Source organism: Odocoileus virginianus, chromosome 31 (assembly GCF_023699985.2).
Source record: "Odocoileus virginianus isolate 20LAN1187 ecotype Illinois chromosome 31, Ovbor_1.2, whole genome shotgun sequence".
Lineage (NCBI taxonomy): Eukaryota > Metazoa > Chordata > Mammalia > Artiodactyla > Cervidae > Odocoileus > Odocoileus virginianus.
In genome coordinates, this window is record NC_069704.1 from 1,909,170 (window position 1) to 2,194,310 (window position 285,141).

Consider the following 285,141-nt stretch of genomic DNA (forward strand, 5'->3'; position numbering starts at 1 on the left):
CTAGCAAGTCCTGGAGAGCTGAGAGCGCAGTGTAGTGAACACAGACAGCAGTGTTGTGTTAGAACCGACGATTCCTGAGAGCTAGATCTTAATTATTCCCACCACAAAAAAAAGAAATGACAGACTTCCCTGGTGGTCCAGTGGCTGAGATTCCGCTCCCAATGCAGACGGCCTGGGTTTGATCCCTGGTCAGGGAACTAAGTGGAGAAGGAAATGGCAACCCACTCCAGTGTTCTTGCCTGGAGAATCCCAGGGACGGCGGAGCCTGGTGGGCTGCCGTCTATGGTGTTGCGCAGAGTCGGACACGACTGAAGCGACTTGGCAGCAGCAGCAGCAGCAGGAGGGGATAAGCTCCTGCATGCCGCAGTTAAGACCAGTCAGCCAAAAATTTTTAAATAAACATTTAAAAAAGCAAAGACAACTCTGATGTAGTGAAGTGCTAACTGATGCCACCCCTGTAGGCAACCATATTTCCGTGTTCATATGTATCAAATCAATGTGCTATACACCTTGGTCTTAAATGTCGTGTGTCAGATACATTTCAATTAAAAATACAGTTTTTGTTAAAAAAAAAAAAAAAGCATGCCCTTTGTTAAGATGAGGAAATTCCCCATCGGTTCCCATTTTTATGAGAGTTTCTATCACTGAAGTGTGTTGGATTTTGTCAGATGCTTTCTGCCTCAACTGATGTGACATGTAGCTTTTCTGTGTTAGTTTATTAGTATGGTGGATCACTTTAGTTGATTTTTCACTTCAGCTGATTTTTGAATATTGACCCAGCCTTGCATCCCAAAAATACCCCACAGTCATAGCTTATAAATCTTTTCCTATATTGCTCAATTCTGTTTGCTAATACTTGGCTAAAAATTGATTTCATCTACACATTTTTTTTTTTTTTGCATCCATAATCTTTTGCGAGTGTTTGGTCTATACTTTTCTTTTTGGTAGTGTCTTTGCCTGGTTTTGGTATCAGGGTAACACTAACTTTATAAAATAAATTGGTGAGTGTTTCCCCCCACCCCCTTCTGTTTCCTGGAAGAAGTGTATGGAATTAGTTTTTCTTTAAACATTTGGCAGAATTCTCCTGTGAAACCATCTGGCCTAGAGATTTCCTTTAGGGGAGATTTGAAATTACAAGTGTGACCCCCTAATTGCTCCAGGACTGCTGACTTCTCTTTTTCGTGGTGAGTCCATGGTGGCATCTTGTGTTTTCCAGGAAGTGGTCTGTTTCCCTCCGAGTTGTCGGGTTGGTGACTTGAATAAACAGTCCATTCTTCCTCATGCATCTGGGGATGTGTGTGGCATCTGTCAGTCCGTACTTTTGTAATTCGTGACAACTTCTCTTGTCAGTCTTAATAAATGTTCATCTTTGAACCTAGCTTTTTTATGATCCTAATTTGCAAAGTGTCTTCTTAAGCGACACCCCCAGCCCCCGCGCCCCACTTCCGGCCACATGGAAGTTGGATTTATCCAGTCATGGATTTGGCTTGTGTTGCCTTAAATGAAATCCCAGTGAGTGGAGGGCTTTGGGGATCTCACCATGGGTTAGGGCTTCCCAGGTGGCGGTAGAAAAGAACCCCACCTGCCAGTGCTGGGGACATAAGAGACGTGGGTTCGATCCCTGGGTGGGGAAGATGCCCTGGAGGAGGGTGTGGCAACCCGCTCCAGCATTCTTGCCTGGAGAGTCCCCGTGGACGGAGGAGCCTGGTGGTACAGTCCACAGCATTGCAGAGGCAGACGCGACAAGCGACCCAGCACACACGCACAGGTTAGGTCTCGGCAAGCAGCAGGTGAGTCCTTCACGGTTTTGGAGTGAAACCCACTCGGAAAAAAAAAATACAGTATGTCAGCCTTGTTTATTGCTCTCTGTGTGATATCAGGTGATAATTGTCACTCTCCTTTCTACTCCTGCATTCCCACAATATGCATGCTTATTTACTCAAAGAAAGAAAGAGGAACAGAAAAGATGCATAAAGAAGGGACTGATGTGGAAGTTTGGGGGCAAGAGTGGGGGGCCCTGAGACCCCAACATCTCACACATCCCCGAGTTCCCACACTCCCTCCTCCGCCCGAGGCTTTGCAAACAGGAAGCCGTTTGCAGATAAGGATGCAGCCCCGGCCCGAGTCACTGGCCGTCTGACAGCCAGGCCACTCGCCCGACGTGGGTCTGAGCGCAGCCCCCAGGCCGGGGTGCAGGGTCCCTGCGGCCGCGGCCAGGACGCCCCTTCGCCTGCTGTGCGCCTCAGGTAGGGACTCTGCCGGCCCCTCTGCAGCCTGGGGCCGGGACGCGGGGGGACCCCGCGGAAGATGCTGGGGCCGCGCGGCGTGGCTGCTGGGGGGCGCTGGGGGTACTGGGAGCGGGGCGGAGTGGTCTGCTCCGGGTCGGCCGGTCGCAGGGACCAAGGCCAGGTTAATTCTCTGGTTGATGGTGGAGACCGCCTGGAGCCCACCAAGGAGAAGCACTTAGTCTACCGGTTACTAGCAGACCGAGGCAAGCCCTGCCAAGCTGACTCAAAGCGGGGAGCAGCAGTTTTTCCTGAGTCCCAGCCCGGGTACGTGCCCCGCAGGAGGGGTGCCCAGGAGGACTGCTCCTCTGTGCTTTAGTTCAGCTCAGCTCAGTCGCTCAGTCGTGTCTGACTCTTCTCAACCCCATGAGCCGCGGTACGCCAGGCACCCCTGTCCATCACCAACTCCCGGAGTTTACCCAGACCCTGGAGCCCAGCAGCTCCGGGTGGAGCACAGTGACGGGAGTGCAGCGGGGCTGCAGAAGGCAAACTGTCGGGGCAAATCGGGTCTCCTTATGTCGGGTCCTTTTATAATCGGGGAGGGGTCACTCCACCTCCAGCACTGGGCTGTGCAGTGTCGCAGGGCGCCCCCCACCCCCAACACCTGCCTGCAGGCTGAAGCTGGGCCGCAGTCCTGAAGCTGACGGGATGTTTGGAAGCCACGAGTGTGTATAACTGGGTTTTTGGTTTGATGGGAAACGTGTTGCCCTGGGGGTGAGCAGAGCAGCACCCCAAACTCTCATGGCTCCAAAATTTTATTTACGGTTTTGAACAGTCTATATGCCAAATAAGAGAACACATGGATGATTCTCATAAAGTTAGCGGGGAAATATGGAAAAGGGCTCTTCTTCCTTTGGGGGTCTTGGTAAGAAGACAGGAAAGATGCGTGCCTTTGGGGTGACGCTGGCCGGGCTGTGGCCGCAGGGGAGGCCCAGTGTCACTGCAGGAACGACGGGGGTGGGGGGGGGGGTGGCGTGTCTGCCCCCCAGACCTGCGGCGCCTCCAAGGAACATGCTGCTCCGCAGGCGCTCGACGTACCCACAAGTTGCTGGGCCCGCTGTGGGTGCTTATGAAAAGGTACAATTGCATGTTTGGCATACAGGAAGCCTCGTTTTTTCACTGCCTGTTTCATTCTTACAATGTATTTCTGCTAAAAGTTCCAAATTGAATTTCCCTTCCCCTCTGCAAAGCCGCCTCCTTCATGGAGGGGAGGGTCCTAGTCTTGCGGGCTCTGGCCTCCCGGGTCGTGGCCGGGAGATAAGGGTGTTGTTGTTGAAGAGGCGCCGGGAGGAGCTGCAGCTTCCTGGTTTATAAAACAAAATTCCTCTTCTAAGAGGGCAGGAAGGAGCCTGAAGGCTGGGAAACAGGCTCCCACCAGGGTCTGCCCACCCCGACTTCTGCTGACAGGACCTGCTGGGTGGGTGGGCACAGACACACGAGTGGGCAGAGGGCCAGGGGATGAAGGAAGGGCTGAGGGGGCTGTCCACCACTCAGGGTCCTCCTCCCGCTGCTCCCCTTTCTCGAGAGGCGGTCTTCTTGAGACCAAGTCGGAGCAGTTGTTGTTCGGTCCCTCAGTTGTGACCGACTCTTTGCGACCCCATAACCACAGCACGCCAGGCCTCCCTGTCCATCACCAGCTCCCAGAGTTTACTCCAACTCATGTCCGTTGAGTCAGTGATGCCATCCAACCACCTCATCCTGTCGTCCCCTTCTCCTCCTGCCCTCCATCTTTCCCAGCATCAGGGTCTTTACAAATGGGTCAGTTCTTAGTATCATGTGGCCAAAGTATTGGAGTTTCAGCTTCAGCATCAGTCCTTCCAATGAATGTTTAGGATGGACTGGTTGGATCTCCTTGCAGTCCCAGGGACTCTCAAGAGTCTTCCCCAACACCACAGTTCAAAAGCATCAATTCTTTGGCACTCAGCTTTCTTTATAGTCCAACTCTCACATCCATACATGACTACTGGAAAAACCATAGCCTTGACTAGACGGACCTTTGTTGGCAAAGTAATGTCTCTGCTTTTTAATATGCTATCTAGGTTGATCATAACTTTTCTTACAAGGAGTAAGCGTTTTAATTTCATTGCTGCAATTACCATCTGCAGTTGATTTTGGAGCCCCCAAAAATGAAGTCTGACACTGTTTCCACTGTTTCCCCATCTATCTGCCATAAAGAGATGGGACCGGATGCCATGATCTTTGTTTTCTGAACGTTGAGCTAAAGCTCAACTTTTTCACTCTCCTCTTTTACTTTCATCAAGAGGCTCTTTAGTTCTTCTTCACTTTCTGCTATAAGGGTGGTATCATCTGCATATCTGAGGTTATTGATATTTCTCCCGGCAAACTTGATTCCAGCTTGTGCTTCCTCCAGCCCAGCGTTTCTCATGATGTACTCTGCATATAAGTTAAATAAGCAGGGTTACAATATACAACCTTGATGTACTCCTTTTTCTGTTTGGAACCAGTCTGTTGTTCCATGTCCAGTTCTAACTGTTGCTTCTTGACCTGCATGCAGGTTTCTCAAGAGGCAGGTCAGGTGGTCTTGTATGCCTGTATCTTTCAGAATTTTCCACAGTTTATTGTGATCCACACAGTCAAAGGCTTTGGCATAGTCAATAAAGCAGAAATAGATGTTTTTCTGGAACTCTCTTGCTTTTTTGATGATCCATCGAATGTTGGCAATTTGATCTCTAGTTCCTCTGCCTTTTCTAAAACCAGCTTGAACATCTGGAAGTTCATGGTTCACGTATTGCTGAAGTCTGGCTTGGAGAATTTTAAGCATTACTTTACTAGTATGTGAGATGAGTGCAATTGTGCGGTAGTTTGAGCATTCTTCAGCATTGCCTTTCTTTGGGATTGGAATGAAAACTGACCTTTTCCAGTCCTATGGCCACTGCTGAGTTTTCCAAATAAGTTGGCATATTGAGTGCAGCACTTTCACAGCATCATCTTTCAGGATTTGAAATAGCTCAACTGGAATTCCATCACCTCCACTAGCTTTGTTCGTAGTGATGGCCCACTTGACTTCACATTCCAGGATGTCTGGCTCTAGGTGAGTGATCACACCATTGTGATTATCTGGGTCGTGAAGATCTTTTTTGTATAGTTCTGTGTATTCTTGCCACCTCTTCTTAATATCTTCTGCTTCTGTTAGGTCCACACCATTTCTGTCCTTTAGTGAGCCCATCTTTGCATGAAATGTTCCCTTGGTATCTCTAATTTTCTTGAAGAGATCTCTAGTCTTTCCCATTCTGTTGTTTTCCTCTATTTCTTTGCATTGATCGCTGAGGAAGGCTTTCTTACCTCTCCTTGCTGTTCTTTGGAACTCTGCATTCAAATGGGGATATCTTTCCTTTTCTCCTTTGCTTTTCGCTTCCCGTCTTTTCACAGCTATTTGTAAGGCCTCCTCAGACAGCCATTTTGCTTTTTTTGCATTTCTTTTCCTTGGGGATGCTCTTGATTCCTGTCTCCTGTATAATGTCACAAACGTCCATCCATAGTTCATCAGGCATTCTTCAGATCTAGTCCCTTAAATCTATTTCTCACTTTCACTGTATAGTCATAAGGGTTTTGATTTCGGTCATACCTGAATGATCTAGTGGTTTTCCCTGTTACCTTTAATTTAAGTCTGAATTTTGCATAAGTTCATGATCTGAGCCACAGTCAGCTCCTGGTCATGTTTTTGCTGACTGTATAGAGCTTCTCCATCTTTGGCTGCAAAGAATATAATCAATCTGATTTTGGTATTGACCATCTTGTGATGTCCATGTGTAGAGTCTTCTCTTGTGCTGTTGGAAGACGGTGTTTGCTATGACCAGTCAGAGCAATAGGTCTTGCTAAACACCCTGGTAGTCTCCTGATGTAGTTGTTTCTAGCTAGAGAGGATATTCTCATGTACACTTTTGATTAAAACAATCTGAACATGGCCTGCATTCCACAAACACCAAGAAGGCAGAGACCATCGACCTGAGCAGAAGCGATCTGCCGCTAAAGTGGCGGTTCCCTCTCTTCCCGCCCCAGCCCTCGTGGTGAGACGCCTTCTCATCGATGTGAGGAGATAACGGATAAGCCACAGACGCCTATAGCAACACAATGTGCATGCCTCCTGGAGCGCTAATGCTGACTAAGGGCTTCCCTGGTGGCTCAGTGGTAAAGAGCCCACCTGCGATGCAGGAAAGAAGGGCTCGACCCCTGGTCAGGAAGATCCCCTTGAGGAGGAAGAGGCAACCCACTCCAGTATTCTTGCCCGGAGAATCCCAGGGACAGAGGAGTCTGGTGGGCTACAGTCCACGGAGTCACAAAGAGTCGGACACGACTGAGCAACTAAACAAGCAAAATAAAATGCTGAGTCAAGCGGGTAAGACCGCGCAGTGAGAACCAGGATCCCAGGACCGAGATCCGGATGCACCAGCCCTGCGCTGTCCAGGAATCCGCTGAGCCGACTCCAGGGCAGGGGGAGCGGGCAGGCTCACAGGCGTGCGGACAGGCCCCTCTGCAGGAGACGCGGCTGGGGCAGGCGCCAGAGACTGGGGTCAGGACGCCATCGTGTGAGGGGCTGGCTTTCCAGCGTTTGGTTTTTGATGATGAACACGCCTTTGTGTGTAATGAACCTTAGTTATAAAGAACCAAAAGACAACAATCCGGAGTAACACCTCCCAGGATGGTCATTGTTGTCACTCCTGGGCAAGGGGACGTCTGGGTGAAGGATTTTAAGTTAGCACCCGAGTGAGAAAGAGAAAGAGTCAGAGAGAGACGGAGAGAGAGAAAGGGATGCCCCAGAACGATGGCAGCAGCCCCAGGCAGGCAGCCTGCACACTGTCACTCACTCTGGGCTTTCGGAATTCCCGTCACTGTTTATTCCTCCCCGATCCCTCCAGGAGTCAGCATCCTGCCAGCCTCACCATGAAGCGGGCTCTGGCTCTGATGGGCCTGGCCTTCCTGTGTGTGCTCCGGGCTGGGGCCGCTCAGCAGACGGTGGACGACGCCTGCTCCGTGCAGATCCTCGTTCCCGGCCTCAAAGGTATGGTCCCCAGGCCTCCCGGGCTGGGCCTCCCACATGGAGGCCAGTGGGCGGGCGGGTAACCTGGGAAAGGCAACCAGGAGGAGGTCCTAAGGAACGCTTTACACATAGACCAGTTGTTGTAGAAAGAGTCAGCAATTTTAAATGGTCCCTTCTGAATCCCAATAAAAATATACAAATGCACAGAAATTGGAAGAAAAGCTGGAAGGAGACCCACCGCCATAGCGCAGACGCGCTTCTGAGCAGAGTCCAGGAGGGCGCAGCCCTGCCTGTCTACAGCTCAGCCATGTCCACAGATTAAATACAAAACAGGGGCAGCGTTTAGAGTCAGGCATCTGGGTTTACAAGCGCATCTCGAGGGCACTTCTGAGAAGAGGCTGTCTCCATCTGCTTCGGCACCGTTTCTGCCGCATCCAGATGAGATGTCTCTGGCCCACATGCTCCATGGGCCTGGTACGGCTTTCTCCCCCATGGGCAGCCGCCCCAGGGACCGGTCGCTTCCTTCAGCAATGGTTTCTCACCACCTGGTGAGCCACTGAACTGCCAGGCAAAGGCCAGTCCACAGAGAGCTGACCAGTGGTCCCCCCTGCCCCTCCCACACGCACGGGCTGGGCAGGTGCAGTGAGCAAATGCCGTGCGAGGTCTTCCGCAGAGCGGGTGTGTCGCTGAATCCGCCTGGACCCTGCTCACCAAGGCTCACCCACTAGCAGGCGGTTGGACAGGCTGCAAGCCGCGGCGTGGGACGTCTGGGGCCATGGGTGACATGCTGTCACTCAGCGTGCGGTCTGGATCCCGGATCTCGGGGCAGCCTCGTCTCACACGTGTGGTTTCATGCTAGTCTGTCGACGTCAAACCGGCATTTCCAGTGGAGAAACTTCCTAGTATATTTGCAAAAGCCCTTGGGATCTGGACAGCTTGCTTTTTCTTAGCTATCCGGCTTTGCCGAGGCATAACTGGCAAACAAGCTGTGGCGGCTATTCAGGGCGATCCGCGTGATGCTGGACGCCACAGGCTCCTTGTGAACCGGCTGCAGGGTCACGCTGACGGGCCCGCCCGCACCTCGTCTGGATACTCTCTGCGCGGCGTGTTCTGACTCGGAGCTGCGGGGCCGTGTGAGGGCCTTCTGGATGAGAGGGTGCTGACTGGAAGCGAGGAGGGACTCAGTGTTCTGGGCTTTGTGTGGGGCAGCGGGGGAAGGGTGGAGGAGAGACGCTCAGGTCTCTGTGCACACGTGCCCCCCGCAGAGTGAGGCTGGCATCACAGCAGGGCCCCCCCAGACCTGGGCCCCTGCGGCGGGAGAGGGGGGAGCAGGGGGCAGCTGCGCTCGGCTGGTCCTCACTGCCTGGATCCCCGGCTCACAGCTCCGTCTCTGACCTCACAGGCGTTCCGGGACGCTCCCCAGACGCAGAGAGCAGGAGGCCCCCGGGAGCGGAGAGAGGCCCTTCTGACCCCAGGCCCTTCCATGGGGCTCAGGGTTGTGGGGGGGCTGGGACTGCTCCAGCGCTCAATGTGTAGAGCGTCAGCGTCACACCCAGCTTCAGGGCACAGGGGATGCCCGGCCGCCCCCTGCCCTCTCCAAGCGGCTTCCCGACCACTGGGTGCTCCAGCCACACAGGGAGCCAGGGAGGGGACAAGGGCTCTGCCAGCCACACCTGCCCGGAACGTGCCCAAGAGCCTGTCTGATGACCGCACGCGTGTCAGGAGTGGCCTTGGCCGGTGGGGATGGAAGTAGAAACACAACATGGGTCCTGCTCTTAAGGTGAAAGAGGAGGTGCGTGGCCTCCGCTTGTCCATTAGATAAACATGGGGCCAGACTCAGCTCGCAAGGACCAGTCAGTGCCCGTCTCCTTAGAGAGGGAGCCTGGAGGCACAGAGGGTTGTGAACGCTGCCGCCTCTGCCGTCCCATGCAGATGCCTCCTCCACCGAGTCCACAGGGGCTTCAGGTCCTTCTCAGCACGATTCCAGGCGGCCTTCCCCTAGACTGGCGCTGTGCTTGAGGTGAGGTTCGTTTGCAGACCCAAAAATAGCATGCTCTCTTTGCATTCAGAGAGAGTAAGAGCCCTTTCCATTATGGCTGAAACAATGGGGTTGCAGGGAGAACACTAGTGTGTATTAGCAAGCCTGCCACTCAGAGATTTTAAAACGGCATCGTTATTCTGAAGGTTTTATCCAATTGATTGGTTCAGTTCAGTTCAGTCACTCAGTCGTGTCTGACTCTGCGACCCCATGGACTGCAGCATGCCAGGCTTCCCTGTCCATCACCAACTCCCGGAATTTACCCAAACTCATCTCCACTGAGTCGGTGATGCCATCCAACCACCTCATCCTCTGTCGACCCCCTCTCCTCCTGCCCTCAATCTCTCCCAGCATCAGGGTCTTTTCCAATGAGTCAGCTCTTCACATCATGTGGCCAAAGTACTGGAGTTTCAGCTTCAGCATCAGTCCCTCCAGTGAACACCCAGGACTGATCTCCTTAGGATGGACTGGTTGGATCTCCTTGCAGTCCAAGGGACTCTCAAGAGTCCTCTCCAACACCACAGTTCAAAAGCATCAATTCTTCTGCGCTCAGCTTTCTTTATAGTCCAACTCTCACATCCATACATGACTACTGGAAAAAAATTGATTGGAGGAAGGTTGATAAAACCAGTTACGTGACTCACACACGCACTTGGGAATTTCGCTCTTCTGAAATGTTTCTCCCGGCCCGTGTCCCCTTCTCTTGCCATCTCCAGGCCCCTTCCTTCCTTTGCTGGGGCACCTGTGCCCTGCGCTTGGCCTGGGGAGGTCTGCCCGCAGACTTGGCATTTGCAGCAGGTGTGGTGAGAGCCGAGCCGCTGTGGTCCTCCCCCGGCGGCTGTGAACTCAGCCCGCGATGCGCGCCCTGCCTTCTCGCTCCAGTGGAGAGTCTCCCCGAGTGCAGTCTAGGCGGGGGAGCTCGCCCACGAGTCTCCAGGTGAGCCTCCCTTCCCTGAGGCCAGAGGACATCTGCACACAGCCGCAGGAAATGAGCAAGACAGCAAAGTGTCAGCCTCTGCTGCTGGAGACACTACGAATACCCGAATACCCGTCATTCAGAACCTGACGTAGCAAATCGGCCCCAGATCAGCGCCCGACAGAGACCCGGCTGTGGCAAAAGGCTTCCGCGCTCCCGGGCTTGTGTGCGTTGCCGGATGCGTGTCATCACGTGTGTGTGCGGGAGGGGTCAGGAGGACAGTCCCCAGCAAGGACCCCCCAGCCCCGCAGGAGTATAGGCCAGGCTCTATGCCCCCAGACAGCAGACACCATGAATTCAGGCCCTGCCGAACACCAACAGGGCTTGGAAACCGCCTGTGTTCCTGGATGCGCCTCTAGGGTGCATGTACAAGGAGGAAGTCAAGGTCAAGGTCAAGGTCAAGGTCGCTGGACAGGTGACCAGGAGCTTTCCTGTGCTGAGTCTCCGTATCTGAGTATTTCCAGCGGCCCCCAGCACGCTGTGTGCACACAGGTCATCCCCTCCTTTTCAGAGATGAGGGAGCCAGGCAGGACAGTCTACATGGCCTGGGGCAAGGAGGCCAGGGGACTCCAGGTTCTGGACGACCCCCGGCAGGACCGCGAGGAAGGCTTGGGGCCCCCGTCCAGCGCTGGGGGAGGCTTGAAGGGCCTGGAGCCAGAGAGTCACGTGTCAGAGCCCCAGAGCCTTGGGAGAAGGGCGAGGAGGGCTCTCTGCCTACACTTGGGAGGGGAGAAACCCCTCAGAGGAGGGAGGTGGGAGGGGTTCAGGATGGGGGGCACGTGTGTACCCGTGGCTGAGTCACGTCGACGTATGGCAAAGATCACCACGGTATAGTAAAGTAATTATCCTACAATTGAATTAATTAATTAGAAAAAAGAAAAGAAGCCCCATGGGTCCCACTCATCAGGAAGCCTTAACCGTGTCAGGTGATGTCTTATTCCTGTTCCTGTCTCGGCGAGGGGAGTCTGGGGACACGAGGTGATGTTCGGAGCTCTTCAGGCTCTTGCTGACCTTGGATCCTCACTCCCAACCCCTGCCAGATCCTTGGAGACAGCCAGTGGAAGCAGGTGGACGTGGGACAGGAGGCAGCGTGATGGCTTTCTCTCCCCAAGGAGGGGCTTGGCCGCCTGTCCGCTCCCCAGGGCTTGGCTGTCCCGGGAAGCGTGGCTGAGGCCAGGGTTAGAGGGCTGACGTGTGGCCTGTCTCTGGCCTGAATCTTCATCCATGAAGTGGACACAGTTCCCGCGTCACATGGGGTGTGGGGGGCGGGGAGGTGGTGATGCTATGGAGATGAGTGAAGCGGTGTGTGAGCTCTAGGAGTCCATCCTAACCGATGAAAGAAAACCTGGTGGGTTTGCTGGTGTACTTTTCCGGGACCGTAGAGGCCCCGTGAGGTCCAGGCTCCCCAGGTGCTCTCAGAGACGTGGACAGTCTCCTCACTGCCCTCCTGCGACGCAGCAGGTGCTCTGGTGGGCGCTTCCCTCCCGCAGCCTGGCGGGGCGTCTGGTCTGAGCGCAGGCTGCTCCGGGCTCCCCGCCGCCGACCCAGACCCCCGGCTCGCCGCTCCTCATCTGCCCAGGCGGTCCTCTGCCCGCTCACTCCCTGCCTGGGTGCATCCGCCTGCTTCAGCAGGTCTCTGTCAGAAGCCATGTCATCGGGGAGGCCCCTCCTGATCTCTGTCTAAATTATGGCCTTTTGTTGAAAACCTGCTTCATTTTATTCTCATAGCCCATGTCACTACTGGGGATTCACATCCGTCTAATTCCCATTCACATGCACACAGGCTTTAAATATTCCTTTTGCTCGTGTTGCTTGCAGAATTTTCTCTTTACTCTGGACGTCCCGTGTGTCACTCTAGCACGTCTGAGTTGTTTCCCTCATTTTCTTCTGCTGCTGCTCTGTGGGCGCTCGCATCTCACCCTTCCTGACTTTCTGCAGAGCTGGAAAATCACAGCTATGAAGCCTCAAACGTCTGTTCCCCTTTGCTGGAATTCCTGTGTGGTGGGTGTGGGGATTTGTGGGTTTTTTCTTCAATTCCCGACTCGATAACTTCAAAACCGAAACAAAACTTTCCAGCCCTTCATCCAAGCCCTTCTATCTAATCTCTTGTTTCATAAACTAGCCTTGTCATTGGCTATTCTGTTGCTCAGCCTGTCTATGTGTGTGTTAAGTCGCTTCAGTCGTGTCCGACTCTTTGCGACCCCATGGACTGTAGCCCGCCAGGCTCCTCTGTCCATGGAATTCTCCAGGCAAGAACACTGGAGCGGGTTGCCATGGCCTCCTCCAGGGATCTTCCTGACCCAGCGATGGAACCCACGTCTCCTGCATTGGCAGGCAGGTTCTTTCCCACTAGTGCCACCCGGGAAGCCCTGTCTACAGAGTAACTGGTTTTGGAAATCCAGTTCATGCAGGAGATCCCTAGTTGGTCCTTCCTCACTGCCATTTGCTCCTGTTGCCTCTCATCTTTGCGGGGATCCTCCGGGTCTCATTTCAGAGCAGGTTCTGGCTGCCACCCGAGTCCTGCCTCCTGGGCTGCTCCTTCTCTCTCACGATGTCGGTGGCCCTGCAGTGTCCGCCGATTCTTGGCGGTAGCAGATGAGTCTGTTAGCTGGTGCTTCATGCCGGATTATCAGTGCTTCTCCCAGTACCATTGCTGCAATGGTTTCCTTCCTTTTCAAAGGAAGGAAAAAAGTGAAGTTGCTCAGTCGTGTCTGACTCTTTGTGACCCCATGGACTGTAGCCTACCAGGCTCCTCCATCCATGGAATTTTCCAGGCAAGAGTACTGGAGTGGGTTGCCATTCCTTTTTAAAAAATAAGAAAAAATCCCAAGAACTACCTGGCGATTCAAGGACTGTGTGTGCCTCACGTGTCAGTCACCCTGAGTAGTGGCTGTGCTGGGGTGGCGGTGACACGCCCCCCGCCTTCCAGGTCTCCTTGGCACTCACTTTGCTCGTCTCTTTGTTGAACACTTCCCAGCCCACACTCTTAGGCCAGATTATCGGTTTGGGCAATGTCACTGGGGAGTCGGTAATCTCAGAGAAGCCGGCCACCCAGGGAAGGGGCACGTGAAGCGTTCACGCAGGACGGAAGTGCACTTGAACGTGTGCACGCCTGGGAACTTGTGCCTGCTTTGTGCACGCCTGGGAAGGTGCGTCAGCCACACCCACTCCCGGGAGGGGGTGCAGCAGGAAGCTACGAGACGCGTGATGACTGTGGTGAGGACAGGCTCCCCGTCTCCAGAGAGGGGAGACCCACCTTGGGGGGGCTGAAGAACAGCCTCCTAGAGGGTCTGATGATGAGAAGGAACCCCTCCAGGTGGGCTGATGGTCGTGGCCGACTCGGTGGAAGCAGCCGTGTGAGAAAGACCTGGGCTCCGGGCATGGGCTTGTGGGGCTTAGAGATGGGACATTATTTTTAGGGACATTCGGCATTCAGTGGTTTTGAACCTCCAACCAAGGAAGGTGTCCTAATTGGCTCTGCGTTTTAGGAAGGTCATTCTGGCGTGGACTGGAGCGGGACCGGGGCGGGCGGGGGGGCCGGGATGTTCTATCAGGACTCCGTCCTCTCCCACCACATCTAACCTGCTTCCGCAGGGTTCTCTACGACCTGGCCCCTGTCCCGAGCCATATGAGGGCAGGCTCACGGTCCACGCTCCCCCAGAGCTGCAGAGACACGGCCGGGCCTGGGGGCTGCAGAGGGAGACGGGGAGAGCTGGCTGGCCTGTGCACGGCTGGCGGATACTCATCTCCCAGTTGCGTCCCAGTCTTTGGCTCAGACGGTAAAGAGTCTGCCTGCAGTGCGGGAGACCCAGGTTCAATCCCTGGATTGGGATTCAATCCCATGGATGGAGGAGCCTGGTCAGCTGCAGTCCATGGGGTGGCAAAGAGTCAGACACGACTGAGCGACTTCTCTCTGTCTCTCTCCGCGACCCCATGGACTGTAGCCCGCCAGCCTTGGCGAGGGGGATGGAAAACCAGAACAACTCGGGGCCTGGGGCTTGGTGTCCGGGCGAGTCTCAACGGCAGGAAAGTCCACAGAAGAGACTCACTTCTGGGGTAAAACCCCGGGGTTGATTTGGGATGTGCCAAGTATGCAGTACCTGGGAGACTCAACAGATAGCCCATTTCCCTGTTTCAGTTTTGGACAAAATAAATGAAAGCGAGGCCAGTGGAAAGACGGCGCCAGCCCTGAGGGCTGGCTGGAGAGGGGCTGGCGCCTTGCTTCGGGGAGAGGGTGGGCGAGGACCCCAGAGTCCAGAGAGCAGACACAGAGGGAGGCCGGTGGGAGGGGTCGGGACCCGGGCTGAAGGCCCTGGGGCTGGGCAGGAGGGAGGGCAGGGCCCGGCTGGAGGCACAGACACGGAGCAGCTTTCTCCGGTTGCTCCCTCCGCACAGAGGTCGGGGCCCGGCGCTTGGCGTGAGGTCCTAACGGCCTGTGGCTTCTTCCGCAGGGGATGCTGGTGAGAAGGGGGACAAAGGCGCCCCAGGACGGCCCGGAAGAGTCGGCCCCACGGGAGAGAAAGGTACCTGCCGACCCTGGGCCCCGTGGGCACGGCTGGGGCACGGGCGCTGCTGGGGGAGAAGAGGGTGGGGGAATGTGAGTGAGCAGGCGCATAGAGCGCTCTTTATACAGTGCTCCCGGGTTCCTGCCTGCCTGGCCCTAAGAAACAAAGTGCTTCCTGGGGGGCGCACATCACGGGATGGCTCAGAGCGTGGAGCTCAGCTCTAGCTGGCCCTCACGTGCCCTGTGATCGTCACACATGTAAGAGCAATTATGAGGGTGTGCAAACAGCGATGGAAGCAGTTACGTCGGTGTGCAGGGGAGAGCGGGTGCAGATTTGGGTGGGCCATGGTGGGGGTCACTCTGTGGCCTCCCATTTATGGCTGATGGACGCTAGTCATTTTCTGGGGGGGTTCTGAAACCCGAGAACGAAGGTCACTTTGCACCTGTTCCCTCGCTAGTAAAATGGTGTCTGGTAGCCTGCTTCCTGGGCTGGTGCTGAGGTTCACAGGGAAGCAGCTACACGGTGCACAATGAGATCAGCAAGCATCCTCTTTAGGGACACTTACTGCGGCTGCTTTAGAATTTGCGAAGTCCTTAAAAGCGGTGTGTCGAGGGCCCTGTCAGTGCTGGGACACTGTCCTGGGAGAACACGCCCAGAGACAGTCTAGCCCGCCCCCGGCCAAGCTCACAGCACTGGTGTCAGGTGGAGGTTGTGAAAGGCCATTATGTCTGTCGGCCCGTGCCCTGTTTCCTCATTTTTTCGAGGTGTGATTTACCCACCGTCTCCTTTTGGCATGTACCATCTGTGACTTCGGCCTGTGAAACCCTGGTCCCACGTAGGACCTAGAGTGTTTCTGTCACCACCACCCCTCCATCAAGCCCAGGAGCTGGTTTTTAGTTATTCTGCCTTTACTTGGAACAAATTAATTCAAAAATAAACCAACTATGCTCCTGGCTCAAAGTTCAAAACGTATATCCCCAGGGACTAGCCTCCTTCCTTCCCCACCAGCCACCCTCCCCACTGACCTACTCTCAGGGTTCTTCATCTTCGCAGAGATATTTTGGAACAACCAAGTGAGCTCTGTTCTTTCCTGCTTCTGTAGAGCAGTTGCAAAATGTATGTGTTGTCGTGCGTTTTATTCTTTCCCCTTGTCTGTGTACTTGGAGATCCATCCACAGGAGGACACGCGGGTTTGCTCGCTCCCTCCTGACGACATGGTGTCTGGGTTTTATCTGGCTGGTCTCCTGTTAAGGCAGGTTTGCAGTTTCCTAGGGCCTGGCTGCAGTGAGTCATCTTTAAATGTCATTCTTAATGTGAATGAGTGGAGCTGGAAGATAAATTCCAGGCATGTAATTGTAGATTGAAATGCTGGTGTCTTTGAAATATGGGTGGATATGGCCGTTCAAAAGGGTCAAATCTGTCCACCCTTTCTTACTGAAGCAAAAGAAGGCCATCCGCCATCACCCTCACCGCCTCGGAGAGCCGCCAGCCTGGCAGCAGTGAGAGGCTACATCAGTGTGCTTTTTAAAAAGACGTGTTGACTTACCTGGCCGCATCAGGCCTTAGCTGGGACACAGGGATCTTTGTTTCGTCACGCGGGAGCTTTCGTTGCTGCCCACGGGCTCTCTAGTTTTGGCCCGTGGGCTTAGTTCCCCCGAGGCATGTGGGATCCTAGTTGTCCGACCAGGGACATTTTTGTGAGTTGCTGAGAAAGTGTGAGGAATTCCCTCCAGATGTCCCGAATGCCCCCTGGGTGTCCAGTCTCCCTGGTTTTGCACCGTTTTCCCCGTGGCACTCCTTCCTTCCCTTCTCCCCTGGCTCCTGAGTGGAGTCTTCCCATCCCATCAAGGACCCGGCCCTTGGAAGGCCCTCAGTCAGTTGTCTGGGAAATACCTGGAAGGAATGCCTCTGAAATCTGTGGGTGGCCTGTCTGAGGGCCGGGGTGACTGTGCGGGGACCCGCCCCTCCTCAGGTTCCGGGAGGAGGGGATGGTCTGTGGCCGAGGCATCTGGCCACGCTGGGCTGGCTTCCCCCTGCTGCCTGCCCGTCAGGCAGACACTCTGCTCTGAGATGCTCCTCCAAGCAGGAGGACCAGCTGGGCTTACACAGCTTCAGCTTTGGTTTGGGGGGTGGCCGAGGTGGGCAAGACTGTCTGCCGGCACCAAGGGGGTGTGGTGGGTGGGACCACAGCACCCTGCCCCTGGCGCCTTTCTCAGCCCAGCTCCCACGGAGGGCCAGCTGTGTCGACGTGGGGCTGCTGCAGGTGGGGGCCCTCCCTCTTTGGCTGGCATGCTGAGTGTTGGGGGGAGGGGTCTCTGGTCACACACGGAGCAGCCCCCCTGCTGGGAACTCAAAGCAGCTGCAGCTGAAAGTGCCTGCAAGCTGCTGGCTGGCTTTTCTGGAAGAACAAAGACCAGCCCGTGCGCGGCAGACCACCCGCCCCCCCACCGCTGTCGGGGTCCTTCATTGGAATGCGAGTCCTGACCACACTTCCTGCCCGAACGCCCTGTGCACACGGCATGAGCTGGGCTTGCTGACACCACCTGCTAATCATGTGTCGTCTCAAGCCCCCAGACACGCAGCTAAGAGGTCGCCCGCTGGGCCCCCGAGCGCAGGAGCTGGGGCCCCTCCCGGCCCGGGAGGGTGAAGTGTGATCCCGACCCTGATGGGCTTTCTGGGCGCTGGAACGCGTGCGTCATCCCCATTAAAAATCGCTGAGGAAGCGGGCTGCCAAGTGCTCTTTCTGCCCCGTCTCCTCTTCAAAGGACTGTGTGAGATCTTCATTAAAATTAATCAGGTTCACCAGCCGGCTGCAAGCCCTGTCCCTCGTACGTGTCCAGAGGACGTTTGTGTGCAGTGCCCGTCTCATCAGCGGAGGGGGTGGGCTCCCCGGGAGCCGCCGCCACCGCCAGCTCTGGAGGTGTGGAGGGACAGGATCTGAGTGTGCCCAGTGTGTTCCCGGTCTTCCCCCACCCCCAGAGCAGGGGGGTTTGCTTTTTTGTCCTAAAGGACTCGAGAGGAGGCACGACAAATGCAGTGGGCTCTTGGTGCATCCAGTCCCTGCCGGGTTAGCAGTCACCCGGCTTTTCTGCTGCTTCGGGTTGACCGTGGGTCGCCCTCAAGCAGAGAGCGTGTGGATATGTCAGGCGACCCAGTGGTTCTCGCCTCTTCCTTCTCCAGCAAACCTCACAGAGAGAATATTCCATGAGGAGCAGCAGCCCACCCCTCAAAGGTCTTGTGTGCGCAGGGTCAGGGCGCAGGACCTGCTGGCTCCTGCTTCCAGTTCCAGCCCAAGTTCTGCAAGGATGACAGGGTTGCAGGGTGCGTGTTTACGTTTGAATGTCTGAATGTGGTGTTCGTTCATGTGTGCATGTCTGTGTGGGTGTAGACATGTGTGTACGCATATGTGTATGTGTATATCATGCATATACATGCACAGACATGTGCATGAGCATATTTGCATGAACGCACGTGTGCACACATGTATATGTGTATATGCATTAGCATACACGTGTGGGTACACGTGTAACAGGCACACGCGTATATATGTGCACACGTGTGTAATATGTGTGTGCACATGTGTGTGTGCACGAGTTGCCCAGCACCAACACTGCCCGCAGCAGCACCCACAGCTGGTAGCTATTGTCACTCTGCCCTTGGGGGGCCTGATGTGTGGGAACCGTGCAGGGCAGGGTGCTGGTCATGCTGGCCACACCTGGGGCCCAGCTTCCCCCAGCGCCCGGCATTCTGCACAGAGGTCCTCTTGTGAGGCCACCAGGCAGGGAGCAGGCCCGGTCCTGTTCTAGCTTCGGGGTCTTGGAGTCACCCTGGGATGTGTTAAAATGTAGACTCTGGTGTGTGAGCTGGTTGGCCCAGGGCTCTGTGTGTCTGTGTGGGTCCAGGTGGGGTCAAATGACGGGGGCAGTTCGGCCAGGGCCCAAGTTCTGAGCGCCCCACACATGGCTCCTCGGGGCGGGTGGGCAGCGCCGTGCACCCAGCATCGCAGACCAGAAAGAGGGCATTATTATACACCGTCTGGAGAGAGTCGATTTTGAGGGCCCAGATGCAGGGCTGGCTGAGCCCCAGCCTCGGCCTGCACGGGTGGCCTCCTGCACCTCCAGCCTTCTCGTGCCCCCAAAACCTCAGGGGTCCCAAGCCTGGTTCTGCGACCAGGATGCAGACCAGCATCTGCATCACCTGGGAGCTTGTGGGGACACCCCTCCCAGACCTGTGGAGTACCCCCTGGGGTGGGGCCAGTCATCCGTGGTGACAAGCCCCAGGGGGCCTCTTCCCGGGTCTGCAGACCGCAGTGCCTTCGCTCCCTGTTGGCCTTGGGCTCCAGGCCTGCCTCTGTCCCCTGCCCCAGGAGCCGCTAGTGCCCGACTGTCTGATTGCCCGTATCTGTACCTGGTTTCTCAGAGCTCCCTACAGCAGCGACCACGTCCCACACTCCTCCAAGGGCAGGAGCTGGACACAGACATGCTGGGGACAGGTGCCCTGTGTCAGCGGCAACCTTGAATTAGTGGTGAAGTTCGGCTGCGCAATTCACAGATGGGCTGAACGCCAGGGGCTCTGCAATCATCCTCCGGTTATGACTTATTTACAACAGCAGGATGTGTGCTAGACCCTGACTGCGTCCTTCAGCAGATGAACTGAATCATTACTTGATCGACTGCTAAGCTGGGAGGTTTTACATGTGGTGGGGGAAGCGGGGCAGGAAGCACTTCACCAGATTGTCCCTGATGGAGGTGCTTCCCCTCTAGGCCCTCCTCCCAACCTCCTACCCTCTCCTGTCTGCTTGGGGCGGCAGGGGCCCTCTCGGGGGAGCAGAGGGGTGGGCAGGTGTTGTTCTGAGCGCCCCGCTGCAGGGGTCTCAGGGAGAAGTAAACCTCAGGTTGTAGGAGGCCCGCACGGTGTTCTCACCTTTTCTAATTGGAATCTTTTTAGCAAACAGCAGACTCCGAGTGACAGGCCCGTGCTCACACCCGACCTATCCCAATGTGACCCAGGCTCCTCTGCGGTGGTGGGTCTTCTGAGTGAGATGGCATGTTCCCCAGGCAGGAGGTCACTCCCCAGGCTCCAGTGGCCCGCCCGTCTCCAGTGGGGTCCTCGTGCCGGGAACCATTCCCCCAGCTCCTCACTGTAGGTGCAAGTCCCTTGACTGTGTCTCTACCCTCCCGCCTGCAGCTGTGGTTGGGTGGGTGGTCTCCGAGACCTCCAGCTGCTCTGGGCATGGGTCTTCACGAGGCTGCCGGTGGAGCCCAAGGTTAATCTAATTTAGCGGATCTGCACGTCCCCTAAGGAGGCCATGGCAATCGTCCCAGCGGACCCTGCGGGTCAATGAGGAAACTGTGAAAACCAGCCGAACCACCCCAGGAGGCCCCCACGTGTCTCCTGTTACAACACTCGTCACCGGGGTTACAGCCGCCTCCTCTGGCAGACGCTGAGCTGTGTCGCTCTTGCGTCCCCAGCATCACGCAGGGCACACGGCGTCTGGGGCAGGACTCGCCTCGTGTCCTGCCTCCTCGTATGTGTGCGTGGCTGTGTGTGTGTGCATGCGTGTGTGTTCGGGGAGGCTGGCATGCGTACACGTTACCCGTATGCGTTACCCGTACACGTTACCCGTGCCTCGGCCGACCATGATCTCGTTGTTTCCCCAGGCGACGTGGGCGATAAAGGACAGAAAGGCGGCGTGGGGCGCCACGGGAAGATCGGCCCCATCGGCTCCAAAGGTATCTCACTCACACCTCTGGCTCACGCTCGCTCGCGGGCTCACCAATGGGCACTCGGAGAGCAGCTGGCGGACGTGTTCATTGTATGTGCTCTACATGTGATCGGGTCTGCCCTGATGTTTAGTTTTGGGGAGTGATCAGACTCGACTGGGTGCCGCCAGGCAGGGGTGCCTCCACCCTGCAGGGCTCACGAGCTGCCCGGTCTTGGGGGACAATCAGGAGGCCCGTTTGAGCAGCGGAAGGACGGTGTTCTGGATGCACCGTGTGTCCACCTCCCGCTCGGAGGCTCAGACTTCCTGGGACTGGAGGGCAGCTCCCCACAAGCATCAGGACCCCCGTCACCCTGTCTGACCTGCACGACCCTGGAGGGTGGGCTTCAGAGACGAGGCCCAGGGCAGTCAAGCGGTGGCTCAGCCTCATGCACTGCCCCCTGCACCCTCTGTCAGCGAATGATTTCTGAGCCCCTGGCTTATCTGCACCTCTGCTGGACCCCCAGGCTCCTGATGAGGCAGGCAGCCCCCGGTCCCATGGAGGCTTCCCTCAGGTCTTGTTGCAGGTGTTGGCAGCAGGAGACCGAGGCTGGGGGGGCCTGGAAGGCTGCGGGGGGTTAGGGGTGAGGGAGCTTGGCTGTGGTCAGCTCTGCCCAGTGGGCACACCCTCCATCACAGTCCTGGCCAAGAGCCCTTCCTGCCAGGGCCGGGTTGGGCCAAGGCAGGTCCCTGTGGCCACCATCAGGAGAGATCACCTAGACCCACTCGTGACTCAAAGCCCCAGATGGAGTGACGGGGCACAGTCCTCGGGCCCCACGCTGGGGACAGGGACTGTCCCTAGAGCGCCTCTGTCCCTAGCAAATCCGCAGGGAGCCCCCGCCCCGGGGATTTGTAATGGAGCACACAGACGTGCGTGACACAGAGGAGGACACGACTGCTTCCAGGAAACTTTAAAAAGTGGTGGTAAAACATTCATAACATAAAATGCATCACTTTCAGTGTACAATTCAGTGCTACTAAGTACCACTGCCATGTTGTACAACCACCACTGCTGGTTTATATATAGAGAGATATTTGAAAATATATATATTTCCAAAATGCTTTTGTTACTCCAAAGAGAAACTCTGTTTTCATGAAGTAGTAACTCCCCTTTCTGTTCCAGCCCCAGCGACCACTTATCTGTGTTCTGTCTGTGAACTTGCCCATTTAGATATTTCACATACATGGAATCACACACTATTTGCGCTTTTCTATCTTATTTCACTAGAACGATGCTTCCGAGGCTCATCTCTGCTGCAGTAGGCGTCAGGACCTCCTCCCTCCATAGGCTGAACGATATTCTGTTGCATGGATGGATCACACTGTGCTTGCCCCTTCATCTGCTGAGGGTCGCTGGAGGGGTTTCTGCCTTTTAGCCGTTGTGCAAAAGGCAGAGGACGTTGCCTAGGAGTAGGGGTGTGCATGCTTGTGACACACAGCGCGTGCTCTGGGTAAATGTCGGGGTCTCAGGGGGACAGCTTGCCCTGGAGGCACTCAGGGGGCTCAGCTTACCTGGGCTTCTGTGTCGCTGAGGCTGCCATGCTGGGCCCTTGTCAGGTTGAACCCTGCGTCATTCTCAAGCTCCTGATGCTGATAAAAACAAAGGCATCACTAGGGTGGAGCCTGCCAAGCTCTCTCCGTCTCCATCAGACAGAACACGGGTCTCCAAGGATATGCACTTCACCATCCCTTCACTGCCAGGTCAGCGGAGATGCTTAGGTTCTCTCAGTGGGAAGAATGATTATGCTTTAGGGACATCCCTGTGATTTAAAAATAAATATCCATCGTCTAATTTCAAAGCAGCTAGAAGCTCTGTCTCTGTGGCTTTCTCTGACCCCCTTGTTTCATAAGTTGGGAGAGATGGAGGGGCAGAGTGGCTGAGTGTCATGTCCTGTCCACAGAAGGCTGGTGCCCAGGTGTCCATGGTGACACCTCGCTGCCTCCCAGAGAGGGTCGGGGAGGATCAGTCTCATCTTGACTCTGTCTGGCTGGGTAACCCGTAAGGTCCACTCATCTCTGAGGTCACATGTTCCACCTGGGTTCTCTTGCTGTGATGAGGGACTCGGACAGGACTAGCACTGAGCCTAAGATTTCCTGAGATGATGGATGTTCTAGGAAACACACTGGCTTTCCAGGACTGACATGAAGGAACGCTTGTCTGGTAACCTCTCAAGTCCCATGCAGTGTGTGTGTTCCCAGTCATGTAAGCAGAGACTGGAGAGGCAATCGTCGACAGACTGTATGCACCTCCCTACAGTTTGCCGCGGGAGGAGGGACTGGGAGAAACCCCAGGGCACTGCCCATGGGAGAATGAACGCTGTCACCTGGACATTCTGAGCTCATGGAGCACGCCCCACCCCTGCGTGGTGACTTTGGCCTTGCTTCTCTTTTGCAGGTGAAAAAGGAGATTCTGGTGACATAGGACCCCCTGGCCCTAATGGAGAACCAGGTATGGCATAAAGGGTCCAAGGCTTTCTTAAACATGTGTTCAAACTGCACTTTTTAAAAGCTTAAATCATGACAGCACCCGGACCTGCCACCCTCCACCCCCCTCCCTGGCGCCGATCCCTAGGCTCCTTCAGTGATTGGTTCCCTCCTGCCTGAATGTGTCTGCGTCCTGCTTAGGGCCGTGGTCTGCCTGCCGACTGCATGTGGTCCCAGCTCCTCATCCGGCTCAGACACAGGGGTCCTAAAGACCCCTAGAGGTCCTTTCCTGATGCGTCTCTGGGAGCCCGCTTGCTCTGAGCACCCGGCTTCTCTGAAAAGCACTGTCTGTACCATCTGGTTTTGCTCTTTCTGGAGTCCTTGCAGCAGACTCCCCAGGGGACCCCAGCCCAGCTCGTCCCCGCCGGCCACCCCTCCGGCGGCGGGCAGACCCGTCCTCTCTGTCAGCGTCCCGTCGCCCCCACTTCCCCCGTCTCCCCGGAGGAGTCCCTCTGCTGTCCGCCTGCCTTCTCCACGCGGAGCCGCCTGCCCCACCCCCTCCAGGGCGGCCCTCACCGTCCAGCCCACCACCCAGCTCGCGCCTCCAGCGTCCCCGCAGGTTCGCCTTGTGCACACACAGCCTCCCCACCCCGCCGGACTGTCCCTGCGGGCACCCCCGTCGTCCGTCCTGTTTCCGGTCCCTGCCGCGCCCTCCCGCGGCTCTCGCGGCCCCTCAGACCCGTTGCTGAGACCCCCTCCTGGCGGGTCTGCCCCTGTCGGTCCTTGTCTGCTCCCCCCGCCCCCCGGGTGGCGCAGGAGACACCTTACAGACTCTGGATGAGGTGGGGACGCGGGGTCCGCCTCCCTGGGGCGGCCCCTGGGCGCGCTGAGGGGCCTGTCGGGCGGACAGCGGGCCCAGCTCTCCAGCTCGGCCCTCAGAGACCTCGAAGACACGTCTCAGAGAAAGTGCCCTCAGAGCGACCGCACCCAGGCGCGGCGGCGCCAGTGCCCCGGGAGGGGGCGCCCTGCGGGTGGTGGGGGTGTTCGGGCTGTCGGTGATAAAGGGTGGCTGAGAGTCTGGACGACGGGCCAGACACCGACGCTGACGAGTCCTGCGGGTGGGCGGGGCCGCGGGTGGGGGCGGAGCCTAGTCACGGGTGGGTGGGACCATAGGTGGGCGTGGCCGCGGGCGGGCTGAGCCATAGGTGGGCAGAGCCGCTGGTGGGTGGGCCGAGCCTTCTGTGGGCGGGGCCGCGGGTGGGCGGAGCCAGCGGCCCCTCCAGGTCTGGAGCCCAGGCTGGAGCCAGGTGTGACTCCACCTGCAAGTCGACCCGGATGCTGTGACGGCCAAGTGACATTCCTAAAAGGCTCCTTACCTCGTGGAGCTCTTCAGGGCATGATGATTAGGGTCCTCTCGAGAGGCCAGGAGGAGATAACTAAACTGAAGCGTGCTGGGCCACGCATGGATGACCGAACATCACCCAAGGGCTCCAGCTCCACGTCTCGTCTTCTCTCCACCTCCCCCCATCCCCCACCCCCCGCCCCCGGCAATGATGGTCCAGATATCCTCCAGCGGTGACAGTCACGACACCCATTCTCGCCCACCCCGTCCCACTTCTGCACCCCACTGATTTCCTTCCCACGGTGACCAGAGCGAGACTGAGAAACTCGGACCTGACTCGGGCGCTCCTGTTGCTGCCCTCCCACCGCTCCTTGCCTTTAGGGTTAGGTCTCGCTCACAGCCTGGACGGCCTGTGTGTCTGCTGCATCACGTCCGTGCTTTGGGGAGGGGGTTCATCTCCTAACATGCTGGCCGTGGTCTCCATCCGCAGGCATCCCGTGCGAGTGCAGCCAGCTGAGAAAGGCCATCGGGGAGATGGACAACCAGGTCACCCAGCTCACAGCTGAGCTGAAGTTCATAAAGAACGGTACGTGCTTCCAGGCACCTTCCTGCTCCCAGGCCTCCCCCAGCCCTGCCCCGGGGACTGCTGGATGCGGGGGTGGCTTCCGTGGGCCGGCCAGGACTCTGTCTGCCCCTGCTGCACGGTGCGCTGGGTCGGTGCTCTGTTCGGGGACCACCAGCGCTCACCCTGCAGCCCTATCATTGCAGCCGTCGCCGGGGTGCGCGAGACAGAGCAGAAGATGTACCTGCTGGTGAAGGAGGAGAAGCGCTACATGGACGCACAGCTGGCCTGCCAGGGCCGGGGCGGCACACTGAGCATGCCCAAGGACGAGGCCGCCAATGCGCTGCTGGCCGCCTACATCACGCAGGCCGGCCTGGCTCGCGTCTTCATCGGCATCAACGACCTGGAGAGGGAGGGCGCGTTCGTCTACGCGGACCGCTCGCCCATGCAGACCTTCAGCAAGTGGCGCAGCGGGGAACCCAACAATGCCTATGATGAGGAGGACTGCGTGGAGCTGGTGGCCTCAGGGGGCTGGAACGACGTGGCCTGCCACCTCACCATGCACTTCCTCTGTGAGTTTGACAAGGAGCACGTGTAGGGGGCCCCTGCATCTCCAGGGTCTGAAAGGAAAAACAGTGCTTCTGGGTATTATTCCTGAAGAACCTAACGTTTTACAACTTGTAGCCAGAATGTTTGTTATGTAATTATTACTCAGAATTGCTCTTGGCTTTGTCCAAAGTATAAAATGACGTCTTTAAATATTACAACAGTTAAGTGCGAACAATGGTAGTGAGGTCTTAAAGGACTATGTGTGGAAAAGCATCCTCTTAAATTTATCATGCATCTGTAAATTATATTAAAATATAAGTTCCTTTTCTTTATTAATCAAGTAGAGACAATTTTGCTTTACTGCAAACCCAGATTTCAAGAACAAGAAAAATAAAGACTCTAATCTGATGATTGAATGTACGGTGTCCTTTTGTCTTCCACATCCTCAGTAGCAGTATTCCTTGTCTATTCCTGTATCACTGTCACCCCCAAACAGCAACTTGTGACAAATCATCAGTGTCCCTGCAGGTGCCGTGGGGCAGGACTTCACGCCAGGCACAGCCAGGCTCTGCCTCACTGGCCACACTTGACCATGAGGCCACACAGGTGGCTGGATGATGCCTGGGTTCCTCGCTGGGCACTTCTGCCCTGGGCAGCTCCCGATGACCGCTGGCGCTTCCGAGCAGTGCAGCCTGAGCCCTTGAGGGAAGTGACGCCCCATCCCAGTCTGCATCCCTGTCTCAGAAGCCAGTGGCCAGGCCCAGCCTATACTCAGGAGGGGCATCCTGGGGGTGGGGCCACTAGGGGCCATTCTAGAAGCTGCCTGCTACAGTCACCCATGGTTCTTCCTCCTGTATGTCAGAAACCTCAGCAAAAAAATTAACAAGCATCTTCATTTTTCTAAGCAAGCAAATAACAAACATCTTCATTTTTCTAAGGAAGCATATAGAGATGCATGTACGAAGGAAAACATCTGGGGCTGGGGGCCAGAAGGGGGCTGGGGGAGACAGTCTCAGGGCCTCCTGCGAGTCTGTTTTGGGATCGAGGCCCTGTTACCCGACTATTCTGCAGCTTGTACACTGACTGCCTCAGAGGAAGGGACGGTCTGCCTCGAGCCACTGGGTCAAAGGGGAGGCCGGGTGATGCCCAGTGCGGTGAAGGGGCCAGATTCCGTCAGAGGGCTGGTCCTCTCCGAGCACCCTGTGGATGTGTAGGTACCACAGCAGCCTTGCTCGGGGTTTCTGTGGGTGCCCCCACAGCACCCCGAGGTCTGCAGGCATCCCCACCCCCAGCCCACTGCCCTGAGCTGGCCCGGGTGTCTGCCCCTCACAGGACGTGCAGATCCAGCCCAGGGGGCCGGTGCCAGGGAGCTGACTGCGCAGGACGGTGCGGGCCAGAAGCCCGGGAGGGGTCCGGCCTGGGAGTCCTGAAGCCTGAGCCAGCGTGAGGGCCGGAACCTCTGCCTGTGAGACTGCGCTCCGTCACCGGGGAGGGAACCGCCCTGGTTCTAGGGTGGGTCAAGGGTGCCCCCACCCGGCCCTAGCCGGGCTCTTCTCCCGGGGTAAGTGCAGTCCAGGGCAAGCCCTCACCTCCCTGGTCTGGGTCCCTCTCTTAAAGGGAGGCGGAGTGGGGCACCTCTGTGCTCTCATAGGGACCAGAGGGAGCCATGTACGCCCCCTCCTCCGCCACGCCCTCCTGGGAGGCCCCGTGCCAGCAGGCCGCGCAGGAAGCCCGCGGCTCGGTCTGTGGTCAGGCAGGGCCACACGCCTCTGCAGGGGGTGACGACTGTAGCCGCATTTGCTAGGACTCCACAGCCGGCGGGAAGCCGGGATTGAAGCGCTAATTCAATCCCCCGGTTTGGCAAGGGAGGGCGCGGCGCCCCATCTGCGGAGGAGGAGCGGTGGTCTGGCTGCGGGTGGGCCGGGCTTCTCAAGCTGCACCGAGGCGGGACCGCGACGCTGTGCGCGGATGCGCGCCGCCCGCGGCCCGGGGGCTGCCCGGCGGGTGGCCGGTGCGCGCGTCCACACTGCCACCCAGCGGCCGCGGAGACGGCCGAAGGAGGAACAAAGGGATGACCGGCGCCTGGGAGGGAGGGGAGCAGGGGGCCCCAGACCCAGCCGCGGGGGGCCGTCAGGAAAGAATCGAGCTCGGGTGGGGTCCCTTCCAGGTGCGAGTGTAACCGCAGGTGGCTGCTCGGACTGCAGCGGGGCGGACGGCTCTAGCCAGGAGCTGTCATTCCTGCCCTGGTCCCCACGCCCTGCTGCCCTGGGCCCTGGGGTTCTGGGGGCGGAGGCTGCAGCTAGACTGGCAGGAAGGTGTTTCCTCGCAGACAGATGTCCTGTGGGTATATTCTTGTCCCTGGGGCAGCCTTTGTCTGGACATCCCTGCCTCTTAGTGAGGGTGACAAAGGCTCTGATGTCTGCCCCTCTGCCCTTGGGCACTGGCCACCTCTGGTGTCGGGTCTAGGTGGAACCCACACCCTTCCTGGGGGCAGGTGGCAGGGGAAGACCTGGTGGGGGGGGGGTCACCAGGTGTAGCCCAGTTTAATCCAGCAGGTCAGAACTGAGGGCAGGACTGTTTCTTCGCTGTAAGCAAGAAAATCAGAGTCTGGCTGATATAAGTAGAAAGGGGGTCTGTTGAAAGATTTGGGGCAGGTGAAAGGAATTTTGGAAAGACTGCAGATTGTCGTGTGCTCCGTTCAAGGAAGGGAGAAGCCCAAACATACTGCAGAACATGGGCCTGCAGGGCCGGCAGCCTCCGCCAGCTCTGAGAACCCTGCTGTGGCCGCTGTCTGTGTCTGGCTGGACTCAGAGAAGCGGAGGACAGCGAGGCCCTCCTGCTCTGGGGACCCACTGGAGGCCGCGGCCTGGACACTGTGGCTGCCGCTTCCAGAGAGGCTGTGGGTGACCTGAGACATCAGGACAGAAGCACACCCATTAATTTAAATTAAAACAGTCTGCTCCGTGAAGAAGCACAGGACGGGTTTTGCTGTTAAGAGTTTCACTTGGAACGGAAGACGCGTGCCCCTGGGTACCAGAGGGTCTGGTGGGAGCCAGCCAGTTTCCTGGAGGGGGACAGGGACAGCCTTTCCATCAGGGCGGAGTGGGGGTGCAGGGGGAGCCACGTGGGCCAAGGCCTGGGAGGAGAGCCCTGGCAGGGGAGCGGGAGGGGCTCCCGGGGTGGGAAATGCCTCCAGGGGCAGGGGCGCCCGCGCACCTGCACACCAGGTGTTCTGAGCCCCTACTTGGGTTAGCCGCTCCTGACATAGGCTCCCAGGATGACCTTGGCAACCTTGGGCTGCAGTTTCTGCATCTGTGAGCCAGGATAACACCGCGCTGCAGGATGCTGTGATGATGAGTGCAGTCGGCTGCGCCCCTCATGTGTCAGACATGACCATGCATATCAGGCGTGACCATGGGTGTCAGGCAAGACGACGTGTGTCAAGCATGACTGTGTATGTCAGGTGTGGCCATGTGTGTTGGGCACGACCACGCATGTCAGGTGTGACCACATGTGTCAGGCATGATCATGTGTGTCATGTATGAACACAGGTGTCAGGCAGTGCTCAGCTGTCCCCATCTCACAGGGAGCCCTTCCCCAGACCCCAGGCTTCCAGGGCCGGGGCAGGTGTCTTTCCTGCACCACGAGGCACAGGTATGTTTTCTCCAGGCCCACAGGCCCCTTTAGCCCCCCGAAGCTCCGTGTGCGTCTGCACTTTCTGGGCGGAGGGTCCTTCCTGCACCCACCCCCTCTGCTGGGCACCCACGGCTGGGTGTACTGGACACATGCTTTCACGGGAGCCTCCTAGAGACGGACCCCCGGGGACCCGAGGGCTGGCAGAGGGGGGTTCAGGCCCACATTGTTCAGTTGCGGTTGGGGGGGGCCCTTGGCTTCTGCGGGGAGGGGCCGCTCAGCTTGGAGCTCTGTCGCCCACAGCCCTTGTGACGTCACACAGGAGCAGCGCATCCCTGGGAAACTGAATTCTCTCCTGCTGGCGCCCGGGCACCATGCGACCCAGGCTGGCTTGTGGGACGGAAGAAACCTGGTCCTGAGTGCAGAACATCAGACTCCTTCCTGGTGAGCCTGGAGGCCCGTTGATAAACAACACGTTTTAAAGTTGTTATTGTGGAAAGAACAGGGCGGCAGAGAGGAACGTGCTAGCACAGAGAGTGTTTGACCCCCGTGAGAGGGGAGGGTGGGACGGGTCTGGCAGACATTTGGTGTCGGGAGTGGCTGAACCCCAGGAACAGTGTTTGCAGAGCCGGGAACAGCCTGAGTGCGCTGAGCGGCTCTGGGCTCTGGTCCTGCTCTGCTGGGGCTCAAATCGTTTGACTTTGGTCTTTACAAAACTACAGAAATGCCGACAGCGCCAAGCCCATGGGTGAGATGAAACTTTGTTCCAAAGGAGAACCACACCCGGGAAAAACGAACAAATCCCCAGTCACCAAACAAATCCCCAGTCACGTTCCCCAGGGGCCTCAGTGCTGACCTTGGGGTCCTCTGTGTCACTGCCCACACTCACTCTAGTTTTGTCCGCACTTCAATAAACTTCACCTATTTTGCTATAAACCTCATACTTCTGGCCAGAGGCTTTTTTTTTAATTGGGGCTTATCAGCACTGATGACAGGAGTCACTGCTGTTCTTGAATTGTCAGCACAGCCTGGCTGGCTCCTCGAACAAAGACCTTCCACACACGTTTCCTAGATTCACCCCATAGCGCCTTCCCATTTTAGGGCAAATCCCAAAGGAAAATAGCTCTTGATTGTATGAAATTTAAAGACTAGGCTTTTTCCATCGGGAGGGAATAATGGCCTCCTTGCACTGGAAAAACCCATATAACGCTCCTGATTTCTGATGACCGAGTTGCAGTTTGCCTGAAAAGCTTTAGCATGTGCATTAAGCATCGCAACCTGACCTCAGTCACAGCCCCTTTTAGAGGACGTCTCGCCTTTTGCCTAGAATTATATAAAAGCTAATTTTAAATGAAGAGGTAAGGGAATTCTGTATTTAGTAGTTAGATGTAGAGGTAGACGCAGCAGGTAGTCTGAGTGGGTGGGTGGTCTGAGCAGGTGGGAATGAGACAAGTCAGGTTTGGGGGTTCCTCCATCAATAGAAGCAGTGGGGGACCATGAGCTGAGAGTTTGGGGCACCCACAGCGCCTGAGTCTCAGAGCCATGGACAGCCCCCCATACACCGAGGGGCGAGAACCTGCTTCCCCGAGAGGTCTCAGGTGGTTAGGGTAACCTCACCCGGGTCACCCAGAATCCCCTCCCTCTCTTAGGGTCTATGACCTTTGTCACAGATGCAAACTCCCTCTTGCCATGTGAAGCAACATGTACACAGGTCTTTTTTTGGGACGAAGGAGCAGACAATGGTGGGGGCCTTCTGCCCTCTGCAGGGAGGATGGGCTGTGCCGACACTAGGGCCCACCGTGTGTCTCTTACGGACCATCCATGGGCACCGGTGTCTCTGTCTCCCCTGTCACTGGACTCCCTTCTGACGGTGGACTGGACTCCCCTCTGGCGGTGGGAGGTGTGTGTTCATGGGTCCCCATCACTGGACCCCCTCTGGCGGTGGGAGGTGTGTGTTCATGGGTCCCCATCACTGGACCCCCTCTGGCGGTGGGAGGTGTGTGTTCACGGGTCCCTGTCACTGGACTCAGACCCAGTCCGCTGGGGAGTCTGCCCTTGAGCACAATCCCCAGGACCTGTGCATCTCCAGAGACGAGGCGCACCCTGCCCATTTCTGGGGAATCTCAGCCCACTTCATGTTTGCTCCGTCAATGCCTACCCACAGCCCCCCGACATGAGGACCTCTCTGCACCCACCATGGCCCAGCCCCGCCCACTTCATCCCACCCACTCTTTCCCAGTGCCGTCTTCGAAGGCAGGTGGGTCAGTTTAGTGTCTCATCCTCAGTGCCCAGCGGTACCCAGCTGGCTGTCGGAAGAAGCTCTGGGAGTGATGGCTGATGCGATAGACAGACTGATGACTGAGTGCTTCAGGCCCATGGGCAGGAAGGGGCTAGGGCCTGAGCGGCCTGGGAGGCCATACACTGGCCTTCCAGAAATGGAATTGTTGCATAGAAGCAACCAATTGTGGCTCCATGTCAGAACTGTTTCTTTGGCTTGCTTTTCATTGCTTTTTTATTATAATCATACACAATGGCCTGCCTCAGAGAACCCTGCCTCTCCGCCTGACTGTTAAACCAAACTGCCTTTGTTCAGAGCCTTGTCCACCTGTGAATGGCAGGAAGGAAGAAATGAACACAACCCCTGGCTGAGGCTTGCCATTCTCGATGTGTGCAAGACTAATGGCCTTTTTACTTTGCTTCCTCATCTCCCCCCTATCTCTGATCTGTAAAAGAACCTGGCATCCAGACCTCGCTAAGATGATTATTTTTTGGTGCTAGCCTGCCGTCTTCTCGGTCAGCTGGCTTTCCGAATAAAGTCGTTTCCCAGCATCATGCAGCCAGCAGAGCAAGCTTGGACTCGGTAACAGAATGAGGCTGGTGGGTGGGTTCCATGCCCTCACACTCAGATTGGCCGAGGATTTCATGCAGGGTGGGGCTTAGTGGTGGTGGGGTCCTCAGCCCCCAGGAGGTGTGATCAGGTGGTTATGCAGCAGGAGACCAAAGTATGGGCGGAGAGCGGCCCGAGTCCGGGGTGAAGGCGTCTGTGCAGGGAGGCCCGGTGGCCAGGGAGGCTACCTGCCAGTGGCCTCACGTCTGACAAGCCCTGAGCGAGGAGCATTGGCTTTGGAGGCTGCAGGGGACGATCTGAGCTCCCTCCCCAGGCCTAGACCGAGTGGGGCTGGATGTGCATGGTATCCATGGGGAACGTGGGGACAGACATGGTCACCTTGTAAGAAGCTCGTGGGCATCAGAGCCTGTGTCATGGTCTGAGCACCATGCCTCGTGCCTAGTAGGTCTCCAACTTCAGGGGTGCCTAGTAGGTCTCCAACTCTGGAGCACCTAGGAGGTCTCTAACTGCAGGGGCACCTATTAGGTCTTCAACTGCAGGGGTGCCTATTAGGTCTTCAACTGCAGAGGTGCCTAGTAGGTCTCTAACTTCAGGGGCGCCTAGGAGGTCTCCAACTCCAAGGTGCCTAGTAGGTCTCCAACTGCAGGGACACCTAGTAGGTCTCCAACTCTGAGGCAAAGAGTAGGTCTTCAATTGCAGAGGCGCCTAGTAGGTCTCCAACTTCAGGGGCACCTAGTAGGTCTCTAACTCTGGAGCACCTAGTACATCTTCAACTCCGAGGCACCTAGTAGGTCTCCAACTTCAGGGGCACCTAGTATGTCTCCAACTGCAGGACGCCCACAGGCAGCTCTGCAGTGTTAGCTCTGGCTTTCCTGCATTGGTGGGAGGTTGTTAAAGACTTTCGAGACTTACTGAAAATTGATATTACACCCAAGGTTATTTGTGAAAAGACGTAAAAATAACGAGTGCCCTCCTATAACATGCAGCAATATACTTTGCATCCACACACCTCCACCTTGACTAGAACTTTCTACAGCGACGGAAATCTCTCTTCTGGCTGTTCAGATGACACCTGGCTTCTGAGCACTGAGCTTTAGATTTTGTTAACTTCACACTCAAAGGGTTCAAGTAGCAGATAGTTACCATCTCAGCGCAACCAGTGGACCCCGCACCAGCATCAAACCTTGTTTGCTCAGTCCCCAGGGCTGAGTGAAGGGCGGGATGTTTTGTCTAAACACAGGGTCTTAGGAAAAGCTGTGAGTGTCTGAAGAGAAGACAGGGGCTGGATTTCACATCCCGCACCTCCGCCCCTGCTATTTCTATTAAATTGAGTCGGGAGTTTCATTTTCCTCAGAGATTTCTCTCTATCCTGGCTCCTCTGCAGTGTTTCACAAAGATCTGTTTTTCTTTTATTTGAATGCAACACATTTTAAACACACTTGAGTAGTGAAATCTTACCTGTTAATGGAGTTTGCCAGGAGAATGATAAAGCTTTAAGTCACTAGGTCTCGGAGTGGCTGTAAGGTCCCATGTGACACCTCAGTTCTAGCAAAGCATGCAGGCTCAGGACGCAGGCAGACGTGGCCCTCAGGGAAGGCTAAGGAAGACACTACGGAGAATTTCTGCCCCAAGCCAAGGTTATTCTGCCGATTAAAACAGATGTTGCCAAATGCCAGAGTTCATGGGGAAAAGCAGAAGTCAGCCTCGGAAACTTCCAGCTGTGTTTGAAGTGCCCTTTGATGAATATATATATATGTGTGTGTATTGTTAATGAACTCGAGGAAAGTGCGCTCACCCCGTCTGAGAACAGGCCACGTTAAAAGACCTGGCGTGGTGGCCCCGGACGCGGCCTGTATCTTGCAGACAGACGAGGGTCACTTCTGAGGCTTTACCCCTTAGCTGTAGGGGGTGCTGCTACTCTGACCAATGTGGACCCAAGAAGGACTTTTTATGTATTTATTTTCCAAACGGAAACATTCATTTCCAGAAGGGAGCATTCTTTTCTTTTCTTTTTTTTTTATGTTATATTGGAGCATGGTCGATGAACAATGTCGTGTTAGGGCGTGTTCTTTTTTTAAAACAAGTGCTGCGCTGCAGTGCTCTTTGTCTAAATGGAGCGCCAGTTTTCAGGGCGTGAGGCTGGAAGAACCTGAAAAGGTGACAGCAATACCTAGGGGAAAAGTGTAAAATTTTTTTCCCCTTAATCTCTTTCTCCCTTGAATCTGCAGCCTCTGGTCCATGCGTGTCATACCAGCTGTTTGGTGTAGTCTGAGACACATCAAAGCAAAAGATAAGAGACGGCTAAGGTGAGAAAGAACGCCCTCCACCCGCCACGGCTCTCTGGGACGCAGGGAGGCAGAGTGATGCCTGCTCCGTGTGGGTCGGGCCTGCGTTGCCATGACGCCTGGCTCCTCCCATCCAGTGGGGTACCGAGCCGGCAACCCTGCATCCCTGACTCAGGCAAACGTGCAGATGCTCTGTCCTGGGGGTGTCTCAAACTCACTGCAGCCGACTGAGAAACAAGGCCGAGCCTGTTTGAAACAACAGGTGACTCACATGTTCCATAATTAGCTATGGAAATGAAACACTCACAAGTCTTTGTTGAGTGTGCTCGCGGGGCCTGGCCCTGTGGGTTTTGTTCAAGACGCTGGACACAGGCTGAGCTGTCGTGGTGGTGATGGTCAGGGGGGCACCCGAGCAACCCACCGAGTCTGGGATGGGTCCACTCTGTGGCTCGGCCTTGCCCATCCTCTGAGCCCCCAGTGCCCTGAGCGGCCGGCGGAGCTGAGCAAAGCCGAGTGAATGTGTGAGCTCTGACGGCTGCCCGGGGCACAGCAGGGACACTCAGGGAAGAAGCGTCTGATCAGCCGCAGTGAGGGCGCGTCTGCCGGGTGGGCTAGTGTTGCCTGTCCTTTGGCGTTAAAGGTTTGGAGACTGCGAGTATGTTGGGGGGGGGGGGGGCATGGGTGGGCCGTCCACTATTATCTTCTCCAGTCGGTAAATGTCCTGAGTGGTAAATGTCCTGAGTGGATGGAAAGTTCTCTGCATCGGCAACCTGGGAATCACGCACGGCTACTCAGCACACAGAATGTGGCCAATACAAGAGGAACTGTATTGTAATTTTATTTTATTCACTTTTATTCCCTTGTAATTCTTTAAAATTTTATTTTGTTCACTTGTAATTCTTTAAAATTTGCTGTAATTCTTATAATTCACTTGTAATTCTTTAAAATTACTTTTTATTCATTTGTGATTCTTTAAAATTCGCTGAATAGCCACCTGTGACTAGGGGCTTCCAGGCTGACCCATGCAGGTCTGGACCAGTGGGGTCTCCAGCCTCCAGGCCCTGGAGCCCACCCAGCCACGTGCTCTCTGTCGCTTCATCTCCTTGGTGCCCAGCCCAGGTGTCCCTCCTAAAGGGGGCCCCAGGAGGATACCTCTTGTCTCTGCATCTCCTGCTGTGTCTGCCCTCCACTGTGACCCCTGGAGAGCAGGGGTCAGGGGTCAGGGGTCAGTCCCACGTGTGGCCGTGGGCCTGGCCACCACGGGAGCTTCAGCCTCAGCCACTGGATGATCCTAACACTAATGGATGAGCGTCCGTTCTGTGACTCTGACTCAGGCTGAGAGCTCTCGAATGTCCGTCATGTCAGGACATGTTTGGGTTGGAAATAGGGTTCCCTCCCCAGCTGTGTGGTTGGGACAGTTCACTTGGCCTCTCAGAGAGGCATTTTGTTTGTAAGATGTGAATACCAAACTCACAGGGTGGTTCTGAGGATTAAAATGAGATAAAATAGAGGGCTTCCCTGGTGGCTCAGCTGGTAAAATGAGATAAAATAAATGAACTGTGTAGGACGCTATTGTAAACTCAAACAAATGTCAGGAAATAAATGTCCTGTTTTCTTCTGCACCTGTTCATCCTTGGGAAGATTTTAGTCCATTTGAGGAATCAGTATTTTAACACACAAATCAAGAAAGCATTATCCACTCATTCATTTATTCAACATTTGTCAAGCATCTTGTATGTGGCAGGCAATAGTCCAAGCCCTGAAGAGACACCAGTGGGCCAGAAAAAAAAAAGAAAAAATCAGTGTCCTCATTTGTCGTTCAGTTGCTCAGTTGTGTGTGATGCTTGGCGCCCCCCTGGACCGCAGCACGCCAGGCTTCCCTGTCCTTCACCGTCTCCCAGAGCTTGCTCAACTCACGTCCATTGAGTCGGTGAGGCCAGCCAACCGTCCTGTCCTCTGTTGCCCCCTTTTCCTCCTGCCCTCCGTCTTCCCCAGCCTCGGGGTCTTCTCTAATGAGTTGGCTCACGAGTGTCCTCATGGAGCGTGGCACATCTAATCGGGAAAGGAGATAATAAAACCTACAAGCAGGCGAGTCCCACAGAGGTCTGTGTGCTGTGGAGACAAAGACAGATGCGGTGGGGGTGCTGGCAGTGCTGGGGCGGGCGGGCGGGTGGAGAGTCCACTGCACTGCGGGAGCAGTTTGCACCAAGAAGGTGACAGTCCAGCCAAGCCTTGAACACAGGTCACGGGTGAGCCGCACAGGTGCCCGGGGAGAACTGCCTGGCAGAGGGAACAGACGCCGCCAAGCTCCCGAGGCAGGACGTCCGGCACTGGGGACGAGGGGGGTGATCTCTCCTCTGATTTCTGCGCCCACCTCCACCAGGGTCTGCCGCCCCACTGCTCTATATGTGTGTGTGTGTGTTCCTAATATATATATTTCATTGATGTATAGTTGACAAAATGTTTTAGGTGCATAGCAAAGGTGATTCAGTTATACATATACACATATATTTCAGAGTACTTTCCATTATTACAAGGTGTTGACTAGAGTTTCCTGTGCTATACTCCAAACCTTTGTGGCTTGTATATATATATATTATTTTTAAATTAGAAATCTATCATTCTATTCATACTAAGTCAAACACATGGAATCATAACAAGTTTTGTTTTTTAAAGTGACATTGTTTCCTAATGTCTCAGAGTAGCCTTTCTGTAAAGGCTATTTTCCAAATAACTTTATTTAGGCTTTATTTATTATTTTTGGCCGTGCTGAGTCTTCTTTGCTGCTCGGGCTTTTCTCTAGCTGTGGCGAGCGGGGCTTCTCACTGCGGTGACTTCTCTTGAGGATCGCGGCCGGTAGGGTGCGGGGTCTCAGTAGCTGTGGGTCCTGGGTCCTAGAGCGCAGGCGCAGTAGTTTTGGCACATGGGCTTACTTGCCCCATGGCGTGTGGGATCTTCCTGGACCAGGGATTGAACCTGTGTTTCTTGCATCTGCAGAGGATTCTTTACCACTGAGTCACCAGGGAAGCCCAGTATGTATTTTTTGAATGTACCTCAAAACTATTCAAGGCAAATTGTTCTTTTCTACACTGAAGCATTTTTTTCCTCCTTGAATAATGAAACTTTGCATTTTGTGGCTGCAGAATTTGTGTATTTTCTTCTTAGATGCTTCACATGGGGGTCATCTCTAGTTCCCTCCCAACTGCAGTTTTGTGCAAAGTTGCTGGGGAGGGACCCTAAGCCAGCAGGTACCCCCACAACCAGTGGGGGGCACGTAGCCTTGGTTTGGGGGCCTGATGCTGACTCAGCCTGCCTTTCTCCTTGCAGGAAGCATGGCTAACTCCCCCAGGGAAGGAAAAGTGGCTAGGCCTCCGGACTTTACGCAGCTGATTGACTTGGCCTCTGAGTTTGTAGGAGGAAAGGTAAGCAGGGTGTCTCAGGGCGAGAGCAAGTGTTCACTTAATGCTCCCAGGCTGGGGCTCCAGCTGACCACTGTGGGGACCTGAGCTAGAGCAGCAGGATTCAGGAAGAAGGCTGGCCTCCCCAAGGAAGCCCGTCACCGTGAAAGTCTCCCAGGGGACATTCCCTAGATTGGTGACAATTATGACTGGGGCAGCATTGCCCGAGGTTAGAAACACACATTTTGCCCCTGTGAAAGGAACTCCCCACTCCCCATGTGTTTTCTTATGGGGCAGATGAGTGGTCCTCAGACTTCAGTGTGAGAATCACGTGAGAACCTAACATGAGGCGCCAGGTGAGCTACAGACCTACCCTCAAAAGCTTAGGCTCTGCCGGGAGATGTGCAGACCAGGGCTGGCATCAAGGCAGGACAGGGCACCGCGGGACCACATCTACCACGCAGGGTGGGGAGGCAGGGGAGGACCATGCAGGGAAGTGATGCTCAAAGGAGCCCTCAGTCGGGGGAGGAGCCGGCAAGGCAGGGGGGCTGACGGAGAGCGTCAGATAGAGGACGAGGGGAAGGGAGCTGACCTGGGGTGTGAGGGCAGGAGCCTGGAGGGGTAGCGAGGCCCCCTGTGCCTAGAAGGTTTCTGCCCCGGAGGAGGGCTGCAGGCCCTGAGCAGGGGAGGGACGCCCAGGTGAGCTCGCCAAGCTGCGTCCTCGGGAGGCAGATGTCAACAGACAAAACCCTGCACAACCTAAAAGCTGAGCACCGTGGTTTATTCGCAGGACACAGCCGAGGGCGTCAGCCCTGGACACAGCCTCTCACATGACTCTAGGGATGGCGCCGAAGAGGTGAGGGGGGAGCCAGGATCTGCAAAGACCATGTCATCACAACATCAAAAGATTCCTGTTTGTAAAAGAAAACCGGACGTCTTTAGTTAAGGGATGTAGCCCTCTTCTGTGTATGGGCTTCCCAGGAGGCACTCGTGGTTAAGAACCCACCTGCCAACGCAAGAGACGTAAGAGACGTGGGTTCGATCCCTGGGTTGGGAAGGCCCCCTGGGGAAGAAAATGGCAACCCACTCCAGTATTCCTGCCTGGAGAATCCCATGGACAGAAGGGCCTGGTGGGCTGCAGTCCATGGGGTCACGAGAGTTGCAGACAACTGAGCAAAGTCTGGGCTCACTGACACCTTCCTTTATTTTATTATTAAATTAATTTATTTATTTTAATTGGAAGCTAATGACACCTTCCTCTGATGTGAACTTCACACTCGGCCCTGTGCTTTCTGGTCACACAGAGATGGCCCCCACGTCCGGCCATCCAGACAGCCAGCAACTCCCAGACAGCCTAGGCCGTCCCCTGCCTTTCAGGCTCTGTCTGGGCTCAGAGGTCAGGACACTCTTCCCCAGACCACAGGGCCCTGGGCCTCAGGCTCAGTGGAGTGGCCAGCGGCCAGTCTGCAGCTCACTCTTGCAGGTGTCCTGCTTTGGGAGCCCCCTGGCAGTTCAGTGGTGAGGACTCAGCGCTTTCATTGCCATGTCCAGGGTTCAACCCCTGCTTGGCAGGGCAACTAAAATACCCCCAAGCCATGAGGTGTGGCCAAACAAACATTCTGCTTTGGTTAACAAACCACAGAGGCAAAGGAGAAGCCCCAGCAAGATGGTAGGAGGGGCAAAATCATGTTTAGAATCAAACCCCATCCCGCCAGAGACACTCAGAGGGCGTGCGCACCAGGACCCAGAGACCCACAGAGACGGAGCCAGAACTGTGTCTGAGTGTCTCCTGTGGAGGTGAGGGTCAGCAGTGGACGCTGCAGGGCAGGGGCTTTGGGTGCAGCAGACTTGGGTGTGGCATAAGCCCTCTTGGAGGAGGTCACCATTAACCCACCATAGAGCTGCCAGAACGTCCACAGGACTGGGGAAACAGACTCTTGGAGGGCACAAACAGAACCTTGTATACCAGGACCCAGGAGAAAGGAGCAGTGACCCCACAAGAGACTGACCCAGACTTGCCCGTGTCCAGGAGTCTCCGGCGGAGGCGTGAGTTGGTGAGGGCCTGCTACAGGGTCGGGGGCAGTGAGTGCAGCAGTGTGCGCATGGGATGCACAGGTAAGGAGGTCACCATCATCTTCATCACCTCCAGCAGAGTTGGCCTCAGCTCAAGCAACAGGGAGGGAACACAGCCCCGCCCATCAACAGAAAACTCGATTAAAGATTTACTGAGTATAGCCCGCCCATCAGAACAAGACCCAGTTTCCCCCTCAGTCAGTCTCTCCCATCAGGAAGCTTCCATAAGCCTCTTACCTGTCTCCATCAGAGGGCAGACAGAATGAAAACCACAATCACAGAAAACTAACCAGTCTGATCACATGGACCACAGCTTGTCTAACTGAATGAAGCTATGAGCCATGCTGTGTAGGGCCACCCAAGATGGACGGGTCATGGTGGAAATACTGACAAAACATGGCCCACTGGATAAGGGAATGGAGAACTACTTCAGTATTTTTGCCTTGAGAACCCCGTGAACAGTATGAAAAGGCAAAAAGATAGGACACTGAAAGATGAACTCCCCAGGTCAGTAGGTGCCCAATATGCTACTGGAGATCAGTGGAGAAATAACTCCAGAAAGAATGAATGGATGGAGCCAAAGCAAAAAACAACACCCAGTTGTGGATTTGACTGGTGATGGAAGCAAAGTCAGGTGATGTAAGAAAAATATTGTAGAGGAACCTGGAATGTTAGGTCCATGAATCAAGGCAAACTGGAAGTGGTCAAACAGGAGATGGCAAGAGTGAACATCAACATTTTAGGAATCAGTAAACTAAAATGGACTGGAATGGGTGAACTTAACTCAGATGATGATTGTATCTACTACTGTGGGCAGGATTCCTTAGAAGAAATGGAGTCGCCATCATAGTCCACAAAAGTCCGAAAGTCAGTCTCGGATGCAGTCTCAAAAACAACAGAATGAGCTCTGTTAGATTCCAAGACAAACCATTCAATTTCACAGTAATCCAAGTCTATGCCCCAACCAGTAATGCTGAACAAGCTGAAGTTGAACGGTTCTATGAAGACCAACAAGACTTTCCAGAACTAATACCCCAAAAAGATGTCCTTTTCATTATAGGGGGCTGGAATGCGAAAGTAGGAAGTCAAGAGACACCTGGAGTAACAGGCAAATTTGGCCTTGGAGTACGAAATGAAGCAGGGCAAAGGCTAACAGAGTTTTACCAAGAAAAAGCACTGGTCATGGCAAATACCCTCTTCCTACAACATAAGAGAAGACTCTACACATGGACAACACCAAATGGTCAACACTGAAATCAGATTGATAATAATCTTTGCAGCCAAAGGTAGAGAAACTATATACAGTCAGCAAAAACAAGACCGGGAGCTGACTGTGGCTCAGATCATGAGCTCCTTACTGCCAAATTCAGACTTAAATTGAAGAAAATAGGGAGAACCATTGGACCAATCAGGTATGACCTAGATCAAATCCCTTATGATTATAAAATGGAAGTGACAAATAGATTCAAGGGATTAGATCTTATAGAGTACCTGAAGAACTATGGACAGAGGCTCATGACATTGTACAAGAGACAGGGATCAAGACCATCCCCAAGAAAAAGAAATGCAAAAAGGCAAAATGGCTCCTTTGAGGAGGCCTTACAAATAGCTGAGAAAAGAAGAGATGTGAAAGGCAAACGAGAAAAGGAAAGATATACCCATTTGAGTGCAGAATTCCAAAGAATAGCAAGGGAGAGATAAGAAAGCCTTCCTCAGGGATCAATGCAAAGAAATAGAGGGAAACAATAGAATAGGAAAGACTAGAGATCTCTTCAAGAAAATTAGAGATACCAAGGGAATATTTCATGTAAAGATGGGTATAATAAAGGACAGAAATGGTATGGACAGAAGATATTAAGAGGTGGCAAGAATACACAGAAAAACTGTACAAAAAAGATCTTCATGACCCAGATAATCATGATGGTGTGATGATTTACCTAGAGCCAGACATCCTGGAATGTGAAGTCAAGTGGGCCTTAGGAAGCATCACTAAGAACAAAGCTAGTGGAAGTGATGGAATTCCAGTTGAGCTATTTCAAATCCTGAAAGCTGATGCTGTAAAGTGCTGCACTCAATATGCCAACAAATTTGGGAAACTCAGCAGTGGCCACAGGACTGGAAAAGGTCAGTTTTCATTCCAATCCCAAAAAAGGCAATGCGAAAAAATGCCCAAACTACTGCACAATTGCTCTCATCTCACGGCCAGTAATGCTCAAATTCTCCAACCCAGGCTTCAACAGTATGTGAACCGAGAACTTCCAGATGTTCAACCTGTATTTAGAAAAGGCAGAGGAACCAGAGATCACATTGCCAAGATCCGCTGGATCATAGAAAAAGAAAGAGAGTTCCAGAAAAACATCTATTTCTGCTTTACTGACTATGCCAAAGCCTTTGGCTGTGTGGATCACCATAAAGTGTGGAAAATTCTTCAAGAGATGGAAATACCAGACCACCTGACCTGCCTCCTGAGAAATCTCTATGCAGGTCAAGAAGCAACAGTTAGAACTGGACATGGAACAACAGACTGGTTCCAAATCGGGAAAGGAGTATGTCAAGGCTGTATAATGTCACCCTGCTTATTTAACTTACATGCAGAGTACATCATGTGAAATGCCGGGTTGGATGAAGCACAAGCTGGAATCAAGATTGCTGTGGAAAATATCAATAACCTCAGATATGCAGATGACACCACTCTTATGGCAGAGAGTGAAGAGGAACTAAAAAGCCTCTTGATGAAAGTGAAAGAGGAGAGTGAAAAAGTTGGCTTAAAGCTCAACATTCAGAAAACTAAGATCATGGCATCTGGTCCCATCACTTCATGGCAACAAGATGGGAAACAATGGAAAAAATGACAAACTTTATTTGCTTGGGCTCCAAAATCATTGCAGATGGTGACTGAAGCAATTTCATTACTCCTTGGAAGGAAAGTTATGACCAACCCAGACAACATATTAAAAAGCAGAGACATTACTTTGCCAACAAAGGTGTGTCCAGTCAAAGCTATGGTTTTTCCAGTAGTCATATGTGGATGTGAGAGTTGGACTATAAAGAAAGCTGAGCACTGAAGAATTGATGCTTTTGAACTGTGGTGCTGGAGAAGACTCTTGAGAGTCCCTTGAACTGCAAGGTGATACCACCAGTCCATCCTAAAGGAAATTAGTTCTGAATATTCATAGGAAGGACTGATGTTGAAGCTGAAACTCCAATACTTTGGCCACCTGATTCGAAGAACTGACTCATATGAAAAGACCCTGATACTGAGAAAGATTGAAGGCAGGAGGAGAAGAGGATGACAGTGGATGAGATGGTTGGATGGCATCACCAACTCAATGGACATGAATTTGAGCAAGCTCCAGGAGTTGGTGATGGACAGGGAAGCCTGGCGTGCTGCAGTCCATGCGGTCACAAAGAGTTGGACATGACTGAGCTACTGAACTGAACAAACCACAGGCCAACCTCCCCACAGGGTGCCCTAGGATGGGCTGGCTAAGTCACAGGGGTGACCCCGGTGACAATTTTTTCCCCATTGCTCTGGGACAAGGGTCACAAAGCCCGGGATCCCCCGTTCTTGAAAAAATGTTGGTTTATTTTCTTTCTAAGAGGTTAGCACTTTTGTATCCAGATGGTAAAGAGGATTAAGAAGGAAAGGGTGGGAAGACAAGATTAAGGAGGGAGGCAGGCAATGAAATCTAAGCATTTAAAAAGCATTGTGTCTTAATTGCATATTGTTTCTCTCCCCCTCGGCAATTTCACATTTTCTTTTTACTGCGTCTCATAATGTTTCACCAGGGAATGAAATAAAATGGTTTTAAATTTATGGTTATTTTATCTTTACTTCTTTCTTTGTCTAGATTTTATTTGCAACAGATGACTTTTTTGCTCCTGCTGAAAATCTTCTAAAGGTACTGTAAATTGGCCTCTGCTAAGTGCTGGGGTGGGGTGAGCCATGCAGTCCTGCTAATTAAAATCTCTCTGTGTGTTTGGGCTGGGAGTCACGTGATGTGACCCGGAGAATTATCATATTAGAACAGTAGAAATGTGTGGAAATTAGCCTTCACTTCTGTTAAGATGGCAGACAGATGTGGATCCGACACAGGATTCTGGGACCACCTTGCTCTGTGGGGGAGTCACTATGTCCTCTTCTATTTTTCTCTGCCCTACTTTGTGTTTATAACTTATGATGGGAAGCAAAGTGTTTCATAGCTTGAATTTTTTTGAAAATGTTATTCCTACTTATTTATAAAGATGTTGTTGTTCAATCAATCAGTTGTGTCTTTTTGTGACCCCCATGGACTGCAGCACCCCAGGCTTCCCTGTCCTTCGCTATCTCCCAGAGTTTGCTCAAACGGTTGGTGATGCCATCCAACCATCTCATCCTCTGTCGTCGCCTTCTCCTCCTGCCTTCAATCTTTCCCAGCATCAGGGTCTTTTCCAGTGAATAGGCATTTTGCATCAGGTGGCCAAAGTATTGGAGTTTCAGTTTCAGCATCAGTCCTTCCAATGAATATTCAGGATTGATTGCCTTTAGGATTGCTGTCCGAGGGACTCCCGGGAGTCTTCTCTAGCAACAGTTTGAAAGCATCAATTCTTTGGCGCTCAGTCTTCTTTATGGTCCAACTCTTATATCTGTCCATGACTCCTGGGAAAACCATAGCTTTGACTATATGGACCTTTGTTGGCATATGTTTATTAAAAACAGAAAATACTGATAAATGTAAGGAAGAACAGGAACTCTGGGGAATCCTGCCACCTTGTCCCTGCAGGGGGCCAGCGGGAGTTATTGCGAGAGGGGTGATGGCCTTGGGGCCCGTAGAGCTGGCGCCCGGCAGCGTGTGACTGCCATGGGGTGGGGGTCCCACTTTTACTGGTGGGCGTGAAGCAGCTCGGAGCATGGGGATGGGGGCAGGGGTGAGTGTTCAGAGGGACCCGCAGCGTCAAGCCTGCGCTTCCTGAGACTCTCCCGATTCTGGTTGCCCAGTCTTTTCGGGGCTGCTCTGGGGGTCCAGCTACCCTTCCTCGCTTTGATAAATGACTTTTCAGGAGGCTCCCAGGTTGCGGCTGCACCAGTGGTGGGGCCCCTGGAATGAGCCATGTGTGGTTTTACATTTTGCTGCCAGTGGCAAGTTCCGTGGAGGATGGCCCGCAGAGAAGGAGGACTTCTTTCTCAGAAGCTGATACGAAGATACGCAGGCATCGTCCTCCATCTCCCCTGCAGTCCCTGTTCTCTGCACCGTGCATCTGTCCCTTTGGGACAGAAGTCTATTTCCTGCAAGCCTAGGCTCTCGCATGAAGGTTAATGATCCGCTTGTCTTTGCTTTAGAGGGACAACCCAAGATTTAAGGAACATGAGTACACCGAGTTTGGGAAGTGGATGGCCGGATGGCAGACCAGAAGGAAAAGGATCCCAGGTAAGACGATGCTGACTCTGCTCACTCACTCCTGTGACGTTTGAGATCAGGGGCTGTTGGGAAGCAGCGCACACTGGGGGCCGATTTTAACACGGGCCCTTGGACTACTCGGTCACTTCAGATGTCCCTTCTGAACGGCAGGCTCTGACAATTCAGGAGGGGTCGCAAGAGCCCTGGTCATCGGTGCAAGCAGGAGGGGGCAGGCACTTGTGAGGAAAAGGAGACTCTGGGAGAGGAGGGCCGTGGGCGAAGGAGGCTGAGCCTCGTGGGTACATCGGTCGGTGCGTGTGCGGCATTTGACGTCAGCACCCCTCTCTGAAGTAGGTGTTCTGGTCCCATCCGACTGCCATGGAAACAGCCTCATTCACTCAGCTCAGGTCACAGCAACGGTAAGAGGAGCCGGGAACTCAGCCAAAATCCATCCTATCTTTTATGTCGCCTCAAGAGGCTACTTCCGCTCACTGCTACTCACCAAGCAACATACACCCTTTAAATTTATAGAAAAGTCTGTAAAAGGAAAGCAGCCAGCATTAGGCTAATCACTGACTTTCTTGCTATTGTCTCAAGTATTATAATTTTCTATATTTCTGTGGTTCTCCAGGCCTTATGACTGTGCTTGTACAGTGCTTAGTCGGTCAGTCGTGTCCAACTCTCTGGGACCTCATGAACTGTAGCCCACCAGGCTCCTCTGTCCATGGGATTCTCCAGGCAAGAATACTGGAGTGAGTTGCCATGCCCTCCTCCAGGGGAATCTTCCCAACCCAGGGATCAAACCCAGGTTTCCCGCACTGCGGGCAGATTCTTTACTGTCTGAGCCACCAGCAAAGCCCAGGCCTTATTAGATTCTAATAAAACCGGACATTTTAAGGTTGATCTGAATCTGACTGCTGGAAACCAAGAATCACACAGTGTCACACTGGGAGTGCTTATACATCATCTGATGCAGGGAGGGGTAGTCCTGGCTGGGTCCCTGAAGGCAAAGAGCAGGCTGTTTCCAGGAGACCCAGCTCAATCCCGAGCCCCGGCTGAGTTGGGCTGGTGGTCCCTACACCAGAGTTATAGTTAAACTTTTGGAAGCTGATCTCATCCCTGATTTGCAGTTAAAAGAAATGAAGCTCAGAGACGCCTGTCTGCCAATAATGCACATGGGAGGTGGCCAGTTTGAAGTCAGACATGCGGCCCATCCGGATCCAGGGCTTATACACACTCTGGTCACATTAGAAGGGAAGATCCATGTGGCCAGTGGTGGCCCATGAGGCCGTGTCAGCAGAGACCTGGCAGTCTTGGCCAGGAGGAGCCCGCACACGTGTCTCTCCGATTCGAGAAGTGCGTTTCTGGTGTTTTATTTCCACTGTCATTTTGCTCAGCAGCGAGGCTCGTCGGCGGGATTCCGCCCGAGGGGTTCCTGTTGTTTACATCCCCAGGTCACGACTGGTGCGTGGTCCAGCTGGGCATCCAGGGTGTTATCCGGGGCTTCGACGTGCACACGTCCTACTTCACGGGAGATCATGCCCCTCGAGTGTCGATTCAAGCGGCAAACTTCGAAGAAGCTGCCTGGGGACCCCCTGGCCCGGTTTAGCTTAGCCGTGTTCTTCAGCTCAACTTAGATTTTGCTATTCTCGTACTGCAGCACCCCCCCGGAGGCGCAGGGTTTGGGGAGCAGGCTGCCGGGCGGGTGGCTGGGTGGCGCGGCCAGGGCGGTCTGGAGCCCGGGCCAGGCCAGCTGTGGGGCCTCTCCCCTGCTCATTCTGCTGCCCCCCAGCCCCCTGGGTCTGCGTAAGGACATGGCAGCTCTGGGCTTTCCAGGAAGTTTCCTTTCCGAATCCTGGAATGGAACCGGTGTCCTCCCGGGCTGGTCCCAGAGGCAGCTTCCTAGAAACATGTACCCTCACGGGCACGGCTGTGCTTTACTTGGGAAACAGGAGTCATGTCAGTTAGCAGTCTTATCCTGCAGGCACTCTGTGCCCAGCTCGTAACGTAGGAGGCTCCAGGGGCGTGACGGCTCTCCCCTCCCGAAAGATGACGGAGGGACCTGAAAAGTCACATGATGCTGGGAGGGAGTGACCGGTGACAAAGAGAAAGATGCTTTCAGGAGGGCACTGATCGTCCACATGGGCCCCTGTTGGTGAATCGCCCACGGATCGGTTCTAAGGATGCCACTGGGGGAAGCAGTGTTTTTGGAGTTGACTTACAATATTCCATAACTTTATCAATCCAGCCTTTTGAAAACCCGAGTCATGTGATAAGTTTGTCCATCTGGCTAAACTTGGAGATGATACTTACCCTCTGATGAGCAGACGAACCACCGGATGTGCAGCACCCCTTCTGAAGTTACCCTAAGTATTTTAAATGTGGAGGGACTTTAACACATACATCTATTACATTGGTCATCTGATACTTTGACTTAAGAAACGATATCTTTAGGCAAAATGAAAATGACCCTACAGTTCATGAAGAGAGTATGTATATTCTGATTGTGAATGGGAATGGTAACCCTCATGGTCACTGTAACTTTAGATAAGCAGCCAGAAATCCCACAACGAGAAGTCAGGACAGGAACTGCGGCCACCCCTGAGAAGTTTGAAGCCATTTCGGAGGTATGTCTCCCGGGGGAGCGGGGGCTTTTCACGAGCTGTTGGGAGCAGCTCTGCCCGCCTGCCCACCTGCACGCAGCCTGGCACAGCTCACACGTTGTGCTTGCCCCGTGCGACCCTGCAGAGGTTTCTGGGTGGGTCTGTGCACCCCTGACCGCAGTGCATGCTAGGTCCAGGGTGCTTTTTCCCACAAGGCAATCTGCTCACAGAGATGCAGAATGATGCCCTCTGAGATAAACACAGAGTCAGCTCACATACTTTTGATAGCTATTGGACAAAGTAACATTATGTCAGATGAATGTAATGCAATAAACAATTTGGTTTGCATTTGGGGGCATTCTTGATTTTCGAAGTTTGTCTGGTGATCTTCATTGCATTTTACAAAAGTGTGGATCCATAACACACTGGGGAAATACAAAACGGCAACAACAAGCAGGCCCTTCCAGTGAAGCGCTGATCTAGAGGAGAGAGCTGGGAGGCTCAGGCTGACCCATTTACCCCCAGGCCCACGGCAAGAGCCTGGGTTTTATTTAAATGTTCACATCACATTCTGGCTGCTGCCTTTTTATGAATCCTCAAAGTGAAGACATCCAGAGGTTCGTTTCTAACCCCTTGCCCATCCCTGGCCACCACCGCCCGGTGGCTGTTATGACCAGGGTAAAATAAAAGCAGGCCTTTATTCTGTTTATTAAACCTGGGACTTGATGTTTATTAGTGTTTTTATTAAAGTGTTCCATTAGGCATCCATCATTAATTTTGTTCCAAAGTGTGCTTGCCCCGCAAGCCCCATGCAGGGATTTAAGATGAGAGGATTTATTGTCCCGAGAGCCATCACTAGTGTTTTTATATTTATTGCTAGCTGAAGTCCGACAACTGGAGTTGCTTGGTTCCCGTGACAGAAGTTAAACCGGGAAATCCTGCTTCCAGCCACAACTACTTTCCGGTCATTTCCCAGCAGAGGTGGAGTCACATACGACTCAACATTTTCCCAGGTAAATATGATGGACCATCTCCAGTCCTGTGGTTTCTTCATTGAGTGCTGACATGTTTTAAAAACACAAAGCAAAGTCACCCTTTCCTCCTTGGTCACTGATCTCTCTAGCATTTTAGGATTTTAATCTTCCCTTTTTGTGTACTAGGAAATTCTCGTTTTAGCCCTGCCATCCGTAGGTAGTTAGGAAAAACTATCAATTAAATTAGGATGTGATGGACCTAAGGTGTATTAGGTTAGATATCGCCTAACAATGTCTGTTTCACAGACATATTATAGCAGTTGAAGTGCTGTGTACAAATAACTCTTATTTTGTTTTATTGAACAGCTTTATTACAATGTAATAAGTGTAACATGCTTTTCACCCATGTGAAGTATACAATTCTATGGTTTATTGTACATGTAAGTATACAGTGTAAAGTCTATGTAAATATATAATATGGCTTCCCAGGTGGCTCAGAGGTGAAGGATCTGCCTGCAGTGTAGGAGATGCAGGTTCAATCCCTGGGTCGGGAAGATCCCCTGAAGAAGGAAATGGCAACCCACTCTAGTACTCTTCCTTGGAAAATTCCATAGACAGAGGAGCCTGGTGGGCTACCGTCCATGGTCCATGGGGTCGCAAAGAGTCAGACACGACTGAGCAACTGAGCGTGTGCATGAAATAGACATAGGTAGTATATGTGCAGCCATCACCACGGTCAACTTTAGAACGTTTTTATCACCTTGAAAAGAAATCTGATATCCTTTAGCTATCAACATTCATCTCCCCCAGCCCTAAGCAGCCACCAGTCCACTTTCTGTCTTGATCCACTGGACTACTCCAGACATTTCATATAAATGGTCTTTTGTGACTGGTTAACATGTTTCCAAGGCTCACCCGTGTTGTCGAGCGTCAATACTTCATTCCTGTGTGTGGTCAAATAATCTTCCATTCTATGGACAGACCTCATTGCTTGTCCATGCATCAGTTGACAGACATTTGGGCTATTTTCGCCTATTGAAAGCTTATGAATAATGCTGGCATAAACATCCCTGTACAAATTTTTGTGCAAACATGGTTTTCATGTGGGTGTACACCTAGGAGTTGAAATTTCTGGGTCATATAATAACTGTGCTTTTAATTTTATGAGAAATTATCAGACTTCTTTCCAAAATGGCCACACCATGTTACATTCCCATCAGCAATGTATGAAGGGTCTGGTTTTTCTACATCCTCCCAACACTTGTCATTTTCTGAGTTTTTGATCACAGCCACCCTAGAGGAAATGAAGTGGTATCTCACTGTGGTTTTGATTTGCATTTCCCTTATGACTAATTATTGTTTTTTAAAAGCTTTCTATTTTTTATATTGGAGTGTTGTTAACAGTGTTGTGTTAGTTTCTGATTTTCTGATGTTCAGTTAGTTTGGTCTCTCAGTCGTGGTCCAACTCTTTGCGACCCCATGGACTGCGGCATGCCAGGCCTCCCTGTCCATCACCAACTCCCAGAGCCTGGTCAAACTCATGTCCATCGAGTCAGTGATGCCATCCTACCATCTCATCCTCTGTCATCCCCTCCTGATTTTCAGTAAAGTGATTCAGTTATACATATATGTGGATCTCTTCTTTTTAAAATTCTCTTCCCATTTAAGTTGTTAGAGCATTAAGCAGCCTCGTGACTAATTTCAATTGCTTACTTGGTCACTTGCATATTTTATTTACTGTTCGTTGTTCAGTTGCTAAGTTGTGTCCAACTCTTTTCGACCCCATGTACTACAGCAGGCCAGTCTTCCCTGCCCTTCACTATTTCCTGGAGTGTGCTCAAATTCATGTCTGTTGAATCCATGATGCTATCTGACCATCTCGTCCTCTGTCGTCCCCTTCTCCCCCTGCCCTTAATCTTTTCCATCATCAAAGTCTTTTCCAGTGAATCAGCCCTTCCCATCAGGTGGCCAAAGTACTGAAGTTTCAGCTTCAGCATCAGTCCTTCCAATGAATATTCAGGGTTGATTTCCCTCAGGATGGACTGGTTTGATCTCCTTGCAGTCCAGGGGACTCTCGAGAGTCTTTTCCAGCACCACGGTTTGAAAGCATCAGTACTTTGGTTCCCAGTCTTCTTTATGGTCCAACTCTCACATCTGTACATGACTGCTGGAAAAACCATGTGTGTGTGCGTGCTCAGTTGTATTTGACTCTGCGACTCCATGGACTATAGCCGGCCAGGCTCCTCTGTCCATGAACTTTTCCAGACAAGAATACTGGAGTGGGTTGCCACTTCCTCCTCCAGGGGATCTTCCCGACCCAGGGATTGAACCCACATCCCTTGTGTCTCCTGCATTGACAGGTAGATTCTTCACCACTAGTGCTACCTGGCAAGCCTCAGCTTTGACTTATGGACCTTTGTCAGTAAAGTGATGGCTCTGCTTTTGAGTACTCTGTCTAGGTTTCTCATAGCTTTCCTTCCAAGGAGCAAGTAAGTGTTAGTTACTCAGTCATGTCCTACTCTTTGCAACTCCATGGACTGTAACCTGCCAGGATCTTCTGTTCGTGGAATTCTCCAGGCCAGATACTGGAGTGGGTTGCCATTCCCTTCTCTAAGGGATCTTCCTGACCCAGGGATCGAAACCATGTCTCCTGCATTGCAGACAAGATTCTTTACCGTCTGAGCCACCGGGGCCGCTGTCACTGTCCGAGGTGAGTTTGTAGCCCCCAAAATAAAATGTCGCTGCTTCCACTCTCTCCCCTTCTGCTTGCCATGAAGTGATCGGCTGGATGCCATGATCTTACATGAGCCCCTTTGCCACGTCAAGGCTGTGACCCATGAAGGGGACTATTCCTTGACAGTTTGATTAAAAGCGAGGTTGGACATTAATTCTGTAAACAAGAATCTTTCTTTTTAATGTAAAATCAGCTTTACATGAACAGACATTAACACTATGTACCATGAAGGCAGCTCATAATGTTCAATGAGCCAGGATAGTGTTGTGAATTACTCTTGTTAGCATATTGTCTTGGGTTTTATACCAACACTGCAGGAGATAGTGAAGGACAGGGAAGCCTGGTGTGCTGCAGTCCAGACACACAGAGTCAGACACGACTGAAGGACTGAACGACAGCAAATACCAAGACAGCCTGGTTTTATTTACTGCAAATATCAAGACTTCCACTGTTCTACTAAAATTTTTTCAGATCACTCAATTTCACCAGATTTTTCATGTAAAAATATAGGGCTGGTTTCATTAGAATATTCTGATTAATGACTTTAAGCTTCTGTATAAAAAAGCTTGGGTTCCACCTTCTAGGAAGTGATACTCAAATAAGAAACGTTCATTTTATTAGACTCACATAATGTGAGTGGACCTTGGTAGTTATTTTCTGCTCTTCAGACCTACTCTTGAGCTGCTCTGGTTCTCAGCAGCTACTTGTATTTGTGAATGTTATCTTCAATATTCTCAACCACACTGCAAAGCGACGTGTGTAAAAATAAAAGCCTAAGATCTTGTGTAAGTTGGTGTGGGATTTAGCAATGTTGATTTGGGGCACCAAGCATTATATCTGTCGTGAATTTCCCAACTGATTTTTGGCCTTCCTGGAGTTATTAATTCACTAACACCACAAATATGTGAGTATTTACTATGTGCCACATGGAAGCAAGCAAGACAAGTAGCTATTCTGGCCTTCAAAGATTTTTAGATTCTGCTTTTGGGAGACTTATTATCAGGGACTTAAGAACAAGGTAATTCTGGACTATGATTAGTGCAATGAAGTAAATAAGTGTGGGGGGAGGCATTGATAACCTTACCCTGGGGAAACAGACAGTGGCTGAGGTGGGAGTGGGGGGCAGGAAGGAGATGGCTCTAGAGAGGGAAAGAAGGCCTTCCTGGGGCCATGCTACAAGCTGAGACTTGGGATCAGCGAGTAGTCTTTGGACAGCAGGAAAAGTTGTCTGAGGACAAGGGGGTGGCAGGTGCAAAGGCCTGGGGCTTAGTGTATTTAAGAACTAGAGCAGGCAGATGTGGAGAGCTCTGTGTTTTAAGATCCACAAAGGGCAACTTTTCCCAAGTAATAACAATAATAAGGCACTTTTCCTTTTTAGATGGTGGAATTGCACGTCTTAGGGTATACGGTACTGGACAAAAAGACTGGACTGCAGGTGACCCCAAAGAACCATTAGACCTGGTGATGATCGCGTATGGGGGTGCCTGTGTAGGGTTTAGCAATGCACATTTTGGGCACCCGAACAATATAATAGGGGAGACGATGCTTGAGCTTGGGACATGTGGGCATCACAGTCAGCACCCCAGTGTGGTATGAATTACTTAAGAGGAAGGGGCCATCTCAAGCCATATGGGTGGATGAGATCCTTCATATAGGATTGAAAGCCTTTAAGACAGGAAGTAAATCAATAACAATCTCCCTTCCTAATTTTGTCTTAAGCAGTTGCTCTAAATGGAAAAGTAAAATTTACTAACCCTATAGTTGTGTGTGAATTTGCTGAAACGTTCGTCTTAATGAAAATCACAGATGTCGCACTGCTCAGGTGCACGGGATCTGCACCGATCACGCCAATGCAGTTATTCTCACATTTTTAATAAAACGTGATGATCCTGTGATATCCCACTAAACACTGTTTTTGACAGGAGTCGGCACGGCGAAGTTGATGGCAGACGGCTAGGAAACAACCCGGAGGCTGGACAGGCCCCCGATACTGGAGGTGAGACGTGAAAATGCTGCATCCCAACACTTCCCAGAAAGTAAAGGTTTTTTCCTTCACTTAATGTCAAGGAGACTGATGTCAAGGAGTCTTGGGCATTTTTGTAAATACTTATTGCTTCTACATGTTTTCTAAATCTTCTACTGTTTCATTATAATATCAGGGCCAGACTACACATAAAGACCTAGAAGTTAAACTTGCTAATTAATGCTGGCTGTTCCAACACATCATTGGAATTATCCCTTTTTTAATATAAAAACTAGAGCATCTAAATTTAATAAAACCCATGAGTAAATTTGTTGATCTGGAGGAAAACAACCACTATTTCATCATCTTTGATTTTTGCGTATCGTTGGGTGAGACCACATCTGTGAACGCGTGATGGCTCAGCTGTCTGATTTGGCCAGTAACTAACTCAAGATAAGGAAGTAAAAAACGAAAGAAAACAACTTTCAGTGTGTAAGTTATATCACAAATTATAATTTAATTTAACTTATAACTTATTTATAATATATATATTATACAAATTATAATAACTTAATTGTAAACATACCTTTCATGGGTTTGTATCACCCAATGCTTCCAAATATAAACAAAGTCTCCTCACTAGAAATTTGTGTTTGGAGGCAAGTCATATATTGGTATAGATTTGGTCAAAGACATATTTACTTTGAAAAGTCAAAACCAACCAACCACAGGAGCTCTTGGTTGGGTTAGATAAACATCCTTTGGTGTACAGCATCCTACCTGAATTCATGTGCATGCGCGCTAAGTCATGTCCAGCTTTTTGCGATCCTGTGGACTGTAGCCCGCCAGGCCCCTCTGTCCATGGGATTTCCCAGGCAAGAACACTGGAGCGGGTTGCCATGCTCTCCCCTCCAGGGGATCTTCCTGACCCAGGGATTGAACTCGCGTCTCCTAAGTCTCCTGCATTGGCAGGTGGGTTCTGTACCACTAGCGCCACCTGGGAAGCCCACCTGAATTTATAACTGATATACATGATCGTATCAGAAATTCATCAAAATTTACCAAGCACCCGATTAACCCGAGTCGGCATCAGGCGTTTACAGAGTGACAGTAGAGAGACGCTTTATTACGCAAGAAGCAACTTACACCAGATCACAGAAAGTAGGTATTCTTTTATAGTGAAGTGAAAGTGTTAGTCACTCGGTCATGTCTGACTCTTTGTGACCCCACCAGGCTCCTCTGTCCACGGAATTACCCCAGCAAGAATACTGGAGAGGGTTGCCATGCTCTCCTCCAGGGGATCTTCCCGCCCCAGGGACTGAACCCTGGTCTCCTGCATCGCAGGCAGATTCTTTACCTTCTGAATCACCAGGGATGCCCTACTCTTTTATAGCAGGGAGTGACAAGTACGTGCCAACATTGTCGCTTGCTGGCTTTCAGGATTGGTGTCTTGAATGACAGCAAGCTGACTTATGTTTTTTCTTCCTCTTTTTGAATTCCAGAATGATGAGAACGGTATTCTCCTGGTTCCAGGCTGTGAGTGGGCATTTTTCTGATTGGCTCATCCTGGAGTAATAACTCAAGTTGAAATTGATACAAAGTATTTCAAAGGTAAATGTGATGCCACTAAGAAACCGCTTATAATTGATGTGCTGATCATAAAGGCAGCGGGCTCCATGCTGCAACTAAGACCCGATGCAGCCAAATAAATAAATAAAAACTATGAAAAAGAATAAAGACAGCGGGCTCCAGCAGGAGAGGGACTCAGGGCAGCGGGCTGTGGGCCTGGCTTTCCGCTCACAGTTGTGTAGCTTCAAGCATGTTATCTTAACCCTTTGCACTCTGCTTCTCTCTTTATAAAGCATTGGATGTGCACTCGACTACAAAAGTCATGAGATTCTATGGGGCACTAAGGCTCTTCACCACAAGGTCCCTGAACTCCATGTGAAAAAGCCTATGAAACACCTCCTGGTTAGGACATCGCAAGAACAAGGTGGAGGTGTCTTCTCATGGGAGGGATCGCAAGCAGCTTGGTGACTATCTCTTCTCTGGGCAGTGATCTACACACATTTTAAAAATCATGGCCTTCCTTTAATAAAATAATATTTGGAAAAGCACCCTTAATATTCCATATTTACTTTCTTATGAGATAGATACATGGTTCATTATATTAAGTTCAAAAGAGGTTACTAAACTTTTATAATTGTTAAGTGAAGTTTTGCCAAGTACTATGGTGGGTGTCTCATGATTCTTTGGCCGTCTTTGAATAAATACAGCAGATTGTATTCATACACTGGATGCTTGATTTTTAAATGTCTTGTGAATCATTATGACCTCACTCAACTATTAACTGTTTCATCAAGGGTCGGCATATATTTAAGGTGAAGTTCATCCTCAATGGGTGGATGTAAACGGTTTCAAGGGGTCTTGATAATTTGAACTCCTGTTGGGAAGACTCCTGTGGTTTAGATCTGATTAGTGGTCACTGTTTCCACCTTTCAACGTGACTGACCAAGGGCGGCTCCTGACGGTCAGGAGGAATGTCAGTTCTGTTATTTTTTTGCTGTTTATGGATGTTCACAAATCATCTCTAGTGGTATATTTAATCCATGGTTCTCTGTGTGGTAGTTTAAAGTCGCTTGTTTATTTTTGTGAGGGACAGTTTAGTCAAAACCAGGGTAATAAACAGCAAATCCATGTAACCAGGGACCCCAAACTGCAGCATGGCATGGATGCCCTGCTACTGGCCTTGGATATCTGTCAGCCAGGGATGATGGGCATGGGGATCGGGAACAAGCTGGCATCCAGTTATAACATCAAACATGCCAGGCCTAATACACACATCCACACATGTGTGTGCACACGTGTATTCACACATGCATGTATATTAAAGAAACAGAAACAGTCATTGGGATGTCCTCTTCATGCACCCCAGAAGCATGCTCACCTCACCCATGCTCACTTTTTGCTGGGCTTTTTGATCTGATTAAAAAGGTCAGTATTCCATAAACCAAACTGCACTGGGTGCAGACAGAGTGGAAAAGACACCTTTGTCTTGTTCTGACAGGTAATTCTCCGGAGAGCTGCAAGGTGGACGGCTGCATCCTGACGACGCAGGAGGAGGAAGACATGGTCAGGCAGAAGTGGGACCTTCCGGGCCATAAGTGGAAGCCACTGCTTCCGGTCACAAAGGTAGTGTGGTGTCCGATCCCTTGGGGCCACGCAGGCAGCCCTCCCGCGGGCTGCTTCAGTCGAGGCCGGGTTTCAGAGGGTCACAGCTCCGCCCCAAAGCTTCTGCTCAGTTTAACAGTGTGACAAATGAGATTTTAAAAACTGTCTCTGCCCCTTTATATTATAAAATGACGGGCTCTCTCGTTTCACATGTTTGCATAATCTAACTCTCAAATTGTTTTTTAGACCACCTTGTTCAAGCATGCATACATGGAGAAACGTTTCTGCATTGTACTGACTCTCTAGGTGGGGCGGCTAGCATATTTACGGCCACCAGGGTGTAGCCAGCCATGGGATGGATGCTGAGGTGATCCAGAGCATTTCCCTGGATCATGCAGGAGGGACATGGTCATTTTCGGGTCGGAGATGGGAGTGAGCGCTGCTCCCCTTAGTGAGGGGTGAACACTCCCACGGGCCCCCTTTCTGCTTTCTTTTTCTCATCAGTTTGTCCACTTACTTAACTATCAGAAAGAAACATCACGGGGACCTGAGTATTCATGCCGGTCTCCTTAGGGCATCCTGTCCCCAAAAGCAGATTGCTAGGGCGAGCCGAATTATTATCATGGAATAACTTTTCACCTTTTAAGGCCCAGAGTCCAATCGGATGGGTGGCCTTGGGAGAGTCAGCCCCCTGGTCATTACAAGGACCTCCGCCTCCCCTCTCTTTCCAGCTGAAGCCCGATGAGATGCATGTGCTGGACAGCCTGACCCCTGAACTGCAGGACGTCATACCCACGCCAAGCTCACCATCACCCCCGACGGGGGCGTGAGCCGCCTCCCGCCCAAGGGCTTCCCCAGCTCTATCTGCCTCCTGCGGCCCAGCGAGAAGCCCGTGATGAGGCTCTCGGTGAAGACGGGCTTCAGGGCGAACCTCTAACCCACAAAACCCTGGCGACTGAAAAGTGACTCAGACTCTTCTGAAGTGTGCTCAACACGTGAAACTTAAGTTTCTAGCAGTTAGTGTTTCGAAGGTCAATACAATTCCTGATGATTTAATAAAGGGGTCACCCTCACACACGGGTATCTGCATTTAATGTCACTATGGAGTGCTTGGCAGTTGGCCCCCTGGGTCAGAAAGATCCCCTGGAGGAGGGCATGGCAACCCACTCCAGGATGCTTGCCTAGGAAATCCCATGGACAGAGGTGCCTGGCGGACTGCAGGCCATGGGACCAGAGTCGGGTACCACTCACTCAGGGAACACTTGGTAGTTCAAAAACTGGCGGTGGCTGTGAAATAGTAGCATTTCTTTATTACTTTTTTTAATCAGTACAAGATATTAATATTTTTATAACATCGGTATTCTGTACCTTCGGAGGTACTTTAGCACTTTGTACATAGTCTCCTGTCCTGAAAAGTTTGTTGAAGCCCATCAAAGCCACTGGAAAAATATAATCCTACAAGCATTCTCTGTCTGGGTTGAAGAGGTGGGGCCTGCCTTTACCTGGAACAGTACGTGACCTTCCGAAGGTCACCCAGGCCCTTGACTTGCTCCTGCTGCACATGAAGCTGCCTTCTGAAGGTTACACCTTTGGGGCACCGCCTGCCAGCCGCGCCTGCTCCCCTGGATTCCCACGTGCTCTGGATGGTTCCTGGCACATCCTCTTTGACCAGTTTTAATTGTCCTGATGGTCCTGTCCGCCACCCCCACCTCTCCGCCTCTGGGCAGAGCAGGAGGTGGAGGAGCAGCGGGAGGGTCCCGGTGGGGCCCAGGGCACCCTCGGCCTCCCACCCCCCACCGTGGCGGGTGTCTCCCTCCCTGCCCCCGAGCTCTGCGGGCCTCACCTGCCGGGATTCGGATGCCCATCGCCGGGCCTGGCCCTGCCCCACGACCCGACCCTGTCCGGCTTGGCAGCCCCTCTCCTGGGCGGCGGGGCAGGTGGGCGGCGGTCACAATCGCCGCTGGCGTCAGCGCGGGCGGTGGGACCGTGGACCCGGCGCCCCGGTGGCCGGGCTGCCCGGCGGCGGCTGGAGCGCACGGGCGGCGGCCGGGTGGCGGCGGAGGAGGCTCGCGGCCATGGGCTCACGCGCACCGCACGCGCTGGTGGACACCACACCCGCCAAGACCATCGTGGTGTACCGCAACGGGGACCAGTTCTACGTGGGCCGCAAGTTCGTGCTGTCGCGGCGCCACGTGGCCACCTTCGAGGCGCTGCTGGAGCAGCTGACCGAGCAGGTGGAGGTGCCGTTCGGCGTGCGGCGCCTCTTCACGCCGACGCGCGGGCACCCGGTGCTGGAGCTGGACTCGCTGCAGGCCGGCGGCAAGTACGTGGCGGCCGGGCGCGAGCGCTTCAAGAAGCTGGAGTAAGTGCCCGCGGCCCGCGCGCCCCGGCCCCGACCGCGCCGGCTCTGCCCGCCCGGCGCCAACTCCTGGCGCGCCATGCACCGTCCGCCGGGTGGCGGTGTCTGTCCCCAGACCCTCAGTGACGCAGAGGGTTAGGAAGGGGATGCGGAGGGGGGCAGCGGGCCTGGCAGTGAAAATAGGGCGCCAGGGCGCGCCTCTTTGGAAAGGTGTGAAGCTCTGCGGGGAGAAGGGGAGTCGGCCACGCGGAGCAGAGCAGCAGCAGAGCTGGGTCGTGACTCGTCCAGACCGGCGTCCGGGGGACCCGGGCGCGCGTCCTTCCATGAGCGCGCGTCCTTCCATGAGCGCGCGTCCTTCCATGAGCGCACCTCCGTAAGTGTGCTGTGGGCTCGCTCACCGTCCTCTGGCCTGCTGGATTCAGACCCTGCCGAGGACAGGCACCTGGGATTTCCGAAATCCTGGCAGCCAGCGAAGTGCAGACGTGCCTTCCGGCCTCTGCCCCCGCAGCGCTGAGGTCAGGAGCAGCTGCGCAGGATGTAGGTGTCCTGGGCAAGCAGGCCCACGAACCAATTCCACATCCACCCGGAAAGCCCTGATGGAGCTGGCCGGGTTCAGGCCGTCGGGAGTGCTTGTGGCTGCCCACCCAGAGCGTGAATTCAGTTCCGTTTCGTTTAGCCGGGAGCTGGTATTGCACACCCTGTGAGGCCTTTCAGCAAATGGGGTCACCACACTTATGTTCATACCCTTACTTTTCTTTCCAGGAGCACGCCCGTCTCTGTGCTCTGAGAGTCTTCATCATTTCTCTAAGCTCTGGGTACCACGTTATACAAATGTCTATCAGTGCAATGACTTCTTCAGTTCCTTAACAAAAGCTGCTGTGCGCGTCTTCCCAGAGGGCAGCCTGGCGGAACCGGGGAGGCTGCAAGGGCCCTTCCGTGTGTGTTTCGGGGAGATAAGACACAATCAGAAGTAACCACAGAAGAGAAAGCGGAGACTGCGCAGACAGAGGCACAGGTGTAGTTCTGTCGAGGTGCAGGACCTCAGAAAAGGCTGCCTTTAGAGAGCAGAATCCGCCTGCCATGTGGGAGACCCCGGTTCATTTCCGAGGTCGGGGAGATCCGCTGCAGAAGGGATAGGCTACCCACTCCAGTATTCCTGGGCTTCCCTGGCGGCTCAGCTGGTAAAGAATCCGCCTGCAATGCAGGAGACTTAGGTTCAATCCCTGGGTTGGGAAGATCCCCTGGAGAAGGGGAAGGCTACCCACTCCAGTATTCTGGCCTGGAGAATTCCATGGGAAGGGATAGGCTACCCACTCCAGTATTCCTGGGCTTCCCTGGCGGCTCAGCTGGTAAAGAATCTGCCTGCAATGCAGGAGACTTAGGTTCAATCCCTGGGTTGGGAAGATCCCCTGGAGAAGGAGAAGGCTCCCCACCCCAGTATTCTGGCCTGGAGAATCCCATGGATTGTGTGGTCCACGGGGTTGCCGAGGGTCGGACACGACTGAGTGACTTGCACTGCCTTACAGAGCAGAGGGGAGAAGAGCACTTGTTTGTTCGTCCTCCGTGAACTCCTGGGCTGCCTCGGCATCACTCACGTCTCCTGTCTCTCTCTAGAGGTATCACTTCTGTTTCTTACGTGCTGTTGATGCCTTTTCTTTCATTGTGAAATTTATCGTGTATACAGAGCAGTGTGTGCGTGCTCATTCGCTGAGCCGTGTTCAGCTCTTTCGACCTCGTGCACTGTAGCCCCCAGGCTCTCTGTCCCTGGGGTTCTCCAGGCACGAACACTGCAGTGGGCTGCTGTTTCCTCCTCCAGGGGATCTTCCCCACCCAGGGGTCGAATCTGCGTATCCCGTGTCTCCGGCATCTCCTGTGTTGTCAGGAAGATTCTTTACTACTGAGCTTCCTGGGAAGCCCCATGTACAGAGCAGTATGTGCGATTTTATGTGTAGTTTAAAGAATAGTAATAAAGCAAGCCTCTGTGTGAACCACAACCCGGATTCAGGAAAAGAGAATGACCAGTATTTTCAAAACCTCCTACATCCACTCCCATCCCTTGCCCACAGGGAAACTCTATTTTGGCTTTTGTGATAATCATCTTTTCATTATAATCTATCCCTGAAGGATACATTTTTCCCAATGTTTTATGTACTTTATGTAAATGCAGTTATGCTCTGTGTATTTTGTTACTTGCTTTTTCATAATATGCTTCTGAGGCTCATCCATGTTAATAGCATGTAAGTATAAGTCATTCGTTTTCACTGTTAGCTATTATTTTGTTGGCTGATATACCAGCTTATTTATTCAATCCATTGGTGGATATTTGGTGTTGTTTCAAATTTCATGCTAAGTCAGCACACTGTTGTGCACATTCTTCTATCCATCTCCTGGTGCACGTGGATGAGACTTCCTCCCGGAGAGCATGTGAGTTATCTGTTACTGCATGTCCTATGTCCTATGCATGCAAGCTTACTGGTGGGAACAGTGTTTATTGTCTCATAGGTCCTCTGACCAGGAAGTCCGGAGCAACTTAGCCAAGTGGTTCTGCCTCAGAGACACTCATGTGTTTGTAATCAAGATGCTGGTGCACTCACATCTGAAGGCCTGACCCGGGCAGGTGCTTGCAGACTCACTCCCATGGCAGGAAGCTTCATCCGTGTCGTGAGGCATCCATGGGAGATCTAGCTGCTGGCTCTCCTGGGCAGGAGTGGTTCAGCCTGAAGCCACAGTGGCTCTTGTTACAGCTGCATCTCTGTTAGGCTGTCTTCTCTGTCCCTCTGCCTCATTATCTCTGTGTGCTGCACATTTTTTACTTTTAAAACTTATTTGCAGAAATAAGTTGAACGGTGTCATCCCAGGTCATGGTCACTTTAACACAGCTTCAGAGTGTGGGAAGGTTCGGACCACCCAGGGGTCTGGAAGCCAGGATGCTCTCTACTGCGCAGGTGCAGCCAGTGGTCCCAGTTCTCTAGGAGAGTGGGTCATAACGACCCCGTGGCTGGCGGGCCCTGAGCCAGCGCTTTTGTCTGTGGTTCTTCCTCTCAGCTCTCTGCTCCCAGCAGCTACCACCCCTAAACCAAAGTGGCCCCGGACATCAGGCTCTTGTCTATTTCCTTTCTTTCCTGGACTGCGCTAACCCCTCACTATCTTGTTATGTTGCAGCGGTGTGCTTTTAGTTTGTCCAGTTTTACTTGTTCTGAAGAGGACACATCGATCAGTCTTTCTTGGTCCACGGTTCCCAGAGCCGAGGCCTTCTCATCCTTTTTCTTCATGTATTTTTGTTATAAATCTGTGGAGGACAGTGTCCTTCGGCCTGTGGAAGGCGTTTCTCATTGTCTTCTAACTCGGTGGTTGCTGGTGAGAAATCAGCTATCATCATTTGCTTCTTTGAAAGTAATGTTTTATCTTTTTTTAGCTCTTTGAAATGCACATTGTTTGATTCTGGGTACTGTGCATTAAGTGGTCTGTCTAAGTGCGGATTTATTGACTTTTCCTGAGTCCTGGCACGGTGACTGTCGTCAGCTCTGGGGGACTTCGTAGCCACTGTCTCTTCAGATGGTGCCTCTGCCTTCGTTTCTCTCTCTGCTTCCGGTATCTGGGTGGGTGTGGGTGGGCCTGTTTCATTGACTCAAACCCCCTCTTTCTCATCTCTCTCTCTCTTTCAACTTTGTGCTGTAATCTAGGCACTTTCTTCACATAGATCTTCTGATTAATTTTTCTGCCTGTGTATCCTATGCTATCAGACCTATTCATTGCATTTTAAATAATTTAATTTTTCATTTCCAAACATGCTACCTAGTTCTTTTTCAAAGCTTCCATTTCATTCTCTTGAGTCTCTGGGTCCTGCATGTATTTTCAAGTTTGCCTTTTATTGAAGTCTTGTCCTTCTGTGATCTGTACCTACAGTCCCAGTATTTGAAAGTTTTCTCTTATTTCACCTGGTTTTCTCTGTGGTCCTTGCTATCCTTGTTAGTTTACTTAGGTTTTGATGGCAAATGACTTCTTTTCTACGGGATTTGTTTTTTGAGGAAATCCTTTGAGGCCTGAGATAAAAGTGAGATTTTCCGGAGTGGATTTCCATTTTCTTCTTCCACGTGCCTGGGATGCTCCCTCTCCAAAGGGCCCTCCAAACTGTCAATATCTTGAGTTTTTCAGGGCCACCCAGATAGAGGTGTTTTGTGAGCTAGCTGGCTTGTGATCTAAGTTCTTAATGGCATCTGCAAATGTGCAAACTTGACATCCTGTTGCATTTGAAGGAAAATCACAGACATCACAGCTGCTGAGAGGCAGCATTTGGATTGGGGCTTCCCCGGTCATGCAGTGGTAAAGAACCCACTTGCTCGTGCAGGAGATGCAGGAGACTCTCATTTGGTGGAGAGATTTGTCAGGGCTTATTTAAAATGTTTTGGACTCATGGCAGAAACATTGAGAAAGACGTTGAGATGTTTTTCTTCCTGAGTTTCTTAAGGTCAATTATTATATCCTCTAGGGAATGGAAGGAGATCAGTTCACTGAGCAGGGGGAGGAGGAGGGGTGCCCACATGGTGCAGACCCTCCGCTATTTTGCGTTTTCCGTGTACCTTCACTGCTGTCAAATGGATGGGAGGGGTTTGCATGCAGAGTTCAATACAGAGAGGCGTTGGGTTTCGCTTCTTCACTACCTTTTAGATCAGTGAAGTATGAAATTGGAACCCAGATGTTGGTGAATAAAACTCTGAAAACTGTTCGGGCTTAATTTATGTTGGTATCAGTGAGCTAGCACTTGTCGGAATGTATATTCTGTACTTACTGAGCCGTTGAGTGGTTAAAATTCATTTCCACCAGCAAATAAGCTTCTAATTGTGCCGCCAGCGGATGAACTTTGAAGTGCAACCTGATGATATATGAACCGCCCTGGAGGTCTTCTTATAATAACGGCTGTGAAACGGTACATTGAGAAGACAAGCAGCGTAAAATCTACCCAAATCCAGTCATCATTCAAACATTTCCTACACTCTCTGGAATAAATTAATTTGAGATGAGAAATAGAATTTTTTCTCTATAAAACAAAATATTGTAGGCCAATACTTACTTAAAAGATAAATGTCCCATAACTCTTGGAATTAATGATTTGTGGAGAAAGTTGTATTCACAATAAAATGTAGATCGGGGCATTGTGTATGTGTGTGTTTGTGCATGTATGTGTGCACATATGTGTGCATACGTGTATGTACACATGCATGAATGTGTGTGCATGTATGTTTATGCCTGTGTACATGCATGTGCATGCCTGCATGTGTATGTATAGACATGTGTGAACACGATGCATGTGTGCGTGTATGGTTATGCGTGCACACGTGTATGTACATGAATGTATGAATGTGTATGTTGTGTGAGTATGTATGTGTATGTATGTGTGTGTGTGTTTGGGGAGACCCCAAAGAATCTGAATTATGGTAGGATTTTTCCTGTTTACCCTAGGAGTTTGTTGTTGAGATAAAAAGTGAACGTGCCGGTCAACTCTGGCAGCTCGGTGGCACCCCGGTCTGTCCGCGAGTCTCCTAACCCCCACGTGCACCTGAGCACTAGCGGGAGACGGGTAGGGGGAAGAGCGTGTGCAGAAGCCAGCACGCCAGGGGAGGAGGAGTGTGGTATCCGAGCTGGGAGACCTGGGCTGGACAGGGTCCTGGGTTTCCCCGTGTGGTAGCACTTAGCTGGTTGAACAGCCTCGCTGAGACTCTGCCTCCTCATCAGTAGAACAGGGCTTGTTGATGTCTGCTCCAGTGTGGGTTGTGAGGATGCAGTGGACACAGCACTTTGAAATGCCTGGTGTGGTCCTCATGGTGGGCTTCTGCCTTGCTCTTGTTCTCCAGAAGCAGCAAGGGGGCCATGCCCCTTGCACACGAGCATCTAGTCTCTGCTTCAAGTTCCTGCTCCCCAGCCCCCCACCCCCAAGGAAACCCAGGTCCATCCAGAAACCTCCTCCAGGCACCTGGCTTAATGCCCCGGGGCCCACCGGGTCTCCGAGGCATCACTTATCCCCTCTTTCTTTCTGTTTTGGTGTTCTTTGGCAGACAATGTGGAGACAATACATGGCATTTTGTGGTGGTTCAATCTTTTTATGCATTAATTTTCCCATGTTTATTTTTACCTTCTGTTTTCCATCTCATGATAATAAGTTGTGTCATTTGGGGGATTAATGTTCATCGTCAGATATGGAATTTGGAGATTCAACCCTAAAACACCCCTTTGGAGACGAGCAGAAGTGTGCGTGGAAGGGCCTACGAGCCACGGTGGTGACTTGAAGATGTCCAGTTTCTTCAGTTCACAGTGTTCGAAGGTTTGAGTTGGCTGCGGCATTTTATCATGGAGGTGTTCGTGTAATATGAAATTTCGGTTTCCATTAAAAAATAGAGGATTTTATTGTTTAAAAGGACTGAGTGCTTAGTTGCCTGCATTTCCACAGGAAAACAGTGCCCAGGAGTTACGCACCCCGTCCATCTCAGAGGGAGCCTCACTCCTCTAGCCGCAGACCCTACCCTTCCCTAACACCACCCTTTCAAGCATCACCGTTCACTTGCCTCCGTAGGCGTCTGAGCTTGTGACTCCTGACTGCATCCTAAGCGCTTAAAAATGCCTTTCCTTCCATCCGCCTACTCTTAGTCAGTCTTTCTCTGACTGTGGCCAAAATCATTGTCAAGAACAATCCCAGACACGTAAAAAATTGTTTTAAGTCAGAAGGAAGACTTAACACACATACGTTTTAATGTATTCTTTTTTATCATTAAGAACTTCTGTTCTATCTTCGAGGCATATGGAAGACTCTTCAGAGGTCCCCAGGTTGTTAACAGTGGGGCCTGTGGGGCTCACACGCGTTTGATGCCTGTGGCTCTTTCCAGTGATCAGGTTTTGGCAGGATGGGGTCCACGACGACATCCCGTGGGACACGCGGGACAGGCCAGGCGTGAGGGAGCTGGGCGGGGCGTCCGGGTCTCCACCCTGACTTTGGCCGGTAATGGACCCTGGAAGAGCCACGAGTCACCCCCTAAACTTTTCCCCTTTGAGTTCTTCCCAAGTTTCCTCTGTGATAAATACTGTGTGAGGGGAAGCAGTGCCACTTGAGGACAGTTTTCCTGAGTGGTGCCAACCGTGGCCAGTGTGGACATTTCCCTGCAATGACATTGCTGTTATATGTTGACGTGGGCATCTACAGTGCTCTAGATTTTAGTTTTAAGTTGATATGGAGTGGGATATTGTGATGCCGAAGAGGAGACACCTCCAAAGAGGCTCAAATCTTCAATCTAAATATATACCTTCTAATTAGGTTTTTCTTTCTTTTTTGCAGTTATATTAATATAGTTCCCAGAAAACCTGCAAAGATGGGGAAGTTGAAGGAAGTAAGTGCTCACTGCCAGCTACTAAAGATGGGATAAAGTGGATGACTTGGTAAAAACAGAAATGTCAGTATGGAGTAATTGAAGTTTCATAGAAACAGCCTTTTGTAGGGAATGCCTACAAAGGCAGGCTGCTCTTGAAGCCAGAAATCACTGGGTGAGCTTGTTCTGTTGTCAGAGCACCTCAGTCCCTGAGAAGGTGGACGTGGGCGAGAACGTTCTAAGACGGCCGTTAGGGAGAGAGCAGGTCCATCCATCCAGTTAATGAGATGCAGCGTGCTGTCATTCATTAAACCTTTTAACTCTTCTGTTTTGGGGATTTGGAAAGACAGGTGTCAGGAAAAGTTATTTTAAGTCGCATTTCCTTATTATAATGTTATAATGTTAAATTTAGAGATTTGCTGTATGTTCCCAACATTTTTGTGCTTGAAGCACATTTGAAAGGTCTACACGATGGGACCATCCATCACTCTACTCACATCGCTTGGGTCTTAGCAAACAAACAAACAAACAAACCACAGTTCACATGTAAGCTGAAAGAGATCCACCTTTCTAATGAGCAACAAAAATCACCAGGTTTGAGCAAGATAGCCTGATGCTTTTTAGAATGCAAGATGATTTTTACTTCTTTATTTTATAAATGGGCTTTCGTAGAGTATTTCAAAGTGAGCTGTTTTTAGAGTATCTGCTTCTACACGTGGTAATTTTGCTATTAATTTCTCTCCTCTGTAAAAAGGAGATGAGAATGTGTGTTAGACAATGTGTAATATGAAGATTACATGATGAAATATATATACTGTACCCGTACTAAATGTGTCTGTTCTCATCCTCCATGTCCTCTAAATGTCCTTGAACTCCAGTCAGGGCTCCAATCAAGGATGGTCCAGTGGGGCTCACTTTTCCCAAAGGCACCAGCCTGCAGACACATTTAGCATTACTTGCCCACCTTAGATTGTCACTTGCCAGGGACAGGAGGAAAAGTTCCTGACAAGAAAGCAATTGGCAATCACCAAATTTCAGAGCTACCTTAGTAAAGAGAGAAGAAATGGTATATGATCATTCTTAACCCCTAGGTCCCTGAATCTCCTTCTCCAGGTGGGGCACGGAGTGGGATTAAACACCAGTTCTGAAGAGGACCCCTCGACAGTAACTGTTCAAGTTTGAGTCTATGTTTATCCTTTGTACATTGCAATGATTTAAAAACATCAGACTTGATTACAGGTTAACATTTAGCATTGTAGGACAGGAAGGAGACTTCCTAGAGTATCTCATCAAAGTTCCCCGTTTTCTGACTGAGGACGCTGTGATGGGAGATGTTAGGACAAGCGTTGTGTGAAATGTGGGTACCACCCCATCTTCTCCAAGTCGGGCCTAGACTCCCAAGGCCCTCACACCAAGGATGTGGTTGCTCAGGGAGCTTTGTAATTGTTCTTTTGAAATTTGCACTCGTTCATTTAAAAAAAAAATCTGATTTTAAAGTCGTTCTTGCTGAGAAAAATGTCAAAATTGCCGTGCAGAAAAGCTCAACGAGGAAAGCGAAAACCACCCACAATCCCACCTCCCGCAGGTCAGCACTGTGTGTATTTTGTCGTGTCCGTTTCCAGAAGCCTTTCTCTGCGCAAGCAGCAAATATCTTGCTATCTACCCTCACAGACACACATGCATATACGATATGTGTATGTATATATTTAAAGAGATGCAATCCACCAACACACACTGTTTTCTTCTTTTTATTAATTATCATGATAGTTTAACCTAGTAAAGGATCTCCTGCAACATGATTTTTAGTGGCTGCAAAATGTTCCATTATGTGAGTCTATCATAATTATTTAACCCACTCCCTGTCAACCGACCTTCCTTCCTTTTGCGTTTTCATTATTGTCACCAGGCATTGGGATGGCCCCCGATAGAGCCATCATGATTGTTTGTAAGGAGGAGGAGTTTCGTGCACAGTTTTAGCCTCTTTAGTGTTGACTTCCGGCATGTCTCTAAGAGCACGTTCAGGTTCCAAGGCACATGTGACGGCATCCCCTGAGAAGGCTGTGCACCCCCGGTTCCCGCTTCCTCGGTGGAAGACGTCACCCCCTGAAAGTCGCCTCTGATTGTTGCTGTTTGATGTGTAAATCCTTGTCTTGGTGGGACTGTAGTGTTTTCACAGCCTCTATGAGGTAGCTTTGCAAGTGAGCGTGGTGTTGAAAGCTCCCCAGACCTTGTCAGAAGTAAAGGCCTTGGGCTCCCCTCCGGTACCCACTCCAGCCAGTTCACTCCTTGCACACATTGGGCCTTAAGGATGTTTATGGCAGCATTTATTAATGTTATTTTTGTAATTTAAAAAACCTGGGAACCATGTGAATGTCCATCAATAGAGGAATGGCTGAATGGTTTATGACATCATACTGTAATTAGACCTATAGATATTGATCTGAAATAATACCTCTTAGAGTGTTGTAGGGATTAAGTGAGATAGTGATGGGACTATTGTAAGAACTCAGTAAATCACTGAAATTATTACTCATAATAACTTTAAGTTAGAATAGATCATCCTATCTGAATTTGAAATCCATGAATGCCTACCAATTTGAACACCAGTGCAAACTGTTAAAAACACTAAATACACTATATTGTAAGTTTTGGCCAAGTCCAAATATTCAGGGTTTATATGTTTTACTAAGTTATTCTGCCTTATTTTGTGATACAGTAACAGAGTAGGAGTGCCTAGCTTTTTGTAGAGTATGCTTTCACAGAATTTACATTCTGGTCAAAATATTAAATTAGTGAAGAAGCTTCTTAAGAGATCTTAGTTTAGAAAAAAACTTTACTTAAAATTAATTAGAATATCATAGTAGTACATCTCCTATAACCATAGAAATGACGTGTGCTTCAATGTAATGAATCTGGAATTGCATTTCATTCAATGGAGGAGCGAGGAAAATTAGACTCCAAATAGTGCTCTTGGGATCTTGAGTTTTGATGACGGTGTCATGTTGATTTAATGAGAATGTCGTCAGTCTCCGATTTTTAAAAAGACTTTTAAAAATAAACAGTAAAAAAACTGTCATTTATGCGTTTTGGCTCTGCGGGCCTTCGTGGCCGAGCGGGCTGTCCCCAGCTGTGCCCCGGGGGCTGCTCCCTGGTGTTGGGGCGAGGGTGGCTTCCCCTGCTGTGCAGCGCCGGCTCTGGGGCCCACGGGCTTCGCGAACCGAACCGTAGTTCGCGGGCTCTGGAGCTCGGCCTCAGTAGCTGAACCTCTTCCTCCAAACCCAGTTGTTATTTTGTTTCCCTTTTTTGGAGAATGGAGTTATACACCCGGCTCCTGAAACCAGAGACCTAGACGCTGTTCTTAGTTTTCCCGTCTCCCAGCTGCCGCGCGCCCCATCCTTCCCCTCGCCCCTCAAGCCAGTCAGTTGCTCCAATTCTTGCTGACGGCACCGGAGCTGCTCCTGGGAGCCCCGTGCCTTCCGCTGGCCTTCCGGCACGCTGCGCCTCCCCTTCCAAGTTGATCGCCTCGGTTCCCTGGTTTAGACACTTCCAGGCTTGCCTCCTTGCTCCCGGGGGATGGAGTCTGCTAACCTTGACCTGGTCCTTGTTTTCTCCGTCAGTCCCACCTCTCACCACCGCTCCCTCTGAGTCCAGGATCTAGTCTAGCGCTTTCTGTTTCCCAGGGACCTTGTACCCACGAGTGTGTGTCCGAAGTCCTCTCGCCAGGATGTAGCATATGCTGTTCCCCCAGCCTCATTAACATTTCTTCCCACCCTCGATGGACCGGCTCCTTCCTGTAGTTCGGCTCTCAGCCTGGATGCCGCTTCCTCCAGGAAGCCTGCTTTGTGTCGCTGTGAGGAGCGGGTACACCCGTCTGTGGCCTGCACTGGCCCCCACGGAGCCCCCACCACAGAGCTGTGTGTGCTCTCCCCTTCTTTCCAGACCGCCCCGTCAGTGGCCTGGGTCCCCTCGCGCCCAGCACTTCCAAGGCCAGATGTGATGCTCACCTTTGCATCTCTAATACTTAACACTGTTCCTCCCATGGTGGGTCCTCCACAAATAAGGCTTAAATAAATGGAACCATGGCCGAGGGCCTTCCGGAGTCTGCAGCCTGGCAGAATTTGGGGCAGGTACTGTCCCAGGGTCGGTTTTAGTTGAGACCCTGCTTCTGAGTAGGGACTTCCCAGGATAGCCAGCAGTCTGCATGAACCACAAGGCCATCTGATGCTCTGTGATAGTTTCTTTGATTTCGGAGTCAGCAAGTCTGGAGTCATTCAGAGCATCAGTTCCAACCTGTAAGTCTATTTGTCAGCGGGAAGCTGAAGTCCTCACGTATGCAGATGACACCACCCTTATGGCAGAAGGTGAAGAGGAACTAAAGAGCCTCTTGATGAAAGTGAAAGAGGAGAGTGAAAAAGCTGGCTTAAGACTCAACATTCAGAAAACTAAGATAGCTTCTGGTCTCATCACTTCATGGCAAATAGATGGGGAAACAATGGAAACAGTCACAGACTTTATTTTGGGGGGCTCCAAAATCATTGCAGATGGTGACTGCAGCCATGACATTAAAAGACAGTTACTCCTTAGAAGGAAAGTTGTGACCAACCTAGACAGCATATTAAAAAGCAGAGACATTACTTTGCCAAGAAAGGTCCGTCTAGTCAAGGCTATGGTTTTTCCAGTGGTTATGTAGGGATGAGAGAGTTGGACTCTAAAGAAAGCTGAGCACTGAAGAATTGATGCTTTTGAACTGTGGTGTTGGAGAAGACTCTTGACAGTCCCTTGGACTGCAAGGAGATCCAACCAGTCCATCCTAAAGGAGATCACTCCTGGGTGTTCATTGGAAGGATTGATGTTGAAACTGAAACTCCAATACTTTGGCCACCTGATGTGAAGAGCTGACTCATTGGAAAAGACCCTGATGCTGGCAAAGATTGAGGGCAGGAGGAGAAGGGGATGACAGAGGATGAGATGGTTGGATGGCATCACCGACTCGACGGACATGGGTCTGAGCAAGTTCCGGGAGTTGGTGATGGACAGTGAGGCCTGGAGTGCTGTGTTCCATGAGGTTGCAAAGAGTCAGACACGACTGAGCAACTGGACTGAACTGAACTGAACTGAGCTGAAGTCCATCCTCCAGGGGAGCATGACCACGGGTCAGCTATGGGGCTTTTTGTTTGATATTTTGCATGAAGAAGGCTGTGAGGGTGTTCACAGAGGATGGGGCCGGGGAGAGAAGGGACTTCAGAGCAACAAGACAAATAAGATCTGCTGCTGTTGACTGGGCTCTTAGCTCTGAACTTCAGGCGCTTTGATGAGCACTGGACAATGGGTTCACTCACTTTGTGTTACTGGTATCTCGAGCAAACCTATGTCAATGCACTACTTTTTTTTTTTAACTATTTTTTTTGGCCTAATTTTTTTTGTGTGTATTTTTATTGAAGTATATTTGATTTACAATATTGTGTTAGTTTCAAGTGTGATTGAAAAAGTGATTCGGTTATGCATATTTTTTAAGATTATTTTTCATGATAGGTTATTACAAGGAATGAATATTGTTCCCTGTATTATATGGTAAATCCTTGTTGCTTATCTATTTTATGTGTAGTAGCTTGCATCAGTTCATCCCAGTCTCCTCATTTATCATCCCCCCACTTTCACTGTTGGCAACCATAAGTTTGTTTGCTATGTCTGTGAGTCTGTTTCTGTTCTGTATATAGATTCATTTGTATTTTTTTCAGATTCGACATATAAGTAACATCATGAAATATTTCTTTTTCTGTCTGACTTACTGCACATGCACTGCTGTGATCCGCATTGCATGCACAGACAGACAGACAGGCTTAGCAAAGCGACAAGGTGAGCAAGCTCACACAGTGATAAAGAGATGGAATGACTCAACAAAGGCTCCGAAATGCTATATCAGCATTGGTTCAAGTCCCCATTTTGCTAAAACCTATAATAAAATATTTTTGATAACTTATTATGTCCAGGACACTTAATAGCTGTGTGTTCTTGGGAAGATTATATAGCCTCTCTGATTCTTTGACCTGGTTGTTTTGAGGATCAGACACGAATGCCTATAGAGGTCTGAATGCAGTGCCTGGTTCATAGTTGGCATCAGCAAACCATCTGTGCGGCTTTGGCAGCCTCGAGTGTCTTCCATCAGGGATGCAAATCTGGTTTGATGACCCTGGTTAGTCGCTCAGTCATGTCCAACTCTTTGCAACCCCTTGGACTGTAGCCCTCCAGGCTCCTCTGTCCCTGGGATTCTCCAGGCAGAATACTGGAGTGGGTTGCCATTTCCTTCTCCAGGGGCTCTTCTTCCCAACCTGGGGATCGAAACGGCGTCTCCTGCATGGCAGGCAGATTCTTTACTGTCTGAGCCACACCTTCAATAAAGAGCTCTAAAGCCCACTGGATCCTGCCTCTTGGGGCAGGTGATTGACATGAGTCTTGAAACTGTTACCACCATCAGACAACAGAAAAGCATGTTTGCCTGACACTTGTTAGGAGATTATTATCTGGAACACAGAGGAGAAGGTCCAGAATCATGTATTTAATTGCTGGAGCCATTGAATCAGGCAGGTGATATTGGGGTTAATGAATCATTAACACGTAAAAAAGCAATTAGTTCATTGTTTCCATAATTTTATGCAGTCAAGCAGAGAGCTGCTTCTTAGGGTAGCTGTATCTTAATATAATTTTGCAGAGGATAATGTCTGTTTTTTTCTTTCCAAACTGGGTCTGCAAATTCATGGTAGTTGTTGATATTCATGGCATTGGTTTGGTGGCTATTAGTATATGAGTATATATAATTTTAAAAATTTGTTGAGTTTTGGCTGAGCTCTTTGTTGCTTGCCAGCTTTTCTCTAGTTGTGCCGTGAGGGCTTCTCATCGAGGTGTCCTCTCTGGTGGAGCACAGGCTCTAGGATGTGCCAGATTCAGCAGCGGCAGCTCCCAGACTCCGCCCAGCATGGAGCCCAGCTTCCCTGGTCCCCTGTGGGGTCTGTTCTGTTAGCGGGGCCGCCCCACCTTCACTTAGGTTTTGGGCTGGCGCTGTGTGTGATGTCGGTATCCACCAAGCGTTTGTTCGCTTGACCTGGCTTCTGGGCCTCCTTTGTCTCCTTGCAGATCAAGCCGGTGGTGCACTGTGACATGAATGTGCCTTCCAGGTGGCAGATGTTCCATCGTATGTCCCGACAAATAAAGTGAGTACAGTTTGGGGGTGGGGGGCAGATCGTGCTTGCCCGAGCCCCTTAAAGACAGCAGCCTCCCGGCTTTGCCCTCCTCCTCGTCCTGCCCCTTGTCACCCTGCCACCTCATCTGTCTTCCCGGAACCTTCTGTTCGATTCCGCCTTGCAGGTGCCACGTGTTCTCTCGAGAACCTTGAGTTTGGAGAAGCAACGCCATTGCCCCACCGCAGTTCCCGGGTCACGTGGGGCAGAAACACGCAATTTAGTCTCCGTTTCTTCATTCATTTTTCAGCCTAGTCATTGCAGCTGCTGGATGGTGATAGGAAATGTAGAAGCTCTGTTCCCAGCGAGACTTAAAAAACAAACAGAAAACAGTTATGATGGCTTTCAGAGTTTCTGATGTTTGAGCGAGGAAGGTAGTTTTGACCCTCCCTGGTGAACCGGGAGCCGGGGTAGCAGGAGCGGAGGCTGTGCAGGGTGAGTTCTGTAGCAGCCGGATGCCGGAGACAGAAGTTGATGCACCTCCCCTCTCTCCTGGTCCTGCTTCTGACGGAAGGAATTCCAGTGAGTTTGCAGGTCCTGGCTCCCAGTCAGAGGGGCGCCAGCTCGGCTTGGTCCCTTGAGTAGCCTTGAGTAGCCGAGGCTCCACTTTCCAGCCGGTTGTCCTTCCCGCCCCTGCTGACCAGCCAAGAGCTGGTGCCCAGGAGGCGGAGAAGCCCCCGTGGAACCAGCAGAGCCCCCCAACGGAGACACCCAAGGGCATTACGAGCAAACACGGCCTGCTGGTTAGCGAAGCTGCTCCTTCACTTACCCTCAAAAACCCAACCATCGTTTCTCTAAGATACTTTTCCTTAGCCTTCTGCAAGGGAGCCACTCACACAGCCGAGATCTTTCCACTGTGTCTTTTATTCATCTGAGAACTGTTTTGAAATAACAAAGAGACAGTATTTCTAAATTTTGTGAAAGACATCTCTTTCTGAAGAATGGGTAGAAACCTGAGGGAGCATTGCTGGCTTATGGGTCCTTCCTGGCGAAGACACATTTCCCTAGATATATATATATTTTTTTGTCCTGACCCAAGTTTTCAGTGGTTCTCCCTTCCTTTTCCAGACTGTTTTTTCCTATTATAAATCAGTTATTCTTAAGGCTTGTGCTTTGTTCTGTACACGGTGTGCTAGAAACTCCACTAGATGGACCCAAATACCATCCAAATGCAGGGCCTTTTCTACCATGTTCGCATGGAGACCTTGTAACTTAAAAACAAACAGAAAATAGTTAAGATGGTTTTCAGAGTTCTCAGTGTTCGAGGGAGAAAGGTGTTTTGACCTTTCCTCACCACCACCACCGTCATCACCACCATCACCACCACCACCATCACTACCATCACCACCATCACCACCACCACATCACCACCACCATCACCACATCACCACCATCACCATCATCACCACCACCACCACCATCACCATTATCACCACCACCACCACAACCATCATCACCACCATCACCATCACCACCACCCACCATCACCACCACCATCACCACCACCACCATCACCACCACCATCACCATCACCACCACCACCACCATCACCACCACCACCATCACCATCATCACCACTACCGTCATCATCACCACCATCACCACCATCTTCACCATCACCATCATCTTCATAACCACCACCACCACCACCATCACCATCATTATCACCATGATAATAAAATTCATTCCTGGATCCAGGTGCTATTTCCTACTTTGAAAAAATACTTCTTATTTAGAAACATTTAATGTTTGTCCTACTTAAAAAATTAATAGTAGCTGTCTATGTTTGGAAAGACTTTTGGTGTACACCCTTTAGGAGCACCACTAGGTGGGACTGTTGCTGCAAATCTGCAGTGTAGTAGTAACATCACACATGAGTTGTGATGCAGCTTGTACAGAACATCTTTTCAAGGTTTGTTTGGGGGCAACATTTAAACATGGAAAAAGGTGGACTCTGGAGTTTGCAGGTCTCTTGCCACAGAGCCTTAATGAGAAAATGGATTCTTTTTATTGGGTGCAAGCATGTTAAAATTTACATTTACCCTGAAAAAAAAAAAGATGTATTTCTCCAGTTTTAAATTATTTGCATTTGGATGTGGCTCAGCGGGAAAGAACCCTCATGCCAATGCAGGAGATGTGGATTCGATTCCTGGGTCCGGGAAGATGCCCTGGAGAAGGAAATGCAACCCACTCCACAATTCTTGCCTGGGGAATCCCATGGACAGAGGAGCCTGGCAGGCTACAGTCTGTGGGGTTGTGGAAGAGTCAGACATGGCTTAGTGACTGAACAACAATATTATTCCATTGCATGTATGTTCCACATCTTCTTTGTCCCTTCCTCTGCTGATGGGCGTCTAGGTCGCTTCCACGTCCTGGCTGTTGTAAATAGTGCTGCAGTGAACGCTGGGGTGCATGCATCTTTTTGCACTATGGTTTTCTCTGGGTATGTGCCCAGTAGTGGGATTGCTGGGTCATGTGGAAATCCTATTATTGGTTTTTTAAGAAACCTCCATCCTGGTCTCCCAAGTGGCTGTATCAGTTTTCATTCCCACCAACAGCGTAGGGGAATTCTGTTTCGACAGAGGCATAGTTTTTAAAGGATAGAGTGTCGCCCTGCTCATTGGCGTGTTCTCTCTCCTATGAGGCCGAGTCCCTGCTGTTTCTGCCCCCTTCTCTGAGCTCAGGGCTTTGCATGGTTTCCATGGTTCTGTAAGTGGGTTTTTTTCTTGAACACCCAGCATTTTCCCCCAGAGCGTGAGGCACTAACAAAGTCTTTTCCTTTTATCCTTGCAGTGTTTTCACAAATGGAAGATTATTTATTCCACCTGTAAAGATTATTATACCCAAATTCAGCCTGATGGAGTGGAACAGCGTGCTGGCCACGGTCGGGGAGAAGGTCTTCCCCCTGGGAGGCGTTAGAAAGTAAGCCTGCGGCCTGCCCCGGGGACCCGGGAAGTGGGGGGGTTCGGTGAGAACTTCTAACCAGTACAGCGAGGTCTGACATGAGGCTCGTGAACTCTGGTTTTAATTCTTCAGGCAGGCAGTATTTCTGGAGTCTTCGGACCATACTTATTTTTAACCATTTTTGTGCATTCACTCAATGAAGTTTAGTGAGTGTCCCCCTCCCACGAGGTGTGGTGAACACGGCTACCCAGGCAGGTGTGTCTCATGACCCCACTCTGTCCCCGGGGCCCCCAGCGCCCCTGCGGGTGGCCAGCAATTACAGCTGGGCAGGAGAAGTCAGGGGGGCTGACTGGCCCATCGGTGGGGGTGGAGTCCTTGGACAAAGGAGCCGCAGTGGCCGCACCTGGGTCACGCCGGGGAGGCGCTGAGCTTCCCGAGGCCTGTCTCCTCCTCTGGGAAACTGGAAATTAGAACAGTACCTGCTTCCAGGAGTCATGATGTGGTGGGGTGTCTGAGGAGCCCTTGGTGAGTGTGGGATGGGCTGGCAGTCACGATTGGGAACAAGCGAGGGGTCTGGGGGAAACCGCAGACGGTCCACTGTATACAGCTGGCGTCCTTGTGAGGAGGCAGCCAGGCCTGCGGCCAGAGCAGCCTCCAGTGTCCACCCCATGCAGGCCCTGCCAGCCGGCGCCTTGCTGTATGGAGGCTGCTCTGTGTGTGTGTGTGTGTGTGGGTGTGTGTGCGCGCGCGTGGTCAGTGATGCACTCGGGAGGAGAGGGCTGGGGTGGCCACCAGGACAAGGTCCCGAGCAGATGGAAGGCGCTGGACCTGGAGGTGGGAAGGTGGTCTCTTGTGAGTGGACGGGGGACAGCGAGCAGAGAGTGAGCAGAGCAGAAGTGAGGCCGAGCAGAGTTGGGGGCCTCACGAGCCTGGGCCCAGGATGTGCAGTGGGATGCCTTGCAGGGCTGCGGTTTCCTCTGATGCTTGGCGGCCCGGGGTGAGGGAGGGGGCAGACGGGTGGACGGTCTGTGGCCGAGCAGGGAGGGACCAGCCCAGAGGGGCTCGGTAAGGAGGTGAGTCCAGGGACGGCCCGAGGTCGTAGCCAGCAGCCTGGCGGTCTGCGCAGGGAGGCAGCGGAGGTCGTCGAGGCTGCAGGGCTGTGGCCGGAGGGGAAGGTGAGGCTGAGACAGCAGTGGAGTCTGCTCAGGCAGCAAGCCCAGGACAAGGGAGGGTGGCCTGTCCCCCTGGCCCCCCTGTCTCCCTGTCCCGGCTGGAGAGCATGGTACTGAGCAGTCCTGGCCGAGTCCTGAGGCTCCAAGTTCCAACCGCTTCTGCTCTCAGCCTCCGTGGAGCTCGGTCGGCCGTGCCGGTGACCCTGACCCTGGTCTCTGCCTTCTCACCCGCTGGGGGCACTTCCAGCTCAACTGCCCTCTGTCTTTTCCTCTGTGACGTTAATCTTCATCATTTCTACATGTGTTTCTTCCTTTCAGCTCCTGTTTTAGCTTCTTTGGGGATTCCTACTGTCTGGATGATGGCACTTCTCATTTTTACCCCCTAACTTTCCGTCTCTGTGTTCTGTTATCATTCCCTGCTTTGTCCTGGGATGGCTCCTCTGTTTTATCTTCCAAACAGCAATTGCTTATTTATTTTTTATTGAAGGATAATTGCTTTACAGAATTTTGCTGTTTTCTGTCAACTCTCAGCATGAATCAGCCATAGGTGTGCACACATCCCCTCCATTTTGAACCTCCCTCCCCTCTCCCTCCCCACCCCACCCCTCTAGTTTGATACAGAGCCCCTGTTTGGGTTTCCTGAGACAAATAGCAAATTCCCGTTGTCTATCTATTTTACACATGGTCATGTGAGTTTCCATGTTACTCTCTCCATATATCTCACCCTCTCCTCCCCTCCATGTTCCATAAGTCTATTCTCTATGTCTGCTTCTCCATTGCTGCCCTGTAAGTAAATTCTTCAGTACCATTTTCCTAGATTCTGTATATATGCGTTAGAATACGGTATTTCTCTTTCTCTCTCTAACTTCACTCTGTACAATAGGTTCTAGCTTCATCCACCTCATCAGAACTGACTCAAATGCGTTCCTTTTTGTGGCTGAGTAATATTCCATTGTGTATATGTACCAGAACGTCTGTATCCATTCATCTGCTGATGGACATCAAGGTTGCGTCCATGTTCTAAGCTGTTGTAAATAGCGCTGCAATGAACATTGGGATACATGTGTCTCTTTCCAGTAATTGCTCACTTCTCAGTTCCCTGACTTTATAAGCTTTCCTTGTTCAAGCTCCTGCTCCATGTGTCCCGGCACTTCCTCCAGTGGCGTCCCCCCAGCCGTCCTCCCCCAGTGCCCTGGGGTGCAGCCCTCGGAGCCCGGGCTTCGGGGGGATGCTGTCCTCCAGGCCATGACAGGCCAGTCTGCTGCCTCCCTGGGCCGCTCACTGCTGAGGGTGCCTGCCCCTCCCTGACTTGCTGCTGGTGAGCTGTGAGCCCTCTTGGGGGGCGGACACCGACTGTCCCAGGGGACAGCAGGTGGGGAATTCTAAGCCCTGCCTCCCACCTGGAAGCCCTGTGCTCTGCTCCCAAGGTGTCTCACTGCTCTCTCCTGTCTGGGGTCTCCTTCTTGCCCCTCCAGGTGACCCAGGGCAGCAGGGCCAGGAGCTGCCCTGGTTGGAAACATGCTCAGGCCCCATCCTGGGCTCATTGGATCAGCGCTTCCGTGGTGGGGGCCCTGCCGCTGTGCGTGAGCCAGCCCCCTGGGCTGGTCCCACGCTCACTGGGGTTTGCGGGTGTGTGATGGAGGGAGGGGTAGGTCCTGGGGGCCCCGCCTGTTCCACATGTCCTACTTCTTTATCTCGTCTCCCCTCCTGTGCTCGCTGCGGTTGTTGGTAAGCACGTCCTCCACCCCAGCGGGAGCTCTGAGTCTCCTTTCCCAGGGCGAGGTGCTTTTCCTCTGTCACACCCCATCCATAACAGCCAGCTGAGTGCTGTCAAACAGCGCTCACCCCACACTTCCAACCTCCGCTCACTCTGAGTCAGCGATGAGCTCCTCCCCTTAGAATTCCAGGCTCGTGATTCAGTGGTCAAGTCCTCTGGGTGTCATCTTTCAGTGGCAGTCAGCCCCCTGTGTCCTGGATTTTTGCAGAGACCCCTTCTGCTTCCCCAAAGGCTTCCATCTTCACACAAGGAACTCCTATGCACCCTTCAAACCCCTCTGCACATTCTCCCACCTCAGTGAAGCCCACAGTAGCTTCTGGTCTTTCTCTCCTCAGAAAAAGGGCTTTGCCCTTCTCTGGCCCTACTTGGCTTCCGGTTTTGTACACTTCTTGACTCTGGGGAAGCAGTGACTTTCTTATTCATATTTTTATCCAAGGCAATGACTAGCTCATTGTCTTGTGCCTAACAGATGCTCAACATGGAGTGAACTGAATGGCTTCTTGAATGAATGAATGAGTGCATTAATACTTGCCAGAAAGAGTGCAGAATAGAAAGCCGACATTTTATTCTTTCAGTGCTTATAAGAAGGCATATTATTTTCTAATAAATGCCAAGTTTTTTTTCAAGTATTTTTATACACTATAAGCCAATTTGTACTAATTTTAGCTGTTATTACTTAAAATTAATTGAACAACAACCAACAGCTTAAAGTGTTCTTCTCAAGGGCCTTTCAGCACTTGTACATAATTAAAAATACACTTTAAAAAATCTAAAAATGGAAAGCAAGCCCAATCCTGGCAGAGCCGCCCGCTCAGGGCTCGGCCTGTTTAGATCACGTTTGTTCAGAGAGCATCAGTCCCGTCACTCCCCGTGTGGTCCACATGCCAGTCGTGTTGGCTACAGGTGCCCCTTCTCCCCATCCTCGGCCCTGACGTCATGGCTCTTAAATCTCCAGCCCACTGCTTTTTCTTTATTCGCAGATTATTTACAATGAATGGACATCTTTTGGACAACTCCAAGGATTTGCAAGACAACTATTTTTACGTGGCGGCGGGACTGGAGGCCTTCAAGAATTTCCCTTACTGGAAGTACCCAAAGGTGCCGAGTGAAATCCAACAGTGAGCACTTTCCATTCCTTTATTCTGCCTGGTGAAAGCTGCCCTTTCCCTGGCACCTCTCCCTCACGTGGCAAGTTCAGTTCAGTCAGTTCAGTGGCTCAGTCATGCCCGACTCTCTGTGACCCCATGGACTGCAGCACGCCAGGCCTCCCTGTCCATCACCAACTCCCGGAGTTTACTCAAACTCATGTTCATCGAGTCGGTGATGCCATCTAACCATCTCATCCTCTGTTCAGGTATCTGTTCAGGTATCTGCTGTTACCGGACCAGTTCAGGTATCTGCTGTTTTTCTGTAGTGAAATTTGATCTTCTCATTTTATATGTGATGCAGTTTTGGATTTTCAAAATCTTAGGCGTGGAGGAACCTCTGGTATTGGGGAGAGTCACAGCACAGCGACGTCCTATGTCGAGTGCGCTGGGGACTGGGGTTTTTCTGGGTTCCTGGGGTCACAGAGGTCAAGGGTCTAAACGTGCAAGATGGAGGTGGTCCCAGGCCACGGTCATGATAACCCACCCTCCACCTGACACAGTTTGTTTTCTTAATTCGACTTGCTTTTCCTTCTGTAAAGCAGTGTGTGCCGGGGGGCGGTCTCTCCTGGTGAACAAAGACATGATTTTACAGTAGATCCCGGACCTGGGTAACAGGGAGCCCTCGGTGTGTGGGTCTTTGGTTGTGGAGGAGTGGCTGGGAGGAGGATGAGACGGCGGGGGCTGCGGTCCCGTCCGCTGAGAGCGTGTGACATCTGGGGCAGGGCAGGCGGGCGCCTGAAGAGAAGGCTCCGTGCGCTCCTGTGGGCTCAGGCCTGGGGGGATGGCTTGGGTCTTCCCTGAGGCAGAAGAGCCCAGCAAAGGCGCGCGGACGTGTCTCCCGTGTCCAACGTTGGCGCTGACGTGCGTCCCGCTTCCTGAAGAGCCCAGCGAAGGCGCGCGGACGTGTCTCCCGTGTCCAACGTTGGCGCTGACGTGCGTCCCGATACCTGAAGAGCCCAGCAAAGGCGCGCGGACGTGTCTTCTGTGTCCAACGTTGGCGCTGACGTGCGTCCCGCTTCCTGAAGAGCCCAGCGAAGGCGCGCGGACGTGTCTCCCGTGTCCAACGTTGGCGCTGACGTGCGTCCCGCTTCCTGAAGAGCCCAGCGAAGGCACGCGGACGTGTCTCCCGTGTCCAACGTTGGCGCTGACGTGCGTCCCGCATCCTGAAGAGCCCAGAGAAGGCGTGCTGACGTGTCTCCCGTGTCCAACGTTGGCGCTGACGTGCACCCCGCGTCCTGAAGGGCCCAGCATCGGCGCGCTGACGTGTGTCCCGCATCCTGAAGAGCCCGGCGTCGGCGCTCCGACGTGCGTCGATGCTCCTGAGGACGGAGCGGACTGCTTCAGCAGAGAGTTCTTCTTACGGTCCCGGTCCTTGAGGTGGTGAGACAGGTGGTTTGGGTCTGTCCCCGGGGCAGAATGGCGCCTGACCCCTCCGCGAGTTTCCGGTCCCACCCAGCTTGCCCTCAGGCTGTGTTTGTGTGAAAACCCTCGGTGCTCCCAGCTCCACGTTATCAGCCTGTGGATTCCAGTCCCGTCCGCCCTTTCTGAGTTTGCCGCCAGATGCAGACACCGCCCTGTGGGTCTGGGGCCCTCGGGGTCACAGCGCTGGACGAGCTGTGAGTGTTGGACGCCCAGTGTCGTCGGGGCGGCCCCGGGCTCCGCAGACGGGCGGGCAGGAGGCTGCCTGCGGGACCGAAGGTCGGCGCTGTGTGCCGATCCAGCTCCTCACGTTTGGCCCCAAGGAAAGGCCCGGGCTTGGTGCCTCTGGGTCAGCTGAGAAAAACGGCCTGGGCAGGGGAGGCCAGGCCCATGGGCATCAGATGTGCCCTCCTGGGGGCCAGGCCTGGGCCTGCCCGGGACCCTACGGCCGTCCCCGCGTCTCCTGTGCCAGGGGTGTCGGGCTCTTGGGGGCTGTGGACCCGTGTACACATGAGCCCACGTGTTTCTTCACGGGGCTGTCGCTGCAGTGTTTAAGGCGGACCAAGCACCCGTCTGAGCTCCAGGCCTTGCTGAGATGAGCAGTGTCTGAAGCCCACCCTCGGGATTGTGCTGCGCTGGTGGCTGGGCCCCCAGGGCTGTGTCAGAACCACACTTAGTGTGGGGCCTATGGGCGGGCCTGCGGGAACCCTCCGCGTCGGACTTCTCCCTTGAGCTGTTAGGGTCACTGCATTGAGAACAAGAGGTGTCTGTTTTCATCTCACTGCGGGGTGCTGGGTGGTTTCCGCCTTGCCGGCGGGCCTTCACCCCCCACCCCAGGACCCCAGCAGGAGCTCCAGGTGGGAAACTTGAGAAGCCTTCACGGGAGCAGTGTCTTCCTGCCCATTTTGGCTCCTACGCTGCTAGGGTTTCTACTTTAAGGCTCCCTTCGTCCCGTTGGTGGACGGGGACCCCGGTGGCGTAGTGGGCAGGGGGATGCTTGGGTAAGTGTCCCGCCCCCACGCCTGGCGGGGCTGGGTATTTCCCTATTTTCAATTCAGTTCAGTTGCTCTGTTGTGTCCGACTCTTTGCGACCCCATGGACTGCAGCACGCTAGGCCTCCCTGTCCATCACCAGCTCCCAGAGTTTACCCAAACTCATGTCCACTGAGTCGGTGATGCCATCCAACCAGCTCATCCTCTGTTGTCCCCTTCTTCTCCTGCCCTCAATCTTTCCCAGCATCAGGGTCTTTTTCAGTGAGTCAGCTTTTCGCATCAGGTGGCCAAAGTATTGGAGTTTCAGCTTCAACATCAGTCCTTCCGATGAACACCCAGGACTGATCTCCTTTAGGATGGACTGGTTGGATCTCCTTGCAGTTCAAGGGACTCTCAAGAGTCTTCTTCAATACCAGTTCAAAAGCATCAATTCTTCAGCACTCAGCTTTCTTTATAGAAAGCTTTTTACCTCGGTTTTACTGCAGTTGTAATCCACTGCTGATGGTCCTGACAGCGTGGTGGGTGGAGAGACAATGGGGGCTGTTGGGCTGAGTTGAATGGTGCTCCCACTGTGTCCCTGGCTCCTCACACGAGGGCCTCTGCCCATCAGTGTTTTGTTCTTTCCTGTCATCTGGTCACATGTTGAACCCTGACCCGAGTCTCTGGGTTGCTTAAAGAGCTTTCTCCCTCATCAGAGAGCTGGGGCTTGGGGTGAAGAGTCCGCAGGGTGGATGAGAGCCTGAGTCCAGTCACCACTCAGGAGGCGGACCGGGCAGGTGCTCCTCAGCGGGAGGCCTGCGTTGGGGAGGCCGGTCCGAAAGTGCACAGCGGAGGCCCGCGTCGGCCCCGGGGAAGAATTAGCTGCAGGCGGGCCGGTCTGCGTGGCTGTTGACTCGGAAGGCAGACGACTCAGAAGGCAGACGGGAGCCCTGCTGGCAGGGGAGGGGACGGAGGAGGGACCGGACTTTGGGCTGGATTGGCCCAACGTTGGCTGTTTTGGCCCCAGTTCTGCTGATCAGTTGGGCGTTTGAGTAAACCCTCGTGTCTGGAACCCGGGTTCTCTACCAGCCCAAGGAGAGCAGGAATGCTGGTTCTGCACGTCCTCTCAAGGGCTGTGTGAAGAAACCGGGTTTGCAAATGTGATTAAACAACCGTCAAATCCTTTCAAATGTTAGGGTTCCCATCCACCCTGCCCTGAGAGCATATAAAGGCTTTGGGGCAGAAGATGCCTATAAATGTGCTGCCTTGGGTCAACCTTGGGTCAGCCACTACCCCCCCACAACCCCAGGGTGGGGGTGCTTTCTCTCCCTGGAAGCTGATGTTGCTAGGAGGCTGTGTCCTCTGGGCACAGTTAGCTCCTTCCTTGTGGTGGTCAGTGTTTCCTGAGGCTGAGACGGTGGTCGACATTTTTATTTGATGATTTTGGTGAGCTTTAAACATTTCAAGCATGACTCTCTTCTGTTTTTTCAGAAAGTACAGAGACATTGAGAAACATTCACGAGGAAAGGAAAAAGTAAGTACTTCTAGACAAGGGATAGTGACAACTGTCCTTGCCCCTGGGGGGCTCTTGAGCGTGTCAGTCTGTTCTGTTCTGAGTCAGGCCGCCAGCCCTTGGGTTTGCTCCCCTCCAGGTGAGGTGAGGTGCATTCCTCCTCCAGAAGACCCTGGTGTCCTTTGGCGTCAAAAAGGATACTGGACAGTCTGGCTCCGCTCCTGTAGAGCGAGCTTCTGAGCACAGGCTCCCTCCTGTGAACGAGGCGAGCAGATCAGGGGCAAAGCTGGGGCCCAGAGTCCAGGCCTGAGAGGCATGTCAGGTGTTAGCGATGGAACACAGGGCGTGCGGAGACAGAGACACACAGGCCTTACGGGGCCCGCTCGGCCTGGAGGGAGCTGGGAGCGGGTTTCAGGTGGACGTGACAGCTGGAGGAAGTGCGTGTGTGTGTGTGCGTGCATCCAAACACACAATGTGTTACTGCAGCACAAAGCATGGGACAAGGGAGGCAGGTGGAGGCCAGATCGCAGCAACCTGGACAGGCCAACATCGCCTGTTCACGCCCTGACTGTGCGTCCCAGACCAGCGCGTGAAATCCATGCTGCACTGGCTCCGCTGTGTGCGTACTCAACAAAACTGTTCAATGCCTACTGTTTCCTTCCTTCCCAGCTGCTCTGCTTGAGTCCTGACCCTCTGGAGCCTGTTGGCCTTGGGAGGTCTTGAGGTATCAGTCTACTCGTTTCTGATAGCAGGCCGCCAGCCCTTGGGTTTGCTCCCCTCCTATCGCAGCTCCTATTTCATACCCACCGTCTGTCACCTCCCTGCAAGGAGCTCTGGCTTCCGTACCCCCGGACCACCTTGCGTTCACCTGGGGCAAGCCTAGCCTTGGGACCCAGCCCTTGCTCGGTCTGTACTTGCCCGGGAGGAGCTCAGAGTGATGACAGCACTGAACTGGCCCTCTTCACACTGAATTCATGGCCACAGTCCTTGCCCAACCAGCCTGCCCTGAAAATGCCTCACTGCTGAAAAAAAAATACTTTGAGTATATTTTGCTAAATATTGCTAGAGAGTTTTGCACATTCTTCCTAGATGAGACGAGCCTGGACTACCTCATTCTCCTGCTGTCTGGCTTTTCCTGTGAAGGTTTCTCTGATTTGATTTTGTTGTTATTTTGGTAGCTTCTTAAAAGGATCATCTTACTTACTTTTATCTTTCTCTGTCTCTAAGGACTGCATTAAATGTTAAATGTCTGCTGGACGAATGGGTAAGCATCACCAAGAACACAGAAATGATAGATGGGATTCTGCCCTCGGGGCGCTCTCCGTCTTGTGGGGACAGACACATGGACTTGTGCTGTGACACACATTTCATATAAATGAGTCGTGTGATTAGGATGATGGCTGGTGGGAAGGGGGGCGGTCGGCACGTCTCCACGTGCAGACGAGGCCCAGGTTGGAAATGTGACTCAGAGAAGCGCCAGGTCGTCCGAGAAGGAAATAGCACAGGATCTGAGCTCTACAGAGCTACTCTCTGCCGCCCTCCCCAGGATTTCACACGTCGTGTGGGCACTGAATTCTCGGTGATGACTCTTACTTAGGGTGGAAGGTGCACATTTGAAATCCCACAGCTCTGTGGTTTTCGATGCTGCTGAACACACAGGTGACTGAATCCATCTGCTGAACCTGCCGTGCGGGTTGGTAACCGCTTTTGTTGTGTCCTCTTTTCACTGTTCTGTTGTTTTGGCTTTGGCTCCTTATAACTAGGGTGTAATTTTCTTCTCATTATACATTTAAAATTGGTCTAAAATTGAGCATGTTTCTTCCAACATATCTGCATTTCCTTTCCCCTTCTGGAAATCTATCACTGGAAAGATAATGGGTTTCAACAGCAGTATTTAATACTTTGGACTCTTTAAACAGAATGATTACCAACATGGCATAAACTGCAATGCAAAAATGTGTCGTTTTAGAAAAATTAGATCTATCATGAATACACAAGCACGTTTTATTTTATTAATAGAAGACTAAAAGCCCTAGGAGAAAACAAACAGCACTGGTTTAGCAAAGGCTGAGATACGGACACTGGCCAAGGGCTCTCGTTACCCGTTGTCCCTTGTGTAAAGGTCCGTGTGCCCATTAACCTCAGAACTGAGCCCCGAGGGGGTCCTCGCCCCGTCTGAGGACTGGGCTGTGATGCTGAGAGTGGAAACCGCTCTGCATGCTGACCCCTTCCCTTTGGCTGCAGAAACCTGCATTTAGGACGAGTCACGGCAACTATCTTACGCTACATACGTGTGTTCCTTTAACTTGTTCCCGATTTTCCACTTCTAGCTTATTAAGTTTTCATCTATATTCTGTGCGAACCATCTCAACATCCTTCTGGAAAGTGAGGGGAGGAAATTTAAAAACCCACCTGGAAGCCCAGGACTGCCCCTCAGTGGGGACTTCGCCCTGCAGCATGTTGGGCTCTCCTGAGCCCTTGGTCATCTCCCCATTTTAAGGGTGTCAGGTGGGCGGAGTAGCAGCTGTTGGTAAGACTGAGAACTGAGTTTTCTTTTAAATCTGCAAACAGTTTTTTAAAGCAGTTTTAAAAATTGAAGTATGGTTAATTTACAATGTTGTGTTACTTTCAAGGGCACAGCAGAGTGATTCCGTTATACATATATATGTGCATATGTTCTTTTTCAGATTCTTTTCTATAATAGGCTCCTGCAAGATACTGAGTACAGTTCCCTCTGCTATACTCAATGTCGCCTGTGCTTGCTGCTTATCTCTTCTGTAGAGCAAAGTATCATGCCTTAACCCCAAACTGCTAGTTTACCCCTCCCCGCTCTTAGCCCCTTTGCTAACCACGGGTTTGTTTGCTATGTTTGTGAGTCTATTTCTGTTTTGTAAATGAGTCAATCTGTATCATTTTTTGAAGTTTCCACATATAAAGGATATCATATGATATTTGTCTTTCTCTGGCTTACCTTAATAAGATAACTTCTGATAATATGATAATGTTAGGTATGTTTGTTCCATACGATGATGATAATCCTGATGATATGATAATCCGATAACATGAAAATCTCCTTCCATATTGTTCCATTGTACACATGTACCACATTGTTCTTAATCCATTCACCTGTTGATGGACGCTTAGATTTCTTCCATGTCTTGACTACTGTAAATAGTACAGCTTCGAACATTGGAGTGTGTGTATCTTTTCAAATTAGTGTTTTCTCTGGATATGTGCCCAGAAGTGGAACTGCTGAATTGTGTGGCCTAAATCTGCAAGTGTGTGTTTTGTTTTAACACATTTGATTTTTTTAATTTATTTATTTTCGGTTGCGCCAGTTCTTTGTTGCTGGGCGTGGCCTCTCTCTGGTCGCGGTGAGTGGGGGCCACTCTTTGCTGTAGTGCTCAGGATTCTCGTCGCAGTGGCTTCTGCTCCTGCAGAAGCCTCCTCCTCCAGGCGCACAGGCCTCAGGGGCTGCTGCTTGCTGGCTTAGTTGCTCTGTGGCATGTGAAATCTTCCTGGACCAGGGATCGAACTTGGGTCGCCCGCATTGGCAGGCAGATTCTTATCCACTGCACCACCAGCGAAGTCCTGCAAGTGTGTTTGTAAATGACCTATGGTACAAGGTCTTCCTGACCCCTCAGTGAACAAACTCAAATACACACAGAGTCCTCCACCCACAGACTGTCAGGCTTGAATGAGGGCATCTGTTGATGAATTTATGTGTCTGGTGGCCGGGCAAAGCTTCATATGCTGGAGATAACAGATGCGCCGCATGTGAGTGTCTGCCAGTGGAGTGCCAGAACCTGCCAGTGAACAGGACGCAGGGACCACAGGATCATGACTGTCCTTACCCGGGAAATGGGCTCTGTTCTCCGGTCTAGCCCAAGTCTGCTGTTATCCCGAATTCCACCAGCATCAACACCCCCCTTCGTCAGCAATTCCAGGAGGGCAGCCAGTCACCTCTTTGACTTTCAGACGCACCCCTGTCTCTCCATCAGCACGGCCGCAAAGTGAGGAGAACACAGTACCTGTGGGGGAAGGTGGGGTGCAGGTGGCGGGCTGGGAGAGCAGGTGAGACACCTGTATTCCTGGGGCTCCTGACCTCAGCAGGGAAGAGAAAGGAACAGACGTGCAGTTGAGAATCCCTGCTAACGACAGAACGAACTGTACGGGCTGAAAATGGAGCATGGATGGAAATAACAGAGGAGAGACCTGTCCTGAGGCCGCCGGGTCGCCCAGGCAACTGCATGCAGGGCAGCAGGCGGGCTTGCGAGCTGCCCCGCGTCACTGTTTCTGTGACGAGCGTGCGCCCATCTTCCCGGCTCCAAGACCGCCGAGCATCTTAGGCTGATGCCTCTTGGCCGTCGTGTCATGAGTTCATTTATTGTCATGGTGAACCTGACCACAGCCACTAGCTTTACCCTCTCTCCAGTTGAGGGGGTGCATAGCTGTCACTGCACACGGTGAGTTTAATTGCTGTGTAAATGTCCTTGAAATGATTCTGCTGTGATTCAGAATTGAAGTGGGCTCCTATGTGTGTTTGCTTTTAGTGGATATGTTCTTCAGTTCCATATGCTTTTGTAAAACAGCAGCCAATCCGTTTATGGACCCAGAAAGGGAGACAGCCCACGCATAGCTGAGCTACCAGTTTCAATGACCTGTTACTATGCAAAGAGCATCATCTAAAAACGAGGCGCTTACGACAAGAGGAGCTTATGACAACTCTTGACACGCCAGTTTTAAGCTCCCCTGGCGGCTCAGCTGGTAAAGACCCCTCCTGAAACGCGGAAGAACTGGGTTCGATCCCTGGGTTGGGAAGATGCCCTGGAGTAAGGGAAAGGCTACCCACTCCAGTATTCTGGCCTGGAGAATTTCATGACTGTGTAGTCCATGGGGTCACAAAGAGTCGGACACTACTGAGCGACTTTCACTTACGATGACAGCGATTCATTATTTCTCGAGATGTTGTGGGTAGGCTGAGTGGGTCTTGGGCTGGTTCCACCAGGCACTTAGGAGGCTGCATTTAGCTGAAGGGTCCCCTGGGCTGGGGGAGTCTGAGGTCATGTCCGCACTTCCGGAAGATGGTTCTGGTCAGTGGCTCCTCTGTTTTCCCTTGGGCTTCCCCAGTGGCTCAGGTAGTAGAGAGCCTACCGACAACACCGGAGCCTCAGGTTTGGTCCCTGGGTCGGGAACATCCCCTGGAGAAGAGCATGTCTGCCCACACCGGTACTCTTGCCTGGAGAATCCTGTGGACAGAGGAGCCCGGCAGGCTGTAGTCCACGGGGCTGCAAACAGTCAGACATAAGTAAGCACGCACACACAGTTTCCCTCCACGTGGTATAGATAATTATCTATGTCTAAAGAGTTCCAAAAGGGCTTTTTTTCAGGATGTAGAGGAAAGAACTTCTGGGTAATAAGGAAGCACCTCAACATGGCTTAAGTGGCAACTTCTTTATTAGCAACACAGGAAAGAACCATGTGTCTTACCGATTTTTGGCATCTCAATTCAGCAAAATGGGAAGGAAAACCGTGAGGAGGAACATGGGCATACCCAGATGACTGGGGAGTGTGAGGAAGTGGGAAGAGTCAGGAGTGACTTCAGGGTTCCCAGGGCGGTGGTGGTGGATGGCGGTCAGGAGCAGAGAACTGGGCCCCTGGGGGAGCAGGAGGTAAATGTTGGTGTGCGAGGAGGTGTTTTGCTCAGGATGACCACGTCTGCCACACGAGAGGGAAGGGGCGATAGGAGATGATATCTGTACAGAAAAGTATTGTTTTGGTTTTGTTTTGATCAGAGAAAAGCTTACTGCAGGGCCAAGCAAGGAGAACGAGTGACTTGGGCTCAGAAACCCTGAACTCCCCGCGAAGCATTGTTGATGTCAAACAGAATTCTCTGTGATCTGCGGTAGAGGACAAGTCTGCTCCCATGTTCGTCTGGGGTTATCCTTGTGGATTCTTTAATGAGGAAAAAGACGAACCTTCTCTGGATCTGATTGGATGCCTAGGAAGTGGGCGAGACCTTCTCTACGTATTATGGCAGCAGGTTTCCTTCCTTATAGCCAAGGACTCCCACCCAGGGAATGCCCAGGGCTTTAAGAGCGAGTATTCTGGACTCAGATGTCCTCAGTTGGAACCCTGGCTCTGCTGACCAGTGGTGAGACTTACTGCCACTGACCCCCACGGTTTCCATCGGTGAAAGCCAACTCCCCCTTTCCTTCTTGTTCCCTCCCGCGGAATTCCTGGCATCAGACTTGCTTCCAAGGGCATAAATCTAAGCTAATGTAGATAATTTAAGCTAATGCAGATACCTTAACAGAGTATTAAAAAAATTGAAGAGCAGAGCTGTTTGCTTCTTACATCTAGATTTCCGTTGAGAACAAAATGAAAGGGTTTGTCTTAATTTAGCAGAATTTTAAATTGCACTGTTCAAAATGCCCATTTCTAAGAGAATGGCAAAAAAAAGTCACAATTAGCACACTTGAACCATGCTTGGGACCCAGTCTGCCTTGTTTGATTGGCTTAGTTCACTAATTGCCCGAGGCAGATATTTGAACATCGGGAAATGCATTAGGACTCTGCCAATACCTTAACTCCTTTTTAAAAAAAAATTATTTTTATCTTTGGTTGCTGGTGTGGGCTTTCTCTAGTTGCAGTGAGCAAGGGCTACTCTTGGTCGAGGTGCCTGGGTTTCTCATTGCAGTGGCTCCTCTCGTTGCAGAGCTCAGCTCTCGAGTCTGTGGGCTTCAGCAGTTGTGGCACGTGGGCTCAGTTCCCCAACAACGTGTAGAGTCTTCCTAGACCAGGGGTGGAACCCGTGTCCCTTGCTTTGGCAGGCGGATTCTTAACCGCTGGACCGCCACGGAAGTCCTAGAAGCCTGTCAGTGCCTTAAATGGTCCACTTAACTTGAACCATGACTCTCTCAGTCCAATGAAAGTAATTGAAGACAGCCACTCTGATTTTGTTACAGCAAACTCAGTTTTATAGCACCCACATTTACGGTGCAGTTGCCAAGCAGGAGACGTTAAGAGACGGGTTCTATCCCTGGGTTGGGAAGCTGCCCTGAAGGAGAACGTGGCAGCCCGCCCCAGTATTCCTGCCTGAGAATCCCGTGGATGGAGAAGCCTGGGGGGCTACGTTCCATAGGGTCACAGAGTCAGACACGGCTGAGCGACTTAGCACACACGCATGTATCTTCCAAAGAAGGTATCTATTACCTTCCAGAGAAATGTGGTTAATTTAACAAACACTTAAAATTGGGTTTGTATATTAAAGTGATATTATATGGTGCAAGACTCCATAAAATACCAGTAAATAGTTAATGAGCATTGTATTTATATCATATCCACAATCAGAATGTTAATATTACCTATTTCTCTTGGGCCATAAAACCCGAGTGTTGGTAAGCAAATAGTGAATAACTGGGATCAAGCACTGGAGCCCAAGCGTGAGTGCGTGTGGGCGCCTGACACCCACGCTCTGATGGCCAGGTCTAGACTGTGAAGTTCAGCGTGAGACAGACACTCTGGAGCTGACGTCTGCAGGCTGCCGAGGTCACGCAGCGTCACAGGACAGTCAGGAGGTGCTCGTTGTCATCTTCCGGCAGCCTGGGGCTGCAACGCTCCGGTTCAAGTGTCAGCGAATCTTCTGTGTTAGCAGCGCTCAAAGCCGAGACTGGTTTGTTGATGGAAGGTCTTGACCTGCTTTGGGACCAGGACGTTCACTGGGGAGCCAGAGAAATGGCTTTTTTCCAGGAGGCATGTTGGTTTCTACCTGAGGATGGATTGCCTCTGAACTGGTTGTTGCGTTTGTCAATTGGACCCAGTCTCGTTCGTCCCAGGTGGCCTTCGGAGGCTGTGTTTCATGTGTTGGGTGATCCGTTGCAGTGGCATTAAAACAGCTGGATTGGTTATGGCAGCTCTGCAGGAAAATATTCTTTCTCAGAACACCACAGAGTAGTAAGTGCAGTGTTCCTCAGGCTTATTTTCCAAAAATGCTTTTAATAGGAGGGCTTCCCTCGTAGCTCAGTAGGTAAAGAGTCTGCCTGCAATGCAGGAGACCCGGGTTCGATTCCTGGGTCGGGAAGATCCCCTGGAGAAGGAAATGGCAGCCCCACTGCAGTATTCTTGTCCGGAGAATCCCCATGGACTGAGGAGCCTGGTGGGCTAGAGTCCGTGGGGCGCAAAGAGTCGGACACGACTGAGTGACTAATGCTTTCACTTTGGGGCTTCCCTGACAGCTCTGCTGGTAAAGAATCCACCTGCAGTGCAGGAGACCTCAGTTCAATTCCTGGGTCGGGAAGATGCCCTGGAGAAGGGATAGGCTACCAACTCCAGTATTCATGGGATTCCCTGGTGGCTCAGATGGGAAAGAATCTGCTTGCAGTGTGGGAGATCTGGGTTTGATCCCTGGGTTGGGAAGATTCCCTGGAGGAGGGAACGACTCCCCACTCTAGTGTTCTGGCCTATACAGTCCATGGAATTCTCTGGACTGATTGATGGCAGCTCTGCAGGATAGTAGTATTTCTCAAGACACCACAGAGTAATAAGCTTAGTTTGTCTCAGGTTTATTTTCCAAAAATACTTTTAACAGGAGGAAAGATGAAGGAAATTAAAAGCAGAATTGTGTAAATATTTTGCTGTCTTTCTGGGCTGGGTCTGTGGTCGAGTTAGGGTCCACGGAGCATGTCATGGCATGGAGACCAGATTGGAGTGTGGGTGGTGGATTAGCTAGAAGTCTGTGTCAAGGCCTGTTTCTTGAACGGGGTGACCGTCCTGCAGTTCTGCAGGGGCTTCTGTTTCTAATGTCAGGGGACCACCCAGTAGTGTAGATAGGGCGTGTGTCCTCCTTCACCTGCCGCCCCACTGCGTCGGGAACTGCTGGGGTGCCGGGAGCAGGCGTCTGACCTCGATGAGTGTGCGTTGCTTTGGTCTCTTCGTTCAGCATCGTCTCTGCTTTTGTGCCCTCGTGATGATGGAGGGCAATATGTCCTTGTCACTGTCCTTTGAATGCTATTTCAGAGATAATAAGCTCAATGTATGGTGTCTTTACTTTAGAGACCAAAGATGGAAAATGCTTGTGACAAGGAGATGTGAGTCATGCCAGGAAGAACCAAGAAAGTTTTCTAAATCCCAGCCTCCAGCTGCCTCCAAGGCACAAACATCATATACCATTTCTGTCTCTAAAACCAATTCTGCCAAGGCCTTGCTTCCTCGACTTATGAACACAGTTTTGGCTTGCAGGAAAGCCTCCTAAGATAGGTAGATTTTGTGTGGTGCTTGTATGTGGTCAAAATACTATTTTCACTTTCAATTTCCACAAGGAAGAAACCCCTAGTAATTTGCATAATATACAGAGTGCCATATATAAATGGTACAAGGTGGTTGGGTTTAGTTTGACATTTTCTTAAGTGACATAGAGAACTTACGAGAAATATCTATCTATATAGTTTTACCTGTATTCACTTCCAAATACTTCAGTAAAGAGGAATAAAGGAGAACTAAACAGATGGCTTGTATGTAAAGGGTGGAATGTAAGGTTATATGTAACGATGGGGTAGAATTGGAGTGGTGCTCAGATTGAGTTCATCTCACACTGTGATCTGGTTCTGCTTTGTTATTATAGTTTATAGTTGTTTTTTTTTTTTTAGAAATCTGAGTTCCCCTCAGGTGTAACCCGACACACCTGCCAGGCATTGTTTTTATCACTGGAGGCGCTCCATCCCGCCCTGAGGTTCCAGGGGCGAACGTTGGGTGGTCGTTGCTGAAGCACTTTTGTGGAGGCTGGCAGAAGTATCTCTAGAGCCCCAGCGACCCCTGCAGACCTGCCCCCCGCCCCACACATGCCCTCCTGGGAGGCCCTCCTCCGGCCCCTTCATTTGGGAAGAGAACCGCTTCCCTTCCTGCCAAGGTGCTGCCCCTGGTGTTCCTCGGAGGGGGGGAGAGGAGTATTTTTGCCACTTTACAGAAGAGAAATGTAGGAGAAAGCATGGTCCAGGTGGTGCAAGAAGGGGGCCCGTTGGGGGCACCTGGGTCCTGTCCCACAGATCACCTGAGGAGTGTGCACTTTCCCTGGCTTTTCTCAGAATAACTGATTAGATGTACAGTACGCCTCCATCCTAACGTGCTTTTTGTTCTTCATTTGTACCGTAGGAGGATCCCAAGGTGAAAGACACTTGTAAACAGGACAGCGTTTCACCCAAAGCACAGGATTCTGTGTTTTATGCCAAAGAAGGAAAAAAGAAGCGAAAGGCAGAGCCTTTAATCCAGAGTGGGGCAGGTGAGGTGAAATTCCACGCGGCTGCTGGCGATGCAGAAAGCTGCCGGGTTGAGAATGTGCTTTACCAGACCAATTTCGTCCTGTAGAGATGTGACTGACAACGATCTGATTTAAAATCCTGACTGTAACTGTCCGATTTGTTAATACGTCGGTTATCGGGTAGGGCCGTGGTGAGGGGAGTGAAGAAACAGAACTCCTCAGTTAAGCCCAAGAGTAACACAGGACTTAGACCACTCCGTGGTCTCTCTGGACGTCAGGGTGGGCATGCTGTCCCTGAAGGTCGTTGACACAGAAAACAGCCAGCAAGCATGTCAGCCTTCTGAGGGAAATGTGAGCACAAAGCCACCTGAACTGTGTGGAGTATGAGAGGCTTTCAAAAGACTAACTTCCAGAAGTGATTTTAAAAGGGGATAATTTAAAATACACTCCTTCCAGCCCCACTGCCGTTCTCAGTGCTGTCGCTGCAACTGCCAGCACTAGCAGCGTTGTCACCACCGCTCACGTTACTAGTTTCTGCTGCGCCACTGTCAGCGCTGCCGTCAGCGTTCCTGTTACTCGCCCTGCTGTCACGACTGCTGTCGGCCCGTCACTACTGCTGTTAGGGTCACTGTCACTGTTCACGCCACTGGTACCACCATCGTTAGCGCCACGGTCCCTGCCCTTGTTAGCACCGCTGCCCCTGCTCTCACTGCTGCTGCTGTTCCCGCGGTGACTGGCACGGCTCTCACTGCTGTGATCACTGCTGCTGTCAGCACTAGTGTTAGTGACACTGTCATTACCACTGGTAGCGCCACGGTCCCTGCCCTTGTTGGCATCGCTGGCACTACTATTACTGATGTTACTGTTACTGTTACTATTAGTGCTATTGTAACTACCGTTACTGCTGTCACTGCTACTGTCAGCACTATTGTTACTGGTATTATTCCTGCTACTGTTACGACTGTTGTTAGCTCTGATGGGCGTCCAGGCTCTGAAGAAGGTGCTTCTGGTCCGTGTTCCCTGTAGGTCTGATGGACGCTTAGGAGACCCTAGTCCTGTGGCTGGCTGTGGAGAGAGGAGAGTGACTGGAGGCAGGGGTCCCCTTGCCTTCTCCGCAGCACCTGACAAGTTCAAAAGTCCTTTCTCTTAAAGCTGTCCCCTCCCTCGACGCTCAGTACCACACAAAATGACTTCAGTTTTCTCCTCTTTGCTCACAGCTTCTTAGCTTCCTGTGTGTGCTTCAAGCTATAGCGTTGGCTGTTTCCCTGATGTTTTTCTCTGACTGTTCCCCCCCACCCCGGTGCTCCCCATCCTGGGACAAAGCATCGTCCTGTGATGCACCAGGCTCGGGTCTGGACACGCGGGGGTGTTCAGACGTGTTCCTTCCATCCGCGGAGCTTGCAGCCCTGTGGGCCAGGCAGATGCGTGAGAACCGAGGTCATACTGTCCTGAACCACCCTCTGGGGCTATCACTGAGCCTGTTGAGCCTTTATGACCTGAAACTCTGTAATATATTAGCGGCAATGGAAAATTCAACCACTGAGTAAAGTCTTTCTTGGGAAGACATACCCTGTGGGCGTGGCCTGGGTGGTCGGGCGCAGAGCGTGCCCTCCCTCTGGGAGGGGTGTGGTGTCCTAGGACTCTCACTCTAGCCATCACCCCGCTGGACCCGAGACCTGGGCCCACACTCTGTCTGCAGGGGGCCCCCTGGGTTTGTTTGAGGACTGTCTTGAATGTTAATATCAAAGGCACACATAGAGGAACCTCTGGGACGCAGTGGGTCCTGCCCCTTTCCTCTCCTCTTCCGCCCCTCATCCTCCAGCCCAGGGCGTGCGGGTGGCTCTTCTAGGCCAGGGACCAGAGAGGGCAGGAATGGACCCATGGGGACGGGGAGATCCAGGACTCTTGACCAAGGAATGGGATAGGCTGCGACCACAGTCTCCCGTTTTGGATCATGAGCCCATCAGCGGCCACATCTGTGTCTTCTTGGATGTTGAAGGAACTGCCTGGCCCACTTCTTTCTGATTGCTGTCACCTGTTGCTTTTGATCAGGGTGAGGATAAGCTTTTCAAGAATCTTGGGATTTTGTAAGCTTTTAACACATCTAGTTGTAATGCTATTACATGATTTTATCTGCCAGTTCAGTTGAGTGACTCAAGTGTACAGCTTTAACCCCTGCCTATTAAATCCAGTTCTTGAATATGTTTTGAAGGAGTACATCTGCGTGGCCTTAAACTCTGATGTTGATGTCTGGCGGTTGCTTTGCATTTGTTTCTAACTGAGGGAGCTGGTTACACCCTTGTCGAATGCTCACGGCATCTGCCTCTGGCCTGAGGCCCGTGAGCGGGGGGACACAGGGATGACCCCGACTCCCAGGGCCCGGGACCTTTGTGGACACAGTGCAGGTGTCGAGGGGCCCCAGGCCCAGCGCCTGGACTGAAGCAGAACCGGGGCAGCGGGGAGGGAGGTGGCGTGCAGGGCCTGCCGCCCCTGGACCAGGCTGCCTGACAACGACACGGGAGGCTCTGAGAATGCTGAGCTGTAACTCTGGTTTGGGTCAGAAAAGGTGCAGTGCACATCAGCTTGAAAACACTGTGTTATTTTCCTCCAGATGGTGACGTGTTTAAAGCCCAGACTCCTAACCAGGAGACCCAAGGAGCCCCGGAAGTCAAGGAGGCCCCAGACGTGCACGTGGAGCTGCCTGTGGACCGGGTGGGTGGCCCCTCCCCCTGCCTGCTCACATCCCCGGCCCCTCCCCTGAGCTCTCCCTGGCCCCTCTAGAATGTTCTTTGCCTCCTGCAGTTAACACCCTTCAGATCCTGCTCCTCACATTTTCCTGCCCGTTTTTCCCCCAAGACTCTCCTGCTACCAGGACCCACTGACCAGTTGTTTGTGACTGCATACTCCGTCTTGTCATTGTTTTGGTTCCTGTCTTTCCCCCCCGGCCAAGCTACCAGCTCCACACCAATGGGATGGTCTGCATTACTTACTTGTATAGCCCCTGTTCCCAGGAGAGGGCCTGGCAGGTGGGAGGCTCCTAGGAATCACTGCTGGAAAGACAGGATGAGTGGTGTCTTCAGACCACGTGGTTGGGAACCAGGGATCTGTCCCTTCCTGGCTTCCTGCTCTCAGGCTCAGCCTCCTGTCCCTGCAGTCAGGTGACATCACCGAGCTGGTCGGCCTGGGCGCTGAGTGTTGTGCACTCGGCGTGGAAGTGTCTCGTCCAGGGCCTGGCACGCCGGGGACCCTCACTCACCGTTCCCGTCCTCCTGGCTTCACGGAGGAGGGAGGTGAAGCCCCGCGTGGCCCCCGGAGGAGAGGAGGGGACAGATGAGCTGGCCAGGGGGCTGACCTCGAGGCTGGGCTCCTGCACAGAAGCTGAAGCCAAGGGCTGCATGTTCAGGATCAGCTGGCAGGAGTTGTCGGGCCCTCGGGGCTCAGCGCTGGCATCAATCCGATCACTCGTCCACTGACTTTAAGTCAGGTGTGGCTACATGACCTGCTGTCCCCGATGACAAGCGATCTGTCCAGGCAGAGGCCTCAAGGGCCAGTGTGCACTTGACCACGAGCCGTTTCTGCCTCTGAGGTCATGGGAGCACCAGAGGTTGGACTCTGCTGGCTGGCTGACTTTGGGAGGCCCTCCTCTGCCCCAGAAGCACCCAGGGGAGCCTTTGATTTTTGACCCCAGAACACACAATTTTCCCAGAGCAGAGAGAGACCCCAGGGCACCGACTGCAACAGCTTGTTGCCTTTTGCCAACAAGCCGTGACCACCAGGAAGGTACCCACACAGCGTAGTGTGCCCACGGCCTTGGAGGGAGCAGGGCCAGGCAGTCTCTTGGACCCGGAGGAGGGTGCTGTTCGGGGTCCCCACGGGTATGCTGGGAATTGCAGAGGGTCTGCAGTGACCAGTCTCTCCTTTTTACCCAAAAGGCATTTGCAGTGTCTCTTAACATTTTTCCCCAACAGTTTTATTACAGAGGTGGGCATTCGTTGGCGCAGTCAAAGGTAAAAATGCAGAGCAGATGCTATCCTGGGTGGGAAGAAACCTCTGTGGGATAAAGGGTGGCTTTTGTCTCTGCCCGTACAAGCATCAGGCGGTCACAGGGTTTCACCCGCTCTTTGCAGCTTGGAAGGACCGTGACGAGGTTGACTGTAACTAAATCCAGCATGTGGTGTCTTTTATCCCCAGAGACCAGCCGAGATCGTCAAAGACGCTGAAGAGACAGACAGACACACGTCTGATTTTGAAAGCAACAGGGTGAGTTGACTCTCCGTTCATTTTGTACTGGCCAGCCTGAGTCTACGGCCCCTCTTTATCCTTGTAACATGTTGGGTGGAGCTCCCATTGGATGGGACAAGGGTCTGAGAGCCAATTCACCCCAGGGTAGAATTGTTGGACCATAGTGTGTGTCTTCCAGGCAGGCTGTACTCACCTCAGGTCTCTCATATGTCAGAAATTGCAGGCGTAGTGTTCATGGTTCTACACTAATCCTAATTGCCTTTTGCTGTATTTCCAGGCACAGACTGAAAAGCTTTTCCCCCAACAACTCTCAAGATGCATCTTTAGAAGGGAGGAAGGGGAGGGGCGCCATGGCAGGGGGTGTGGGGAGGCTCCATTGTTCCGAGTACCTCGGGCATCGGTTTTATGGGGCGTCCGTGTGGTGTGACGACGTCTTGGCTGAGGCTGCATGTGGCACAGGCTCTGCAGCAGCCGCGTGAGCTTGCTCAGAACACACCGTGTGGTTTGGGTTTTCTCTGTTTCCCGTCCATATGCTTTGGATGTGCCGTCAACGCATGCAGCGTGTTTCTTCCTGTAGTAAGTGGTGAGATTATGTGACTGATCTGTATGAAATATGTGCACTGGGAAAACAGAACTGATGCCCTTCTGTTTTAACTTGTTTGATCGAGAGATATTTGACAACTAAAAACTGTCTATTTTTAAGGTGCCCAACTTGATATATGTATCGATTGTGAAATGATCATCATAATCCAGCTGATTAACAGAGACGTGTGTGTGTGCAGTGAGAACATTCAAGACAAAATTCACTTTAAATGTACAGTTCATAGAGCTGAGAAACAGATTTTGGGAATTTGTTTTAAAAATTCTCTCCCTAGGTTTCTTTTTTCAAAGTGGCTTCTTGTTCTTAAATTCTTGGTCCCAGGCAGGAGGTTGTGTAACACATGTGGGGTATCGAGTCCAAGTGTGTTCTGATGACAGAATATGAACCAATCCACAGTGTGATGGCCCTGCAGGTGGCCGTCTCCTGCTCTGAAACTTGCCCCGCAGTGTCCAGGCTCCACGCATGGGAAGGGGGAGCAGTGACTCCAAGGTGGGGGACTGTGGGGTGCTGGAGCTGGAGTCAGCCCCTGGTTCTTGCCCATCGTGGAAAGGGAAAGGGCATGGGTCCTCAGGAAGCTGGTTCAGGTTTTTCAACCTGAGCAAGTTTATGATCTGAAACAGACGGCTAGAGGGAATAATCTTTCAACTGATCCTTTTTCCTTCCTTACAGTCTTAGCTATTTCTGACCAGGAGGCAGCATTCAGGGAAAGACACACTGTGTCCAGATGCTTAGGGAAGCCTTTCAAATGCAGGTCGGGGGTGTTTACGAGGATGCTCATGGTGGGTGACGAGTGTAAGCCTGTGTCTGGGATGAGAGGGCATCAGTCCCAGGGCACTGGGTGACCAGGGGCCAAGGGTCCCCTGCTTGCACTGGGGCCCTGGAGGAAAGGGCACTGTAGGATCCAGTCATGCAGTAATGGAATGTCATGGTTTAACGGGAACACAGAAGCAGTGTTTCGTCTGCGCTGAGTTTATACCGTCACCTGGAGGTCTGCCCACTGTCAGAATTCATCTCTGCCTTACTGACTTGTTCTGTAGATACATCTCCTCGGGCCTCGGGATGTCTTGTGTATTAGCAGCTGACTTCAGTCAGGAGACAATTTCTTAGCATGTATCAAAGTGACTTTCTTAATGCCAGCAATATCACTGGAGTAATGGCAAACACAAGCACCAGGTAGGTATCTGGGCTAAGGACCTGAGCTTTGGGGCAGGAAGGTGATAAGGAGTTTCCAAGCCTCCTTCTCTTGCCCAAACAGGATGACTTAAGTCAGGCAGAAGGGCTGGATGGGGCTGACGCATCTTCACGGAGCTCTGCCCGGAGGGCGGACTCGCATCCCAGCTCACCCACACGTCGCTCTTCCAGGTGGTGTCAGCCCCTTTATAGACTCAAAACCAGCGAGATGGAGAGATGTGAGTGAGTCTACCAACACTGGCAGTCAGGAAGCAGGGTGCTGGGCTCTGAACCCAGTTTCGAACACTCTACAGTTGGTCTCTCCTCCTCCCCAGGGAGCGGGCTGGCTGCGTCCCGCTCCTCGGAAGGGACCCTCCCCACACTGGGCTTCTGGGATGGGTGCTCTGTGGGGCTGGGTGCTGGCTTACTCGTGTGCGAGGCTGCTGGATGTTTCAGTCCTGACCGGTGCACACGACTCATCTCGGCTCCAGCACGAGACGATCAAAAACCCCACTGGTGTGAAAGGCCTCTGAGGTTGTAGGTTGCCAGCCCTGAAATCTAGCCCACGTTCTTATAGGATCACAAAGAGAGCAAGCATTGTATAAGCATTGCAGTAGCTAGTAACGCTAATGAAAAGAAATAATACTCCACTCTTCTTGGCCAAGAGGCTGCGTGATCTATCTGCTCTCGGTGGACTGGGGTTTCTCTTGGCATTGCATTTGTCTGTTCATTTGAAAAATCGATCTTGTGATGTTTATTCGACCTTGGATATGTAGGTTTCTTAGGCATGTGGTTTCTGGCTTGATCACCCTCTCCAAACTGATTGTGAAATCCTGAGGGGCTGATATACGTCCTTCACGGTGTCTAGGACCGTGTCTTATACACAGTAGGAGCTTCATAAATTCTATGGAATTGCTTTGCGTTGCCTGTGACTCAATTGCTTAAACCAAAGTGTGTGATCCTGGGATAAAATGGTAATGATCGTGCCAAGCTGTAGGATAGCATATTGTTATGAACAAAACACAAGAAAAGCTATGGCCAACCTTGACAGCATATTACCGACAAAGGTCTGTCTAGTCAAAGCTATGGTTTTTCCAGTAATCATGGATGGATGTGAGAGTTGGACTATAAACAAAGTTGAGCACCTAAGAATTGATGCTTTTGAACTGTGGTATTGGAGGAGACTCTTGGGAGTCCCTTGGACTGCAAGGAGATCCAGCCAGTCCATCCTAAAGGAAATCAGTCCTGAATATTCATTGGAAGGACTGATGCTGAAGCTGAAACTCCAATATTTTGCCCACCTGATGCAAAGAACTGACTCAATGGAAAAGACCCCGATTCTGGGAAAGATTGAGGGCAGGAGGAGAAGGGGATGACAGAGGATGAGATGGTTGGATGGCATCACCGATGTGATGGACATGAATTTGAGTAAACTCCAGGAGTTGGTGATGGACAGGGAGGCCTGTTGTGCTGCAGTCCATGGTGTCGCAAAGAATCGGACACAACTGAGCAACTGAACTGAACTGATAAACAATGTTTAGAAATACATATTTCTGATATTGGATCACAAGCGTTTCTGTTTCATTTAGTTGAAATATTTTAGGATAAAGCATGTTAATATATAGCATAAGATTTGCTGTTTTGACTTTATTTTGGTATACTTAGTTCATCACACCAAGTTCAGGGATGTGAAATACGTTTGCAGTGTTGCACAGCTATATCCTCAGGACGCTTTAAATGTGTTAGTTACGGTCAGGACAACTTTGCCCACATCTGACACTTTAATAATATTTTCCTTCTTAAAAAGTTGGGATCTTATCAATGTTAATTAGCTAATTTGGAAAACTCTTCTGTGAATTTATAAAGATGATGTGTGTACTTTCCCTCCTTATCTATTTCAAACTGCGTTCCTGACACATGTTTTTAATTAAATTGGGTCTCTGAGAACTGTCAGAATCGAGATGGGCTGCAATCTCTCCAGCCCTGCTCGTGGCTGATTTTTTGGATCCATCCATTGTAAGGCACTTCGCGTGGAAGCAGGACTTCATGAGTGCTGCCTGCTAAGTTTGTAAAACATTGTCTAAGAGTTTAGCAAAGATTCAGTCACTTTCCAAAGGAATGTGAAGATAAAGTCACAGACCATGTATTTAGGGCTCTCCGGCCTGGCAGGAATTCTGCACCCTCGAAAGAGTTCAGAGTGGTCTGCAGGCAGGTTTGCATGGGAGTTGTCCAAACTCTGGGACTCTAAGCCTTTATATCTAACTCTGAGATATGGGTTATCAATCTTTTAATTGATTTTTTTTAAGTTTTTCCTGCCTGCAAAAAGGTTATCTGTTTAAAAATGTCCTGGGTTATTTTGTGTATCCATGGAGTGGGGAGGGAGAGAGGTTGATGTTGATATTTTGGGTGCTCTCCATGGAGGTTATTCTGGCACTTTCTACTGCCTTTTGGTCACTTGATTCGAAGAGCCAGCTCATTGGAAAAGACCCTGATGCTGGGAAAGATTGAAGGCAGGAGAAGGGGATGACAGAGGATGAGATGGTTGGATGGTACCACCTACTGGATGGACATGACAGGGAGGCCTGGCGTGCTGCAGTCCATGGGTCACAAAGAGCTGGACAAGTTGTATCTGAACAACAACCTCATCACTGCCATTTGAAGTTTCTCCCGCCCCCCAAGGCTCCTTACTAAACCCAACATCCTCACTAAGCTTTCTGGACCCTTCAGCAGGAGGCGGTAGCTCTCCCTCTGTGACCCACTGTGGTGCTTTGTTTGCTTCTTACACCATCTGAATCACACAGTGGCTCTTCTTAGAGTTATTTGAGCACTCCCCCTGTGTCCTCTGACAGAGTAAGTTTTGTGAAGAGAGACTTTATTTTATTATATTCTTAACAACTCTCACATCGCCCAGCACGCAGGAGTAACTGGTCTTGAACCTGATCAAGAACCTTGAGCACAATAGATGACTACTGTATGGTTGGCCTAGAGGCAGGGCTGTGGCAAAGCCGGGGCCAAGAAGTTATTCCCAACAGAGAGAACTAAAAATGAAGCCGGATATTCAGTCAATCTCCAGAGACTACGTCTTAAGAAGTCACCGAAGCCTTGACCTTTCTCTACGTGAAAATTAAATCCTCTTTGGAAAATACCATAAAGTCAAAAGTCAGCCAAAATATGGAAGAAACTATTTGCAAGGCAAATGTTCTTAATTTACAAAGAGTTCATTGAGTCATTAATATAATCCCATAAAAGAAAGGCAAATGAGACAGATAGGAAATTCACAGAGAAGAATACAAATCAATGAAAGATGTAAGAAAATATATCCACTTTATCCTATTTAAAGAAATACAAACAAGAAATGGTGAGTTTGTTTTAAAAATCAGGTTGATGGTGTCCATGGCTGGGATGATGCAGGGAGATGAAATGCTTCTTAACAGGGTCAAAGGTAAATGGTACAGCTTTTGGTAAGGGAATTTTGCTCTTCCTATGAAAATTAAATCTGCACATGTTTTTCGTCATTTCCATAGCTAGGAATATCCCACAGATCTACTCATAAATAACAAGAAATAGAAACAAGTGAGATATTCATCCTGTGGGGTTGGTTGATTAATTTATGCTTCATCCATACAATGGAAAACACTGCAGCTATAAAAACAATAAGATAGACATGTGTACTGAGGTTGGGGGCCCTGGAATATTATATTAAGTGAAAAAAATCAAGGTGCAACTGAGCATATAATATTCTGTATTTTGTATAAAAATATGTAACAAGGTGCACACAAAAATGAAGAGTTTAGAGTGGGGAAGGGGTAGTGCTTGACCTAATGGAAGGGAAAGAGGATCCCAGCAGTGGTAGCCAAGATACTCAAGGCTTAGACCCAACTGCTGAATGATATTTATAACAAGAAAGAATTTGACCCAACCAGGAAGGTGAGAGGAGTTTGGGAGATTAAGGATATATTTGACAATATCCTTCTTGCAGATAGTTGATTGCTATATTTATTTTTTTAACAATAGGAAAAAGAAGATGAAAAGCTTTATGAAGATAATGAAAGGGAGGTTTGTATCAACAGATTCTGTAGTTTTGTGTTTCCTGTTCTGAAGACAGACCTAACAAGATAATCAAAGGATTCCCAAACCTTGTCAGGTGCTTGTTAGAAATACAACATCTGCGTCTCCATCATCCACCATAGCTCTGTTCCCTAGAGGCAGAAAACCAACTCAGAGGAAAGGAAATGTGAAGACAGTTCAAGCAGGTGGATGGATCCGCTGTAAAAGCAGCTAAAAAACAGGGGCGGGAAGACTCCTTTAGGGTCATGTATCAGGAGACGCCTCCCCCACCCCGAGTTATCTGCCTTCAGGCACCCAGAGACACCCTCCTGGGTTGTCCAGGGAGCCAGGAATGCTCCGTGCTGTCAGGCTCAGGATGAACGTGTCCACAGGTGGGGGTGTCAGGGGAGGATGCACTCCCAAACCATGAGGCTCACAGCCCCTGGGAAGGCAGGGCTTTGGCCGAACAGCTGGCCCCACGTGGCGGGTAATGGCGCGTCCACCTCCATGGCGTTCCTCTCCAGTACCTGTGTCCTAGGTAGAGTTAAGGTCTCCTCGTTTGTTAAATGATTACATGATCATAATGATTTTTGTCTGAGTACAGAAGAATTTATTTACTAATTCCTGAGTTCACTTATTCTCATCACTCCATAAAAAAATACCTGAGCCATAAATAGTAATACTTTGGGCCATATATACTAATATTTGGGAAGATACCTAATCAAAACCAGCACCTGGAAGGCACGTGAACTTTGACATCACATCAGCATATCGATCACTCACCCGTGTGACCTTGGGAAGACCCCTTAACATTTCAGAATCTCAGTTTCCTCTGCTGCAGGTCTGTTGTTCAGTAGTTTATCACCAAATTAACCTCTGGGATCAGTGAATATGTGGATAAAATATGCGCGATGCTACACTTTTTATGTATATGAGTAGAAATAGCGAATTGCAGAAGGATCCTGACAGCTTCAGGGGAGAGGGCGCACACGAGCTACAGTTCCACGTGTGAGCATGTTTCTATGAGCAGCCGAGCTAGAGAGCGCCAGACTCCGGTTTTAGTGCTTCTGTTAATTTGCAAGTGTCCTTTGTTAAGTAATTTTACCTCTCTGAATCTCATTCATTCAATCAACGATTATTGTACATTTGCAGGTTTACTTTCCTCGAAAGAATCAATTGTGACCGTGGATTTGAAAGTTCTTGAAAAGTATATTTATGTTTGAAACGACGTTTATACGATTTGTATTGAAGCTAAATAACGAGAGCGCGTGTTCTCCAGTTGGAAAGTGGGCACTGGGTTCTCCCTCTCTTAGCTCTCCCGTTAGAATCAGTGTGCCCGGTTTTGTCCAGCGTTCTGCCCTTTGCGGTGTCCTTAGGAAAGGCCCCTCAGTGACCAGCCTGTGCTGAGAAGGTCACAGTGTGTGTTCGCCCTGATGTCCCAGAGAACTGAGGTCCCATTCACTTGGCTTTCAGCGTCCAGTGACTCTGGGAAATTTACCACTCGTGTGACGTAGGTGTTACTCGCTCTCTTAACCAGAATGTTTAACCAAACACAGTGGATGAAGCGTGCAGACCTTGGACACGTAGAAACTGTGCCGTGAACACAGTTTCACTTCCCTGAGCCCCAGCTTCTTTGTAAAGCTGGGATTTCTAACCTGTGAAGTCACTGTGGAGATTAGAATGATTCCTAAAAAGCCTTTACACAGTGGGTTAAGAGTAATTATAGCAGTTATTACTGTTATTCTCCAATCTCATCGTGATTTCTAGTAGAGGTTTCAAGTCCTTGGAAGTGGGAATTTGACTTTATTTTATATTTTCATTTTTGTTAGCATCAGGCACATAAAATGCCTTACTCATAGTTGGCATTAATTGTATTTTTAAATTGAATCTTCTATGCTATCTCATGTTTTAAAATTAAGAATAGTTTACCAAACTATAAAAAGTTCAGTGTTCTTGCAGAATTCTTAACAGATACAAATAAGAAAAAAGTGAAAACATTGAATTCCTGTTTAGAGTCTGTTTTCACTTTTGTGTATATTCTTAAGACTATTTTCCATTTATTTTTTTATGTAGCATATTAAAGGAACCTTGACTCTGCTGATAATAGAAAAGTATTATTTTAACAAGTACTGTGAATCAGTATTGAGGATATTATCAGAATTTACTTTTTTCCAATATACTTCAGAATGGTGATTTTATTTATTTGGAATAAATGCAAATATTTTGAGCAAAGCTGCCATTCACATCCCCCTCTCAAAAAAAGAGACAGAATCCGGTGCTTGTGGGGAATTCTTCCAGAACAACGTTGGGTTCACTTCTTGAGTGTCATTCGTTTTGATCAGTTAATTTCACACCCAGCAGTTTTACTTCTCTTTTACTGGAATAAATATTCTATTGATTTCTCATTGGATATATTTTTGTGATTATAAAGAAATATTGAGAGTCTTATGGAGGTAGAGTCGACCCTTGAACTGCAGGGGTCTGTTTGTATGCAGGGCTGCTCAGTAGTAAATATTGCCCCACTGCACGGGCCCCGCGCTTGTGTGCAGCTGCGGGTGTGGACCCTCGGATTGGGAGGGACCCCCTCTGTGGAGGGCCAACTGCTAGTCATGCAGGATTTTTATCTGCACCAGGACTGGCCCCCCGAGCTCCCATCCAAGGGTCAACTACAAATGTATAGAATAGTTTATCCAGTAATACATTAAAAATGGAAACTGAAGTTTAAAACCTTAAGTAGATGTGGAATTACTCTGGTCCGTCCTGTATCAGCTGATAATAACTGAAACCAAACACCAACAAAGGACACTCGGACACCATGGTGTGCCATTTGGTGGTCTGGTTTTATTTCTGCTTCGTAGGACGTGATCAGAACACATGACCACTCTTGACTGACAGGCATCCAGACTGGCTGCCAAGGTGACAGGTTCTAGCTACAAAGCATGAAAGAAGATAAAATGATAATTGTGAGAAGTTTTCCAAAGGCTTCAAAAATCAAGTATACTTTGATAATAAGTGTGCTATCCATCATAAAACACTTCCCAGATAAGATTTTTTAACACATGTATTCACTGATTTATGAAATGTTTTATCACCTTATAGAGGTGCATTTTGTATGTTTTATGACAATGTTATATATGTAGGCTTCCTTGGTGGCTCAGCTGGTAGAGAATGTGCCTGCAATGCAGGAGACCCCCTCTTCAATCCCTGGGCTGGGAAGATCCCTTGGAAAAGGGAATGGCTACCCACTTCAGTATTCCAGCCTGGAGAATTCCATGCTCTATATGTTCATGGACTCGCAGAGTCGGACACGACTGAGTGACTTTCACTTTCAGTATGTCTGATTAGATCAAGTTGAAGTCCCTTCAAATGCATGTTAAAGGCAAGACTGGACCAGACCTCAAAACCTCTGGGGCATTAAGTGCTGTCAATGTGATGGGAAAATAGCAGATTTTGTCTGACTTTAAAGCATTTGTAATTTATTCCATTGGAAAAGCAAGAGAGAAACAGTCCCCAGTAACACATAAATAGAGCTCATGTCTATTTAAATTTATTCCTTGGGACATAATGTAAACTTAAAAAAAATGTACACTGGGGTATTGCTTGTTCTGTTAGAATCTTGATGTTTATAAATTGAAAGATTTAGAACACAAGCCTAAATTGGGAATCTGCTGTCCAGTGTCTGATTTGACAAGGGCGCGCTGAGGGTCATTTGGTCTGTAGGTTATTGCCCCAGGCTGGAATTAATGTAAACTCCTCAAGGGCAAGGCTTGTATTCTGCACATGCAATGGACTTCAGAGTTTAATCTTCTTGTCCAAGAATGTTCTGTTGACAGTATTGAACAAGAAGCAGTGCCAGGTGAGAAAAAGGGGCATCTTCAGATGGCCTGGCCGTGCCGTTAGTGAGCCTGCCATGTCAGCCTCGTGGAGGACTCTGGTGGCGGCCTCCCTCCCGGCGTCCTCTCTTCCTTTCAGTGGAGGGCAGACCCCCATCCTTCCCCTGAAGAAGTGTAGCTTCTAAATTTCCCCTCTGGCCTGATCTTCCACTCTTTCCCTAAAGCTGTGTCTCTAGTCAATTCATGAGTTACCTCTTCCAAGAAACTCATCAATTACCCTTTCTGGTCGTTTCTTAACACCCTTTCTTTTGGCAGTTATGCATGCTATTTTAATCTTGTCATTTTCCCCCTGATTACCCCCAAGTTACTGTGCATGTGTTTTCGAGGTTTCCAGCAGCTCTCTCGCGCGTGCCGGCTTCTATTTTTCCTGCGAGGCGGCAGTTCCTTCTGTCGGGCCGTAACTTCTGCTCAGTCTCCTCTGCCAAGGAGCATGTGTTGTTCAAAACATTCTTAACTGAGCTCGCCTGGGCCTCCTAGAACTAAAATCTGAGATGAGAAAGATCAGGTCCACTCATAGCTTTTAGACTTCAGTGTTTTCTTGTGGTTGAAAAATAGAAAACTTCAAACCGTTATGACTCTGGGTAGAGTCGTAACAACAAGAAGATTGGAATAAAAACATAGCGCTCTGGGGAATTGTGGTGCAGTGGAGAACAGGAATTATCTATCACTGATGAATGCTGCGTGCTTGTTTTTTTAAAAAGAGTCCTGTCCTGTTTGCATTTTGGTTTTCTTGTTATTATGACTCCACAGTAAATAATGTTGTGAATCAAAACCTCCTAGGATGAGGGGTTTTGAAAGAAATGTTGTGTGTAGCTCTGCTTCACTCGGGCTGCATGGGCAGGGAAGTGCTGCACCTCATTGCAGATGATATCAGATCAGAAAAGTGACTTGATATGTTTCTAACTGTAAAATGAGCGATAAGACAGCAAAACCTTAAAAAAATCAAGTATTGGTTTCTCTCAATTGACATAAATCACATGTAAGTGATTGAATACACTTAACAAGTGCTGGGCTCAGAACGTGGGGCATTTCCCATTGCCTGCAGCTACTGATGAAAACACCGTTGAAGCATCTTGCTGAAATAAAATGCACACCAAATCCACAACGTAACTTACCCTTGTCATCTGCTTTATCAGGCAATCAGCAGAGGATTTCCTCTAACTACCTTTGCCAGAAATGCCAGTAAAGCTGGGGAGTGTTTGATCTCTCATTGTCTCTGACTCAGGAGTTTTGTGACTAGTGAAAGTGACATCGATTCTTTAGTTGAGTTTTGAAATTTGTTCTCTGCCCAGTATCTTTATCATTTTTTCCCTTGTATTATTTTGATATCACTTTGTCACTACAGCTGAGTGTTTTATTCCTTCCCTAAGAGGCAAGGTTAATACTGAGCAGAAGTGTAGTTTCAAACACTAAATGTAAGTTATTGATGCTAAGTGGACTTTGGTGAACTAAGTTTTAGAGAATTATACAGCTTCAGAAAAATAAAGCTTGGATTCGTCCATACATAGGAGATTCCTTTGGATTCAAGTAGAAAGGGAAAGGTTCACTGTTGAATAAAAAGGCTTTCTCTTCATCACAGCTGCAGGCATATGAATTCTGTGAAATGCTCTGCATTAATGAAGCAGAGGTATTGAATTGATGTTTGATAACAGAATAGACACAGATGAACCGACCTGTCTTTTCATATGGTGGGCTCCATCCAAACACTTCTGTTGAATTTATGCCTATGTTAGAAATGATGGTTAGGGACCTGACTTACTTTTAATTATGAGAATTATTAGTATGTGGTCCATCTACAATGTTTCTGTAAGGGACCAAACAACCTAGGGTTTAGACCTGTGTAATGTAAACAGAGCCATACATAAAATTTTTGGAAGCTAAACATTTAAAACATTAAAAAAAAACATTTAAAATTTTCATTTCTGGGAAAGCTTTATTGGCTGCCTGTACCAACCACATTCTGGAAAGATGCTTTTAGGTGAATTCAGAACTTAGCTGTCAGAAATTAATAGCCATATTTTGGAAGAAAATATATCTTTTCCATGAGTGGTTTTAGTGGGAAGAAAATCAGAAACATGAAGAGGAGAGGGGCTGGAAGGTCCACAGGAATGTTGAATTGACAAATGAGATTGTTTGGGGCCCTTTGTCTTGATTCCACGTATTTTCTGTGGTCCTGGCAACTTTTCCCCCGAGAGAGAGCTAAGGTGAGAAATAGCCGGGTCCTTGGGATTCAAAGCTGAGGTTTACTGTTGAGCTCACACAGAGTTACTGTCCACGAGACCATGTGATAGTGGTTCAAGTCAAGGCATGTTTCTTATTTACTCATCTTCAGGGTTTCTCTGTATTGATATTTGAAGGAGAGGAGTCCATGGCAGGGCAAAAATCAGTTCTGTGAGTAAAAGTCACATTTCTGCTTGTGAATAGAATGAGTAGGAAGAGACAGGCTCTTTGGAAGCTGTAAAATGTCAGAAAACAGGTCCCCACCTTACATGCAATACCGCACCTCGCAGATCGCTGAACACTGCAGGCACAGAACATGTGTGTCAGCAGTCTCCGTGTGTTTGCTGCAGTGAGGTGCCCCCCCCACCCCCGAACATCCTTCCCTCCCATCCTCAGTGTCGGAACCCGTGTGACATGCAGTGTTCTCTGTCAGCACTGTCCAAACACGCATCACAAAGTCTACGCACTTGTACCTGGGAAATAACCCGCTTTAGACCAGCCACTGACTCCCCGTTCTAGCCATCTATCCATGGAATGTACTGGGTCTAAAGACCCTGATGCTGGGAAGGATGGAAGACAGGAGAAGAAGGGGACGACCGAGGGTGAGATGGTTGGATGGCATCACCGACTCAATGGACATGAGTTTGAATAAACTCCGGCAGTTGGTGATGGACAGGGAGGCCTGGCCTACTGCAGTCCATGGGGTCACAAAGAGTCAGACACAACTGAGCGACTGAACTGAACTGTTGGGACCTTCAAATGCTGGTTGAGAGGCTCCCTCCTCCACAATGATTATTCTCCAGTCTTTCCTTCTACTGAGGAGGAAATGGAACCATCTCTTTGCTTCTTTCAATACCATAATGTTTGGTAATTCCCCTCTCACAGTAGAAGTATCTTACAGCAATTTCGAATCTCCAGTGAGGAAGCACCATGCGTTCAGTGTCTATTCAGGGGTAAGAGACTAGGCAGTGCTCGGGCACAGGGAGACGCTCTAAGATGCAGACTTGTCACCCGATTCATGAATCGCTGCTCTGTTGAGCCTGGCCCAGAGACTGCAGGCTTGGGGAGGGGGAGCTAGGGGATGGGAAGGGGGTTAGGCTTGTCTCGTTTTTAAATGTACTTATTTATTCATCTGTGTCAGGTCTGTGGGGCTTCTCAGGCGGCACTAGTGGAAAGAACCTGCCTGCCAATGCAGAAGATGTAAGAGGTGTGGGCTCAATGCCTGGCTCAGGAAAGCCCCCTGGAGAAGGAAACTGCAACCCACTTCAGTGTTGCTGACTGGAGAACCCCATGGACAGAGGAGCCTAGTGGGCTACAGTCCCTGGCGTTGCAGACTTGGACACGACTGAAGCGACTTAGCATGCATGCACATCGGGTCTTATTTGTGGCACTAGGGGTCTTTACTGCCTCAGGCAGGATCTTTGTCATGGTGCCTGGGTTCTCTAGTTGTGGCGTCTGGGCTCTGGAGCACGAGACCTTAGTAGTCGTAGTGTGCAGACTGCGGCACGTGGGATCTTAGTTCCTTGACCAGGGATTAAACCCACATTCCCTGAATTGGACGGCAGATCCTTAACCACCAGACAACCAGGGAAGTACTTAGGACTGTAGTTTTAATGTAAAGTTTCTCTTCTTGCTTGCTGTATATAAGAACATGTGATTAAAAATAAAGAACCAGATTTAAAAAGTAACAAAAAGCTATCTTAATTGGTGAAGCTGGTGACTTCTTTTTCCTAATTCTAGTTCGGAAATTCTCCTTGCAAATGGTGAGCTTGAAAACTGTGAGTTTATTTTCAGTCTTGGAGGTTTGATGTGTGGAGTGATAATGGACTCAGGGCACCACTATTTGAGTTAGTGCACAAGCATCTATTGTTTATAATATGCTGAGTGAATTAAATAGTACTGTATCAGATTTTGATTTGATTTGATACTTTAGGGTGGTGGTTCTCAAACTTATTCTCAGGACCCTTTTATATACTTCAATAATTGTGGCCTGCAAAGACCTGTGTTTTTGCAGACCAGGGTTACATCTGTCAGTAGTTACTATATTGCAGTCCCACCAACAGTGGGTGAGGGTTCTCTTTTCTCCAGAGTCTTACCAAAATTTGTTATTTATTGTCTTTTTGTTGTTAGCCACGCTGACAGCTGTGAGGTGATATTTCACCATGATTTTGACTTTCATTTCCCTGGTGATTAGCGATGCTGAGCATCTTTTCATGGGTCTGTTGGTGGTTGCTCCCTTTTTGACCATTGGTGTTCTTTCGGCTTGGCTCCTGTGTCCCTTTGACGAGTTGTGTTGTTTTAAGAGCTCTGTCTGTTTCTATTGCTGCAGGTGTGTCCTTGCTCCTCTTGCTCATTCCAAGCTGTCTGCCTTGGAATCCCGTTTATCTGAGGAGCCCGGGTTGTAAGCCCTCACACTTGGTGGCACTCTGAAACTCCTGGCTGAAATCCGCTTGCCCTCTGTGGTGGTCCCTTCCTCCTGTGCTCTGCTCTAGGGAAGCCGGCGCTCTGTCCTTTCTCTCCTAGAGGAGTCTGTCTGTCCTGCGAGTCCAGCCTGGTTGTTGCCCTGTGATCCCACCTCTCCCATGAGTTCATGGTTGTAATTCTGTGGATGATCTGACTTTTCTTGTTTTTAGGATGGGAGCCATTCTCTTTGCAGCTCTTTACATTCCAAGGTGAAGCTGGGCCATTCTGATGTGGGGGCTGTTTGAGAGCACAGGATGGTCATGGAAAACTTAGAGTTACACTTGGGAATCAGTGTGAACTGGGTCCATAGGCCCTGGTCTCCAGTATGGAGTCCAACAGAGAAGGGCTGGACCCTGAAGCTGGACTAAGGGAACTTATCTGGTCCCGGGTGACCTGTGGGCTTCCTTGATCTTGGTCTGGGCTCTAGGCCAGGCCAGAGTAAGGCTGGCCCATGGTGGACTGTGGAGAGATGGGCGGCCTTCCAGCACAGGCTGTGTGGTTTGGCACGTCACTCTCTTGCATGTGTGACAACCTTTGGCGGGCTGACCTTTGTTGCAAACATCAATTCTCAGCGTCCAGTTGTAGCTGAATGTTCCAGTCCCAAAGGCTCTTGCTTATGTTCAGAGAGCAAAGTATCAGCTGCTAACACTGACGGTTTCTATTTCAGGAAGACAGTTCACGAATGTCTTTTAAGAAAAAGTTTCCCTTAAGACACAACACAAAGAAAAAAGGTATGTCATATAGATGTTGAAGAAATAGAAATGTATATATCCTGTAATAATTCAGCTATGCGCGGGGATACGGTAAGAACCTGTTATAAACAGCTAGTCAGATTTGTCTCCTGAAACAAGAGTTAAAATGTGCATGGAACACTTGACAGAGCAAAGGTCTTAGTTCCTGCCCCCACAGAGCCTCGTGGTGATAACACCACCAAATGAGAAATCCCTTCCCTAATTTCTTCCATACCTATTCATTAATGATCATAATGGTTTATACTTGTAGTTTTAAAAGCAGTTTACAAGAGATTTTCCCATACACGCCTTCTAGTGTAGCATATCAACCATGAGGCGCAGGAAATGACGTATCACAGTATTAAATGACGCAGTGTGTTGCAGACTGTGAAGATGGATGCGTTCTTAACCATTTTTCTTTTTATCACATAAGTTGGGTATTTTATGGATGAGGAGACTGAGGCATAGACAGGGTGCATGCTTCCTAGGGTCAGGATGGTTTCCTAGGTTCCTGAACTTGTAACATTGTAGCCAGAACTCACTCTAGGGTGTGTCTTCCTTTGGTTTTTTGTTTTTTGTTTTAAGTCATTATTGAATTTGTTACAATATTACTTCTGTTTTAGGGCTTTGGGTTTTTGGCCTCAAGGCATGCAGGACCTTAGTTCCCTGACCAGGGATCAAACCCTCACCCCCGGCATCTGGAGGCGGTGTCTTAGCCACTGGACACCCAGGAAGCTGTCAGGGTGTGTCTTCTGAGGTCTGAAGCCTCATGCCTGGGGGTGGAGCCCTCAGTTCACCCTGGGGCTTAAAGGGCAGCTCAAATCTCCATCAGCAGCTTGTGTGCTCTTTCAGTTCAGTTCAGTTCAGTCGCTCAGTCGTGTCCGACTCTTGCGACCCCATGGACTGCAGCACGCCAGGCCTCCCTGTCCATCACCAACTCCCGGAGCTTGCTCAAACTCATGTCCATCGAGTCAGTGATGCCATCCAACCATCTCGTCCTCTGTCGTCCCCTTCTTCTCCTGCCTTCCATCTTTCCCAGCATCAGGGTCTTTTCAAATGAGTCAGTTCTTCACATCAGGTGGCCAAAGTATTGGAGCTTCAGCTTCAGCATCAGTCCTTCCAATGAGTATTCAGGACTGATTTCCTTTAGGATGGATTAACTTTCCTTTAGGATTGTATGCACTTTGGGTGTACTTTATTCCCCCTACAAAGCACCTACAGGTTCCTTTCTCTGAAGTGTGGTGATTACAATCTTGCGAAACAATCGTGTCCTGGGAAAGGAGCCAGTAGTCAGGATTATAGAATACTGTGGCTCCCCCGCCCTTCCCCTGTGGCCTCCATGTGTGGGGACCTGTGGTTGTTCCCCTTGAGGAAGGTAGAGGAGGCGTGTTTGCCACAGGAGAGGCTGAAGAGGTCCTCAGCAGCTCGTATGGAGGCGGGTCAGCCCCAGCTCCCGTCTGGTGGGCAGGGGACCACCCATCACATCTCAACCGCCGACTTCCTTTAGCATTTATACGTGGTAAAACCTGGTGGCTCAGATGGTAAAGAATCTGCCTGCTAGGCAGGAGACCTGGGTTTGATCCCTGAGTCAGCAAGATTCCCGGGAGGAGGAAATGGCAACCCACTCCAGTATTCTTGCCCAGAGAATTCCATGGAGGGAGGAGCCTGGTGGCCTACAATCCACAGGGTTCCAAAGAGTCGGACTCAACTGAGCGATTAACACAAAACATAGATTAAACCAACCCTGGGGGGAGCCTTGAAGAGAAAAGAGAGCTGAAGGAACAGTTGAAGATTTCCCGTGGAAGAGGTGAGCATGGAGTCTTGTCAGACCCCAGGAAGCAGAGCCACCAGGAGTTGGAGCGGGCCCAGCGAGGCTGGGTCAGGGGCGGGGGGGTGCCTTCAGGCTCCAAGACGGCAGAGTTCGTTGTGCAACATTCCATGCTGTTTCTCACCTATATCCTGGGAGCAGCGACAGATCCAGGAAGACAGGGTTCCTCAAGCTGACCTTGTGTTGTGACGTTTGGGGTTTCAATTTTAAAATTGCATTGTAATTGTCAGTGTCTCCACAATCAAAATCTTTCAACCACGATTTCCTTTGAATGTGGGGGAATGTCTACCTTTCCATTTTCTACTCTTCTTGGTAACTTAAGAGAAAAGTCCTCATTCATAAATGCCAGTAAAGTGATCAGAGAAGATACTCTGTTTTCAAGAAGAGAGGTTTTTATAAAGTGGGTCCCAGGTATTAAAAGGTGAAGGTAGTATTTACCCTACAGGGGAGCAGACAGCCACGTGGGTGCTAGGTTCCCAGTTAGTGGCCAGAAAGAAACCTGCTGAGCATCACAAATAGGCGTGTCCTTGCAGTTTAAGGGACTTCCAAGTGGCTCAGCTGGTAAAGAATCTGCCTGCAATGCAGGAGACTGGGGGTCGATCCCTGGGTCAGGAAGATCCCTGGAGAAGGGAATGGCAGCCCACTCCAGTAATCTTGCCTGGAGAATCCCGTGGACACAGAGGTCTGGAGGGCTGCAGTTCTTGGGGTCGCGAAGAGCCGGACACGACTGAGTGATCACACACACACATCTGCAGTTCAGGGTGTGTCTAAGCCCCGGCTTCTCCTCCTCGCTATTCGATTTTCCACAAGAGGATGCTCACGAGGGAACAGTTCACCCCAGAGAGGCGTCTCCATGGGCAGAGTCCACCCCGTCTTCCCTTCCAGCCTCCCTGTGCCGTTTCCCTGAAGTCAAGGACCTGCGTACTTGAAAAAAAAACCCATTAAATTCTGTCGGCTTTTATGGAGCTTTAAGTATATACAAAATGTGTATTGAACCATCTGCTGTAACAATAATTTACAACAATTCCTGCACAGACATCTCCTTCTGATTCTTATTTTCATTTTAACCACCTTGCTAGGTGACGATCGTCATTTTACAGAGGAGGAATCAGAGTGATTACCTGTCTTATCCTTGGTGGCAGAGGTGACAGTGGAAAGAGCAGGGATTCAAGCAGCTCCACCCGCTTCTCCCTCCCCACTCTTGCCGGGGAGGCACTGAGCTGGGTGCTGGGGGCGGTGAGCTGGGTCATGGCTGTGGCCCTGGAAGTGGGGCTTGGGGGGGCTTGTCCGTAATGCCGGTCCTGAGCGCCCGATGAGGGGGCTCTGAGTGATGTCAGGGCCCCCGCCCCCCAGTTTGTTTGCAAGCTCCTCTGGGCTCTGCCTGGGAGCTCCGAAGTTCAAGGACAGCCTCTGAGCGGTGTCGCACCTGCAAACAGGACACAGAACTTTGGGAGCTCACCGTGGCCCCACGGAGCTTTGTGCAGGGGAGGGCATGAGCCTGTCTCACACCTCACCCAGACAACGTTACCTTCCCTCCCGAGTGCTCACGGCTGTTCCCGCCCATCCATCCTGTCAGCTTCTGTAATCAGTGCTCCAAAAGTCTCGGAAGTCTTACCAGTCGCCACACTGTTTCCAAACACCACGGCGCCTTACCTCTTGTGAGAGTTTGCAAGTTTCGTTTTTTCTAGGAGACTAAGGCAGTTTTAAGTCCCTGAAGTTTAATTCAAAACAGTAATACTTTTTTTTTCTCACTAAGAATAATTTTTGACTGTGTTCCATTGCAGTTATTTTTGTTTTTTTTTGAGAACTGAGAAGTGGCAAAGGAATCAAAGAATCAGAAAAAAAAATAATTTTTTCCCCTCTGTGATTTCCACCTGCTTCTCTCTGCTTTGGAGCACTCACAGTTCCTGGGGCAGAGTCCCAGGAGCAGCATGATGCTGCCCAGTCCCCAGGCGATCTGGCTTCTGAATCCCATTTTGCACAAGTGGGTCTTGCCGTGTGCGGTCATCATCAGAGCGACCTTGAGCAGAACGGGACTCTCTGGGTCTCCGGGCTCTCAGCTCTCACGTCCTCCCACCCCAAAGCGACCCCTCCCGCCGCCTCCTCTTCCTACCAGGTGGCCTGTGGATAAGCCTCTGCTCTCGTGAGCTGTCATCAGTTACAGTGCACAGTGAGGTTAAAGCAGTGACTTGGCTTTCTTTGTGGATGGAGCCACCTTTTCTTTGAAGATGCTGTTAGTAAGGAGGTGTGGGGGTCCAGTACCTGAGTTCTCAATTCCGTTGCTCTGTCTTCCGAGTAGGCTTGTGAGCTTCCCTGCTCTGTAGGTAAGAAGGTTAGCCGCACAGACCATACTCCACTGAATACACACCTTGTTTCACCCGAGGGTGAGGACAGCTGAAAGCAGACCGAACGCTTCCTGTTTGCTCGGTGGTCCGGGCCCCAGTCTTGTGGTGTGAACGCCATGCATCCACCATCACGTCTCATTGCGCTCTCACAAGTGCGCAGTCTGCAGTCACTAACCAGGTGGTGCTTCCTTCCATTAGTAAAAGACCTTGGTTTGGTCCCTGGGTTGGGAAGATCCCCTGATTACTTGAGAGACCTGCTTAATGATATTCTGTGATCCTTTACTTCGATGTAAAGTGATGCTTGGGTTTGCTACATGGGGCAAAGGATGGTAAGCACTGCCCCTGCATCCAGAGTCTGCTAACAGCCCTGGACCACGGGCTAAGCTGGTCCAGGAGGCGGGGTGTAGCTACTCCAGGGAGGGGGAGTGGGCAGTACAGTCTCAAGATGCGAACGGCAAAGAGGCTGAGGTTGTTTTAGGGGCAAGGAGGGATGAAGGCTTGGGAACCCGCTTCCAGGCATGTGGCAGAGTGAGCAGCTGTCGCTCAAGAGGACTGTGGGGAGACCGGGTCCTCGGGAGGATGTGACTTGGGTCAGCTCCTGCAGGACACGCCTCTCCATCAGCAGTCTGCATCGGGGAGTTTATCTTGAGGCCGTAAAATCAGAGATAAGTGCTGATTTTGTATCTCCAGATGTCATCTAGGTTACAACTTAAAACAACAAGTGGTGGGTCTGTGACTTAAATTTACTTTCATTTGGGGGGGTGGCTATTCTCTGTTTTCCAAGTATTCTGTCATGAGCAGCACATGTGAATGTAGAAAACGGAATTATTTTAGGAATAAAAACCCTTACCGGTTGCAGGAGAACTGTTGAATCTAGAATCAACAGAGTTGATCTGTGATTCTAGGTCTCCGGTTGGGTCTTCAAGTCACTGTCAGAGAGTCTGTGAATTCATACTACTCTCTGATGTGATTTGTAAAAGGGCTTGGGGCTTCCTGGGTGGCTCAGTGGTAGATGCGGCTTTGATCCCTGGGTTGGAAAGATCCCCACTCCCTCATTCTTGTCTGGAAAACCCCATGGACAGAGGGTCCTGACGGGCTACAGTCCACAGGGTTGCAAAAGACTCAGACACGAGTTAACGAAAACAGCAGCAAAATGCAAAGACCTGGTGAACGTCTTTGCTGATGGTTTGAAACACGCCTCGCTCACAGAGAGGCCGGATGCCTGCATGGCTGTCACCAAACACAAAAATAAATGCCCTCTAACTTAGGGTTCCTAACTGTCACAATGCAATTACCCCTGAAACCAAAACATTGGACTCGTTTTCACAAATTCCAGCCTGACATCTTGATTCATAACGAGCAGCTGCAGTAGACTCCGGCAGCCTCAAAAATGAGTGAAAATGAAGACAAGATTTTGAAGTAAGTGTTGAACACAGGACTTAACAGTACGTTCAAATCACACGACTGTATACCGGGCATTAGGGGGCTGCTTTGTGGACAAAGGCAATGGTTTTTCTGATTTCATCCAACTGTTGTGGTTCGTGGTAGCCTCTGACCTCCCACGACTGTCAACGAAATCAGCCATCTCTTGAAAATCTCAGTTCTTACTCCTTTTCCTCTCTGCTCCAACGTTCAGATTCTCTCAGCTGCTGTTGCTGGCAGTCTAACCTCTCCAATCATCTCTCCTAACAGCTTCTCCGATTTCTTCCCTTATGACCGGCAGCTCCCCCAGCTGCTCTCGTCTGGCTGTTCCATCTCACTTGCCAACATGTCAGGTCTTCAGAACAGCCTCAAGCTAGTTCTTTTTGGCCCCTAAGTTCAATTTAACTGGAGGGCTTATTAGCAAGAATATTTGCGTGTTAACTATGTCAGTGGAAACTACATACTGACGTGTTATCGGAGCGCACATCTGTACAGAGTAACCGTTTTCAGGCTGTGCTGATGGACCGGCAGAGATGCTCATGAACTTTAAAGTGCCTGAAATCAAAGCAGAATGTCAGATGAGAGGCTCAGTGGGCGGACTGGCAGAAGTCTTATTGCATTTATTTACACTGTGCTTGTGTGTACCAGCGCTTTGTAGCTTGCAAGTGTTGATGTAAATCGCACATTTCTAGTTTTAGCATTTTTCACTGGACACAGAATATTATAATTTTCCTGCCCTTTACTGTTGAGGTTTTTGACAAGCAGCTGCCATGGAAACTGAGTGACGTTTTCTGATTGGTGGTGAGGTACACCCGACATGTGCACTTTACAGTTTCCTGGTCTGGCTGGAGAGCCCCTGGCCCCCTGGGATCCCTTGTATGGAGGAAAGGAAATACCAGCATGTGCCCCCCACTGCCTACTGGGAAACTGCAGGAGGGAGAGCTGGGGGAAAAAAAAAAAACACCTTAACTAAAATATGCTCTTTTTCTTAGAAGAAGAGAAACAAGAAGATCAAAATTCCATCGCCCCATAGTCTCAGAGACCATGGTTGGCATAACATTGATCTGACCTCCTGTGTCATAATGCAGGGTCCTGCTTTCGCCGAAATGGCCCTAAACGCCTCGCTGCTCACCTCTGCGTGCTGGCATGCCCCGCATGCTTTTAGCTGTGGGTCTCACACCACCATCTCATGGGACGAAAACCTTTAAGTTGGTGTATTAATATCTGGGTTTTCCTTTCTTTCTTTTTTCAGCATCTCTCAAGAACCTCAGCAAGAATAAGAAAGTGGTTCCGTTTCCTGGTAAGAGAATGGCTATCATGATGGTTTGTGGGGCGCCTGGGAGACGGGTCCTTGGCAGTTACCCCCAGAAATGTGTGCACAGCGACCCCGCTGGGCCACCCCCGGAACTTCCATTTGGGGGCAGTGTCCACGCAGCCTGTCTGGCTTGGCACAAGCTGACCCTCTCATGACTGTGCTCTGACCTCTGCAAACCCTCTTTTGTATGGCACCATATTTAGGCGGACTGACAAAGGAGGATTTTCACACAGCAGCATAGTCACACTGACTGTCAGCCAGCGATTCCATCCAGGCAGACTTTGCATTGTTGAACTATGCAGTCATTTTAAGATTTAAAATAGCATTTTATAAGGAAAAAGGAAAGAAGAGAAAACAAAAAAAAACCTGGTACTTGGAGTAAGAAGGTGCGGGTTTCAACAGGAGACTTCAGACAAATATGGAAATTCTTAGGGGCTCTGAAGTGACACATTTTTAGCCACATTTAGGGGCCTGTTGGATTATGGGTTCAATTCTGAAAGGATACAATATAGAACAAGTGTGCAAGGTCAGAGACGCCTCACTGATGATTGCATTTAAAAGGTGACGTGAACTCGGGGATTTTTGAAATTGTTTTATTACATATCAATACAGCACATGTATTACTGTATATTAATGTTTCATGCAATTTCATATTGAAGAGTACGGTGATCTGTTATTCACATCTCACTACCATTTTTAATTTTGCACATTCTAAGTTTGTATGTCTTTAGGGATGCTTTGCCTATGGGACTAGACACTGCTGGTCCATTTATTATTTATTCCTTTTTTTCATTTATCAAGCATTTTCCAAGTACTTTCCGTGTGCCAGGCTTGGGGAAAAAAAGATGCCTAGGACACAACGCCTGCCTCAGGCAGCTGCCAGGTGGGGCCTCGGGCCCAGCAGAGGTCAGCCCGCCTGCCGGTGCAGGAGGGAGCCTGGAGGGGGTGCTAGGCCGACTGTGAGTGGCGCGCGGTTGCACCTTCCTGGGGGTTGGCCAAGTGCAGTTTCACCTCCTCCTGCCTCTCACCTCCTCGGCCTTTCATTTTCATATAATCGACTATTACCTTGTGAAGGGTTTTCGTCTTTCTTCTATAATAGTCCCCTCCTTTGTTTTCTCTCTTTAAACCTGTTGTGGTAATAAGTATCATGCATACAGTTTGTCTTCCACATCCGTGGATCCAACCAACTGTGGATCAAAAATATTAGGGAAAAAGTTCCAGAACGTTTCCCAAAGCAAAACTTTGCCAAGTGCAGGTGACCGTTTACATAGTGTCTTAACTGTCCTGCGCAACAGCTGCTCAGATAGCGTTTGCATCATGTTAAGCATTCTAAGAATCTAGACGTGATTTAAAGTATATCGGAGAACGTGCCTAGGTTGTGTGCAGACACCATGTCCCGTCATGTAAGGGACCGGACATCCGTGGGGTCCCCGGAACCACACACGCGGAGGGATCAGTGATCACAGTTCACTGTGGCCTTTGATCACGTATCAACATGATCTTACATTTCTGAAGATCCACTTTCACCTGTTTTTTTTTCAAGAAAGAAATAACTGAGACCCAGGAAGAGAAGGCAATCTATCCAAGATTATTCTGAATGTAGGTAGACGAACCAGCACTCATGAGTCACTTAAATCATCCTTTAAAAAGGAAACAGAATAGTGGGGAGTTGCCCACCCCGAGCTCGGCATCGAGTGCTGAGAGAATTACAGGTGAGCTTGGAGCCGCTGTGCCGTTCTCTGGAAGCTCATTGCTCCCGGGTTGGGACACAGGTAGACGCAGACAGAGATAGAGGCTTGTGCTGGAGACCCTGGAAATGCCCCGGGGAGAGAGTGGCTGACGTCCTGGGCCAGGAGAGAGGATGCAGGGGGCGCCGGGAGGTGTTCAAAGGAGGGGACTGTGCAGGTGGACTGCAGAGGGTCGGGGGGTCTGCTGGAGGGCTGGGCAGTGCTGAGAAGGGGGTCAGCGCAAGGGGGCCGTGTGTGCAGGCGTGGGGAGGGGCGGTGGGAGCCGGCGGTGCAGCCGGAGCAGAAGAATGTCGGGGGGCCGTGTGAGGGGAGAGATGGGGATGCAGGTGCTCCAGCCCAGGTCTGCTGTGTCCCCGAGAGCAGGCGGGGCCAGGTGCCGGTAAAGGTACCAGCCCCAGGTCTCGGGGACGCGAACCATTAGTGTTCATTTCTCAGCTGCACAGCTTGCCGCGGGGTGGAGGCTCCCCTGGGCGTCTCCCCTCCCAGCGCTGACTAGGGATCTGGGGGCTTCATGATGCTGCCGCCTTCCAGAGGAGAGGAGAGACAGGAGGTTACATGAGACCCTCCCCAGCTCAGCCGGGAACAGGGCTTCATGTTCTCAGCCCTGTGGTCGGACGAGGCCCTAGCCCCCCATCCCAGGTGCGAGCTGGCCGGGAACCATCCGCGGCAGCTGGACCCTAGGGCGGGAGCACAGCTGGGTCCGCTGGTCACTGCTGCCACACCCCGGGTGTCACTCTAGGGGCCTGGCCTCTGTCCTGTAGATGATGTTAAAGCGAGGAGATGGTGTGATCAGGTTCATGCTTTAAAATCATCACTCTGCCAGCAGGAGGCGGGGACGGGAGAGGTACTGTCTGTAACGTCTATTAGATGGCGTGAACCATGGAGTAGGGCTGCACAGGAGAGACGGACTGCAGGACCACATGGACCAGACCTGGCCGCGGAAGGGATAGGAGAGATGAGGCTGACGCTGGAGCTGGGCACTCTGGATTGGGCTCTGGTGCAAAGTTACTCCTGCAAACAAGAGCAGGAGCAGGTTTGGGGGGAAGGACGGTATCAGCGTGCCGGGGTGTGAGGCGCCTGGCTTCTCCTGGGTTCTGTGCAGCTCCAGCTGAAAGCATCTTTCCTTGGGCTGTTTCCAGCGGTGGTGTTTTTAGGTTTTCGGGACATCCTCTGCTTTCTGACGGCAGGGGGAGTTTATTTCTGCAGGATTCGCTTGGCGTGGGCGAGCGCGGTTGGGCTGGGGGGAGGTTGGTCGTCACCCAGGAATCCTCCTCTCTCCTCAGGCAGTTTTCATGTGTTGGCGCCTCTTCTGGAGAACATCGGCTCTGGATTCTCCTGCACTGACGCCTTCTTTTTAATTTTTATGAAAGTGCCTTCCCTCCCTCTGTGGCTCTTAGAAAAATCAAGCCTTCCCAGTAGCTTGTCAACTTCTAAACAGTGAATGGACATTTCTAAATGAGAGTAAAAGCGATAAAACATGTAAAAGCACTTTGTCAGCATAATGTCATATGTGAAAACTTTTTCCTTAATACTATCACTGTCATTTTGAAATCAGTGATATAGTAACAGTGCTTGTCATTTTATGATTTAGTTCATGTGGTTTAGATGGCTAATATGTTTACTGGTGGTTTTGTTTTATTTTATTTACTGAAAACAAGAAAAGGAACCAAATGACATTCTAGAGGACAAAAATACACCTGTACGGCCAGACACTCCAGTTGAAGAAGACCAAAGAGAACCTCCAGTGGGACAGCAGTCACAGGGGTCATCACCAGGACAACCAGACGTGGGACAGCAGTCACAGGGGTCATCACCAGGACAACCAGACGTGGGACAGCAGTCACAGGGGTCATCACCAGGACAACCAGACGTGGGACAGCAGTCACAGGGGTCATCACCAGGACAACCAGACGTGGGACAGCAGTCACAGGGGTCATCACCAGGACAACCAGACGTGAACCTTGACAAGCAGGAATCAGCTGAACAGTGGTCCTTGGGACAGCCGTCCCAGGAACAGGTGCCCGACAAACAAGAACCCCCTGAACCGTCATCCTTGGGACAGCCATCCCAAGAACAGCTGACTCAGGGAGACGACAAAGAACAACAGATACCATGAAAACAAAGTATCAGCCGTAGCTTTGAAGAACAGCAGTCTGAAGCTAGAAAGATCAAAAGGCAAATGGAAATAACATTAGGCATTTTTTTTCACATGATGCTGAAGAGGTATGGCCGAAGGATATTACAATTGTGAATTTCATATTTTGGTGCCCAGACATAAAGTTTTCAACCAATGATTAAGACTAAATGTATCTGGAATTCTTTCTTCTGTTCCCTGAGTGTAAAGCTGGGAGGGAGTGGTTGGTGAGATTGAATGGACGGTTATCACGTGGCCTAGATCATCCCTCTTTCTTAGAACCTCGCCCATATCTGGCGTTCCAGAGCGACTCAGCCATCCCCAAAATGATACATATTTGCATAGTTATCCATAATTAATTATTCCTATTTAAAAGTTATTTAAGACATAATTATAATACATATTGGGGCTTCCCAGGTGGCGCTAGTGGTAAAGAATCAGCCTGCCAGTGTAAGAGATGCAAAAAAACCCGGATTCGATCCCTGTGTTGGGAAGATCCTCTGGAGGAGGAAAATGGCAACCCACTCCAGTGTTCTTGCCTGAACAATTCCACAGACAAGAGGAGCCTGGCGGGCTACAGTTCACAGGGTCACAAAGAGTCGGACACAGCTGAGCGGCTGAACATACACGTAATACATGTGATACATAAATCTACACACAAATATCTGCATTGCTTATACACATGCCTGCACAGACATGTCAGAAATAGGCAATAGAGCCCCAGCAAATGGTGTACTTTTGTTGGTGAGGAGAGTGGACTTTCAAGTCAGACTACGCAAGTGTGACCTCTCCACTCACTAAGTACGTGAACTAGGTCTGTCTCATCCATTAATTGGGGCTGATAGTAATGCCTGACTCGGGTTGTTGGGGTGATTGACAGTGACATCGCTTATTAAGAAGCCTTCGAACAAGAACACATGGGAGGCACTAAAAGCGTTGGCTGTGCCGTCACTTCATTTTGGTGGTTGTCTTCTCTGCTAAATGAGAGAAGGCAAGCTGGAGTTTCTGCGAAGATCATTACCAGCTTTGACTGTTCAGAGGGTTACCTGAGCTGCTTGACTGCTAGAACAAAGCTAGCAACAAGGATTTCAGGATTGTCAAGCCCTAGTTAAAAATCATACCAGTTCTTTACCATCTGTTAATTAGTAATACAGTGTTTGCCTGTGGAAGGAGAAAGGAGAGTGATTATTTCACCACTTCATGGTTTCTTGGTGTCAGACCTGACCGTAGCATTTGTTACACCCTAAGGAGGAAATCGCAACCAAATGGAAGCCATCTCCATCCTGTCTTTAGATATTTTCAGTTAATCAATACGTTTCTGATGGAGAACCCATTGGCTGACCTGGCCTCATTCTCACTATGTTTTATGAGAAGGAATTCAGAGCTGTATGTCCCAGTCCCTTTGCCCAAGGCTTCAGTCCTGGGTCTGGTGTGTGTTACTGTGGAAAGAAGATGGGTTTGGGGTAAGAACCTCCAGTTCGGCCCACGTCACCCTTCATGGACCCAATGGTCTTGACCTTGGTCTTCTGTAAAGCAAGAAGGATGATGTGAGAGCTAGGAGCAAGTCCAGATATCATGGCGTTTACACCATAGGGATTAATTAATGACCCAAAGACGCGGGTGACCTGTGCAGCTTATAGCGACAGGGTAGGACTTGGACTCATGGTTTCCTTTATTTCCCTCTTAAAAAAAAATTTTTTTAATTACAAATCACTAAAATATTTAATCTGTCTTAGTATAGAATTATTGTAATGACAAATGAAACTAAACTCTCTAAAATTCACAGTAGTGTGCTGGTATAAGATAGAATCTTTATTTTAATGGGTACATAAATATCGCTTCATTTAAAATACTGCATCCAATGACACCCACATTTGTGGCCTAACTTTAGCGTGGTCTGGGTGCTGGAGGAGTAATTCAGTTTTACGATCAAACAAAAAAACTGAAATTCAAGCAATGCCATAGCAGCTCAGCACCTTTAGAGAATGGGGGCTGGGGGCTGGGGTTGGGGGAGAAGATGGAGGCAGGGCAGGAGGGACCCCAAGGGTCTCCTTAGATCAACCAAAATGAGATGACCACTCACCCCGAACTAATTTCAGACTCATTTTGAAATAAATTTGTCAAGGTTGTTTTCTGCACCAGCGCCTGCCCCGCAGCAAACCACTGCCTGGATGCACTGCTATTAGTTTCCATCTCGTACCGTAGATCCTGACGCTCAACACGACACAGACTGTGGCCCAGAAAATCACCCAGAACCTCCAGACTTCACAGAAATACCAGCTCTCATGAGAACTGGGAGTGGACTGTGGCCAGACCACAGCTGTAGGAAGTTTTCCCTTTAACCTGCTTTTTTATGTCTTTCAGATGGCCTAGGAGTGGAAACCATTAAATTAAAAAAATCACCTTTGTATCCACTTGAAGTCAGTTTTTCTTCCATCATGATGCTTCTGTCTCACATATGGACAGTTTGACAACAAGAAACCACGTCCGGGGTGAAGCAAGGCCCCAGGCAGTAGTGAAACCTCAGGAGCTAGAGATGAGGGCTTCTCGTGGGTCCCATGTGTTTCTGATTCTTTTTCTTGATGATATTTCTTTTTAGTAAACATTTAGAAGAGTGAAATGTGGTTCTTTAAAATTAAGGCTCACAGGGATAATTCAGAAAACCAGAAGGGTTTGGAATAACATCTGCACATTTCCCCTCATGACTTTTTTTTTTTCTTGGAATGTGTATTGAAAGGTATGGTTTTATTTTTATGCAACATGGAAGGTCTCACAAAGAGGTATCTAGAACCTCCACTTTGTGAATTTCAAAGTGTGAAAATATTTTATCTGTTGAATGATTAATTCCAAAAGAAAGAAAAAAGTTACCAAGGTGAGCTGGGAAATGGGTTTTAAAATTTACTTTTTCATAATGACAAAAGTAATACCCACGTAGCTAAGTGCAAAGATTTAACAATTTTCTTTAGCAAAGATTTTAAATACAGCAAATAATATATGCCTTCACATCACTCTGTTTGGAGTTGGGGGGTTGTTTTGCTGAGCACACATAGAGCTCTTAGCTGTGTGTTGTTTGCCTTCTAGTCACAATTAAAGAAGCTGCAGGCTATTTACCTTTGCATTTCAGTTTAAAAAAAATCATGTGCTATCAACAAGGTTAAATTTTCAAAATTAGAAATTCATTTATTTTTTAATATTTACTATTGAATTGGAGGATAATTGCTTTACAATGTTGTGCTGATTTCTGCCATATAACAGCATGAATCAGCTAGAACTATATGTATGTCCACTCCCTCTTGAACCTTCCTCCTACCAAGATTAGAGATGTAAATACTGGCATCTCCACGACACGGGGCATTGCTTCGCTGAGGACTTAAGCATATATTCTGTGACACTTACTGACTCCCCTGGTGGCTCAGACAGTAAAGCGGCTGCTTACGATGCAGGAGACCCGGGTTCGATCCCTGGATCAGGAAGATCCTCTGGAGAGGAAGTGGCAACCCACTCCAGTACCCTTGCCTGGAAAATCCCATGGACGGAGAAGGCTGGTAGGCTACAGTCCATGGGGTTGCAAAGAGTTGACACGACTGAGCAACTTCACTTCACTTATTGATAGATAATATAGTTATAACCATTGGTAACAGGCTCAACAGTGTCAACTTCTTATATTTGATACTTAACATGCTTTGGAAGTCAGCCTGCATTGAAATGTGTCAGACCTATTGGGGTATGCAAGAGAAAGTGAAGAAGTAGGAAAAAAGAGTTTGGATGTCTGCCAAGCCTTCTGAACTGAGTAGGGAAGCCGGAAGGAAAATGAGTATAGAGTGGAGACATATTCCTCTTTTACAAAAGTATATGGTAAAATAAACTATTTGTGTTTCCACCGAAGTAGCACGTGTTATTTGTATGTGAGCAGCTGCTTCTTTCCTATTGTTTTAAGATTCTCTCTTTGCTTTTGGCTTTCATAGTTTAATCATGATATGTCTAGGTACATACCTCTTTGAGTTTATCCAGCTTGCAGTTTGCTGAGTTCCATGTTCAGCTATTGATTGGACAGAGATCCTGGGTATGCGGTTTTGGAGGGCCCCAAACCCACTCTGGGAGCCCCAGCTGGCTCGGGGGTAAGAACCCACCTGCAGTGCGGGGGCCGCAGGGGACACAGGCTCGACCCCCGGGTCGGGGAGCCCCCTGGAGGGGGGCAGGGCGACCTCTCCAGTGCTTTCACCTGGAGCGTCCCCTGGGCAGAGAAGCTACAGTCCATGCGGTCTCGGAGTCGGACATGCCTGAAGCGATGCATGCACCCATGCACACAAACCCATCCTGCCTTCTCCTGTGGGTGCTAAGCTGTGGTTTTCACAGTTGTGAGATGATCCATTTTCAAGGTGATTGTTGAGCTGGGGAGAGGGAGCTAGGAATAGGTCAAGTTAAAATGTCACAAAGCCTGCTGTTGCTACGGAGATTCAGTTATTTTTCTTAAATAAATGCTCCTTGGACAGCTGCAATCCTTTGATTAATTTCTAGAGTCCTAAAAAGGTGATTTTGACCCTTTTTGCTAGTATTCTTGTTACTTTTATGAAGGAGTGGACTTTTGATGGTCTTTACTGAGCTATTTCAGAAATGCTTCTCTTGTGGCATTCTTGACGTGGCAACTGGTGAGAATGCAGATGCCTCCATTTTTGCACCTGCCACATGTTCTCTCTTGGTTTATTTTTTTTTTCATTTATTTTTATTAGTTGGAGGCTAATTACAATATCACAGTGGTTTTTGCCATACATTGACATGAATCAGCCATGGATTTACATGTATTCCCCATCCCGATCCCCCTCTCCCACCTCCCTCTCCACCTGATCCCTCCAGGTCTTCCCAGTGCACCAGGCCCGAGCACTTGTCTCATGCATCCGACCTGGGCTGGTGATCTCTTTCACCCTAGATAATATACATGTTTCGATGCTATTCTCTCGAAACATCCCACTCTCACCTTCTCCCACAGAATCCAAAAGTCTGTTCTATACATCTGTGTCTCTTTTTCTGTTTTGCATATAGGGTTATTTTACCATCTTTCTAAATTCCATATATATGCATTAGTATACTGTATTGGTCTTTATCTTTCTCTCTTACTTCACTCTGTATAATGGGCTCCAGTTTCATCCATCTCATTAGAACTGATTCAAATGAATTCTTTTTAATGGCTGAGTAATATTCCATGGTGTATATGTACCACAGCTTTCTTATTCATTCGTCTGCTGATGGGCATCTAGGTTGCTTCCATGTCCTGGCTATTATAAACAGTGCTGCGATGAACATTGGGGTGCACGTGTCTCTTTCAGATCTGGTTTCCTCAGTGTGTACGCCCAGAAGTGGTATTGCTGGGTCATATGGCAGTTCTATTTCCAGTTTTTTAAGGAATCTCCACACTGTTCTCCATAGTGGCTGTACTAGTTTGCATTCCCACCAACAGTGTAAGAGGGTTCCCTTTTCTCCACACTCTCTCCAGCATTTATTGCTTGTCGACTTTTGGATAGCAGTCATTCTGACTGGTGTGTGATGGTACCTCATTGTGGTTTTGATTTGCATTTCTCTGATAATGAGTGATGTTGAGCATCTTTTCATGTGTTTGTTAGCCATCTGTGTGTCTTCTTTGGAGAAATGTCTGTTTAGATCTTTGGCCCATTTTTTGATTGGGTCATTTATTTTTCTGGAGTTGAGCTGCAGGAGTTGCTTGTATATTTTTGAGATTAATCCTTTGTCTGTTGCTTTGCTTGCTATTATTTTCTCCCAGTCAGAGGACTGTCTTTTCACCTTGCTTATAGTTTCCTTTGTTGTGCAAAAGCTTTTAAGTTTAATTAGGCCCCATTTGTTTATTTTTGCTTTTATTTCCAATATTCTGGGAGGTGGGTCATAGAGGATCCTGCTGTGATTTATGTCAGAGAGTGTTTTGCCTATGTTCTCCTCTAGGAGTTTTATAGTTTCTGGTCTTACATTTAGATGTTTAATCCATTTTGAGTTTATTTTTGTGTATGGTGTTATAAATTGTTCTAGTTTCATTCTTTTACAAGTGGTTGATCAGTTTTCCCAGCACCACTTGTTAAAGAGGCTGTCTTTTTTCCATTGTATATTCTTGCCTCCTTTGTCAAGATAAGGTGCCCATATGTTTGTGGATTTATCTCTGGGCTTTCTATTCTGTTCCATTGAAATACTCGAGGAGATAATAGCTGAAAACTTCCCTAAAATGGGGAAGGAAATAGTTACACAGGTCCAAGAAACCCAGAGAGTCCCAAACAGGATAAACCCAAGGCGAAACACCCCAAGACACATATTAATCAAATTAACAGAGATCAAACACAAAGAACAAATATTAAAAGCAGCAAGGGAGAAACAACGAATAACACACAAAGGGATTCCCATAAGGATAACAGCTGATCTAGCAATAGAAACTCTTCAGGCCAGAAGGGAATGGCAGGACATACTTAAAGTAATGAAAGAGAATAACCTACAACCCAGATTACTGTACCCAGCAAGGATCTCATTCAGATATGAAGGAGAACTCAAAAGCTTTACAGACAAGCAAAAGCTGAGAGAATTCAGCACCACCAAACCAGCTCTTCAACAAATACTAAAGGATCTTCTCTAGACAGGAAACACAGAAAGGTGGTATAAACGTGAACCCCAAACAACAAAAGTAAATGGCAACAGGGACCATACCTATCAATAATTACCTTAAATGTAAATGAGTTGAACGCCCCAACCAAAAGACAAAGGCTGGCTGAATGGATACAAAAGCAAGACCCCTATATATGCTGTCTACAGGAGACCCACCTCAAAACAAGGGACACATACAGACTGAAAGTGAAGGGCTGGAAAAAAATATTCCACGCAAACGGAGACCAAAAGAAAGCAGGAGTCGCAATACTCATATCAGATAAAATAGACTTTCAAATAAAGGCTGTGAAAAGAGACAAAGAAGGACACTCTCTTGGTTTATATAAACACAGAGAAGCAGATCAGTAATCCCGTATCGCCACCAGACTGGGGAATGGCGTGTCAAGTCCTCAGTCTTGGAAGTCCTCAGTCTCTGTGATTGGTACATGTGAGAGTCTCCTTCACCTGACTTTGGGTGGATGTGGAAAGTGAAAGTGGGAGTCGCTCAGTCGTGTCCAACACTTTGCGACCCCATGGACTATACAGCCCATGGAATTCTCCAGGCCAGAATACTGGAGTGGGTAGCCTTTCCCTTCTCCAGGGCATCTTCCCAGCCCAGGGATCGAACCCAGGTCTCCCGCACTGCGGGCAGATTCTTTACCAGCTGTGCCACAGCGGAAGCTCTTGGGTAAATGTGGGAGGAAGCGTTATTCTTCCTCCACCTAAAGGGAAGCAGGGAAGGAAAAGCTGAAGCATTCTCCATTAAGCAAATGATTAAGATGGTCTTATAAGTTATCATCTGAACTAGGGTACTTTTGATAGTGAGAAAGGCTGCGGAAATAATTTAATATATGTATGTGTGTATAAAGGGAGGGAGGGAGAGAAGACAGACATATACCCAGGTGTACATGTACACACACACACACACACACACACACACACACTGAGAGTGATTGACCTCCAAACTGATTTTTACCACAGTGGTGCATCTGAAGATGGTTCTATTAAAAAACACATTTTGAAACTTTTGAAAGCAAGTTTTGTATAAAATAAAAGGTATCCACATACATTAAAGCAAACAGGACTTTTTGATATAGATAATCTGAACTAAGAAAAAGCAGAATAACCATTCTTGGTACATATTCATGTATGTTAATTGCCTTCCTAAAATTATATTTGTTTAATACCATGTCCCTGTATTTTCGAAAGATATCAGTGTTTAATATGGTCTAATTATTGCATCTTCTGTGCACACTATTATATTTTTAATTCAGAAAATTCTCTAGAGGTGCTGAGGGACCTGGTAAACTCAGAGCAAATTTTGCTAAGTATAAAAATCCTCACTACTATTTCAAAAATATTGAAATTAAAAAATACTTCAGGCAGATATTTTTGTAGTTTGCTCATTGCTTCCATGCAGGGCGCCTTTTGTTGACAAATATTTTTACAGAACAAAACTCAGCAAAGAAGTTGTTTCTACTGGTGACTTTTTAAAATGTTTTGTTTTTATGCTGCAGAATCACAGACCCTCTCAATTTTGTGTTATTGTGATAAAATAGAAATTTAATCCAATTAAAAAATAGGTTCTTCATAAACTTCCTACCAGTTGACAAAATTCCACGAAATTACGGGATTTCCAAATTAAGCCCTCCACTTGAACTCTCATCGTTCAATACGTTGAATGCCTCCTTGGTTTTTTCGGCCGCAGTGCGTGGCATCTGGGATCCCAGACCGGGGATGGAACCTGAGCTCCCTGCAGTGGAAGCTCAGAGTCCTAACCTCTGCACTGTTAGGGAAGTCCCATGCTTTGCTTTTCTGAGGATACGTTTCAGTGAACCTCCTGGTTTTAAGCTTTTCCCTCAATAATTGGAAGTTGCCAAAGCTTGTAATTATATAAGGTTAAACACTTTATTTGGCTCTGTTTGTGGAATAATCTGATCAAAGCTTACAACTGATTTTGAACAGACTATAACCAGTATTTAGAAAAAATTGAGAAATGTTTATTCCAGTATGGATGAGAAACAAGACAGTAAAATGTGTTTTGTGAGCCATGCAAATCAAGAATACTGGAGACTGTGGGTGAGTGCTGGGGCTCCTGTCCGTGGAAAATGCATGACTTTGAAGCACAGATGCTGTGCCGGTGACCCCAGCTTCCAGGGTCTTCTGCTTGCTTCCTGAGTCTCGCGTGAGCCTGGGTTGGGGGAGAAGCTGCCCACCTCTGCTCCTGTAACGGGCATCTCCCTTTAGTTGACTCCCTGGTCGTCTGCCTCAGCCCTCCTGTGGCTGTCCAAAGGGGCAGCGTGTCTTCTCATGAAGTGTTAGTGATGTGGCCATCAATTCAAACAGGTGGGCACAGGTTGTATCTGGAAATGGCATCTAGGCTGGAAGAATGCTGCCTATCACCAAGATTATGGATTTCTTTTAAGCAGTATCTCTGCTGCTTATGTATAAGGTGAACTGAAGTGAAACTCGCTCAGTCGTGTCCGACCCTTTGCGACCTCGTGGACTATACAGTCCATGGAATTCTCCAGGCCAGAATACAGGAATGGGTAGCCTTTCCCTTCTCCAGGGGATCTGCCCAACCCAGGAATCGAACCCAGGTCTCCCGCATCACAGGCAGATTCTTTACCAGCTGAGCCACCAGGGAAGCCCAATTTATAAGGTATGTCTAGTATTATCCACAGCTCATAACTCAACTAAACAAATGAAAAGAAAATTCAGAGAAAGCCCAACTTTAACTGCACATCATGGACTCATAGGGTGCTATGTTTATTCCTCAAACTTCCACTTTAAATGCTGAAATAAAACATTTATAAAAGAGTATGAGATTTGACTAAATTTTGAGGTTTAGAGTGGTTCTGCCCAGAGAATTAAAAAATGTTGGGTGTAATGTGTTGTTGGCATTGTTCATGGGCGACACTAACAGGCATTCATTTGAATAAAGTTTCCATTGTGTATTTTTCAGTGGTAAAACAAGTTTACATGCCCCTGAAGATGAATTCTTTCCTGAAAAAAATACACAAAGGATATTCAAAATTTTAAAAGTTGGAAAATCGATGAGCTTCACTTTTTTTCTTATTCCTCGAGTGACCTATTTTGATGTATTAGTATTTCTGGAATTCTGCATAATGGAGGAATTCCAGAGTGTGATGGAAGAGATATCAGAGAACACCCACCTCCGTGAGACACACACTTTGGTGAGCTCGCCGGCAGACTGAAGTGCCTGGAAGCAATTCCTTCTTTCATTTTTATTGAAAAAAACATGACCCATGAAAACTTAGAATTTTTCAGGCAACACTGATTTGGGACATGTTTTCATGTTTTCCCCGCAGTTTTTACAAAAGATGCTTTTCAGTGATGCTCTCCGCAGATCTGAGCACAGGCAGCAAAGGGCCTGCGGCATCCTTTCCCGGGGCAGGACCCGCTGCCTGTGCCCCTGAGCGGAGGATGCGGTCAGCCCCTCACCTGGTTGCTCCTGGTGCTCCGCTCCCCTGCCCTGGAGGGCATCCTCTCTGACGCCGCAGGTGCAGAGCGCGCACCTTGGTGCAGGTGTCACTCCGGCCTCTTAGTTTGAGGGGTTGGAGGGCACAGGGCAGAGAGTGGACCGGCTTCTCTGGTGGGAGGGGGGGGTGGGCGGGGAGCGGCCGCAGGGCTGAGGCGGGAGGGGCGGGGAAGCAGCCGTAGGGCTGGGCCAGGCCCTGCGGAAGGGCACCTCCACGCACTCCGACCTGCTGGTCTCCCCTGGGTTTGCTCTTGGTGCAGACTCCAGGTCAGTCCATCTCCCCCCATACTCTGGGGGTTCATGTGAGTTCACTTGAATTTTAGACGGCTTTTTTCCTATCTAGTTTAGCGCCCAAGATTGCTAATTCTGATGTCCAATCTGCCCTTTGATACCAGCAGTGTGAGTTGTCAACACAAATAATTATTGACAGACAGTAGGAGGAGCTGGCTCACATCTCTGGAGAAGGTTTTCAGATACCGATGCTGCATGAATTCGCATCAAGACTGAACAGCAGGAGACAGTAAAGCCTGCTGATCCGCTTAAGCTTCTCTACCCTCATGTGGTGACTGCAGAGGCAGGCTAAGAGTATTTCCAGAGGAAATAACTTACAAGAGCAGCTCCTCATAATTTCCTAGGTGGGATTCAGAATTATGAGTCTCCCTGGCTTACTGAAGTATTGAGAACTCTGAGGCTTCCTTGTGGTAGCAAGCTTCATACAGTGTTTCATCGGACGTCATAGCCCACTGCAGCAAGCAGGAAGCCCAAGAGATTCCCTGGTAGTGGCAGACCAGCCCTTTGTTATTGCTCATTGTAAAATATCACGGCTTACAAATAGTCAATCATTCTGTGTTCAGTCGCTCAGTGTTGTCCGACTGTTTGTGAGCCCATGGACTGTAGCCCACCAGGCTCCTCTGTCCATGCGATTCTTCAGGCAAGAATGCTGGAGTGGGTTGCCATTTTCCTCCTCCAGGGAATCTTCCCAACCCAGGGATTGAACCCATGTCTTTATGTCTCCTGCATTGGCAGGTGGAGTCTTTCTTTACCATTAGCACCACCTGGGAAGCCCAGTTAATCAATCTAGACCTTTAGAAATGTCAGATCAGAAAGTCAAAAATAGAAGTCTAGAAACAAAACACCCTTTGAGCTGTTCCATACACATGCCTAGTTTTGCTAATGGAAAGTATTCTGAAAAAATTTACCCTCTGATAACTTGCTAGCCATGGTCTGAAGTAGGTCATTTATGTCTATCTGCCACTTCTCTTCCTTTCTTTGAGGATTCACTGCATTTCTAGTGAGGGGATGTGCTGAGCTGCTCATATTAATGCCCAAAGGAGTGACCTTAGCCAGCCAGAAACGAAATCTAGTGTGCTGAGAGCAATCCAGAATGCTGTTTGGCTCGTGTTTTGGATTTTCATGGGGTCAGAGTCATGTGGGCAGAGGCTACATTCAACTCTTGTTTGGTTCGTAAGTCATGTCCGACTCTTCGCGTAAGTCATGTCCGACTCTGGGACCCCATGGACTGCACCACGTCAGGCTTCCCTGTCCTCCACCATCTCCCGGAGTTTGCTAACATTCATGTCCATCGAGTCAGTGATGCCATCCAACCACCTCATCCTCTGCCGCCCCCTCTCCTTTTACCTTCAGTCTTTCCCAGCATCAGGGCCTTTCCGAATGACCCATTTCAACTCTGTGTAGCTCATAATGCAAGAATCTCCATTCTCTCCGGCAGAACCCCCAACCTCCTTGTCACCAGACTCAGGTAGGGGACAGATTCCTTGACTGGTCTTTCTGAGGCCCTTGGGTGCATTCCTCATGGCATTCCCTGCTGGGAAGATGCTGAGACCGTGGTGAAGGAAGACAGCAGGTGACTGCCCAAGGCATAGGGCGATGGACAGGAGAAAATCTAATTTAATCTAATTTAATATGTGTGAATGGAAACCTCACATAGTCAAGGGGGTCAGAGGCAGAAAGGGAAAATGAGGTTTGCACAGCACCCTGAGCTCAGGAATGGGATGGGCCTGGGGCTGCCGGGGCCAAGAGGGCCGTTGCCTGGACAACGCGGGGCAGGGCAGGTGCTGGGTCTGGCACAGAACTGGACTCCAGCAGTCACGCCTCTGGGGGAAACCCAGTTTAAATTCTGTTGGGTAGTTAAGGGAGGGGCCCAGGAATTGTCTTAAGCCTGCATCGTCTTGCCTGCCTTAAGTTCGGAATAACACTCCTGCCCGAGGGCACGTCTTGGGGAGGCCTGGGCTGCACCCCGCATGCTCCTTCAGCAGAGTGGAGCCCGTGAGCCAGCACTTCCTCACTTGAAGAATGAGGACGCTCTTTTGTCCCTGAGATCCTCTGGCCGGTTAGTAAGTCTGTGTTAACAAGGCACATGTCTGTGTGAGACAAAGGCGGCGCGTGACGCGCGGAAGAGGAAACACGCCGCTCCCAGGAGGGTCCGCCGCGCTCCTCCCGCGGTCGCCGAAGCCCGGCCGCCGTCCAGCCCCGTCTGTCGTCTGGAGCGAGGCTTCGGAGGGCTCGGGGAGTGCCGAGTCCACACGGGTCAGCCGGGGACGGGGTTCGAACGGGCCCCGCCGAGGTGCTGCGTTCCGACGAGCTGGGAGCGCCGGGAGGCCTGCATGCCCCTGTCTTGGCCGCGGTGTTGCCGGAAGCGGAAGCGGCGGGAAGGGCCCTGGCGGGCCGTGCCGGCGGCCATGGTGGAATCCGCGACGCGACCCCGGGAGCTCTGACGGCCGGGAAGCCAGGAGGGGTTCCCACAGCGTGCTTTGTAGGCATGCTTTTGGAGTCTAGACAGAGAAAATCACGGTCACGCGTGGGTAATAAATGTCTCTCCCCTTTGTTGTCCACCTGAAACTATCATCACACTGTCACTGGCTATTCCTCAGTATAAGGTAGAAAGTTTAAAATAAAAATAGAAGAAAGCAATGCTCCTACACACTCAAGGGCCCCAAAGCCTCCTTTTTATAAGTATGTAGATGCATATAAATGTACAGATACACTTTGTGTTGTAGGGAAAAGGAGCGCTCCGAGCTCCCGGATGTGCTGGCTGGTGGGGAAATGACCGCCCGCCCTCTTCGGGGCTGTGGTCCCCTCATGCCTACAGGTCCCTCCCTGTTGGGGAGGTGGACGGGGCTCACACAGACGCTGAAAATGGACCCTGCTCAGGCGGGAACAGGAGGAAGTGGCACCCCCCTCCAGGATTCTTGCCTCGAGAATCCCATGGACAGAGGAGCCGGTGGGCTACAGTCCATGGGGTCGCACAGAGGCAGACGCGACTGAAGTGACTTAGCGGCGGCAGCAGCATCAGGTGAGAACCTTTCACCTCCGGGGCAGAAGGCCCTTCTCTCAAATCTGAGGACCCCGCCTCCTCCGCCGCCTCCCCTCCTCTGGTCCTGCTGGTCCGAGCGGCGGGCGCGGCCCCTCTGAGGTCTTGGGTCCGAACTCTGGGCTTCTCAGGGTCGATGGGGGCTGCCTGGGCGCAGCTGAGGCTGCTCACAGATGGCTACTGAGGAACATAACGGGATATTAACGTTTATGCTAGAAGTGGCCCATTTACTCACACTTCTGATTTAAAGAATGCCAGAACGTAAGACAAAAGGAGAACTGTTTTATGGGAAATTGGACTTGAATAACCAGGCACGTGTTCAGGTTTCAAAGTAGTTACCCCAGTGGCCAAGTGAATTCGAGAACTTGAGTTAAGTGGGTGTGGAGGGGCTTTCCCTTTGCAGATTATCAAAGTCATGGGCACACAGTTTGGTCTCTAGGAAATGAATTGGGCACCTGCGTTACCTTCTGGCATAATCGTGACCTGGGCCGTGGGCACCGCGGGTCCATCCTGCCTTGCTTTTGGGCCCGGCCGTGGCTGTGTGCAGACCCTCTCAGTCCTTCCTCCCGGCTCAGTAGCCCCCGGCCTGGCCCCCTGCACCCACTTTGCGTCTGTTTCTGCCTTCCTGGACTCTCACCTCGTCATCGCCTCCGCCTGCCCCCCATCAACTCCTCCTGCCCCGCCCCCCCACTCCTGGGCTCTGATGAGCGGAAACAACTCCTACTTTCACAGTCGTTTGAAGCCCACGGGCTTCGTCGCTCTGCGGCACATGGGATCTTCCCGGACCAGGGATCGCACCCCTATCTGCTGCATTGGCAGGCAGATTCTTTACCACGGAGCCGCCAGGGAAGTCCCCTGAGCTCTTACTGATGCGTGAAGATGCCGCTAAGACTGAAGCCAAGAGTCTGGCTGCTCTGGACAGGCCACCCCTTCCTCCAGGCCTGCTGTCTCACAGCGGCTGGACCAGAGCGACTCCCGCACCACCCAGGGCTGGGCCAGGCAGGGAGTTAGAACAGCGCCGTCCAAGAGGAAGAGAACGTTGGAGCCTCGGACGGGAGCCACGTGTACAATTCCAAGTCTTCCAGCAGCCACATTAAGGGAAGTAAAACGAAACAGGTACACAGTTAATTTTAACAGTACGTGTCGTCTTGAGCTCCATAGACCACCATGTTCTCTCTTCCATGTCGGCCAATGTAAGATATGATCGGGACGCCTGACTTCAGGTCCAGTGTTGGGTTTACACTGCGTCTCAGTTTGGAAGAGCCGTGTTTCAGGCGCCCGATAGTGACATGTGGCCAGTGGCTGCCACGCTGGGCACTGCAGTGTCACAGCAGCCGTCGAAGGCCATGCTCTTTTGAGGTGAGAGACTCGTGCCATCTTTGGACGTCAGTGGCTGGACGCCCAGGGTCGGGGAGGCAGAGTAGCCGGGTCAGCCACTAGGGAACAAAGCTCAGTGTAACCATGTGCATCTCAGCAGCGCATCTGTCGGCAAGGGGGTACCATGGGGATGAGGAGTGGGAGGACGGTGAGGGGAGGCTTTCACAAATCAGGAAGCAGGCTGGGAGCTTGTGTGTTACCCACCATCCAGGACACGGGGAGTCTGACCTGAGGCCCTTTTCCCTGGTCCTCACCACACCTGCTGCCCTGTCCACCCGGGAGGATGGCGGGCGGGGGTGACACCTGACAGCTTTTGTAATGCTAGCGCCGCCCACCGATGTGTGTTTCCACCATCTTTGGCCCACAGGACGCACATGCAAACACGCTGCTTCGCAGTAAGTCTTCCGCGCTCACAGCAGCTGGGAGCTTGGGATCTCTGCATTTCTGTAGCTCCAGGGTTTGGCTGGAGTGATGATTAATGATAAAAGCAGAAAACAAACGGTCTGAAATCCAGATACCCCAGCCAAGTCTCAGATGGTTAAGTCCCAGTAGCTATAAATAATAAAATAATGACATCACTCTTCTCTGTGATCCAGTATGGTGTGAAAGGAAAATAAATTGCTTATCATTTGCGAGTCCCAGTTATATTTTATATTGTTTTACTTCTCCATGTGTTTTTCTCAGTTGCTTCAACATGAAGATCTGTATTCCTGTCAGTTTTACCCCCACTTTCAGCCTGGAAAACATTCCTCAGCTCACTTAGAGATACCTTTAACTTGCTTTTCCAATTGCTGCAAAAGCTCAGAACATGTCTAGGACCTACCCACCTTCTTCCCCATGCTGGTGACAGAGGAGTGGGTACCCTGAGCCCTGGAGATGAGGTCTCTGGAAGGTGAGTCTGGGGATGGCACAGCTTAGGGTGGGAACTGCAGTTGATGGACTCCATCTCACCATCTACTTGAGTCTGGTTGAAACAGCTCATCAGACACAGGGGCTTTTTAAAAAAAGCTTTTATGTCCTGTGGATTCCTAAGTGCAAGGCTGTCATCCCCCCGTTCATGCACACATCTGAGTTCATTAAATATTCCCAAGTGCTGGGCTTGGGCCAGGTTTGGGGGAATCAGACCCAAATAAGAAAGCGTATTTTTTTTGTCTTCAAAGACTAATTATTCTGTTGGATGGAACACACAACCAACACAACTGATAACTGACCACTGAACAATGAAGGAGTTGTGGGGAAAACTAAGTATGACACAGTCACCCACTGGTCCTAAGTATCTGAGCTTCTGCATCCGTGGATTCAACCAGCTGCCTCCCTGATGGTGCAGGCCCGTATGAACACATTACAATGTCCAAGTGTGCGTGGACAGGGACCACGCCATTTGGTCCCTGTTATTCAAGGTCAGCTGGGCACATTTTTGGACCTGACGGCCTAAGGTGGTAGGAAATGAGCAGGCACAGGGCAGAGCTCTGAGCGCGCTGGCTCTGGCCGTCTGCACGGTGGCTGAGCCTGTCCTGCTCTCACACCTTCTCGAAGATGCTGCGGAGGAGGAGCCTGCGGGGGCCTCATGTCCACCCAGTCTGGGCCGCAGTCCCCTCCTCCTGGTGCCTTCACTACTGTGGCGTGTGTCAGGGATGGAGACACCCCTTCCCGGGCTACTTCTCAAGGCACCAAGAGGACACGGGGCTACAAAGAGGAGGTGAGTTTCTGGGAGAATCCTGAGACACTCCCAAGCGGGGGCAACTTTCCCAACCTTCTGTTCATGGGATCCAGGTCTGATGGAAGAGACCTGGAGAATCAGAGAAGACGTTTTTCATAGAGGCAAAGGCTGGTGGGGCTTCCCAGGAGGCACTAGTGGTAAAGAATCTGCTTGCCAATGTCAGAGACAAAAGAGATGTGGGCTTGATCCCTGGGTCGGGAAGATCCCCTGGAGAAGGAAATGGCACCCTTACTCCAGTATTCTTGCCTGGAGAATCCTGTGGACAGAGGAGCCTGGTGGGCTACAGTCCATGGGGTCACAAACAGTCAGACACTCTGAGTGACTGAGCATGCATACACACACACACACACACACACACACACACACACACACACAGAGGCTGGTTCCTTAGTTGATGAATTATTTTTAAATGAAACCCTGATCAGTGTTCCTGGTACTTTACCTGCCATCCTGGTTTGATTGAAATGGAGCAGGACCCCATGGTCCTTGCTCTCCACCCCTGTGTCCTCAGCCTGCCTTTGTGGAAAAACTTCAGCCGAAGAATAAGTTTAATCAGAGAACTGAGAACACGCAGAAACACAGGCAAACAGTCAAATGAGACCAAATAATAACAGTTTAGTCATCACACAAAGTCGAGGACCTTTCGTTCCTCCTTTAGATAATATTCAGGGCCGTGTTCCTGCTGGGAGATGCTGACTGTAGTGAGGGATTCGGACACAGTCTTCCACCCTGTCTGACTCGGTCCCACCACCGGGGAGTGAGGTTTGCTGTGTTCACGGCGAGTGCTGCTCACTTGTGACCTGGGAGAGGAGCGGAATGGTTAGCTTATTACATAAAGAATCAGAAATGCCAGAAGTTGTCATCTGAGTTTTTCTCAATATTGTATTTCTTAAATATAAGACTGTCCTTAAATACAGCTCAGGACGACTACCTCTGCGGTATTATTGGCAGAGGTCTCCTCCTCCTTCTAGGTTAGAGTCATGCAATTAAAAAAGAAAGTGCCTGGAGATTTCTGTGTATGAATGTTGTATTTTGCAACTTTGCTGAATTCATTGACGAGACCTAGTAATTTTCTGGTGGCATCTTTAGGATTTTCTATGTATAGTATCATGTCATCTGCAAACAGTGACAGTTTTACTTCTTTTCCAAGTTGGATTTCTTTTATTTCTTTTCTTCTCTGACTGCTGTGGCTAGGACTTCCAAAACTATTTTGAGTAAAAGTGGTGAGAATAGGCACCATTGTCTTGTTCCTGATCTTAGAGATAATGCTTTCTGCTTTCGGCGTGCTGTTAGCTGTGGGCTTGTCATATATATGGCCTTTGTTGTCGGAAGTTTTTTCTGTTTTGCATCTATTGAGATGATGATATTGTTTTTATTCTTTAATTTGCTAATGTGGTGTATTGTATCACATTGACTGATGTGCGGATATGGAAAAATCCTTGCATCCTTGGGATAAACCCCACTTGATCATGGTGTGTGATCTTTTTAATGTATTGTTGGGTTCAGCCTGAGCGTATTTGCCGAGGGTGGGTGAGACTGACAGCCTGCGGTGACGCAGGCGATCCGCAGAGTACCGGGCTCCTCCTCTGTCTTCTGTATCTGTCACGTCTCCTTTCGGAGGGAAGTGTCCGAAGGCCCGTCAGCATTGAGGTTAGGACCTCTGCCATCAGAACTTGTCTGCATTTGCCTGCACAGAGTTCCCTGCCGAGAAGACGGAAGTTTGGTTAATCTTACTTGAGCTCTAAGTTCTTTGATCAGAGCCAGTGCTATTGGAATTTAGGATATAGTGTCATTATTTCAGTGAGGCTTTTTAACACAGGTTGAGCTTCACGCTGTTGGCATGTTTCTAGGAAGATCTGTGATCCAGTTCAAATAGAGCCAGTATTGCAGGTTCAGGAAAAAGGATTTTGTTCAAGAAAAGGGAGGTGGCTCAGCTCAGAAGCAGCGCCTGGGTTTCATCTAACCTGTCACCATTCTCCAGGGGTTCACTTCCCAAGAGGGTCACGACTCTGTCACCTGGGCTGGACCCGTGTGGTCTCCAAGCACGTGGATGTGACTTCTGACCGAGGGGCCACGAGTAAGAAACCCATCAGGGTCCAAGACTTGTCGGGAGAACGGGGTGTAAAGCAGCTGCTGGTCGGTAATTTCTGCACTGACTTCATGTTCATATGAGCGTGTTTCTGTCTGTATCAGCTTAGATAAACCGTCCGAGTGACCTCCGCCTCTTACCCTGCCCTGCTCCCACAGCAGTAGGACGGGTCCTGCGGCTCACGGCCGCTCCAGGGGCCCTCGCTGGTTTGGATCCAAGGCTGCAGGTCCTGGAGGCGTCTCTCCTCCTCTCCACCCCCCACCCCCACTTTCTTCTCTTCTCCCCTAACTAGTTTTCCCAGGATCACCCTGGCTCTTAACTCATGCTAAGTGGACAGAATTGAATCAACATCGTTACTTATAAATCTCAACATTTCCCAGCAGGAGTGTTGCTGGGAGGCCCTTCCCGGCCCTGGAACTTAGCCTGCTCTGATGGGAGGGGTCTGGGGAGGGCTGGGGGAGGTTGGCAGGGGGCTGGCCAGCGGAAGGGCCCCCATCCTCACGGTCCACCTGCTCCCCTCTTCACAGGTGGTCTGCTCTCAGCTGACCCTCCTGGGTGCCTCTGGACCCTGTATCAGACTTCCTTGCCGCACACCGATTACAGAAAGTTTTAGGAATTTCAAGGTAAGAATGAGAGCTTTAGCTCCGTGCTTGCTTCCTGGGTCAGCTGTCAACATTCTGCCTTCAAATTCAAGGTGAATGAAAACAGAACATGAGTGGAAAGACTTGTGATTGACTAGGGAGGTGGGCATTCCTCCAGTGACCGGTTGACTTGAATTATTTTGTGTATCAAGCTGTCTGAAGTTTATCTCACCTTTTAGTTGGGGTTTTGATATTCTGGAATTCCCAAAGCCTGTGTGAGAGTAGGGTTGTGGGCTCAGGACTTACTGGTCCAGAAGACAGTAAACTCCTTACTGGCAAAGAGAATATACTTTCCAAGTGACGCTTGTAGCTCATGGCACTATTCCTGGTGAATGTTGGGTGCCGAGTGAGTGCTGGTTGGAGTGAAACTGCAGTTCGATCTGAGTGGCTCATCACAGTAACACACACACCCAGGTCTCTTCCAGTGCCGACTTCTCTGAAGGAGTCATCGTATAGAACAGGGAATACAGCCAATATTTTATAATAACTTTAAATGGAGTATAATAAAAAATATTGAATCACAAAGAGTTGGGGTGATGGGCAGCATATGATCCCAGCATGCCGTTTACACAGCCATGCAGAATAGAAGTCAGCAGATTTGCATGTGATATTTGTCGATGAGACACCTCTGTGACTTTTCTTATCAGTTTTATCTGAGCACAATGCACCCAGCGAAGGAATGCCTGAAAACAGACTCCTGCCTCATCATCGTATTGCAAACCACAGGCATGAAATCCCAGGAGACGTCAGTAAGCAGGATGGATTGGGGAAATGAACCCGTGAGATGAAAACAGGAACCCAGAACCCCCTCTCACAGTGGAGATTCACTGTTTAATGTAAAATCTGAAATCATGAAGCAAGAGGCAAGCCCTGGTCACAGACCGCCCCCTCCGGCTTTGGGAAAGCAGCCCCTGGAAGATGGTTTAATGTGCCCAATGGAGTCAGTCCCCTGCACAGGGAGCCCAGGGCCCTCCCTGCCTGCCCCCCACCCCGCGGCCCCGCGGGAACGTCTGCCCTGCTCACTGACCCAGCACGCTGGCGGCAGTGACCTCCTCCCCTTCTCTTCCGGGGCCCCTCTCCTCATAGTTCATCGGCCCAATTACATTTTCCAAGACACAAATTGGTTTCCATTCATTTCACTCAATACACGGCTGTTTATAAGTGGAGGCCATTCTTCCATAGGTCACGACCTCCTCGGTCGACCACGTGACCTTTGACGTCTGCTGTCATTCCCATATTAAGACCCCTGGGAGCTCAGTGCCCATTAAAGCACAGTGACTTTCTAATCCCTAGAGAAAGCTTGGCTCCTTCCTTTTTTCTTTTCTTTCCCCCTTTCCTTTCAGGCAGGATCACTGCATTGGAAGGGATACTGTGCTTTCTAAGTATCACTCTCTTTTTCTCAACATGAGGTGATTTTTTTTCCAGTCCCTAGATTGATGCTCCATTTGCCAAAGACATTTCTTAGAGCATTCAGGCGCATGTGTGTAGTGTTAATTTTTGAAAAGGCTTTGCCTTTCTAGAATGCCCTTTCCTGTTCAATCAATAGGGCGACCTTGGCTTGAAGGCTTGGAATATTTATTTCTTTGGGGTTTTTGTAGAGAGTCCATCACAGTACATGAGCATTTTGAAATCCAGTGTCATAATTTACTCTCATGATATGAGGTCTCTTCCAAGTTTAAAGATTCATCAAGACAGTGGGTGCCAGCTCATGATTTTATGAGCATTCTAAATTGTAGCTGAAGGAAACATTTGATCTTAAAACATATTTAACTTATTTTTTACCAATTACATTGGGATTGTGGTGGAATCTGGATGAAAATTGTGGGTCTGGTGTTGAGTTACTTTTTCTTTGGCCTGATTTTCCTGATATATGCTATGTTGGTAGTTCCTTGTTTGTGAATGAGGCGGGATTTATTTTTTTCTTTAACCTTTATTAGCAGTTTTCCAGCCTGGTGAAGTGAATTAATGAGGGTCTGACCTCCATCAAGTCTGGATTTATGTGCACTCAAATGTAAAGATGTTGGAAAAAGACGTAGCCGCCACAACACCAAGGCATGCCAGAAAATCAAAGCGCTTGGGTTATTACTTCTAGAAAAGATAGATCAGGACTCTGAAATTAAATCCCATACAAACAGAGCATGACGCTATTTCCACTCTCTCTGCTTTCCCCGACTCGGCGGCTCCAAAAGTTACATGTCACAAACAGATTTTAAGTTGATTTTCCTTGTATCTCTGCTTCCATCAGATTAAAATGTGGCACCTTCGCTGCCAACATTCTAGCTTCTTTTGGGACCAAATCACGCAGTGTCATCAGGGTCTCTGTTGAGAGCAAAGAATGGGAACTTCTTGTAAAGCGTGATGCAGATGAAGGGTAAAGTAATTTAGCCCTGGAAATCTCCTAATCCAATCATTCCAGTTACTGAAAGGGTGGAAGAAAATGAAGTGGGCCACTTAATATCCAAGCATTAAAATGCCAGCTTGAAAAATTAGTTCAAAAACTTGTTATATAGTTTAATTTCCTGTTTGTAATGGCGTGAAAAATAAATCAGTGAGTGGTCGGTGCAGGCGGGGTGCCCGGATGTAGACAGGGCATCAGGTGCTTCACTCTTTCCCCTCCGTCTGTCAAACGTCCCTTCTTATTTTGTTTATGGAATTTAAAATGTTAGTCTGCACTAGCATTTTGTAGTCTTACAAATGCGATTACCAAGGTAATTAGTGCAATTTTAGAGAAATGGAAATATTTGACTACAGCAAGTCTATTCTGCGATTTGCTTGCGTAGGTTGGTGTGTCTATAGCTTTACATTTACAAGTTTTTGAATAGGGTTCCATGCAACTCTTATAACAAATGGCACAATTCTGAGAAGAAAATAGGACTTTCCCCCTTTACACAATTCTTATCACCCTAGGCACTTAGGGTCCTTCACCTTTAATTAGAAATGGCCATGAGCTGTGAATGCAGGTGACATTCATGGTGACAAAATCACTTCACACCCAAATCCTGAAGAATTGATGGTTTCAAACTGTGGTGTTGTAGAAGACTCTTGAGAGTCCCTTGAACTGCAAGGATGTCAAACCAGCCAATCCTAAAGGAGATCAGTCCTGAATATTCATTGGAAGGACTGATGCTGAAGCTGAAGCTCCAATACTTTAGCCACCTGATGCGAAGAACGGACTCATTGCAAAAGACCCTGATGCTGGGACAGATTGAGGGCAGGAGGAGAAGGGGCCGACAGAGGATGAATGGTGGGATGGCATCACCCTCTCGGTGGACATGAACTTGACCAAACGCGGGAGATAGCAGAGGGGACAGGAGGCTGGTGAGCTGCCGAGCTCGGGGTTGCAGAGTCAGACCCAGCTCAGTGACTGCCCAGCGGTGACAACACGCCCAGGCCTGGTCACACTCGCATTTGTGTCACCCGGTAGTTCATTCTTCACTCCTATTTATTTATTGTTTATTGACTTAACCCTTTTATTCTGTATGGGGGTAGAGCCGATCAGCAATGTGGTGACCGTTTCAGGTGAACGGCAAAGGGATTCAGCCATGCACACACTCCTGTTGGTGTCTAGATGAATCTGAGTGGCTCACCTCACAAGGCCCCCAACAGAATCAGTGTGGAGAAGGGGGAGTCTGCCGTGTCCCAGATTCACAGCACGGGGGGCCGTGCAGCGATCTGCTGTTTCTTTAGTCGCCGAGTCCACACACCCGGGGGCAGGTGTGGCTGATGCCGGGCAGGGCATCAGCCACGTGCGTGGCCAGGTCTGGCCTGAGCTCCCAGGAGCGCAGGCTGGGTTGGCAGGACGAGGTGGGCTTATCTTGGAGAAACAGATACTACATGTGTCTGGAGTCTGCCAGCCCAGGGGCGGGAGGGAGGGCAGGGGCCAGAGCTGGGATAATTAATGGCTGGTGGGGGGGACGAAGGGAAGTTGGGCTTTGCAGGGTTCCCTCTCCCCAGGTTCCGTCCCTCTCAGGGTACACCGTCTTGCATTGTCCAATGCCGTCAATGCTCATTCCACGCAGTTTGCTGGTCTTCCAGTTGTTTATGACTGGAGTGTAGTTCTGCACCCTGCCACTTTCTCAAGGCTGGAAGCAGGCATCTTTGTCCGGATCAAATATACGCATGCAGTTAAATGTGAATTTCGAATTAACGGCAAGTCATTTTTAGTGTAAGTGTGTATCCCATGTCTGTGTTCTCACCATAGGAAGGGCCGGGGGCCCGGAGAGACCAACTCTTCCCTGTGCCTTTTCTGTACTGAAGGTTTTTTAGAGCAAATCAGAAGCCCACAAAAAATTATTTTTCACATTAAGAGATTCTACATCCTTTGGGAAGACTTGGACAATTTCTAAAAGGAAAAGTAAGCACATTGCTGAATGCTAGAATCAGAAGGGACATGGGTGACCAGCCTGGTTTCACCAGCAGGCTGGGGTCCAAAGATGAATTTTCAAGATGCAGCTTGCCAGCAGCACCCACCTCTGATGTCAGTGTCTCAAGTGAGACAATAATGAGCAAACAGCACCCAACAAGCGACATTTAAGCACGGGTGATAAAGTGATGCAAATCCGAGCTTGGAGTTGCTGCTGTGATTACTTCTGTAATTAGGAAAATGGCTGATAGCTTTTACTTAATGTGGATATTTTTGTTGTTCTTTACAAACTTGGCAAATTAAAAATGTTTTTTTAATGGGGAAAATAATCCATGAAATGGAAATATGATACTTTGAATGATAGGTTCTTGTTGAATGAAAATGTTAATTATCACCAATGGACATAGAAGACAAAATGCATCCCAAAGGTGAAGATGAGAACTGTTAATAGTCACTTTGTTTTGGGCCCACCCAATGAAAATTCCAAGGGGTGCGTAGGGGAGATGCTAGACAAAAACTAAAGCAGGGCATGTGTTTTTGGGTGGAAGTCAGTGAAAAGGAAAATGGTCCCAGTGTGAAGGGTCCCAGAGAGTGAACTATGATTGCATTAAGCTTCTTAATCAATATATTTAGATTTCCTTGCTTTATAAGTTTAGTGGTTTGCTTTTTAAATGCCCTATAATACTGGGATGAAAGTGGCCAAAATCAGGTTGATTTTTGATAGTGAAACCTTAAAACCAGAACAGAGCGGGTCAGGTCAGGCATGGGCCCAGACACAGAAGAGTTACCCAGAGAAACCGCCCCAGCTGCCCCCATCCTGCCCAGGGCACTGGGGGTATCACACCTCTGGCCCTCAGCAACCGCGCCCCTGCGCCCCCAGCTTTGTGGGCTGGTCCTCAGCGTCTGCTCTGGTCTCCTGCCCACCGTTGGGTCTGGTTTTTACACTTTGTCACCTTGACCCGGGAGGGGAGTTTGGGGTAGAATGTATACATGTGTGTGAACAGCTGGGTCCCTTCACTGTTCACTTGAAACTGTCACACCACTGTGTGTTAATCAGCTATACCCCGACACAGAATACAAAGATAAAAAAAGATTCTGTCATCTTAAGCTTGATCCTTAGGGGGACTCAAGCTTTTTGCACTGACTGAAGCTGGTGCCTCAGTTCCAGAAGTGGTGACCCTGAGCCCCTGGCCAGGGTGTTTAGACTGTGATCGTGTCGAAATATCGGATAAACAGGTGGCTGGTCACCATGGAAACAGGAAGGTGGGGGCCACAGGCACACCCTGGCCACACAGGTTTTTCTCCTTTGTCTTCTCTTTTATTGAACTTAAGTTTTCTGCTTTTATATTATTAATTTCAAGAGCTATTTTTGTTTTCCAAGTCTTTCATTTGCCACATATTCCTTGAAAAAATTTCTTGAATGGCCTGCTTTATGGATGCACTCTCTTTTCATCTTCTCTGATACTGTTAGTAAAACCATAGGAGATGTTTCCCTATTAAAATATATATTTCATGTTGAAATATTTCTCAAATGTCAGAGTGTCACTAGGATGTTGATAAGAGGCCTTGAGCTCCTGGGGTGGTCTTCGCAGCCAGTTTGGAGAGAACCCCACCATGGTGTTATGAAGTCATCTTGGCTAGTCAGGTTCTTCAGGCAGGTGTCTCCAGCCTGCTGCCTAGGGCGAGGAGGATTAGGTCTGAACACCTTTGGGAGGCTGAGCTAGAGATCATTATTCTATCACACTCGGAAAATTTAGCATTATTATAATACAACTATTTAATTCATTTCTCCAGTTAATCCAATAACATCCTTTAAGGCTGTCTTTTAAAAATCCAGTTAAGGATCAGGTGGTTTCACGGCTCTTTAGTCTCTTTTAAGCACTATAGCTTGTCTTTCCTGATGGACATTTTGAAGAGTGTGGGCTGGCTGATTTGCAGAGTTCCCAACTTATTTTGAAAATTAGAACATTGTTTTTAATAACTGATCCCATGATCAGGACATGAAACTGCTGGCATTTGAGTTTCAAGAGAAAAAGTTGACATGATCTGAAGAAACAATGGGATTTATCACAACATTTGGATATACACCACAGCTTTTCTTGCCCAGCAGCTCTAAGATAATTTAAATATTTGTTCTGTTTTGATTATTACTTATTTATCTTTATTATAAAAAATAACGTGTCCATTTCCAATGAATGCCGTAGAGAATATAGTAAAAGCGATGTAAGGAAATAAATAGAAGGAAAGTGGCAAGAATGCACCAAGAACCACTATTGTATGTTTATAACAAAATGTGAGTAAATGAAGTGAGGAAAGAACCATGAAACAAAATAGCCCACTTTCTTTCTTTAATTGATCAATCTATTTTAACTGGAGGATAATTTCTTTACAAGGTTGCGGCAGTTTTTGCCACACATCGCCGTGCCTCACCCATGAGTGCACATGCGTCTCCCCATCTCGGGCCCCCTCCCAGCTCCCTCCCCCTCCCATCCCTCTGGGTTGTCCCAGGGCGCCTGCTTGGCGTGTCCTGCAGCATGCATCAAACTTGCACTGGTCATCTGTTTTACATACAATGATACACATTTCAGTACTAAAATAGCCCACTTTCTTTGCAACTTCTGGTCCCAGATGAGATGACCAAGGTTCACTTTCTCTTTCACGTCTCTCAAAATACAACTACAAATCCTGGAAATAGTTACAGACAACCATGGAAGGACTCTGAAAGGTGGAAAGAGGGAAGCAGGCTGGCTAGGGACTTTAGGACTTGAGGAACGACACGGAGGCAAGTCCCCTGGAATTTCTCTTTGCTTCCCATATATCCTGGATGGGTACTGAAGAAGGCCCCCAACTCAAACCACCAAAAGCTACAGATTTTTAAAAGTTCCAGCAAAAGCCAGCTCTCTCTGGCTAAAGGGCCGGGAAGAGGCAGCAGAGTCCTAGTGGGGAACCCCGTCTCCCCCATCCCTGGCTGGCCTGCCCTGCCTGCGCCAGCAGCACCTGCCAGAGTGGGCGCCTGGCTCCACCCAGGAGCACCTACAGGCCCTCCCTCAGCAGCAGAGGGAGACCTATGTCCACAGTCTCCTGGCCACATTCACTGGTGGAGAATGTCTCCCAGCACGACAGGGAGAAGGAGGCCCCGGGAGATGTGGCCCTGGTACAGATGGAATAAGAAGCATGTTGGCACACGGCGCCCTAGAGAGAAGGTCCTGGGCAATACTCTCTGCCCCACAGGCTTAGCAGCACTGGGGGCCCAGGAAAGTACCTCCCACCCCCCTCAAGCAGCACCATCGGTGCTGAGGCAGGCCCTAGGTAGTAGCCTTGAGAACAGGCTCAGGGAAGCAGTAACTGCCCCATGGCCCAGCATCTCCCACACTCCCTCCAGCAGGACCTGCGGGGAAAGCGCACTCGGTCCCCGCAGCATCAACAGGATCAAACAGGAGCCCTGGGGGTGCCAGGCGGACACAGTGAACCAGAAAGGCACTCTCCAGGCTCTGAAACCTACACTGTCATTGGAACCAAAGCCGGAGAAAGCAAGCAAGGGACTGTGCACTGCACATGAACAGGGTGACTGCATGCTGAAAGAAAAGACTTAAACAGGATCCAGAGTCTCATAACTTAATTCTCATAATGTCCAGGATACAAAAAAAAAATCACTCATCATACCAAGAACCAGAAAAGTCACAACCTGAATGAGAAAAGGCAATCAACTGATATCAATATAAAGATAACCCAAATATTTGAATTATCTGACAAGGATTTGAGAGCAGCCCTCATAAACAATGCTCCTGGAGGAGGGATAAATCGGAAGATTGGAACTGACATGTACTCAACACTATATATTAAAAGAGGAAGCAATAACTGTGTGGCACGGGGAACTCTGCTCAGTACTCAGTAACGACCCACATAGGAAAGAGTCTAAAAAACAGTAGCTATATGTAAATGCATAACCAATTTACTCTGCTCTACAGGAGAAAACTAACGAAACACTGTAAATCCATTCTCCAATAAAAATTAATTTAAAAGTTAAAAATCCAATTCATTTCACTGGGGAAAAAAAATGCTTCAATAAGCGATTCCAAATTACCTCTAAACAAATGACAAAATAGAAAACTGTAGCAAAAACATTTCTAGCTGTAGAAAGACACATACTATATATATATCACTTATGTATTACTTTACAAAACACAAAGTAACATTAATCCTATTGAGGGATACATACATAAGCAAAAATGAGTTCAGTTCAGTTCAGTCGCTCAGTCGTGTCTGACTCTTTGTGACCCCATGAATCACGGCACACCAGGCCTCCCTGTCCATCACCAGCTCCCGGAGTTTACTCAAACTCATGTCCATCAAGTCAGTGATGCCATCCAGCCATCTCATCCTCTGTCGTCCCCTTCTCCTCCTGCCCCTAGTCCTTCCCAGCATCAGGGTCTTTTCCAATGAGTCAACTCTTCGCAGGAGGTGGCCAAAGTATTGGAGTCTCAGCTTCAGCATCAGTACTTCCAATGAACACCCAGGATTGGTCTCCCCCAGGATGGACTGGTTGATCTCCTTGCAGTCCAAGGGACTTTCAAGAGTCTTCTCCAACACCACAGTTCAAAAGCATCAATTTTTCAGCGCTCAGCCTTCTTCACAGTCCAACTCTCACATCCATACATGACCACTGGAAAAACCGTAGCCTTGACCAGACGGACCTTTGTTGGCAAAGTAATGTCTCTGCTTTTAAGATGCTATCTAGATTGGTCATAACTTTCCTTCCAAGGAGTAAGCGTCTTTTAATTTCATGGCTGCAATCACCATCTGCAGTGATTTTGGTGTCGGGAGCCATTATGGGAGGTCCCGGCCATGACGAGGTCATGAAGAAAATACCGGGCAGGCAAGGCCATCTAGGATAAGGGACCCTCCAGGTTGGCCTCGGCCTCTACCCTACCCTATATCCTCCCTCCTTTTTCTGCTGTTGCTCTTGTTCGCCCTGCTGCAGATTCTTGTGTTGCCTGCCGAGAGCTCTCCTGCTCCGCTTTCACTGAATAAAGACCAACTTAAAAGCCAATTAATAAATCTCCTGGACGCTGGTACCCTATGAAGGGGCCAGGGATGAAGGAAATGCTTCAATTCAAACCCTTTTGCTGGCATTCTGGCTTGTTTGATAAATGTGTGCTCTCATTGCACAAAATGCTCCTGATTGTTCTAAACATCCTAAGCACAGTACGCTAACAAAAGAAACTATTAAGCATAGGCCCCTTCACGGGGTGAGAAAAGCTCCACAAATATTATAGCCACAAATGTGCCTAATAGAAAATAGTTTAGATAGAGATTAGCTGGTGACTTCTTGCAGGTAATTAACTTTTAGACTAAGAGCCTGTTTTGTGCCATATCTGCTGTTTTTGCAGTCCTTCGCATTTCTGTTCTGTAAAAATGTAATCCTATCTAGTTCCCATGGAGATGACGCTTATTAGAAAGAAAATAGATTAATTATAAGAAAAACAGGGTCGGCTACTGAAGTTGCTTAAGTCACACCAGGTGCAAGCCATAAAATGTTAGCAGGCCTGAAGGTCAAATGATAAGACTCTTGTGAATGAAAAGTATGTGGGTGACATCCTGTTTCTGTTGAAGGTCAAGTTGATGTAATGTTTTGAGATGACTTGTGTGTAAGCAATATGCACCTCCCCCAAAAAGATGTTGTTAAGGGTATAAAGGGGCCGTGCAAAAATGAACTCCAGACTCAGCCCCAAGCTTTGTCTCACTGTCTCTCTCTCATTCACTGACGCCGTTCATCCTGAGGGTACCCCTGGATCCTGCTGGGGCTGGACCCCAGCATTTTGGAGCCCCCAAAAATAAAGTCTGACACTGTTTCCAGTTTCCCCATCTATTTCCCATGAAGTGACGGGACCAGATGCCATGATCTTAGTTTTATGAATGTTGAGCTTTAAGCCAACTTTTTCACTCTCCTCTTTCACTTTCATCAGGAGGTTTTTTAGTTCCTCTTCACTTTCTGCCATAAGGGTGGTGTCATCTGCATATCTGAGGTTATTGATATTTCTCCCGGCAATCTTGATTCCAGCTTGTGCTTCTTCCAGCCCAGCATTTTTCATGATGTACTCTGCATATAAGTTAAATAAGCAGGGTGACAATATACAGACTTGACGTACTCCTTTTCCTATTTGGAACCAATCTGTTGTTCCATGTCCAGTTCTAACTGTTGCTTCCTGACCTGCATGCAGGTTTCTCAAGAGGCAGGTCAGGTGGTCTGGTATGCCCATCTCTTTCAGAATTTTCCACAGTTTATTGTGATCCACACAGTCAAAGGCTTTGGCATAGTCAATAAAGCAAAAATAGATGTTTTCTGGAACTCTCTTGCCTTCTCGATGATCCAGCAGATGTTGGCAATTTGATTTCTGGTTCCTCTGCCTTTTCTAAAACCAGCTTGAACATCTCGAAGTTCATGGTTCACATATTGCTTAAGCCTGACTTGGAGAACTCTGAGAATTACTTTACTAGTGTGTGAGATGAGTGCAATTGTGCGGTAGTTTGAGCATTCTTTGGCATTGTCTTCCTTTGAGATTGGAGTGAAAACTGACCCTTTCCAGTCCTGTGGCCACTGCTGAGTTTCCCAAATTCGCTGGCACATTGAGTGCAGCACTTTCACAGCATCATCTTTCAGGATTTGAAATAGCTCAACTGGAATTCCATCACCTCCACTAGCTTTGCTCGTAGTGATGCTTCCTAGGGCCCACTTGACTTCACATTCCAGGATGTCTGGCTCTGGGTGAGTGATCACACCATCATGGTTATCTGGGTCATGAAGATCTTTTTTGTACAGTTCTTCTGTGTATTCTTGCCACCTCTTCTTAATATCTTCTGCTTCTGTTAGGTCCATACCATTTCTGTCCTTTAGTGAGCCCATCTTTGTATGAAATGTTCCCTTGGTATCTCTAATTTTCTTGAAGAGATCTCTAGTCTTTCCCATTCTGTTGTTTTCCTCTATTTCTTTGCATTGATCGCTGAGAAAGACTTTCTTTCTCTCCTTGTTATTCTTTGGAACTCTGCATTCAAATGGGAATATCTTTCCTTTTCTCCTTTGCTTTTCGCTTCTCTTCTCTTCACAGCAATTTGTAAGGCCTCCCTAGACAACCATTTTGCCTTTTTGCATTTCTTTTCCATGGGGATGGTCTTGCTCCCTGTCTCCTGTACAATGTCACAAACCTCTGTCCATAGTTCATCAGGCACTCTGTCTATCAGATCTAGTCCCTTAAATCTATTTCTCACTTCCACTGTATAGTCATAAGGGATTTGATTTCGGTCATACCTGAATGGTCTAGTTGTTTTCCCTACTTTCTTTGATATAAGTCTGAATTTGGCAATAAGGAGTTAATATACAGATATGAATTGCAAGAATGATCACCAAATTTGTGATTTTGGTTACTTTTATGATAGGAAGGAAATGCAATTCGAAAGGGAGATACAATATGCTTCCTCTAGATGTAAAATGTTTTATTTCTTAAGCTTTGTTGTTGATACATGTTCATTATAATAATCTTTACATGTTTATTTCTGAAATATTTCATAATAAAAATGACTACTGAAAAACTCTACTAAGTGATGGCTGTCTCTTGTGGCTTGAAACTTTACACTTAGAACCTTAAACAAAGCATTAGTGCTTAACATGGTTAATTTTTGCTTTAAGGCTTTTAAAATATAAAAGAAGAAATAGAAAATTAGAATATCTTAAAAGAAATTGAATCAGAGAGGGAAAATCTTTTCATAAAAGTACTCTAGGCCCTTTGCTCATACCATTTACAAAAATTAACTCAAAATGGATCAAGAATCTAAATGTATGTTCCCAAGTCTTGCCTATTGTAAATAGGGCTGCTATGAACATCAAAGTGGAGAAGGCAATGGCACCCCACCCCAGTACTGTTGCCTGGAAAATCCCATGGACAGAGGAGCCTGGTGGGCTGCAGTCCATGGAGTCGCTAAGAGTCGGACACGACTGAGCGACTTCACTTTCAGTTTTCACTTTCATGCATTGGAGAAGGACATGGCAGCCCACTCCAGTGTTCTTGCCTGGAGAATCCCAGGGACGGGGGAGCCTGGTGGGCTGCCGTCTATGGGGTCGCACAGAGTCGGACACGACTGAAGCGACTCAGCCGCAGCAGCAGCAGCATCAACATCAAGGTGCATGTGTCTTTTCAAAGTAGTTTTCTCCCAGGAGTGGGATTGCAAGATAATATGGTAACTCTGTTTTTAGGTTTTTCTGAGGAACCTCCATACTGTTCTCCATAGTGGTTGCACTAGTTTACATTTCCATCAATAGTGTATAGGAAGGTTCCTTTTTTCCACATCCTCTCCAGCATTTATTACATGCAGATTTTTTTTTTAATGACGGCCATTCTGATTGGTGTGAGGTGATACCTCATTGTGGTTTTGGTTTTCATTTCCTTAATAGTTAGCAACTAAAGAGCCTCTTGATGAAAGTGAAAGAGGAGAGTGAAAAAGTTGGCTTAAAACTCAACATTCAGAAAAGACTAAGATCGTGGCATCCAGTCCCATCACTTCATGGCAAATAGATGGGGAAACAATGGAAACAGTCACAGACTTTATTTTTAGGGGCTCAAAAATCACTGCAGATGGTGACAGCAGTCATGAAATTAAAAGGTGCTTACTCCTTGGAAGAAAAGTTATGACCAACCTAGACAGCATATTAAAAACCAGAGACATTACTTTGCCAACAAGGTCCATCTAGTCAAAGCTATGGTTTTTTCAGTAGTCATGTATGGATGTGAGAGTTGGACCATACAGAACGCTGAGCCCTGAAAAATTGATGCTTTTGTTCTGTGGTGTTGGAGAAGACTCTTGAGAGTCCCTTGGACTGCAAGGAGAGCCAACCAGTCCATCCTAAAGGAGATCAGTCCTGAATGTTCATTGGAAGGACTGATGTCGAAGCTGAAACTCCAATAATTTGGCCACCTCATGAGAAGAGCTGACTCATCGGAAAAGACCCTGATGCTGGGAGGGATTGAAGGACGGAGGAAAAGGGGACGACAGAGGATGAGATGGCTGGATGGTGTCCCCGACTCGATGGGCATGAGTCTGAGCAAACTCCGGGAGCTGGTGAAGTCTCGCGTGCTTTATGTGCCTATTGGTCATCTGTTTATCTTTTTTGGAGAAATGTCTATTTAGGTCTTCTGCCTATTTATTGGTGGGGTTGATTGTCTGTTTTTTGATATTAAGCTATGTGAACTTTTGTATATTTTGGAAATTAATCACTGGTTAGTAACATTATTTGCAAATATTTTCTCCCAGTCCTTAGGTTGTTTTTTTGTGAATGTGGTTTATGGTTTCCTTTGCTGTGTCAAAACTTTTAAGTTTAATTAGGTCCCATTTGTTTATTTTTGTTTTTATTTCCATTACTCTAGGAGATAAATCCAAAATATATTGCTGCACTTTATGTCAAAGAGTGTGCTGCCTATGTTTTCCTTTAGGAGTTTTATAGTATCTGGTCTTACATTTCGGTCTTCAGTCCATTTTGATTTTGTTTTTGTAAATGGTGTTAGAGAAGATCTAATTTCATTCTTTTACATACAGCTGTCCAGTTTTCCCAGTGTCACTTATTGTTGAGACTGTCTTTTTCTCCATTGTATATTCTTGCCTTCTTTGTCGGAGATTAATCGACCATAAGCGTGTGGGTCTATTTCTGGTCTTTCTGTCCTCTTCCATTGATCTGCATGTCTGTTTTGGTGCCGGTAACACACAGCACTGATAACTGTAGAGTTCAGTGCAGCCTGAAGTCAGGGAGTGTGATTCCTGAGCTGTATTCTTCTTTCTCAAGATTGTTCCAGCTATTTGTAGTCTTTTGTGTTTCCACACATTTAAAATTTTTGTTCTCGTTCTGTGAAAAATGCCTTTAGTAATTTGATAGGGATTGCATTGACTCTGTAGATTGCCTTGGGGGACTATGGTTATTTTAACAATATTCAGTCTTGCAATCCAAGAATACATTTTATCTTTCTGTTTGTGTCATCTTTAATTTCTTTCATCAGCATCTTACAGTTTTCAGAGTACAGGTCTTTTGTCTCCTTAGATAGGTTTATTCATAGGTATTTTATTATTTTTGATGGAGAAGGGAATGGCAACTCATTCCGGTATTCTTTCCTGGAGAATTCCATGGACAGAAGAGCCTGGCAGGCCACAGTCCATGGGGTCACAAAGAGCTGGATATGAGTGAGTGACTATCACTTTCACTCTTCACTTTATTATTTTTGATGTGATGGTAAGCAGAATTGTTTTATTAATGTCTCTTTCTGATAGTATATACATATATGTATATACACAAAACATTTGTAAATTAAAATTTTGTACCTAGCAACTCTACCAAATTCATTGATGAGCTCCAGCAGTTTTCTGGTAGGGTTTTGGGGGTTTGGGGGGTTTTCTGTGTATAATCAAGCATCAAGTCATCTACAAACAGTGCAGTTTTACTTCTTCTTTTCCAGCTTGGATTCCTTTTATTTTTCTTCCCTGATTACTGTGTCTAGAACTTCCAAAACTATGTTGAATAAAAGTGGTGAGAGTGGACATCTTTGTCTTATTCCTGATCTTAGAGGAAATGCTTTCAGCTTTCTACCACTGAGTATGTTAGCCATGAGTTTGCCATAAGTGACTTTTATTATGTTGAGATATGCTCCTTCTATACCCACTTTCTGAAGTTCGTTCATTGTTGTTCAGTCGCTCAGTCGTGTCCAACTCTTTGCAACACCATAGACTGCAGCATGTCAGGCTTCCGTGTCCTTCACGATTGCCTAGAGTTTCCTTAAATTCATGTCCATTGAGTCGATGATGCCACCCAACCATCTCATCCTTTGTTGCCCCCTTCTCCTCCTGCCCTCAACCTTTCCCAGCATCAGGGTCTTTTCCAATGAGTCAGCTCTTTGCATCAGGAAGCCAAAGTATTGGAGCTTCAGCATCAGTCCTTCCAATGAATATTCAGGGTTGATTTCCTTTAGAATTGTCTGGTTTGATCTCCTTGCAGTCCAAGGGACTCTCAAGAGTCTTCTCCAACACCACAGTTCAAAAGTATCAATTCTTCAGCTCTCAGCCTCCTTTATGGACCAACTTTCACATCCATTCATGACTACTGGAAAAACTATGGCTTCAACTATATGGACCTCTGTCAGCAAAGTGATGTTTCTGCTTTTTAATATACTGTCAAGGTTTGTCAAGGTTTCCTTCCAAGGAGCAACTGCCCTTTTATTTGTCATGAAGTGATGGAACTGGATGCCATGACCTTAGTTTTTTACATCAACATGAAACAGCTTAGTTGTTTTAATGTTAAATTTCAAGCCAGATTTTTCACTCTCCTCTTTCACCTTCATCAAGAGGCTCTTTAGTTCCTCTTCACTTTCTGCCATTAGGGTGGTATCATCTCCATATCTGAGGTTGTTGATATTTCTCCTGTCAATCTTGATTCCAGCTTATGATCCATGTATTTTGCATGATGTACTCTGCATACAAGTTAAACCAGTAGGGTGGCAACATACAGCCTTGCCATACCGTACTCCTTTCCCAATTTAGAATGAGTCAGTTGATCCATGTTCAGTTCTAACTGTTGCTTCTTGACCCACATACTGGTTTCTCAGGAGGCAGGTAAGGTTTCTCTCTATCCCTGTGTTTTATTCACAGGTCATCTTCTCAGTGAGGCCTCCCTAATCACCTGGTCTAAGATTATAGAGTTCCCCTCTCCAAAACTTTAAACTTAATTCTTTCTTCCTTATTTCTTCTCCTCAAAATTTATAGCCATACAGCATACTATATACTTTACTTATTTATCTTATTTATCATCCCCACAAGATTGTAAGCATCCATGAGTTCAGGGTTTTTGTCCACAGCTGTACTCTCAATGCCTACAAAAGTAACTGGCATATCAAAATTATTCAATCAATATCTGTCAAATTAACAAAAGAATACATGACTGATGACTTTGGAAACTGTCTTCAGACTCTTAATTCATCTGCTTCTTTTTAAGCATCTAACTAGACAGGGAAGCCTGGCATGCTGCAGTCCATGCGGTCTCAAAGAGTCTGAGACGACTTAGCAACTGAACTAGGAGAAAAGAGTACATAGAAATTAACACCAGATGGCGCAATATTACAAAGAAAGTAACCTCACCCTTTTCTGCCAGTTGGAATTGCTTCAAGAAAAGCCTAACTGTTGCCAAGTTTCCTCTGGCCTCCCCACTTCCTGGCCTGCTCCTGTGGTGTTTTGCTGTAATAACGCACATTTCACCGAGTTACGCCCCACATGCGTAAATGTTATTCTGCCCTGCTGAGTATTTCAGAGCTTCCTTGTGCCAGTCTGTGTTACCAAGTTCCTCCTCCCCACCCCTTGGAACCTTCCAGCCTATCTTCAACTGGTCAGTAATGCACTAGAGCCTTCAATTTCTGGAGCTGTGGGTGGTCTGTGGTGAGAAAGAATCTGTCCCCTCTGCGTCACACTCTGTTGAGCAGGGGGTGTCAAAGATTTTACCCCCAACCTCTTCTCTCCCTAGAACTCACATTGGACCTATGGGTTCCGAGGGTTGGGGATGGATCTGAATGACAGCTGCCACATAGTCTTAAGAACCACTTCCCTGCACCACTTAACACTTTCGTACTGGGCCAACTAACCCATCTTGACTGCTTATTCCCTGAGGGCTGGTTATCCCAGAAGGTGACTCGGTGCTCATGCCAAGAAGCTCCTGTCACTCATCAGCCTTCGCCAGTTCATAGTAGGCTAGGGGGATGAACTCACTCCAGTTTTCCGGGGACTTTCCTTGTTTAAATGAAGGAAGTCTCAGGTTCTGGGCAATGCCTCAGTCTGAGCAAACCAGGGCAGTTGATAACCCTACATAAAGCCCAGATCTCATTCCATTCAAACTCAAACCAGAACTGGGTCACATCTGTGTAAAAGTTTTAGTGCACATCTAGATTTCTGTCCTCTGCTCCCATCCATGTGACCAGCTGCCACGTCAGCGGAGTCTGTCTCCTCTGTGTCAGCTGTCTTCATTTTCTCCTCTATGCGACTCTCACTGCGAAAGTTACTGGGGAACTACAGCAACCGAGACAAGAGGGAACCCCTGAAGACTCAGAGTCGTCAGGAACGGAGCTCTGGATCACACCACCTGATGCAGTTGCTGGCTCAGAGCAAAGGAAACGTGGAATGAGCAGGGGAAGAAGGAAGTTACAAGTATCAACTACAGGCTCAAGACCAGAGAGGAGAGGGGACTAATGCCTAAATATTATCTTCTCCTTTGCTTAATGTATTTCTGTAAATCTGTGTTTATATATTTGTGTATATACAAACTAATTTTTTATTCATTTGCACTGTAAGAATTAATGGCACTGGTTGACTAAAGTTTCATCTTTAGCTTACAGGATATTCAAGAGGGACTCTAATAACTAAAGTGGAGGAGTAACTGACATCACCCAAAGATCACTAAAATAACATTTGCAATCTTTTCTTTCTGTGGAAAAGGCGAGAGTGCCTATTTCTACAAAGGGCAATTGTATTTTGTTAAAGAAAAGTTGAAGTTTGTGATTGCTGTACCGGAAGTTGAAACAGATGTAGAAAGTTGGGCACAGATATTGAGTAGGCAAAGTGATGAGCTGTCCCAGTTATTACACCATCATCTCTCGGTCCAAACCCACACATTAATACTCTGCTTTGTGATGCTCGGGCTGGGACTATGAGAACCATATTTCTACTTTGCCAGTTGACTTTCTGTTTGATTCTGCAAGGCAGACGAGGGAGAAAGGATGTAGCATTCTCTGACAAGTGGTTAACAATGACAGTATTGAGCTTTGGGTTGGGGGATACTCCTAGAACCAGTCTCATCATGCCTAACCAAAGATACCATCAACTGTCAGCCTCAGGCGCAGTCTCAGGAGTTCTCCGGGTACTCTCCTTCAAGCTTCTTTTGTCCCTACAGTCCCAGGAGCGACAGCTTCATCTCATAGTTCCTACTGCGGGTTAGCTCAGTATCCCCTTTTTTGCCTTTTCAGTTCTCCAAAACTGCTTCAGTTCAGTTCAGTCGCTTAGTCATGTCTGACTCTTTGTGACCCCACGGACCACAGCACGCCAGCCTCCCTGTCCATCACCAACTCCCAGAGCTTGCTCAAACTCATGTCCATCCAGTCGGTGATGCCATCCAACCATCTCATCCTCTTCTCCTCCCGCCTTCAATCTTTCCCAGCATCAGGGTCTTTTCCAACGAGTCAGTTCCTCACATCAGGTGGTCAAAACTACTTAAACAATTCCTTGTATTAAATTCTCTCAGTTTAAATTCCAGGTGTGTTTTCTGTTGTGAATATATCCTGACTGATATACTTACCCTGCCAAGTAGATAACCCTAACCACCTGAAGGGCTAGCTTAAAAAAAAAAAAAGGAAATATGGAATAATAGATAAAAGAGGGAAGTGATAAATCAGCTATGACCTTGTGACTCTTTTTTTTTTTTACCATTAAAAAAATTTTATTGGGGTATAGTTGATTTACAATGTTAGTTTTAGGTATACAGTAAACTGAATCAGTTATACATACACTTTGGGATCCTCTTCTCTTATAGGCTATTACAGAGGACTGAATTTCCTGTGCTATACAGGTCTTTATTATTCAGTGGTAATAACATTGAGCAATTATCACCACCATCCATCCCCATGAACTCTTTCACCTTGTAAAACTGAAACAATACCCATTAAGTATTTCTTCACTTCCTCATTCCCAGCTCCTGACAACCATCAGGAGTATTATTCTTCTAAAAATATATCCAGACAACCTATGTTTTCACCAATTCATCAAAAAGAAAACTGGATGACTGTGTTAATAGTATAATTAAAACCTCAAATATTAAAAATGTTATGGTACTCCATCTAGAAATCCTCAACATTGGTGTCAACGTGTGACAAACCTAATTTTAGTTTTTTGTAATGTACCTGGAAAGAGCTACAATTAGATGTCAACTGTGATACTCATTCACTTTCACATCCCTAAATCTTTCTGTACCCTCTTGCTTTTACTCAGACCCACCTATTTTTATTTGCTTTAAAACATTTTATTGCAGCCTTTCTAATAAAGATCACCTAATTGATTTTGGTCCCCAAATTTCTAGGCAGCCCACCCCCTCTCCAACGGAGTTTGACAGCTGCTCACACAGGTTCACTCAGGAAACATGTGAAGTTTCAAGGATCTGACCAACACCAGTAGGGGACATCCTCTGCATCAGCAAAATCCTAAAACACAGTACCCAGGTAGAAGGCATCTTGCTCTCCACTTCTTGTCACAGCCTGTTGCTGAAGTGGCAGGAACCATCACCTGGACATCCCAGCCACCCCAAAAGTGCTTCTCCAAGAGCATTCCAAACTTCAGGCCGTCAGTCACCAGGCTAGCCTGGACTCTCTGTGAAGGGGTACTGCCCTGGCTGGGCTTCCAAGGCTCTCAGGCCCTCTTTTAAGAATAACACAGCGGTGGAGGTTTTCACTCCCTCGTGCTGCCTCGGACCCTCCTTCGAGAATCAGGAGCTGCACGCCGGTAGCTGTGCAAAGACGGCGCAGGCTGCAGCCTCCCTCTGGTCTGGGGAAGGTTCTGCAGCGGGCAACAGGCCAACCGCCTGAGGACCATCTTTATTCCGCGCGAGTTCGCCGCACAAAGAGCGACCTTGTGACTCTTTATAGCAATCAGGATGATAGTTCTAAAGCATATTTTTGTTCTGTACCTATAAACCAATGATTTCTACTTTTCCCCCTTCCCCCATCTCCTACAGTTTTGTATGGAGTGTTGGTGGGACTTAATTTACAATTTAGTTCATAGGTCACCAGGCCACAAAAAGTCACATCTGGACCTGCTGGAGAGGGGTGAGGCTCATCAGTAGATCCTGATGTCAAAAAGGAGACGGTGACTAATGGGACTTTGAGTCCCTCTTCCTGTTTGGGGAAAGAGGGAGAGTGCCACTGCATGACAGGCAGAAGTCTGAAGGCACTAAACACGGGCTGAAGGATGAATGGACTTAAATGCTGAGTAAAGTAAGTGCTGGGCCATATGGGTTCTGAATCCATTCACTGTGCTTCCACCACACTGCTCTGGACTGCAGGGGGCTGACCTCTGTTAACTGTGACGCCCACACTCCCGATCAGCTGATTTCTGAAAGACTTGGAGACAGGCCAGGACACTCCTCTCCCTCTCTCTTCTAACTCAGGCGCCTCTCCGGCAGCGTCTGCACCCCCTAACTCAGGCGCCTCTCCGGCGGCGTCTGCACCCCCTAACTCAGGCGCCTCTCCGGCGGCGTCTGCACCCCCTAACTCGGGCGCCTCTCCGGCGGCGTCTGCACCCCCTAACTCGGGCGCCTCTCCGGCGGCGTCTGCACCCCCTTAGTGCCCCAGCCCCTCCAGGCAGGTCCTTAGAGTCCTAGACTCCAGCAGGTGACCCACAGCTCTGGGATTCAGTGACACAGGCTCTTTATTTCTGTGTCTCCAGGCTACAGGCTGCGGTGCGTCTGCCTCCTTTTCTCAGTCAGGCTCTCAGTCCTGTCCTGTCATGAGCACCTCCCTGCATTACATGTCCTCTGTTGTAAATACTAGCGTTGAAGGAAAAGCATTAGTCTCCCAGTCGTGTCCGACTCCGCTAGAAGTGGGTATTATTTTTCTGGTCATTCCTGTTTCTGTAGATAACTGCTAATCCCATTCCAGGTCCACTGTAATACTAAGTCAATATTCTGCGATTCTCTCACTTCTAGGTATTCATATCACAAATATACCTACCCACCTACAAAATGAAGTCTGTAGCAGGTTATTCATTGCAGTGTTGCTTGCAATGCCAAAAAGGAGAAACAAACCCTATTTCCTATAGGGAACTGGTTAAGCAAACATTATGGCATCCACACAGCTGGAAAAAAAGAATAAAGAAACTCTCTATTTACCAATGCACATTATTCAGTGAAGAAAGCAGACCTATGGGCAAGATCAGTGGTGTCTGGTGTTTGGAGGGAGGGATGAATAAGTGAAACCTGCAGGATTTTTAAGGCAGTGAAAATACTCTGAATGATATTACAGTCATCAGTCAGTTCAGACACTCAGTTGTGTCCAACTCTGCGATTCCACAGATTGTAGCACGCCAGGCTTCCTGGTCCATCACCAACTCCCAGAGCTCGCTCAAACTCATGTCCCTCCAGTCGGTGATGCCACCAAACCATCTCACCCTCACATTATTATGCATCGGTCCAAATCCACAGAATGTACACCAAGAGTGAACCCTGAGGTAAACTGTGGACTTTGGGCGATGATGACGTGTCAGTGTAGGTGTACCCTTTGTAACAACTGTACTGTTCTCATGAGGGATGTTGATAACGGTGGAGACTGTGCATGCACGGGTTCAGGGAATACAGATGTACCTCAGAGATGCCGTGGGTTCAGTTCCAGACCACTGCAATAAAGCAAATATCACAATGAAGCAAGTCCATGAATTGTTTTGTCTTCTCAGTGCATATAAAATTTATATTTACCCTATACTATAGTCTGTTAAGTGTCGAACAGCATTATGTCTTTTTTTTTTTCATTTATTTGTATTAGTTGGAGGCTAATTACTTTACAATATTGTAGTGGTTTTTGCCATACATTGACATGAATCAGCCATGGCTTTACATGTGTTCCCCATCCTGATCCCCCTCCCGCCTCCCTCCCCATCCCATCCCTCTGGGTCTTCCGAGTGCACCAGCCCCAAGCACTTGTCTCATGCATCCAACCTGGGCTGGTGATCTGTTTCACACTTGATAATACACATGTTTCGATGCCCGAACAGCATTATGTCTTTAAAAAAAAAAAAAAAAAAGTACATACCTTGACTAAGAAATACATTATTGCTTAAATACTAATCATCATCTGAGCCTTCAGCAAATCATAATCTTTTTGTTGGGGGAGAGTTTGCCTCAGTGTTGGTGGCTGTTGACTGATTAGGGTGGCAGTTGCTGAAGGTTGGGATGAAAATGTCTTAGAATAAGACACAAATATCATATATTAACATATATATACACATATATATATGGAGTCTAGGAAGATCTACTAAGGAACCTATTTGGAAGGCAGCAAAGGAGACGCAGACATGTGCACACAGTGGGGGAGGAGAGGTGGGTCGAGCTGAGAGGGTAGCACTGAAACAGTTACATCACCATGTGTAAAACAGAGAGCCAGTGGGAATCTGCTGTGTGACACATGGAGCACAGACCGGATGCTCTGTGACAACCTAGCGGGGTGGGATGGGGGTGAGAGGTGGGAGGGAGAGTCAGGAGGGAAGGGCCATGTGTATACCTAGGGCTGATGTATGGTAGAAGCCAACACAATATTGTAATTATCCTCCAATTAAAAATGAATAAATTTCACAAAGACAACAATGAAGTTTGCCACATCAGTGGCTTCCTTTCATAAACAATTTCTCTGTAATTGCCATGCTGTTTGATAGCATTTTACCCACAACAGAACATCCTTCAAAATTGGAACCAACTCTCTCAAACCCTACTGCAACTCTTATCAATTAGGTTTATGTAATAGTCTAAATCCTTTGTTGTCTTTCAACAATTGTTACAGCATCATTACCAGAAGTAGATTCCATTTCAAGAAATCCATTTCTTTGCTCATCCATAAGAAGCAACTCCTCATCCATTAATGTTTTATCATGAGATTTTGCAGCAGTTCAGTCACATCTTCAGGCTGCACTTTAATTCTAGTTCTCTTACTGTTTCCACCACATCTGAAGTTGCTTCCTCAATTTAAGTCTTGAACCCCTCAAAATCATCCATGAGAATTGGAATCAACTCCTTCCAAACCCCTGTTTGTGTTGATATTTTGACCTATACCCATGAATCACGAATATTTTTAGTGGCATCTAGAATGGTGAATCCTTTCAAGAAGGTTTTCAATGTACTTTCCCAGATCCATCAGAGGAATATCTATTGACGGCAGCTATGGCCTTATGAAATGTATTTCTTAAATAATAGGACTTGAAAGTTAAAATTACTCTTGATCCATGGGCTGCAGAGTAGATGTTGTGTTAGCCGGCATGAAAACATTAAGCTCTTTGTACATTTCCATTAGAGTTCTTGGGTGACCAAGTGCATTATCAGTGAACAGTAATGTTTTTAAAGAAGTCCTTTTTTTCTGAGCAATAGGTCTCAATCATGGGGTTAAAATAGTCAGTAAACCATGTTGTAAACAGATGTGCTGTCATCTTGGATTTGTTGTTCCATTTATAGAGCACAGGCAGAGTAAATTTAGCAGAATTCCTAGGGGCCCCATGATTTTTGAACTGGTAAATGAGACCGGCTTCAACTTTAAGTCACCAGCTGTGTTAGCTCCTAATATGAGAGTAAGTCTGTCCTTTGAAGCCAGGCATTTATTTTTTCCTCTCCAGTTACGAATGTCCCAGATGGCATCTTCTTCCAATATAAGGCCATTTTGTTGACATTGAAAACCTGTTGTTTAGCATAGCCACCTTTGTTAATTATCTTAGCTAAGATTTTTGGCAAAACTTGCTGTAGGTTCTATATCAGAACATATATACTTCTTCATCTTATACTTCTATGTTAAAGGGATGGCTTCTTTCCTTAAATCCCATGAACCAGCCTCTGCTAGCTTCAAGCTTTTCTTCTGTAGCTTTCTTACTGTAGCTTTCATCGAAATGAAAATTTAGAGCCTTGCTCTGGATTAGGCTTTGGTTTACCGGAATGTTATGGTGGTTTAATCTTCTACCTAATCTAGTGGCCTAATCTCAGACCACTAAAACTTTCTCCACATCAACAGCAAGGCTGTTTCACTTGCTTATCATCTGTGTGTTCAATGGAGTAGCACTTTTAATTTCCTTCAAGAACAATTCCTTTGCATTCACAGCTTGGCTAACTGGTGCAAGAGGCCTAACTTTTGGCCCATCTTGACTTTCAATGTGCCTTCCTCACTAAGGGTTAATCATGTCTAGTTTTTTATTTAAAGTGAAAGATATGCAACTCTTCCTTTCACTTGAGCACTTAGAGACCACTGTGAAGTTATTAATTAGCCTAATTTCAATACTGCTGGGTCTCAGGGAGTAGGAAGGCCCAAGGAGAGGGAGAGAGACAGGAGAACAGCCGATTGGTGGAGTAGTCAGAATACACACATTTATCAATTATCTTACACAGGCATGGTTCATGGCTCCCCCAAATAACTATAATATTAACATCAAGGGTCACTGATCACAGATCACCATAACAAATGTAATAATAATGAAAAACTTTGAAATATTGCAATAATTACTGAAACTGACAGAGGGACAAGAGGTGAACAAATGCTGTTGGAAAAAAACGGCACTGACAGGCTTGCTTGATGCAAGGCTGCCATAGACCTTCTATTTGTAAAAAAACACAGTATCTGCAAGCACCAAACAGCAAAGCCCAATAAAACAAGGTATACGGGGAATCTCTGTGTCTTCCCCCCAGTTTTATTGTAAACGCAAAGCTGCTCTTTAAAAGTGTTTTTAAAAGATGAAGAAGAACAGGAAGAGGAGGAAAGATGAAAGACAAGGGAGAGAGAAAGAGAGCAAATACATGGAGAGCAACAGTCTTCATTTACACAAATGGTCAAGGAGCCAGAGTGGATAATTAGGTTGATGCAAAAATAATTGCAGTTTTGCATTGAATTTTGTCGTTTGACACTGGAATATTATTCTTAAATAAATGCAGTTATGCTATATATCATTTTAATGCTCATTTCTCACTTTATTTTTTTTTTGCTAATGACATTAGTTGCTGTTTATTTTAGACTACAGATAGAAATGATGTTAGAGAAAAGGCAAATTCCAGCAATTTTCTTATTCGAGTTCAAAATGGGTCATAAAGCAGCAGAGGCAACTCACAACATCAACACCTCAGGCCCAGGAACCACTAATGAACACACAGCGCAGTGGTGGCTCAAGAAATTTTGCAAAGGAGATGAGAGCCTTGAAGATGAGGAGTACAGTGGCTGGCCATCGGAAGTTGACGATGACCAACTGAGAGCGGTCATCAAAGCTGATCCTCTTACATGAGAAGTTTCCGAAGAACTCAATGTCAACCGTTCTACAGTCATTCGGCATTCATTTGAAGCAGACTGGAAAGGTGAAAAAGCTCGATAAGTGGGTGCCTCATGAGCTGACCGCAAATCAAAAAAACGATCATTTTGAAGTATCATCTTCTCTTATTCTACACAACAATGAACCATTTCTCAACTGGATTAGGATGCGTGGTGAAAAGTGGATTTTCTACGATAACCAGCAACGACCAGCTCAGTGGCCGAACCAAAAAGAAGCTCCAAAGCACTTCCCAAGCCAAACTTGCACCAAAAAAAGGTCATGGTCACTGTTTCCTGCTCTTCTGCCAGTGTGGTCCGCTACAGCTTTCTCAGCCCCAGGGAAACCATTACATTTGCTGAGAAGCATGCTCAGCAGATCGATGAGATGCACTGCAAACTGCAATGCCTGCCGCTGGTGGCACTGGTCACCAGAAAGGGCCCAATTCTCCTCCATGACAATGCCCAACCAATGTCGCACAACCAATGCTGCAAAAACTGCACAAATTGGGTTATGAAGTTCTGCCTCATCTGCCATATTCACCAGACCTCTCGCCAACCAACTACCACTTCTTCAAGCATATCAATGACTTTTTGTAGGGAAAATACTTCTGCAACCAGCAGGAGGCAAGATATGTTTTCCAAGAGTTTGTCAAATCCTGAAGCACAGATTTTTTTTTTTATTATGAAGTGAAAGTGAAGTCGCTCAGTCGTGTCCGACTCTGCGACCCCATGGACTGTAGCCTACCATGTCCCTCCACCCATGGGATTTTCCAGACAAGAGTACTGGAGTGGGTTGCCATTTCCTTCTCCAGGAGATCTTTCTGACCCAGGGAGTTTATATTTAATCACCATGACTATATTAACGCCTATACTGATCCATAATCTACCTTTTGTAAAACTCATTTTTAATTGAAAGATAATTGCTTTACAGTATTGTGTTGGCTTCTGCCAAACATCAACACGAGTCAGCCGTAGGTGTACCTATGCCCCCTCCCTCTTAAGCGCCCCTCCTGCCTCCCTCCCCACCCACCCTCTCATTGTTACAGAGCCCGGTTTGAAATCTCTGAATCACACAGCAAACTACACTATAGGAGTAAACACGCTTATTTCTTGTTGGCAAACATGTTTTGATTACAATGGTTACTATATTGATTAATAAAGATGTGTCTGAGCCTAGTTATAAGGGTTTAAACTTCACAGTCCACACTTCCTTCCCCGACCAGTCCAAGCTTTGGCTGCCTTTGGCTAACAAAAGTCAGTTAAAGTTCTCTGCCTGGTCAGCTGACCCAAATTTTGATTCCTGAGGTATCTAAGCCTACTTTATTTTTTGTTAAACTTATTAACTAGGCATGTAAGAGGAAGTATCCAGACTCTGCTAGCTTTATAACAGTAACCCTAATTTATCCTTGATGATCAGGGCCAAGCATACCAACAAACACTAGAAGCCTTGCTTCTCTAGCTGTGAACTGAGTTTCCTGACTGGTCACAATGTTTAATGCAGATTACATGTCAATTTTGATGATTAAAAAATATTTCCCCTGAGGCCTCCAGATAAAGATGCCAGACTGAATACAATAATTTTCAATTTCACTTCCTCTAAAACTACTCTAAAGGGATTTTTTAAAAACTCATAATCCTATAAATCCAGAGAGAAAAGAAGAGGAGACAATAGCAATAAAACATTAAGGCTGGAATGCAGAAAAGTGACTTAGAATATAGTAGGGAAAGCCAAGAACGAAATTGTCATGTATCACAGAATCTTCCAAAGGCTCAGGAACTGAATGGACATTTGGAGGTGGGGTTAAGAAAGGATATTAAATAAGGATTGCTAGAATGCTTTTTTTAAAAGTACATTCCCTATCCCTTGAGTGTGGTCTGGGTTTAGCAACCTTCTTCTAAAGACTAGGGTACAGAAGAACTTACCAGTGGTCCAGGAGTTAAGATTCCAGGCTCCCAATCCAGGGGGCCCAGGTTCGATCCCTGGTCAGGGAACTAGATCCCACATGCCAATTATGAGTTTGCACGCTGCAGACAAAGACCTGGTGCAGCCAAATAAATAGATATTAAAAAAAAATACACAGTGTGGAGAGGCACAAGTAACTAGAGAAACAAGACCCAGCACCTTAGCCAAGTGAGCACTCCAAGGGTAAGTCATAAGTCATGTTCTGTCCATTCTTCGGATGTGATACAGTGAAAAGGGAGGCTCACCTCTGTGGCATTTGTCCCCCAAACCCATACCCCCAATGGAATCATCACAAATCCAAACACCAGGCAAACATAAATACAGGGACAGCTCACAATACCTGACCTGGACTCTTAAAAATAAGCTTCCCTGATAGCTCAGTTGGTAAAGAACCCGCCTGCAACACAGAAGACCCCAGTTCAGTTCCAAGGTCAGGAAGATCCCCTGGAGAAGGGATAGGCTACTCACTCTAGTATCCTGGCAGCAGCTGCACAGTGCAGGAGTGGCCGAGAGGAGACACCCCACGTCCAAGGTCGGGGGCAGTGGCTGCGCTTTGCTGGGGCAGCCGTGAAGAGATACCCCACGACCAAAGTAACAGAAACCCAAGTAAGACAGGAGGCGCTGAGAGAGAGCATCAGAGGGCAGATAAACTGAAACCACAATCACAGAAAACTAGCCAATCTGATCACATGGACCACAGCCTTGTCTAACTCAATGAAACTAAGCCATGCCGTGTGGGGCCACCCAAGACGGACGGGTCATGGTGGAGAGGTCTGACAGAATGTGGTCCACTGGAAAAGGGAATGGCAAACCACTTCAGTATTCTTGCCTTGAGAACCCCATGAACAGTATGAAAAGGCAAAAAGATAGGACACTGAAAGATGAACTCCACAGGTCGGTAGGTGCCCAATATGCTACTGAAGATCAGTGGAGAAATAACTCCAGAAAGAATGAGGGGATGGAGCCAAAGAAAAACAACACCCAGCTGTGGATGTGACTGGTGAAAGAAGCAAGGTCCGATGCTGTAAGCAGCAATATTGCATAGGAACCTGGAATGTTAGGTCCATGAATCAAGGCAAATTGGAAGTGGTCAAACAGGAGATGGCAAGAGTGAACATCGACATTCTAGGAATCAGTGAACTAAGATGGACTGGAATGGGTGAATTTAACTCAGATGAAGATTGTATCTACTACTGAGGGCAGGAATCCCTTAGAAGAAATGGAGTAGCCATCATAGTCAACAAAAGAGTCCAAAATGCAGTACCTAATGCAATCTCAAAAATGACAGAATGATTTCTGTTCATTTTCAAGGCAAACCATTCAATATCACGGTAATCCAAGTCTATGCCCTGACCAATAATGCTGAAGAAGCTGAAGTTGAAAGGTTCTATGAAGACCTACAAAGTCTTCTAGAACCAACACCCAAAAAAAGATGTCCTTTTCCTTATAGGGGACTGGAATGCAAAAGTAGGAAGTCAAGAGACACCTGGAGTAACAGGCAAATCTGGCCTTGGAGTACAGAATGAAGCAGGGCAAAGGCTAATAGAGTTTTGCCAAGAGAACCCACTGGTCATAGCAAACACCCTCTTCCAACAACACAAGAGAAGACTCTACACATGGACATCAACAGGTGGTCAACACCAAAACCAGATTGATTATATTCTTTGCAGCCAAAGATGGAGAAGCTCTATACAGTCGGCAAAAACAAGACCAGGAGCTGACTGTGGCTCAGATCATGAACTCCTTATTGCCAAATTCAGACTTAAATTGAAGAAAGTGGGGAAAACCAGTAGACCATTCAGATATGACCTAGATCAAATCCCTTATGGTTATACAGTGGAAGTGAGAAATAGATTTAAGGGACTAGATCTGATAGACAGACTACCTGATGAACTATGGACAGAGGTTTGTGACATTGTACAGGAGACAGGGATCAAGACCATCCCCAAGAAAAAGAAATACAAAAAGGCAAAATGGCTGTCTGAGGAGGCCGTACCAATAGCTGTGAAAAGAAGAGAAGCTAAAAACAAAGGAGAAAAGGAAAGATATACCCATTTGAATGCAAAGTTCCAAAGAATAGCAAGGACAGATAAGAAAGCCTTCCTCAGCATCAATGCAAAGAAATAGAGGAAAATAATAGAATGGGAAAGATTAGAGATCTCTTCAAGAAGATTAGAGATACCAAGGGAACATTTCATACAAAGATGGGCTCACTAAAGGACAGAAATGGTATGGACCTAACAGAAGCAGAAGATATTAAGAAGAGGTGGCAAGAATACACAGAAGAACTATACCAAAAAATCTTCATGACCTAGATAACCACGATGCTGCAATCACTCACCTAGAGCCAGACATCCTGGAATGTGAAGTCAAGTGGACCTTACGAAGCATCACTACAAACAAAGCTAGTGGAGGTGATGGAATTCCAGTTGAGCTATTTCAAATCCTAAAAGATGCTGTTGTGAAAGTGCTGCACTCAATGTGCCAGCGAATTTGGGAAACTCAGCAGTGGCCACAGGACTGGAAAAGGTTAGTTTTCATTCCAATTCCAAAGAAAGACAATGCTAAAGAATGCTCAAAATACCGCACAATTGCACTTATCTCACACGCTAGTAAGTAATGCTCAGAATTCTCCAAGCCAGGCTTCAGCAATATGTGAACCATGAACTTCCAGATATTCAAGCTAGTTTTAGAAAAGGCAGAGGAACCAGAGATCAAATTGCCAACATCTGCTGGATCATCGAGAAAGCAAGAGAGTTCCAGAAAAACGTCTATTTCTGCTTTCTTGACTATTCCAAAGCCTTTGGCTGTGTGGATCACAACAAACTGTGGAAAATTCTGAAAGAGATGGGAATACCAGACAACCTGACCTGCCCCTTGAGAAACCTGTGTGCAGGTCAGGAAGCAACAGTTAGAACTGGACATGGAACAACAGCCTGGTTCCAAATCGGGAAAGGAGTACATCAAGGCTGTATATTGTCACCCTGACTATTTAATTTATATGCAGAGTACATCATGAGAAATGCTGTGTTGGAGGAAGCACAAGCTGGAATCAAGTTTGCCGGGAAAAATATCAATAACCTCAGATATGCAGATGATACTACCCTTATGGCAGAAAGTGAAGAAGAACTAAAGAGACTCTTGATGAAAGTGAAACAGGAGAGTGAAAAGGATGGCTTACAGCTCAACACTCAGAAACTAAGATCATGGCATCCGGTCCCATCACTTCATGGCAAATAGATGGGGAAACAGTGGAAACAGTGGCTAACTATTTTTTTTGGCTCCAAAATCACTGCAAATAGTGACTGCGGCCATGAAATTAAAATACGCCTACTCCTTGGAAGGGAAGTTATGACAAACCTAGACAGCATGTTAAAAAGCAGAGACATTACTTTGTCAACAAAGGTCTATCTAATCAAGTATGGATTTTTCCAGTAGTCATGTATGGATGTGCAGTTGGACTATAAAGAAAGCTGAGTGCCAAAGAATTGATGGTTTTGAACTGTGGTGTTGGACTCTTGAGAGTCCCTTGGACTGCAAGGAGATCCAACCAGTCCATCCAAAAGGAGATCAGTCCTGGGTGTTCATTGGAAGGACTGATGTTGAAGCTGAAACTCCAGTACTTTGGCCACCTGATGCGAAGGGCTGACTCATTGGAAAAGACCCTGATGCTGGGAAAGATTGAGGGCAGGAGGAGAAGAGGATGAGACAGAAGATGAAATGGTTGGATGGCATCACCAACTCAATGAACATGAGTTTGGGTAAAATCAGGGGTTGGTGATGGACAGGGAGGCCTGGCGTGCTGTGGTACATGGAGTCACAAAGAGTCAGACATGACTGAGCAACTGAACTCAACTGAACTGAACTCTTCAAAACTGCCAAGGGCACGAAAGACAAGGAAAAGCCAAAAAAACTATCACAGCTTGGAGACCAAAGGATCATGATGATTGAATGCAGTGTAACATCCTGAAACAATCGCAGCACCGTTTATAATAGCCAGGACATGGAAGCAACCTGGATGCCCATCAGCAGACGAATGGATAAGAAAGCTATGGTACATATACACAATGGAATATTACTCAGCCATTAAAAAGAATTCATTTGAATCAGTTCTAATGAGATGGATGAAACTGGAGCCCATTATACAGAGTGAAGTAAGCCAGAAAGATAAACACCAATACAGTATACTAACGCATATATATGGAATTTAAAAAGATGGTAACAATAACCCTATATATAAAACAGAAAAAGAGACATAGATGTATAGAACAGACTTTTGGACTCTGTGGGAGAAGGCGAGGGTGGGATGTTCTGAGAGAATAGCATTGAAACAAGTATACTATCAAGGGTGAAACAGATAACCAGCCCTGGTTGGATGCATGAGACAAGTGCTCAGGGCTGGTACACTGGGATGACCCAGAGGGATGGGATGGGGAGGGAGGCGTGAGGGGGGGATCGGGATGGGGAACACATATAAATCCATGGCTGATTCATGTCAATGTATGGCAAAAACCACTACAATATTGTAAACTAATTAGCCTCCAACTAATAAAAATAAATGAAAAAAAATCCTGAAACAGAGAAGGGGCTTCAGCAAAATAAACTGGGGAAAGACAAAGTTTGTGGTTTTGTTAACAGTATTGCACTCATGTTAATGTCTTAGTTTTCTAAATGCAGCTTGATTGTGGAAGATGTTACCTTTCAAGGAAGCCTGGGGAAGAGCGTACAGGAGATCTGTACTATCTTTGCAAGTTTTTTAAAATTTCAATGGCTTCTCTGGTGGCTCAGTGGTAAAGAACCTGCTTGCCAATGCAGGAGACACAGGTTCGATCTTCCAGGAAGATCCCATGTGCCAAGGAGCAACTCAGCACCACAAGTACTGATCTTGTGCTCCAGATCCTGGGAGCCGCAACTACTGAGGCGACACGCCACAGATGCTGAAGCCCGTGCTCCCTAGAGTCCGTGTTCCAGAATGAGAAGAGCCACCGCAGGGATCCCATGCACTACAACCGGAGAGCAGCCCCCCCCACCGCCCGCAACCGGAGAGAAGCCTGTGGAGCAACGAAGACCCAGCCAGCCAAATAAATAAACTTATTAAAAAATAAAAGTCTTTCCAAACAGAAAGATTTACAATATAAGGAGAGAAGGAACTCGAGCCCTAGCCCCCCTCCCCCGTGGCATGAGCCCTTTCTGCAGAGACTGAGCCGGCAAGCGCAGAACGACCGAATAGCTGTGGGGTAGGTACCCTACTGGGGAAAAAGGGCATGACCTAAGCAGTACACATGAATGATAAGACCCAGCGCCGGCCTTATCACCTTGGCCCCACCTGTTAGAGAGCCCCCTGCGTAGCAGAGAGAGAGAATAAATTCCTAAAAGAACAGAGGGATGTCGATGCCAGCCTGGGCCCGGCACTCAGTGCTGGCACAGGGCAGTCTGTGACCTGAAGCGGTCCCTGTTGAGACACTGATCTAACTTGGGCTCCAGGGAGGCGTTTTTCTGCACCTCTTGTTCTTGTCCTCCGCTCCCCTCTAAGTAAAAGGTGGCTGTCCCTGAAGCCTGTGTAGGCGTGGGGGTTGTGCTTCTGCTATCAAAGACAGACTGCTATGGAAGGAATAGGAACAGCACAAGCACTCTGGTAAGAGAAAGTGCAAATTAAATTGTTTGACAAATCCTCTCTGAGAGCATGGATGAAGTAGATACTTGTATATTAAAGTCTCAGAGTGGTGCATGTCCGTTTTTTAATTTCACTTCAAATGCTAGTTGGAGTATCCAGTGTGATACTCACTAATTAACATACTATTCAACACCACTATGCAGGGAAGCTGAGAAACACTCTGCAATATTAAATAATTCATATTACTAATTCCATGTGTGTATATATATCAGTAGATGTAACAAGTGTGAAGTGAGCTATGCATTTTACGCTGACAGACGGATACTTATTCTAGAATTGCAATTTCTTTTACTTTTATAAAGTTTTTAATATGATTTTAACAGTGTTAAGTGTGAATTACTAGATAAATGATAATGAGAGATGGAGCATGAGACGACTTCTCGGTTTTCTGTGAGTCATGGTTTTCTCAAGGAAGGTTTACACAACAGGTAACACTTATCCAACGCTTCTCAAACCAGAGGCAATTTCCCCCCTTGCCTCACCAGGTTGCGGGTGGGCGTTGGGCAATATCTGGAGACAGTTTTGATTGCCGTGTCTCAGGGATGGGGTGCTACTGGCATCTGGTAGGTGGAGGCCAGGGATGCTGTTGAACATCTCACAATGCCCCGGGCAGTCCCCCCCCCCCCCAACAAAATAATCCATTCCAAAATGTTAACAGTGCCACAATGGAGAATTCTATTTTGGATAAATCTAAGAGTTTGGGGTTCTTTAAGCCTTGATGTTTTCATATGCTGCTATTCCATTTGTTAAGACCCCACTATTCACTAATCTAGCTTAACCTGACATTCATATAAAATGTTTGCAAAGTATGTGAATTCACATACTAACATAATTTACCAAATCACAGAATCAATCTCTGAATGTGGCTTTCAGTTATCTTAGCCCTATGACTACAAACTATAAGAGATTTTTTTTTTTTACAACACTATCCCATAAAGGCTTTCAGTCGTACTCCATTAAAGCAATACTTCTGCAATCTGAATGTGTCACCTGCTTGCTTTAAATTACCCCATGCCATTAAAGACACCCATCATGGTCCAATCACGCCTGTTCCCCATTAAACTGACCTATGGCAACAGCTATCGGATTCCCCAGAACTTCCTGCTCAGTGAGTATACAGTCCCATATAATCATACAAGATAACTTCATCAGCTACTTTTCCATTTCATATGAAATGCCACTTTACCATGCTGGAACATGAAAGCAAGTCTGCATTTTGCCTGACCTCTATGTAGTAACCATTTCCCTGACAACATGTTGCCTGTGGCCCACTGTCCGGAACCACTAGACAGTAAGCTCCATGGAGGCAGGGACTAAGCCTGTCCTATTTATCACCATATCCCCAGCACCTGGGCTGTGCTGGGCACACAGCAGGCACCTAGTTAATATTTGCTGAATTAAGTTAAGTGTCAATTCCCCTAAGAAACTTTATTATAGTACTTATTACATATTTTTCTTCATCTGTTTTCCCTCCTCAACTAAGTCTCTGGAGGCAGAGATCTAATAACATAGATACCTAGAAACCTAGGAACCAAGATACAGGAAAGACCTTTCAAACAACTCCTACAATAAAGTCAACATCCCTACTACCATCGTCAAAAGAAACTGTGAAAGAACTGAGAGCTTAAGAAATAACAGGCTCTTCACACAGGATAGTGAACCTGAAAAGGCTGAACAGCTTAGGCTTCTAACTACCCACAGAACTGGTCTCCAAAAAATAACCAAACTGCTTTCACCCCTACCCCCAAAAGTACCCTCTTAAAACAGCCTGATTTTTTTTTTACATTCTAATAATGAAAGAAATTCTTTCAAATTCAAGTGCATTTGAATAGGCATTCCTCTTTAAAGTATCAATTATGTCCGAACACATTAAGAGGCTGGCTGTTAATAATCCATATATTCACTCTCTCTCTCTCACAGTTGCTCAGTCATGTCTGACTGTTTGTGACCCCAAGAACTGCAGCCCACCTGGTTCTTCTGTCCATGGAGCTCTCCTGGCAAGAATGCTGGAGTGGGTAGCCATTCCCTTCTCCAAGGGATCTTCCCAATCCAGGGATCGAACCCTAGGCCCTTGCACTGTAGGCAGATTCCTTACCATTTGCACCACCAGGGAAGCCCATGTATTCATTAGGGCAAATCAATACAATGGAGTTATTTTTTTTTTCTATTATCAGAGACTCTCCAAAAGATGAATGTAGATAATTCTGGATCAAAGAGAGCTTTGACAGAAGATGACAAGCTCAGATGGATTGGAGAATCATGATAATTAGGGTAATTAGCACCAAGCACTACGAAGTACTTTATATAGTGTTTATATGTATTATTATTTTTATTAACTGATGTAGATTTTAATACATGTAAGCTTGTAGTATATTTTTGTAAATAGTTTGCAATTTATTTCTTGACCTATATGTAAATATCTAGAGCCCCATTTCTTCAAAGCTTATTTGAAACTGAGTTGTGGGTTTAGAGTTTTGTTTGCTTTGGTTGGGGGCGGCAGGGACAGAAGGGATTTTGTACTCTGATCATCTAAATGGAGATACTTTAAGGTTTAAAGCAAGTGTTGCACTGAAACCAATTCAAATATTGACAAAATTACTTCAGGTTAAAACAGGAAGGAAAAAAAAAGACAGTTCCACTATGCTGAAATCAAAATCACTTTGTTAAGTGCTACACATGATTTAATTTTATCAATTTTGAGAAGATTTATAAAAATCACACCTAATTTTATGAAACGCAGATTACAACACAGTGAAAGGAAAAGAAAAGCAAAAGGAAAAAGCAATCATTAGCTCACTTCCTATATAGGGTTTGACTAACCTTTAGTAATCATGACCCCTATGTTCAGTACAGCTTAGAAGAAACTCTATATTCAGATCATTTTAACTTTTCAAGGGATGTAGATTATATCAGGAATAAAGATTTCATTTATATTTAATTGAAATTCAGTGTTTACTATTAAAAACCAGATGGCACTGAGAGGCAGAAAAGAAGATATGACTACATGGAGAGACATATACTTGTGGGTCAGAAAACTGGCCCTTCAACCATCCATGTACTGCCAAGTCCTGCCAGAGGTTAGCTCCTCCCAGCCTGTCATGAAACACCCACAAATTTCCTGTGTCCCTCAACTAGTCAACTGGTACCTTCAGATTTTCTCTTTCAGTCTAATCCACCTGCCATCATCTCTCTGCCTTTCAAAATCTATACGTCACTTTCTCTCTTGAGTGTTCTTTGCCTAAAAACAACCCTTTTTGACAGCCATTTTCTGTTCTTGGTAAGACGCAGCACGTTTTCTCCAGATCACAGCAGACCAAGAGTAAGGTAGGATCTCAGAAAGTCTCCCAACACTGCATGTTTTGGACTTGGATTCTGACTCTATCTGCACATCAAGAGCTCCAGTTCCCTGCAACAGCTTTGGGCACCTCAGTGGCTGCCTCATGGATGCTCTAAAGAAAAATCTGCTAGACTACCCACCTGGATGGCAACATTTGTTCTTCTGCTGGTGATTTTCCCTGGTGTTGTTAATGAACAAGACAGCATCTGTGCTGCCATGCCCACTGATGGTGCTATAGCTGGCTTCTGGGACCCGCCAATAGATATAGTACTGCTGGAGCCTGCCAATGTCGGTGCCATGGGTCCTGTCTTCTGACACTTTCCAAGCCTTGAAACTGATGCTGACACTTTCTGTTCTCAGTGTTAACAGCCACCAGTGTCAACAGTCCGACACCATCTTCCACATTCCAGCCACCATAATCTATCATTCTGAGACCTGGACTATAGAACTATCTTCATAAGCCTCTGCGAAACTCATCATCTGTCCAGTACAATGCTGGCAAAATGTTCTTCAGTCAAACACAGGTTCGTGAGAAATCTTCCCCAGATTAAAGAATTAAGCATTTATTTATTCTGTCTTTTTAGGGAAAACGTAATTCATCTCCAGGTGATAAAGGAAGCTCCTCTTTCTTGAAGAATGCTATAATAGATTAGTGATAATAAATGTAGAAAGAAGGATAGAATCAGAAAATCATCATCTGGTACCCCCTGCCCTTCAATGAAATAATTGATTCTGGCAACAATCATCAGTGGATGTCAAAAAGATAAATAAATAAAACAAATATGCCAAAATGCTAACAACTTACTGAATTAAGTGGTGGGTAAATACTTTTAGGCAAACCATTTGATATCACAGTAACCCAAGTCTATGCCCCGAGCAGTAATACTGAAGAAGCTGAAGGTGAACAGCTCTAAGAAGACCTACAATGGCTTCTAGAACTAACACCCCAAAAAGATGTCCTTTTCATTACAGGGGACTGGAATGCAAAAGTAGGAAGTCAAGAAACACCGGGAGTAACAGGTAAATTTGACCCTGGAGTACAGAAAGAAGCAGGGCAAAGGCTAATAAGTTTTGCCAAGAGAACCCACTGGTCACAGCAAACACCCTCTTCCAGCAACACTAAAGAAGACTCTACACATGGACATCACCAGATGGTCAATACCGATATCACACTGATTATATTCTTTGCAGCCAAAGATGGAGAAGCTCTACACAGTCAGCAGAAACAAGACCAGGAGCTGACTGTGGCTCATATCATGACTCCTTATTGCAAAATTCAGACTTCAATTGAAGAAAGTAGGGAAAACCACTAGACCATTCAGGTATGACTTAATACAAATCCCTTATGATTACACAGTAGATGTCACAAATAGATTCAACGGATTAGACCTCACAGAGTGCCTGAAGAACTATGGACAGAGCTTCGTGACATTGTACAGGAGGCATTGATAAAGACCATCCCCAAGAAAAAGAAATGCAAAAAGGCAAAGAGGTGGCCTTACAAATAGCTGTGAAGAGAAGCAAAAAGCAAAGGAGAAAAGGAAAGATATACCCATTTAAATACAAAGTTCCAAAGAATAGCAAGGACAGATAAGAAAGCCTTCCTCAGTGATTAGTACAAAGAAATAGAGGAAAATAATAGAATGGTAAAGACTAGAGATCTCTTCAAGAAAATTAGAGATACCAAGGGAACATTTCATACAAAGATGGGCTCACTAAAGGACAGAAATCGTATGGACCTAACAGAAGCAGAAGATTTTAAGAAGAGGTGGCAAGAATACACAGAAGAACTATACCAAAAAGATCTTCATGACCAGGTAACCATGATGCTGCGATCACTCACCTAGAGCCAGACATCCTGGAATCAACCCTGAGTATTCAGGATTCAGTTCAGTTCAGCTGCTCAGTCGTGTCCGACTCTTTACAACTCCATGTACCGCAGCACGTCAGTCCTCCCTGTCCATCACCAACTCCCGGAGTTTACCCAAACTCATGTCCATCCAACCATCTCATCCTCTGTCTTCTCTTTCTCCTACCCTCAATCTTTCCCAGCATCAGGGTCTTTTCCAATGAGTCAGCTCTTCGCATCAGGTGGCCAAAGTATTGGAGTTTCAGCTTCAACATCAGTCCTTCCAATGAACACCCAGGACTGATCTCCTTTAGGATGGACTGGTTGGATCTCCTTGCAGTCCAAGGGACTGTCAAGAGTCTTCTCCAGCACCACAATTCAAAAGCATCAATTCTTTGGCACTCAGCTTTCTTTATAGCCCAACTTGCACATCCATACATGACTACTGGAAAAACCATAGCCTTGACTAGATGGACCTTTGTTGGCAAAGTAATATCTCTGCTTTTTAATATGCTGTCTAGGTTGGTCATAACATTCCTTCCAAGGAGTAAGCTTCTTTTAGTTTCATGGCTGCAATCACTATCTGCAGTGATTTTGGAGCCCCAAAAAATAAACTTGGCTACTGTTTCCAGTGTTTCCCCATCTATTTGCCATGAAGTGATGGGACTGGATGCCATGATCTTAGTTTTATGAATGTTGAGCTTTAAGCCAACTTTTTCACTCTCCTCTTTCACTTTCATCAAGAGGCTCTTTAGTTCTTCTTCACTTTCTGCCATAAGGGTGGTGTCATCTGCATATCTGAGGTTATTGATATTTCTCCCGGCAATCTTGATTCCAGCTTGTACTTCATCCAGCCCAGTGTTTCTCATGATGTACTCTGCATATAAGTTAAATAAGCAGGGTGACAATATACAGCCTTGACATACTCCTTTCCCGATTTGGAACCAGTCTGTTGTTCCATGCCCAGTTCTAACTGCTGCTTCCTGACCTGCACACAGCACACAGGTTTCTCAAGAGGCAGGTCTGGTATTCCCATCTCATTCAGAATTTTCCACAGTTTATTGTGATCCACACAGCCAAAGGCTTTGGAATAGTCAAGAAAGCAGAAATAGATGTTTTTCTGGAACTCTCTTGCTTTCTCGATGAGCCAGCAGATGTTGGCAATTTGATCTCTGGTTCCTCTGCCTTTTCTAAAACCAACTTGAACATCTGGAAGTTCACGGTTCACATATTGCTGAAGCCTGCTTGGAGAATTTTGAGCATTACTTTACTAATGTGTGAGATGAGTGCAATTGTGCAGTAGTTTGAGCATTCTTTGGCATTACCTTTCTTTGGGATTGGAATGAAAAATGACCTTTTCCAGTCCTGTGGCCACTGCTGAGTTGCCCAAATTGCTAGCATATTGAGTGCAGCATTTTCACAGCATCATCTTTTAGGATTTGAAATAGCTCAACTGGAATTCCATCACCTGCACTAGCTTTGTTTGTAGTGATGCTTCCTAAGGTCCACTTGACTTCACATTCCAGGATGTCTGGCTCTAGGTGAGTGATTGCAGCATCGTGGTTATCTAGGTCATGAAGATCTTTTTGGTATAGTTCTTCTGTGTATTCTTGCCACCTCTTCTTAAAATCTTCTGCTTCTGTTAGGTACATACCATTCTGTCCTTTAGTGAGCCCATCTTTGTATGAAATGTTCCCTTGGTATCTCTAATCTTCTTGAAGAGATCTCTAGTCTTTCCCATTCTGTTGTTTTCCTCTATTTCTTTGCACTGATCACTGAGGAAGGCTTTCTTATCTGTCCTTGCTATTCTTTGGAACTCTGTATTCAAATGGGTATATCTTTCCTTTTCTCCTTTGCTTTTCATTTCTCTTCTCTTCACAGCTATTTGTAAGGCCTCCTCAGACAGCCATTTTGCTTTTTTGTATTTCTTTTTCTTGGGGATGGTCTTGATCCCTGTCTCCTGTACAATGTCACAAACCTCTGTCCATAGTTCATCAGGTAGTCTGTCTATCAGATCTAGTCCCTTAAATCTACTTCTCAGTTCCACTGTATAGTCATAAGGGATTTGAATTAAGTCATACCTGAATGGTCTAGTGGTTTTCCCCACTTTCTTCAATTGAAGTATAAATTTGGCAATAAGGAGTTCATGATCTGAGCCACAGTCAGCTCCTGGTCTTGTTTTTGCCGACTGTATAGAGCTTCTCCATCTTTGGCTGCAAAGAATATAATCAATCTGGTTTTGGTGTTGACCACCTGTTGATGTCCATGTGTAGAGTCTTCTCTTGTGTTGTTGGAAGAGGGTGTTTGCTATGACCAGTGGGTTCTCTTGGCAAAACTCTATTAGCCTTTGCCCTGCTTCATTCTGTACTCCAAGGCCAGATTTGCCTGTTACTCCAGGTGTCTCTTGACTTCCTACAGTTGCACTCCAGTCCCCTATAAGGAAAAGGACATCTTTTTGGGGTGTTAGTTCTAGAAGCCATTGTAGGTCTTCAGTACCTTTCAACTTCAGCTTCTTCAGCATTACTGGTCGGGGCATAGACTTGGATTACCATGATATTGAATGGTTTGCCTTGAAAATGAACAGAAATCATTCTGTCATTTTTGAGATTGCATTAAGTACTGCATTTTGGACTCTTTTGTTGACTATGATGGCTACTCCATTTCTTCTAAGGGATTCCTACCCACAGTAGTAGATACAATCTTCATCTGAGTTAAATTCACCCATTCCAGTCCATCTTAGTTCACTGATTCCTAGAATGTCGATGTTCACTCTTGCCATCTCCTGTTTGACCACTTCCAATTTGCCTTAATTCATGGACCTAACATTCCAGGTTCCTATGCAATATTGCTCTTTACAGTATCGAACCTTGCTTCTTTCACCAGTCACATCCACAACTGGGTGTTGTTTTTGCTTTGGCTCCATCTCTTCATTCTTTCTGGAGTTATTTCTCCACTGATCTTCAGTGGCAGATTGGGCACCTACCGACCTGTGGAGTTCAGCTTTCAGTGTCCTATCTTTTTGCCTATTCATACTGTTTATAGGGTTCTCAAGGCAAGAATACTGAAGTGGTTTGCCATTCCCTTTTCCAGTGGACCACATTCTGTCAGACATCTCCACCATGACCCGTCCGTCTTGGGTGGCCCCACACGGCATGGCTTAGTTTCACTGATTCAGACAAGGCTGTGGTCCTGTGATCAGATTGGCTAGTTTTCTGTGATTGTGGTTTCAGTCTGTCTGCCCTTTGATGCCCTCTCTCAGTGCATACTGTCTCACTTGGGTTTCTCTTACCTTGGTCGTAGGGTGTCTCTTCACGGCTGCCCCAGCAAAGCACAGCCACTGCTCCTGACCTTGGATGTGGGGTTGCTTCTCTCCGCCGCCACCCCTGACCTTGGATGTGGGGTAGCTCCTCTCAGCCACCGCACCTGACCTTGGATGTGGGGTAGCTCCTCTCAGCCACCGCCCCTGACCTTGGACGTGGGGGAGCCCCTCTCGGCTGCTCCTGGGCCGTGCAGCCACCGCTCCTAAACTTAAGGTGAGGTCTTTCTCATAAGGATTGGTGTTCCTTTATATAAATGGAAGCCTGGAGTCACCTAGGCATGCCACAGTCAGATACACTGACTTGTGAGGTAAACCTCAGCTTGAGCTGAGAACTCTGCTACACCCAGGTTGTAATTTCTGCAAAGTTACATTCCTCTTTCTGACCCTTTCAACTGTTTCTTCCCATCTGTCTTAAGCACAATTCTTGAAAACAAGTATGAGTTTACAATTGCATAGTCACAACAGAGAGAAAACTGAAACCATCTGGGGAGCTTTTTCAAAAGATACATACCTAGAGCTTGACCTAAGACATTTCCATTTCTTGGGTGGGGTCTCAGCACATGATCTTGAGAAAGTCTCCAGACAATTCTGATAAAACCTCTCCGAAAGAGAAGTGTTTCCCTGAAACCATATTTAGGCTTTTTTCCTGCTATGCAAATGATTCCTGACTTCCCATGGTTTGACTTAGAACTCTGACTTCACAATGGTGCGAAAGGGATACGCCTTCAGAAGAAACTGTACTTTGAATTGTGAATTTTTGACCTTTTCCTAGGCTATCAACAGCATTCTCTCTTGATGCTGGGCAGCCACAGTTCCTATTAAGCCACACAATCACAAGGGGGAAACAACAGATGTACTTACAACCACTCTGTACCCACACAACTATACTGTTTTTCACTGTCAATACAGAAGTCAATAAACTACATGAGATAGTCAACACTATATTATAAAATAGGCTTTGCATGACATGACTTAGCCCAATAGTAGGCTAATATAAGTATTCTGAGTACATTTAAGGTAGGCTAGGCTATGCTATGATGTTCTGAGGGTTAGATGCACTAAATGTATTTTTGACTCACAATATTTTCAACTCATGATTTCAACTTAGTTTCTTCAGGACATAACTCCATCAGAAGTCAAGGAAGACCTATATATATAAGAAAGGGTTGGGGCAGATTTAGAAATTGAAAATATAAATATCAACTTAGGAAACTAAAAAAAAAATTCAAATTATTGGTATCAGTAGTCACTTAATGCTGCTCACTGATGTCTATCTAATTCTCTCTTTCCTAAACCCAGCTGCTGCTGCTGCTGCTAAGTCGCTTCAGTCGTATCCGACCCTGTACGACCCCATAGACGGCAGCCCACCAGGCTGCCCCATTCCTGGGAGTCTCCAGGCAAGAACACTGGAGTGGGTTGCCATTTCCTTCTCCAGTGCATGAAAGTGAAAAGTGAAAGTGAAGTCGCTCAGTCGTGTCCGACTCTTAGTGACCCCGTGGACTGCAGCCCACCAGGCTCCTCTGTCCATGGGATTTTCCAGGAAAGAGCACTGGAGTGGGGTGCCACTGCCTTCTCCATCCTAAACCCAGAGAACCACACTTTTCCCTGCTTGTCTGAAGTCTGACCTGGCTAAGTTAATGGCTTCCATCAATGAAACATAAACATCAGGGCACGTGTCACTTCCAAGCAGAAGCCTTCCAGAGAGAGTACACGAGTCACCGCATCCCCCTTTCCTTCCCTTGTGATGGTGGAAGCACACGTCAAGGTGGAGCATCCATCAGCTGCGATCCCTGGGTGACCGATGAAAAGGCCTCTGCCATCCCAGGAGTAAGAAACAAAGACTTTTGTGAAAAATCACGGAAATATGAAAGCTGTTCATTGCTGCTGCTGTTTTTCAGTGCCTCAGTCATGTCTGACTCTGAGACCCCACAGACTGCAGCATGCCAGGCCTCCCTGTCCTTCCCTGTCCACCTCTCAAAGTTTGCTCAAAATTCAGTTGGTGATGCTACCCAACCATCTTGTCCTCTGTCATCGCCTTCTCCTCCTGCCTTCAATCTTTCCCAGCATCATGGTCTTTTCCAATGCTCATTTATGCAACATAATCTACTCTGTCCCAACTGATAAACTGGCACATCTTTCACTGAATCTAAGCAATTTAAAGAGAATTGGTTCTGTCTTTAACAATGATAAAGTAAAACTCTCACTGTTTGCAGATGACATGATCCTCTACATAGAAAACCCTAAAGACTCTACCAGAAAATTACTAGAGCTAATCAATGAATATAGTAAAGTTGCAGGATATAAAATCAACACATAGAAATCCCTTGCATTCCTATACACTAACAATGAGAAAACAGAAAGAGAAATTAGGGAAACAATACCATTCACCATTGCAACAAAAAGAATAAAATACTTAGGAGCATATCTACCTAAAGAAACAAAAGGCCTACATATAGAAAACTATAAAACACTTATGAAAGAAATCAAAGAGGACACAAATAGATGGAGAAATATACTGTGTTCATGGATTGGAAGAATCAATATTGTGAAAATGAGTATACTACCCAAAGCAATCTATAGATTCAATGCAATCCCTATCAAGCTACCAATGGTATTCTTCACAGAATTAGAACAAATAATTTCACAATTTGTATGGAAATACAAAAAACCTTGAATAGCCAAAGCAATCTTGAGAAAGAAGAATGGAACTGGAGGAATCAACCTGCCTGACTTCAGGCTCTACTACAAAGCCACAGTCATCAAGACAGTATGGTACTGGCACAAAGACAGAAATATAGATCAATGGAACAGAATAGAAAGCCCAGAGATAAATCCACGTACCTATGGACACCTTATCTTCGACAAAGGAGGCAAGAATATACAATGGAAAAAAGACAACCTCTTTAACAAGTGATGCTGGGAAAACTGGTCAACCACTTGTAAAAGAATGAAACTAGAACACTTTCTAACACCATACACAAAAATAAACTCAAAATGGATTAAAGATCTAAATTTAAGACCAGAAACTATAAATGCCTAGAGGAGAAGATAGGCAAAACACTCTCCAACATAAATCACAGCAAGATCCTCTATGACCCACCTCCCAGAATATTGGAAATAAAAGCAAAAATGAATAAATGGGCCCTAATTAAACTTAAAAGCTTTTGCACAACAAAGGAAACGATAAACAAGGTGAAAAGACAGCCTTCAGAATGGGAGAAAATAATAGCAAACGAAGCAACAGACAAAGGATTAATCTCAAAAATATACAAGCAACTCTTGCAGCTCAATTCAAGAAAAATAAATGACCCAATCAAAAAATGGGCCAAAGAACTAAACAGACATTTCTCCAAAGAAGACACACAGATGGCTAACAAACACATGAAAAGATGCTCAACATCACTCATTATCAGAGAAATGCAAATCAAAACCACAAGGAGGTACCATTACACACCAGTCAGGATGGCTGCTATCCAAAAGTCTACAAGCAATAAATGCTGGAGAGGGTGTGGAGAAAAGGGAGCCCTCTTACACTGTTGGTGGGAATGCAAACTAGTACAACCACTATGGAGAACAGTGTGGAGATTCCTTAAAAAACTGGAAATAGAACTGCCATATGACCCAGCAATCTGACTCCTGGGCATACACACCAAGGAAACCAGAACTGAAAGAGGCAGGTGTACCCCAATGTTCATTGCAGCACTGTTTATATTAGCCAGGACATGGAAGCAACCTAGATGCCCATCAGCAGACAAATGGATAAGAAAGCTATGGTACATATACACAATGGAATATTACTCAGCCATTAAAAAGAATACATCTGAATCAGTCCTAATGAGATGGATGAAACTGGAGCCCATTATACAGAGTGAAGTAAGCCAGAAAGATAAACACCAATACAGTATACTAATGCATATATATGGAATTTAGAAAGATGGTAAAATAACCCTATATGCAAGACAGAACAAGAAACACAGATGTATAGAACAGACTTTTGGACTCTATGGGAGAAGGTGAGGGTGGGATGATCTGAGAGAATAGCATTGAAACATGTATATTATCAAGTGTGAAACAGATCACCAGCCCAGGTTGGATGCATGAGACAAGTGCTCAGGGCTGGTGCACTGGGATGACCTAGAGGGATGGGATGGGGAGGGAGTTGGGAGGGGGATTCAGGATGGGGAACACATGTAAATCCATGGCTGATTCATGTCAAAGTATGGCAGAAACCACTACAATATTGTAAAGTAATTAGCCTTCAACTAATAAAAATAAATGGAAAAAAAAACCAACAATGACTAAAAACTTACAGAGATGGCACTGATTAGAGGGAAATGGGGGAGTTTTAGCATCAGAGTGACCTAAGTTTAATCTGTGGTGTTGCTTGCTTATTGTAATAATAAAAATTAGTATATAAAGTCTGTATAATATACAATTACTTTTAGCAACCACTAACACATATTAAAGAGCCTCTTGATGAAAGTGAAAGAGCAGAGTGAAAAAGTTGGCTTAAAGCTTAACATTCATAAAACTAAGATCATGGCATCCAGTCCCATCACTTCATGGCAAATAGATGGGGAAACACTGGAAACAGTAGCCAAGTTTATTTTTTGGGGCTCCAAAATCACTGCAGATAGTGATTGCAGCCATGAAACTAAAAGAAGCTTACTCCTTGGAAGGAATGTTATGACCAACCTAGACAGCATATTAAAAAGCAGAGATATTACTTTGCCAACAAAGGTCCATCTAGTCAAGGCTATGGTTTTTCCAGTAGTCATGTATGGATGTGCAAGTTGGGCTATAAAGAAAGCTGAGTGCCAAAGAATTGATGCTTTTGAATTGTGGTGCTGGAGAAGACTCTTGACAGTCCCTTGGACTGCAAGGAGATCCAACCAGTCCATCCTAAAGGAGATCAGTCCTGGGTGTTCATTGGAAGGACTGATGTTGAAGCTGAAACTCCAATACTTTGGCCACCTGATGCGAAGAGCTGACTCATTGGAAAAGACCCTGATGCTGGGAAAGATTGAGGGTAGGAGAAAGAGAAGACAGAGGATGAGATGGTTGGATGGACATGAGTTTGGGTAAACTCCGGGAGCTGGTGATGGACAGGGAGGCCTGGCGTGCTGCAGTTCATGGGGTCGCAAAGAGTTGGTCACAACTGAACGACTGAACTGAACTGAACACATATGAAGTTGCTTACTATGTGCCAGGCATTGTGCTATGCACTTTACATGGGTTATTTCACTTACTTTTCCATTTTAAAGATGAGAAAAATGAAAAAAAAAAAAAAGATGAGAAGAATGAAGATTAAAGGTGTTAAATAACTTGCCCAAGGTCAGAGCACTATGAAATGGTGGAGCAAGGAGTCTAACACAGGCAGCCGGGCCTCAGAGCCTGTGATCTTCATGACTCCTCTACACTGTCTCCCAGAGTGACTCTGACCAAATTATTTTGCATCTCAGCTTCCTCAATTTAGGATGAGGTTGAAAGCTCTCAGGCAACGTGTTTATGAGGATTAAAGGAGATACTATCATTCCTGGCATACAGTAAGCATTTAAGATGTGGTAGCTAGTATTTTTCAGTAGCCAATATGTCAATCATTTCTGCCTATTCTATAAGTGGAGATTAGTCAATATGCAAGAAAAGGTAACATTAGTGAACACTTGTCATAACCTATGGGAATACTGTAGTGTAAAAAGACAGGTAGCACAGGCACAGTAATCAAACCCTACGTTACTGTGCTTGTATTTCTTAATGGCCGATATGGAAATGATTATTGTTAATTTCCTTAAATAAATAAAGTTTTTTTAACATAAAGATACAGTGTACAAGTAGCACCCATAAAATTTCCAATGATGTATCCAGTAACTTCAAGCCATTATTATTATTTTTTAAATATTTATTTATTTTCTTTGGTTGTGCCAAGTCCCAGTTGCAGCATGTGGGATACAGTTCCCTGAGCAGGGACTGAACCCAGGCCCCTTGCATTGGGAACATGGAATCTTAGCCACTGGACCACCAGGGAAGTCCCAAGCCATTATGCTTTAAAGTCCAAGGAAAAACATCTCAAGAATAGTGAGAAGATATTTTATGCTCAGCTAGCCACAAATGATATGCTGGGATCATTCAATAACCTTATGTTCACATATTAATTACTGACTACATAAGAAAACACCATTATTAAATGTGAAACTATTTGTTCTGGGCCTTTTCTTTAACTTCCTCATTTCTTTTGCTTCCTTATGTAATGTTATAAGAGTATATACTTTCTACATAGACAATCATGTCTTCTGCAAAGACAATTTTATTTTCTTCCTTCCAAATCTGTATACTTTCCACTTTGTCTTTTTCATTAGCTAGGAGCTTCCTGGGTAGCTCAAATGGTAAAGAATCTGCCTGCAATGTGGGAGACCTGCGTTTGACGCCTGGGTCAGAAGATCCCCTGGAGGAGGGCATGGCAACCCACTCCAGTGTTCTTGCCTGGAGAATCCCATGGACGGAGGAGCCTGGTGGGCTATAGTCCATGGGGTCGCAGAGCCGGACAGGACTGAATGACCATCACTTTCACTATCAGGACATCCAATATGATGCTGAAAAGGAGTTTCCTTGCTCCTGATCTTAGTGGGAAAGCTCCTATTGTCTCACTGTTAACTATGACGTTCACTGTAAGTTTTCTGTACATGTTCTTTATCAAGGAAGCCTCTCTATTCCTCTCTATCTACTCAGTTCTTATGATGAGTATTGGATTCTGTCAAATGCTTTTTCTGCATCTGTTGATAGGATCATGTGACTTTTCTTTAGCCTGTTGATGTGATAGATTATACTGACTGATTTTCAAATGCTGAACCATTTCATATGTAACTGCATATAATCCTTTTTTATATGTTGTTGGATTACATTTGCTTACATTTTGTTGAGAACTTTTGTACCTATCTTCATGAGTGATATTGGTCTATAGTTTTCTTTTATGTAACATCTTTGTCTGATTTTGGTATCAGAGTAATGCTGGTCTCATAGAATGAGTTAGGAAGTATTCCTTTTGTTTCTATTTTATAGAAGAGATTGTAGAGAACTGGTATAATTTCTTTCTTAAATGTTTGGTAGAAATCACCAGTGACCACATCTGGGCCCACTACTGTCTGTTTCAGAAGTTTATTACTTATTTAATTTCTTTAATAGATAAAGACCTATTTAGATTGTCTACTACATGATCTTTTGATAAGAGGAGTTCATTCCATCCCTCTTGTTAAGATCCTTCATAACTTACAGCTTCATAATTATCTTCTAAGTTTGGCATATGCTTTTTAGTCCATTGTCATTTCTTATCACTTTCACTCCCTGCATATCTGATTACACACATTTCCCCCCAAAATATCAAGCTCTGACATACCCACATGCATTTACAGAGGCATCCTCTGTATTCCAAAGGTATCCTTTTCTAACTTGTATTTGTCTTACTAAACTCAGCTTTCTGCAGAAGCTGTTCTTGATGTCTCCAGGCAGGTCAGCTGTCCCATTCAACTTGTATAATAGAGAAACAAAAAGTACTCTTTAAAACTACCAAAAATTCCAAGCTTTTCAATAGTTATTTTACATGTTCCATGTAATTCAAGGTATACAATAAACTATATGATACTGACCTGGTTGTAGATTGTGTCCTTTATAAATTCATTACCTAAAACAGACACATTTTGATACAACATATCAAGGACAGTGCAAACACTGAACAATAAAGTGTCATTTCAAGATAAAGTTTAAGTATATATCAAGAATAAAGACTCAGTATATATCAAGACTGAAGACAAACATGAGTACTCATTTGGATGCATGCTTCGATGTGTCATTTATCAAGGCTGTATTATGAAATGTTTGAGTCTTTCTGTTTCTTTTATTTATTGTGAATGATTAAGAGCTTAAACTCTGGAGTCACACAGACTTGAGGGAAACACTACTTATACTTTGTGAGATCTCGGCCAAGGGAGTAAACCCCATCTGGGTTTTCTCAGGGGATAAATAAAGAACTAGTAATTGGTAGTGATAGTAAATGATGATACTGATATTGCTAGAGTTACTAAAAATAGTGTCATTATATAGACGTCTCTTTCCTTCCACACACAATGGTGAAAAAAAAAAATACCTTTTTTTTTTACCATGACTCATTAGTGCCCTGTGAATAATAACCTATTGAAAAGAGAACCCCTTCTCCAACCTATTCTCCCTTTTTCGTTTTTATAACTTTGACAAAAGTAGTTGAATACAGCAGTCACTAGATGGAGCAACATTCCTAGCAGAGTAATCCTTCTAACCAAGAACTTTCCATTTAGTTTTAATAAAAATAAACCAAGTCTAGAAGAAAAATCACTCATAAGTAGGTGACCTGGTACATTTGAACATAAATGATTTTGAATACCTCAGAGATTTGAATATGAGAAAACAAGAGAGATATTTGGATACACCACAGTCATATGTGGTATTAAAAGCTGAACTGGGTTCCCCCAAAAGTCGTATGTTGAAATCCTAACCCCCAGCACATTAGAATGTGACTGTATTTGGAGGTAGGGTCTTTAGAGAGGTAATTAAGTTAAAATGAGGTCATTAGGCTAGGCTCTAATCCAATACGACTGGTGTCCTTATAGGAAGAGAAGATTTGGGCACAGAAGTATACAGAGAGGACAACATGAAAACACAAGAAAAAGAAAATGATCTACAAGTCAAGAAGAGAGACCTGGAACAGATGCTTCCTTTAGGCTCCTTAAAAGAAACCAACTCTGCTGAACCTCAATCTTGGACTTCTCACTTCCAAAACTGCAAGAAAAATAAACTTCTGATGTTTTAGCCATCCAGTCCATTGCACTTGACTATGTAAACTCCAGCAAACAAATACAGGCTTCCCAGATGGCACTAGTGGTAAAGAATCTGCCTGCTAATGCAGGAGACCCAAGAGACTTGGGTTCAGTCCCTGGGTTGGGAAGATCCCTTGCAGGAGGAAATGGCAACCCACTCCAATATTCTTGCCTGGAGAATTCCAGGGAGAGAGAAACCTGGCAGGGTGTAATCCAAGGGGCCGCAAAGAGTAGGATCCGACGGAGTACACACACAGAGCAAACTACTACAATGTGGAAAGGAATACTAGGAAGTAAGTTCCATACAGGCAAGAATTTTTGTCTTTTTTGTTCATTATTATATCCCAAGCACCTAGAACAATGCCTGGCACATAATATGTGTTTGATACACATCTGCTTTGTGAACTAATAAAGCAGATTAATAAAATTCTTGCCATAGATGACTCTACTAAATACCAGTGATGTTTTCTATTTTCATAAGATCCAAGAACATGAACACCCAGTGCTCTTACCAAGTACTATGGTGTAATTGGTCTGCTGCCACAGCCCAAATACAAAAAGTCCTCTGGTGAAACTCCTGTTATGATTCAGTTCCTGGAGTAATTTCCTGAAGAACAGAAGAGTCAAGAAGACAAAAATACTATTGTAATATAATAAATGTGAATTAGTCCACACAGAGAAACAGATCAACCTTGTTAGACCCATCCTGGGGAAAATGCCACAGATACAGCTTGCTGGTAATGCTGTTCTCACATAAGCATTTGGTTAGCTGATTTCACCACAGGCATTGTGAACAGCCTGGAATCATAATTTAAAGGAAAAATAAATAAGGACTTTTCTCTGCTGTTCTTCAAGCACTTTTTAGATGGACACAGAAAAAATACTAATTAAATTTCCTTCTTATATATTCAGTTACAAAGTCACGGTGCATGTCTGTCTTAAACCCATATCCAGGTCTTAATGTCATCACTATTACCACCAATCAATACTTAATTTGGTACCCTGAAGATGCTAGGAAAATAACAGCAAAATAAAACAAAAGAAATATGGAATGAAGACTCTGATTTTAAATTATATGCAAATATCCTTTAAATAGGGCTTCCCTGGTGGCTCACATGGTAAAGAATCCCCCTGCAATTAGGGAGAGCTGGGTTTGATCCCTGGGTTGGGAAGATCCCCTGGAGGAGGGCATGGCAACCCACTCCAGTATTCTTGCCTGGAGAATCCCCATGGACAGAGGTGCCTGGTGGGCTACAGTCCATGAGGGTGCAAAGTCGGAAAAGACTGAGCAACTAAGCACAGCATAGCATATCCTTTAAATAACAGCTAGAAGAAAGATTCACCAAAAAATAGTTCTGTTAGAGGCAATAATACCATAAATAATTCTTTCTCTCTTCAATTTGTAATTTTATATAATAAGTCTGTTTTTAGAGCATAAAGTTCTCAAAAAACATTCTAACTTCTAATCATTACTGAAGTGAAAGTCACTTAGTCGTGTCCAACTCTGCGACCCCATGGACGGTAGCCTGCCAGCCTCCTCTGTCCATGTGGATTCTCCAGGCAAGAATACTGGAATGGGCTGCCATGCCCTTCTCCAGGGGATTTTCGAACCCAGGTCTCCCGAATTGCAGGCAGATTCTTTACCAGCTGAGCCACCAGGGAGCCCACATCATTACTGAAATTTCCCCCAGAGAGGACGATACAACAGTATTTATTTTTAAAGTATATTTTAAATTTTATTTATTAATTACTTTTTGGCTGCACTGGGTCTTTGTTGCTGCAGGCAGGTTTTCTTTAGTTGAAGCAAGCGCAGGCTACTCTTCATTGAGACGTTCAGGCTCTAGAATGCGACTTCAGTAGTTGTCCACATGCTCCACGCCATGTAGAATCTTTCCAGATAAGGGATCAAACCCTCATCCCCTGCATTGGCAGGTGGATTCCTAACCACTGGACCACCAGAAAGTGTTAAATTATGTTTAATCAATAAATTTACATAGAGTATGCATGAGAAAGCCAGAATACAATAGCTTCATGGGCAAATAAAATTCAGCATTTTAAACTCTAAATTTGGAGATTCCCATCTACTTTGAAAGTAATTTAAAAATCAAGTCAAAGCTTGTTCTGTTTGGGGCCTGGAATTAGCTCCCAAACTGATGCAATCTGAAGCCAGGGCCAACAAGTGTTTACCAAAGTCTTCGTCCCAGAGGGAGAAGCCGCATTTCTAATTCTCCAGAAGTGATGCTGTTGGGATTGCCTTGAGATGTGAAACAAGGCAGCAGGAGTAGGAGGAGTACGAACATGAAATTCATTCTGAAATACTCCCTTTCCAGCAAAAATGAAAGCTACTTTCCCACGATATACAATTTATAGTCAAGCCCTCTTTTATTAAAGGTTTTAATTAGCTGCCTGTGCATTCCCTCCTTATTCCTAGGAACCATGGCATAAACAGGAAGTTCATGCCTCTGGGGCTTATTTGTTGCGGAATGGAAAATATGAAGCTGTGGACTTTCTCAAGGATGATTTAGAGGGAAACGGGCCTTAAATTACCATACTCCCCTCCTTATCTTCTCCAGAAGGCTTAAAAACCAAGGCACTTCACAAGCAGCACTCCACTCCCACGAGTATAAACAGTTCTCTCCCGCCTGTGACTGGAGATAAACTTGAGAGTTCTGCCACAGGCTTGTGCCATACTCTAGGGCGGGCGCCCCAAAGCAACGATGATCTGCCACTCAGCACCCTTACAACTGTGTGCTGCAGTCTGCCCTGACAACCACAGGGCTCCAGAGCTAAAACTAGAAAGTCTACCGTATCAACTACCCAAACACCACAAAGTGTTGGATATTCTAAGGCCTGGCCGATGGAAGAGCTCTGCAGCTTGACTGTAATGGTAGTTATACAAAACTAGGCACGAGGTAAAATGGCACAGAAGGATACATAAAAATCGTGTGCCACTGTCGATTTCCTAGCTTTTTCTTTAAACATGTAAGTTAAGATGTAACTATGACAGCACACTGGACAAAGTGTATACATAAGCTCTTGCTACTGTCTTTGCAACTTGTGGAGAATCTCTATTTGTTTCCAGATGAAATGTTTTTTAAAGTGCGTCTGCTCGTGCACCTCGCTATACTTTGAATGGCTTGCATCCGGACAAGTAATCCAGAAAAAAACACAGCCTGGTTTTCTACCTTGAGGTTGCAGCCGCCTCCCAGCGGAAAGCTGGAGGTGGGGAATACTCTGGCTAGTGCTGTGTCTCAGCCTGGGATTCCCTCACCGCCCTCCCACCCCGCCTGTCCTTCCCGAGGGTGGCTCCTTCCCGTCTTTCAGGTCACACCTCAATGCTGCCTCCTTACAGAGGCTTTCCCTTGGCCCGGCATCTACAGTAGCTACTCTCGGGGCTTTCTGAGTTCCCCGAAGCCTTCCCGGCGCGCGCCCGTGGCCACGTGTAATGCTTTGCTCCGTTTACTAGCCGGTTACCTGTAACACCTCCAGGAAGGCGGGCCCCGTCTCCCCCTGGCGCGCTCGGTCCCCAGCAATGAGTACCCCGCCCGACGACGGCAGGGAGAGGACTTTATTTCAATTAAGGGCACCTCATTCGAATTCCCTGCTTTGGGCTCGAGGCTGGTCGCACCGCTTCCTTCCCCTCACACCACGGGAGCTCCCGGTCTAGGGCTGACTTTGGTGCGCTCACTCGGGCCACACGAGTGCGCCTCTGCTTCCTGCCTTCACCTGTACCCTAACCCGCCCAAGGAGGGCACCATCTTCTAACTCGTTTGTCCAGAAGGGAGCCGCTTCAGAGTATTTCTCCACAGCCTTTCCTCAGGCCATCCTCTCAGCCCCCTCCCGTATCTCTTCTACCGCAGCTACAGCCCCGGGGGCCTCCGCCCTTCATTTCCGGCGAGGCCCCCCCCCCTTTCCGGGGCTGCCCCCGGCCCGGACCCCCGCCTCAGGGGCGCCTCGCCCCTCAGGCCACGCCCCTCAGCCCCTGGATCGCTGGAAGGGCGGGAGAAGAGGCCGCGCGGGAGGGGCGGGCGGCGGCTGGGGGGGGGGGCGTGTCCTCCTCGGTCCTGGGAGGCGATTGGCTGGGCCGCGGAGAAGGGGCGGGACTGCTGCCTGTGTCTAGGGGCTCCCGGGTCATCTCCGGGCATTCTTCGCAGTTCCACAGGCTGTGGCGCGTTCTAGTCGACAGTAGCGACTCTGGTTCGGGCAGCATGTCTGACAAGCGGCCAGCAGTGGACACCCAAGCTCGGCGGCTTCCCGACTCCTTCAAGGGTGAGCCCCGTGCCCCTGGCGAGGCCCGTGGGGTCGCCCGCCGTCCCCCTTCGCCTCCTTTCGGGAAGGGCCCCGGCCCAAAGGCCCCAGGAATATCTGCGATGTTTCTTAGCCGAGTGACCGTTGCTCACCACCGACGTTTCTGCCCATTGTACGCTGAGAATGACGAACCCTACTCCCCAGGCTGGGGGGAAAGTTTTAGGGATGTTAGGGTGCAGGATGCACGCCCAGTGCCCCGCACTGCCGGGACGCGGCATCGAGGGCGTGTCTCCGGTGCCCATAGCCAGAGCAGGGACTCGCGTTATCCAGCGGCTGCCAGATGCCAGGCCCTGTGCCAGCGCTTTCCGCTCTTTATCTCGTGGCGTGCACGAGTGACTGGCGGCAGCGGCTGGTGGAGTCGGGGCCCAAACCTGCCCGCCACGCCCGGGCGCGGGGGAAGTCGGCGTCTTCGCCGCGCTCCCCCTCAGCCCCATCCGAGGACAGCTCCGTCACCCCGCCCTCGCCCACCCTCAGAGTAAGCCCGGTCCTCCCGAACTAGAAAGAACTCCTGCTCCCCACCCTGGCCAGTTTGTCTTACTAAACCCCGCAACAGACCCGTGCGGTTTTGCCACAGGTTCACTACACAGTTGCGGAAGAAGGCTCTTTTTGGCATCCTTCGTGTATCTCGTTCCAGCTTCACTTTCTGCCTCACTCTGGCCCCTCCACTTTACTTCCTTTGTTCTAGGAACATCGCCATCCTGGCTTTTGGCCCTCACTAGGAATTGTGAGTTCCCCACCCTACCAGGGCCTTCCCAGTCTTGAAGACAGAAATTGTGTAACTCAATTTGTTCCCCTGTGAAGGGACTAGCGCTCTTGAGAGGGCTATCTCCTCGAACCGTTATTGGCTAACTCCTTGGGGGAGATGGGGGTGGTTCATAAAGAGATGCTTGTAAACCTCTCAGGAGTACTGATTCCCTCCCAGGGGTTCTTCGTGATCCAAAGGAATTCTTTCTAAGGACAGAATTTCAGACAGAATGACATAGTGAAAAAAATTTGGAGGCTGAGTGGGCTTTTCCAGCACCCCACAAAGAACACGATACTCCAGGGGTCCCCAAACTCTGGGATCTAGTGCCTGATGATCTGAGGTGGAGCTGATGTAATAATAATAGAAATAAAGTGCACAGTAAAGGTAATGCGCTTGAGTCATCCCGTCCACCTCTACCCCGCCTCCATGTGTGGAAAAACTGCCTTCCAGGAAACTGGTCCTTGGTGCTAAAAAGGTTGAGGACCGCTGCACTGGACTCATCAATTCTGATTATTTGTGATGACAGCCTTGTCCACTGATCCAATATGTACCCATTTCCTTTTCCAGCAATCTTTGTCTTTAGTTCCATTCCAGGAACATCTAAAGAATTATAGAAATCTTAAATTGTCACCTTTCTGTACCTTGGAGAGTTACTTTCCCAAATCAGGAGTGTAGTAGAGAGGATATTCTTGAAGAAACTGATACTCAAGAGGTTAAATTACTTTGTCACGCAGTTTATGAGAATTTGAGTCAGATTTTAAGTCTGGGTTTTTGGCTGATCCTAAAACTTGCCCATATAAAAATTATGCAGTCTGCCTCTTTGATAGTCAGTTGTCTTTTTCTGGAAGGGAAAGTGGGCAGGATCCTTTCCTCTTCACCCTGAAATCCTGGTGGGAAAATAGAGGACCATGAGGACAGTATTAGAAGTTTGGTGACACTCTGGTAGGAAATCTGTAGAAGTTCTTTGGGAATAAACATGATCTTTGGACTTAATGTGAGTTGTTTCTCGTGCTCACAGAACAGCATTCACTCTTAAGTTCTTTTTCTTGATTCTGCACTTCACTACATTTTAGACAGAAGTCTTTATAAGAATCTAATGAAAACTGTGCACCTTTTCCTCTGAAAATCATACATATATAAACAAAATTTTGCCTGGGCTCTGTCACTTTTTTTTTTTTTTAATGTGAGACTTAGAGATGTGACACTGATAGGAAAGCCAATACTAGAATTTATTAAATAGAATTTACCGAGTGCTTGCCAGATGCCAAGCACAGCCCAGATACTTTAAAAGCATTATCCAGTGCAATCCTCTAACAGCTCCACAAGGAGAATGTCATTCTCTATCCCTTTGCAGCCAGGAAACTGAAGCTCAGAGTGGAAAAATCACCCACACCTGTGAACTAGGTTCAACATTGAACTGACTTTACAAATCATTTTCCCTATCCTAGAGCTGCTTCCAGAAAGTGAAGGTGTTAGTCGCAGTTCATGTGGGACTCTTTGCAACCCTACGGGCTGTAGCCTACTAGGCTTCTCTGTCCATTCTCCAGGAAAGAATACTGGAGTAGCTGGTCATTCTCTTACTCCAGGAGATCTTTCCGACGTGGGGATTGAGCTTCCAGAACCAGGGGTTGAACCCAGGTGTCCTGCATTGCAGGCAGATTCTTCACTGTCTGAGCCATCAGGGAAAGCCCTGGGACTGTCTCTGAAATGGCACACCCAGAAGGAGGGACCTGACCAGCGTCAGAAGCTGAGAGACCACAAAGGAATCTGGCTTCAGTCAAGAATTCCTGGATAAGATGACTCCAGTGGGCTGCCTCTGAGAGAAGCAGTGGGATACAAAAGCCCAAGCTGTCCCTTTATGATTTTGCTGATAATTAGTCTTAGGAATGTAAATATGACCAAACCCTCGAGCAAGACTAGTTTTTCTTTAAAGTCATTGCATTCACTTTGTAATGAAATAATGCAAGTGGGTTACAAAGAAATGCATGATTATAATTAAGAGTCATGTCAACAGAATAAATCCCTTTGGGAGAATGCCTGAAAATAAGCAGAATCAGGGGACTGCTTTGTTTATTTCAGTTGTTACAGTCGATCAGATGGGGAGTACTTTGTAACTTATTTAATAATTAATCTGAGTTAAATCCATCAGTGGTCATAGATTAACTCAAGTGATGACAAGTCTGCAGAAGTTGGCCTTTCTGTCATTTATTATAATTAAATAGATTATTGGACCCACCTCATGTTATAACTTACACACTGTAAAAGACAGAGTCATTGATCACCTGGTCAACTTTGAAGAAAAATAATTTTTTAGTGTTGATAAATATGATAAAGATTGGATTCAAAGTCTGTTTTGTAAGATGTCAGAAAACACTTTCCTGAAAACTATTGTAACCAGAAAAAGTGAGCCCCTCTTCTCTGTTTCTCCCTGACAATTTGAACCGGCCTCTGTCATACTGTTTATTACACAGTACTATAAATGTAAATTATAATCACCTTTGTTAGACCAGGAGAGCTTCTGAAAGCAGAGGATTGTGTCCTTGATCACTGTAGTAAGTTCAGGGTCGAGTGCCTAGTAGGTTTGCAAATGTGTTTGTTGAAAGAAAAAGGAAGGAGTGAGATAAAGTTTACATTGGTGGAGATATTTTTCTGTTTACAGTTTGTTTTATTAAGTTTGTTACAACTCAAAGGATTGATTTTAGGGTGTGGACTTCTTCCTCATACATGTCCTCATTACAGATAGACTGGGTTTACATTTTCAATAAGGGATTGTAATTGTCAAAGTAATATATTGTACTTAATAAGGAATCTCCTTGTTTATGAAAGTGTGGAAAAAGCAGTTAGAGGTCACAGTAGAAAGAAGGAAGTGTGTGTCAGATCTCTGTTGACATAAATCATTCTTCGACACAAATCATTCTTCCATTCTTTTTGGACCTTTGTCTATACTCTGAGACTTGTAAAGATACCTGAACCCCAAACATTTGCCCTGACTTTCAGTAGATTGACCTTGAAGTTACTGGCAATAACATGTCTGTCCTAAAATATCAGACAATGAAAATTAGATACCAGCCTTGCCTAGTTGTAAATATGCGTGGATGGCAAGATTGTATACATAGCAAAATGAGGATGGAATCTATTTCTTTTTGGATGAATTTTTTTTCCATTTATTTTTATTAGTTGGAGGCTAATTACAATATTGTAGTGGTTTTTGCCATACATTGACATGAATCAGCCATGGATTTACATGTGTTCCCCATCCCGATCCTCCCTCCCACCTCCCTCTCCATCCCATCCCTCTGGGTCTTCCCAGTGCACCAGCCCTGAGTGAGGATGGAATCTAAAATTCAAAGATCTGAATTGAGACCTCAGTAGCATCACTTACCACCTGGGTCACCTGGGGGTCTCTCAATCTCCAGAGTCAATTCCTCATCTAGATATTGAGCATCATCTTACAGTACTATCTAGCTCCCAAAGTTTTGAGTATCAAATGAGAACATTTTTGTGAATGTACTTTTGAAATTTTAAAATGTAAATTATTAAGATATTATTTATTGGGGACAACAGAATAAAAAAGTTAACAACGGCTTAGTAATTATACAGAAAATTAAAATTTATGGACAAAAAGTGTGAAAGACCAAGAAAGTTTAGGACTCTGACTTATCTCCCCAAATGTGGTCTGTTTCTCCCCCAGGGACAGAATCCCCAAGCAGGTTGTTAGTCTTGATGTTTCTCTATGGTGTGCAGGTCCCAGAAGGTAATTCACTTAATATAAAGTTTATTCCTTTGTACTGTCAATAGTTACCTTACAGTTCTGATCATAATGATGGTTACTATTTATTGAACACTTCCTAAATGTCAGGCACTCTACATATTTTTTCATATGAGATAACTATTCTCTTCCCTCATTTAGTGAAAGTGAAGTCACTCAGTTGTGTCTGACTCTTTGCAACCCCGTGGACTGTAGCCTACCAGTCTCCTCCGTCCATGGAATTTTCCAGGCAAGAGTACTGGAGTGGGTTGCCATTTCCTTCTCCAGGGGATCTTCCTGACTCAGGGATTGAACCCAGGTCTCCTGCGTTGCAGGCAGACGCTTTACCGTCTGAGCCACCAGACTCTCTTGCTTTTCACTTTCCTAAGTGTCAGGCACTGTGTATTTTCTCATATGAGGTAATGACCATTCTCTTCCCTCATCTCCCTTCCCTGGGGGCTCAGGCGGTGAAGCGTCTGCCTGCAGTGCGGGAGACCTGGGGCTCAACCCCTGAGTCGGGAAGATCTCCTAGAGAAGGAAAGGGCACCCCATTCCAGTACTCTTGCCTGGAAAATCCCGTGGACGGAGGAGCCTGGTAGACTACAGTCCATGGGGTTGCAAACAGTTGGACACAACTGAGCGACTTCACTTTCCCTTATTTTACCAATAAGAAAATTTAGCAGTAGAATGAAACTCTAACAGCAAAACCCCAAGCTTCTAGCCACTGCTTAGCTACTCACCCTCTGCTGGAGAATTGGAAACCTTAAGAGCTAGTTTCCTTATGCTTCTGTTTTCCATTTTTTAATTAAAATGATGTTGCCTTCCGAAGACTTTTATGAGAAAAACTCAATTATAGATACTTTAAAGGGCTTCCCTTGTGGCTCAGCTGGTAAAGAATCCGCCTGCCATGCGGGAGACCTGGGTTCGATCCCTGGGTTGAGAAGATCCCCTGGGGAAGGGAAAGGCTCCCCACTCCAGTATTCTGGCCTGGAGAATTCCATGGGCTGTATAGTCCATGGGGTCGCAAAGAGTCAGACACGACTGAGCGACTTTCACTTTTCACTTTTACTTAAGATGTCTAGGGCTTCTTTCCTGGTGGCTCAGACAGTAAAGAATCTGCCTGCGATGCAGGAGACTCAGGATCGACCCCTGGGCCGGGAAGATCCCCTGGAAAAGGGAGTGGCTATCCACTCCAGTCTTCCTGCCTGGAGAATCCCACGGACTGGGAAAGCTGGCAGGCTGCAGTCCGTGGAGTTAGAGAGTAGAGCACAGCTGAGTGACTGACACTGAAGATGTCCAAGTGAAAGAGCTCGGGGGAAAACCTCAACAAGGATGAGGGTTTTGTTCTATTTAATATATTTCAGGTTCAGTCTAAAGAACATCAATCTTTCCAGACATGGGTCATATTCAGTCCATACCTTCCCTGAATTCTCTAACCTCGTGGGTGTAAAGGGCTGATTTTTAAAAGAAAAAAGGAAAGAAAACGTTTGGGGAGAGCAGTATGACCACCACTTTGGGACCGAGGATGATTCTGAATTGTGTGTGTGTGGTTGTTGTTATTGTTTAAATAACACTGGTTTATAATATAGAAGTTTCATGAGTAAAATAACATTGTATTTCTACTTCTACCTACCTCCCCTATTGCCTGCTCACCACCAAAAATTGATGAACTGTGTTCTGGATCCTATATATGGACATGTAACTTCCATTTATCTTCTGTAATAGTCAGCCTATTCTCTTCCCCACAGAACAGCAGAATCTGGGAATTCCCTCGAGGTCCAGTCATTAGGACTGCTTGTTCTTAGTGTTCAAGGACCCAGGTTCAGTTCCTGGTCAGGGAACTAAGATCCCACAAGCTGCATGGCACAGCCCACAAAAAAACAAACGAACAAAAACCCAACCAAAAACAGTAGAATCACTCAGCTCATTCAACAGCTATTTATTTAACAAATGCTTGAGCACTTGCTGTATACAAGGTATCCTGCGTGATAGCTCACTTACTCTTCACACTGACCCTCTGAGGAGGTGCTCTTTTTGGCCCTCTTTTTAGATGGTTAGACTAAAGCACAGAGAGTTAAGACACTTGCAGAGAACACACAGCTAATAGGTAACAGAGCCAACTCTGAGGCCATGCTGCTGCTAAGTCACTTCAGTCGTGTCTGACTCTGTGCGACCCCATAGACAGCAGCCCACCAGGCTCCGCCATCGCTGGGATTCTCCAGGCAAGAACACTGGAGTGGGTTGCCATTTCCTTCTCCAATGAATGAAAGTGAAAAGTGAAAGTGAAGTCGCTTAGTCGTGTCCGACTCCTAGCGACCCCGTGGGCTGCAGCCTACCAGGCTCCTCCATCCATAGGGTTACTATACTATTTTAACAAGGCCAAAAATCTGGAAAAGACAGACATTGGGTAAGATAATTACAAATATGATAAATGGTATTTAGAGATGGTAAAGTGCTATAGATTAGGAGAGGGAGTCCTTTTAAAGGCTCAGGGGTTCAAATTTGAAATTACTGATGATACTTTCACCTATTTTTTCTCCTGTTTTATGGCTAGAAATATTCTAATGAAGGAAAGCTACAGAAAATCCTCAAGATGCTTGAGAAATAAAATACTTACACTTATTTAATTTCTGTATTCTTTTTGAGCTAAGCACAACATTCCTTTTATTTCGGTTTTTTTTTTTTTTTTTTAAATCTTCTTTAAAAGGACTAGTCTATTTCCTTACTTCTCATGGTAAACAAATTTTAAGTTTCATAATTCAGGTCGCATAATGCTTCATCAGTACTAGTTCTTTGAGTCTAGTATGTATAGGTTTATAACAGGGAGAGAAAGTTAGTCTTTGGTCATGATTTTTAACCTGATACCATCTGGCCTGTAACCAGTCCAGCCCAGAGAGTAATTTCTTCCCTAGAGGTTTAATGATAAGGGCATTCAAAGAACCATCAACCATGCCTAATTAAAATAATCATTTGAAAGATGGATTATAGAGTGCTCTTGTTTGCTTTCAAAGCTTCTACCCAGTGAATTGCAACTTGTGGTCATCAGTCAAGTAAATGCCATCATTTTTTCAACATATATTTGTTGATACCCTACTGTGTGCTAAACTCTGCCTCTTTCTCCCCTCTCTACCTGTTTTCATCTTTCTCTCTATAGGATGCTGCCTTCACTTTTGTTTCTGTTCCTTTCTCCATTTCTCTTATTTGCCTTTTCTTCTATTGTTTGCTTCCCTTCTCTGTCTCCTAAAATCCCAGTCAACTGAAAATCGCAGTTATAGTAAAATTTTGATTAATTGAAGACATACTTACATTCACATATTTTATCTGCCCTTTGCTTGTTTCCACCTTGAGTTCTTATTTAGCAGTTCTTTCAAAGACCCTGTTTCAAAACAATATAAGGGAAGAGAAACTGGGACTGTGGAAAGTATACCCTTATTTGAAAAGTTGGAAGAAAGATCCAGTGTCTTATTTAACTTATGATGTCCTCTTCCTCAAATAGATGAATATGATGTAGAACAGGAATGGGTCGTATGGCCCATGGACCAGATCTGGCCGACCACCTGCTTTTGTCAGCCCCACAAGCTGAGAATAGTTTTTATACTTATACATTTTTTTAAAAAGAGGAAGATCTGGAAATTATATGGAACTCAGATTTTAGTGTTCATAAATTACCCTTCCCTGGAACACAGCCATGTTTCTGTGTGTGTGTGTAGTTTGTGGCTTCTTTTGTATAGTATTCAGTGATTGTAACAGATTTTATGGCCAATAAAGCTTTGTGTTTATTCTCTGGCCCTTTACAGGAAAAGTTTGCCACACCTTGACTTTGAATCTCCAATGAGGCCAAAAAAGAACACCTGTATGCTGAATAAATATGCTTTTAAGAAAAACTCAAAAAATGCCAAGACCTTTCATTTTGACCTACTGTTGCCCCTTAAAACTTGCTCTTCGAACCAGATAACATGTTTTTGAGACTAAATTAGCCAGGCTATCTTTCATGACCCAAGTGACACTGTTCTTGGCGATTTCTGGTATGAAGTGTTTCACCTGCATTCTGGGAAGGAGGAAGGAAAAAATCGCGCTTTCAGTGTTCTCTCTCTCTCTCTCTCGGTCGCTAAGTCGTGTCCGACTCTTTCGACCCCATGGACTGTAGCCTGCTAGGCTCCTCTGTCCGTGGGATTCTCCAGGCAAGAATACTGGAGTGGGTCGCCATTTCCTTCTCCAGCTTTAAGTGTTGGTATTTCAATAATTCGCTGACACACCTCCTCTTTCTGTGTGTAGTAATGTGTATGACTCAAAGTCACATTTTCAGATACGCCAGGAGGTATTTGCTTGAAGAGGAAATCCAGTATCTTTTGAACTTTAGAACAGAGTCACAACAGTAAACAGAATTGATCATTTCACATAATTTCTAGTGGTGACAAATTCAATCAACCTTAAGGAAATTGGCTGATATGGGATCACGATCAACATGCAGTGCTCTGATATTATGCATGTTATGATCTTGAAAAGAGTATTTTGTTGCTTGTCTGGAAGCCAGCCCAACAACAATTACTCTACAACTTGGTTTTGTTTTGTTTTGTTTTGTTTTCATTTGTTTCATGGTTTTGTTTTGTTTTTTTCCTTTGTCTCTTCCCCAGAAATCTTTTTCTTTAGTACTTTGGTACTCTGAGTGGAATATTTTACACCTACTTTACAGATTTTTATAAATATGAGAAATAATGTATATAAGAAGTTAGCTTGTGGCTGACATGTAATAGGCATTCAATAAATGGTTATTATTAGTATTTATAAAAGATACCTCCAGAATGAGAGAAATTTAAGAATTGTGTAATTTCATCTTTTCAACAAAATTAGTTTATACAATGAAGGTGTATAGAAGCTTTACTACAAGTATATTCAAAACAACTGAGTTTCTAATTGAGAAAGCTGGATACAACCTAAATGTTCATCATATGAAACAATGAAATATTATAATAGTAAAGGACATTTAATTGTATCCTTTTAATAATAAAGTATACTTATTTAATAATAAAGTATTAATAAAGGATAATAAAGAATAAATAATAATAAAGGATATTTGTTTCATAATATCCTTTAATAATAAAGGATAATAAAGGATGTTAATAATAATATAGGATATTAATAATAATAAAGGATATTTATTGATATGAAAAGATGTCCACAGTATAGAGGAGGAAAACAGATTTTAAATAATTACATCTACCATTATATCATTTTGGGGAAAAGGAAAAGCAAGGCAGAAAATAATCAGCATCTAGAGATAATGAAAGTATAGATCACTTTTTCCTTCCTCTATTCTGAACTATAAGTTTAATATAGTGACAATACCTTACTTTTAAAATAAGAAAGTAAGATTTTTTAAAATGTGTGCAAGTTTCTTGGAAGAAAGCCCAATTGGAATGCTCAATTAAAAAATGTTAATGTATGGGCTTGTATCCATTTTCAAAACCTTGCTTGGTCAAAAATTTATTCTAACACAGTGTTCAGGAAAGAGTTTGATAGTAAAAGAAAAAAAAATACTGTAAACCAGGGCAAAGTAGTGTTTACAACCAGTTATCATGGGGTCCTTGATCTTTCCCACAGTTGTTCCTACCCAACAATATCAACCAGTATATCAACCAAAATATCTCAAATACCTATTACTCGTTATTTTTCTTTTAACCTCATAAAGGTAGGAGGGAGGATCCAGTCCTCAAGTTAATGAATGGGAATCTTGGAGGAAATGAATTTTCCTACAGTCTGGAGGAGTAACTGAGGATTTCTTTTCCCCTTGACTTGTAGTAACTGTAGATGATTACGGGTTCGTTTACAGCCTGGTGGAGTTCAAACCTCACCTTTCCAAGGGATGTGAGTTTATACATCATTTAAAGCTGTAACCAGGTGGGGAGGAGTTTCAGGGTGAAACTGTGCTGATTCCCCAGTGTGTATGCTCAGATGATTTCTAGCTGAGCCTTTGAAAAGTGAAAGACCAAGCCCAGAAAATCCACTTCTTCTTCCTCTTGATTGGCAGTCAAATCCCCTGTACTCATCTAGTATTAATAATTCATTCATAAATGAACTTCTTGAGGGTCTTTGACTCTCCAGGCCTAGCCAGTCAGGCACAAAGTGAGGGGAAAATTAAGTAGTTTCAGAGGTTTTTATCAAGAAGGGAAAAGGTGCCTATTTTCCCATTTTTTTGTGGTGGAAATTGAACACTTGAATAAAATAGGAGAGTGACAGAAAACTCATCTGTGTTTATTGAGCACTGCCTCAATCCTGGGAGACCAGTCTGATTATTTCAAGACACAAAGGTTCAGAGAGGTAAAGATCACACAAGTAAGAAGTCACAAGAGAGTTGAAGCTGGAAGTTCATCTTACAAGGGATATAAATGCACAAAGAAGTTATACATCCAACAGGTAAGCTAAGAAGTACTTGATATCCTATCTCTGGAAGATAACTGTGCTAGACACTGAAAATATAAACAAAAAAGAAACAGCCCTGCCTTCAGGGAGTTTATAGTCTAGGATGTTGAGGACATGGAGCTTTGCCTGGAGTAAGGGCGTCTTGGAGCAGTGTTTCAGAAAGTACCAGGTGCGGTCAGGTAAGTTTTTGTGGCCCATCTGTTCCTCGTGTGGAATTTCCTTCACTTTGGACAGCTAGGCCTGAGCCTGGCAATGAGCCTTGAGACTGTCTCTTGCTATAAATAGGCACAGCTGGAATTAGGAGGGCTCCCTCTGTAGGAATATCAGAGTTCATTCTCAGAACTCCACCAGGCTTTTCTAGTTGGGAGTTTGTCTTGGGGAAGTGCTCCAAATACAACAGCTTCTTTAATAAGGATTTTATTATTATTATTATTCAGAGGCAAAGGGTCAAAGAGTGAGTTGATGTATAACATGGGCTTTGGAGTGAGATGACCTATATTTGAAGCCCAAGTCCTCCATTGTGTGTCACCTCGGGAAAAATGTTTTTTCAGTGACTTCATTGGTATGGTAAAGTGGAATTAAAAACACCTAACTTCCCAGGGACTTTGTAAGGAGTAAATGAGATATGTGTCTAAAGTACTTCAGCACAGCACAGAAGTGTAAGAAGCCGCCTGAAAAGGCTGCCGTGATACAACAGCACCTGCCAGGACTTACCCACAAGCGGCGTGGGGCCTTGCCTGAAACCTCACTGAGCATGTCTGTGCCCCTCAAAGAGATACCTGAGAAGCCTCCAGGGTTAACTTAGGTCACTTGTAGGACGTTTACTCACACTGTGACACAGGATCAGAAAGCTACAACGTCACGTGTAACCAAAGGACTCAGGTAGGGACCTGCCTGGCCACTCTTAAGACTCCACTGCAGGAGGCACGGGTTTGACCCCTGGTTGGGAAGATCCCACATGGCACGGCCAAAACCAAACCAAAGTGCTCATGTATATTCCTCGTCTTTCACCTTAGGTTTTGGAGCACTTGACCTGGGTGCTCACATGTGTCTGTCTTTGCTCTGGGCTCCCAGCCGTCACTGCTGCTTGCCTGGCCTCCTATTTATTCAGAACCTCTTCTCACTGCCGTCTAAATCGCTCCTTCTGATCTAAGGAATCACCCATGCCTGGCCTACCTCTTCTTCTGTGACCCCTCCTCCCTCCCTCATTATTAAAACAGCTTCTGGAAAGACCAGCCTTCCGTGCTTAAAAAGAACAGGGATCTATCCCTGAGCCTATTCAGGCCCTCTGTCCCCCACAAAAAGGAAACCAGGAACCAGGAAGCCATCTGATACAGAGAGTAGGAAGCAGCTCAGGGAGAGAAGGAGGATTTCCAGGACAGCAGTGAGAGGCCGGCAGAGGAACAAGAGTCAGTCCAGACACGGCTCCGAGCTGCTTCCTCAGAAGGTGAAGTGGATAGAATACCTGAGCCTGTGGAAAGGAGGTGTGGACAAGTGAAGAAAGTTGCACCTTAAGTACACTGGAAACTAAGCAAAGGGAAAATAAAAGAGGACAGTGACTCCAGAAAAAAGAAATCAGTAAATTGAGTGAAAAACAAATTACGCCTCACTGCATGGCTTAGCTCGGAATCATATTTGCATATTTATGAAATATAAAATTTGATATTTTTATAAAACTCCAAGGATAGGTATCTTTATGTGGTGAGGGAGGGGTAGGAACTCAATAGATGAAGCTCAAAACTGTAAAAGCAAAAACAAAACTAGTGTGTTATTTAGAAACGGGTAAGTCAAATACCACAATACACGGCTGAGAGAGCACTCGCCTTAAACAGAAGAAATCGGAAGAGGTGAGTGGAGGACTGCCCTCTTTGCGCTCGTCTTGCGGAACTATTTGACCTTTTAACTTCGTGCAAGTGTGATTGATAAAAACTCCTTGACCCCTTGAAGCTCAGTTGGTGAAAAATCTGCCTGCAGTGCAGGAGACCTGGGTTTGATTCCCGGGCTGGGAAGATCCCCTGGAGAAGTAAATGCAAACCACTCCAGTATTCTGCCTGGAGAATCACATGGACAGAGGAGCCTGGCAGACTACAGTCCATGAGGTTGCAAGATTTGGACACGACTCAGCAACTAAACCACTAATTGATAAAAAAAATAAAACACAAAAAGCACAAATGCGTAGCAACAAAGCCTGAAAAGGAACCTGAAAGGACAACACCTAGAAGGGAGGAAAATAGGTTGCAAAGTTTATGTATTTACTTTGAAAAATGTGCATGCACAAAAAGGATTTGGAAGAATATTTATCATCTTGGAATTGAGTAACTTTTCCCTCCTTTTCTATACTATTCTAAACTATTTGGAGTGGGACATGTATTAATATTATCATTGTGATCAGACAAAAAGCTATTTCAGGAAATCCCCTGATGGACCCGTGGTTAGGACTCTGCACTTTCACTGCCAAGGGCATAGGTTCAATCCCTGATCGAGGAACTAAGATCCCACAAGCCAAGAAAAGAAAACCCAATTTCATGTTACAGAAAAGGTAAACTGTTAGAAATGTAAGAAGAAAACCATGTACAAAGATGTTCATTATAGCATTTTCATAATAGTAAGAAATCAGAACCAACATGGATGATAAATTATGCGTATACCTAGTGAGATGTTTTACAGGTATTTTAGAGGACCTCCGTGAGCTTGTACAGTAAATCGTATGATTTTCACCTTTAATTATTCTGTACCCTCAGCTTAAATGCCTTTTATCCTCCTTCCGCTTCTTTGTCACTGGTTTTTCCTTAACCATCACGTCCTGCAAGAAGCCCCTCTAACAACTGCCACCATCGCCTACCCACCCCACTCTGCTTTCACCTCCATTCCAACAGTGTAGTATGAGTTGCTCCTATTCTTGTCTTTTCAAAATGTTCTGAACAGATACTGTATCTATACTTACTGCTTAGTATTATAATGATTTTGCCACTAAACTTAACCTTGGTAGTTGGGTATGGATCTTAAAAGTGTTATCACTTCATCACATAATAAAGGTTAGGGAGAGTAGCACTAGCCCCTCCAAGGTGTTCATGTGGGTTCGATGGGAAAATCCATGTAAACAGCTGACGTTCCGTGAATGGCAAGGATGCAGATGGGGGGATCATGCTAAGAACGGTGATAAGACCTGTATGTTTTTTTGTTTTCACAGATAGCCCCAGTGCAGGCCTCGGTGTTTGTGGATGGATTTTGGTGGCTGCATCATTCTTGTTCACGGTTATAACTTTCCCACTGTCAATATGGATGTGCATAAAGGTAAAAAAGATTTCATTCACATCTGGAAAGGGGTCAACTCATAAGTACATAAGCCAATGAAAGGTGTGTGTGTGTGTAAGAGAGACCATACTGACCTATAGTTCTTTTCCCTTCATCTCTTGAAAAATTTACTCTAGCCACCTATTACAATGGAATTTTAAGACTGCTTTTCAGGGACTTCCTAGTGGTCCAGTGGTTAAGACTCCACCTTTCAACGCATGGGGGCGTGGGTTTGATCTCTGGTCAGAGAACTGAGGTCCCACATGCCTTGGGGTGCGGCCAAAAAGTAACTAATTTTCTTTATCTAGTCCTTCCCGTGGGTTAAAGTAGGGATCACCATCTAAAATTTTCTGGACTCAGGGATGCAGGACAATCCTGTGAGAAAAAGTCCTCCATAGTCAGGATTCTGAGGTGTGATTGCAGGCGCTACTGTTTACTGTGTGACCTTTGCCGAATTCCCTCACCTGTCAGATGGGAGGAAATGGCAACATCTGTCTTATAGGGCTGTTGTGAGGAATAAATGAATTACATACTTAACACAACACCTGGCCATGTGGTTATCGTCCCACCTATGCTGGTTATTTCTTCTATAAAGTTATTCAGCTCAGTTCAGTTCAGTCGCTCAGTCCTGTCCGACTCTTTGCAACCCCATGAACTGCCGCACGCCAGGCCTCCCTGTGCATCACCAACTCCTGTAGTCCACCCAAACGCATGTCCATTGAGTCGGTGATGCCATCCAACCATCTCATCCTCTGTCGTCCCCTTCTTCTCCTGCCCCCAATCCCTCCCAGCATCAGGGTCTTTTCAAATGAGTCAGCCCTTCGCATCAGGTGGCCAAAGTATTGGAGTTTCAGTTTCAACATCAGTCCTTCCAATGAACACCCGGGAGTGATCTCCTTTAGGATGGACTGGGTGGATCTCCTTGCAGTCCAAGGGACTCTCAAGAGTCTTCTCCAACACCACAGTTCAAAAGCATCAATTCTTTGGCACTCAGCTTTCTTTATAGTCCAACTCTCACATTCATACATGACCACTGGAAAAACCATAGCCTTGACTAGACAGACCTTTGTGGGCAAAGTAATGTCTCTGCTTTTTAATATGCAGTCTAGGTTGGTCATAGCTTTCCTTCCAAGGAGCAAATGTCTTTTAATGTCATGGCTGCAATCATCACCTGTAGTGATTTTAGAGCCTAGAAAAATAAAGTCTGCCTCTGTTTCCACTGTTTCCCCATCTATTTGCCATGAAATTATTAATACTGTGATAAATGACAGTCACTTACATATTCCTAAAAAGACAAAATATGCTCTAAGAATTTTCAAATAAGTTACTATTATAATTTAAGGAACCAGAAGACAGACTATGAGGATGTTAACTTTTTTCCCCTGTGTTGACAATGCATGAGTAATTGAATAATAATGTTAACAGCTGAGGAGTGAAGTTATGAATTTGCTTCTGTATACTCTTTCTATACTATCCAGATTTTGTACAATGAGTATCTACTTCTTTTATAATCCACAGAAAAAGTAATTAATTTTTGGTTATTTTGGGAAAGGTCATTAAACATTAACCATGTTGCCTGTAGCTGTTATCTGGTATTATAAACATCTCACCTGTTTAGAGGAGAAATATAATATTTCAAAAGCTTTGCATGTAATTACTTGTACTCCTCATGTTAAATTATGATTTGTGTTTTTAATCTAGATCATAAAAGAATATGAGAGAGCCATCATCTTTAGACTGGGTCGCATCTTACAAGGAGGAGCCAAAGGACCTGGTGAGTGCTTGCATTTTGTCTGGAAAGCAAACTTCATCCTTTTACTGATGTGATTTCCTTCATGAAGGTCTCTATTGACTTAGGAGACTTCTCACGGCAGAATTTGTGCAACAAAAGCAGTGCAGCTTACCAGAAATTACCCTTCCTTCCCGCCTCTCCCCTCCCCTTCCTATTTGAGTTGATAAGATTATCTTTACGCCAAGAATAGCTGCAGCTATCGAAATTTGAGCGTGAGAATCCCTACTGAAATAGATGCTTCCAGTCATTCTTTTCGGCACACTTCAGTTAAGCTCCCACTGAGTTAGGCTCTGAGAATTCAAGGGACAGGAAAGCAGAGTCTGCCCTCGAGGATCTTTCTGCCTGGTGGTGGGACACAGTGAGGAAACAGCTGAGAGTTAGAATCCCACTTGGTAAATGTTATGTCAAGAAGTCACCGAGGGCTGTGGAAACCCAGAGAAGAGTGTCGACCCCAAGTGGTAGCATGCTTTCTGGAGGTGACTGCTTGGCAGGAAATGGTGAGCCCAGGAGGAGAGGTGTCCCCAGGGTCAGAACAGTGCAGAGCCGTGCAGAGAAGACCACTGCAGGCTCCATGAACTGCAAGCAGCCCCGCGCAGCAGGGTGCAGGGTGGGAGGAGAGGGCTGGTGAGGCGGTGAACAGGGGCAGGTTGTGCAGGGCCTGGTACAGCTTGTTTGTAGGAAACAAACTGGAAGAAACAGCAAGATGACGTAAGAAGCTATTGCATCGGTCTAAGTGAAAACGGGGATCTCCCTGGTGGTCCAGTGGTTAAGACGCCACGCTTCCACTGTAGTGGGCTCAGGTTCAATCCCCGAGGGGAACTAAGATCCCACATGCTGTGTGGGATGATCAAAAAAAAAAAAAAACATCGTAAGTAAAAGCAAGTGGGTGACAGTAAAAGCGGAGTAAGGAAACGCAACCCACAGGTCTTGTGGGGACGGCTGGACGTGGGAAGAAAGCAGCGGGAGTCAAGGATGACACTCCTGGCTTCCAGCTCATCCACCGAGAGGCACTGCTTTCTCGCGGTTAATGGGGCCGGTCCTGTTAGAACCGAAGGCACAGTGAGCTGGTGAGGGGAGATGCCGGTGTGCCTCTGACCTCGGGTGTGTCTGTTGCAGGTTTGTTTTTTATTCTGCCGTGCACCGACAGCTTCATCAAAGTGGACATGAGGACCATCTCATTTGACATCCCTCCTCAGGAGGTGAGGCTGTCTTCTGCTGTGGGTGACTGAGCTGTCATGGGCCTGGCGTGGAGAGGCAGCAGGGGGCAGTGGTCACAGCACAGCTGGAGAGCCTTGCTGCCCTCAGCGTTTTCTGGCTGTGTGACCTCCAGCAAGTTCTTTAACTTCTCTTTATGCCCCCATTTCCTCATCTGTAAAATAGAATAGCAGGACCTACTCTATAGAGTTCTTGTGAGGACTAAATGAGACGCTCTATGTAAAGTGCCTAGAGCTGAGGCTGATAAATAGTAAGTGCTATGAAAGTGCTTATTATTATTACAAAACATACCGTAATGTATAATGTTACCTTTACCACTGTCGTCAATATTCTCCCTTCCACACTTCTCTCTGGGTTTCTGATAGAACATTCTTCTTACAGTTCTTGACAGTATTCTAGATAAACTGGTTAGAAGCCAAAGAATTAGAAACTGCCCATTTGGTATTTTAGATAAGAATAAGATATTTTATATTAGGAATTATTTCAGTCTTTTTCACAGTGCCTCACCGTTGAAGCTCACAGCAGAATCCGAGAAAGTAGATGGTCGGAGTGAGACAGGAATTCCTCCTGACTATGGGGGCAGGGCCAGGACTCAAGCCAGCCCTTCAGAGTCCCTGATCAAGGCTTCCCACCCAGCTCCATGCTATCCCAGCCCCTGACACAGTGATGGCCATCCTGGCCCTTGTGTCTAAGGAAGCATCATGACCGTCACAGGTAGAAAGCCTGAAAACATGAAGGGAAGGACCAAAGAAAACTGCTGGTGTTTGCTGGCCAGAGGCCAGGTCCTCAGCAAAGTGCTGGAGCCTGGTCACAAAATCCAGAAACCAACTCAGAAGCTTCCCTGCTGGCCCTGAGCCAAGTAGTTAGTGAGGTGAGACTTTGTAATCTGCACATACGTGGTGACACCAGAAACCATTTTTACCTGTCAAAGCAAGACTGAGAGCATGTCTGTATTCTCTGTGTGGAAGGCTGACTCTCAGAAAGAGCCCTTTCAGGGTAGCGGGGAGTTCTGGCACTTTCCTCCGTAAACATGGCAGGCATCTGGCAGGATCACGTAAGCTTCTGCCTTCCAGCTGCTCCCTGAACGCAGAGCAGTTTGAAACTTGGCAAGCAGTCCTTTTTCTGATCCCCTGTGAACTTGTTATGAAGGAAGATAAACACTCTGCCTACAACAATCAGTAGATAGAGAGGCTGCAACTTTACAAAGCTCCAGCCGTGGCGGTTTCTGTAGCAGAAATTCCTTTAGAAATGACCTACATTTTCCATCACATCATGGGAAAAAATTAACTTTCACACAAGATGGTAATATATTGTGTATCTATTTACAAACACCTCACTTCTCCAAATTTGAAGTATTTTTAGGTTACTGAAAAAAAAGAATTAACTCTCTTGATGCCTGACAGAATAGCTTTTTATTGTCATTTTTATGACTTTTCCATGTACATAGCTCTTTAACACTCTCAAAATGGCTTCACTTGCAAACATCTTATTTGACCTTCAAAGAAATTTGTGTAGAATTGGGCAGTATTAGTAGCCCCATCTTACAGATGAGGAATCGCTAAGTCAAACAGTCTAACCCTTGCTGGAGGTTCCCGAAGGAGGAACCAGCAGAGCTGGAGCTGTGGTTGAGGTCTCCTGACCTTCCCACACTACTCCTCCCTCCCTGTCCCTGGGACCATGTTTCAGTCTAGTCCATCTCTCGTTTTATTGACTACCTGCTGTGTACCAAGCACTCTGCCCGTGCTAGAGATAGGACAGACTGCCTTCAGGAAGTTCGTGGTTGAACAGGGAGGTAGTGGTGTCCACAGAGCACGTCACTGCGGGGAACGGGTGAGGGGATGAGGGGGGCAGGTGAGTTTCCTAGAGAAGAGGACACTTGAGCTGTGTCTTCGATGCCATCCCCGTCTGACACTGCGGGGAGGAGAGATGGGGGGACGTCCTAGCAGAGGAACACCTGCAGGAAGCCCGGGACATGGAGCGTGGTGTGTGTGGGAGCCCCACGTCCAGCGGAGGACGTGTGCAGGGGTGGGGAGGAAGGAGGCTGGAGGGCAGGTGCCAGAGGGCTTTGCACCAGGCCGGGGACTCTGCCGCTGAACGTGACAGGAAGCAGTGACAGCCTGGGTCTGTGTCCTGTAACCGTTTTAGGAAGCACCCTGTAAACACACTTTCACCCTGACTTCGCCCTGTGGAGAGAGCTCAGTTCTTCTTTTGTCCCAGTGACACTGTGCTACTTAAAGTTCATCAAACAGGGCCTCCCTGGCACCTCTGCCCCTTTTCACACATTATTATCTGCCTTGAATACTCTTATTCCATCCTCAGGAAATTTTTATTTCCTTTTTCAAGACTGTTTGTGTCTCACCCCTGCCACCTACAACTGTCCCATCTTTGTCCCTTAGAGCGTCCCTTGATTCCCTGACCTCCTTGAAAGTAGGAACTAGTGTTTTTCATACCTTTATCCCCAAAACCTAGCACAGTGCCTGCTACTGATTGTGACTAAGTCTCAGTATTTGTTGAATGATCAAATTAATGAATGGGATCAATAGTAAATGAATGTACTTTATTAAAATTTTTAAGACACAGTGAACAGTCTGATACTTCGCAGTCTTAGTCCCTTGGGGCCGCTGTAATAAATTAGGTGGCTTATAAACCAGATATGTATTGTTCACAGTTCTGAAGTAGTGCTGGTGAAGACACCAGCAAATTTGGTGTCTGATGAGGGCCTACCTCCTCATTCCTAGATCACTGTTTGCTCGTTATGTCCTCACGTAGTAGAAGGGGGAGGGGTCTCTCTGGGTTCTCTTCTGTAAGGGTGCCAATCCCACCCACCCTCATGGCCTCCCAAAGGGCCTACCTCCAAACACCAACACACTGGGGATGGAGATGCAAACATTCAGTCCATAGCACTTACTAAACAGATCAGCTCTTATTTTGAGACGTTCAGTGGAATACCAGTCCTACGGTTCTATTAAAGAGGAGACTGACGGGTGTCCCGCTGCCTCCCTGTGCCGCAGATCCTCACGAAGGACTCCGTTACCATCAGTGTGGACGGCGTGGTCTATTACCGCGTGCAGAACGCCACCCTGGCTGTGGCGAACATCACCAACGCTGACTCGGCAACCCGTCTTTTGGCACAGACGACCCTGAGGAACGTCCTGGGCACCAAGAACCTTTCCCAGATCCTCTCTGACAGGGAAGAAATCGCACACAACATGCAGGTGAGGCCGCTGGTGCGGCTCAGCTGCAGGCTTGGGGCGTGAGGCATCGGGTCCACGGGCACTAGAGGACTGTTCATTAAGTCAGCTCGGAGAATCACTGGCCTTTGTTGCTTCGTAGAAAACTCTCCCCAGACTTGATGGAAGGGGATTTTTTTTCACATAAGTAGGTTATAGGTTAATAACACTCCAATGCATGCATTGGTTTTTAATTCCCTCCAGTGTATATTTTTTTCCCCCAAAACTAGTGTTAGCCTTTTTCTTTTAACATAATAGTTCAGAGGCTATTCTGCAAGACAGGGCAGGTGTAGTTAGAGCCATATTCTGTGCGAGTCCTATGATTTCGTTTGTAACTCTTACCCTTTCCAATCTTGCCTTCGTAACAGATGAATCAAATCTGACTTGGTCAAAAAAGGTCAAGAACTATACATCTGAGCTGTTACTATTTGTGTAGATTTCTTTGGTCTTATGTGATACCCCCAGCAACCATATGAAATAGAGTAGTGTGATTCCACTCCTGCCATTGTGAAGGGAGGAGGCTGAAGCACAAAGTACCATGGCTCACACAGATGCACATTAGCTCAGGAGCTCTCTGGCCACCTGTTTCAATAAGTGAAGTTTTATTAGAATGCAGCCACACCCATTGACTGGTATATTATTCTCCATGGCCACTTTTAATCTGCAAGGGAGAGTTAGTTGCAACAGAGACTGAAAATCAGTAATCACTGTCTAAGCCTTTTAGGGCTTCCCAGGTGGCACTAGTGGTAAGGAACCCGCCTGCCAATGCGGGAGACATAAGAACGCAGGTTCAATTCTTGGGTCAGGAAGATCCCCTGAAGAGGACATGACAACCCACTCCAGTATTCTTGCTTGGAGAACCCTAGGGACAGAGGAGCCTGGTGGACTACGGTCCATTGGGTCGCAAAGATTTGGACACAGCTGAAGGAATTTAGCTCTTTTAGAAAACGTTTGCCACCCCACATTAGCTTATTAGTAGCAGAATCAAGAGCAGCTTCCCAGCAGTCCTGCCTCCCTCGATGGGTAGCTCTCTCTCTGCAGTCCTCCACCAGCACCTCACCCACCCCAGATCCCAACAAACACAGCTGCTTAGGCTCCTGTGCGAGGGTGAACGTTTCCAGCCAGCCTTCTCTCTTCCTAACAGAGCACCCTGGATGACGCCACTGACGACTGGGGAATAAAAGTGGAGCGAGTGGAGATTAAGGACGTGAAGCTCCCCGTGCAGCTGCAGAGAGCCATGGCTGCGGAGGCAGAGGCGTCCCGGGAGGCCCGAGCCAAGGTGGCGTTGCTGTTTTTCTGTGGTTTGTTTGTCCTGTTGAGTCTTCTTTTTAAATATACAATGTAAAACATGCTGGTTATAAAAATCAAAATAGTCCCAAAGTAGTAAAGATGAAAGCTCGCCTCATCACTTTACATCATATCCCCCTCCCACCAGAGGCCACCACTCTTAACAGCTTAGTGTATATGTTAATACCTCCAGAGTTTCATTTGGGGTTTAGCTGACTAGGCTGTTAGTCTACTGGCTTGTTTATTTTACAGAAGTAGAGTTACAGTACAAACTGCTCTTCACCTCGCTTTTATACAAACCACATCTCCTGGGAATACCAGTACATAGATCGCTGCCTCCTTCTGTTAGAACTGCTTATCCTCTGCGTTATTCTCCCAGTCCTCTGTTCAGGACACACTAACAGTCTGACTTCAGAGTGAACAGCCTGTCTGATCAGTTTGCGTACATTCATTCCTTCCTTATTTTTGTCTTCTCTTTCATTCTTTTCCCAAGTTCTTCCTTCTTACAGTTTCCATCTTCCTTTCTCTGCTCTTTTTTTTCCACTTCTTTTTCCTTGATTTCTGCTCCCCCCCACCTTTTTTTTTAATCATCATCCCTGACTGTGTCTTAACCCTGCATGGGTGTGTGACATCCATGGGCGGTGCTGAGGGAATGTTTGTGAATCTGGAAAAGAAGATACGTTCAAATGAGTTCATAGGGATGTCTTACCAAACCCAAGAGTAGGAAGTAAAGTCAAGCCTCACCAGAATCAAAGCTGGAGACCAGAAGGCAGCCTCAGGGGAGGCAGGCATTCCACATCCTGGGCCACGTCTCACTGCAGACAGCTGGAGGGGGAGAAGGTCTGATTCTCAAGTGCACGTGTCTCCCAGCTGAATGCTGTGGGAAACAGACCAGCCCCCATTCCAAATTCACACCAGAGTGATTCTCTCTGATCCAGCTTCAATCAAAGATCCTAAAAAGGTCCCACAACCCCTCACCTGTGAATGGATGGAGAAAGGAGGGTAGCCTTCATGGGAGCAGTTGCCATGGACGTGACAGATCTCCCAAGATACCAGCAGTGAACCAATTTGTTGTTATTAGAAAACAGTAGCAGCTGGTGATAATTGACTCACCACAGAACCCTGCCCTTCTGTTAGGATGCCTTGTAAGCCACAGATGCTGCTGCCGCTGCTGCTGCTAAGTCGCTTCAGTCATGTCTGACTCTGTGTGACCCCATAGACGGCAGCCCACCAGGCTCCCCTGTCCCTGGGATTCTCCAGGCAAGAACACTGGAGTGGGTTGCCATTTCCTTCTCCAATGCATGAAAGTGAAAAGTGAAAGTGAAGTCGCTCAGTCGTGTCCGACTCTTAGCGACCCCATGGACTGCAGCCTACCAGGCTCCTCTGTCCATGGAATTTTCCAGGCAAGAGTACTGGAGTGGGTTGCCATTGCTTTCTCCGAAGCCACAGATGGATCACTCTTAATTTTTTAGCCAGCACCAAATAGATTCATTTGACACACCGCCTCCAGAATGTTTTACTAACCAGAACTTGTAGCTTTTCCTAATGTGTTAATTGGGCTTCTCAGGTGGCTCAGTGGTAAAGAATCCACCTGACAAGCAGGAGAGTCATGTTCAATCCCTGGGTCAGGAAGATCTTCTAGAGAAGGAAATGGCAACCCACTCCAGTATTCTTGCCTGGAAAAGCCCATGGACAGAGGAGCCTGGTAGGCTGCAGTCCGTGGGGTCACAGGGTTGGACACAACTGAGCAACTAAACAACAACGTGTTAATTGATGCTTCTGATACTGCAGAACCCTCAAGTATTTTCTCTACAAACCATGATATTTTATTTAGAAGATTAAATTGTATCAATGAGAATGATATTCAATATGCCTCATTATAATCTAGTTATTTTGAAAATCAGGGATCCCTTTTACGTCTGTCATTAACCAAAAGCCCCGTTTCCAAACCATGTTGAATAATAGAATTTATCATACATAGACTACACAGAACATTGGCGCCCCAAGGGTCCTCAGGGGTTTCTTCTGAAAGTGACAAATCCCTGCCCAGGTGCTGCCTGTCCCACTCCAGCTCCCATGCCATCACTGACCACAGCGCGGCTTCGCTCTGAGCTCCGACCTCAGAATGCTGCTGAAGCGCTCCAGGTGTGCGTGCGGGCTTTCTCTTGCTTCGGTCATGTCTGGCTCTCTGCCCTGCTGTGGGCTGTGGCCTGCCAGGCTCCTCTCCTCTGTCCATGGGAGTTTTCAGGCAAGAACACTAGAGTGGGCTGCCATCTCCTCCTGCAGGGGATTTTCCCAACCCAGGGATCGAACCCACGTCTCTTGTGTCTCCTGCGTTGGCAGGCAGGTTCTTTACCACTAGTGCCACCTGGGCAGCCCTGATGTACTCTAGGTAACAACCTGCAGCTGCTTGAAATTGGCCCTGAAAATGAAACTTATTTGCCATCCCACTATTCAGATGAAAATATCAAATCCCAAAAAAGTGATGTGATCTGCTCAGAATCACACAGTTGATTAGTGACCGTGGAAATCTGAATTGCTTGTGCTCCTCACTGCCTTCTTTCCAGGAAGGACTGAGCCTCCTCTGCAAACATGCTCACCAGTTACGAAAGAGAGCGCCTGACTTCCCTTTACAAGGAAAAATAAAGGAAGTCAAATAGAATTCTGCATTACTGGGCTCTCACTGGATCTGGCTGTCCTTAAGGGTGGGGTTAACATGCAGAATCTCAAGGAGTCTGATTCTTCCATAGAGTTCAGTTACCGTGCAACAACCTCGAGGCCCAGTATTCAAGTTCTCAGGGAAATAGGGGTCACTGTTTCTTAAATAAATTGCAAAGGAAAAGATGGTGAGAGTCTATAGACTAAGAGACTTCAGAGAAAAATTCAAGTTAATTAGCCAGAAATGCAAACTCATGTCACAAGCAGATGCCACACTAAACATTCACTGTAACGGCTTTAAACAGGGAAGAAAGAAAAAGATCCCAGTGTGGGTGAGGGGGAGTCTCGGTGGTGAGAACACACGTTGGTACGACAGCTCTGGACTGTCTGGCCGCATGGATCTGAGCAGAATGACTTGCTTGTTTACCAGAAGACGTGTACTGGAGTGTTCCCAGCAGCGCTTTGTAGTTACCGCTGATGAGAATTATCCACACATCCGCTGCTAGCTGGGTGGATAATGGTTGGTTGAGAGGAAGGCATCCTACGCAGCAAAGAGAAGGAGCACATTAAGTGCTCACAAGCGTCATTTGAGAGAAAAGTTACAAAAGAGGACAGATTCTCCTGAACATGTTATGTTAGCGGGACCTCTTTTTAAGGTTTTCAGACCGTGACTGGAAATGTACTATCTTCTGTGCCTGCCGAGTCTCCCTGTTCTCCTTTGTCAGGATTCTCAGAAAGGTGCCTGGCATGGGCTCTCGGGCTCTCATCTCGGGGCCTAGTCGTGTGATCACCGAGCGGGTGTAGTACAGGATACAGGCCACCTTTCTCGGCCCTTCCCTCAGAGCAGCCCCCTGGGCCACAGGAGGAGACGGCAGGACCCTTCCCACAGGCCTGACGACGCCAGCTTTTGACACGACACTCCGTAAATAGGAAGTGTCGGTTGACCAGGACTCCGGCGCTTCCAGCAGAAACTGCGCATGCCTACGGGTTGCCTTTGCTGCTTTCTGAGACCCTGCCCACAGCGCCCACTCGGCTTGTATTAGACACAGCTAGGGTATTGTGTTCACATCTTTGGCAGCTCACTCAGACCAGCTTTTCTAGTAACAAAATGTGTGCCCAGCCAGGTGGGTCTGGCTTCCCAGCCAAGAGATGGTGTGTTGATTGGTAGTGGGAGCCGAGCTATCTTTGCAGTTGATCTGTGTCCAGACAGCAAAAAAAAAAAAAAAAAAGCGCCTCACTGGACATCTGAGATGACAGGGGAAGAGTCAGCCCGCTGTGCCCGCGGCAGGGTCCGCTTGTGCGTTCCGTCCGGGGCTTGCCTGGGGGACAGTTCCCAGAGCCCCTCTCAGTGTGGCTGGCACCAGTCCCTTCTCGCACACCTAGGGGGACGTAATGCTTTCCCTGGATAAATCCAGGGTTTTGTCCTCTAACCTGGTCCCTTCTTCCATAAGGCTCCTCTGTCTCCCCTAACACACAGCCCAGAACCTGGACACAGTCTGTCCCCCTCGCGGCCCGCCCAGTCCACCCCACACTGTTGAGTCTCTCAACAGCCTATTTCCTCCTCCATCCCCACTGCTGGTGACTGACACCGCTCTGAAAGCTGCCCTTCTCTTCTCTTCTCTTGTTGATGCTCTAACATCTGTTGGAGTGTGTTCTCAAACTCACTCTGAGGCTTCCCATCACCTTCAGGATAAAGACAAACACCCGGGTCCCTGCTGCCCTTCCTGCCCTCCCCCCTTCATCCCCACCTTCCCCCTCCCCCAGTCACTCTTCACTTCCCCCTCTGCCCTGTCCACCCCCCATCTTCCCCTCTTCCTCACAGTGCTCACCCACTTACAGGTTCCTGGAACACACCAGCTTTGTTATACCACAGTACCTTTTCATGTGTTCTCCCTAAAATATTCTTTCTCACCTTAGTCCAAACAGCAAGGCCTCCATCCTCTGTTGTTCTGCTTCACAGGGGGCGTAACCCCACCACTTCACCTTTGGCAGAAACTGCTTTCCTCTTGCTGCCAGCCCTGGGCCTTGGGCCTGCCTCAGTTAGCGTCTGTCACATTGGATGAGATGGCCTGCTTCCAGGTCTGTCTCGCCTGCTTGGCCAGGAGCTGAAGGAGGCCAGGGCGCCCCTCCTCTATCCTAGGCCCTTCACAGGTCTTGACACCCGGGAGGCCCCCCGAGTTTACTGTATAACTGAATGAAATTATATTGGTCATAAGACCATTGCTTTCAATTCTCATATTCACAGAAGTATTAAAAACCGTCATAGTACTCCCAGCTGTAGATTTACCAGTTTAATAGTTTGTTAGGATCTGTGCAGTAGTGTTTGCAGTCTTATTTTCTCTAAGAAATCCCCTGTGGGTGTCATAATTGTTATATACTGAATAAATTGCATAACATTGTAATAAAAATGTAGCATGAGAAGAAAAAAAAGAACCATTAATATTTTGAGATTCCTGTGAGAACAACCTAACTACACTTTTAAGAGGGTTATGGTATCTTTACACCTCTCCTCCTAGGATTAGGACTTAGGAATAGCTGCCTTGATTTGGCTTCTGAATCTTTTAAGAATTAGGGCATAGGTGGATCCAAAAATTAGGTCTTGTCACTTGCCCTTGCTATATAATTAGCCTCTGTTTATACATTTCAACACAAAATAGACCTCTGTCTTCTTCATGGTCCCATGAGGTCAGTGCTATCCCATTTTAAGAATAAGAAACTGAGGCTCAGAATGTTAAATAAACTTTCTGAGGACATTCAGCTAGGAAGTGTTAGGTTTGCAATTTTAGCTCAAGACCACCTAAACTCTAAACCCCTGCCCTCCCCACCTCTCCAGAAGCCTTCAAACTTTGCTCACATAATCCCTCAAAGAATTCAGAAAATCTGTGTGTCCTATTTCACATTTTAAATAGACATGTACATTTTTTCATTTTGAATGTGGATACTTGCCAAACATAAGTCCTGGCATGTTTTAAATATTGACATTTTAAGGTAAAACTGTTAACATCATTCTTTTAAATGCTTTCTGTGAAATTTAGGTAACATAATGATTCCATTCTCTATTTTATAGAATGATGAGAAAATAAACTCTTTTAATAGTTAGGAATTTTCATTTTTCCTTTTTCTCCTTGAATTTATATTTTCATTTCCCATCCCCTACAGAGTCTTTTCCTAATATATTTTGTTATGAATTATTTTATCACCCTTCTGAAACACATCTACTATAAAAGTTAAAATACTTCTCAGGTTTTTCGGACTACAACCAAGGGTCTCAATGAGATGAATGAGGAGTGAATTCTTGTCTTGTTGATGGCTGTTACTTATTGCTAGAATAAGGCAAGATTCAGCATCAGTTCTCTTATTTTTCATTTTTACAGGTATGAGGAGTAAGAAACCTTATTTATGTAAATAAGTACATGGAAATGGAAAGGTTTTTTTTTTAAGTACCTTTATACAATTCTTAGCACTCTCTCTGAATTTATGTGCTGAAAAATCCTATGACTTTTTTGATCTTTCATCAAAAAACATTTTTAATTATCTATGAGCTTGCAGTACAATAAGGTCCTCTTCCCTTTCTTTGAAATCAAAGAATTGGAAATCCATCTGACTTGCAAAAGGCTTTGTATCCAGTCATTGGGTCATTCACTTTCTCAACTCCTACACAGTATTCTGAATTTTCCCTTTGTTTGATGGCCTAGAAATGACAGAAAGACAATAAATAGTAAAAGAGGACGTCTTCTTTTTTTAAATTCTTACTGGAGTGTAGTTGCTCTATAATGTTAGTTTCTGCTGTACAGCACGGTGAATCAGTGATGTGTGTGCACGTATCCCCGCTGCTGTTTTTTGGATTTTCTCCGCATAGAGGTCACCGCAGAGCCTGGAGTCGAGTCCCTGTGCCACACTCAGCCCCCGTTAGGTACCCATTATATCCATAGCACTGTGTCCACATCAGTCCGCACCCCCAACCCCCAGTCCATCCCCCTCCTCTAAAGAGGACGTCTTGACCTCGGGCACACACCCAGGCAAATCAGTTACAGGGGAAAGACCACATAGAAACTGAGTGTCTGGAAACTGTTCTCCTTGGAACGGTTGTGGCCGACTCCCTGGGAAACTTCGTGTGCTGCCTGAGCTAGCTGGGCCCGAGTTTGAAGGCTGCAGCTCGACACCCAGCATTTGCTCTGGTTTAATCTCTCCTTGCCACTGCTCCGTAGGTCATTGCGGCTGAGGGAGAAATGAACGCGTCCAGGGCTCTGAAAGAGGCCTCCATGGTCATCACCGAGTCGCCTGCTGCCCTCCAGCTGCGGTACCTTCAGACGCTGACCACCATCGCTGCCGAGAAAAACTCGACCATCATCTTCCCTCTGCCCATAGATATGCTGCAGGCTGTCATGGGGACAAAACAGTGAGCCACGGGAGCCGATCAGAGATGAGATGGGGACCAAACCAGCCTCTCACCCAGGAGGTAGTAGGGTGGGAACCTTGACATTCCCCCTCCCTTCCTTTTTCCATAGGTTGAGTGCGATATTCTTACAATATGTAGTGATCCTAGCAACAGATGAAGGTTCTTGTAAATACGACATGAGAGAGAGAGAGTGGTGATTAATGTAAGATAACCTTGCCCTAAAACATTTAAAAGTTCATATGTTTAGATTGTTCCATGATAGGTGAAGTCCATCTTCTTTCAAATTTCATTGAGTCTTCTGCACCCTCTATCAGCAGCCAGGCCAGAAGCAAGAAGATAGAGTGTCTTCCCAACCTGACACCCTGGCTAGACAAATGTTTGCAGAGAATAGTGACCTTGGGCTACACCCAGCTTCTCTGGGCCACGTGTGCCTTACTTCCGGGGAATCTTAATTAAGGAAATTTTCCTAACATCCGTCTACTTTCTAAAATCAAAGCAGGTTGCAGAATAATCCTTCCTTGAGAGGAGACGTTTTCTTGCCAGTGCCTGTCAGCACTGGAGATAAAGGTCAAGGTCACGGGAGATGGTCACCCTGATTCTTGAGAGACTTAACCCACTGCTGTAGAGGTCCTTTTAAAATAATGCGGGCTTTTTTTTTAAACTTTGTTGAGCCCCTTTATGAGTAAATGATTCCTCTGTCTTTCAAACCAGCTAAATACTTGTCACAGAAGTGCTTTTTTTCTCACTTTTGCCTATTCTCATATATCAGATTCTAAACATTTGAATTTTTAAAATAAGATTTTCTCTAAGTCCTATAAATAGTTGTTTATATACCAATTTGAATAGCTTAAGGACTAGTACTTGATGAATGCATCTTTAGGAAACTTGCATTTTACTGTCTGCGTGTTGTCAACCCTGGACGCTGTGAGCTATCTTGGTTGCCACTCATTGCATAACAGAAGGAATCATAGTCTGTCAGGGACACTGTATCCAAGGAGCTTTGGAAAAACACAGTCACACTGGGCATATCTGTGCAGATGTGGGTCTTCTTTATGTGCCTGGTCGTTTTTCTGTCTTATATGTTGATGCTGAAGGAGGAACTGGTCAGCCCTCCTGAACTGCTATAATTTTAGGAAGCATCTTCCATTTCACAAATGCCTGTGAGGCCAAGCACCCTGGTACTCTTCCTATTGGTCTGGAAATCCGGCTGGTGACATTTGTACCACTTCCGCTCAGGAGCTGTGAGATCACCTTTAAAAATCTAAGAATAGCAGTTTCCGTACCCAGAGTCACCCTGTGTATCTGTCCTTAGCTGGGTCACTCCGTCAGTCTTGATGAGTCCCCTCCCCAACAGCCTATTTCCAAATTCATTTTACGAAGCCTTGAACCACCGTGGATCCAGGTCCTGGCTGAGTTCATTAGATGTATATGGAGCATTTTGACTTGGAACTCAAGCTGCATTTCTATTTTCAATTTTAAAATAATGATTTTCTCTCTTTTGTGAGGTGGCTCACCCTTGACTACTAAGGACCAGGATACAACCACATATCCTGGCTAAAAGTCTCTTCTCAGACTTAGAGGTTCAATGCTTTCTGTTCTTTGAGTCTGTTTCCAGACACCAGTCTTCGCTCTTCTGCCTTGTGGGTTGTGGGTTGAAATTAAATCGCCTGGGAGGGAGGACACATAGAAGGAGCTGTAGGATGACAGCGGACAGTGTTCATGTGAGAGTTTTTTCCAGGTGGCCTCCCTCTGTGATGCTGTATGTAATAAAGTGTGCGCTTTTACTGGTTTTCTTGGGATGAGAAGCTGTTTCTTTCTGCATGTGGTGTGTGTGGATTTCGTTCTTCAGAAGTGGCACATGCGTTTCTCCAGGCCTGGACTGGCTGCTTTGGCTGCTGTGTGCTCTTCCTGGGCCAGAGGAAGAGGGGAGGCCGTGGCCCATCTGCCGTCTGTCATGTCTTACTCCCTCTGGTGCCCACGCAGTTCCCTGAGGAGTTTGAGATCCGCAAATCCTTGGCTGGTCTGATTTCCCAAACAGGACAGGACCTCACTTCTTCCTGTCACCCAGCTAACCCACTGGCATAAACCCTGCTTAAAAAGAGGAATAAATGATACATAAAACCAGTGGGGGGCGTTGTAAAAATCTATACCAAAGAGTTAAGGATGGATGTTTTAGGAAGACACCACATAGAAGCTTTCACTCTTTCTATATTTTAATTTTTTACGATAATCACAAATCTATCAGGAAAAGCAAATAGGGTATTTCCGTTTGGAAAACTTTAAAGAGAAAAAACAACCCCTACCCCCAGAAAAGCCATGGGTGTTACCTGTGACCTTCAACCTTTAAAGAACTGGCCTGAGGGGCTTCCCTGGTGGTCCAGTGGTGAAGAATCTGCCTTCCGTCGCAAGGGATGAGTGTTCAGTCCCTAGTCCCACGTGCCGAAGGGCCCCTAAGCCCGCGGGCCACCACCACCGAGCAGCACCCCCACCCCCGGCCACAGCTGGAGAAAGCCCCGGTGCTGCAGCGAGCGCCCAGCCCGCCGCCACACACGCATGCACAGCCGCGGCTGACTGAGGCCCGCGGAGGGGCTGGCCAAGCCCCTCTGCCCGCCGGAACAACAAAGGCACACACAGCCGTGCCTGACTCTGGCCCCGTGGAGGGGCCGGCCAAGCCCTCTGTCTGCCGAAATAACAAAAGGCACGTGCAGCCGCGCCCGACTCTGCGGCCCGCGGAGGGGCTGGCCAAGCCCCTCTCACCGCCGGAACAACAAAGGCACACACAGCCGTGCCTGACTCTGGCCCCGTGGAGGGGCCGGCCAAGCCCCTCTGTCCGCCGAAATAACAAAATGCATGCACAGCCGCGTCTGACTCTGCGGCCCCGTGGACTCGGGCCTGCCAAGCTCCTCTGTCCGTGAAATTTTCCAGGCAAGAATACTGGCGTGGGTTTCCATTCCCTGTTGCAGGGGATCTTCCCAACGCAGGGAGTGAACTTGCACTCAGTGCGCCTCCTGCACCAAAGGCGTCTTCTTTACCGCCCGTGCCCCTGAGAAACGCGGAGGAAAGGAAAAACGGCCTTGGATCAGTGGCGCCACCTGTGGCGCACCAGGTATCTGGCGCTGTGCTCAGACACTTGCGCATTTTATCTTCAAAACAGCTCGATGAGGTACATTTTTATCCCCGTTTTACAGAAGAGGACCCTGGAGTTCAAGGTGACTTCCCCGATGTCACATAGTTACTAAGCAGCCGCTTGAGATTCAAACACGGATCTGTCTACTGTCGGAGACGCCTCGGTGTCTACCGTATCCTCACGTGACGGTGCCTGCCTCCGCCACTCCCGTGTACCCACCGCCACCAACAGTCGTTTTATATGTAGATCACAACTTTTCAGCACTGCAGGATTCAAACTTGACTAGTGAAATTTTGCATTCATAGCCAAGCAGGCCTTAAACTCTAGTTTGGGGCTGTCAGATCTACGCCGAAGTTCAGTCCAAGTGAAAGAAGCAGATGGGGTACTTGTAGCCGCGACATGGTACAGCGCACGCACCTGAGCGGGAGGAAACCGGGGTTGCACAGTCTCTGAGGTTGCATGGCCTTTTAAAATATCTCTGTAATCCTCATACTGGGCTTCTTCACAAAGGCACTCTGCTAGGAAACAGTGAACCACCCATTTCCAAACTTCTTTTTAGCAGCAACCTTCCCCCCTGTTTTTTCAAAGGAAACTCCAGTGTAAAAGAATAAATTCTCAAGTTCACATTTATAACATTTACTTAATGTCAATCAACGAGGCTGCATTGAAAAAAAATGGACTTACGAAAGGCAATTATATCCTTAAATGAGGCTCTTACCTTCAATTTCTCCATTTTGTTTCAAGTGTCTGTGATATTTGTTACCACTTTAAAAACTAAATTTCAATCAAATTGTAAAATCACGGAAGCTCCTCAGTAGAATTCTATTGATCCCAGTTTTAAAATCACTGAATTTGACTTGAACCCAGGTCTGACTTCAAAGTCCAGCTTTCATTGTAACAACTCTGGTTAGGTACTCTACGCAGACAGTATTACCATTTTGTACCTGGGAAAACTGAAGCTCACATAAATTTTCTATCCTATCCCTAGTGCCTTGCACACTGCCTGGCATAAATATGTTATCTATTCAACTGAATTGTCCAAGATAGGATGCAGGTTCTAAGCCCAGGCCACCCTCTTTCCAGGAGATGCCCCCTTGGCACATGGGCATTTCATGGCATTTTGCAATGACTTCTCCATTGTACATGATGGAATCCACCATCTCAAAAACCATGGAAGAGAAAAATATGTGGTTGAAGTGATAGTGTTCCTGACTCATTTTGCCTTTGAGAGAAAAAATACGGAGCTGAAGCAATTCAGTTGCCTCAGGCAACTTCCCTTCTCGGAGCACTCAGGTCTCTCTGAAGCCACAGACACCAATAAACGGAAATTGGCCAGTAAACCTCCTTGAATGCCAGTAAATGGCAGTGAAAACTGCAGGGCAGGTTCACCTGTGTTGGACCTCCCACGGGTTGCCAGGACTGGGAGCTGTCTAGACAGGCCTCTGCCTCTAAGGCAGCCCTACAAGCCCCAGGTGGTAAAGGCCCCTTTGTTCCAGAATTTCGCATTTGTCATGTTGATAGCTTTGACCCTGAAATTGGCCTTCTGCAATAAAGGCAGGCTTTACAAGGTCAAGTCCAACCCCCTCACTGGGACTGAGGCCCTCGTGAATTCCTGACTCTCCGTCTTCTGCCCTAGCCTCTCCGCTCCCCCCGCCCCACACCCCTCGCCCACAATTCCTGCTGTTTGTCCCTGAGCTCAGCAGCATCCCTCCGGCTGTGTCTCTGGGCTGCTGCGCACCCTGCCTCAGACCGTGAAGAATCTGCCCACAATGTGGGTTCCATCCCTGGGTTGGAAAGATCCCCTGGAGGAGGAAATGGCAACCCACCCCAGTATTCTTCCCTGGAGAATCCCCATGGACAGAGGAGCCTGGCGGGCTACAGTCCACGGGTTGCAAAGAGTCGGACATGACTGGGCGACCAAGCACCCCACACAACATGACTGCCTGACATGACATGACCCACCTCCCACCCCGCCTCTGTTTCCACCTGGAAAATTCCTTCCCCACTACATTCGTCACTTCTGTGATGAATCAGACTCTCTGGAGGTAGGGCTCCCTCCAGGGAATTCTACACTTTTAAAAAGCTCCCTGGCCAATTTGGCGGATCAGCCAGCCAGCTTTGGAAACAATGGTGTAAACACACACACCGACACCCACATGCCCTTCCCACCACAGACACCCTCACACCGCCTTCTGTTCTTCCACATCCTCTGCAGGGGGGTGTTCATTCTGTAACTTGATAGGGATGGGGGCGAGGGAGGTGTCGGGGAACAAAAGAGAGGAAGACACCAGAGAAAAGACCGGAAGCAGGGAGGGGAGCAGCTCTTTGGACTGATCTGGGATCTCCATGCAGAAAAGGTTTAGAGACACAAGTTCATGGAAATTAGTAGGGACTGTTGGGGGAGGGTGTAATCTCATCACAACAAAAATTTGAAGTGACGGACGCTGAAGCCCTCAGCGCGTCACAGCTCTTGGACAGTGTTACAGCGCCCTGTCACAGCTCAGCCTTACTGAGAAAATAAAGGAAAAGACATCCTCGTGGCCTGAGGGCGTGCCGACCCAAAAGATGCGAAGAGAAGAGAGAGTGAGAGAGGGAGAGTGCGTGCACGCCCTGGCCCTTTGGCTCCACTTTTTCCGCGTTTTCCCTCCCCATGGGCCTGCCCCGCGTCAACCGGGCTAGGCGGGAGTGCTGTCTGTTCTCCCTGACGTCCTCACTCCCGGCCTGGACCTTCCTTTGTGCTATTTTCAAGGGCTTCCCCTTCCTCGTCTTCTGGCCACCGCCCTTCTGGACTCCTGTTTCCTACTCTCACCGCCTAACAGGACGTTGTGACAAGCTGGGCAGGAGCAGAGAGTCAGGGTCTGGGGGACCAAAAGGGGCACGAACGCCCTCACCCACGCTGCGAACTTCACGAGCATCCGCGGTACCTCCTGTCAGAAACTCTCGTGGCAGGCAGGGGAAACGAGGACGAGTCAGGCAGATGCTCCAGGGCCGGGCATCCTGCCCGCTTCCTACCCCCGGGAATGTAAGTGACTCTAGGATCCCGCTACTGGCCTTGAACTCTTTGCCCCCAATGCTCCAAGGCCGTGCCTCCCAATGACTGACCAAAGTGGGGGATTAGACACACTTCATCCGCTCCTGGGAGACTTTCAACGCCTCTGTTGGCTGATGGGCTCCAGAACATTCTGAATCAAAATACTTGTACACCAGTGTTCAGAGTAGCACTTTTTTTAAAAAAAATATCTATTTATTTGACTGCATCAACCCTCAGTTGTGGCACACAGGATCTTAGTTGACCTGCGGCATCCCTGACCAGGGATTGAACCTGCGTCCCCTGCATTGAAGATGAATTCTTAACCACTGGACTACCAGGGAAGACCCCCAGTAGCATTATCCACAGCAGCCAAAAGGTAGAAAGGATCTGAGTGTCCATCGATGGATGAAAGGATAAACGAGAACAGCATTGAAACATGTATATTATCTAGGGTGAAACAGATCACCAGCCCAGGTTGGGTACATGAGACAAGTGCTCGGGCCTGGTGCACTGGGAAGACCCAGAGGCATCGGGTGGAGAGGGAGGTGGGAGGGGGGACTGGGATGGGGAATACATGTAAATCCATGGCTAATTCATTTCAATGTATGACAAAAACCACTGCAATGTTGTAAAGTAATTAGCCTCCAACTAATAAAAATAAATGGAAAAAAAAAAAAAGGATAAACGAAATGGTATATATACACACACAGTGGAATAGTATTCAGTCACAAAAAGGAACGCAATTACTTTATGGGCTGTAAAATGTATAAATCTTGAAAACATTAAGCTAAGTGAAATAAGCCAGACAGAAGAGAAATGCATGATTCAACTTCTATCAGGTACCTAGAACCGGCAAATTCATGGAGACAGAAAGTGGAATAAAGGTTACCAGGGCAGATGGGAAGTAGGAAGGGGGAAGGAGTTCTTGTTTCATGGGCACAGGGTGTAAATCTAAGTTGGGGATTATGAAAAAGTTTTGGGTGGAGATGGTGGGGACAGGTCCACAACACTGGCAGTGTATCTAATGCTACTGAATTGTACATTTGCACATGATCAAAATGATAAACCAACAACAAAAATGGGACTATGCCATTACATTTTCTTTTCTTTTTTTACTTTGGCTCAGGACTCCCCAGAAGCTATGCAAAAGCCTCCTGGACTGCAGGGCGGTCTAAGATGCGTCCACCCAAGCCCTCTTCCTCCCTGCTTCACATGGGGTCAGGCTGGCAACTGTCTGAAGGCTCTCCAGCCTTCCCTGGTTGCCTCTCCGTCTCCTTCCATACAAGCACTCTTCCCCTAGTCCAATCTCTGCCCATTCCATCTCGTCTTGGCCTCTGCTTCTTGGAGGATCAGATTTATATGCGGGTTGAATGCTCATTCACTGGGTCGCAGGCACCGGCGCAACCCCCCACCCCTACCCCATGGACCCTTCTCAGAACAGTGAGAAGGACACTTCTCAGGACAAAGTGAGCCACAGCAGGTTACACACTTCAGAAAGCTTTTTATTGAATTCAGTTTCCAAAAGCACAGACACTTGAGACAATTCTGCAAGGACCCTGAATTTTTTTGCAGGGCTGTTTTTGGCTACATTAAAAAAAAAAAAAGGAAAAAGGACAAAGAAAAAAACCAACCACACACACAGCAGGTTGACCCTGCTCACTGTAAGGTCTCCTTGAAGGGTGGACAGTTCTGAAAGGCACTGAACAGTGATGGGTGGGACCTGCCTTCCTCAGGCAGCCAGCTCAGCAAGCGCCCTGTCCAAGGGATCCACAGACCAGTAGTTGTCATCCCAGCCGAGGAACCAGCCCACGAACGAGGGAGGCTCGAAGCCCTGCTTCACCACGGTGATGGGGGTCCGCCGATCACGATTAGCTGGGTCCGTCTCGATGTACCGCTTAGCTGCAGACACACGGGCAGGAGAAGAATCCTCAGTGTCTCCGTCACCAAGGAGAGGAGGTTCCATGCCTAAGAGGGTTTCGGTCCCACTGGCCCCAACACCCAACCCCTCCCCTGGACAACACCGTCCCTTGAAGGCAAGGACAAGCACGTGACTCCTTCACTGCCCCGCCCAGAAACACAGGAAGGGCCAGGGGTCACAGTTTAACCTCCAGCTTCACAAAGCGTGCCTCATTTTTCTCTAGCATCCCCTACTGGAAGGTATCATAGAAACCAGCTTTTGGATTTCCAGCTCCCAAATCAGACTCTACTCAGCTACCAAAGATCTGCTTTCCTGCATCTAAATCCAGATGCGGTTAGTCCCTGGGCATCCTGGGAACCCGAAGCAGCTTCTATCTGCCTCTTCCTCTTGGTGTGACCTACGGCTTCTGCAGGAACTGAGCTGCTCTCTCTCCACCCAGAGAGGGCTCACCAGGAGCCGGCCGTGGGGGAGGAAGTCCCCACCCCGCTGTCACAAACTCCCAGACCCGCACACAGAAGCTGCTCCCACCCCACAGCCTGAAACAGACCCGCAGGCACGCTTGGGTCCTCACCAGAGGTCAAGGCTTCTGTCTTTTCCTCTTCTTGAGAATCCTTACCAACCCAGACAAAGACCTGGAGGAGAGGTGGGAAAGGAAAGGTGTGAGATGAAGCCGCACGAGGGGCGCTGACCCAGCTCGCTGTTGGAGGAAGAGGAGGTTCCAGGTGGGGGCCGGACACCCCCCGCCCCAACCACAAAGCCCGTGGACTGTGACTAGAGGGCAGGGACCAGACACAGCGAGCTGGTGACCTTTGCGCCTCCCTGGGAGGCGGTCTGCCGTGTCTCTTTGGACAAATGGAGTTACTAGCTGATTACATTCCATCCAGACCGCAGTTCCCCTTGAGAACGGGGAGGCTCTGGCAACAACGACCACTCGCAGGCGGATGCAGTTGAGCAGCAGCTGCCGCTATGATGGGAGTTCCACCTGCCTCAGACGCCCCCGCACGTCCACGGCCCCCACCCCAGCCTGCTCCAGTCACTAACATCGACCACCAAGCGCAGACAGCCATGAGACGGAGACCCTGCTCTAGACGTTCACGGATGATCCATTTGGGGGCATCTATTATTCAACGGACGAGCAGACGAACATGTGCTCACTGGTTTATTCATCCACCCAGTAGGCCCTGAGAGTCTGCTGGGCGTCTGAGCCAACAGGGGTCTGCGGCTTGGAAGAGAAATAAATCATCACCACCACCACCGACTTCAGTCCTAGGATGACCTTTACCACACCAAAACACCAATTCAGCTGGGTTTTACCTGTCATCTATTCTGATGTGTATCTAAAATATTTTAAAGAATGCCTATCATTCATAAAATGTCAAAGTGTTCATCACTCAGTCGTGTCTCTTTGCAACCCTATAGACTGTAGCCCGACAAGCTCCTCTGTCCATGGGATTCTCCAGGCAAGAATACTGCAGTGCGTAGTTATTCCCTTTTCCAAGGGATTGTCCCAACCCAGGGACTGAACCCAAGTCTCCTGCATTGCAGGTGGACTCTTCACTGTCTGGGCCACCAGGGGCCCCATTCATAAGATGGTATCAGACAACAGAACGCAGACCTTCTCGCCCTTACTTATGGACAGCTGTGTGCCTTCTGCACGGGCCCCTCCACACCAGCTATGTATGGTTCTATTCTGTTCATCACAGGACTCCCAGCAACCCAGCATTCTGCCTGGAAGACAGTGATGCTTCATACGTGTTGACTGAGGGCATGAACAGATGAACAAGCAGAGTAAGGAGTCAACGGAACAAAGCTGCCAGCAGCTGAATGGCTAGACTGCAAACCTTCTGGTATTGATCTTCCAACCGGGGAGCCCAAGAAGCCGGGCAGATGGAGGGCAGTCTTGCACCTGCACGGCAGCTACCTCTAACCCTGACAGCTCGGGGAGGAGACAGCTTGCTAGGAAGGGCTATTGATTGCCATCCCCCACGAGGATGCAAGGCCTTTGGGGACAGGGGAATGTCTCCTTCTAGGTGAGAGATTATGCCTGCATGAGATGTGAACCAAAACCCAACTTTCTTTACCAACAGGTTCAAAGTAAGAGCTCATGTTCCCCTAAGGCCTGGGGAAGAACGCTGGTCACTGATTTGCCTTTCTAAGGTGCTTTGCTGTTGGCAAGGGGATTCTATCTGCCTCTCATCTGCAGGGATTATGCAAGGTAGGCACCATCACGCCCATGCTGCAGGTAAGGACATGGAGCTCAGAGAGGGAAGTTATTCGTGGGGCCGTCCGTTACCTGGTCCCAGGTGTCCAGGAGCATGACGTCATCGGTGGCCAAGTCTTCCTGCATGAGCTCGCCAGGGACCTCTTCGATCTAGGAAGGGATGGAAGGGGTTAATGACAGCCCACCTGCAAGCCGCCTTTCCCCAGCTCTCTCTGCCCTCCATGGGGAGCTGCTGAGCTGGCTCCAGCCTGTGGGGAGTCTGTCCTGGGTCATCAGAAGGTCTCTCCCTGCCCCTGCTGTGGATGCCTCAGCTTGCTCCCCGGAAAACACCTCCCAAGGGGTGAGCAGAGGGAGCGACCTTAGGCCTCCTTGGGGACTCACCACGAAACGCCCGATCTTGTTGGAGCAGGCGAAGAGGCGCGGCGGGTGGGCGTCCATCTTCTTGTCCTTCAGCCGTGGGGACGTGCGGTAAGCGGCCTTCCCACCCAGGGCCTCCCAGAAGCTGTCTGCGAGGGGAGGCCACGCCAGTCACCAACTGACACCACCTCCTGCCTCCCGCACACCCCCTTAGACTCTGGGACAGATGCTGCCCGCGCATAGCCAAGTGCTCTCAACCGCCACCCGGCATCGTAAAATCCCAGCGTGACAAAGAAGGGAGGGCCGCGGGACTCAACGGTGACGCAACAGAGGCCCAGGGAGGGCAGACTTGGCGGCAGACACGGAGCCGGGCCAGAGACGGACGACAGCCCTGCAGGGCGGGGGTTATCCCGGCTCAGCAGCGAGGCAGCCGAGGCTCAGAGGGCAAGCAGTTCACCCGGCGGCACACAGCTGGGCCAAAGTAAAGCCGCCTTATCTGGCTCCAATTCCCTGTCTTTCCCACTATACCTGCTCTAGCCACATGTGCTACTCATATTTAAGTGCATTTTCCCACCAGTCACATTTAAATGTGTGTTAACTTAAGCATGTGACTGGTGGAGGTTTAGTCACCAAGTTGTGTCTGACTCTTTTCCAACCCCATGGACTAACCACCAGGCTCCTCTGTCCACGGGACTTCCCAGGCAAGAATACCGGAGTGGGTTGCCATTTCCTTCTCCCGGGGATCTTCCCGACCCAGGGATCGAACCTGAGTCTCCTGCATTGGCAGGCGGATTCTTTACCACAGGGCCACCAAGGGAAGCCCATAAACATGTGACTAGTGGCCACCAAATCAGACCTAGCAGATATAGAACATGTCCATTCTTTCAGACATTTTTCAGTGGATTATGTGACTCTAGACCAAACTGTTCTTCCCCATTCCTGCTTAGCATCAAGCAAGAGAGAGCAGGCTTAGAAGTAAGGAGGGAGAGATCTAGGGTTAGTGTAACGGAAGCGTTCCTGACCCATGCTGTGGAAACAAGGCCGGCCTGAGGCATCTCTGTCCATGAAGATCCTCAAGGTTCGGACAGACCGCAGCCCCCATGAGGCCGAAGCTGCCGCCTACAATCTTTCCAGGCTTTCCCGCAAGTGAGCCCCCCTGCAGCTGCCTTCCCCGCCTTCCCCAGCCCACACTGAGCTCTCCTTTCTCTAACTCCCAGACGCCTCCCTCTCACTGACCACATTCTCATTTTCATCTTGTGTGTACGTGTTAGTTGTGTCGACTCTTTGCGACCCCATGGACTGTGGCCTGCCAGGCTCCTCTCTCCATGGGATTCTCCAGGCAAGAATACTGGAGTGGGTTGCCATGCCCTTCTCCAGGGCATCTTCCTGACCGGGGGATCGAACCCAGGTCTCCCACACTGCAGGCGGATTCCTCACTGTCTGAGCCCTTTTCCTCTCAGCCACTTTAATGAATGCACGTTAGGGAACAAGTGCTGAGGCAGGAGGAGGACGACGAAAGCCCGAGCAGACAGGAGGCCGGGAGTCCAACAGCTCCATCCCCAGAGAGCAGCCGCCCCTCCACCCCTGGCTCCTACCTGGCTCGCTGCCTTCCGCCACCTGCACGGGCTGGGCCCGAAGCACCCTGAGCAGCTCCTGGGCCCCGGTCTTCTCTGCCTCGCTGGCTCCCACGCCGACCCACAGGTAGGCGGCCGAGGGGGTTTTCAGGACAAAGGCATCGTTGGAATTCAGCGCGCCAGCCTTGGGCATCACCTGGGAAGGTAGTGCTCAGTTAATCAACCAGGAAACAGGTAAAATCTCTTCAGCCCCCTCCTCACAGCCCAGGAGATGCTGTAGCAAGACCAGTTCTTAAGGGCGGACTCGGAGGACGGAGCGTGCACCCCATCGGAGCTGAGGACAAGGACTCTGGACAGAGGCGCTTAGCTGACTCCCATGAGCTATGAATGCACTGTGCTTAGCCAAGGAGATTCTAGAAATCTGGGATGCATTAACAGAAGTTGAGCACCTAGAACAAAGGAGGTGATAATCCCAATGTCCTCTAGGCTGCTCAGTAGGATTGTGTTCAGGTTCTGCACCTTCCACTATAACAGGGATAGCAGCCAACTGGAATGGAATCAAGAACAACATCCAGATTGTGAAGACTGGAGTATGTTAGGTAGTGACTTGCCCGTCGTGGAAGGTATGCAAGAGGCACTGGGCATTCTCGAAACAAGGAGAAATTTAAGACATACAATCCTGCTGGGCAGGGAGGTACAAAAAGCTGCTTCTTAGCCCCTCGGTCAACACCACCCGACCCTGTGCCCAGAGGCCTGCCCATCAGGCCTGGGAGGTTTCCGAGAGGCCAATCCTGCTGGGGGCCCGGGGTCCGGGGCATTACCTCCACGGCCCGGGTGGCTCCAGAGCTGCTGGCCCGGACCTGGAAGAGGCGGGTACTGGCGGGCGCCGTCTGCCCACCCTCGCGGGAGGTGCCTCCCCTGTAGATAATCATGGGTTTCCCGCCAAACAGGCTCATGAGGTGAGCGGGCTCCTTGCCTTGGACCACACGGCTCTGAGGGGGAGACGGGAGAGCAGGTCAGGAAAGGGGGGTGGGAGCACCGTCCTGCGCGCACACGCTGGGCTCAGCTCGGAGCAGCTGGCACGGCCCAGGCTCACCCCACACGAGCCCGTCACGCCTGGGCCTGTGTGTGGAGGGCGGCGTGGCCCTACAGAACGCAGGGGCTGGCTGGGGAACAGGAGGTGCAGGAAGGCTGGAGGCAGCCCTGCTGGCTGAGGTCCCCCGGGCACCGCTTCGGCCTTTCCCCTCCCCCAAGGCCTGGCCTGGCTGAGGCTGGGTCTAGTCCAAGAACCCAGAGAGCCCATGTTTGCAAATATTCCCTTAAATGGAAGCCCAGGGATGGTTCGTGGACATTCTTCCCGGACAGCGATGTCAGCCTCGGCCAAGAAAGCTGGAGAGTGGTGGGAAACGAGCCTTCCAGGTCTGCAGAGAGCCCTCCTGTGGGGCCAGCGCAGCCTGCGGTCAAGGGCTCGGCGGCGGGAAGAGGGGACAGGAGGTCTGAGAGGAGGAGAGGAGGTCCCCTCTGTGCCTGCCCCGCGAGCCCGGGTCACTTCGGATTCCAGCCGTGACCCACGCTGCCTAAATCTAGATCACCTCACAAGTGGGTTGGGTGGTGAGGAGTGGTTCGTGGTCCCTCCCCAGCAAGAGCCATCCTGATGGTGAGGATTCGGGCCACGTGTAATTATACATCCTCTGCCTGCATGTCTGATGAACCTCCTTCTCCCACCACTAGACTGTAATAAACCACATCACAGCGGGGCCGGGGGCCAGGGGCGAGCATCTATCTGTGTTCACAGTCGCAGACGCAGCGTCCGCGTCCTGCATAAATGTTTGTCAAAAGGACGGATGGGTGGGATGAGGGATGGTCAGACGAGTGAGCAGATGGGCAGGGCCCGGGCGCAGCCCCGAGGGGCTGCGGGCTGGGCTCACCTGCACAGGAGTCCCTCCCAGCTCCTCGTCCAGCTGAGCAGTCAGGATGGCCGAGGCAGCGACCTCATCCTGGGTGGACTGTGCACCCTGCCTGGAAGGGAAGTGAACCTCAGCACCTCGGCTTGCACAGAGGCCGGGGCGGCTCCGTCACCCTGGGCCTGAGAAACCCACAAATCTCCAGATTACAGGTAATGAAACTGACATATAGACAGGAAAAGAGATTTGTTTGAAAAAGAACCAGAGCCAGGACCCAAACCAACACACCGCACACCCCAGCCCAGCGTCGAGTCTTCTTTCAGAGATCTGACCACAACCAGTGGACTTCCTCCTCCTAAACTGCCCCACCGGGAGACGCAGGATGAGGGGCTTTCTGCCTCACCTCTTCCTCCGCTGTCTACATTTCCCATAACTAACCTGTGTTATCTGCATAAGCAATCTAACAGATCAACGTGTTGCTCAAAGAAAATGTTTTAAAAGCCTTCTCGTGAATTTTGCACCATGTGTGTATTACTAATACCGAGTCCAGAAACATTTCTTTCAAGCGGCTTTTAAAAGTCTGAGGTTGTCAAATTGAGAGGCAACCTACTGAGTAAGACTAATGCTCTTCCACAGCATTGACACTGGGAAAGAAGAGTGAAGACTGAGAACTGGCACATGATGATTAAACGCCTCTGAGGAGACCTGATGACTAAATACCGTGTGAGACCCTGGGTTAGATCCTAGACCAGAAAAAGGACATTAGTGGAAGAACTGGTGAAATTCAAGAGGAGTAAATGGTCTTGCAACAATGTTAATTTCCCAGTTTTGAAAACTGAACTATGGTTAAGAAAGAGGTGACCATAGAGGGAACTGTGTAACAGGTATATGGAAACTGTCTGCACTATTTTTGCAACTTTCCAGCAAGTCATTTCAAAAGGAAAAGTTTAAAAAAGAAGAAACCCATCAGTCAACCTTTAAAAAGTTGGGAGATTGCAGAGTAAGAGAAACAAACTGAAAAATATACTGAGACATCATTTTATCAACTCTAAAGCTGAGAAACAGCAAAAAAGTGTGATAACACAGTCCACCAGTGAGACCACGAGGAAACAGATAACTCTCATTTGTCACTGGTGAAAATGCAAACGGTACAAAGTTCATCTAGAGAAACTGGGTGCTATCTATCAAAATGACCAGCACATTCACTGTCAGAGCCAGCTCCGACTTCTGGGAACTCACTCTAAAGATACTTCTCTTCGCATTCAAAATGATGTTTGTTTAAGCCAACTAATCATAGCAGTGCTTGTACTAGTAGGAGTCTGGAATCAAAGCAAATATGCATCAGCAGGGAATTTGTTAAATAAACTACAGGATAGCCACACAGTGGAGTATTATGTGGCTGTAAAAAAAAAGAGAGAGTAAGGAAGTTCCTTATGGACTGACATAGTCTGAGCTCCAGGAAGTGTTAAGTGAGGGAACAAGAGGCAAAGTGCAGGACAATATACATAGTATGCCATCTCTTGCATAAGGAAGGGAGGAGAACTAGGAATACAGGGTCAGATTTGCTTTTATCTGCATAATTACTGGAAGGATATACAAGAAACTAATGGAAGCAGGCATCCACAGAGGAGTGAGGATTTTAGAGCAAGGTGGAAAAGGGACAGGACGGGGACAAGATTTCTCCATGCATGTGATTTTAATCTGTCTTGATCCTTAAGTCATGAATTTATCATCTCTCTTTAAAGAATTAAAAATAACTTTTAGTTAGAAAACATCAGAGGATAAATAGAACTTAAGAGTGGAATTAAGGGAGAGATTTTCTGTTCGTTTCTCCCTAGTCCCCACGTCTCTCCTACAATGGACATGTGATGCTTTTATGAGATGAGTTTACAATTTGAGAAATAAGACAAGCGGTCCTGCCCCGGGGACCTTTCCCAGGGGAGCCGGGCTGCCCTGGTTCAGGTTCACACACCTGCAAGCTTCCCTCGGCCCTGCCCGCTGGCCCCCGCCGTGGCCACGCTCTCAGTGTGTGTCCCCGGCTCCGCCCAGGCACAGGACCCCAGAGCCTCACCAGTTGTAGATGATCTGTCCCTGACGGCCGCCGTGGCGGTAGTTGTACAGAATGATGTAGCTGTCACCGCCGTAGAACTGTCCGTACGTGGCGGGGTCCACAGGCACTTTGTTGGAACCTTCAATTCTCCAGATCTGCCAGAGTAAAGCTGGGCTTAGACACCAAGCGACATTCCCGGCCCCCAACTCAGACCAGCCGAGAAACCAGCGGGTGCTGGGTAGCGGTTACACCGCAGGATTGCCCTCGGACTCAGCCTGAAGTTAAATAACTTGCTGGAATCGCGGAGCCACTAAGATTCAAGTCCAGGTCCTGACAGTGCACCCCTGCTTCCCCCGTGCCTCCTCCTCACGGAGAGCAGCACGGGGACGGGTAGCTGCTTGGTTTAGAAAATGCTTCTGGCCTGTGAGCAACACGGGCCCAGGGTACCAATCAATACACGACCTGCAGCCAAGCCAGGCTGCACCCCCGCAGGCTGTGCACCCCTGGACAACCTGCTTACTGTCTGTGAGCCTCAGTTTCCGGATCTGGAAAATGGGAATAATCAAATGAGCCTAGCACAGTGCTTGGCACGGGATGACGGCTCTGCAGGTGGCGGCTACTCTTAGTAATTATGATGATGACTAACGCTGCCACTGGCTGTTATCAGCAGGTTGTCCGGATGTTAGATGTCACCTGCGAAGGCAGGGTCGTCACTGAGTGACCTCGGAATGACTCCTGCGGGCAGCTCTTTGCAGAGCTCCGGGGACACGGTTGTCCGTGGCCATGAAGCCCTGCGGCGCCACCTGGTGGTACCGCGAGTCCTGGCAGATAGAACCTCTGAACCTTGAAAACTCCTGACAGGGATGGAGCGGGACCCAAGCCTCATTTCACCAGGGGCTTCCCTGGTGGCTCAGAAGGTAAAAACACCTCCCTGCGATGCAGGAGACCTGCATTCAACCTCTGGGTCGGGAAGCTCCCCTGGAAAAGGGAATGGCAACCCACTCCAGTATTCTTGCCCATGGACAGAGGAGCCAGGTGGGCTACAGTCCAGGGACTAAACACTTAACTTAAGCTTCATTTCACAGATGAGGAAAGTGAGGTTCAAAAAGGTTAAGTAACTTGGCCAAGACCACACAGCTGAGCTGCCAGGGCTGTTCCCACATGGCCCTAGCCTGGATCATTTTCATTGCACACTCCTCTTCCACTTAACTAATGAACCAATGACAAAATCAGTAATAAAGAAAAATGAACATTTTTGCCATTTCTATTATGTAGGATGGAATCAATGTTTGTTAATTCTACCTCCTAAACATCTCTGAACTCCACTCCCCGCCTCTCCATCTTCACTGTGAACTTCTTGGTCTCAAAGCCATCTCCTCTTCCCTAAAGTACTGTAACGACCTCCTCATGAGGTCTCTACTCTCATTCTCCTGCCTCTAACTCATTTTCACAGCGAGTTCTGGAAGCACAGAACAGAGCCTGTCACATTTCTGCCTTTAAAAAAAAAAAAACCCTCACTAGCACCTAACGGTTGATACAGAATCAAGGCCACACCTTTGGACAAGGAACTTAAGGCCCTGCCCTGAGAATACCATCAGCACCAGGCTTCCAGGACAGCCCCCTGCCCGAATACCCACTCTCACTCTGGCAGCAAACTCCTGCTCATCCTCTGAGGCCCCACCCAAGGGTCCCCATCTCTACGAAGACTGCCCCAGCCGCCCACCTCCGCTGCCCTTCCTGCGCTCCCAGGGTCCCCATGCACCTCCCATCTCCCACCGACCACACACGTCTCAACAACCAGCTGCGGCCACCTCCCCTCCCAGACCATGCACTCTTCATGGGCAGAGCAGGGTCTCAGACCCTTGGCAGGGAGCCTGGAAGACGGCAGGTGCTTAGGGCATGTTGGCTGTAAAAATCAAGCAAGACCCGAGAATCCCACCCATCAAAACTGTGGTCAAAACCTCTTAGAGAAACACCCTCAGAGAAGAGGGGCCGGAGGGGCCGGGGAGGGAGAAGGCAGGCGCTGCGACACGCCCACCCCAGCCCCCTGGCACCTGCTTCTGCCCTCTGCCGTCGTCATCCATGCCGTGCTGGGCAGCCATGGCGGTGGACGTGTGCAGGGTGGCGGCATCGAAGGGCACGCGCTCCACGTTGGCAATGTGGCTGGAGAGGTAGCTCAGGCCCGGGCCGTCCGTCTGGTCTGGGTCCCGCCAGTTCTTGAAAAACTGTTTGAACAGCGGGGTCTCGCCACCCTCGGGAAGGACAGAGACCTGGCAGGGACGGAGGAAGAGAAGGTCGTGGCTGGACCAGGGTCCCCGGAGCGCAGAGGCCACCCTGCCGGGGTCCTGCAGGGAGCCTCAGACACCCCGTCCATGCTGAGCGCAGGACACCCCCCAACCCAGTCTCTCCACGCCGCTGGGCCCACTGTCACTGTCCCACCTGGCTCCCTGGCTCACCTGGGTCTGCCTGGGGTAGTCCATCTTGGAGATGAAGTCGGAGGCTGTCTTGAGGGCGGCCTTCCTCTCCTCGGTGTTAGCCTGCCTGCCTGTTGGCCAAAAGCGAGCAAGGGGCCTGCGGTCAGTGCTGCACCCCAGCACTCGGCGCTCCAGGGAAAGCAGAAGGCAAACCTCCCTCCCTTCCGTTCCTAGACCATGGACAGCCAAGGCCAGAGACCCCAGACAGAGCCGATCACGCCATGAGCTCTCGGGGGTCCAGCGAGGGGTCCTGGCTAATGCCCGCGAGCACGCCGACCCACTGACTGAGCTCAGAACTATACAAAACTTGCTGCATTTAATCCACGCAGCAATCTTCTGTGATGAAGATCGTTATCTTGTCCTCATTTGCATCTAAGGAAGTCAGGGTCTTAGAGACGTTAAGTGACTTGGCCAAGGCCACTCAGCCAGCGGGAAGCTGTGACTCAGAACCCCAGCCTCCCTCGTCTGCCCCAGGCTCATGAGCCGAGTCCCTGCAAAGCTGCAGGGGCGCCCGCGTAAGGCCCTGTTGGAGCCCCTCCCTTCACCCCAGTACCTTTCCAGACAAAGATCTTCCCGTCTTTGCCATGGTCCAGGATGAAGCAGTCCTCTGACCTCAAGGCCCCCTGGGCGAAGGGGTTCTCATCAGCCACAAGGGAGACCGACATGGTGCCCGCGCCGTTGGAGACCTGGGGGGATGAGAGGGGCCCCGGGCCGGTGAGTGACCTTCCCCACCTCGGCCTGCCGGAGGCCGACAACCCACCCCCACCTCAGATGACACTGTGGAGAACACAGCCCTGAGGCTCATTCGGGATTTCTCTGTCCTGTTCCACCTGGTCACAACCACCTCTGTGACCGACACGTGGGTGTAGCATGGAAACGGCACCAGAAAGGGAAGGGGAATCAAATGCGGGGACGCAGGTGGCATAGGAAAACAACTGTTCAGCTGATGGAAAGAAATCCAACCTCATCGGTTTAAAAAAGGAAGTACAAAATAAAAGTAAAGCGGTCTACGCGCAGTGTCGTATACTGGGCTGGAACCTGGAAGGAAAAACTGGGGAAATCTGAATAAAGTTTGTAGTTTAGTTAACAGCATTGAACTGATGTTTCTTAGTTTTGACAAACAGACCTGGTTATGTTAAGATGTTCGGGGGAACCTGGGTGAAGGGTATATGGGAAACTTCTGTACCATCTTTGCAATTTTTCTGTAAATCTAAAAACTATCCTAAAATAAAAAGTTCATTGAACCTTTTTGAGTGTACCCTACTTGGCAAAATGCAGAAGACTTGACAGTACCCAGGGCTGACAAGGCTCTGGGTAAACTGGTGAGGGTGATCAAGAGCCTTCCCAGAATGCAGTTGAGTAGCACGTTATCAGGAAGTTAAATAATAAGTGTTCTGCATTTATTGAAAACTTACTTTGTTCCAGGCACTGTTCTAAAAAATTTATGTAATTTATTAACTTCTACAGTTATAGACTGGTTTAATCCCTACAACAACCCTACAGGTAATCCTGTTACTACCCCTGTTTCATTCACAAGGAAACCGAGGCGCAGAGAGGTGAAGTCACCTGCACCGCTACATAGCCCCAGATCCGGGATTCGAAGCCAGACAGTCCAAGTCAGATCCCGTGTTTCTGTCAGTTACCTCTCATGGCAGAACCTTCCTCCCTGGGGTAGTGCAGACAGTCTAAGTCCAGAACCGGTATTCTTGTGTTTCTGTTTTTTTCCGGTCCTGCCACGGGGCTGAATGCAGACTCGGTTCCCTGTCCAGGGACTGAGCCAGGGCCTCGGCAGTGAGAGTCCAGAGTCCAAGCCACGCGGCAACCGGGGAACTCCCAAGCAGCAGCAGCGCTTTCTTTTATTAGCCATTGATTTCATTTATGGTAATTGCTATATACCAAAAAATTTTCTTCTTGAGGAGTCAAATATACTTAACTATTTTGTTAACAGTTTCTTTTTTTCTTAATATATATATTTTACTGAAGTTTAGTTTACTAGTTAACGTACAATGTTCCAGATACACAACAAGGTGATTCAGCTATACATACACGCACATATAATTTTTGAGATCATTCTCCACTATCAGTTACTACAAGTTATTGACTATAGTTCCCTGTGCAAGAACCAGTATTTTCAATCACTGACTCATCATGCAGCCTGTGACCCAGACGCTCCACATCTGCAAACCTCCCCTAATGCCAAGCTTGGCACACAGGCACAAAGAGAGACTGCTGGTGATCGGAACAGGTGGAGACATCCTCATGCCACCGATTAGGGATCTGCAGAGATCTCCACATTCATAAAAGAAAATACTCTACAGCCGTTACAAAGGGTCAAGGGGAAAAGAGAAGGCCACAGAAACGTGTGAATAGCCTGCATCTGTTAATATCAAATAGAGACGGAGAAACATGTAAGGAGACCCGGAAAGCTGTATCTGGGGTTTCCTACACCAAAAGGGTAACCATGTAACCATGGCAACCCATGGAGGGGGGAGGACGGGAGGCTGACTTTGTTAAATTGAGTACTGTTACTTTTGTAACTAAAACCCACTTTTAAATAGTACTGGTTATCTTAAACTAGTAAAATTAGACTGACTTTTATTTTTTTACGTTCTTGAGTATTGCTCAACCCTAGTATTTACAACGAATATGTATTATTACTTCAACATCAGAATAAATATCAGTAACGAAGTTTTCCTGTGGCGGTGATACGCCAAATCTGCACCTCATTCTGCTGTTATTTTACCACAAATAAGCTTAGGGCACAACATGGGCATCACAGGCTCAGAGGTCAGACATCCTTGGCTCAAGACCAGCCTTAATGCAGTTTTTAAAAATCATGAGAAGAAATTTAAATAAAGTCAGTACCCATAACACACGCATACACACACACTTCTGTAGTACTTTCCTGGATTTCCCTGAAACCCTCTTCTCCTTAGACCCTCCAGAAATCCTGCGACGCTGACTCTGCGGCCCTCCGCCCTCCCCACTTCATGGACCCCGTCGGTGAAGGTGACACAGATATGTCTGCGGTCGCTCACACGCTGGTTCCTGGGGCAGAAACGCCACGAGGCAGCAGATGGCCGTCCCCTGGAGCCGTAAGAAGCCGAGTCCCCCCAGGGCACCCCCACACATGCTCGGCTCAAAGCCCAGGTCTCCTGCACCCCCATCCTGAGCCCACGACCCAGGGGCCTCAGCCCAGGCTCACCTTGTACAGCTTGGCCAGCTTGCGGTTGGCCGCGTCCTCCTTGGCTGTGTCCTCGGTCCCTGCGGGCAGAGCCGGCTTGGGGCCCAGCACCTGCGGAGATGGAGAGAGGGAAGAAAGCGTGGCGGTGAGCTCCCAGCAGCCTGCCGCCCCCCAGGGAGGAGGCTGAGCTCCAGAGAGAGCTTCCTCCCCGGGCAGGCAGGGACCACGCGGGCCTCCGGCATCCACGGCAAGTTTCCACTTGGGGCAGGACCCCCTCTGGAGATGTCTGGGATCCCTGACCGTGCCTCCGGGGCGCAGCGCCCAGCCAGGGCTGCCTGTGGAGTCTCTGGCCCTGCCGACCCGTCTCCAGCAGCTCCACGAGGACCCCGTGGTCCACTGCCCTCAGGACGGCCCCTCAGATGCTTACCATTTCCACCAAGCCTTCCGAGAAGGACAAGGACAGCTACCAACACCTCCCACCGCGTGTCTTCAGCAGACCTCACTTCACCTTTGCAGCCATGCTAGGAGGCACAAGGCCTTCCCTGTGGCTCAGCTGGTGAAGAATCCGCCTGCAGTGCGGGAGACCTGGGTTCGATCCCTGGGTTGGGAAGATCCCCTGGAGAAGGGAAAGGCTACCCGCTCCAGTATTCTGGCCTGGAGAATTCCATGGACTGTAAAGTCCATGGGGTCGCAAAGAGTCAGACACGACTGAGCAACTTTCAATTGCACTTTCAAGAGGCACAGATTACCACTCTCACTTCACAGGAGGGGAAACCAAGTCCAGAGAGAAAAGTACCTTGTCTACACCACTAGAAGGTGGCTAAGTAGAAATTTGAACCCATACACCCGTGACATTAGAATCCATTTTCACGCCTCCATTCTGCACTCTCTCCAGCCTCAATGGCCCACTACTGTCCCTCTCAAGCCACGCTTGGCATCCAGGCTTTTTCCCCGTAACAATCCCTTCTGCTCGTCCTAAACACCCGCGCTCAACAGCCCCAGACAAGCGGCACGGAGCAGAGCCTGTGGTCTCCTCTGCCCAGCGACCTTGACCTCTGCTGATCTATCCTCAAAGCACACTGGCTGGCAACGCCCATCATGCAATTGACGAAATGGGTTATAAACTAATTGGAATGATCAGAAGAAGAAAGAGGGGGTTGGGTCTCCGTTGTCTCTTTCTGGCCTGGCTCTAGCACCAGGCTTGTCCTCAGAAGACGCCAAGACCCTCCTGCTCAGCTCCTTTAGAGGATCTGGCCCTCTCGGCAGGAGGGTGTGGCTCACGGCCTGGATGCACTGGATCCTGGGACTCCAGCCCCGCCTCTCAGGGGAGTCTGGGAGAGGTCAGGGGAAGACTCTTCCGGCTTGGTAGAAAAACCCAGTCACCCCACAATTGCCTGCTGGGTGGAGAAAAGGAAGGAGCCTCCGGGCCCCTCGCTCAGCCCCACCCCGCACTCCCGGGACGCGGCCGCGGGTACCTGGAGCATGGCCTCGGGCTCAGCGCCCTCCTCGGACACGTGCACGCGGGCCCGGCCACTCCGCTCGTTGTCCCGGATGCCCTTGGACACCTGTGTGGCCTTCAGCCTCTCAAAGCGGTTGCTGCTGGAGCCACACCACTGGTAGATGTCCTGTAAGAGAAAGCCCCCACGTGAGGCAGCGCCCCCACCCACCTTCACAGAAGCCTTGCTGAACGACACGACAAGCTCACCTTGTTCTCTGCTTGCCCAGATGAGGGCTGGTGGAGCACAGACACCCCACACCCAAGCACAACACATGTCACTTGTGTGTACCAGGGCCCGTGAGGGTATGCTGTGGATATGCATTTTCCATAGGTATCGCTACATACAGAATGTGCGTAAAAATGTTTGCCTGATGGTGGGAGTGAAATTGGTACAACCACTTTGGAAAACCATCTGACTGTGCCTCTTTAAAGCTCCATATGCAAATATCCTACAACCCAGCCAACCCTCTCTGGGAATATACCCAACAGTAATGCATGAGAGTGTCCACCAAAAGACGTGTGCAAGGAGGCAGTGTCTGCTTCAGACTGGTTGCTCTCAAGATAGCTCACCATCATCCCTGAGAATTCTTGAACTGATATTTCCCTTTCTTTCTTTCTCTACCATGGCTTTTCATTCATGAAGAATGACCATTAATTAATATTAGTATTAATAAAATTATGTACCTACGTGTTTTTAAACAAAGGTTTGTGCAAGAAGGCTCAGAGTTGCAACCTTTGGAAGAGCCCCGAACTCTCCCAAGTGTCCGTCAGCAGCAGAACAGATAAACTGTGGCAAATTTTATACAACAAGGAGAAGGAACAAGCTACAACTAAAGGCAACAACAATATGGACGGACCTTAGAAAGAGAATGTTGGGCAAAAAAAGTCAGACATCCAAAGGATAGATTCCAGGTACACGAAGTTCAGAAACAGGTGGAACTGGTCTAGACTGTTGGTGGGGAAAGTCTGGGGTGAGCGTTATGCATGGGGAGGAAGGGACTGGGAGAGGCCACACAGGGCTGGTGGCGTTCTTTCTCGATCTGGCGTTAACTACTCGGGCATGTCCATCCCGTCAGAGTTCTAGAGCCGCACACGCAGAATCCACACGCTCTTCTGTGTGCCTGTCACACTTTATAACAAGCTTATGCTCAGCGTGTGTCCCTGCCTGCTGTCAGGTCGCTAGGTCACGTCCAACTCTTCTGCGACTCGCATGCGCTGCAGCCCGCCGGCTCCTCGTCCGTGGCATTTCCCAGGCCAGCGCACTGCGGTGGGCTGCCATTTCCCTCTCCAACAGACACTGCACCACATGTGTACATGAGGCTGGGGACAGAACGTCTGGCTGTGTCCTCCTGCAGGGATGGGTGTACGTGGATTTGGGAAGAATGTGTACAAAGCACCACACGTCTCTAAGGTGGGTCTGGGTAAGTGCATCCCACGCTTACCCGTACAAGTGAGTCACATACAAGTGAGCACGTCCGACTACACAATGACATGCACATACGTGGGTTTTTGATCAACACACCCAAGTCTCCATGTGTAGATACTCATCATGATGACATGTCTACATCTGCTAGGCAAGAGCTTATAGAGCTTTTTTCTAATTAAGGTACAGATGACTTATAATACTATATAAGCCTTGGGGGTACAACACAGTGATTTACAATTTTTAAAGACCATATGCCATTTGTAGTTATTATAACATATTGGTTATATTTCAAGAGCCTATCGTTTTTGAACATGCCCGCCACATACATGCAAGTGAGTGACTGTGAATAAAAGATACACAAGACATGCATATCGCCGCATCAGGGGCTGCCCACCCACTGAAGCCGCTCACGGGTCTGTGCGTGACGGGCATGGCGAGTCTGAGTCTGTGTGCACACACGTCTACCTGGGCCTCTGCGGGTGTGTTGCTCGCTCACAGAGCGCGTGGGGGCTGCCGCCCCTGTGACCCCACTGCATCTCCACATCGCTCACATGGGTGAGCCCACCTCCCCAGGTCAGGCCTGGGGCACCCCAGTGGCCCCTGAGAAAAGGCAGGGCAGGACTCACGTTGCCCAGGTCCAGGATGAAGCAGTCGCCGTTGTTGAAGCTCTCCCAGGACACAGGCACCTCGGTGGCTCGGACCACACGCCGCCCTTTGACCTGGAAGAGTCTCTGCACCACCACCTCGTTGGGGACCACGTGCTTGAATCCTGAGGCCACGCCCCCTTTCTGTCGGGTCGAGGAGACAGCGTTAGTCCAGGGGAGAGGGTCTGGCAGCGGACAGGAGTGATCTGAAGGGCGTTCCGGCCCACGCACCAGTGGACTTCCAGCAGCCCCCCACCTCTGCACCTTGCTGCCACCCTTTTGAATCTCGTGCTCCACTAACAAAGACCCCTGGTCCCACTTTCCTGGATCAAAATGCTATAAACATTCCCTTCTCAAAATCTGCATTCCCCAAGGAATGTTCTAAGAATGCTAACCCCCACGATATTCTGCAAGGAAAGGATTCCATGATCAGGGAAGCAGAAGGCGTGCGCTTCACTTGCCCCGACTTACACAACGCACATCCGCATCGTAAGGCACTGGGAAGTCCAGTGGTAAATACACTCGCTTGGCATGTTTTAGACAGCACTTCCCTGCCTTGAGTCAAGATACTGCTTTTCTCTTCCACGTCCTGCCTGCGGCTCAAGTGTTCTGCAAAACCTGCTTTAAGAAGTGCTCATTCAAATCTTTCCCATCCTTCAAGGCTCTCTAGGAAGAGTCAAGACTGCCCCCCTCCCCCAAGTTCCTCCCAGCTGTGCCTTCAGAGGCAGCTGTGGGTAAGGGACAGGGCACTGACCTCAGGTTCAAGTCCCTGCCCTGGCACCAGTGTGCTGGGTGACTTTGGATAAGTCTCTTGCCCTCTCTGAGCCTCAGGCCTGTTCCTCCTGCAGCGGCGATCTAAGCCCCTGCTGTGCCGCCCTCCACAGGCATCATCAAGTCCTGGGGAGTCCAGGAGGGCTTCCCACCAGTGGTCAGAACTGCCCGTGGGCGCTTCTCTGGTGGCTCAGAGGTGGAGAATCCGCCTGCCAATGCAGGAGGCACGGGTTTGATCCCTGGTCTGGGAAGATCCCACATGCTCGGAGCAGCTAAGCCCGTGGGCCACAACGATCAAGCCTGTGCCCTGGGGCCCGGGAACCGTAACTGCTGAACCCACACGCGGCAAACACTGAAGACCACGTGCTCTAGAGCCCGCACTCTGCGACAGGAGGGGCCCCCGGAAGGAGACGCCCACGCGCCGCAAGTCGAGTATTTCTTGCAAGCCACAGCTAGAGAAAAATCTGCCCAGCAACAAAGACCCAGCACGGCCAGGAAAAAAAAAAAAACTACCCTCAGGACAGGAGAGTCACGTGGGCTGGGTGTCCTTATGAGCAGGCCCCAGCCCTGGATGCTCACCGGCCCCAAGCCCCAGGGAGGTCAAGTCAGAGCGGAGAAGGTGCCCACAAGCATCCCATTTTCCCCATGAGTATACTGAAGGAGGAGTGGCGAAAAGTCAGACATGACTGGGCGACGGAACTGCACTGCAGTGATACTGAGGACCAGCGAATTGAACTTACTCAAGGGCACTCACTGAGCATGTGGCAAAGCTACGGAGTATAACCACGTCTCCCGTTTCCAAAGCTGCACACGTCATGGGCCACTGAGGCCGGAACTGTGGTCAACCCCCTCCCAGGTCCCTGGCTGACGCCTCATCTTGCAGAGCAAAGCCAGGTCTGACTTGTTGCGCTGAGTCCATGAGGGCAAGGGACAGACAGAGTGTGATGGGGTTCCTGTTACATCTAGACACAGCGAGGAACTCAGAACTGGCTGCGACATGATCATGCCCCTGTGCTGGGCATTCTGCAGGGGTCATCTGCGGGGGAGGCGTCATCATCACCATCTTACAGATGCGGAGAACAGATGCCGGAAGCAGAGAGACTTGCCTGAGATCTCAAAGCTAGTAAATGGTGGAGCTAGGTTTCAAACCCGGGTGTAAACAAATCTGTAAGGCCCACATTTTCCCCCAACAGCAGGTTTTCTTAGAGCCCAGGTCACCAGGGTCATCCAGGATGGGCGGCAGGAACAAACCGCTGTTCTGAGCAAGGTCATCAAGTAGAAATGTTTTCCCTGTTGTGAGTGGGAGCGCCCTCTGGTGTCCTTTCTTGGTACCAGCGTGAAGCCTTTTAACAGCATCCCCTCGGTAGGGCCCAGCAGGACCGCCTTGGTCTTCTCAGAGCCTGTTTTTCCACCTGGCTTCAGAGGCCTTCCAACTGGGAAGCAAGTAAGGAAGGGCAGCTGGGGAAGACGATTCAGTGCCCCTTGCTCATCTGGAAGTGACCGCGGAGGCTGCCTCTTACTAAGTCCATGCCAGGCTCCTCTGTCAGGGACATGCAATGTGGTCCCCACAAGCTCCTGAGGTTGCAAATCTCATCACCCCACTTTTCAGGCAAGAAAACTGAGGTGCAAAGAAGTCCAGCCCCAAGCCCAAGGTCCCAGCTAATTGGTGGAAGTTTTACCCCCAAGTTTGCCCTTCCCGGAACCAGCCTTGCCCAGGTCCCCCAGCCCAGGACATCCTGAGTGTCTATGGGCAGTGCTCACCCCGGGACCCGATCTATGTGGAGGTAAAGAGACAGTGGATCTGAAAAGCTTTTCCAAAGGTGCTGAACGGACACACCAACCACTTCCATGGATTCCTTAGAGAGGAGGAAATGGGAAAATAAAGAAAGAGAAAGACCCTTAACATTTTTTAATACATCTCTAAAATATTTTACTTGTTCAAGCATGTCTTCTATTTTTTGCCAAAAAAAAATATAGAAACTTTTCTTTTAAAAAAGGAAAAGGGTTATTCAATGTCATACATCTCAGCTCCAATAAATTCTCTGTATATGAATTTATAAATTAAAAGATACAGATTTCTAATGAGTGTGGACAGGCATTTCCTGATTAACTCCTTCTAATCTTACTGATCTAGGAAATTAGACTTGAAAGGATCAGTTAATACAAAAATAAAAGCAAGCTCTCAGGAGACATTAGTGAATCTCCAAGCATAAGGGGCAAGGTTTCTTTGGTAAAGTTTTACTATTTTTTATTATTTTTACTTTAATATTTAAGATTGCTTGCTGCTTTCTATGGTCTAATCATTAGTGGACAGAGATTGGCATAAAATTATTTGAACAAAGTCTAATAGAATATTTTTTTAAAAGCTGTTTTCCAAATTAAAGTGAAGATACATACATATATATATATATGGATGTATCATCGTTGTTTTATTTGCTAATTTTGCATCTGACTCTTGTGACCCCAGGGGCTGTATCCTGCCAGGCTCCGCTGTCCACAGATTTTCTAGGCAAGAACACTGGAGTGGTTGCCATTTCCTTCTCCAGAAGATCTTTCTGACCCAGGGATCGAACCCATGTCTCCTGCTTGGCAGGTGGTTTCTTCACCACTGCGCCACCAGGGAAGCCCACATATATCACGTGCCGCGCTAGGCGCTCGGTCATGTCCGACTCTGTGCGACCCTATGGACTGAAGCCCGCCAGGCTTCCTCCACGGAATCCTCCAGGCAAGAACACTGGAGTGGGCTGCCATGCCCTCCTTCGGGGGATCTTACTGACCCAGGGATCGAACCCGGTCTCTTATGTCTTCTGAATTGGCAGGCAGGTTCTTTCCCACTAGTGCCACCTGGGAAGCCAGGACAAATCTATATCTATATATAAATATACACATCTATATGTTCATATAGAGAGAGAAATTACATACCATTTGGTGTGTATCTCCAAGAGTAGAATCATGGGCAACTTTTACTTACTAAAAGCCTTATTTCCATGTTTGACATGTTACAATAAGCTTGTATTATACTTATACTCTGAAGAAAGGTAAAATCTATAAAGAGCTACTTTTTATGTTAAGCTCTTTATAAAACAAAGAAAAACCTACTGATTGGCGCTGATCCCCTCCACCCTCTAATTTCAGGGTTCCTTATCTGAAAACAGGAGGGAGGACAGGAAGGATCCAAGGGATTCTGTGGGTTTCCCACTGTGATCCTTGGGGCCACGGGCTTCCAGGACGCAGCCCAGCCCAGACTCTGCTGGAAGAAAGGGTTTCAAATAACCCAGCTCCTTGGGGTCTTTGGGGTTCTATCAAAAGTCAAGAGGAGGAGGAGGAAGAAGAGAAAGAGAAAGAGGAGCAGGGATCAAAAACAGTGCGCTTTAAGGATCTGAGGGTCACAGACCGAGATCAGACGGGCGCTAGGAAAGCCTTTCTGTGGCTCTCGTCCCTCCCCGCCCCTGCTCACACCCCGAGCACAGGACCGGCCGTGAGGAGCAGGCTCTCACAGAAACAAGTCTTGCATAACAAGCTCTGCTCCTCGGAGATCCATAATTGATGAGGGCGCCAGGCCGAGAACCTTGGGCTGGGCCTGCCGAGGGCGGGGGCGACCAGAGGACTTGCGGGAGGCGGAAAATGGGACTGGCCGTGCACCTCACGTTCCCACCGAAAGCCAGGGCCTTTGAGCACTGAAGTCAAAGGCAGGAGGGGTTGGGAACCGCTCCCCTAGAGCAATCCTCAGAGTACGGTCCATGAATATCTTGGGAAAATCACCAGAGTGGAGAGGAGACTTGCTAAATGTGCAAATTCCTAGGCTCCATCTGAGCTAAGATAAGAGACCAGAGAGCCTTCAAATGTTTCTCTGAACTAGGCCCTTCATATCTGGGTTTAAATCCCAGCTCAATCGCTTACCAGCCCTGTAAGCCGCTTAGTCTGTCCACAAGTTAGGTCGCTGCTGTCCGTATAGCAGCAGCAGGAAGCAGGCACTGCTGCTCCAGGGGCCTGATAAGTACTTGCTGGAATGAAGGACAAACGGAGCACATGAGAGCAGCACGCGGAGGCACGCGGGGAGAAGGGTGACCTCAGGGCCAATCTCTCTAGCTCCTGATTAAGGATTCCTTCCACTTTCTGCTCTAGGAGCTGCAAAAAGTCCTGGTCTTTCTCCCCGTCCAGGGCCTGGGCTCCAAACTTCTCTCCTTCTGCTGGCACCAGGGCCCGAGGAGACTCCAGAAGGAACGCAGAGCTGGACAGGCCTGTAGAAGGCGCTCTAGGGAGTGGTGAACTGGCCGACAGGGGGCGCGGGGAGGCTCCAGGGAATCCAACCCAGCTTCGCCCAGCCCAGGGCTGAGGCCCAGTTCCCAGGACACACCCCGCCCTCTGCTATCTCTAGAGCTTTTCCATCATCTAATCCCTGGTGTGTCAGCTGGGCAGACAGCATCGTGCTAAGTCACTTCTGTCATGTCTGACTCTTTGCGACCCCATGGACGCAGCCCACCAAGCTCCTCTGTCCATGGGACTCTCCAGGCAAGAATACTGGAGTGGGTTGCCTCGCCTTCCTCCAGGGCATTTTCCCCGCCCAGGGATGGAACCCACGTCTCTCAGATCTCCTGCATGGGCAGGTGGGTTCTGTACCACCTGGGAAGCCCTGGGGTGTCAGCTGGGCAGACAGCATCACCACCCTGCTAACACCCCGCTCCAGAGGACCTGGAGGCCCAGAGGTGGTCAATGACTCCTCGAAGGTCGCACAGCATATCAGCAGCGTAGATGAGGCTTAGTACTTACCCTGAACCCCTGCTCACGAGAGGCAGATTGGTGTACTGGGGAAAAGCTGGGCGTCAGAACATCTGGGCTCTGGTCCTGGCTCAGAGACTGACTTTCTCCGTGCCTCAGTTTCTCCTCCCTCCCTTCAAATAAGAGATCTGCCTTCTGATGTTAAGGCCAAAGCTTGTGATCCCTTCCCTATCCTGACCAAAGAGAACCCCAGCTATGCAATACCAGCGTTCCAGGAGCCCTTCCAAGATGCCAAGGCATCTTCCAGCTATGCCTTCACCAAATCCTCTCCCCAGGCCTGAAGGGCAGGTACAAGTGGCTCTCGTGAAACTGAAGAGGACAGGGAGACTCAGGGAGGCCAAGTGGCTTGCCAGAAGTCGCAGAGCATGTTGGGAACAGCCTCTTGGGGCTCCCAGCGTGGCTCTGCTCAGCCCCACCTGACTAGGGGCTGGAGCTCAGTGTCTTCAGAGTTCAAAAGACAGAAAGAGAATGGGATCAAGGGTCCCCTTTCAAATATCGAAAATAGGACCCTCTGTTGGCAGGGCCTCAGAACTAAAAGCTGTAGGCTCAAGCCCTGGGCATGCTAGGTTTGCCAAGGGCAAACGCCATGCATAGGGCATAGGGCACCTAAGGCCCACCTATTACTGCTGGGGCGAGGAAAACCACCTGGTGGGGTGATGGAAATTTTCTTCTCTCAATTTAATAAGAAACCAGAGGCTCAGAGAGGGCGTGTGATTTGTCCAAGGTCACACAGCTAGCAAGGGCCCGAAACTCAAAGCCAGGGCTAGCCAACTCCAAGGGCTAAGCTCCGCCTGTCTGCCTACATACCCGCAGAAGCCCGAAAGGCGGGCGGGCGTGAGCGAGCCCGGCCCCTGGTGCCTCTGTCCCCGCCGCCCGCTGCCCACCTTGTACTTGAGGCCGGACTTGAAGTAGCCGAGGAAGGTGGCCGACTCGAAGCCCTGGACCTCCCGATGCTGCACCGCCCGGCCGTTCAGGTGGTCGTCCAACTGCACGGTGAAGATGGCGGCCGCCCCGCTCTCGTCCTGGCTGCACTCATTGCCTGCGGGACGTCAGAGCGGCATGAGCCGGCTCCCGGCCAGCGGCCCCAGCCGCCCACGGCGGAGGGGTTGGGAGCCCCCAGCAGTGCCCGAGCCTGGCTGGAGAAGCTGGGAAAGGCCCTGCCTCTTGGGAGCCTCAGTGAATCCATCTGTATAATGGGGGTGGTGGGAGCTGACTCCAAGATCTCTAAGCGTCCTCCCAGCACTCACTCACCCGAAGTCAGGCCAGAGAGCACCAGGAAATCAAGCCACAGGGAGGGGCCAGGACTCACAGGGTCACACGGAAGAGCCGCGGCAGGACTTCAGGCTCCCGACTCGGAAGGGCAAACTAGAATCTGGCTGGAAAGGGTGGGTCCTGGGTTTCTAAGTCACCCCCAGTTCTGAGTCCATAGATCGTGGCTTGTTTAACCTTCACAACAGTCCTACGAGGAACTGTGCAAAGCTGGTGCAAAGCTGGGATGTGATGCTGGTGCAGTCAGCACATCCAATTTACAGAGACACTGAAAGCCTTGCCAAAGGGCAGAGCTGGGGTCTGGGCTTGGGGAGGCTGGCTCGACAGTCTTGGGTACACGTCACCGAGGGCCTGCCACATGCTCAACGCTCGGCAGTCGCTCAGTTCCCTTCGGCGCTTCCAGGGGCCCAGTCTCAGAGGTCTGCACTCTACCGCAGAGGGGCAGGGCCGGGGCTGGGGGCCGTCTCACCCAGCCAGTAGTGGAGGTCATACTGCAGGTTCCCATTCCTCAGCTGCACCGTCTTCAGGATGACATAGGCATCGCCTGTGAAGAAGTCTCCGTAAAGGTTGGGAGGCACGGGAACCAGGTCAAACTTCTCCACGCGCCAGATCTGCAGGCCGGGCTCCTTCCCCGCCTTCAGGAACTCGGGGTGTTCCACCACCATGCTTCCCGGCTGCAAGAGACAGGGCAGAGCCTGAGCGGCTCTGAGCTGCGGGGGGACGGGCCCTGGGGCACGAGGGAGGCTGCTTCCCAGCACCGAGAGCACCTCGCTTGAGCCTGACCTCCCCACCGCGTCCGAGGACGCCGTCCGCGAGGTGAGCACCGAGGGCCGAGTTTAGGCTGCAAGCCCTGCCCTGGCCGGCAGCTCCCGCGCCCTCTCGTCTCCCTGGTGATGGGGCACAGAAGGCTCTGCCTCCCTTCTCCCTTCCTGTCTTAGTGCCAACTGGATGCAACAGCTGAGGCACACGGAGGTGAAGCCAGGGACCCCCAGCTAGGAAATGACAGAGCAGGAGCTGGCCCAGACTCCAAGAGCTTTGGGACCACGGGGAGACCCCTCAGATGGCAACGGTAAATCTGGGGGTGGCCAGGGGCTCAGCTTAAACCCTTCCAGCATGCTCGGTGGCCCTGAGAAATAGAAGGGTCCTCATAGAGTTCATTAGCGAACTCCACCCTGCAGATCGGGAGACTGAGGCCCCAAGAGGGGAGGGGCCTGGCCCAAGGCCACACGGCCTGTCTGCTTTTGCTCTTTTTCCCCACGCCCCATCCACGCCCCCATCACACCTCCAAGAAGGGCCTAAGTGGCTGAGCCCAAGCAGTCTCCTGCGCTGTCTGCCTCCTCCCTCCTGCCCCTAAAGCCCCACCCCACCCCCAAATTCCATTTCTTGGAAAAGGCGAAAGGACGCAGCCGGGGTCTGCGGGAGCCTGTTGGAGATGAGGTGGTGGAGAACGGGGGACAGGCGGTCAGACCATGCACGGGGCCTGGAAACGGAGCAGAGCGGGGTGGTTAGCTGGGAATCAGAGGAGGGAAATCAGCAGGCGCAGGTCACCTCGGCCGGATCTGGTGGAAGGAGTAAAAAAACCCAGATGGGAGAACTCAGGCAGCGGAGTGGAGAACATGAAAGAACAGCTGGAGGGAGGAGAAACCCAAGAAGGCAGAGGCGGTGTCAGAGATGGGAGAAGAGGTGACAGTGATGAAGGGAAGCAGGAGAAGGTGAGACGGTCCAGGAAAGAGGGGGGAATCCAGGAAAGAGGGGGATGCGGTGAGAAATCAGATGAGAAAGAAGACTGAAATGAAAGGAGAAATCACAAGAGGCAAGGAGAGAAATGAGGCTGAGGGAAGGAGAAATCCGGCGGCAGAGATGGGTAACAAGTCAGAGGGCAGCGCAGAGGGAAGACATCCGGCCAAGGTGAGGTTAGCCTGTTGGGAGGGAAACAGCCAGGCTGAGGCCCCCACCCCTCCAGTGGAGCCCCGGAAGCAGCAAGAGATACTTACAAAGCAACAAAACAGTTTTTCCATTCTAGACCTGAATTACTCCCCTTTTCCTAGCGCTGTATCTGCAAGAACTTACAATAAAGAGTTACTCCGGGGGCCCCCCGGACACTCACCCGCGCCTGGGTCACCCGCCCCTGCGGCGCCCCCGCCTGGGTCGCCCCGCGCGCCGGGGTGGCCGCGCGGGCCGGCTGCGACAGCGCGCCCAGCGCCAGGACCAGCGCGCCCAGCAGCGCGCAGCGATGCGCAGCCATGGCAGCGACGGCGGCAGAAGACGACCCGGGAGGCAGGCAGGCGGGCAGCCGGGGCCGCCAGGCTCTCCCTGACCTTAAGTAGCCGCCCGGCCCACGCCGCCCAAGCCGGAGACCGCCCCGATTGGGAGGGCGGAGGGCCGGGCTGGGCCCCTGCGGGCCGGGGAGGGGCGGGAATCTGGGCTGGATTTTTTAAGACATCGGGGTTCCCACCGGGACCGACCCAACGGGCGGGGCCGCCCCTTCACTGCAGCTCCGGGGTGGAGACCAAACGCAAGGCCTGGCGCGCAGCAGGTGCTAATTCCGTGCACACTGCATGGACTCACGCAGGAACGGCAGGGACCCACCCAGCTTGGCTTCCTGTGTGATCCACGCGGGACCCCTCCTCTCTCCACCCCTCAGATCTCCAGCAAAAAACCACAGGCGCTAACTAAGAGGTGTTGAAGGTTTTCAGCATCACATGAACATCCTTTATGGACTGGGTACTATTCACAGCCCCATTGCAGAGAGGTGGAAACGGCTCAGAATGGTCAAGCGGTGTGCACACAACTAGGAAATGAAAGTCAAGACCGGCCCCCCAGGCGGTCCGCCCGCTTAGGCAGCATGTGGCTGTCACCAGCTAAGGACACGGTTCAGGGGGCTGACCTCCACTGGACCCTTGAGCAAGCCAGACAGAGAGGGGTGGACAGATCTCTCCACTTCTGGGATTGCAGGCTCTATTTTACTCAAAACCACCCTTCTTTCCTTCCTCATTAAAAAGTTACTTTTTATTCTTAAAAAACTATTTTGGGCTCCTCTGGGTCCTTGTGTTAGGACTCCTTGCACCAGGGCTTTCACCCGTTGCAGCAAGCAGGGGCTGCTCTCTAGCTGCGGGACACTGGCTGCTCTCTAGCTGCCGGACACTGGCTTCTCTCTGTGGTGCCTTCTCTTCCTGCGGAACATGGGCTCCAGGGCAGAGGGCTTCAGCAGTTGTGGCCCACAGGCTAAGCTGCCCCAAGGCATATGATGTCTTCCCCGACCATGTCCCCTGCCTTGGCAGATGGATTCTTAACCACTGGACCAGCAGGGAAGTCTAAAAGTTATTTGTTAAAAGTTTGTTTTTAATCAAAACTTAAAAGTCACTTTATTTATACAAAGTTTCACCTCTCAACCCCACTTACTTGTACCTCCAGGCAACTAACCCACTTCTAGCTTCCTCCTTCTGCTGATGGTTTCATGGTCTGCCTTCAGGTCGTCGTAGAGAACCAGCCTTTGTTGTTTGGGGTTGGGGTTGGGGTGGGAGGTTGTTTGTTTTGTTTTTGTTCTTGTGTTTTCAGTTTTAGGTCCTATCTGTGGTTCTCTCTGGGGAAGACAAGGATTCGAGCCTCCTCCCCTTTGCCCAGGCTCCCTTCCCATCCCTATTCTCCTACTGGAGACCATAAGTGCCATTCACACTCATCCAGGCCTGCTTCCCACCTTCAACAACCCCTCCTTCCACCCTCCCACTACTCTGCTGGACTCAATTTCTGTTTCCTAGTTCCCTTTGCATTCCAGATCTCCTCCTCTCTCAATAGCAGGGAAATACAATGACAGGGAAGAGAACAAAGGAGCTGGAGGCCTGGGTTTGATGCCCACCTCCACTATAAGTTACTTTCTTCCTCTCTGCCTCAGTCTCCTCATCTAGTAAATGGGTATAAAGTGGTTGCTGAGAATCCAATCAGTCTGTGTGTGTGAAAATGGCCCGGTCTGCCAGTGGGTAAAGGGGAGTTCCTGTCCTTCCCCATGAGCTCCGGTCATCTGCCCCAGCTCCTCCTGGAGCCCAGCTTCTGTCTCATCAGGTTGAAGTTCGCCCTCCATCACACACAACTTCCTCCCATTCATGGGAGACTGTGGGTCAGATAAAGGGCTAAAGGAACACTCACAGAGGAGATAAACCAGACTGCAGGGATTATAAGAAGGCTTTGCGGACAAAGGGACTTGTGACCTGGGCCTTGAAGGACAGGAAGGAGGGAGATTGAGAAGAGAGGCATTCCAGGGGGGAACAGCAGGGGCAAAGGGCAAGCAAACGCAGGCCACTGCAGGGACTGATAGGGATCCTGTCTGAAACACCGGGACAGGAAGAGATGAGGCTAGAGAGAGCGGCAGAGGTCACAAGGGCCTGTGTGCCGCTCAAGGGTCTGAATGCTTTTTTAAGACATATACGGGTATAGGCTAAGAGTTTCTCAGAGAGCTGTTTTTTGTTTATTTACGTATTTATTTTTGGCCGCGCTGGGTCTTCATGACTGCGAGCGGGCTTTCTCTGCTGCAGCAAATGAGGGCTACTCTCCACTGCAACCTGCAGGCTTTCCTTGCAGTGGCTTCTCTTGTTACAGAGCATGGACGCTCCAGCACGGGCTCAAGGGTCGCGGCGCACGGGATCAGCTGCCCTGCGGCATGTGGACTCTTCCCAGACCAGGGATCCAACCTGTCTCCCCTGCACTGGCGGGTGAATTCTAAACCACCGGCCCACCGGGGAAATCCCTGAAGAGTCTGAATTTTATCTTAGTGTCCGTGGGGACCCACAAGAGGTCCCTGACTTCTCAAGGCTGTATGTCTGGTCCTGGGCCCGCAGACCCTGCACTGGATGTCTCTGGCCTAAACTCAGAGAGCTCTTCCCTCTCCCTAGGCATCTGGAGGGTGATAAAACCCCACTGTTCTCATACGCGCCTGATGGAAGCATAACCCAGTTTCCCCTCTCTGGAGAGCAACTGACATCTATACAAATTCAAAACACGCAATGGGACCACAGTGCCATTTCCTTCAGTATGGCTTACAGAGGAACACAAAAATATATGTGCAAGGATGTTCACTGAAGCATTGTTGGAAGAAAACTGGAAAGGACCCAAAGGTCCTGGTTAAATAAATTATGGAGCCGCCATACAATGGGCCACTCTGCATCTGTGGAAAAAGAGCGAGCTAGCGCAGACCGTGCCCAGCACCCAGCAGGCCGTCAGCAAACACGGAGCGATCTCAAAAAAGCAAACTGTACCGCGACTCTGCTGTGGCTCCTCTCTTCTGGTTTACAAGGGTGTCTGCTTCTGCATACATATTGTCCTTAAAAAATCACGGAGAGTAAACACCAAACTGCCAAGTCAGTTTGTTTGAAAGACATGAAGAAGTTGGGGTTAAGCACCCACATCACTGCAGTTGGCGTGAGCGAACACTTTAGGGTGATGAAACATTCCAACACTGGATTACAGTGATGATTACCCAACCGAAAAAGGTACTAAAAATCATAATGCTGTCAGTTTACAATGGGTGAATTGTTAATGTTAATTACACCTCAGTATACTTGTGTGAAAAAAAATTTCAATGTGCTATAGTGTTTGAAACTATTTACTAGTGTTTCTCTGATGTAGTTTTTTTTTTTTAAGACTGATCTAGGGAAAAAAAAAAAGACTGATCTAGGAATAATATCTTAAAAACAGATACAGTAATATCTGCTCATTAGACAATTTGGAAAATTCAAACCAGCAGGAAGAGGAAATTTCCTTGTCATCCCATCACCTCCACCCCCCACCCCAAGTGAACCTGAGCCGGCATCCAACCCAGCCGAGCAGTCCCTTTTTTTTTTTACCAAGCAGTCCCTTCTGCTCAGCTGGTGATTAACAGAGGGCTGGTGTGGCTTGGCCTTGGTCCCAGGGGTCACGGCCTACCAGCCCAGGGTCACTGACCCCAGGTTAATGATCACAAAGGCCCCTGCAGCTGTGCCTGTCACGAAGCCCTGAAGCCTGGGTCCCTGGTGCTGGAGACCCGAGCAACAGGCCCTGACCCCTGCCCTCGGGGCATCCACAGCCTGGAAACTCTCACTGCAGGGCAGTGATGTGCGGAGACTGTGATGGGACCACAGGCCCCCGGGCTCCCTGCCTGGAAGAGGATGTACGAGTTCAGAAGAGCAGGGAGAGTTTAAGTGTAAAAGAAAAACCTCTTAAGTAGGAAGGAAGAGCTCCCCACCCCGTGCCAGGCTTGCCTCTGCTGCTGATTTCCTGGGTGACTTTAGGCAAATCACCGTCCTTATCTGCTCTTCAGGGTCTCCATACGGAAAAGAACGGCAAAGCCCTGACGCTCTGACTCTGAGCCTCATTTTCAGCCCCAGCGCTCCCCAGATCCTGGCTCTGCAACCACATCGGGAACCTACAGGTCTCTGAGCCTCCAAGTTCCCACCTGTAAAACGGGGACACTTGTCCAGGGTGCCTCTCCAGGTCCTTCTGAAGCACAGTGCGGAGCCCCTGACCTGCACAGGGCGGGCACAGCATCCCAAGTAGCTGCATGCCACCGCACCTCTGGGTCTGGGTATCTCTGGGAGAAGACAGGGAGGAAAGGCGGCCGGCTCTGACACTCAGTCTCTTCACAGCCACCAGGAAACAGAGACTCAGGGAGTTCCAGGCACTTGCTCAAGGCCCTTCAGCTGGAACAAGGCGCTGCTGGGATTCAAGCTCAAGGCTGGCTGGCCCCAGTGCCCGGGTTCCACCTGGGGCTCAGCAGGGCCCCCAGCACCATCCCACCTGGGCAGCAAGGGAACAGCAGTACCCATCACAGGGGAAGGGCTGCAGCTGCTGACCCAGGCAGCCCTGCCTGCCCTGCCACCACTCGCCACGAGAGCACGTCCTAGCCCCTGCCCTTCTCTGAACCTCAAGAGATCCCCCTGCCCTCTGATCTCAGGTGTTCCTGGCTCCTGCCTAGCGCTCCACACAGTAGGCAGTTTGCAGCATCCAACCACATCCCTGCGCTGGAGCTGGATACCGGACCACCACCTCCCACCACCAGCCGTGGCCTTGCCCCCTTGGAGACCTCAGGCTCGCCTCTGTGCCTCCGTGGGCCTCCCAAGGCAGCTGCCAGCACTGGGAGGAGGCAGCCTCGCTCTCCGCCCCCGGCCATGGTGCACAAAAGGCCTCGGCCACTTGGGGAAGACACCGCCCTGTTCTTTTCTCTTCGCGCCAAACACTGTTGTTCTTGATTCCCAGGCCACCGGCCACTCACGAGCAGCCCTCTTTTTCGGAGCTTGTTTGCTTGCTGGCTCACGGCTGGGTTCTGGGTCCTCCTGGGAACACCCGCCCTGCTGGCCGGGGTTTTGTTAAATAGGACAACAGTCAGTAAACAGAGAAGCCAGTTATGAAATCTGGTAAAACTGGACAGGGCCTCAGCATGGGGAGCCCTGGGGACTTGAAAGAACACGTGTTTTAGAATCTGGGAGACTCAGCACCTGTGATCAGGGCCTCAGTTTCCTTATCTGTAAAATGGGGAGTGAGGAGGTTCAAGGCCTGACACACAGCACAGTCGGAGCTCCTAGTGCCCCGTGTGTGAACACAGCCTCTCAGCATGTGCTCACCACGTGAGAGCAGTATAGTGGTGCCTGAGAAAGGTTACAGGTTTCAGTGAGAGTCCTGAGCTCAGGTCCCGGCTGTGTGACCCAGAGCAAGTTGCTTTCCCTCTCTGAGCGCTGGGTCATTCACTTGTAGAAAGGGACAGTACTGCCCAGTTTCAGGGTAGCTGGGAGCTCTGGAGCAAGTAGCCCAGAGCAGGGCTTATTTGTAGCAATGTTCTATAGATCACCCTCTCTTTGCAGACTGTGACCCCAAGAGCAAGAGAGTAACTTCTCAGAGTCACTTAGCGAGCACCGTTCCCAGGCCAGAGCCGAGGCCTGAGCCAACGACAAGGCCCCCGGGAAGGGCCAGCTGGACCTCTGCCCTGGCTCCATCCATCCCGGGCGTGGACAGCTGTTGGGGAGACGGCCAGTGAGGCTTGGCTGAAGCCACCTCCAAGAGGCCGCCTCTCCCAGGGCCCGAAGCCACTGGCTTTTTCCCAGCCTCCGGAGGCTACCCCACATAGTGCCGAGAGCCAGGACAGGACGTTCAGAAAGGGCTGGCCCTGCCGTTTCCTGACCCCGTGCCCTGGGAGCAGCCAGATCTGGCCACGGGTGTGAGCCAGGGCCCTGCCTGCCAGGGTCCCCTTTGGAGTCAGTCTCCCCCTCTTAGGGGAGGCAGCAGCCTTGGGAAGGTGCAAACAGCTGCGAACAACCGTCTCCTCGCTGTCCCAGGACCCCACCCCACCAACAGGGAAGTCCAGGCACAAACGCACATCAGCGGCAGGACAAGGAGGCCCAACTCCAGGCACTCTGAGGCAGGACCAGTAAAGATGGGGAACACGGCCTCCGCCTGCCAACCTCCGGGGGCAGCAGGGCCTACGGGGCCCCAGCCAGAGCCAGAGCAGCAACAGCTGCAGGAGGGAGCGTCCTGCTGCAGAGGGGAAGAGCCTCCCAGCAGGAAGAAAAACAGCCTGCGTGACTGTGCAAAGAGCTCCTGCCAGGGAAATCTGGGTATAAATCCCTGATCTACCACTTCCAGCTGTGTGGCTTCAGCTCTCTGAGCCTCAATTTCCTCATCTGTAGAATGGGATTAGAGTAGCTTCTTGCTAGGGTTGCTGTGGGAATTTTATAAAGTAAAAGACGTCCAGGGCATAGCACAGTGCGAAAGTATCAAGGAAGCTGTGGTGGCTGTTTGCTGGGGGCTTGGGAAGCCTCTGCTAATATCTCTCTGACACTCAAGTTCCTTATGCATAAAATCAGCGTTAAAATGTCTTTTCAAAAGGTGAGTGGAAGGATTTCCCTGGTGGTCCGGTGGGTAAGACGCTGTGCTCCCAATGCAGGGGGCCCAGGTTCAGTCTCTGGTCGGAGAACTAGATCCCACATGCGGCACCTGAGACCTGCCATAGCCAAGTAAAGAAACAAAGTAAATTTTATTAAGGGTTGAATGAGACCATAAATGTGGAAGATCCTAGGATCATGCCTGACATAAGACAGAGGTTCAAAAAAGGCAGTAATCCTCCCCCTTCTCCCAGAGAGATAAAGAGTGGCGCAGCGCCGGTGACCCAGCCAAGGAGACGCAAGTGACGAGCAAACCAGCCCATCTTTAAAGACCCTTCGAGCCCTGGAAATTTAATAAGATTCTGAAAGGAACAGCAAGAGGCAAAATAGTTTGTGCCTCTGGTCCCTGCCCCACGCCCACGCCGCCTCCCCTCCACGTCTGTCTGGGGATCCAGTTCATCCTTCAGCAGCTCCCTAGGCCGATGGGAACCACAGGGTCAGGACCTCAGAAGGCAGTGACAGGTCCCTCCTGCCGCAAGCTCCAAATGGAGACTTTCTCTGTCCCCAAGCCCCTCACAGCCAGCAACGGCGGAGCCCACCCTCTGGGCACCAGTTTGCACCCTGCAGGCAGAACTTCTGAGAATCAAAAATGGGACAGAGGAGAAAATAAAGAACCCGGAACAGTGAGGGGAGCCTCGGCCAGCTCAGGGTACCAGAATGACCGGCAGGGTGACGGCTGTGCCAACTTCCATCCAGGGGAAAACAAGATAATGTCCAGGTTGAGTAAGGTCAGAGCCCGAATCCCTACCTCAGGGGGCACTTGGACAAATGGCCCTTCTGAGCATTTCAATTTCCTCCTCTATAAAATGGGGTGATGAGTCCTACCCTGGGGGTCGTCTGAGAGAACTGAAGGAGCTCCTGGTACACAGCAGGCGCTCAATAACCACAACAACCCCTAGAGTACGTGTCTAAGCCCTGCAAACATGCCCACTGGCCTCCGGTACCCACCCTTGACTTTCATCTCTGCATCCCTGCCTCCAAGGCAGGGGAGGGCTGGAGGGTCCCAGCCAAGGCCCAGAGACCTGGACGTGCGGCTCGTGCCAAGGACAGGGACACATCTCAGGAGAGGGTCTCTAGCCAGCTCCTCAAGAGCCCACTGTGCCTCCTGCCCCATCCACAAATCTCTTCATGACGCCCTCCCCTCTCCTCTGGTCTTACTCCCACCCCAAGGAACAAGGGCTCAATCCCAGCCCTGCCTCTTACTACTTAGGTGACCCTGGGCAAAATGACTCAACCGTTCCGAGCCTGGGTCCTTGGGTGCAGAATCGCCAGATTATCTCCCAGGCCTACCAGAACTTGATACCAGTAAAAATCAGTTATGGAAAAACTCCAAGTGCTATAGCGTGGTTAGAAATCGTTTGCAATTTATCTCAAACGCTGAACTACAATAGAACTACCAGAGGTTCAAAGATATATTTTATCCTTGCTAATCCCTTTCATTTTAATAAGGCTTTTTAAAAACGTCCTTTCCCCTCTCAAACATAAACAGAGGTATAAGACTGGAATGCTTGTGTTCCTTTCCCAGCTCAGAGAATAAGCATTACCAGCTGGAAGAATTAATGAAATCCAGTCCACAGAGCACACGGCCTGGCACGTGAGACAGCTCCGGAATGGGCGTGGCCTCCTCCGCAGTGGGCGTGGCCTCCTCTGGAATGGGTGTGGCTCCTCGCCCAGGGGTGCTTCCGGCCTCACCTCCATCCGGGTATCTGCCCAGTCACCCGCATCGTCTTCTAGGGACCCACTCCTGAGAGTTTCCAGAACACTCCAGAGTCAACCCCCCAGGACATACGCAAGGGCTGAGGCCAGAGCAGGGATGCTTAACCCTACGCACTCCCCATTCACGCTCACTTCCCCGTCGGCCTCCCAGACGCCGTCCTGGTTCAGGGTCTCCATATCCCCTATGGAACCACTGCACCAGCTTCATCAGTGCCTTCAACTCTCCATTGTCCACAGAGACCACGTCATTCCCGACTTGGAACCTTTCCGCAGCCCCCTGTGCAAACTGGAAGTCAGGCCTCCTAAGCTTGGCTTCTAAGGCCCTCTGGGATCCGCGTCCACGTCGGATCTTGCAGCCTCATCCCCTAGTGCCCCCACGCTACCCTCTGGGACACCTCCCGCCTCTCTACATCCTAGTTTCCTCCAGGAGAGCGGGGGTCTAGCCTCGGCTCTGCTTCAGACTGTGAGACCTCAGACCGGCTCTTTGGCTCTCTGAGCCTCAGTCTTCTCATCGGGCTCTTGGGGAACTTGTGCAGATGAGACAAGATAAGGGAGTGAGCGTCAGATGCCGGGAGGGCTCCAGAAATGAAGCCTGTGAGCTGCAGCCGCCTCCCTGCACTCTGACAGCAGCTGGCAGGGCGGATCGGCTCCTCCACCTCCATAGGGGCGGGGGCTCCCTCTCCCCTAAGCCCCGAACCAGAGGCTCACAGCCAGCAGCCGCAGCCAGGGAGGGGGGCAGGAGCGGGGGCGGCTTAGAGGAAAATTACTCAGCGCTGGCCCAGCCTTCAGGGGCTCCCAGCTGCCTCTGACAGCGGGGATCTGGGGGCCTGGCAGGCTCTTCCAGAGCCAAAGACTTGGCCCCAAGCCTTGACCCCGGTCTGAGCTGGTGGCATGGGGGGAGGGGTGGGTTGCCCTGGGCCCCACTCCTCTGGGACACTCCCACTCTTTGGCAGAAGAGGAGGAGGGAAAAATAAAAACAACAGACAGGCCTTTGTCAGAGGAGAAAACCGGCTCCTGCCACTGCATGCTGGGGCCCCGGGCGCTGACCTGAGATAGGGCCCCTCTGTGCCCTACCGCCAAGCATCAAACCCCACACCCACCCTGGGGACCTTGTCCTGGCGTCATATACCTGGCGCCACGCCCAGCGTCACATACCCCCACGTTCTCTGTGTCCCATACCAGGCCTTGTGGTCCACACACGTGTCCCGCCTGTGCACCCGGGGCCCGGTCCTCCTGCTGTGTCCCATGTCACTCACACCTTGGATCATGCCCCCCCCGCATCATGTCACATCTGCCATATGAAAGACTCTGCACAGGTGGTCCCCGACTTGCGACGGTCCAACTTCACGATTTCCTGACTTTAGGATGGTGCAAAAGCGATACACGCTCAGTAGAAACCGCACTTGGAGTTTTGATCTTTCCTGGGCCAGCGATCTTTTCCAGTCGGCCACATGATCCCCAGGGCAACAACCGGTAGGCTTACAACCATTCTGTACCCAGACAACCGTTCTACTGTCCATCGACAGTACAGCATTCAATACATTGTGTGAGACGATATTTAAAAAGAGTCTTCGTGTTAGATTTTGCCCAACTGTAGACTAGTGTAAGTGTTCTGAGCACATGTAAGGTAGGCAGGTGAGGCTAAGTTATGATGTGCGAAGCTAAGGTAGGAAAAGTGTATGATTGGAGAAGTGTATGAAATGCATTGATAAACTTGAGATTTTTTCAGCTTATTGGGATGTAAACGCATAGTGAGTCAAGAAAGATGTGTACCATCTACCTACATCTTTTCAATGTCACATCCACTGTCCCGAGCCCCGTCCCTTGGAGAACTGTGTGCCATAACCCTTGTCCCGGGCCCACGCTCTGTGTCCTTTGCTGCATGACCCCCACGTGTGAAGGTCCAGGAGGACAGGCTCCGGGGCAGACTCCCAGCCCTTCCGACCATTACCTCCATGACCGTGACAAGCCACGCCCCTTCTCGGTGCCTCAGTTTCTCTGGCTATGAAACGGAAGTGATTTTAACACTCACCTGCTGGGTGCTGTGGGGACTGAAGGAGACACAGCAATTCCAGGGCTGGGCCCAGTGTTTGACACACAGCGAGTCTAGCGGGTGTGGTACCTGCCAGGCTCCCACGACCCCAGCACCTACCACGCATCAAACACTCTCTCACATTAGTGAAATTCAAACAGCAGCTACAAGGAGGCTATACTTCCCCCTCTAACAGGGGGAAAAAAATCAAAGGCTCAGAGAGGGGCGATGACCTGCCGGAGGTCACAGAGCCAGAAAACGCTGAGGCTGGGAGTGGCACGCAGGTCCGTGCATCCTGAGAGACAGAAAGGAGACTACTGAGGGATTAGGGGGTGGGTGTGCAGCGTGCCAGCCAGCAGGCATGGGCCCCTTTTAGGGGAGATGAGGGGTAATGAAAATGTGCTTGAACTGGACGTCTCGTGATGACGTTGGCATAGGTCTGAAAGTTTACTAAGAATCACTGAATAATTCAAATGGGTGAATTATATGTATATAAGTTATCTGTATACTTACTCCAGCAACTGATGTAAATCGTAGTTCAATAAAGCCGGTTTGTTTGTTTAAAGCCCATGTGCTTTCCGGGCACCATTCTGCCAAGACATTCAGCAAGAAAAGTGCTGTCTCTGTGAGTGGAGACGGCCAAGCAGCAGCTGAGCAGCCCCTCTGAGACCCGGGGACAAGCTGCCCTGGGCTCCCTGGTTCCCAAACACCTCCGCAGAGCAGGTGTGCAGCCGAATCCCCTGGGGAGCTCCAGAGAACTCGGATTCCCGGGCCCCACGCCCAGCTTCAGAGTCTACGGCTCCGGTTGGGGCCCGGGAACCTGGGATTCTGAGGCTCGGCCCACACTGGGAACCACTTGTCAAAGCCCAGCACCTCTCACGCTGGGGGAAACTGAGGCCGGGCAGCCCCGGAGAGTTGCCAGCTCTGGCCATCGAGCCAGGGGAGGGCCTGGGCGGGAATGGAGGTCCCTTCCTGGCTCCTTTCTCCTTCCCTCCTCCGCCCACTGCATTCCTCCTGGCCCCCAGCCTCCTGGTGACTCAGGCCTCTGAGTCATCCAGTGGCACCACAGAGGAAACTTCTTAGGCAAAACAATCCCCAAACAAAGCCTCCCTGATCTGGGGAACAGAATAGGGCCAGGAGGCTAAGCCAGGGAGGGGAGGAGAACGGGGAGGAGCCAGAAGCTCGGACCCCAAGCCCACGGAGCCCTAGAGAGGGCGCTTCCCTGCTCCCCTGAGTAAGCAGCACTCACTGCAGCACCCAGGAGGCTCACAATGGGCCAGACCACATGGTAAGTCCTTCTCAGCTTTGTCTTCTTGACAGTGCTTCCCAAGGCTAGCACATGCCCATTTTACAGATGGGGAAACAGAGGCTCAGAGAGGGTCAGCCCAAGGTGACACAGCTAAGACGTGCAGAGCAGAGTCCGGAACCCAGGACTATCTGATTCTAAAGCCTGGCTCTCACTCCTACGCACCTTCTAAAAACACCTATGTAGCATGGCATGTAGACAGTGTCTCACCTACAGGAGACAGGTGAATGGCCCGGGAGGGGCCCGACCACACAAGCCTTTCTCCCTCTTCTCCCCGTGTCAGGCTCTGCCTCAGGACTTCCCGGCCCCGTGGGGTGTGCACATGAACTTGGGGGTTCCTCAGCAGCGGGAACACAAGGCAGGAAGCGCCCAGAGCCTGATGAACCACCCAGGAGCAGCAGGGCCCTGACGGATGAAGAGAGTGGGTGTTTGTCTTTGGGGAACAGGGAGCCGGCAGGCAGGAGGAGGGAACAGCAGAAGCAAAGGCTCAGAGGTGCCCCCCCCCCCACAGGAAAGTGTAAACGCTGGCCAGGCGGGCCTGGGGTGAAGACCTGTGGGCAAACACTGGAGCGGCCTGACTGCAAGGGGTCCTGGTCCGCTCTGAGGCCGGGGAGGATCTTTTCAGCCCAGAGAGAACAGGCTTGGAGCTGGTTTCATCTCTGCACGGGGCCTGGCCAGTGGTTGAATGGGGAGTCAGCACCCCTGGAGTCCTTCTTTCAAGCAGGCTTTGGGGACAACCCTAGACCCACGGCTACTCACCCACAGGTCAGAATCACCCCCGAGGGCCTCTTCCTTCACCATGGCTGGGCTGGGCAGAGGACAGGCGAGCCTCTCCCGACCACACCGACCTAATCGCATCAGCCTATAAATAGGGCCCTGTGGCCTGGTCTGAAATAGCTATGCCAGGCCCAACTCCACAGGCACCACCCGGGCATGCACGGTTCCGGAAATGATCCTTCTCGCTGACACGATTAAAACCCCAAACTTCCTCGGGAAACCATTGTGCATGTTCTAACTCACTCTCTTAAACATGAGGCAGTGCGCTGAGGGGGAAGCCAGCCACCCACGGCAGATGATGGCAGTGGGCCTGTGACTGTTTTTCTGCTTTCTGCTCTTGGGGACCCTGAGCAAGCCACTACCCTTCTTTGGGCCTCAGTTTCTCCAAATGTTCAACCTCCAAACTGGGAGGTTGAACATGATATCATTGGGGCCCTTCTAGATGATGCACCCCAGAATCATCTCAGGGTAACCCCTACCCTCAAATGCTCATGCCACTGTTACCCCTTTCCCAGTTGACTTGGGGATTTTTTTAAGTTAATAATGACTGGTATTTAAAAATTAGAATTGCAATAAATACTTGAGTCAGGTCTACGCCCTGCCACTGAAAGGATGGGTGACTTTGGAAGGGTCACTGTCTCTCTCTGGGCCCCAGATTCCTCAGTCATAAGATGAAGGTGCTGGTAGGTTGATGCCCAAGGTTTATGACTATTTTTAATTAATTTTTTTGTGTGTTTGTTTAGTATTTGAGAGAACCAGGATAGGCCAGCCTTGTGCTGAGTGCTGGGGCCAAAAGACAGCCAAGACCTGGTCCAGCCCTCAGAGCCGAGCCCTGTGCCAGACCCCAGTGGGGAAACGTAAAGGCATTTCCAAGCCACTCAGCATCCCACTAGAGGCCTCTTTCAGGGCTTCTGGGGACACCTTGCTTCCAGTTCAAACTACAGATTTATAGTCACAAAGGAGAACTCCCCAAGGGATGGATGATGACATGGACTTGGCCACTACCTACCAACAGGAAAGGAAAGATAACCAAGCCATCACTAGGTACCAGGCATATGCTTAGGACTTCACGTCCCCATTATTAACCCTCCACAACCCTACTGTCATCCCCATTTCACAGATAAGGAAACTGAGGCTGAGAGGGGTTAAAGGACATGTCAAGGGGCACAGAGCAAGTCAGAGCCAGAGTAATGCTCGGACCTGTTGGCCTCTGGAGTCCAGGCTGTAATCAAACCCCAGTGAAACAGCTGAGGGCTGACCAAAGGGGGAACGAACGACAGGGGGCGGGAGAGAAACAGGCCCAGAGCGGTTCACTGCGTGTGTCGGCGGGCGGGAGGGAAGAGGCTGCGCCCAGTGACACTCATTCTCTCCAACCAGTTTTCTGCGATCCACCCCTCTGCATCCCGCCAACTGATTGTTCTCACATCTCACTGCTCAAGCAACTCCTCAGCTCCAGACCTGCCTTGGGTCCCGGCATCCAGAGGGTCAGGACCCTGCCCTCAAAGCCTCCCCGCGTCATCCCACCCTCCTGCGTTAGCCACTCTGCCCACCAGCTCCCAAACACAGAGGTTCCCCCAGGGGGCTGAGCTTCTGCACACACCCTTCCCTTAGCAGAGCGCCTGACTCGAGGTGGGGGGGGCGCCCTCTGAGGCTCCGGGGGCCCCCGGGTCTGATTCACCTCCACTCTCCAGTGCAGAAGCTTGACAATGAAAACACGCAAGGAGCCCAGAGAATGCTGGAAGGTGCACATTTGCAGGACGGCCCGACGCCAAGCCTCATCCTGAGGCACAGCATCAGGACGCCACAGTGTGGAAGAGCCAAAAATTACAGCCTCAGGGCTCATCAGGGTGGGACTTGGCGACTGTCTCTTTCAAGGGTTCTGATACTGAAATTGGGGCAAAACTCTCCCCTACCTTAAAACCTCCAGTGCTTCCCCCGGGGTCCAGATAAAACCCCAGTCCCTAACCAAGGCCCCCCGGGCCCGCACAGCAGAGGCGCTGCCTGGCCTCCAGGCCCTTCTCCCTTCGTCGTGTTCTTTTTTTTCAGCTCCTCCAGGCCTGGCTCACACTGCTTCCTCTCCCTCACACTGTTCCCTCGCTCATACTGTTCCTTCCATCTTCGGTCTGAGCGTTTTCAGGAAGGCCTCCCTCATCTGTCCAGACAAGAGCCCGTCACACCCGCCCAATGCCACCCGCTCTCACAACGCCGGTCCCTTCCTGCACAGCTGGAGAAGGGATGAGTCTGTTGCGTGTGTGATGGGTTCTGTACGGCTTCCCTGGTGGGTCAGCGGTAAGGAATCGCCTGCCAGTGCAAAGAGACCTGGGTTCCATCCCTGGTTTGGGACGATCCCCTGGAGAAGGGCATGGCTATCCACTCCAGCATTCTTGCCTCAAGCATTCCTTGGACAGAGGAGCCTGGCAGGCTACAGTCCTTGGAGTGGCAAAGAGTCGGACGTGACTTAGCGACTAAACAATAATAATAACTTATATAAGACCCAAGATGGTAAGACCCACAAGGGTTGGGAAAATCTCCTTCTTTGCTGATTCTCCAACCCCCAGTCCAGGGCCTAAATAAATATCTGTCAAATGAAGGCACATACTCATGAACAGATGAATGAGCGAATAAACCTATACGTTTGACTCTAGACAGAAAGTGGTCAGAATCCTGCTGAATGTTTGAGGGAAAAAAACCAGAGCCCCAGTTAAGAAGGTCACAGAAGGAGGAGACAAAGTGAGCGGTGCAGGCTGCCAGAAGCAAAGAGGAGAGAGAACGTCAGGAGGAGGAGGCACCCGGGGCCCCAGAGAGGTGGGACACGGAGAGCTGAAGAGGTGGACACGGACGGGGTCACCGGGGAGTGGGCAAGAGGCGGGGCCCCGCACGGGGGCAGCGGGACGGCGTGAGCGCGCACAGAGCCCTCGGCTGACAGGCACTCAGCGGCTGCGCACTTCTGCAGAAGCGGGAAAGCAGAAGATGGTCCCTGTGTCGCTGTCGCCAAAGCATTCAGAGAGCACAACCCTTTCTGGGGACCGAGCACTCAGGCCATCGGGCTCTGGGAGTTGTCAAGGCTCTGAGTCTCAGAGTCAAGAGCATCAGAGCCAGGACGGCCCCCGCCGGTCCATCTGGGCAGCTGGGGGAGGCCCCTTCGTCTCATGCCTCTCTGTGGGAGTCCCACTGTTGAGGATGCAACATCGGAAGGCCCTTGCATCCGAGCTTGGGGAAAGAGGAACAGCACCAACTGTGGTGGGCTTGTCATGCCTGGAAGCCAGGCGGGCTGCGGGGATGAGTAAGCCCTGGAGGTACTCGGCCCCTTCTCCTTTCGGCAGCCAAGGGTGATGTCACAACCCCAAGGGGTGTTTTCCAGGCTTTCCGCACGGTTACTATCAGAAACTCACTTCTCTCTGTTTCAACACTGGAAGCTGGGTTATCCCCCCAGTGGTGATCCTTCCCCTTTTTTCCAGCTCACGAAGCCCTTCGGCATCTGTGACCTCACGCAGTCCGCACGACAACCTTGTTAGGTGGGTGGGGGAGACCAATGCACCCATTTCGCAGGCAGAAAAACTGAGGCCTGAGCTGGGAACTGAGCCAGGTCTCCTGCTTCTGGCCAGAGGACTCTGCACCCCGCGCCCTGCCTCTGCACTGCCTCCGGCGGGTCACCTGTGAATCTGATAGTCAGGTGGGCCCGCCCTGCCAGCCGTCCCAGGTGAGTATGACTCATGAACCTTCCCTGTGACTCACACGTCTCACTCCTTCTCTGGTCAACAAGCCCCGAGCCTTGGCCGCCGCACCCCAGCTTTCCTCACCCTTCCGAAGAATTCCTGCACCTCCTCCTCACGGGAGTCCACCCTCCTCCCGAGGCGCTCACAGAGGCCTGGAGAGGGCAAGCACTTTCCTACCGCCACCCAGCGCAGAAGCAGCACGGCCGGGGGTGGGCCCCGGAGTCCTGGCGCCCAGCCCGCTTCTTGCCTCTTCCCCAAGGGATCACCTCGCCCGGCCTCCCTCTCTAGGGAGGGTGAGGAGCAGATGAAGCAAGGGCAGAGTGCTCTCTGAGCTTTCCTAGAAAAGCTCCAGGGGCTGCCTTTGCATCCACGTGTGGCGACCGGCGGCTGCTTCCCCAGGCTCATCCAGACCCCCGGGCAGGCAGGCTGGGTTTAGGGGGACCCAGGAGGGCCTGCACTGCTTTACCTACCTCGTGGGACTGTGAGTGAAGAGGGCGGCTCCGTCGGAAGGGGTTGGCACCAAGGTGGAGGCGCAGCTCGGGGGGTTAGCAGCACCACCTGGAAAGAAAGGGCCAAGACTCCCAGGCTCAGGGGCTCAAGGTCACCTGGTCAGAGCCCACTTCAGGCTTCAGCTCCTCCCCAGCCCCCACCCCCCCCCAACCAGGGTCACATGTCCCTGCTTGCACACCACTGGCAATGGGGCACTCACTTCCCGCCAAGGCTGCAAACCTTCCATTCGAGTCTGGCTGGTTAAAGGAACTGTCGCTGGGATGTGCTGGAATTCTCTGTCCCTATGCCCCACGACACACTGGCCCGAGCTCTACCCTCCGGGGTCACCCGGAACAGCCTGCCACCCTGTTTCCCAACGGCTGCTTAGAGGCTTGGAGACGGAAACCCTGGGTCCCTCAAGTCTTCTGTGAGTTGTGCACCCCTTCTGCTGCAGGTCTTCCTGAGATCAAGGTGTCTGGTTCCCTCCCCCAGCTTTCCTGATCTACTTCAAATGAACCCTGTCCCTACTGACAAGCACGAGACCCAGAATTAAACACTTGGATAAGCTCTCTTCAGGGCAGGGCAAGCGGAACTCTCACCTCCATCATTCTGGATACCATGCCTCTATTAATACAGCCGAAAATCCCATGAGCATTTAAGGTAACCCCATTGTTTGACTGAATTCAGCTTATGGTCAGCTTCAGAGCTGCGGCTTAAGATGCTGAAGTCAGACAAAAGGGCCCTCATTTAACTAACATGTAACAACCAAGTTACGTCACTTTTCTGAGCCTCAGTTCCCTTCTCTGTAGAACAGGAATTACGGGGTAGGTACCCCAGGAGATCACCGAGCGAGTGAGTAAAGGAGCGAAAGTCGCTCAGTCCTGTCCGAACTCTTATGACAGTCAAATGAGATAAAATACGTTAAGGATTTTGAATAATGCATGTGCTTACTCTATCACTCAACTCTCTAAGTCTGTTTTAGAAAGTGTACCTTTCTCATGCTGTACTTACGCAGACTGTGGAGCCAAGCTGCTTGCGGGCCATATTCCCGCCTCTATGCCTAGCATTGCTCCACTATTGCAAGACTGTATTGCCATTGTATGCGGACGAGTCTCTCTCCCATGAGACCATGGGCTCCATTAGGTTGCTTGGCTGCTGAAGCTCCAGGCCTGGCAAGTGACCTGGCAAACAGCAGGACCCGAGGGTGTATGCTGGGTGACCAAACGCAGGGCCAGCCCACATGCATCCCAAGTAGTTTGTGCAGCCCCATCTTTCAGCCCCCACACTTTCAGAGACACCCTGAGTCTTCACCCTTCGTGACTCCCAGACTCCCAGTCAGCCACATTCAGGGAGCCGCGGAGCAAACGGGCTCCTGCCTGAACTGGAAAACGGCTCTGCCCAAACCAGCTTCTCCAAGCCAGGGGGAGAGAATCCAAGATCCCAAAGGCAGCGGGGCCCTGCAGGCTCCCTGGATCAAGATGCAGGTGAACCCTATTCTTAGCTGACAGCAGACGGCCCAGACATTCCTGGGGATTTCCGCATCGTGAGTGGCACTGGAGCACAGAAGAGATCTAGAAAGAGGCCGGGTGCTCATTTGGGCCCTAGGACCTGGAGGTAAGTGCCGCCTCCATGGGCTCCCTTCAGAGAGTTCCATAGAAACTTCCCAGTTCTGTGGGGTACATGAACACAGAGCTGGGCTCCTGCAAATAAGTTCCCACTTTCCGTTAACTCCGTGAGGATCAACCTTTCAAATCCAGACCCCTTCTCTTCGACACACCTCCACATCTCACCCTCACCGTCTCTGGCGGTGCTGTAATTGTTCCCAAGGGCAACCTGGTTTACGCTCAAGGCTCCCCAGCTCAGCATCAGCACCATCCCGCGTCCAGACGGACACCGGGCACCCTCTCGCCTGCCAACACTGCCGGGTCTACCCGAGCGCATCCACTACTCCTCACCCCGACGGTCCAGGCCCCTCAGCCTCTCACCTGGGAGACTGCCGTGCCTCCTACCCCGTCCTCCCGCTTCCTACCTCCTCCCCTCCAGAGCAAGCCAGACCTCGTTGCTCCTCTGCGCACTCAGCCTTGACTCCCTGATAACCCCCAGGTAAAACCCAACGTCCTCAGCGGACCTTTAACCATCCGCACCTTTTATGATCCGCCCTGATCAGCGTCTTGAGCCTCAGCTCTCCCCAGTTCCCGTCTTCCACCCACATGCCTCCAAACTCCAGGCAGACGCAGCTGCACCGTCCCTTAAACCTTCCCGTAACCTTTGCACAGACTGTCTCCTCTGTTCTCGAGCTCTCTTCCATCCCTGTTCTTCTTTTCTCCTTCCGCCCAGGTTTCCTCCAAGAACTCATCTCTCACCTCCCCTTCCCCGTGAGACCGAGCTCCTCTGAGCCTCGGCCCATCTCGCCTGCCACACTGTTACACTCTGTTCCCGTCTGCCTCCCCCGTCAGACTAAGACCCGCTCCCGTGCATCCTAGCGCCGCGCTGGGGCCACCACAGCTCAAGATTCCACGAAGGCAGAAACTAGTAAATCACGTGCATGTACACGTGTGTGCACACGTGTGTGAACACTCAGGCACAAACACGTCCAGAGAGACGGCAAAGGGTGCAGGTGCTGCCACCTATGGGCAAAAAGAGCATCACGCGCTTTCCTGCGCTCAGGACACAGGGGGCCCTCGACTTTCCTGCGATTCACTGGGTTTAGAACTGTTGTTGTTATTGTTTCATCGCTAAGTCGTGTCCAACTCTGCGACCCCATGGACGCCAGGCTCCTCTGTCCCTGGGATCTCCCAGGCAGGAATGGTTCACCCCAGCTAACTCCAAGTCGGTCTGTTTCCCATTTTGGACCTTAAGGCTGCCACAACTTAGAAAAACGGTCCGTAAACCACTGGCTTTAGTCCGCTGCCCACATGCCTCATGGAGCCCTAAAGAGGGGTGTCTCCTTCCAGTAATCACCATCCTTGCCTGGGGCTCCTGTCTGCTGGGTTATATCTTAGAGCTGCCCGCCCATGGAAGGAGTGGGTAGAGCCTGCCATCAGCGAAGGTGTATAAGCACCAGGAACCCCATCTGTTTGGATGGCTCAAGAGGAGCTTTCCGCCCTGTGGGGGTGACGGGGTGACTGGGCAAAGCGGGAACAGAGGCATTTTTCTCCCAAAAGACTGTTCCCAGATCGCTGAGAGGACCCTCAGATTTGGCGCGCGCGCGTGCGCGCGCATGTGTGTGTGTGTGTGTGTGTGAAGTCACTTCAATCTTGCCTGATTCTCTGCGACCCTATGGACTGTAGCCTGCCAGGCTCCTCTGTCCATGAGATTCTCCAGGCAAGACCACTGGAGTGGGTTGCCATGTCCTCCTCCAGTCAGATTTGGTGAGGGTGTGTGATCTGTCCGGCGACGCCGGAAGGGTTCAGACGACACCAGTTGTCACTTTCTCAGCACCTACCAAGTGTTAATTCCGTAGAGACATCACGTCTCATCCTCACAGCCCAGCCGGCAGCTGTACAGTCCCTGTCTGGCGAAGGAAGAACACAAGTTCAAAGAGGCGGAGTGACACGCTCAGGGTCACACGGCCACGGTGCCCGAGCAGCTGCCGCCACGTCAGGCTGCCTCCCTGCTATCCCGGCCTCACTAAATTAAGCTGGGCCTCTTGCTTACTAGACAAAAGTATAAAGCTCCAGTTACTCTAGACCAGGGGTCAGCAAACTTTTACTGTAAAGTGCTAGGATTTCTCTGGGGGTCCAGTGGTTAGGACTTTGTACTCTCACTGCAGGGGGCACAGGTTCGATCCCTGGTCGGGGAACTAAGATCCCCCATGCCATGTGACATGGCCAACATTTTTAGAGAGAGAGAAAGAGAGAAAAGAAAGAGAGAAAAGCCAGATAGGAAATATTTTAAGGTTTGCAGCCATATATTCTTCCTTGTTTGGTTTTGGATTTTCTTTTTTATAATCTTTTAAAAATGTAAAAACCATTCTTAGCTTGGAGGCATACAAAAACAGGCTGGGGCTTCCCCAGGGCTGTAGTTTGCAGCCTACAGCGGTAAGACAGTCATACTTATAACCTTAAGTATAAAAACTTCTGGTGGAAATGTTTTATGCCAAACAGTAGGCCCTTCAGCTGTATTTCTCCCCCTTCAGATGGCATCCTACTGAGTCACTCTCTTCTAAAGAAGAGCCCTGCTCTGCTCTGAAATTAGGCAGCAAAATAATTCAAGGGCTGTTCATATTCTAGAAACATAACTGCGGACCAAATACAGTTCACCTCAGTGCTATGAGATGACAGAAGCAAATACAACGGGTAGAAAGAACCTCAAGGATAAGATTTCAAGAGTTCTGGGCTCCAGTCTGGGCCTTGGAACAAATGATTTAGAATCTTACTAGGTGTCCCTGGTAGCTCAGCTGGTAAAGAACCCACCTGTGACTGCAGGAGACACAAGAGACATGGGTTCGATCTCTGGGTCAGGAAGATTTCCGGGAAAAGGTAAGGGCAACCCGATCCAGTATTCCTGCCTGGAAAATTCCACTGACAGAGGAGTCTGGCGGGCTACAGTCCACGGGGTTGCAGAGTTGGGTATAACTGAGTGCATGCACACACACGTGTTAGATGTGGTCCCTGGACCCACAGCATCTGCATTAGCCGGGAGGGCATTAGAAGTGCAGACGGGGACTTCCCTGGTGGTTCAGTGGTTAGAACTCTGTGCTCCCAATGTAGGGGGCACAGGTTCCATCCCTGGTTAGGGAAGATGCCACATGTTGCAAGGCAAAAAAAAAAAATAAATAAAATACAGTGTCAGGCCCCATTCCAGACCTACTGAACCAGAATCTGCATTTTCACAAAATTCCCAGGTGATTTGGGAGCACGGTAAGTTTGAGATGCTCTAAAACGTCTCTTATGTCCAATCACAACACTGTTGATAAAACCCTTCCCCTGAGGAGAGAAAGGGTCCAAAGGCATCTTTTTTGGTTTTGTAAAAATAAGTCTTTCCCGGTAGAGTGGGTTGCCATTTCCTCCTCCAAGGGATCGTCCTGACCCAGGGATGGAACCTGAGTCTCTGATGTTTCCTGCATTGTCAGGCAGATTCTTTAACACTAGCGCCACCCATGACATCAAAAAACACCCCACTTCAGGACGCACACTCAAAAGACCAAGACCTGCCACTGAGTCTTGAAATTAAGCCTTCGACCAGTGTAAAAGTAGACACAGGTGGACAAGAGAAGGTGTCAGCCCTCAATTCATGGTAGGGGAACTGGCTAAAAAGGAAAATGACTTTCCCAGGACCACGCTGCCAGGACAGACTTGGGGTCTGACCACGGCCCAGTCCCTTAATCTTCCCAGGCCTTGGGCTTTATGATCACTGAAATCATTTTGGTTTAGATGAGTACTTTTGAAATCTCACAAGTGGTGGAGCAGCAATCAGAGAACTTACTTTGAGCTTTAGGAAATTCACTTGCTCTCTCTGGGTCTGAGTATTCCTGGCCATGAAGTGAGGAGGTGGGACCAGGCAGCTTCTGAGGCCTAACTGTAAGGGTCAGAATCTGGAAAGGGTTTCTAGGTGAGGAGGCAGTCAGAAGAAGGGCCTTCTGCAGAGGGTGACCTCAGCCACCTCGATGTCTGGAAACACAAAGGTAAGTACTTACATCCTAAGCATGGAGGCAGCACAGTGACCAGGCCGAAGCTTAGCTCTTGTGGCAAGTGCAAAGCAGAAACTAGGGTGCGAACCAGCTTCTCCCTGCCTCTCTGCCCAGGATCTTAATCATTAGCACTTGCTGATGCTGAACTGTGCAAGTCTACGGGTATACCTCATTTTGGATTTCCCTGGTGGCTCAGATGGTAAAGCATCTGCCTATGATGCGGGAGACCCAGGTTCGATCCCTGGGTCAGGAAGATCCTCTGGAAAAGGAAATGGCAACCCACTCCAGTATTCTTGCCTGAAAAATCCCATGGACGGAGATGCATGGTAGGCCCATAGGGTTGCAAAGAGTCGGACACGACTGAGCAACTTCACTTTATACCTCGTTTTATTGCACTTCAGTTTACTGTGCTTCATAGATACTACATTTTTTTTCACAAACTGAAGGTTTGTGGCAATCTTTGAGCAAACGGTCTTGTGACATCATTTTTCCAATAGATTTGCTTACTTTTGAAAATTAAATTTAAAGCACTAAATAACATGAAAAAATATTTATGTTATAGCATTCGGGGAAAAAAAAATGCAGAAAGTCAGAATAGAAGATTACAAATGTGGTATGACCACAGTCCTGTCGGGGGTAAAAGAAAATGTGCTGAAAATATTAGGAAGGAAATGCACCCAAATGTTAACACTGATTATCTTGTGTTGGCAGAATTATGGACAGTTCTTATTTTTAAATAC

General features: G+C 49.0%; 5 protein-coding genes, 1 long non-coding RNA gene and 1 other non-coding gene across 14 annotated transcripts in view; 5 read left to right on the top strand and 2 right to left on the bottom strand.

Annotated features, from left to right (window-relative positions):
- The first annotated feature begins 1,526 nt into the window (after positions 1 to 1,526).
- On the top strand, positions 1,527 to 25,849 carry COLEC11 (collectin subfamily member 11). 2 transcript variants are annotated; one of them, XM_070459172.1, is made up of 7 exons: positions 1,527 to 1,790; positions 7,163 to 7,305; positions 14,750 to 14,821; positions 20,464 to 20,535; positions 22,960 to 23,013; positions 24,821 to 24,916; positions 25,099 to 25,849. In XM_070459172.1, the coding sequence occupies exons 2-7, from the start codon at positions 7,188 to 7,190 to the stop codon at positions 25,488 to 25,490; spliced, it is 804 nt and encodes a 267-aa protein (XP_070315273.1). In that variant the 5' UTR covers positions 1,527 to 1,790; positions 7,163 to 7,187; the 3' UTR covers positions 25,491 to 25,849. The 2 variants fall into 2 exon arrangements, with proteins under 2 accessions (XP_070315273.1, XP_020749253.1); XM_020893594.2 differs by lacking the exon at positions 1,527 to 1,790 and adding an exon at positions 2,144 to 2,246.
- LOC110137324 (uncharacterized) lies at positions 21,461 to 23,992 on the bottom strand. Of its 3 annotated transcripts, none has more exons than XR_011484907.1 (3): positions 23,812 to 23,992; positions 22,077 to 22,324; positions 21,461 to 21,968 (listed from the first exon to the last, which is right to left on the bottom strand). It is a non-coding gene; the product is annotated as an uncharacterized lncRNA (long non-coding RNA). The 3 variants fall into 3 exon arrangements; XR_011484908.1 differs by lacking the exon at positions 23,812 to 23,992 and adding an exon at positions 23,565 to 23,652; XR_002313904.2 differs by lacking the exon at positions 23,812 to 23,992 and having other exon boundaries at positions 22,077 to 23,141.
- Positions 25,850 to 29,323: 3,474 nt separating the features above from the next.
- ALLC (allantoicase) lies at positions 29,324 to 57,576 on the top strand. Its single transcript, XM_070459174.1, is given in 14 exon segments — positions 29,324 to 29,518; positions 34,151 to 34,228; positions 37,535 to 37,629; positions 43,530 to 43,580; positions 44,999 to 45,086; positions 46,511 to 46,634; positions 47,602 to 47,683; positions 48,540 to 48,672; positions 52,746 to 52,928; positions 53,290 to 53,363; positions 54,833 to 54,941; positions 56,398 to 56,522; positions 57,233 to 57,287; positions 57,290 to 57,576. Coding segments are annotated over 12 exon segments (1,263 nt in total). The 5' UTR covers positions 29,324 to 29,518; positions 34,151 to 34,228; positions 37,535 to 37,539; the 3' UTR covers positions 57,439 to 57,576.
- Positions 57,577 to 58,576: 1,000 nt separating this feature from the next.
- Positions 58,577 to 124,939, top strand: DCDC2C (doublecortin domain containing 2C). Of its 3 annotated transcripts, none has more exons than XM_070459175.1 (10): positions 58,577 to 58,863; positions 66,185 to 66,236; positions 73,347 to 73,423; positions 76,244 to 76,372; positions 80,284 to 80,421; positions 84,333 to 84,375; positions 94,504 to 94,630; positions 97,221 to 97,321; positions 98,801 to 98,869; positions 104,637 to 104,867. In XM_070459175.1, the coding sequence occupies exons 1-10, from the start codon at positions 58,577 to 58,579 to the stop codon at positions 104,739 to 104,741; spliced, it is 1,128 nt and encodes a 375-aa protein (XP_070315276.1). In that variant the 3' UTR covers positions 104,742 to 104,867. The 3 variants fall into 3 exon arrangements, with proteins under 3 accessions (XP_070315276.1, XP_070315277.1, XP_070315278.1); XM_070459176.1 differs by lacking the exons at positions 58,577 to 58,863; positions 66,185 to 66,236; positions 73,347 to 73,423; positions 104,637 to 104,867 and adding exons at positions 85,582 to 85,618; positions 113,913 to 113,976; positions 120,824 to 120,871; positions 124,293 to 124,939 and having other exon boundaries at positions 76,283 to 76,372; XM_070459177.1 differs by lacking the exons at positions 58,577 to 58,863; positions 66,185 to 66,236; positions 73,347 to 73,423; positions 76,244 to 76,372; positions 104,637 to 104,867 and adding exons at positions 85,582 to 85,618; positions 113,913 to 113,976; positions 120,824 to 120,871; positions 124,293 to 124,939 and having other exon boundaries at positions 80,283 to 80,421.
- A 73,697-nt stretch (positions 124,940 to 198,636) lies between these two features.
- On the top strand, positions 198,637 to 229,392 carry STOM (stomatin). Its single transcript, XM_020893596.2, has 7 exons — positions 198,637 to 198,776; positions 212,919 to 213,022; positions 214,724 to 214,796; positions 215,931 to 216,013; positions 219,041 to 219,244; positions 220,404 to 220,538; positions 227,413 to 229,392. Exons 1-7 carry the CDS (start codon positions 198,716 to 198,718, stop codon positions 227,605 to 227,607), a joined length of 855 nt encoding a protein of 284 aa, XP_020749255.1. The 5' UTR covers positions 198,637 to 198,715; the 3' UTR covers positions 227,608 to 229,392.
- A 5,850-nt stretch (positions 229,393 to 235,242) lies between these two features.
- Positions 235,243 to 285,141, bottom strand: part of GSN (gelsolin) — a 55,370-nt gene continuing 5,471 nt past the window's right edge. The window contains exons 2-19 of one of the 3 annotated variants that reach the window (XM_070459178.1): positions 278,751 to 278,838; positions 261,825 to 261,895; positions 260,300 to 260,504; positions 259,446 to 259,600; positions 252,994 to 253,155; positions 250,919 to 251,068; positions 249,465 to 249,554; positions 246,813 to 246,945; positions 246,242 to 246,330; positions 245,840 to 246,055; positions 243,807 to 243,940; positions 241,760 to 241,850; positions 240,653 to 240,823; positions 239,853 to 240,027; positions 238,282 to 238,406; positions 237,973 to 238,050; positions 236,251 to 236,311; positions 235,243 to 235,660 (exon numbers count right to left, since the gene is read on the bottom strand). In XM_070459178.1, the coding sequence (XP_070315279.1) occupies positions 235,491 to 235,660; positions 236,251 to 236,311; positions 237,973 to 238,050; positions 238,282 to 238,406; positions 239,853 to 240,027; positions 240,653 to 240,823; positions 241,760 to 241,850; positions 243,807 to 243,940; positions 245,840 to 246,055; positions 246,242 to 246,330; positions 246,813 to 246,945; positions 249,465 to 249,554; positions 250,919 to 251,068; positions 252,994 to 253,155; positions 259,446 to 259,600; positions 260,300 to 260,504; positions 261,825 to 261,848 (2,229 nt within the window). In that variant the 5' untranslated portion in view covers positions 261,849 to 261,895; positions 278,751 to 278,838 and the 3' untranslated portion in view covers positions 235,243 to 235,490. Of the gene's footprint in view, positions 235,661 to 236,250; positions 236,312 to 237,972; positions 238,051 to 238,281; positions 238,407 to 239,852; positions 240,028 to 240,652; positions 240,824 to 241,759; positions 241,851 to 243,806; positions 243,941 to 245,839; positions 246,056 to 246,241; positions 246,331 to 246,812; positions 246,946 to 249,464; positions 249,555 to 250,918; positions 251,069 to 252,993; positions 253,156 to 259,445; positions 259,601 to 260,299; positions 260,505 to 261,824; positions 261,896 to 261,937; positions 262,133 to 278,750; positions 278,839 to 285,141 lie in introns of those variants that run through there. The other 2 variants (XM_070459179.1, XM_020893599.2) reach the window with 2 other exon arrangements.
- On the top strand, positions 284,583 to 284,655 carry TRNAH-AUG (transfer RNA histidin (anticodon AUG)). The gene has a single exon. It is a non-coding gene; the product is annotated as a tRNA-His (tRNA).

Excerpts from the sequence above, each read along its gene's own strand:
- COLEC11 (XM_070459172.1), top strand. The coding sequence starts at position 7,188 with ATGAAGCGGGCTCTGGCTCTGATGGGCCTGGCCTTCCTGTGTGTGCTC. Across the intron at positions 14,822-20,463 it reads CGGCCCCACGGGAGAGAAAG|GCGACGTGGGCGATAAAGGA; the intron begins GTACCTGCCGAC and ends TTGTTTCCCCAG. Across the intron at positions 20,536-22,959 it reads CGGCCCCATCGGCTCCAAAG|GTGAAAAAGGAGATTCTGGT; the intron begins GTATCTCACTCA and ends TCTCTTTTGCAG.
- DCDC2C (XM_070459175.1), top strand. The coding sequence starts at position 58,577 with ATGGGCTCACGCGCACCGCACGCGCTGGTGGACACCACACCCGCCAAG. Across the intron at positions 80,422-84,332 it reads GTGCCGAGTGAAATCCAACA|AAAGTACAGAGACATTGAGA; the intron begins GTGAGCACTTTC and ends CTGTTTTTTCAG. Across the intron at positions 97,322-98,800 it reads TGGAGCTGCCTGTGGACCGG|AGACCAGCCGAGATCGTCAA; the intron begins GTGGGTGGCCCC and ends TTTTATCCCCAG.
- STOM (XM_020893596.2), top strand. The coding sequence starts at position 198,716 with ATGTCTGACAAGCGGCCAGCAGTGGACACCCAAGCTCGGCGGCTTCCC. Across the intron at positions 213,023-214,723 it reads CAATATGGATGTGCATAAAG|ATCATAAAAGAATATGAGAG; the intron begins GTAAAAAAGATT and ends TTTTTAATCTAG. Across the intron at positions 214,797-215,930 it reads AGGAGGAGCCAAAGGACCTG|GTTTGTTTTTTATTCTGCCG; the intron begins GTGAGTGCTTGC and ends TGTCTGTTGCAG.